The sequence below is a fragment of the Cupressus sempervirens genome, chromosome 9 (assembly GCF_028749045.1).
Source record: "Cupressus sempervirens isolate cs-2001-9-10 chromosome 9, ASM2874904v1, whole genome shotgun sequence".
Taxonomy (NCBI): Eukaryota; Viridiplantae; Streptophyta; class Pinopsida; order Cupressales; family Cupressaceae; genus Cupressus; species Cupressus sempervirens.
The window spans coordinates 802,837,003-803,125,360 of NC_143126.1; the positions used below are offsets into that span (position 1 = coordinate 802,837,003).

The 288,358-nt window shown below is 34.9% G+C and overlaps 2 pseudogenes; both read right to left on the bottom strand.

Annotated features, from left to right (window-relative positions):
* Positions 1-159,944: 159,944 nt before the first annotated feature.
* LOC149541132 (type IV inositol polyphosphate 5-phosphatase 7 pseudogene) lies at positions 159,945-161,330 on the bottom strand (annotated as a pseudogene).
* A 5,693-nt stretch (positions 161,331-167,023) lies between these two features.
* Positions 167,024-168,345, bottom strand: LOC149541133 (type IV inositol polyphosphate 5-phosphatase 7-like; annotated as a pseudogene).
* Between the last annotated feature and the right edge of the window lie 120,013 nt (positions 168,346-288,358).

Genomic DNA, 288,358 nt, shown 5'->3' on the forward strand with positions numbered 1-288,358 from the left:
ACCAATGGATCTCCAAATTCCACTACTACCAAAACCATGAACATGAAATCATAAGAGATTGACCAAGCTAAGAGATGAAAGAAAACTCCTAAAAATTGGCTAAGTCTAAATTTTGAAGCCCTGAAATTTCCTAGAATCTTTACCTTAGTTTGTAGAGGTCTGAAACCCATCTCAAATGGTTCATGACATATATTAAAATATATCTTAAGTATAAGTTGGCAAACTTATACTTAAATGATATATTTTAAATCCCAAAGAACAACAATAGAAGACACAAAACTGGAAAAGAACATAAACAACTTGGATCCAAAATGTGACACCATATGGTTGAAGAACATTGAAGAGGGTATCCCAAACAACTCTCAAAAAGTTTGGATCAACTCAAAATGTGCCCACTGTCGGCCCACATAGGTTTTTGCAAAACCTATGCGATACTTTAATACAACACTAAAAAGTATCACACGCAATTTCTTACAAAGGAGTGTGACATTTTCAGAGTTTGAACGATACTTTTCTCAAAGGCATGTGATACTTTCAGGATATCGTACGACATTTCTCCAAAGGAGGTGCAATACTTTCCAGTATCGCACAACATTTCTCCAAGAGGCATGCGATACTTTTCCAATGTCGCATGACACAGTTTCTATGGGCATGCGATACATTTTATATCGTACCATGTTGATAAAGTGTCACCCAAAGAAACATAAGAACACCTAAAGAGAACACAAAAAGAGAAAAATAGAGTATAAAACCTCCACATCGGGGAGTATCGGATCCACATCTCGAGGCATGAACACTCAAACTATAATTGAATAATTAAAAGACTAAAAGCTGAAATCTAACCATCTATCAAACAATGAAGGGAAAGTACGGAAAGGGGAAAACATCACAAAGGACTAAAAGAAACGTCACAATTAAACTTAATTAACATCACAATGAGCAAAATAACCACTAAGTACCTAGTTCCTCCCAACCATCAATGGCATCATAAGACCATCATGGGCCCTAGCCATCCCCCATACGTAACATCCCAAGACACTGATTAGATCATTGGTGCTATCATGATAGGGACATCACTACTAAACATGCTACAATAAAAGCAAAGGAAATCTAACATGCTAGTAGTAAAGCATAAGATAATCCTATAAGTAGATAACATCACCTACCACATGCTAATCATCATAATAAGGAATACAATAAAAACTGACATCATCTAAACATGATAAACAACATTCCAAGGAAAGCATAAATCACAAGAAAGCATACTTTTTGAACCGAAGTACCAAGTGTCCACATCCATCAATGGTCACACTAGGATACAAGATGGTCTCTGTACACTGGTCCCTAGCAATGGTGAAGGTAGCTATGCCTCCCAACCATGTGGTACCCATAGGTCCACACCCACCATGCTGATGGAGATAATGATCCAACCACAAACACACAAAACAACATCCATGGCTAACACACATGCCAAGCAATATGATGACTGAATCCAAGACATAGACAATGCATAACTATAGGTCCTAGTTAGATATCTCAATGGGCTACTATGTAGGGGCTGACATCATGGAGAGTCACTTGGCATCAACAAGCCCAAGCTCAGATTGTGTGTCCTTGAACTAATATGGGTGCTCACACATTGTGTCCTCAAACTTAATCAGGTGCTCACACATTTCATTATCTTAAGTTTTATTACCACCTAGTATTTCATTTAGTTATCACTTATATAAAGCTTCCTCTGCCAACCCATGATGCCATGATCATCGAGCTGCAAGATAGAAGCCCCCTCCATATGCTACCCTACCCTACCCATGCTCATCCAATGATGAGTGCCCGTAGGCCTGCAAATTCCCATTCCAACCCCAATGATCATAACTTTTGAAAGTACTATGGAAGATTGGGACTAGAAAGTCATCTGACAATGTATGTGCACATACTCATGTGTGGTGCACCACCATCACAAAGATCATAACAAAAGGACTGGAAGAGAACACAAAGCAACAAGTCCCTCAACCAAAAATAGAACCAAGAGGACGAATGCATCATGCATCCCAATGCGATAAAAGATACAAAAGTGGTCTGACTAATATCCAAAGGGATCATCTAGATCCATGAACCACATAGTGCCAAGGAAACTCAAGAAAATAGGGCAGCATGCAAAATGAGGTAAAAATCCCAAATTTTGGAAAAATTCTAAAATTTAAACCCATTTGGCCTTTGGGTTAAAAAACCCTAAAAATCCAAAAATAAATGAGATCAGACACTGTGTGCAAAAATGCCAGCATAATAGCTCAAAATCTCAAACCCCCATCCCAAAAAGAGGGAAAACATTCATACCCGACCAACTGGGCAGAACTAGCAAACAAAAATAGAGGGGAACACTAGTTCTCAACCTCCTAACATATTGCTACAAGAAACGGAAGCAGAAATAGAGAAAAAACATTAAAACGGGAAGGCCCTACCTAATAGCAAAAGGGGCTGAAACTGAAACCCGTAGAATAAAATAAATAATCCATTGAAACTGCTGAAACTAATGGCAAAGAAAGAACTCCTCGAGCTGAGTCCAATGAGACCAACCTCGGAAAGATCCCCCACTCACAGCTCCCACAATGAACAAAAAAATAATCCTTTAGAAGAGGATTTCCAAATTTTCTCTCCAAATACAATTTTCAAAAATGTGAGAAGTGAATAATGAATTCACTTTTCCAATATTTATTCATTTTGAGTGAATAATCGATTATGGAAAAGAGCTAGCTAGAGTAGTTAAACTTTCAATCAACCCAAATGAAAATAAGTTATTATCTATAATGGAAATTTTCCTAAGGCAAAGCTACTAGAAATTAAATTCGAAAAGATTTAAAACCCAAAACCCAAAATCACAGAAAATCACTTAACACTTTCACGACAAATGTGAACTTCTAAATGCATAGACATGCTCATTGGTCTAATCACATAATACAGATGAGTTTGGATTTACTAATCATCGAAACATTTTAATTTAAACAATTAAAATAAGGATACGTCGACCATACAAGGATGACATTGGCAAAATATGAATAGCTAAATCACTAACTCCATAGGCCACTGTTAGGGATATAATTCTTGCACACTAAAAAAAAACATGATCAAGTGCAATTGCATATAATATCATAGCCAAAGCAACATGTATTTGTTGGCATAAAGTTATTTTCCATTAGTGACAACACTTTTCTCATAGTATTAACCGAGTAAAAAAAGAACTTAGTGTTAACCGAGTTCAGTCGGTTAACATAGAACTTAGTATTAACCGAGTTCAGTCGGTTAACTAAGAACTCAGCATTAATTGAGTTCAATCGGTTAATTAAGAACTCAATATTAACCAAGTAAAGATGGATGCAGTGTTAACCGAGTTCGGTTGGTTAACATAGGACTCAGTGTTAACCGAGCTTAGTCGGTAAACAAAGAAGTTTGTTCTACCGAGTTTGTTTTGCTATTTGGCCGACTCAGTTAAATTTTGTCTACTTATTCAGCCGACCATTGCATGTAATTTTAACTTGGATGGTATATATATGTAATGTATTGTATCATTCTAAATGTAATGTGAAGAATGTGTGCGAAAGCATGTAAGCTGAATTTTGAAGGTTTTCAGCAAGGTCAGCATTGGAGCAGAAATGTTTTATCTGTCATATCAAGGACAATCAGAGCATAGCAGATCTTATCAGCAATCAGTTGTATTTAGATACACTGTTTCATTCTAACAGGTGAATCAGTTTTTATAAATCCTTTAACAGGGTAGACTTAACAGTCTTTGTACTAAATCTCCTAACAGAGTGCATACTTATGAAGTATGTTTCAAATCCTTTAACAAGGTGGATATAACAATCCTTTATGCTCCTAACAAGGCAGATCACTAGAAGTGATCATTGTATGCCTTAACCGGCTAACTTCCTACTGCAGTAAAGAAGATTTGTGGGTTTCATCCCCACCCCAGTTTTACTTTCTATTTTGGAAGGTTTCTGGGTCACCAAAATCTCTGTGCTTATGTGTTATGAATGTCTACATACTGCAGATTAGGTGATTAAATATTTTACTGGTTAATATGAATTGATTTAAGATTTTATGTTTACTGATTCACCCCTCCCCTCTCAGTAAACTGTTATATCTTGAATATTTCCAACAATTGGTATCAGAGCTAACTTGGTTCTCAGGACAAAGCTTGATAGCTTGAGCAAAGATCAAAGTCAATGGAGATATTCAGATTGGAGAAAGTTATAGAAAATGAAAAGTTAGATCTTGAAATGGCCATGGTTCAACTTAAAGAAGCAAAGGAACATCCTTCTCAATCCCTAAAAAGAAGAAAGGATCTTGCAAAACAAATGAATGATCATCAGTATGTTGAAGTGAAGATTGAAGACCTGTTACCATCAAGCAATTCAGAAGAAGCTGACCAAGCAATCAAAGAACTTCTAGAAAAGAATGGATCTCTGCAAGAAGAGGTAAGAAAGCTTAAGAGAGAACAAGAAATACAGTCAATCAGGCTATGTGAAGCTTTGGATCAAAGAAACAAAGCGCAAGAAGAACTGGAAGATAGAAGTCATGAAATCCGCAATCAAACTCATCAGTATGAAGATCTCATAGACCAACTCATCAATGCAAATGAAGAAATCAGGATTCTCAGAGCACAAAATGAAAGAATAAGGAATGATTTGAACATTGAAAAGCAAATCAATGAAAGTCTACAGAATGACTTGAGATCAGAAAGACAAATCAATGAAAGCTTGGAAAATGACTTAATCTCTGAAAGGCAAGTCAATGAAAGGATGATGAAATCTCAGGTAGACGTAAATCAATTGAATGAGCAGAATCTTCAAAAACAAACAAGCAAAGCTGGTCTTGGATACAAGGAAGCTGGTGAATCCTCCAAGAAAGGTGAACAAAGGAATAAAAGATCCACTTGTAATCATTGTGGCAAGATAGGTCATACATCAAACAAATGCTGGAGCAATGGGAAAGCAAAATTCAATGGTAAGTGCTTCAACTGCAATCAGCATGGTCACAAGGCAAATGAGTGTAAAGAAAAACCAAAATTTGAAGGCAATTGTTACAAATGAAAAAAGCATGGTCACAAGGCATTCCAGTGCAAATCCAAATCATTCAATCCAGCTGAACAACTTGTCAAAGCCATATTTGGATGGGACTACAACACCTGGTGCAGATGTCACTATTGTGGAGAGTATGGACATACTGGCATGAATTGTGCCAGACATCACCTAAGGAAAAAGGACACAACTGTAAGGTGCTATACATGTACAGAACTCGGTCATATAGCCAAAAATTGCATGAATATCAAAAGAATTGAAGATGAAAAGAAAATCAAAGCAAATAACATTCGAAAGCAAATGAAGCAGCAATGGATTCCAAAATCTACCGAACAAGATAAGTCAGATAGGAGTGTCACTCAAGAGGTGGGTGACTCTACCATTTCCAATTAGTATTCATATAAGAAACATTGGAACTGCATCTTCCAAGATTTATCCTATGCAGCTCCAAAGGAAGAAGATGGATCAAATTAGTATTGTAGATACACTCTGACTCCAGGACGGTTCAATACTTTACCAAGTTTGGTTGGATGTAACAAAGCTTCATTAACTGAGTAGCAGTTACCGAGTTGAGTCGGTAAGAGACTTTGCCAAGTTCAGTCGGTCACAACTAAGTTTCATTGACCATGTTGTGTCAACCGAGCAAGGTCGGTTCGTGACCTAACCGAGTAAGGTCGGTACTTCAATATTTTCTTTCGATCGTCGAGTTGATAATATCTACCGAGCTAGTGGATGACAACCTGTCATTTCTTTTGCCATCGTACCAAAACATTTATGGCAAATTTGTTATCAAAAGGGGCAAAATTTGATCTAAATTTTTACTGTGAACAAAGAGCTAAGGTATTTTTTGCAATTTCAGAGCGAGCTTAAGACATTTCCGAGCGAATTTTTCAAAAGAGCAAAAGAATCAATTCAGAATTTTTCTACACCTACCAAGTAACAATGGCATCTAGAAGTGGAAGCTCTAAGACTAAGAAAGGCTCAGAAATGCTGGTTAGAGCAGAGGAATGGAAGGCGCCAAACTTCAAATTAGCACCAGCTATTGCAGAATCACTGGACCCTAATGGTGCCCAATCTCAAATTCCTTCAAAGGTACTTCTTGTCAATGATATAAGATCTCATTTTAAATGCTCTATTCAAGAACTTGGAAACCTAGAAATTGATAATGCCCTAGGTGAAATGAGCATAGATGGAAACCTAAAACCCGAACATAAGCATCTTGAAACAAAAGGGTTAACCCACATTTCGCACTTGCCAAGGAAATTTCAAGTTAAATGGGTTAGGTATGTACTCAGTCGAGTTCACAATGGCCAATTGTGGTTAGAGCAACCAGTGCTCATCACAAAGAAAATGATCAACAAAATTATTGGACTCCCCATGCTGAGCAAAGCCAAGTCTACCAAAACCCTAGGTTAGGAGGAATTGCAGAAACTGACCCAAGCAGAATGGGATGGTAGGGGACTTAAGCTGAATACTGTAGCTGACGTCGAATTGAGATTTGGCATTCACGTCATTGCTCACAAAATCTATAGTTCAAGCCATCCAAACAGTGTACCTTGTGAAGCTGTGGATCTGGCGTACAAAATAGTGAAGAAGAATTTAGAATTTGATTTATCAGAATTACTTTTATCCCAATTCAATAAGAATATGGAAAGCATTAGAACCTCCAAGAACAATCCCTGCAAATTCGGTTCGCTTTTGATTTGTTTATTCTTCTATATTCAGAAATCTTTTCCATCAAAGGGATCAGTAGTATGGAGAAAAGATATACCAATTCTTTATCAGATAAACGAGTTCATTGCAGAACTAGGTGAAAATTTTGATAGTATTTTGGATAACTATTTTGAAGAATTTAAGGAAAAGATGAATCATAGGTTTCGAATTCCACCCAAACTGGTTGAAGAATACAAGGAAGACATATGCTTCATGGTAGATTGTGACAAGGTATACATTCAGGCAGCCAGGCCTCGAGTAGCATGGGTGAAACCTCTTCCCTATGAGGTAAAAATTGACGAAGCCAAGGATATCATAGAAGCACTGGTGAATGAACCAATAGACCCAAGGCAACCAATTTTTCGAACATATGATCAAGCTAAGGCCAGATTTGAGCTCCAAATTAAAATCCCTCAGGCCATTAGCAAAGGAAAGAGAAGGATAGCCCAACTGAAGACAGAAGTTGGCTCTCTTATGATAACAGAAGGAAAAGGAGAAGACGAAGAAGAAGAAGAGGAAACCGAGTCAGACAAGGAAAAGGAGCCTCAACAAAAGAAAGGCAAGGTGATCATCACCAAACCTAAAAGGCAAGCCTCTACAGTCTTCTCCAGGAGAACAAGACAAGGAAAGAAAGAACCTGTACTTGTTAAGCCTCCACTCACATTTGAGGATAGATTGAAGCAATTAGAAGCAGGTGCTAGCTTCACAAACTTCAAAGCATTGAAGTTTGAAACCAGAACAGAACAAGAAAAGATGCAGATTGAGGAACTGGTACTGAACAAGATGGGTAAATGGAAATACTCACCGGACCAGATAGCCTCCCAGATCTCCAAAGAACTATTGGAGAGGTTGCAAATCAGATGGGAAGCTGCAACCAAGACTGTAAAAGACATCTATGAGCAGACACTGAAGAATCTCCTGCCAAGTTTCACTAATGCTGAAGTGAAAGCATCACTGAAAGATCATGAAGGCAATATGATGATTAGATTCCACACCTGTTTGATACTTGTCAAAGACATTGAGCATGTGGTAAATGATGCAACAAACATGTGGAAAAACATCTATCATCTACACAAATCCAGTGATGATACTGTTGAAATCAAGGACATTGACAACAGTGATGATGATGAAGATGATGATGATATTGAAGATATTCCAGGGGATCTTCATTCAATCATGTTAGAAGTGGAAGAAGAGGTTGAGAAAGAATTAGAGGAAGAAGAAGCTGAAAAAGAAATGGAGGAGAAAGAAGATGAACAAGCAAAGGTGGAAGAAGATCCAGTACAAATTGCAGCTGAAGTCATTGCATCTCTTCCACACTCTCCATCCAAAATAGTTACATCAACTATGGAAATAGCTTCTACTGGTAAGTCCTCTCAGCTCCGTGTACCATCTATGCAAGTGCCAATCACTTCATTAACCGAGCTGCAGCCACCTTCATTAACCGAGTCTCCATCAGTCTCTGCAGTAAGTTCATCATGCACATCAACCTCTACTGCAGAATGTATAATAAGTGTACCTACAGATACTACAATTTTGACTTCTCTTAATCAAATTTTGGCAACTATTAGCTCTTCCACTCCATCTTGTACAGCAACATCAATTTTTGATACCATTTGCACATCTCTTAGTCTTCCTTTACATAGTCCTATTCCAGTCTTATCAGCCAGCCCTGCCTCATCAACTATAGTCTTAGTTCACAAGGGTCAAGATGAAGTCTTTGCTGGAAAAGCAAAAAGATACATGTTTTCTAGCAAGACACTGGATGAGGAAATTGATTTGGATAAGGACATTATCCTTCCTAAAATAGATCTTGATACAACATCAGTTGATGAAATGAGAATGCTCAGTCAGCTATTAGAGCAGAAGGCTAGGCAGAAACAGCTACGGCATGAAAGAGATCTGGAATATAGCATCATTGAGAGTGCTAAAAATATTATAACAGAGGCTATAGGTGTTGAAGTAGATTCTACTCAACACATTTTGATTCAGTTGGAAGAGGCTGTAAACAAATTTAATGAGGATACCTCCAGCCAAGAAAAGTTGATTGAAAAGGCAGAGAAGAAATTTGACAATAAGGTGCTTGAGCACATTGCTCAGCATATTGCATTAAATCAGGTAGAATTGTCTACAATTTTGAATAATTTTGAGAATTCTTTTAATAATGTAACTTCACTTTTTGGAAAACTCTGTGATGTTACTAAGTATACCAAGGATATAAAAGAAAATTTGAATAAAATTGATGAGGATATGAAGGTCAGTGCCCAAGTGCTGCAATCTGACCTCAGTACAAGTTCATCCCATCATCATAAAATAAGATTTTTGTCGGAGAAACAGGCAGAATTGCTATGAGAGGAAGCAAGAATTAGGTCTACTCTCATAGATATCTAGAATATGATTCTTCCTGTCATGACTTCAATGCAAAAGCATATTGCTCATTCCAGAACATTGATTCATGACAACAATTTCTCAGTTGCAGATCATATGATTGAACTTTCTGCAGAAATTCAAATTGCACTCTCCTCCAGCAAAATTTTGCAAGAAAATTGGGATAAGACTTTGGCTCTTATTCTCAAGGTACATTCAGAATTTCTCTCTCATTTTGAAATCTCAGTGTAAATATATGTTATTTGGCATTATTGTCAAAAAGGGGGAGACAGAACTTCAGAACTTCAGAGCTATCCATGCAAAGATATATGTATTGATCTGTAAATACTATGCATATTGTATGGGGGAGACATACATCTAATAAGATCTACAATTTTGGAAACTTTTTGAAATGTATGTCAATTTTTGTACATAAACTTTGATACATAATTGTTTTTGTCACTAATGCCAAAGGGGGAGATTGTTGGCATAAAGTTATTTGCCATTAGTGACAACACTTTTCTCACAGTATTAACCGAGTAAAAAAAGAACTCAGTGTTAACCGAGTTCGATCGGTTAACATAGAACTTAGTATTAACCGAGTTCAGTCGGTTAACTAAGAACTCAGCATTAACCAAGTTCGATCGGTTAATTAAGAACTCAATATTAACCAAGTAAAGACGGATGCAGTGTTAACTGAGTTCGGTTGGTTAACATAGGACTCAGTGTTAACCGAGCTCAGTCGGTAAACAAAGAAGTTTGTTCTACCGAGTTTGTTTTGCTATTTGGCCGACTCAGTTAAATTTTGTCTACTTATTCAGCCGACCATTGCATGTAATTTTAACTTGGATGGTATATATATGTAATGTATTGTATCATTCTAAATGTAATGTGAAGAATGTGTGCGAAAGCATGTAAGCTAAATTTTGAAGGTTTTCAGCAAGGTCAGCATTGGAGCAGAAATGTTTTATCTGTCATATCAAGGACAATCAGAGCATAGCGGATCTTATCAGCAATCAGTTGTATTCAGATCCACTGTTTCATTCTAACAGGTGAATCAGTTTTTATAAATCCTTTAACAGGGTAGACTTAACAGTCTTTGTACTAAATCTCCTAATAGAGTGCATACTTATGAAGTATGTTTCAAATCCTTTAACAAGGTGGATATAACAATCCTTTATGCTCCTAATAGGGCAGATCACCAGAAGTGATCATTGTATGCCTTAACCAGCTAACTTCCTACTGCAGTAAAGAAGATTTGTGGGTTTCATCCCCACCCCAGTTTTACTTTCTATTTTGGAAGGTTTCTGGGTCACCAAAATCTCTGTGCTTATGTGTTATGAATTTCTACATACTACAGATTAGGTGATTAAATATTTTACTGGTTAATATGAATTGATTTAAGATTTTATGTTTACTGATTCACCCCTCCCCTCTCAGTAAACTGTTATATCTTGAATATTTCCAACAGTATTAAAATACCTATTTAATCCATTTATATCACTCACATTCACAAAAAGCATAAAAATACAAGAATGAAGTAAATCACCATAGCATAAAATTCATTTCATGACATAATCAACAAATATGTCCAATAAGCTACATAACCAAATATCATCATAGGTCTATTGTCACCTCAAAATAGCATCAAGATGCAAAATGATAAACTGAACAGCGTAGCAGTAAAGCATCTATGGTACTGAATCAAAGATAACATCTGACCCTCAGGTCAACATAAGGTACAAAATAATAGTATCAAGTATCTCTCGAATCAAAATAGATAAGGTACAGATTGCAAACATGAGAGGCACTTCATCCCACATCTCTAGGATTCTTGCTAGCTGGTCATAAAATGTCAACCAATCAATTTTATCTACTAAGAAAAAAATCATTTGCCTAAGCTTTTCTTCATATTGATTGTTTAACTCAACATGCATCTCCCACAATTTATTCTTTTTATCTTCAAATTCCTCTATGGTCTAGAACTTAGGCCTTTATGGTGTATCCAATAACTCAAAAATTGGGGTGGATTTAAATGGCTCAACTAGGGGGCCAGGATATGCAATTATTGGTCTGTTGGATTCTCCTATTTTCATTTTTCTAAGTTGTTTGTCCATTTGGGATACTTTATTTTCCAATAATTGTATCCTCTTTCCTCTTTCCTCATATGCCTTAAGTATTTCTTCAAACTTGGCATTGAGTTTTAAGAATTTGCTCTTTTCCTACCCAACTACCACACTTCCAAAGTTTAACATTTCTTGAGCCATTTTTATGACCTCTTGAATATCTACTTCATCAGCTCCATATACTGTAAGAGTACCAATATGTTCAGCACTTGAAATTTCTTGCATCCTGGCCTCATTTCCTTTTTTCAATTAATTGTATGACTAGGACTTGATGATCATTACTAAATTTCACCCCTCTATGTGCTTGTAAATTTCTTCTTCAGTTTTATACTGCACATCTTCCTCTTTACTAATTGAGACAAAAATCATAGCATTAGCTATGTCCCATTCAGGAAAAACCAAGACTCTTGACTCTCTAACCAATTGTCTCCCAACCTCTGGTGTTAGCTAGGAAAAGTCCTCCAAAAATTTGGTTTTCACTTATTCCTCAATTTTAGAGTCCAATTTGTTTGGTTGCACTGCCTTTATTGCTTTACATTTCTCCTCAAAATTTCCTATATTTTTCCTCCACAAAAATTGTGCAAAGGCCCTAGATTTAAAAAAAATTTCATCATCTATGAATTTTTTAGAGGCTTGACTAATGATGGGATCTACCTCCTTATCTCCATAATTAGAAATAGTGAGGTCAAAGGATATCATAGGAGGCTCCTTAGGCACTCCTCTTTCTATATAAGTAGTGGCAACAATGATATTTTCCTCCCTTCCCATTTTCCTTGGTTTTTCTCTCAGAGATGATTCATCTTCTATTGTGAGTGGGGTTTGAGATGCTAAATACTCTCCTGCATTAGAAGAAGATCCATGTTCCAATCTCTGTCTCTTGGTGCACTAGTGTTGGGTGGACTCTCTGATCGTAGCCTTTTGTAGTGAGGAATATGCTATATACTTTGAGCCATGATATATCCAACCCTCCTATGTAGTGTATACTAGCCTAGAGTAACCGCCATTCTACTATATATCCTTCTCTCCACCCCTACAAACTTATTAGGATATGCCTTAATTTAGATGTTCTTATTTTTATTAATAGTTTGTAGTATCATAGCAAAGTTATTCATTAGTGCATTCATTCTAGCCCCCCAATACTTCTTATTTGCCAAGGGGTTATAATTGGGCTCAAAAGCATTGATAAATTCTAACATTTTATTGAAAACTATCCACTTTTCTTTCCTAACCTCTTGTTCTTGTAATGAAATAATATTTCTAATAACATCCTCTAGGAAATATACATTTTGTATAATGGCCTTAGCTTTGGTTCTCTCCCTAAGGAGGTCATAAAATCCCTCTAGATCAATATATCTAGCATGGGATTGGGTCATGTGATATCTATCTAAAAAATAAACTCAATTTCCTTCCATCCTTTCTTAACAAAAACAAAGTCATGCACCACAGTAACTACAAGGAAGAATGTATCTTTATTTTTTCCCAACTTATCTCTTTCCTCAATTGTCCCAGTCTACAATAGTATCTCTACAATTCCTATCTTTAGAGGCACATGAAAAGGTAATACATGGGGTTTTCCTAAGAAACCATAAACTATGATTAGAGTGAAAACATTATATGGGATTATGTCCCCCCAATTATGACTAACCAAAAGCTTCTTGGTATGGTCCTTGCATCTGATTAACTCTAAAAGTGGTTGTGGGATCCTTTGACTATCCCCTTTGAAGAGCAACCTGAGCCTTGGAGCAAATTATCTATCAAATTTGACATAGTTGGCATTTGTGACTTTCCAAGTCATGTCTACACTCCATAATTGAACTAGGAGCTTCTTCCCATCTCTTTCCAATTCTAACTTCATTTATTTTAAAAAGAAGGTGACTCCCTTTTAATGACATATATGCATTATTATAGAATACCAACAAAAGGGCCTATTCACTTTACCTTGAGCTATTCCAACTAAACCATTATGAATTTTCTCAAATAAGAAAGTAGAAAAATCAAGAATTGTGCTCATTCCAAATTGTAAAGTCTAAGCTATAATGAAGACTGTGGAGCCTTGAATATATTCTAGGTCATCCATCCAAAATATTTTGTAGACAGTGAAATATAGGGCTTGTGCTCTACGATTAAATCATTTTTTCATTAGAGGTTCTGGGGTACTAGGTGTAACTAGAGGTAATGACTCAATTTTTAAAACATGTTTTTGTAGTGGCCCTACTCTCAAATATACCCTTTGTGCATCGTATCTTGCTTGAAATTTATCCATATCAATTATCTCATGAAAAACATGGTTAGGGTTGAGCTGGAATACCTCTCTAATCAAAGTAGGTGAAACCTAAAAGATATTATCCCTAGCATGGTTCCTCATAGTTCTAGTGATGGGGTCATACTTCTTAGCCATATCAGATAATAGGTCTCTATCAAGAAATACCTTAGGGACAACCAATTTACCAATATCAAAATCCCACACATTACTCAATGGGGTATCCAAATTGCATTCAGAAAACCATTTCTTAAACAATTCTAAACCCCCCATTGAACTTGAGCATCTCTCACCCAATTGGCTCTATTATAGAAATCCTCACCTACAACCAACCTAGAGTTTTTTGGGATAAGTTCTCTCCCTTTTGTAATTTCATTTATAGATAGAAGTAATTGTTCAAGGAAATCATCATGAATAGACCATTTAAGGTTGTCAGTCAAACCAGAGAATTCCTTTCATGGAGGCATTTTTAAAGAATTTCAACTTTGCACAATTATTATTCCTTTGATTTTTTGAGGTCACAAACCACTTACCCACTAATTTTTGCTTCTTTTTATTTATAAATTTCTCTAAAAATAATCGAAATCCTTGTAGAATTTCATGCTCTAGCACTAGAAACCCTTGTTCTTTGAGAAATTTGCAATTATGTGGCTCAGTAACAATGAATCTATAGGTCATAATGTAGTATTTAGATCATATGAAGGAATTTTAAGAAACATTAATGTTCCTAATTGTTAATTTTTTTGTTGCACTTCAAGTTTGAATTTAATCCATCGATCTCACACTGTCAGATAGCTTTACTTGAAAGATAAAATCTTTTTTTAAAGTTCTAAGACCCTTGCCATGTGTCAAGTAGACTCTTCCCCGCTTTTCCTAAAGTTCCTACATCTTCATATTGTGGTGAAGCACTGATTGTCGATCTTACAAAGATTGACGATCATAGAAGATTGAAGTATTTTATAAATAAAAACCCTTGAAAAGGCAGCCCAATTGGCACACTCATCTCTAACCTAGTGAGCATTGATCCATTTGGCTAATTAATTCATTGCATCTCAGTGCCTTTTCTAGCCTAGCATGAGTCAATAGCTCTTCATTACCACAGGTCCCACATTGCCACATGGAAGAATGAAGCTTCCCCATTTTGTGTAAAAACCATGCATCTTTATATTGTGGTGAAGTGCTATTCATTGATCTTACTAAGATTAATGGTGCTATGAAAACATGCCTTTACAATACCTAGTCAGCCATACTAACCAATAGAATGTTCTCCTTTTTGCCAATGTGGTCTAAAAGCTACCATAGTACAAACTTTGCTACTACATTTGAAAGAAGTGGGTCCATGACATTAGCATGTGCCATGCATCCTATTGGTGCTTCCTTGCTTTGTGTAATAGTCAAGCACTTTCTTATAGTAGGTAAGCGCCATCTATTGATCTTACCAAGATCAACAATGGAATAGATTTACATTGTTTAGTGCTGAGTCAATTACTCTAGCTAGTGAATGCATTACACTTGTCACAATAGTATATGATACCTATTAGTAGTAGTAATACTTTTTTGAGACTGCATCACTGATATCATCATGTGCTAGATGTCAACAAAGTGCTTGTCCACTTTATTTAAAAATTGTTCATTTTCATCTTGTGGTAAAGTGCCTTCCATCGATCTCATCGAGATCGATGGTGTAAAAATTGCACTTTTGAGAATTGCATGTAACCTTTCTCCTGATATCATCTTGGACAATTGTTGCCATGGCACTTCCCTACTTTAGTTAATGCCCATGTAACTTTGTTAAGTGGTAAAGCACTAGTTGTTTATCATGGAGAGATCAATGGTGCAAAAAATTTGAAAACAAAAGAACCCACTAAAAAGATCCAATCAATGAGATTGTAGGAAATTGGAATGTGCACTGCTAGATATTGACAACTCTAAAAAGGGTCTGACAAAGTACTCATAAATTTAGACAAACTTCAAATTTTTAGTAGAACCATAAAGATGTATAGTCATCAAGTGCTATGTGGAAAATTGGTACTTCCCTACTTTCTTTAAAAAGAATGCATCTTTATATTATGGTGAAGCACTCACCATTGATCTCATTGAGATTGATAGTTAATCAAAATAAACCATCAGAGTTAGGTTGCTTCATTAAAAGCTTAAGAGATATAACCACAGTTATGGAAAACTTTTTAAAATTGAAAGGTTTAATTCATGGGAAACAATAAAATAATCTTTGTGAAAAAGAAAACTTAGGGTAAACATGTCCCACATAATTTAAATTTGGAAAACATATAAAAACCTTTTAATTTGAAAGCTAGGACATACACCGAGGGTTTAAAAGACTTTTAGGAATTTTTTGAACTAGGGTTCCAATAGAAAACACCAATTTTGGACTATAACCCTAGGGTTTTTTACTATGAAGAACAAAAATCATAAAGGGTGAAAATACTAGGCCAAAAGTGGCTCTATTTGGGGATAATGAATAAGCAAAGATTCATATGAGGGCTCAAAATCCTTGGGAGAAGTAGACCAAAAACTTGACCATCCTTCTAACTTAACAAAACTGAGAGAGATGACACTAGGAAAAGAATATACAGGGACTACATAGAAGACACAAAGGATATACAAATGTACAAAAAACCCTAAAACTACTGTTCATGGAAGAAAACAAGTATTTTAGCAAAAAAACCTCTTCAAGAACTATCCATGAATTGGTAGTTCAAGAATGTTTCCTGATATATCTTTGATAATATAGGAGTCCTGTCCGCATGTATTTTCAATTAAGTAGGGGTCTAACCATATAGGATCAAACTTGCCATGTTTTCCCTTATCCTCAATCTTGGCATTTCACATGAGGACTAAATCTTCAAGTTCAAATTTTTTGCTCACTTTTCTTTTATCATAGAGTGTTTTAACTTGTAGTTGCAACTTTTGACTTCTGGCAAATGCTTCCTTCCTAGTCTCAGTCAATCCTACTAATTCATCCAATCTCTCTTGCATGTCATCAGTGATGTCTTCATCATACATTTGGATGTAATTATATAGTCCCACTAAATTATTCTAAGGTATTCTTTCCTAGATCCCATATAAAATATCAAAGGGTGCTACACCTATAGCCCTTTTCATAGTCACCCTATCATCCCATATTGCTAACTGCAATTTGGAATGCCAAGCTTTCTTGTTATCATCCAATGTTCTTTTTATCACCTTCAACAAGCTCTGATTTGTAGATTTAGCTTGTCCATTTCCTTGGGGATGATAGGGAGAAGATGTTGATCTTATAATCCCATACTTATCACAAAAATTTATAAACTACTCATATCTAAAGCACACTGTGTTATCTATCATAATCCTCTAAGCACAACCATATCTTGAAATGATATTATTGAGAAAAAAGTTTTTAACAACCTTACTAATTGTATTTCTTGTTGGATCTACCTCCACCTACTTTGTGAAGTAATCAATAGAAACCAATATCCATGAGTAACCAGTGGTAGACTTGGGAGAAATCTCACCTATAAAATCCATTCTCCATTGTTGGAATGGTGCTTGAACTTCCACTGGTTTTAATGGAGTGTTACCTAAAAATTTTGTTTTACCTATAAATCTTTGACAGGCATCACACTTTCTTAGCATTATCTAAGCATTTTTGAAGAGGGAAGGCCACTAGAATCCAACTCTCATCACTTTGTGTATAGTGGTCTTGGCCATATAATTCCCTCCACAAACTCCATAATACATTTCACTCAATATTTCTATTGATTTCTCTTTATCAACACATTTTAGTAACACTCCTTCAAAGTTTTGCCACCATAAGCTATTTTGAACAATAATATATCTAATATCTTGTAACTTGGTGCTCCTTTTTCCATTTTCAATCAAATGGGAAGGGGCTTCCATATGTTGTAGATAATGAATTACACTAGTATACCATTCACAATGGTCCATATCACATACACTTGATCTTAAGTCATCTGCAACTATATTGATCTAATTTGTATCTAAGTTGGATTGAGCCATAAGCTTGGCTAGTCCTTGACCTCTTACCAATTTTCTGATCTAAATTTCAATATTAAATTCTTAGATCCTATTAATCCATCTGCATCTCTTACCTAATAAATCTTGCTTGGAAAATATGTACTTGATAGTTGCACTAGGTAAAAATGCAATGACAATGGCACCTACCAAATAACACCTAAAAGCTTTAATAGCTTTCACCAATGCATAGGCTTGCTTCTCATTTATTTCATATTTTAGTTCAGCAAGCTGCAATGATTTGCTAAAGAGTGCAATGGGTTGCTCATATCCTTCCTCATTCTTTTGTAATAAGACTGTAGCTACATTATGAAAAGATGCAAAAGAGAATATGTGCATTGCCTTAGTATAATTTGGGGTTCTGATATGGAGCATCTTTGGAGCTATAAGATCTTGAAAGGCTTATGGAGTTTCACCATCCCAATTAATAGTAGCTCCTTTCTTGAGCATTTTTGAAATAGGTCTACTGATTTTAGCAAAAATTGTAAAAAATCTCCTTAGAAAATTTACTTTCCCAAAGAAGGATTCTATTCCCTTTACATTTTTTGGCTTAGGCATCTTATCAGTGGTTGCCAACCTTTTAGGATCTATCTTCACTCCATCCTTTGATACTATATGTCCCAATAATCTACCTCTTGTCACCCCAAATGTACATTTCTTGGGGTTTAAAGATACTCCATATTCCAAATCTTTGATAAAAATGCTCTCCAAATGTCCACAATGATCACCAACCTTCTTGGAATATATTGTAAGGTCATCTTGGTACCAAAATTGGTAAAAATAAGTAAATTTAGGAAAGTAAGAAGCATTCCTAACATAAGGAAACCTGAGGTTGGTTTACACAAGAATTGTCAAATTGGAAAAATGGGAAAGACTAGCTTTACAAGAAAAAATTATTAGTCTGAAGAAATTCTAGAAATTGTGCATACTGATTTGCATGGACCTATTGGCATTGAAAGTTATACTGGTGAAAAAAATTTCATTTATTTTGTTGATGATTATTCAAGAATGATGACTGTCATGTACCTAAGAGGGAAATTAGAAGCATTTGATAAGCTCAAATGGTATTTGGCCAGAGTAGAAAAGGAAAAAAGTAAAAGGCTGAAATGCTTGAGGTCTGACAGAGGTGGTGAATTCATTTCACATGAGTTCAATAACTTTTGCATTGAAAGGGGAATCAAAAGACAAGTTTCAGCACCTAGAACTCCTGAACAAAATGGAATAGTAGAAAGAAGGAACATATCTATCATGGACTATGCAAGAACCTTAATGATTGATAAAAGAATTGCTATCAAATACTAGAAGGAAGCTATTAGCACTTTAGTTCATACCTCAAACTGAGTATAGCTGAAAAAGGACTCATTCAAGACCTCCTATGAGTTATGGTATGGCTACAAACCCAATGTAAGTTACCTAAAAGTATTTGGAAGCAAATGTTACATTTTGAAAGAATTTAGAAAAGGTAAATTTGATGTAAAAGGTGATGAAGGAATATTTTTGGGATATTCTTGCAAAAGTAAAGCATATAGATGTTTGAATCTATCTACTCACAAAGTCATAGAAAGTGCACATGTGAAAGTTGATGAGTTTGCAGAAAGAAGTGAAGAAGAAACCAAAAGGGAACCTGAAAACTATAGGAGATTTGTTTACACTAAACCTGATACAATGCCAAACATACCTATTAATTAGGAATCTTCAACTCTAGAGTCTTCAGTAACTGAGTCGCAGGAAGTTCAAACTAAGCTAATGCCTACCAAGTTGCAAGAACCCAAGTTTCAAATAGAAGTTACCAAATCAACATCTACCAAGCCTGAGCAACCAAAACTAGAACCAGAAGTTGAGACACAAAAGGATAAAAATGCAAGAGGCAAGGAGCCTATGTTAGCCAAGTATGTCAAGAAGAATCATGCACCAGATCAGATCATTAGAGATAAATCAAAAGGAACAATGACAAGAAACAAGTTGAAAGGCACTTGTTTACTTGCTGATTTTGAACCTAGAAATGTCAAAGATGCATTAGACAATAAAATTTGGATTGAAGCTATGAGTGAAGAGATAGAATAGATAGAGAAAAAAAAAACATCGACTCTTGTATCTAGGCCTAAAGACAAGAATGTGATTGGAAGTAAGTGGTTATTTAGAAACAAGTTGAATGAAGATGGTAAGTTATCAAGGAAGAAAGCTAGACTAGTATGCAAAGGATACCCTCAAGAAGAAGGTGTAGACTATGGTGAGAATTTTTCTCCTGTTGCAAGATTGGAAGGTGTTAGAACCTTACTTGCATATGCTACATACAAAGGATTCAAAGTTTATCAGGTAGATGTCAAGTCATAATTTCTTAATGGCATATTGGATGAAGAGGTTTACATTGAAAAACTTGAAGATTTTGTTGATCTAGACAAGAAGGACATGGTCTGCAAATTGCATAAAGCATTGTATGGTCTGAAACAAGCACCTAGAGCATGGTATAAAAGACTGCATAACTATCTTATTCAGATTGGTTTTCAAAGAACTAATGACAATAGAAATTTGTACATAAAGGAAGGACCAAATAATAAGATTGTTTTGGCAGAAATATTTGTAGATGATGCCTTGTTCATAGGAAATGATGATCTTTGCAAAGAATTTCCAGAAAAAATGAACAAATAATTTGAAATGTCAATGTTTGGAGAAATCAAATTCTTTTTTGGTCTTCAAATTCATTAGAGTAAGAATGGTATCTACATCATTCAATCTAAATACATCAAGGAGATACTAAAAAAGTTTGGTATGGGGGACTGCAAACTAGTTGGAACTCCTATGTGTACTGGATTGAAACTTACCAAAGATGATGAATCAAAGGAAGTGGATCAGACATTGTATAGATCTATGATTGGAAAGTTGTAATATGTAGTGCATACAAGACCATACATTGCCCTTGTAGTAGGAATTGTAGCAAGATTTTTTGCAAAACCAAAAGAAAATCACATGATGGCAATCAAAAGGATCATGAGATATTTGAAAGGAACTAAAGATTATTGATTATGGTATAAAATTGGAGGAAATCTGAATTTAAAAGTGTTCACTGATGTAGATTGGGCAGAAAATGTTGATAAAAGAAAGAGTACAAGTGGAGGAAATTTCTTTCTTGGAAAGAGGTTGGTTTCTTGGACAAGTAAAAAGCAGAATTGTACATCCCAGTCCACAATAGAGGCTGAATATGTTATAGCAGCAGTAAACTGCTCAAACATTGTGTGGTTCAAACAATAATTGGAAGGTATGAAGCAAGAAATCAAAGAACTTGTTGTTATATTTCGTGATAACACAAGTGAAATTAACATATCCAAGAATCTAGTGATGCATTCAAAGACCAAACATATTGCTATAAAGTATCACTTTGTTAGAGAATTGGTCCAAGAAAAGGAAATGAGATTAGAATATGTCCATACAAAGGAACAAATTGCTGACATATTCACAAAGCCTTTACCTAAGGATGCATTCTTGTATCTAAGAGGCAAGTTAGGGGCCATTCCCTTATCTGAATCTCACTAAAATATAGTTTTAGTGATGCATCAACATGAACAGAATTAGAGATCTATTAGTTGATGCAGCAAAGTAATGAAGACATTGCATATGAATCAGTACATTAGGTACAATCCTAATTCATTTGATTTGTGTTGTCTTTGGCATGTTTTGTCAAAGACAGAGAGTATACTATCATATCTTTTTGAAATTTGCAAAAATAATAAGAATTTGTGTAAGAGGGAGAGATTATTATGAAAGAGGGAGATTACTATATTTGAGGAAGAAGGTGAAATATTCTATTAGTAAAGACCTATCTTCAAATTTCATTCTACTATGACATTTGTTTCCATCAATGCAAAAGAGGGAGATTTTTGGATAAAATTGTTCAATTGTGTGTTGTATTTGATGTTACACAAATGTCATACTAGTCATTAGACCGAGTCTACCGAGCTCAGTTGGTCAGCAAGGCAAAAGATAGAGCCTACCAAGCTTAGAAGGTTAGAAAAGAAGGTTTACAGTGTCTACTGAGCATTCTCAAAATATAGCTTGTGCAGATAGTTGTTACCAAGCTTTCAAGGTTAAAGAAAGAAATTCAGTTGTTACCGAGCTCACTCAGTCATCAAAGGGAAATCTAGTAGAAACAGGTCTTTCCAAGCTATCATGGACAACAAAGGAATTTAAAAATGTTGCAATGTTAACCAAGTCAAGATGGTTAACTCAGGAAATTATTTTTGGAAGTAATATTTACCAAGTAGGGTCAGTCAATGAAGAATTTCATTGATTTATGAAATAATGTTTATTTGTTTAAAGTAATATCTGTAGCTGACTAATGTATGGGTTATTGGTAAATTTAACTTATGAATGAGCTGACTTAATAATCTAAATGGTATATATGAGAATTAAAGCTATGAATTCCAAGTGTAAGTGATGGATTTGATGTAATGTGAATGAGAAGGAAGACTAATTATTGTGAAATTGAATTTTGAAGGATGATCAGAGATCATTGAGGAGCAGCAAAGCTATATTTGATCAAGGAGGATCTAATGGTGTAGAATAGAGATTTTTAATCAAAAAATTCAATTGCATCCTATTTAGGTCAATTCATTGTTACTTTCTAATCATTGTAGCAGTGATTTCAAATCTCTTAACAGAGTTAGTTTAACAGCCATTTTGTAAATCCTCTAACGAGGTGACAATTCAATTGAATTGTTCTAAAGACCTCTAGCAATACCACACCTAATAGGGTGATTAAATCCTCTAATAGGGTCACACCTAATAGTGTGTATTGTAACCTTTAATAGGGTTGGCTCCTAACAAGGCTCACTTCAAAAGAGTGAAAATTGGTAGCTAGTTACTTGGTGTTTTTTCTCTTATTGGGTTTCCACATTAAAACTAGTGTCTCTTGTGTTCATTTTAACTTTTGCACGCATATTAATAATTATAAATGCTAGATGATTAGTAACTAGTTAATCTAGCAAGTTATAGCATTCTTACAGTGTTTACTGAGTATAAGTAGTAAATAGGTATTTAAGACATGTAAGGGATCTGTGGATTTTTTTTGTGGTAACTGATTCACCCCCCATCCCCCCCCACCCCCCCCCCCCCCCTTTCAGTTACTCCATCTTTAATTCCAACACTAGCTTGAATGGTAGTGCATTGATAGTACCTATAACATAGACCTCTCTAGCATCCATGCCTCTACATCTACCTTTCTTAGCATCTAACTTTAGACCTAAAGATTCCATAACTTTAAAAGGCATGGTAGTATTTGAAGCTCATGAGTCTATCATGTAGTTTTTTAAGGGATTTGAGATATAATACCACTAGCTTCAATTATTATTGGGGTTTGTTGGATGACATTTTGGTCAGAAATATCACTATTATTTCCTATCCTACCTAACCATGACAAGACCTTACTTTATGCTCATAAATTCAAAAAAAATTAGACAAAGGTACTTTGATAGTAATTTGTGACAACATAGATATCATATCAATAGGCTCAGATACAATGGGCTTCATAAGCATACCTAGGGCGGGGGTCTTTTGAATAATAGGCACTATGATCTATTTAGCTAAATCAAATCCTAAATTCTTTTCTTGCACTATAACTCTAGGGGTATCACTTATTTGAAATTACACTTCTTAGGTTCCTACTTCTTGGCTTTGTTATCTTTGGCCTTTGTTGTCTCTACATGAGCTTTCTAGCTATCATCCTTCATCTTGTGTGTAATATCTTTAATGAATATACTAGAAGGTTTGCCAACATCATTTCCAATTATCCTACTCCTCAAATTATAGTTACTATGCACTTGAGAAATCATTTTTGTAGTAATTTTGTCAATCTCCTCCTTGGAAGGCATTCTAAAGTTTATATTATCAATATTTGAGGATACATTACATACCTTGTCTTTATCATAATTTTCATCTAAGAATACTTGTTGGTGATGTAGTTGGTAATAAATTCTCTAACTGGTGACATTATTCTCATGTTCCTCTTAATCAGAATCTACACAATCATCAAACATGCCTACTATATTATAACTTACATCATCATCACTTTTTTCTTCTTCCTCCACATCATTTTGTGCACTATGATCTGAAGAAAATGACTAAGCAACTACACAATAATATGAAGAATGAGGTGATTGACATATGATCCACCATGGTACATCATCATTCATATTTATAAAGCTTCTTTGCAAAGGGTTTGATGTACCCTTATCTTTTACACCCTAGGTCTAGTTAGGAATTAGTTTACCATCCTTCCATTGAGTGGTATAGGGTTAATTCTAAATTCTTGGTTGTCTATTAAAATTATTATTATTTGTTGAGGTCTTCTTACCAATGTTGGGTTTATGTGAATTGAAAACTGGTGGATTCATCTTCTTTAATAGATCCAACACTTGGCCTATTGTGGGTTCTTCAAGCTTCTTACCTAGAGGAACTTTATCATTTTATTTCTTGGTGTTCTTCAAGTTAGAAAAATTTGGATCATCTCTCCATCCAAGCTTACTAGATGCTTTTATGTTATTTTCAATATTTACTACAATTTTGAAAGCATCTCTTAAAGTTTTGGGCTCTTTATCTCTCAAGTAATATGCCATCTTGCTTCAAAAAGTATTAAAGTATGTTGTAAGGAAAACATCTTCATTCAATTTCATAACTTGAAACAACTTGTACATTCCCTTCTAGAATCTCACATTGAAGTAAAATGTAGATTCATTAGGGTTCTTCTTGATATTATTGAAATCATTCAACATGAAACCAACATTAGTATTATCACCATACAGCTCTTTGAACAATTTATCTATATCACTCAAGGAGCTAATGCAATCATCTGGTAATCTCCCAAACTAATCCCTCACATCTTCTATTAATGAATGCACAAATATTTTCATCACCAAATCTTCATGCTCAACTTCAAAGTCATTCAACATATCTACAAAGATTCTCAAATGTTCCTCACTAGTGACATCATTATTTCTAGCAAACCTAAAAAATTTATCTCTTAGATCAAAAGATATGGGATGAGGGAAACTAGGAATCCCCACAAATGATATTTGTCTAAATTTTTCCATAAATATAGGCTTCTTTTAAAAACCAAAAACATTGGATGTGCTTGCTATATTGGCTAGATTACTATATTTGGATAGTGGGGATCTGAATGCTAGTAGTGGAAGATGACACAGGGGTAGATTGAGACATTTCCTAACTAGATATTATTGGTCCACAAATAGGTATAGGATTTGTTGCTTGAGTAGACAAGTTGGGCCAAGAGGCTAAAGCAGAGTTAGATTTGATGAATTGAATCTTTTTCCTAGTTTCTATTGCTTGAACTTCCTTCTCAAACTTTTCAAGCTCTTTTGCCAAATCCTCTTTATCTTTTCTAGCCTTTTTTAGATAAAGATCCAGTTTAGACATAAGAGGATTTATAGATTTATTGGGTATAGCTTGGGGTTCATTTATTTGAATTCCTATGGCTTTTCCATTTCCTTTGTATGTGGGCTTCATAGTAGGTTCTACTAAGTCTACTTGGGTAGACTTATAACCCTGGACTTGGGAAATGATAGGTTCTTTTCTTTGGCTCATGAGCTTTTCTTCTTCTATAACCTTAGATCTAAAACTATCTATATGTCCAAACACATCAACATGAAGTACTAAGGTCCTTTCTTCTAACTTCTTGTTTTTCTCCTTTAGAGAAGCCATCCTTCTAAGCAAGTTATCTCTTTCAATAATAGCATTCAAAGTGGCTTGTTCTCTCTCCTTCTCTGAATGAATATGTTTGGCCTCCTCTTCTACAACCCATTTCTTCAAGACTTTTGTTTCTAAACATACTTCTTTAGGATTTGTAGAAATCACTTCTAAATCAATAGGATCATCAAGATCCATAAGATTAGGCTTTGTATATGGAACTATTCTAGGATCTTTCATGACATTCCCATATCCTAGCCTGTGGTTCACATCTTATCTATGGAATATATCTCCCACTAAGGAAACATTCTTATCATGATAAACTTGATTTTCCTACAATGGAGTAGTAAATATTCCCCACAAAAGCCTTGTAGTTTTTGACTCAACTTAATGAAGAGGATTCCCTCACTACCACTAGTTGGTATTGAGGGTATACTAATGTATTACCTCTGGGCTTCCAACTGGGATTTGGATCTACTTTCTTTTTGGTTTGATTTTTCCTATTGCCCTAGGGTAGATAAGAAAATAATGGTATATTAGGATTGGCCCTTGTGTAAGCTCTTGTATTTTTCCTTTTATCAACCATCAAGAGGGAATTTCTTTTCAAATATACACTAGCTTCAAAACCTTGATTGAGTCACCACCCTATTCTAGGGAAAAGTATGACAATAAAATAGCTTTTGACTTCAAGGGAAAGACAAGAGAGGTTGTAAAATAATATTGCAACATAGAGGGACCAATCACAGAAAACACATGACTACAATTCTTGTTTGATAGATAAGACACTTCATAAGGGTTGTATATGTCAGTGTAAGTTCATGGTACTTATGGTCTTTTCACTTTTCTTTAAATTCTAAAGGTTTTCCAATAAAGAGCTCCACTATAACCATAAGCAATATTGAAAAATTTGACACGCACGTATTCACCAAGACCAAAGAAATTGTAGTATGTTTTACACACATGTGTTTGCTAAGCAACTCCATAGTAAAGTCACCATTTTGTTGGTGTTTTTCAACTATCAAGTAACAAAATACTCAATACCAAGATAATAAAAGCACAAATAATCTAAGAATCAGCTATCTCCTATAAACAATTAAATGTGTTTCTTATCTGGACCCAACGTCAACAAAATCAAGATAGATTTCCTACTCTTTAGGCTCTACAAAACCAAGGTGGGTATACTTGAGAGATGGAATATTTTTCAATATAATATCACATATATAGTTTGCTCATTCCATGACACTTTACAATAATACACATCCCTCAAAAAGAAGATTTGGCCACAATTCTTCTCAATTTTAAAAATATTTCTATCAATAGTAGCTAACTAAGACTTAGAGATCAAATGCAAACAAGTGCCGACCAACATTGATATCCTTCAGACAGTAGAGTAAGATTGATTTTTAATTTGAGCTTGATGTGTGCCTAGGATTTCTTCATATATAGAATGAATTCAATAGATTAGTGTCTCATCTATTAGGATTTAGAGTCCATTCAATTCCTAGATCTAATTGATTGCATTAAAATCAATATTATCAATAGTTCTTACTAAAAATCGTGCTTATAGATATCCTTCCTATTACCATGTAAACCCTATAAACATCACTGAAGCATTTATTTAATTCATTGATTAACAACAATAGTGAATTGACATATAATTTGATTTAATTGCATTCAATTAGACAAGCTTTGCTTATACAACTTCAAAATAACTAGGTGAAAAAATGGAGACAAGATTCAACAAAAACATTAGTGGGGATAGTCGATCTTTGTATTAATTTCTTTTGAAAATTGTGTGCAATTAACATGAAAGTTAGAATGACTTAAGATGAAAAAAAATATCCTGCAAGACATAATGTATTCTCGAATAATTGCAGAGGAATACATCATAAAGTTCACATCAAGATATTGGACCGAACAAACTTAAAGACAAACTTAATTAAAGCTAAAAGTGATACAACTATTTGGACTCTTTCTCTAGCCTTGGAATCTCACTTATGTATTGTGAGATGCAACAAGCTTCAGGCATAGAGAAATGATAGTTGTCCTTATAGAAAAAGATATTTACACTTCATTGTTGTCACAAAAAGACAAAATTTTGTGTAACAAAAAAGCTTTACATCAAAGTATTCTTTTGTTGGGCCCACTTTCTATTATATTTTCAAAGGTTATGAATTTCATTATTGGCTCATTTGCTATTTTGATTCGTCAAAATATGTAGCTGTCAAATATGCTAATGATGTGTCTGGTTCTAATCTTTGCAAGTTTAACTCAACATGGGGATCTTCATTGGCCTCATCATGAACTACTAAGGTAAAAGCTATTTCCGATTCCTCAACAACCACATCATCTTCTCCTACTACCATCTATTCCAAAGAGAAAATTTATTCTTTTCATTTGTTGAAAATAGTATCATTGGGCCAATCAAAATTTAGGATCTCCCTCTGCTTTTTTATCACAAAATTTCCCCTCTTTTCAATTTCAGCAAAATCATTTCTAATAGCATTGTAGAATAATTGTACTTTGACAAGTTCATCATTGGTCATTGCCCATAGTATATGCCCCTTTTCATTTATAACATTATTCATTTTGTGGCATAGCAATTCATCTAATTCCTTTCCCCATTCATCCTTTCTTTTATTTTGTCAATATTTTTGAGTGCACTAAGAAAAAGATCAAACTTCTCTACTATATACTTGGAAAATAAAATTTTTATCCTCTTTTGAATGGAAACTCTTTTTTCATCAAATTCTTTTAGATTATTTACTATATCAAAAGTTTTTTCTATCTAATCACACGACACTTTGATGAAGGAGATACACATAGAAATGACATCATTATCTCTCTTGTTCTACTTCTGAACAATAGTTTTTAATGTGTCTTAATCTCTTTTTACTTCATCCCACATCTCTAGGATTCTTGCTAGTTGGTCATAAAATACTGGCCAATCAATTTTATCTACTAAGTACAAAATTATTTTCCTGAGCTTTTCTTCATATTGATTTTTTAACTCAATATGCATCTCCCACAATTTATTCTTTTCCTCCTCAAATTCCTCTATGGGGTATTTGATAACTCAACAATGGGGGTGGATTTAAATGACTCAACTACATGGCGAGGATATACAATTCTTGACCTGTTGGATTCTCCCATTTTCCTTTTTCCAAGCTATTTGTCCATTTGGGATACTTGATTTTCCAATAACTGTATCCTCTTTCCTCATACGCCTTAAGTATTTCTTCAAACTTGGCATTGAGTTCTAAGAATTTTCTTTTTTCCTTCCCAGCAACCACACTCCCAAAGTTTAACATTTCTTGAGCCATTTTTGTGACCTCTTGACTATCTACTTCATCAGCTCTGTATATTGTAAGAGTACTCATATGTATAGCACTTGAGATTTCTTGCATCCTAGTCTTGTTTCTTTTTTCAATTGACCATATGACCAAGGCTTGATGATCATTACTAAATTTCACCCCTCTATGTGCTTGTAAAATTTCTTCTTTGGTTTTATGCTGCACATCTTTCTCTTTGCTAATGGAGTTAAAAATCATAGCATTAGCTATGTCCCATTTAGGAAAAACCAAGACTCTTGACTCTCTAACCAACTGTCTCCCGGCCTCAAGTGTTAGCTAGGCAAAGTCCTCCAAAAATTTGGTTTTCACCTGTTCCTCAATTTTAGAGTACAATTTGTTTGGTTGCTTTGCCTTTATTGCTTTACATTTCTCCTCAAAATTGAATATATTTTTCCTCTACTAAAATTGTGCAAAGGCCCTAGATTTAACAAAAATTTCATCATCTATGAATTTTTTAGTGGCTTGAGCAATGTTGGGATCTACCTCCTTACCTTTGTAATCAACAATAGTGAGGTCAAAGGATGGCATAGGAGGCTCCTTAGGCACTTATCTTTCTATATAAGTAGTGGTAACAATGATATCTTCCTCCCCTCCCATTTACCTCAGTTATTCTCTTAGAGATGCTTCTTCATTATTATGAGTGGGGTTTGAGATGGTGAATACTCTCCTACATGAGAAGAAGATCTATGTTCCAATATCTATCTCTTGGGTGTACTGGTGTTAGGTGGACCCTCTGATCTTAGCCTTTTTTAGGGGGGAACATGTTATGTACTTTGAGCCACAATATATCTAGCCCTCCTATGTAGTGCATACTAGCTTGGAGTAACCATCATTCTGCTATTTATCCTTCTCTCCACCTCTGTAGACTTATCATGAAATGCCTTGATTAAGATGTTCTTCTTTTCATTCATAGTTTGTAGTATCACAACAAAGTTATTCATTAGTGCATTCATTCTAGCCCCCCAATACTTCTTATCTTCCAAGGGGTTATAATTGGGTTCAAAAGCATTGATGAATTCCAAAATTGTACTGAAAACTATCCACTTTTCTTGCCTAACCTCTTGTTCTTGTAATATTGAAAAAATATTTCTAATAATAGCCTTCGAGAAATATACATTTTGTATAATGGCCCTAGCTTTGGTTCTCTCCCTAAGGAGGTCATAAAATCCCTCTAGATCAATATATCTAGCATGGGATTGGGTCATGTGATATCTATCCAAAAATAAACTCAGTTTCATCCATCCTTTCTTAACAAAACCAAAGTCATGCACCATAGTAACTACAGGGAAGAATGTGGCTATATTTTTCCCCAACATATCTCTTTCCTCAATTTTCCTAAGCTGAAATAGCAACTTTTCAATTCCTATCTTTAGAGACACATGAAAAGGTAATACATGAGGTTTTCCCAAGAAACCATAAACTCTAATCAGAGTGGAAACATTATATGGGATCATGTCCCCCCAATTATGATTGACCAAAAGCTTCTTTGCATGGTCCTTGGATTTGATTAACTCTAAAAGTTGTTGTAAGCTCCTTGGACTATCCTCTTTCAAGAGCAACCTAAGCCTTGAAGCAAAGTATATGTCAAATCTGACATAGCTGGAATCTATGACTTCCCAAGTAATGTTAGCTCCCCATAATTGAACTAGGAGCTTCTGCCTATCTCTTTCCAATACTAACTTCATTTCTTTTGAAAATAAGGTGACTCCCTTGTAAATACATATGTGCATTAATAGAGAATACCAGAAAAAGGACTTGTTCACTTTACCTTGAGCTATTCCAACTAAACCATTATGAATTTTCCGAGATAGGAAAGTAGAAAAATCAAGAATTGTGCTCATTCCAAATTGCAAAGTCTAAGCTATGATTAGGACCATGGAGCCTTGAATATATTCTTACTCATCCATCCCAAATATTTTGTAGAGAGTGAAATATAGGGCTTGTTCTCTAGGATTAAAGTATTTTTTCATTAGAGGTTCAGGGGTACTAGGTGTAACCAAAGGCAATGACCAAATTTTTACAACATGTTGCTATAGTGACCTTGCTCTCAAATATACCCTTTGTGCATTGTATCTTGCCTAGAATTCATCCATATCAATTTTCTCATGGACAACATGGTTAGGGTTGAGCTCAAACTCCTCTCTAATTATAGAAGGTTAAACCCTAAAGAGATTATCCATAGCATGGTTCTTCACAATTCTAGTGATGGGGTCATAGTTCTTAGCCATATAAGATAATAGGTCACTATCAAAAAATACCTTGGGGATAACCAATTTACCAATATCAAACTCCCAAACATTACTCATTGGGGTATCCAAATTGCATTCAACAAACTATTTCTTAAACAATTCTAAACCCCCCACTAAAACCTTAGCATCTCTCACCCGATTGGCTCTATCATAGAAACCCTCACCTACAACCAACCTAGGGTTTTTTGAAATAAGTTATCTCCCTTTTTTAATTTCATTTAAAGACAAAGCAAATTGTTCAAGGAAATCATCATGAACAAACCATTTAAGGTAGTCAATAAAAAAAAAGAATTCCTTTCATGGAGGCATTTCTAGAGAATTTCAACTTTGCACAATTATAATTCCTTTGATTTTCTGAGGTCACAAACCACTTATCCATTGATTTATGCTTCTTTTTCTTTGTAAATCATTGAAAGCCTTGTACAATTTGATTCCTTAGCTCTGGAAACCCTTGTGCTTTGAGAAATTTGTGATTATGTGGCTCAATAATGGTGAATTTGTAGGTTATACTATAGTATTTAGATCACACAAAGGAATTCTAAGCAACATTAATGTTCCTAACTATTAATTTTCATGTTACACTACATATTTGAATTTAATCAGTTGATCTCATAGTATCAGACAGATTTACTTGAAAATGAAAAGATTTTTTTAATGTTCTAAGATCCTCACCACATCTCAAGTAGGTGCTTCCCCATTTTGCTTAAAGTTCTTGCATCTTCATATTGTGGTAAAGCACTAATCGTCGATCTTACAAAGATTAATGATCACAAAACATTGAAGTATTTTATAAATAAAAACTCTTGAAAAGGTAACCCCACTAGCACACTCATCTCCAACATGGTGATCATTGATCCATTTATATAATTAATTCACTCTATTTCAGTGCCTTTTCTACCCTAGCACAAGTTAGCAACTCTTCATTACCACAAGTCCCACCTTGCCACATGCTGGAATGATGCTTCCCCATTTTGTGTAAAAATCATGCATCTTTATATTGTAGTGAAGTGACAGTTGTTGATCATACTAAGGTCAATGGTGCTATTAAAACATGCCTTTACAATACCTAGTTAGCCAGACTAACCAATAGAATGTTTCCCTTTTTTACCAACGTGGTTTGACAACTACCATAGTACAGACTTTTCTGCTACATTTGAAAGAAGTGGGTCCATGACATCAACATGTGCCATGCATCCTATTGGAAATTCCCAACTTTGTGTAACAATTGAGCACTTTCTTATAGCAAGAAAGTGCCATTCATTGATCTTATCAAGATCAACAATGGAACATATGTACATTATTTAGTGCTGAATCAACTACTCCAGCCAGTGAATGCATTACACTTGTCACAATAGTATTTGACACCTATCAGTAGTAGTGATACTTTTTTGAGACTATGTCATTGATATCATCATGTGCCAAATGTCAAAAAGAAAATTGGACTATTTATTTAAAAATCATTCATTTTCATCTTACAGTAAAGCACCTTCCATTGATCTAATTGAGATCAACTGTGTAAAAATTGCACTTTCAAGAGTTACATGTAACCTTTCTACTACTATCAGTTTGGAAAAGTGTTGTCATGGCACTTCCCCTCTTTATTTAATTCCCATGCAACTTTTCTAAGTGGTAAAGTGCCAACCATTGATCATGGAATGATCAATGGTGCAGAAAATTCAAAAAAAAAAAAACCCACTCAAAAGAGGCAACCAATGAGATTGTAGGAAATTGGAATGTGCACTACGAGGTACTAACAACTCTAAAAAGGGTTTGATGAAGTACTGATAAATTTATATGAACTTGAAATTTTTAGCAGCACCATAAAGACCTATAATTAGCAAGTACTACATGGTAATTTGGTGCTTCCCTACTTTCTTTAGACAACATGCATCTTTATATTGCGATGAAGTGCTCACCATTGATCTCATTGAGATCAACAATTAATCAAAATAAACCATCAGAGTTAGGTTGCTTCATAATAATCTTAAGAGATTTAACCATAGTTATGGAAAGCTTTTTAAAATTAAAAGGTTTAATTCATGGAAAACAATAAAATAATCTTTGTGAAAAGGAAAACATAGGATAAACATACCCTATGTAATTTAAATTTGGAAAACATATAAAAACCTTTTAATTTGAAAGCTAGGGCATATAACAAGGGTTTAAAAGACTTTTAGGAAGTTTTGAACTAGGGTTTCAACAAAAAACACCAATTTTGGACTATAACCCTATTATTTTTCACTATGAAGAACAAAAATCATAAAGGGTGAAAAACCTGGCCAACATGTCCCATGTTGATATGTTGCAAATACGATTCATTTTGTGAATTATCATTTTGAGCATTTGAGAAATATGCATTTTTTTAATAGACCTTTCCTATTAATTAAATAATAAAGATAGATATCCACAAAAAAGGGGCCAAGGGATACAAGATCACCCCTCGAGTTTGTTCAACATGAAGTCAAATAAGACAACTATTCATAAAAATAAAAATAAACATTAACAAAATATATAAAGCCATCAAGCTACAAGAGTAGTGTTAGCCAAGGGAGGATCTTTATCATCAAAACTCCAGATGTTCTTAGGGTTGGTATGTGGCTCAATGGGAGCCCAACCATCAGTAGGGTAAGCAGTAGCATCATAAGGTTATTTTTCTCCCTCTGGTCTATGCAGAGAGATTACTAAGTCTAGCCAAGGGAAAGCCCACTTGGGATCTCTGTGAGCAAAATGATAGCCAACATTAAGGGTAGTAGGGGGAGCCACAGGGGACCAACTAATACCCAACCTCCATGGAGGTGAGGCCAAGTAATGACAAAAACTAAAATTTCCATTGGGAGAACAACAATGAGATTATGATTTGGGAGTATGTGAGAAGCACACAAAACTATTTTGTTCTCTCTAGTGATTGTGAGGAGGAGTGCAATCATTAGATAAGGTATCTGCTAGCACTCAAGAAACTATACAAGGGAAATTTCCCCAATGTGCTAAAAAATCTTGTAGGTGAGAAACCTCCATTGTGATCTTATCTATCTATACTTGAATCTGCATCATGACATTATTACAAATGCATGCTTTAGAGTACATAGCAATATGTATATCAAAAAAGTTGTGAGATAATAAAATGTCATTATGATCCTTCCAAATAGTAAATAAAATTCCTATTCTAAAAGTGTGCCATATCTAGGAGCACTTGAAATGAATCCTGGGTGAATCTCCTAGCACAACCATATGCCATGTAAAAGCCTTTGGTTGGAAAGGCTAAAAAGAATTATGAATCTAGAGCCAATAGTTCTGGGCTCACCTGTAGAACCAAAAAATATGTAGGAAGCTTTTTAGTTGACCACAAAAAGGAAATCTAGGGTTCAAGACTCCCATATATCAGAGTCAAGGACCTAAGGGAAACCCTTGGAAAAGGAGGCACTAGAAAAAGTGAGCTATTTTTTGCTTTGTAATGGTGTTCCAAATTGTGGAAAATCTAAGACTCCAAGTCTTGTGAGGGGATTGAAAATGCCAACATTGATTGAGAGTATCAACCATCGAAAGGTGGGGAACTAGCCACTAATAGCCCAACATAGGTTGTAACTAGTCATAGGAGTGGTAGGATACCACTTCCAATCTTTCCGCCATGACAAAGATGAGTGAATTCCAAGCTTGTGTAATAGATGGGGAGGCACTGAAGAAACTAGAAGATCAACTATCTATGGATCTAGGCAGATAAGATTTAATTGAACTTGTAGGTCCTTCCATGAGTGAAGGTTCATGGTAACCCAAGAAAACAAATCTTTTGGTTTTTTGATTCCCCTTTGAAATAAGTGCAGTGTGCTAGCTCCTTAGACTTTACCCAATAGAACACCTTGAACAACAAACAAGGGAGACCAAAATAAGCTTTGTTGGTTCATAAAGAGCCCATCTCTAAATGCATTTCCAGCCCATCAAAGCCATGGCTTAATGGTTTCCTAAGATTTCCAAATGCTTTTATCAATAAAGGTACCCTAAATCTACATAGGTTTAGTGCTTAAAAGAAGGGTTTGAAAGCCAATCCACTTCCAGATAGGTCAATTAATCAAAAAGCTTGAAGATATGCAATGTTGCAACAAAATTATACATGCCTTCTCACTAATGAGAGCCCAAATGATCCACTTAACATAGAGGTAAATCCCCTATTTGCAAGTGGAAATCAATCCAAGACCACCAGAGTCTTTAGGAAAATAATAGAAGTCCCAAGAAACTCTATGAAAGTCATGTTGCATAGCATCAAAGGCCTAGAGGAAATCTCTTAAGAGATTCTCAAGTTTGAGGTAGGAAGCCTTGGAAGGGACCCAACACAAGGAGTAGTAGACATGCATAGTGGCCAATACTTTGTAACAAATTTGAAACTTTCCTACAAGGGAGAGAGGCTTGGTGATCCAATAGTCTAATTTCTTCTCAATCCATGCTAGGACAACATTCCAAAACTCCACAAGAGAGTCTTGAAAAGAAAATGGAATGCTCAAAAAATTAAAATTTTTGCCATGTTGAACCCATTTCAACCTGTAGCACTTAAACCATTGAGGGTCTAATAAGAAGGATTATCTATAACAAAGGATATCGTACCATTGAATGATAGACCCAGAGGTAAGGCAAAAAGTATCCAAGGATTATAAGGCATTGGAAATATTATTTGCATCCTCCAAAAGGGTGAGAAAGGGGTCATTAGAAAAATGACTATTCACAAGCTACATAGTGGAATCTAGAAGAGCAATGCCACACACCAAGCCCTGAAAGATAGCATTAGCAAGAAGATAGCAAAATCCTTCAGCTGCCAACACATAAAGAGAAGGTTTTAAAGGGAAACCTTGAGAGATAGATTTGTAGAGCCCAAAGGCTTTAGATTTCTAACCATATGTGGTAATACAAGTAGAGGCATCACCAAAGAGTATTTGAACTAATTATAAGAAGACTAGGCTAAACCCTAGTGCTTGAAGCATGGCCAAAATGAAAGGACATTCGATCTGGTCATAAGCTTTGGAAAAATCAATCTTAAGAAATAAGGTCTACTATTTGGATTGTTGAGCCCACTCTATACCTTCCCAAATAGAAATAGTATTGTCCAAAATGTATATGTACTTAATGAAACCAATTTTCTTAGGATGAACAATCTGAGGGAGAAAATGTCAAATTTTAAGGGAGAGAGCCTTGGCAATGATCTTGTAAGAGATATTCATCAAAGTGATAGGCCTCTAATTGTAGATTTCCTCAGGATCACTAGCTTTAGGTATGAATCTGATATTACACTTATTAATAATGTTGCCTAGGGAATTAGAGTTGTAAGATTCTTGATACACTCAATGTAGATCAAGGCCAATATCATCCCGTATGATTTTGTAAAATTCACATGGGAAACCATCACAACTAGGGGATTTATCAGCCACCATGGAGATGACAGCTTCCTTGAGGTCAGGAAGTGTGATCTTTTTCTCACAAAAGGCATATTGCTTAGAAGAAAACCTATTGGGAGGAACAACAAGGTAGTCTTGAAGAGCCTGGTCACATACTATAGAGCATCCTTGAGTAGTGAAGACCTTCTCATAGTGATACACAAAAGCCTGAAGGATGCTAGGTAGGTCAAAAAGCACCTATTGGTCTTCCTTTATGCATTTGATTCTCATTGTAGAATGGTGATCTTACAGGACATTGAAAAATTCTTTGGAAGACTAAATGCCAAACTCTAGCCAATCGATATGGGCTTTGATCTAAGCTCCCATGGAAACATAGTTGTTTGCAACTTGTTTCTAGTGTCAAATATTGGCAAGCTAAACCTAAATATTTTTATTAGATGGATTCATGGAGAGGGCTTCCAAGGCCATACACAAATCTTTAGTAGAGGCTTCATAATATCTTCTATGGTATATGGCCAACCATCTACCATAAATATGAAGAAATATCACAATATGAAGAATGCCATCATTCCACCATTGAATCCACCCACATTAGGTGTGGGGTTGAGGATCAAGATTCCAAACTTGATGAATGTGGGAAATAGTCACTAGATGGGACAAGAAGGAGGCATTAAGATGAAACTAGGTTTTGCAAGAACTAGGCTAAGTAGTGTGTTAGGTGATAGAAAAGAGGATGAGGTAATGATCTGACAAGGTCACATCTAGAAAAGGAGTGACAAGTAAAGTATGCTCATGTGAGAAGGAAAAAAAGGACTAAGCTAAATGTACAACCTTGTGAAGTCTCTTTAATACTCTTTCTAACCCATCTTGAAAGTTGGACCACTAGGTATGCCTAACCCCATAAGACCAATGACAGTTAACATTGGGATCAAACAAGCCTAGCTTATTTCACATGTAAAATTAGGCCTCTCTCTTTCTAGCTACCCATCAAAAAGGAAGGAGCCCTTCCTTATTAGTTTCCATCTCAACCATATTGAAATCCCCACAAAAAATCTAGGTCATAGGTGCCAAGTGATCTGCCAACCAATGCCATAGGTGTGAATGCTCAACAACATCATTGAGGGCATAAATATTAACAATTCCAAAAGAATGATTCTAAAAAGAGAACAAAATCCAAACAATCCTTTGCATGGGGTTAGAGCCATGTGAAATAAAAGAAGAAAGTAAATGAGGAGAGAAAAGAGTAACAATACCACCTCTTCCAGCCTCATCCTAGGAAACAAATAAGGCAATTTCAAGCCAAATAACTTGATTGGAGGAAGTGAGAAGAAACTCAACAACTTTAACTTTAACTTTTTGAAGACAAAGAATGATTCTAAAAAGAGAACAAAATCTAAAAAATCCTTTGCATGGGGTTAGAGCCATGTGAAATAAAAGAAGAAAATAAATGAGTAGAGAAAAGAGTAACAATACCACCTCTTCTAGACTCATGCTAGGAAACAAATAAGGCAATGTCAAGCCAAATAACTCGATAGGAGGAAGTGAGAAGAAACCCAACAACTTTAACTTTTTGAAGACAGAGAACATCAACATGACCAAGCCAATGCCTAGTGTTCTAAACATAATATTTTCTATGAAGGTTTCTTATCCCCTACACATTCCATGAGAGACAATTCATGGTAACCCATCTTGGATTTTGTCCTCATCCCCAAGAGAGAAGAAGTTGTACAAAAATATAGGAGAATCAAATGAAGGGTCTCCAAGAGAGATGAACCTGCATATCTTCTCCCCATTTTCATGAACCTCATCACAACCTTCTAGGCTATTAGAATGATAGAGGGTCTGTGATGAAATCATCGATGCTACTTATGTCACTGGAACTCATAAAGGCCAAAAGTTAGGGGTGTGAATGTCCATTATCCCTTGAACACCAAGGTTTGAAATAGGCAACAATAGAAGAAAGGCAAATGAAGGCTATGATAACACCAAGCTTGAACTGGTTCAACCATTATCTAGGGGAAAAGAGCCTACCTTAGCTACAATAGATCCATTTCCCTTTTTCATAATAGTAGTCCATTCTTCTTTTTTGGTAGCCAAAGCCAATTTGGCTTTGGAGACTGGTGGACAATTGTGCTCTAGCAATTGACAATACCTAATCTTATTGTCCATGGACTAACACAAATATAAAGCATTCAAGAGGTTTAGGTAAAGCACCTTCTAAGAGAAAGTGGTACCACCTATCCATATTTCAAGTGATTCTTTGAGGTCCCTAGAGAGGTCAACCTCAACACATACCCTATGTTGGGGTCGAGCATTGAAAAAATTATTTAGCTCAAGGAAAGAAACCCTTCTAATATTCTATGCAATGGCTTGCAAAAAGGACCAGCACTAGATAGGAAGTCTAGGGAACTCCACTCATATGGGTACCTTAAGCTTGTGGTCATCATAAATAGAAAAATTACGTGACTAGTGAACCGCCTCACAATAGGTGTTCCATAGTCATGCTCTAGGCCTGGCTTAGGAATAATCTATTCAAGCTAAGGACTACTTTTCCCCTACCACGAGGTGCATTTAGATTGTCAACCCAAGGACATATCCTTGAAATGGTCGGCATAGTATGTGCACTAAGTACCTTGATGAGTCATTATGCTTGTGCTACAGGAAAGTAAAAATGCAAAGGAAGGAAACTACACTACTACTGTGGAAAGGAAACTACTGAATCTATGAATGTTGAAAACACAATGACAAGATAACAGAGATTCCATCTTGACTCATCCACTAGACTATTCTTGCAGATGCGGCAGGAACGTTCATGAAGTGTGATGCTACAAGAAGGAATTAACTAGCTACGTCTTACTTAAAATACTACTAATGCTAGTAAAATGAATCTATTCTATCCTAATCTAATCCACCTTCCAAGTGGGCCCCCTTGGTTGGCTTCTCTAATCTACCAACATAGGATCAAAGCTAAAGAGAACTAATTCATTTCATTAATCAGTCATTACATGATTCAAAATTGTAAAACACAACTGCAACAAACTATGAATCAGTGTTCTCTCTTACTCAATAAAACTTATCAAAAACTAAAAACTAAAATATTCACACATAGGAGTCAATCCCAACATATATAGGGAATCTACTCTTTATTACATAACAAAAAAGTAACTATCCTAAGTTAAGTTTGCAGGAGAGAATATAGGAGAACAACTAAAAGTAGAAAGGAAGGATAATAGAATTGAGGAGGGAGCAATGAAGTCTCAGCATTCGCTTGTTACAATGTAAATGCAGAGAAGCTAATAGCTCATAAAAGCTCCTCCTTATTCGTTGCCACGTTTCCTAGAGTGGTTATAACTTCCTTTTCATGGTTGTTCCTTGATGCTCGTTTCTCCTTGAATGCTGTTGGCAACCAACTTCTGGATTCTTCTGCTCATCCTTTAATCCTTATCATCAAGTTAGTTATGATATAAGAAATATTTGCAAATAAAAATCCATCAAACTAAATTCAAGCATAAGAACGTACATTTGGATATTTATATGAAATACTACATATTAGATATAATTTAGGCAAAAGATGACATAGTTTTTCTACCCCATAAATCATCAAAGGTTTATCAAATATAGGCTTATAAGTGTTAAAACAAGGATAAACGGAGTATCACAAAGTATCTTAAACATAACAAAATAAAGGCATTTTTTGGACTCATCATCTGCCCCCTGCTAAACTAATGCTTGTCCTCAAGCATTACACTTCTTTGTCAAAGACTTGAGCTCCCCAACTTCTATCTTTCCCTTTCTACTGCTCTTCTGCACTAATATAGAGCATATTATACAGAAAATTTGGAAGATTCATGGCAATATTGTGCCTTATACAACTAAGCAACTTAAAATAGTGTGCATGTAAGTGAGAAAATCTGCCTTCGCAAGTAAAATACTTGATGACATGTATTGCTAGCTCAGGATATGGAGGCAGCAAAGACAATCTCTTGCACCCCTACTTTGTAACATCCAATGGAGGGTCATGTGGGGTAGTGAACTGGGCCCTTGTTGACCTAGCATCATGCGAGTTCAGATAATGCTCTCCAACAGAAGGTAACCCTGTTACTTCTGCAATTCGTTCTTCTGTTATAATTATTGTCAAACCCCACATAGAAGCTTCACCTTCATCAAATTTCCTGGTGAATTCTACAGCTGCTTCTTCATCATATGCTATTAAATTCAAACAATAACCTAACCACCCGCACGCATTGAATCTTCTTACTGCTTCCACGTCAGAGAGCAACAAAATGTGCTCAACCAGCTCTCTTCTCTATAAACCTCCTCCCATTTCTTGATACTTCTTTTGCTACTCCATTTCTCTCTCCCTTTTGGAATGCAAACTTCAAAACTTTGTGTTATTTCTCAGACGCTTCACCGCTTCTTTTTTGGAACATTAATTGCCATAACCAATTGTTATGTGCCATAATTAAACTTTAGGTAAAAATAAATCATGAATTTGTGTGGGAATCATCTGGAAACATGGTTCAAATGCCAAAAATTTTTAAATAGGTCACATCATGGCTTAGCACGAAAAATTTGGCATGAACAAAGAAAAAAATTCATTTAGAAAGTGAGAGTACAACACTTGACAAGGCATACTTATGGCAAAAAGTTCTCATTAATAAAGAGTAATGCAAAGATTTTAGAAAATCATCATAGTTAATCAGGCATGTCCTTGGATAGTACAACACTCCCCTACCCGCTGCTAATTTTATGACAAGTGTCCTCACTTGTCAGACTAGTATGGGTGAGGGACTGGAATACGCCGTATCTATAGAGACTATGCAGTATTATATATAATTAACAAAATTTGAAAACTTATAAATGAATAATAGTTTGAAAACGTTTATACCTGCCAAGTGGATTATCACATGTGCCAAAAAAAAAGGTGGTGGAAATAATGTAAATGGCAGCATCCATCAGCATGTGCAGATTTGATTGAAAATACAAAAACTTAATTATGTAGAAAGTGAGTGAATGGAAGATTAAGAAATGGAGTGGGGTGGGTGGATGGAAGATTAAGATATGAATGGAAAGAAATATCATGAAAAGAAAATGGACTTTATGCGAACATAAAGTTATTATTATGGACATGCAAATTAGAATTAATGTTGAAGAGGAGCAGGTGGAAGGTTTTCACCTTCTGCTGCAGGAAGAGATACTTGATTTGTTGTTGGATCCGATTGTTCAAACTGTTGCATGAATTTGGCTTTTGTTTGAGGCTATTTTTAAAGTTTAAGTTGATGACCGTTGATCAGCATTTTGAAAGGCACATCATCAATTGTGGTTAGTTGAACTATTCTATTGTCAAAGACATGGATGATTTGATATGGTCCTAACCATCGCATCTGCAGCTTCCCTGGCATATCCTTAAAGCAGGAATCATACAATAATGCCCAATCACCAGCTTTGAACTTTTTGTTGAGGATATGAGAATCATGCCAATGTTTTCTCTATTTTTGCACCAGTTTAGTATGTTCTAAAGTGGTCTTGCACATTTCATCCAAAGAATTAAGATGCAGGAGGCATTCTCTTTGTGCTGCAGGAAGATCAATATCTAAGGTCAAGGCTGTTCTTAAAGTCTTGTGTTCAAATTCAATTGGAAGCATTTCCACTTTCCCATACAAAATCTCAAATGGTGTGAATCTGGTAGTGGTTTTCCAAGTTGTTCTATAAGTCCAAATAGCTTCTTGTAATCGGCTGGTCCAATCCCAATGATGCAAATGGACTATTTTAGTTAGAATATTTTCCAGCTCATGGTTGGTAACTTTTTCTTGTCCATTGGTTTGTGGATGATAAGGATTAGATCTGTGATGCCTAATGTTATACTATTTCATCAATTCTAAAATCAGGTTGGAAGTAAATTGTGTGCCTTGATCAGTAACCAATTCTTTAGGAACTCCATAGCATGTAAAAATCTCTTCATATAGGAATTCGGAAACTTTTTCATCACGAGCATGCTTCATAGCCTTAACCTCAACCCATTTGGTTAGGTAGTTAGTACAAACTAGAATATAAGACTTCCCATTGGATGGAGGATCAATAGGACTGATGAAGTCCATTCCCCATTTGTCAAATGGTGTTAACACCACTTGAGGATTCAGAGGCATTTCATCTATTTTGGTTGGGCGACCCATTCTTTGGCATTGGTCACACTTCCTTGTATAATTGATTGCATCTTTATGAAGGGTAGGCCAATAGTAACCAGTGGCTAAGATTTTGAAAGTTGTTCTTTTGGTTGCAAAATGTCCTCCGTAGGGCTCATTATGACATGCATGCAAAATATCATATGTCTCATCTTCTCTTACACATCTGTGCATACCTTGATCAGGTCCAGTATAGAACAAAAAATTTTCTATCCATGAGAAATGGAAGCTTTTCTATATGAGTAGCTTTCTCTCCTTATAAGAAAAATGCACCGGTGTCTTATTAGCTACAATGTAGTTAGCAATATCTACATACCATGGAACTTTAACAGCAATATGAAACAAATGTTCTTCTGGAAATGCATCATCTACTAGAGTAGTGTCAGTATCATGATGATTGATTCTTGACAAATAATCAGCTATGACATTTGTTTTTCCAAGCTTATCCACTATGGTTATGTCAAATTCTTGTAGCAATAGTAACCATCTTGCTAACCTACCAGTTATAGTAGGTTTGTTCATGAGATATTAGATTGCTACATGATCAGTATGAACATAGATAGGATAACTTATGATGTAATGCCAAAATTTATTTAGAGCATAGATGACTGCTAACAATTCTTTTTCAGCCACTGTGTAATTCAGTTCTGGACCATGAAGACTCTTACTGATATAATAAATGGCATTCTCAAGATTTGAGTGTTTCTATGCTAAAATTGCACCTATGGCATAATCATAAGCATCTATATATATGTGAAAAGGTAGGTTCCAATCAGGGCCTTGTAAAATTGGGGTTGTGGTCAAAAGTTGCTTAAGCTATAGGAAAGCTTTATCACACTCAGGTGTCCAATTGAATTCAGCTTCTTTGGTGAGCAACTTGTACAAGGGACTAGCTATTTTACTGAAGTCTTTTATAAAACGCTTGTAATATCAATCATGTCCCAGAAAAGATCTGATATCTTTTAATTTAGTGGGTATGGGTAATGTTTGAATTACCTTAATTTTAGCTGGGTCTACTTGTATACCTACAACAGATATGAAATGATCGAGTACCACACCCTATTGCATGAGCATGAAACACTTTTCACTATTTAGTGCCAAATTATGTTCTTGACATCTTACCAAAACTTTTTCAAGATTTATCATTGCTTCTTCAAAAATAATTCCAAATGTTGTAAAGTCATCCATATAGATTTTAATATAATCATGTGATATATTAGAAAAAATACTAATTACAGCCCGTTGAAACGTTGCAGGAGTGTTACAAAGACCAAATGGTAAAATAGAGTATGCAAAAGTACCCCATAGACAGGTAAATGTAGTTTTTTCTTGGTCTTCAGGAGCAATACTGATTTGATTATAGCCACCGTATCCATCTAAAAAGGGGAAGTACTTCTTTCCAGCTAGTGTATCCAAAACTTGATCTATGAAGGGTAAAGGAAAATGATCCTTTTTAGTAGCCTTATCCAACTCCCTATAATCTACACAAATTCTCCATTTTCCTCCTTTCTTTGGTACTGTAACCAATGGTGATACCCATTTACTATCAGATATAGGATAGATAAAGCCAACATCAAGTAGTTTCTACAATTCTATTTTGACTATTTCTCTGAGGCTTGGATTTATCCTCCTCTGAGGTTGACGAAGTGGTAGACAACCTTCATTAATGTATATCCTATGGGTACATAGTGTAGGGCTTAATCCTTTCATATCACCATAATCCCAAGAAAAAGTCTTCTCATGCTTTTGAAGCAATTCTTTTAATTGTTCCATCTGTACAGATGTCAATTTGGGGTTAACACGCAGTTTATGGCCTTTACTCAGTTCAACAAGAATAGTCGATTCTACCATAGAAATTTTAGAGATTGGGATTCCTTCTAATTCACAAGGAAGTAGTGAACAAATATTTTTAGGTTCCTTAAGTAAAGTACAACTTGTATCACACTCCTCATATGTACTCAATTCTAATATAGAGCTTTCAGACACATCTTTTCCTACCACACAAGTGTTGGTAAGGATGCTCTGGATTACTGAATCTTCTTCTTGCAACTTTAGAAAAGATTGCCTATGTAACATCATAAGTTGTACTATGGAATTTATCTCTTCTTCCTCATCTCCTAAATCTGGCCAAAAAGATGTACTCAAATCTGGTAATGGTTGTGCAGGCGGATATAGATCGAATTGCTTGGTTGCTTGGCCATTTGATATGGTCATATTCCCTAATTTGCAATTTATGTTTGCATCAGCTATGGCTAACCATGGTCTACCTAGAATGATAGGATAGCCATATAGGTTTATTTTAGGGGACAAAATCATGAAGTCCGCAGGATATTCTGGGGAACCTAAGGTCACAACAATATTTTCTATCATTCCATTAGGAATGATAGTGGAACTATCTGCAAGCTACATAATAGTTGGTGTGGGCCTTAATTCTTCTATTTGTAACTTCTTCATGGTTTCTTTAGTCATCACATTTATAGCAGCTCCCAAATCTATTAAGGCATTTTTAATGAAATTGACCATTTATGCTGACACTTACTACTAGACTCCCTGGGTCAGAATATTTTGGTGAAATCACTCTTCCTAACATGATATCAGCTAAGTGTCCAACAACATGAACTGTGGTAGGATCCTTCTTCTTCCTTCCAGGTTTCTTTAGACAAGCTTCCCTTATAGCTTTTCCATAAGCAGGAATGTCCTTAATAGCTTGAAACAAAGGTATTTGGACATGCATATTCTTCAACTGATTAACAATGTCAAAGGGTTGTTCCTTGCTTTGTTCAGGTTCCTTTTGTATTAGTTGGTCTGGAAAAGGAGGCTCTACTACTGGTTGAACTGGTATTAGTATGGTAACATTAGTTGGGTCAACAGGTTCATTAACCAAAGGTTTTGATGCTGTAGGAGAATCTGATACTTTAGTTATAAGAGGTGACTTTGGTGCTGGTAAGGTCATTCCAGATCTCAAATGTATATCTCCGACATCTAGGGCATAAGCAGGGTACTGTTGGGTATCAACACTATACATGGGTTGCTATGGTTGGCTATTTGGATTTGGCTGAGGCTGTGCAGGTAGCTATGTTTTCTTTTGAGGTCCACTATTTGCAGGTGGTGGCATTAAAGCAGGTTGTTGAGCTAGAGGGGGTAATTGTGGAGCACGAGTATTTTGGTTAGGCCATTGTTGAGATCCCTTCCATTGGTTTGGAGATGGCCAATTCCATTGGTTTAGAGATTGCCAATTCCCTTGGGGTGGTTGCCATTGGTTCTGCTGGTTTTGGGGCCATTGGTTATTCTACTAGTTAGGCCAAGGTTGTTGGAAATTTCGAGACCATTGAGACTGTTGTGGGTTATTTTGCCCAGCATTATTCCAATTGGGTTGGTTTTGTGGAGGACCTTGGGTATTGTGGTTTTGCCATTGATTACCATATGAATTTGAATTTTTCAAGGGGTCTTGAGGCATACTTTGATGTTGAGCCCATGGTCAGCATTGAGCAATAAAGAATACTTTCTCATCATCCCCATCTATCTTTACATATTCATTTGGAAGATGTTGGTTCTCCATGCTTGCAACCAATTTACAGTGCCATTCCTTCTTTTGCTTTCGGCAATGAGGACAATACTCAGCTAGTTGTAACTCAACCTCTGCTTGCTTCTTCTTTGTAGTCATTGTATCCAACTATGTAGCAACATCATTAATGATGTCTTGTTTGAAATCTAACAAAAAATTGGATATTTCAAGTTTTGAAATGCCTTGACTAATTCTTTTTGTAATTATAGAACGGGGTCCTCGACCTTTCTTCATGGTTGACCTTGAGTAGTTCTGACATATCTTTTTGAGGTCATCCCATTGAGCTTGATATACATCTCCACTGGCCATCAGGTCCAATGCTTCCAAACAGTCTTCATTCACTCCTCTTAGAAAGACTAGTTTTTGAGAATCTTCAGACAATGTGTGCTGAGGATTCTTTTGTAGTGTATATAAAAATCAAGAAACATAGTCTTCTAATGTCTCTTCCTCCTTCTATGATATCCTAAAGATATCATCTCCTCTTGTGCCAGATGCTTTGCAATATTCTTTATATTTTTCCAAAAACAAGGCTTGCATTTCATCCCAATTCACAGCTACATTGGATCCTAAGCCCATGAACCATCGTAAAGTTGACTCTTTCAATGTGGCTGGAAATAATTTAAGCTTATGGGAATCAGTGTTGTAGTCAAAACTATGACAAAGGATGTCAAACTCAAACAAGAAGGTATTAGGGTCTTTAGTTGCAAGGCCATAGAACTTCAGAAGAGCAGTGGGAGGTATATTCTTGAGATTGGCATTAGTTATGAGACTTGGAAGTGGAAATGGAAAAGTGGGTTGTGCCATGACTAGTGGGACTGGATTATGAGGTTGTTGTTGAAAAGGAATGTTAGGCACTGGATGATTAACAACTGGTGGGTTTGAGGTAGTGTTATCAAGAAGATTGGTCAATATATAAGTGAAAGGTTGGAGACCAGATATATCTAGGGATTCAGCTCTTGATGATGATACTGTGGGGAAAATAGGACTTGTGTCTTCAAAAGGAAACTCAACTTCTTCTTCAACTTCTTCATTCAAATTAATAGATCCTTGTGGAAGAAATCTTCCATATTCATCTCGTTGTCTTCCTCTTCGATGCATGCAACTAAAATTTTCACACTAGTAAAATGAACTTAATCTAAAAACTATGACTTAAAAATGCTCTTAGCTTGACACCATCCTCGGAAATGGTACCAAAAATGAACCGCCTCACAATAGGTGTTCCATAGTCATGTGCTATGCTTAGCTTAAGAATAATCTATTCAATCTAAGTACTACTTTTCCCCTACCATAAGGTGCATTTAGATTGTCAACCCAAGGACATATACTTGAAATGGTCGACACAGTATGTGCACTAGGTACCTTGATGAGTCATTATGCTTGTGCTACAAGAAAGTAAAAATGCAAAGAAAGGAAACTACACTACTGCTATGAAAAGGAAACTACTGAATCTATGAATGTTGAAAACACAATGACAAGATAACAAAGATTCCATCTTGACTCATCCACTAGACTATTCTCGCAGATGCTGCAGGAACATTCATGAAGTGTGATGCTATAGGAAGGAATTAACTAGCTACATCTTACTTAAAATATTGCTAATGCTAGTAAAATGAATCTATTCTATCCTAATCTAATCCACCTTCCAAGTGGGCCCCCTTGGTTGGCTTCTCTAATCTACCAATGCAGGATAGAAGCTAAAGATAACTAATTCATTTCATTAATCAGTCATTACATGATTCAGAATTGTAAAACACAACTGCAACAAACTGTGAATCAATGTTCTCTCTTACTCGATAAAACTTATCAAAAACCAAAAACTAAAAACTTCACACATAGGAGTCGATCTCGACATATATAGGGAATCTACTCTTTATTACATAACAAAAAAGTAACTATCCTAAGTTAAGTCTGCAGGAGAGAATATAGGAGAACAATTGAAAGTGGAAAGGAAGGATAACAGAATTGAGGAGGGAGCAATGAAGTCTCAGCATTCGCTTGTTACAACATAAATGCAGAGAAGGTAATGGCTCGTAAAAGCTCCTCCTTATTTGCTGCCACATTTCTTGGAGTGGTTATAACTTCCTTTTCGTGGTTGTTCCTTGATGCTTGTTTCTCCTTGAATGCTTTCGGCAACCAACTTCTGGATTCTTCTGCTCATCCTTTAATCCTTATCATCAGGTTAGTTATGATATAATAAATATTTGCAAATAATCATCCATCAAACTAAATTCAATCATAAGAACGCACATTTGAATATTTATATGAAATACTGCATATTAGATATAATTTACGAAAATGATGACATAGTTTTTCTATCCCATAAATCATCAAAGGTTTAGCAAATGTAGGCTTATAAGTGTTAAAAAAAGGATAAATGGAGTATCATAAAGTATCTTAAACATAACAAAATAAAGGCATTTTTTAGACTCATCAACTAGTACTGAAAAATAAGAAGAGAGGACTAGATAGTCTAGGGACCTCGAATAAAAACATGCTCAACTTGGCTAGGAGTGCCAAAATGATTAAGAAAAAAATCCTTTGGTATGGATTTGAATACCTTCAAGTTTGAAACCCTTTGAGGCATCAAGAGCTTGGAAACCCATTCTTGTAACTTTCTTTTAGGAGTGCGACCCACAAAATACCTAATCAAGGTTTGTTGTTCTAGCCAAGTGCATACACTATCAAATTCCTTTGCATTCAAAAAAATATTAGGAGAGGAATTACCTCATGAAACACCTTGAGTACAATCTTTCATAGGTGTTTGTTTAGTGGAGCCATTCTCTCCAATAGCAACAACTCCAATGCCAACATCAACTATTGGGCTAGAGAAGGTCAAGGCCATTATAAACAAAAGAAATTCTCATAGTAAATGTGGTATAATAGGTGAAAGACTAGAAAGGATTAAAAAGTAAGCTGTAAAAACCCTAGTAGAGCACATTTTCTTCAATTCAACAAGTTATCAAAATTTGCATTTTTGCCTAAGTGTCAAGCAAAGTTCAAAAGCCTAGTTTTCCATTGAATATCTTGTACCCGATAAATTTTCATGACCCACTTCTTTGGAAATGCTTAGTATATATATCAAAGAACCTATGTTTAAGATTCATGTCATTTTGATATGTTTTGATAAGGTTTTGAAGACCCTAAAGTTCATTGTTTACTATTGTCATACTGATGCACATTGTTTAGAATTGTAGGAAGCCATGTTTGATAGTAAGTATTTCATATTTATTATCTTTCAAAAATGGACATAGATTTGCATTTTAGCCATAAATGACACTCTTTTTTTTAACATTTGGAGCCATGATGAATCTGTTTGATAAATTTCCTAAGCTGATTTAGTTTGAAAAAACATAAAACTGCCCAATCACCCTTTTTGAGACTTTTTAAGTAACCCTGTTTGACCAATCACTATGTTGAACCAATTGACCCTATTGATAAAAAAATATCATTGTATTCTATGGGTCAAAGAATTGTTACATTCTAGATTTGAATTTGTGATGAATCTATTTGATCAGTTTTCAAATGTGATTCCAAGTATAATTTATTGGTTTTCACTAGTAGCCAAATGTTCAGAGGGATTAGGAGACCTTTTCAGGATGTCATAACCTTGAAACTATTATAAATGTAGCCAAAATAATACACCCCTAGACTATATAGTGAAAATTATCCATGTGTGCCAATCCACAAGTTTTTACTATTCCATTTGCTTGCTTTCTTAAAGCTATTTCATTTGCAAAAAGGCTCTATTTTTGTCAATGTACCCAGTTGTGCAATTTCTAGAAGCCAACTTTTCATGCTTGCCAACTATGCCTTATTATTCATTATAAACCATAAATGCATAATCATACTCTCCATATAAGACCCTATCAATGCCCCAAGTTTTATGTCCATAAATGGTTGTTTGACATATTTTCAAATTCAAAACTAAATGCACTTTATTGTTTCTAACTTGTTTGAATATAGGGTAATTTGGAAGAGGCAACTTTGATGGTTAAGATCTTTTGACCACAATATTTTCATATGATGAGATTTTGTGAACTAAAAGAGTTTGTACTAGAGAACATGATTACAAAGTGTCAAGGCCAAATTAGTTGTTTTTGTTAGTTTTTAAGACCAGTCTGGGGACCTCTTGACACAAAAATGACAGTGTTCAAAAAGGGTGAAAAATGAACTTGAAATATTCAATCAATGACCAAATTTAATTTCAATAAGGCTAGTGCATCAATTTGAATGATCATGAATTTGAGTTTGAAATTTAAAAAATTAGCTAGACCCACTTTGGGGCTTGATTGATTTCATCAAATTGATAAAACATCAGTGGGTATTGAAGATGATCAAGAGACATTATGATGAATTTAATCATTAAAATATTTTAATGTGTGTATTTTAGTCAAGAATTAGATGAGTATGTAAGATTATGCACAGGATGAACAATATATCATGGAGTTAAACATACAAATGAGGTTCAAAGAGTCATACTTGCTAAAGTTGTTATCTAAACTTTTCTCCTTAAAATGATGTGTTATTGACATTTACTAGTGGAGTCAAATTGAAGTTAAGATGCTTCTATCACTGTTCTTTTTCAATCTATTTAGCAAAATAACTTAATCAAAGAACATGGATTGCTTTTATTTTTACACCACCATATATTTCAGCCTGATAAAATTTTATCAAGATATTCATATATAATCTTGGTCAATTGCATTCCATGGTCATAAGTTGATTATTGATTTATAGTTTGAGCTAAATTAGGGAAGATGATATGTGATTCTGGGACTCAAATGGATGTGTTAAATCTACACTCCTCATAGCTCTAGGAATATGAGAGCTTCCCATACTAGAGTATATGGATACATATCATTTGACCAAAGGAATTGAGGCCACTGGTGTGATTTCACTTAAAGCTATAATGAGTTGTCATGAAGAGAGGCTTAAACTTGATAAAGAAGCTAAAGTTTTGGTTTCCCAAAATGATGGACGTGGAGAAACTTTAGATTAAGTTCATGAGCATTTAGAACTCTTAGATGTTGCTACAATAGAAAAGAAAGTTAATGATATGTTATTTGGACAAAGTGTTGGTAAGAAAATTGAAAACACCAAGGACACAACATTTTCTCTATCAAAAGGAGGATGCACAATGATGGAAAGTGTTTCTTAAAACCTTTTCATAAGATATTGTGTTATGAGATTTCATAAGAATGATGAAATCATGATAGGAGGCATTGTGTGTAATGATAATTGATAGTTCATTATTCTCATTTTTGTGTAAGAAAATAAATGGATGAGTTAAACTTTGTTCCACAATGGATGAGTAGCTTGTGTAGATTTTAACATGTAGTTTCCAGAGAAAAATTCGTCAAATCATTGATTGGGGGGTGTCATGTTTTCATGTTGTTTTTGTTTGATTATTTTTGTGAATATAAGTATGATGGAGATGTTGTGAAAGGCTCAACACACATGTAGGTGTTTCAACAAGGCAATAGTTTGTTGATTGATTGGGTGTGTTTATTTCGAATACCATTGTGGTGTTGTTAAATAGAGAAATATAGAATAATTTGAAGAGGAACATAGCTAAAAGGATGAAGATGAAACTATTGCACATCATGGAGCCACTATTAGTGATGTGGAGAGATTGAAGAATGTCCTCTTGAGTGGTTCAAACAAAGATGAAGTCAACTCAAAAGCTCAAACCCCACTTTACTTTGCTTGTGAGGATCCATTGATGTCTAGTGTGTTAGTGAATCTTACAAATCCTACTCACAAAGAGTAGTTGGAGGAATGCATTGAAAACATTAAGGATGATCCATCTTTGAATCCTATAGCGGAGGAGATTGAAAATGGAGGCCACACGTACAAGGAATGATAGCTGAAAATAAGAATGATTACTCCTATGAAATTAGTGCTTAAAGAGGTCAAAGATGAAGGTAATTGAATCTTATTTTTATCTAAGGTTTTGTTAAATTTGTAGAAGGCCTATCTTTATTTTAAAGCTTGAGGCAAAATCAGTGTGCAATTTGGTGGCATGGTTGAAGGTGTGATTATGTGCATTCTTTATGTTATAGTGTGTATAGTTTTACATAACCTTTAAGCCTTGTTATCAATTCCATGTTGTGAGGATTATGGAGACACATTTATTTAAGGTGGACATGTGTAAAGAAGACCAAAACCAAATAGGAATATGCATGCAAAAATTTAACTATTTTATCCCACATTAATCTTATCGAAGACTTTCAAGTTGTTTTTATATATGCACGCTTAACATGTTAATGTCTAAAACTATGCATTTTAAGACAAAGAGACAATAATGCACACAATATGCCTGAGGCCAGGTGGAATTGTTGATGAAGTAAATTTTAAATTCCAACACACATGATGTTAATAGGAGGATGATGAGGATTTCAACCAATGAATAAGGTGGTGCCATATGAAATAGAAATCAAGGTTGCCATAAACATAATCAAGCACATGATCACATGGCCCATGTGTATTTAAAAATAAATAGTCACGATGTTGCACAAATTGTTGAGTGTGACTTTGGAGGATAAATAGGATGGTCAATAGATAGCTTTGTGAGATTGCAAAATAGTTAGAGGGTGACATCATGATAGATTTAAGAAGTTAATATTTCATGGTTGTGAAGTCATGCTAATGATTAATGGTTAAGCATGACTTCTCCACATTTTTTCATTGTGTAATGTTGATGGTTGTAAACTTGTGATAATGTCTTGAGCATGGTATTTCTTCTATTTGAATTGGTCCCATCACTAGAGATGGAAAGTCACATAGTTCTTCCATGTGGCAAGGTGAATCATGGTCAAATAGGATTGTGACACATGGTGCCCACATGGAGACTAACCATGTTTGACCCATGTGTAGTTGGAGGGAGTTTATAAATATTTTAATTTAAGCATGAGCACACATAAGGAGTTTTAAATAAATTTGCAATATATTATAAAGTTGACACTATTTTAGAAAATGAAATATTTTAAACCATGTTCAATCCTAAAGACCTATAACTTTAAATGAGTGCCTTAGGTTCCATTTTGATCCAACTATATTAGTATTATATATCATTAAAAATATCTCAAAGTCTAGTTTCCATTTTTTCCATCAGATCAAGTGTAGGTAGCAATGGGTGAGAGCTATTATCATGTTTGTCCAATGTGCTCCATTTTCAACTATATTTCTTGTTTGATAGTTCAGATTCAATTTTGAGCTAAATGGTGAAGTGGGTCATCTCTAAACTTGGAGAGGGTGTTTTTGTTTTTTTTTTTCATTCTAATAATTTTGGCAAGATTTTTAGCCATATTTTATCAATAGATCTAGTGTTTTACAAAAAGGAGTTCTCATTTTTGCAAGTTTGATTTGCACAATGATGAGATTTGATTCAATTTTCAGTTGTGGAGAGAGGAGAGAGGTTTTACTTCAGCAATGGATGAAGATTCAAGTGGAAAATGTTAGTTTGTGTTGATTGACTAGGGAAGTATAGTACATACTTCATAATTTATCAGCATATTTGGGCCAACATGTTCTAACTAATTTGAACCCTAAATCACAAAAAATACTTATATTTTTTTCATAAGGTGTGATGTGATAATTACTTCTTGTAGAGGTATTGAGTTATAAGGGCTTATATATTGTAATCAAGTTGTAATTACTAGATAATAATAATATTGGACTCGACATTTGGTGGACATAGCCCAAGGATTGGGTGAATCACATTAAATCTTGTTGTCTTGTGTTCTTTTTTGTGTGATTTATTATTTTTTTTATAGTGGTTATATTTGCATGTAATTGTTATTTTTGTCAGTGGTTAATCCCAATAAGTGGTATTAGAGCAAGGTTTTTTTTTAGCTATCCTCTGTAGAAAAGTCTCATGGTTGAGTGGGAGTCTCACAGTTCAGTGGGAGTCTCACAGTTGATTGGAAGCAATGTTAGACGAGGGTAAGCTAAACATTGAGAAGTTTAATGGGTAGAACTTTTAGTTATAGAAAATGCAAATGGAGGACTATCTTTATCAAAAGGATATATGGAAGCCATTAGAAGGAAAAGCCAAGAAATAGGGAACTATGATAGAAGATGACTAGGAGATTTTAGGCAAAAAGGCACTTGGAAGCATTTGATTATGCTAGGCACCATCAGTGACATTTGACATTAGAAAAGAAGAGATGATATAATAGTTGATGTAAACCCTAGAAAGTTGTATGAAAATCCCTCTATTTCAAATAAGGTATTTCCCATGAAGTGTTGATTTAATATGAAGATGAAAAAAGGTGGATCTATTGTAGATCATTTAAATGAGTTTAATATGGTTACTTGTCAATTATCTTCTATCAATGTCACTTTTGATGAGGAAGTTAGGGCTCTCTTGATTTTGTGTTCTTTGCCTAAAAGTTGGAACAGATTGGTAATGGATGTGAGTAATTATGTTTCTAGATATAATACCCTAAAATTTTATGATGTGATTGTTTTTATTTTGAGTGAGAAAACTCATAGGAAAACCTTAGGTGGATCTACATCCGTAAGATCTTTGAATGCACAAAGAAGAGGTAGAATGACTGAGAAGTTGTTGTAACAAAGGTTTACACCCTTGTCCAAAGTTTTTACCTAAGGACAACCTTGTGAAACATGGAAACAACCTCCAAGTTGTGGGACTTGAACTATGAGGTTGAGTTTCTAGAGAATGCCAGCTTCCTTTACTATCAAGGTGCACCTAACTACTCTTGGAGAGGAAAAAGAAGAAGGAATGCATAGAAGCAAATCTACCTATTATAACCCAAGGGGGGTGATGCACATAAAATAGAGTGTTCAAACCAATATCTACCCATACATGAACTATTGAACCATCATGACACCAAAAAATATACACATCTAGACTTGCTTTAATCTAACAATCACATGCAAATCAGAAAACCCAAATGAACGACACAAGAAAAGAGAGGATTCACTTATATACAATTCATAGGCCAAAAGAGATACAATCATGCAAGATTGTAGATATCTACAATACACCAATGAGAGGCAAATATTTCTTTCACTTCACATCAATGGCTGAAGGAGATAAGAATCTCAAACAATTCAAAGGCAAAGGGGATTTACAGTGAAATTGCAGAGCAATATCAAAGAAAACAGAGAAGGGTCGACCAGTGAAGACAAAATCTACAAAAATTGCCTTTATAGCTTAGGCATAACTGAGATGTTCTCTAACTAAAGTTACTCCAAAACCACTACCATTAAGTCTTGATAAAGATCTGAAGAAAATCTAATCTAGGCACAGATTCAGATATAATGAATTCTAATTTTTTGTTGAAATAGGGCCCTGACAAAAATGATGCCATTAACCATTCTAAACAAGTAGATGGATAAACTAGGGTGGTGGAGTGTTCTCCTACTCTTTACTGGGTTCAACATTCATTCAAGAGTAGTTGGAATTAATCATGAGGATCAAATTGTGCAAGAGAACTCAATTTCCTTCATTTCAGGCTCATTAGTCAGCAAAGTCAGCAGGTCAACTGAATCCTACAACCAAAATGGGCCACATGGGCCAATAGTCTCATTTCATTTTTCCACCCTACAAGGCATTCCTGATTTTGACCACCAAACCAACTAATTGTGCCACCTTCCCAACTTAACCATAATGTCACATAACCATCAGTCTTAACTGTTAATGCCTTAGTCAGGCCCATAAGGATATATGTCCTTTAGGTGCTTCCTTGCATCTTCATATTGCGAGAAAATGCTGATCATTGATCTTTGTAAGATCAATGATAATGAAAGATCTTATTATACTGTGCTTGCCCATGCAATTTATGGGCCCACAAACAACTTAGCACAACTTGGCATCCAACTAGCACCACCTTGATGACCCACAAAAGAAACAGGTTCCACAAAGACACACGATAGCAAGGGGCTTGCCCACATTGCTTAAAACTCATGCAATTTCATATTATAGGAAAACGCTAGCCCTTGATCTCATTGCATCGGATGATGTACATAACCCATACCCTTTGAACCTACATGAATATCCTTTGTGATGTCATTAGGACATGTGTCACCAAGGCAATTGCCTACATTGTCAGGAAGTTTGACAAAACACAAAATGTGGGAAAGCACCCGCCAATGAAACTGCTAGCTCACCCAATAACTCTCCCCTCTATTACCCAAAAAAGAAGATGGACCCACCTACCATGTGGCCTTCAGGTGTTTTCCCACATTACTCAAAGGTAGTGCATTTTGAGAATGTGGGAAAGTGCCCACCGTAAATCATGAAAGATCTGACAGTGAGGAAAGTTGCGGGCTAGTGGAAATAAACTTAGGGAATATATGGGATATAATAAGGTTTTTTACTCATTTATTTTTTGTATCTCCATGGCATTAAAATAATATAAAATATGGTTAAAGACCATTGGGTGGGCTCAAGTATTTGAATTCAATTTTTTGGTGAGAGGCAAATATGGTAACATTTCTGGCAACTCAAATGGGATGCAAACCAACTATGCATATGACCAGTGACCTTATGCACCCATTGGACCATAGAGTCATAAAAAAGGTGGATCTTGTGCATTATGAAACCCTAATCCTACCTCTATGGTAATAAAACATTTAAATATCTATCTCTGCTCCTCTGCAACTCAGCAAAACACATGTGCTCGTACACTTCTTGGAAAGCTGAAAACCAACGAGAAGTAAACTAAGCTACCTATGTGCATGAAACTTCAACCCCTATAAAAAAATGGTTTGAGATAGATCCCATTGACTGGGATAGGAAAAATTTCACCACTAGGCTTGCTTAATTGAAAAGCGTTAGCCTACTTGCAACTAACAATCACATAGGGACCACTCCATAGTGCATCAAATTTTGAGTGTCTCCCTAGTTTTTCCCTATCTACATCCCATTTCAAAACCAAATCACTTTCTTTGAAGATTCTGACCCTAGCCTTCTTGTCAATTCTCCCTTTCACCTATTTTTGATGTGTTTCTAGGGTTTGCATGGCCTAACTTCTTTTCTCTTCCAACTCGATCAGCTCTGCCATTCCCACTATCATGGCATCATCTTCAATTAGCTCTAGCAAATGAGCTAGTTCTAGGGATAGGAATTATAATGAAATTGAAAGCCTTGATTCTTTGCCATATACCAACATAAATGGTGAATTTCCTATTGACCTCTTAGGTGTTATTCTGTTAGTCCACAGTGCAATCCTCAACTTTTGATGCCAACACCTCTGGTTATCCTCTATAGTTCTTTTCATAATCCTACTCAGGTTTTTGTTGGATGACTCAAACCAAACCATTGCCTTGAGGATAGTATTTTAAGGATGTTCTCAAGTAGATATTATGGTCAACTACCCATTTACAAATCTAAGCTCCTATAAAAGATTTTGCATTATCTAAAATAATGGTTGAAGGGGCACCAAACTTGGTCACAATTTCGTCAAGGAATTCAAAAACTGAAGATTCTGTGGTGTCCTTCAATTCAACTACCTCTGTCCATCTGGTGAAGTAATCTATAGAAGCTAAAATCTATTTGTGACCATAACTAGAGGAAGGATTGATAGGGCCTATGAAATACAATCCCGATTGAGCAAAAGGCTAGTCTACCTGAATGGGATGAAGAGGAAGAGCTGCAAGCTTTTGCTTACTAGAGAAGAAGGCACATTTTTCACACTTCATCACATACCTATGACAATCATAGAATAGGGATGGCCAATAGTAACCAGCCCTCATGATCTTCATTGCAGTTGTCCTTACTGAGAAGTGACCACCATCAGGGCCATCATGAAGCTCTTTGATCATCCTTCCAGCTTGGTCTATGTCAATGCATCTTAATAGCGCTCCATTAAAATATTTCTTGAAAAGGATACAATCAACTATGACATAAAGAATTGACTGTAATCTATACTGTCTCCTTTTAGTTCTATCTAATCCTTGAGGATATTCATTTCCTAATAAGAAATTCCTCATATCATCCATCCAATTCCTTGGGTCATCGTTACTTGTCTCTTGTTGTTTTGTCAGTATCATAGTGACTTCCTCATCTAATTCCTAATATGATATCATCTATTTACACAACCCCTTCCCTCTTACTAGCTTGGTGATCTGGATGTCAACATCATATTCCATTACTTTAGTAATCCAACCAGCTCTCTTCTTAGTAATATCTTTGCTCAAAAGGAAATCCTTCACACTCACATGGGGTACTAAGAAATGAATTTTATTATGAGATAGGAGGTGTCTAAACTTCTTTAAAGTTTTGATGATTGCAAGGGCTTTCTTCTCTACATAGTTTTATTTGTTTTCATACTATTTAAGCCCCTCACTAAAGAAGGCTATGGGATGCTCTTCATCTTTATCATTTGTTTGAGTCGAGATAATGGAAATGCTTGACTCACCACCTAGGGCATAAAGGATGAAATCCTTTTCAAAATTTGGATTAATGAGAGTAGGGGTTGAGGCTATGGCTACCTAGATCTATTCAAAACTTTCCTTCCATTCTTTGGTCCATGCAAAGACCATACTTTTCTTGAGCATAGTCATAACGGGTTTTATCATGGTAGCAAGATTAGGGATAAATCTTCACACAAAATTTATCCTACCAAGGAAACTTTGCAACCCTTTCTTATGTTTAGGAAGAGAGAGAGCAAGTATTATTTTTTTTTCTTTCTGGATCAATGGTTAAACCATCCTCAAACACAATGTGTCCTAATATTTTTCTTGGATTGGTAGAAAAGACACACTTGCTAGGGTTAAGGGATACCCAAAACTCTCTACACCTTAAGAACACCTATTTTAAATGATCAAAATTATCTTCTACATTCTTTGAATACATTGTGATATCATCAAGGTAAACTAATACAAACTTTTCAATCACTTTTTGAAGGCCATCTCCATTGCCTTTTGAAATGTAGCACCTACATTGGTTAGTCCAAATAACATCTTACAATAAGAATAGGTACCCCATTTGGTAGTAAATGCAGTCTTGTACCTATTAGAATCTTTGACTAGCACTTGATTGTACCCAGAAAATCCATCAAGAAATGAAAACCTCTTTGAACCATTGACCTTGGACAAAATCTGCTCCATGGAAGGGAGAGGATGGTGATCCTTAAGGGAAGCTTGGTTAAGGTCCCCAAAGTCCACACAATCTAATTTCTCCATTCTTCTCTGTAAAAGTGAAAAGGTTTTCTATCCATGATGAGTGCTTGATGGGGAAAATTATATTGGCCTCAATCAATTTGGATAGCTCTTTTCTCATTAAGAGTTGAATTTTGGGGTTCACTGGCCTCTATTTTTGTCTTATTGGTTTGACATTATCAATTAAACCTATGGTATGCTGAAACAACCTTGGGTCAAAACCCTTCAAATAATCATACATGTAGGCAAATACATAATTAAATTCTTGACATAGATGAATAAAAATTTCTTGCTCAATCTCAAAACATACCTTCCCCATGTTTAAGGATTTTCCCTTAGCAACAATAACTGGAGTGCGATCATCTTTTTCAGTAGCTAGGTTCATGACTCTACCTCTTGCTTAGTCATCAAGATTGAAAACACTCTCTAAAGCAATGAGAACCTTAGAAATTTTTTTGGAACTAAGATTAATGATTTGATCACCATATTGATCCTGTAGTCTTGACTAGTTTCTATCTGAAAAATCTACTTCATTCTGCAAGAAGCTTACAATTTGTTCATAAAATTAAACACTTGCCAATGGATGTTGTTGTCAAGGATGGTAGAACTTACTACCATTTTTATTTGTTTCTTCTTCTTCTCCTCAAGATTCCCTGGTACATCATGAGATGCACCTATTGATGCAATTCTATCACCATATCTATTTTCTTTTCTAGGGATGCTTTGAATATTAAATGCATTTAAACCCTCAAGAAAATCCCATACCCTATGTTTATAAGACTTGAGAAAACCATTCTTGGTGATATTCTGATTTCTCAATTGATTAACCACCAACTCACTATCTCCATATACACTTAAGGCTTGAATTCCTCTTTTCTAAGCAAGTAGGAGACCTTGAATCAAGGATTCATACTCAACCACATTATTAGTGCAACTAAACTAGAGTTTAAAGGAGAAGTAGTACCTTACTTGTGCAAGACAAATCAACATCACACCAGCCCCTAATCCATTCTTATTCCTTGATCCATCAAATTACATACTCAATCTCTCACTCACATCTTTTTTAGTCTCCACAAGATTGGGAACTAGAGCATCCTTCTCTAATATACAATATGTACTGAGGCTTGTCTAAAGGGTTTCTGACATAGGATCAAATTGATATGCATTAGCCCATTCATCTAAGAGAAAATTAGGTATCTCTACTAGGGAAGCAGTAGGCTCATTCATTATGTCACTCATCCATTTCTAGGATAGTGCAATTCATGTTGATGAGATTAGGGGTGTAGGGTTCAGTATGATGGAGGGCTAGAGGCTCTACTCTAATTGAGGCTTTGGTACCATATCTTGTTCTAAAATACATATATGACCAATCAAAAGATATGTAACCACCTATTTGGGTAGTGAAGTCTCTTGACAAATAGATGGCAAAATGTGGCTTGACTTTAGAAATGGTTATATCTTGAGTTATAGTACAACTAGGCCATGCATGTAGGGTCATTTCCACATTCCTAAAGATTCCTATAATCTTGAAAATACTACCATCCAACTGTAATACATCTCTAACAATGGGCTCATATTTCATTTCCAAAGCATCAACAACACACCTAGGCATCACTAAACTACTAGCCCCTAAATCAATCATGCAATTGTGGACTAGTTTACCCCCTATAATTAGAGAAACATAAAATGGAGGGGGTTTAACCTTTTTACTTATTTCTACCTCCTTTGATGGTTGTACTAGGCTTGTGGCACTTTCCATGTTGAGTGGCTGACCCTTTGGTTCAATACTTTCTAATTCTTGCTGCAGGAACCTCTTTTGCATGGGTATAGTAGCAACAACATCCCACATGAAAATATTCACATTTTTCTTCTTCATTTTTTCTACCATACTGAATGGTATAGTAGGTACTTTGGTAGAAGCCTTGGGAGCTACATTTGTAGAAGGTTGAGATGCAACAACCTAAGGATCACTTACATCCTTTTTACCATTATTTTGCCTTTGCTATTGAAAGGTATTTGATTGATCATTTATTTATTGTTCATGAGGTATTGCATTTGAAGTTGAGGCATGATTGGGAGGAGGAGGGGTAGCATCTTCAATAGCTCTTCTTTTGCTCCTAGTGTTGTGAGCAATGGAATCCTAGTTTACATTACAATGTTCTTCCACCTGATGATTCATAAAAGAGAAATCATCTTGTCCTTGCATATCTAAGGCATCTTTAAATTGGTCCTCCTTGTATGATTGTCTTGTTGTAGGCTCTTGGATGGTCAATGCCAAATAAGATTCAGCATTCTGACACATGCAACAGGCATAGGAATAGTTATAGGAGGGACAAAAATCCTAATCTTGGGCCATGTTGTTTTGAGAAACTATGGCCCTACTTTGGTTTACATTTGAGGTTGAAGCATGACTATTTTGCCTATTCTAATCAAAAGAATTGTTCCCATGATTATGATTTGGAGGCCTACCACTATTTAGAGTTTGATATTGCAATTGATGAGCCTTACTACCTTGAGCTTTCTATCTCTCTAAAGTCACCACCTTGTTGCTCACTTTCTACATCACAAAGAAGCTATCCTCCAGCTTCTTCTCTTGGCCCTGCAATCTTTTATCTATGTTTAGTATCATAGATTGCATCATCTCCTTGATTTCATCTATTCCATTTGAAGACGTGTAAGCTTGAGGGACTAGGGCATGGGATTGTGATGTGGAAGTTGTGGAAAGAGGAGGCATTTTTGGTTGGTGATTTGGAACATCAGGGAAAAAAGGCATAGGAGGCCTTAGAGCTAGCTTACCTCCTTGTATTAGGATATTTTTTGACTTTATTGCTATATCATAAGCATTAGGCAAGGTATCTCCTCCCATAGTTTGGATCGTAGTGGCAATGTCACTATTAAAGCTCTGAGGTAATGCAAGAAGGCATTACCAAGGGTGGGCTTTACTAAAATAAGTATTCTATCACATTTATTTTGAAATCTATAGTTGAAATTAGTCATACATTCATGGGGAGCTGTTTTTATAGTAGTCAACTATTCTAAAAGTGACAAATGGTCATTTTTTCCTCAAAGTGTTTGCACAGTCCTACTCCTAATCCATCCCAATCTGCTATAGAACCATGAGCCAAACCTCTATACCATTGTACTGCTTTTCCTTTCAAGGATGAGGCTAGAATCCTAACTACAACATCATCTTCTATAATGCCATGGATATTGCAGATATTTGTAACTTCTTGAATGTGTTCTAATGGAGAGATAGAAGTTTTGCCAATAAATTCTAGTATACTTTGTAATGTCCCATTTTTGGGGCATCTTCTGATTTGGCATTTATTTATATCAATTTTATAATATTTCTTCTAATACCCTATTCAACAAGTGATATCTCATATATATCAGTATTTCATAGAGATGTGTCTTTTCATTAATTTAATAAGGTAGTTATATTTTCAATTATATATGATTATATGTTATTATATAATTATTATATATTATATATGAATCACTTTAATTATTTATAATAATATTATTTTAATATAGGCATAATGTCATATACTATAGCAGATAAAATAGTTGATATATATGTATATATTAATTATATATAAAGATAATAATATTCACATATTCATATATATAATTAATATTTATAATTGTATAATATATAACATTTTATATTTGTAACATAGAATAATTATAATTTACTCTATATAAATTATTGATTATTAATATTATACCTTTTATGTATAATTAATTTATATACTGAAATGGGGATATCATAGCCATCCCCTCTTGAATTTGCTTGTCCTCAAGAAAAATCATTCACATACAAGATTTGTCATAGACACAAAACATATTTGCATTCAAAAAGACCAGAAAGATTTATGAATGAAAACATGAAGCATACACAATGTAGAAAAATCATGAAAATATGAAGTAGACATGATGTAGACAGATGAAGACATAAAGCAAACATGATGCAAACACATAAGACACATTATGCATTTCCTTAATTGTGAGCCTGCAACCAAAAAAATCATTAGTACACATTATATATATAAATCAATCTCCTGACAGGGTGTTTATAGTCTTAGTCTATTTATTAACTCATCATTTTCTACATATGAGAGGAGGAACCACAATAGGGTGCCCTATTACCCGACTAGTGGGCCTCACGGTTCTCCCTCATTATCGTTACCTCTCTCCGACCATTATTTCCAAGAAGGTGCCCTTGTATGATGTACCCTGGGATATCCCATCACCGTAGGCCTTACCCAGTACCTGTAGGATTTTTTGGATACCTCGAGTGATGTCACCCAGCCCATTCCACTGTAGGCCTTATCTCAACTTGGAGAATTATGATCTTAAGGTGATTCTATCAACTATTTTCCAATAAGAAGTCTTTTAAAGAAAATCTTTGAAATATCAGATAGTTAATCTTATCATTCAATTATAGGAGGAGAAACCATAAGGGATTCCCTGTTACCCAAATTAGTGGGCCTCACCATTCTCCCTCATTATCATTTCCTCTCTCCAATCATCATTCCCAAGAAGGCACCTTTGTATGATGTACCCTAAGATATCCCATCACCGTAGGCCTTACTCGGTACCTATAGGCTTTATCCAATACCTCGAGTGATGTCACCCAGCCCATTCCACCATAGGCCTTATCTCATCTTGGAATATGATGACCTTAGACAATTTAATCTTATTTAACAACATCTTTGATTATTATCAACTTAAAAATCAATGTTATTTTCTTATTTGGTTAGAATTATTGATAGTAAATATACTATTCAATATTCATCAAAATATCCAAATGTGTCAATAATAAAAAAGATAGTAACAATTATAATTTACCTCATTACATATTCTTTTTTACCTTGTTTTCTTGTGTAGACTTCATCCTTATCAATGCGAAGTGGTCTTCAAGAGACATCAACAATGTATCTCTCTCATTTGTTTTATGTATTCCTATATGGTGATCCATTTTCAAATAGTGAAACAGGCAAAATGATAAAACTGGTGATTCTTTTTTCTTTACATATAAATGTCTGATGAATGTGGTTCAATATGATTGTTTGTAGGTTCTAGCACCTCAAAAAATTGTAGTATCCATTCTTCAACTATCGTTATAATAATAAGTACATGACTTGGTAATATACTCATCTCCACTCGTGCATGCATGTGAGGATAGTATGAACCCTTTTTATTTTGAATTGAAGTCATTTGTATTTGTCATCAATGACCAATGTCATAGTTTTGTTGTCATTGCATTCATATATATAAGAATTGTTTTGAATTCTTCTAGTTATTTTTCCCTTGAGAATTTGTTGACTAAAGGTGTATTTTCATCCATTCTTCATTTCAATCATTTTTTATTCTATGGAAATGAACGATTAATAGCTGAAAAACTCACCCTTGTGTTAGTGAATTCACATCTAATGTTAAAATTTTTCATCATTTTCTTAGATTTTAGCTTCTATTTCTCATTTTGGCTTCTTCTTCCAATAGTATTCTGCCACAACTAAACGAGGTGGTTGATAAGATTTACACCGATGCATATATCAGCACTGTTAGAGCTGACATTGTTACGGTTGTGTTACTAGAATAGACATAGTAATTACCTCCTCCCATCCTCAGAGAGTCAAGCTACTGGGATTTATCAGTGCACATAATTTGGGAGTCCAACTTTTCAATGCTATCATACATATTTGAGACAGACCGAACTCTTTTACTCGATTTGGCTTCACACAATAATTTGGGGGCAGCACTGATGGGCATACAAAAAAAGCTATCCTGGAAATCAACAAAACCTTTACCTACCTCAACATATATGATGCATTATAAAATGCACATTTATGGCTTCACAACTCTTGTTTTCCATTAAATAAAAATACAAAAAAATAGCTGTAGAAACTCAACAATGAGATATTGCGAGGGTATTGTTAGGAAAAAACCATGGACAGAAATAAAAACTACATGCAAATATAACCAATAACAGAAAATAATAGAACACACAAAAATAAACACAAGGCACCAAGATTTAACGTGGTTCACCCAATCCCTGGGCTACGTCCACCAAATAGCAAGTCCGATCTTATTACAATCCAGTGGTTACAACCTGATTACAATCCGTAATCCCTTACAGCTCAATACCGTCACAAGAACTAATTTCGTATCACCACATATAAAAAATACCCAACCCTAAGCCCTTTTTATACAAGTATTAAACCAATTTAGGGTTATAACATGTTGGCCATATGTCGGCCATAATATGTCGGCTACCATGTTGGCTACTTCCAAAAAAAAAAAAAATTCAAGGCGATGCCCTGAACCCCACTATTTATGAAGTATGTACAGTACTTTCCTGATCAGTCACCACAATCTAACAATCTCCCACTTGGGGACTAAGCAAGCTCCACACTAAACAACAATCTCCCACTTGGAGACTGATCTTGTAGCAATACAACTACCGCATGGGGCTCCCACTGGATCAAACCACCCTGGACTCTGCTGTTCTTTTATTCACATTTAGTCTAAAAGACCAACTGAAGCTGAAGAGGAGTTTAGATTCTCCCTTGTTAAAACCTTTGTCAACATATCTGCTGGATTTTCATTGGTATGTATCTTCTCCAGCTTTAACTGTCCATCCTCCAAAACTGACCGAATGAAATGGTACCGCAACTGTATGTGTTTGGTCTTAGAATGCAGAGCTGAATTCTTAGCAAGATGAATGGCACTCTGACTATCTGTGAACAAATAATTATCCTTCTGAGGATGTCCCAATTCTTCCAAGAAGAAATGAAGCCATATCATCTCTTTGGCTGCCTCTGTAGCAGCAACATACTCTGCCTCTGTAGTGGAGAGAGCATTAATTTTTTGTAGTCTAGAAACCCAGCTCACGGCTGCCCCACCAATAGTAAAGACATAACCTGTAGTACTCCGCCTGGTATCAATATCCCCAGCCAAATCTAAGTCAACATAGCCCTGTAAATCAGTAGTAGAGCCCCCAAAGTGTAAACACTTATTGGATGTTCCGCTCAAATATCTGAGAATCCACTTGACAGCATTCCAATGCTCAAAACCTGGATGACTCATATACCTGCTAATGACTCCCACTGCATGTGCAATATCTGGCCTAGTGCATACCATAGCATACATCAAACTTCCTACAGCTGAAGCATAGGGTACCTTGACATCTTATCCTCCTCTTCCTGTGTCTTGGGACACATCTCCTTAGTCAATTTCAAATGACCAGGTAAAGGTGTGCTAACAGCTTTAGCATTCTCCATAGAGAAACGTTGCAGCACCTTCTCAACATAATCAACTTGAGATAGCATCAATGTTCTGTTCTTCCTATCTCTGCAAATCTTCATACCAAGGATTTATTTTGCTGCCCCCAAATCCTTCATAGCAAATGCATGTGCTAATTGGCGTTTCAGCCCCTTAATATGATCCATGTTAGACCCAGCTACAAGCATATCATCAACATATAAACATAAAATAATGTAGCTATCATCATCCAACCTCTTAAAATAAACATAGTAATCTGAATGACACCTACTATATCCATGCTCATGCATAAAACTGTCAAATTTCAGATACCATTGCCAAGGTGCTTGCTTCAAGCCATATAAACTTTTCTTCAATTTGCACACTAAGTTCTCCTTACCTTTGACCTCAAAACCTTGTGGCTGAGCCATATATATTTCTTCATCCAAATCACCATGAAGAAAGGTTGTTTTAACATCCATCTGCTCTAAATGCAAATCTTCAGTAGACACAAGACTTAAAACAGTACGAATAGAAGTCATTTTAACAACAAGAGAAAATATCTCATCAAAATCAATTCTCTTTTTCTGTGCAAATCCTTTTACAACTAACCTAGCCTTAAATCTTTTCTTACCTCCTTCCTCTTCTTTCAACCTATAAACCCATTTATTCTATAAAGCCTTTTTACCTGCAGGCAACTTGCACAAATCCCATGTCTTATTTTTCAGCAAAGAGTCCATTTCATCTTTCATTGCAGACTCCCACTGAATCTTAGTATCCACCTGCACAGCTTCATCATAACTTTTAGGTTCACCAGCATCAGTAAGTAAAATAGAATACAAAGAGGGAGAAAACCTTTGTGGAGGTCTAATTGGCCTTGTTGACCATCTAACATTCACTGGTGTGTGTGGTATTTGTTGTTGCAGTTGTTGCACATCATGAGGAATGGCTGGAACATCAGCTTTTGGAGTATCATCCAGCACTACATAATCATCTTCTTTCTTCTCATGTTGCTGCAACAGATCTTTGTACAATAGTTTTTCATTGAATATGACATCCCGGCTTCTTATAATTTTATGATTTTCAAAATTCCAAAGCCTATAGCCAAATTCATTAATGCCATATCCAACAAAGACACATTTCTTTGATTTAGCTTCTAGCTTGGTTCTATTTTTAGAGTCTATATGAGCAAAAGCTTCACAACCGAAGGTCTTGAGAAAAGAATAACTCACCTTCTTACTAGTCCATGCTTCCTCTGGAATACCATAGCCCAAAGGAGTAGAGGGACCTCTATTAATCAAATATACTACAGTATTGACAGCCTCCGCCCACATGTGTAAGGGAAACCCAACATGCAACCTCATGCTCCTTGCGCGCTCCATTATAGTCCTGTTCATGCGTTCAGCCACTCCATTTTCCTATGGAGTCCTTGGAACAGTTTTTTGTCTACGAATACCATTAGTGGAGAAATAATCTTCAAATTAATGACTGCAATACTCACCACCATTATCAGATCTGAGACATTTTAATTTCTTACCAGTCTCATTTTCGACCAAGCATTTCCATTTCTTAAAAGTTTGAAATACATTAGATTTCTGTCTAAGGAAATAAACCCATACTTTTCTAGTTGTGTCATCAATAAATGTAACATAATAATGAGAGCCACCAAGGGAAGATACCTGAGCCGGTCCCCATACATCTGTATGCACAAGCTCTAATTTTTCCTTTTTGTTTTCCTTCCCTGTCTTTACAAAACTCACTCTCTTTTGTTTTCCATACACACAACTTTCACAGAAATCCATATTCACACATTTTAGACTTGGTAAAGCTTTCCTTGAATGAAGTACTTTCATACCTTTCTCACTCATGTGCCCAAGTCTATTGTGCCACAGCGCTGTATCAAAATCTACAACATATATTTGTTCTCCCTACTCAACTACAGTAATTGTTCCTGAATATTCATTTTTCTCTGAAACAATCAAAGTAGAAGGAACAATATGACCTGTACAAAGATATAAGGTGCCAACTTTCACACCTCTTGCTACTACAAGGGAACCTTTTGAAACCTTCCAATTTTTATCATTAAAAGTAACTACACAACCCTCATCACCGAGTTGCCCTGCTGAAATTAAATTTCTACTTAGTTTTGGAACATGTCTTACCTCATGTAGTAGCCAATGATTCCCATTCTACAACTTAATCTTAATTTTTCCCTTTCCAACAATCTGACAGGGTTCATTATCCCCCAAATAAACAAGCCCAAAATCCCCTTGGACATAATCAATGAAATAACCTCTATGAGGTGTAGCATGAAAAGAAGCACCAGAATCTAAAACCCATGAATCATCAACATTCTCTAAAGATAGAAGCAAAGCATCCTCTTCGGATTTTTTACTTACCACATTTGCCTCTTTGTCTCCATCTGATTTATCTCCTTTATTTTTCTTTCGAGTCCAGCAATCTTTCTTTTTGTGCCCTAGTTTCCCACAGTACCAGCAATCATTTGGTCCTCTCGATTGAGACCTCCTCCCCTTTGACTTTCCTCTTGATTTCCCACGATTTCCAGAGTTACTTCCTCTTTCAGTCGTTCTGCCCCTGCTTTGTGCATTTAAAGCACTTCCTGATGTAGATCCACCTGTGGATTTTCTACAAGTTTCCTCACTTAAAATAACACTGATCACATCATCATATTTTAGGGTACTAGATCCAGGAACAGAATTACTCACCGCCATTACCAAGCCATTCCAGCTTTCAGGCAAAGAACACAAAATCAAGAGAGCCCTAATTTCTTCATCAAAATTGATACCTACAGAAGATAATTGACTAGTAATAGTATTAAACTCATTTAAATGATCTGCAACAGATCCACCTTCTACCATTTTCATATTAAATAAACGCTTCATGAGAAATGCCTTATTTGAAGCGGAGGGCTTTTCATACAATGTCGCTAGGGTTTTCATCAAATCTTCTGTCGTCTTTGCTTTTGTAATATTAAATGCCACCGATGGTGCCAAGCATAACCGAATGCTTCTGAGTGCCTTTCTGTCCAAAAGATCCCATTCAGCCTCTGACATAGTTCCCTGATTCTTGGCTTTTCCTTCCAACGGCTTCCATAAATCCTTCTGATATAAATAGTCTTCCATTTGCATCTTCCATAACTGGAAGTTCTGCCCATTAAACCTGTCAACCCTCAACTTACCCTCATTTGCCATCGCTCCCACTCAACTGTGAGACTCCCACTTAACCGTGAGACTTTCCTACAAAGGATAACTGAAAGACAACCTTGCTCTGATACCACTTGTTAGGAAAAAAACCATGGACAGAAATAAAAACTACATGCAAATATAACCAATAACAAAAAATAATAGAACACACAGAAATAAACACAAGGCACCAAGATTTAACGTGGTTCACCTAATCCCTGGGCTACGTCCACCAAACAACAAGTCCGATCTTATTACAATCCAGTGGTTACAACCTGATTACAATCCGTAATCCCTTACAGCTCAATACCACTGCAAGAACCAATTTCGTATCACCACATATAAAAAATACCCAACCCTAAGCCCTTTTTATACAAGTATTAAACCGCTTTAGGGTTATAACATGTCGGCCATATGTCGGCCATAATATGTCAGCTACCATGTCGGCTACTTCAAAATATATATATATATATATATATATATATATATGCCTTTTTAAATAAATTTTTCCTTGCTCATCGATCCATGTTGGATATTATAGTGATATTGTCCATCGTTATCACTGCATATTCACATGTTTTCTTGTTGCAACGCTAGTATTGAGCATTTGATAATACTCATCATGCCTTTCAATGTAGTATTAACTTAATTTCCTTTGTCTTATCATAACTTAATCTCCTCTAGAAATCTGTTCACCTCTATCCTCAAGTTTATTTGATACTAGCCATATGAGAGATAACAAAATCCTTGATAGTCATGGACAAAATAATTTTTACTGTCTCAATCTTAAGTGACAGGTGGAAAAATAACTAATTTATCCTCAACATCATTTATAAGAAGTAGGGTATTATAATTTTTCATTAGAATTTACATCTCAAACTTCTAGTTATTATTTTTTGATCCATATGGCTAGTTCCTATGTATCATTCAAAGGTGAAAACACCCAATTTTGTACTTCTCTCACGTAGAGCTTAAAAATTGTCCATTTGTTCTGTTCTCTTAACATTCATCATGAACATTAGTTATTTTCCAAATAATTAGCTTTTTCTTCCGAGGATATGTACAATAAAAAATTTCTTCAATGGACCAGGATGAATAATTACTCTTTTGCTCACTGTACAGCAAATTCATCACTGATGGAGATTATTGTTTGTGGAGTTTTCCGATTGGGATCTTTTATTTATTTATTTTAAGAAAATTAAAAATAGTGATATCCATATCTTTATCCTCATTATCTATGTGATGTACAACCTGGCTATTGAGGAGTCTTTGATTTGAAACCTATTATCGATGTAAGCCCTCGACTTTTCTGCTACCAATTCATTGATTAATTTTCTGAATTCACAGTTCAATGTCCTTTATATCTTCTTAATTTACCTTTGAACACATTATGGATGGATTTCTATGTATTAATTTCTTATTTTTGCACAAAATTCATAGGATGGCAAGATCAAATGCTCTGATACCATTTGTAATGTCCTTTTTTTGGGGCATCTTCCGATTTGGCATTTATTTATATCAATTTTATAATATTTCTTCTGATACCCTATTCAACAAGTGATATCTCATATATATTAGTATTTCATAGAGATGTGTCTTTTCATTAATTTAATAAGGTAGCTATATTTTTAATTATATATGATTATATGTTATTACATTAATTATTTATTATTATATATTATATATGAATCACTTTAATTATTTATAATAATATTATTTTAATATAGGCATAGTGTCATATACTATAGCACATAAAATAGTTGATATATATGTATCTATTAATTATATATATAGATAATAATATTTACATATTCATATATATAATTAATATTTATAATTGTATAATATATAACATTTTATATTTGTAACTTAGAATAATTATAATTTATTCTATATAAATTATCGATAATTAATATTATACCTTTTATGTATAATTAATTTATATACTAAAATGGGGATATCACATACTTTTGAGTGCAACTATTGGTATGTCATGTCTTTGGGCCAATAAAAGAGGACTTCTACCATTAAAGGTGGAAAAAGCATGAGCTCTAGGCTACACCATATAGACAAGTTATCTATTGATATATGCTAATGGCAATCTAGGCTGAGATCTAATAGCAAGAGGAGTAGAGATGGATCTTGTAGGTGTATTTGTTACTATTGCACTCCTAATAGGTGATAAAGATACTCTAGTCCTCCTTCTTCTAGGATTTGAAAATGAAAGCTCTTGGTATTGAAATTTAAGTCTAGAAGATCCCCTTGTTTTAGCTTTGGGCATGAATTACTGCAACTTTGGTCTAGAACCAGATGTATTTGAAGCTTAGAGTCACCAAGTACTTGAAGAATGAATTCTTTGAAGGCTTGAACACCAAAGCTAGTACTATCTCCTCGGTATTAATCTTGAAATCTTCCTTTTGACACCAGTAGACTTGAAATTTTCTTAATATAGTCCCACCAGGCATGCCAAAAACTATTGTTATAAAGGTTTCCACCCTTGTCCAAAGTTTTTACCTAAGGACAATCTTATGAAACATCGAAACAACCTCCAAGCTGTGGGACTTGAACTGTGAGGTTGAGTTTCTAGAGAAGGTTGGATTCCTTTACTATTAAGGTGCACTTAACTACTCTTGGAGAGGAAAAGGGAGAAGGAATGCATAGAAGCAAATCTACCTATTCTAACCTAAGGAAGGTGATGCACCAAAAATAGAGTGTTCAAACCAATCTCTGCCCATACATGCACTATTGAACCATCATTACACCAAAAGATATACACATCTAGACTTGCTTTAATCTAACAATCACATGCAGATAAAAAAAACCCAAATGAATGACACAAGGAAAGAGGTGATTCACTTATATACCATTCATAGGCCAAAAGAAATACAGTCATGCAAGATTGCAAATATCTACAATACACCAATGAGAGGAAAATAGTTCTTGCACTTCACATCAATGGCTGAAGGAAATAAAAATGTCATACAATTCAAAGGCAAAGGGGATTTATAGTGAAATTACAAAGCAATATTAGAGAAAATAGAGAAAGTTCAACCATCGAAGACAAAATCTACAAAAATTGCCTTTATAGCTTAGGAATAACTGAGATGTTCTCTAACTAAGGTTAATCCACAATGACTACCATTAAGTCTTGATAAAGATCTAGAGAAAATTTGATCTTGGCACAGATTTAGATACAATGAAATATGATATTTTGTTGAAACAGGGCCCTGACAAAAATGGTGCCATTAACCATTCTAAACAAGTAGATGGATAAACTGGGGTAGCAAAGCATTCTCCTACTATTTACTGCATTTAGCATTCATTCAAGAGTAGTTGGAATTGATCATGAGGATCAAATTGTTGAAGAAAACTCAATTTCCTTCATTTTTGGCTCATCAGTTAGCAAATTCAGCAAGCCAATTGAATCATGCAACCAAAATGGGCCATGTGGGCCAATAGTCTCATTTCATTTTGCCACCCTACAAGGCCTTCCTGAGTTTGACCACCAAACCAACTAACTGCACCACATTTCCAACTTAACCTTGATGTCATATAACCGTCAACCTTAACTATTAATGCATTAGCTAGGCCCATAAGGACACATGTCCTTCAGGTGCTTCCTTGCATTGTTTAATTTCCTCACATCTTCATATTGCGAGAAAGTGTCAATCGTTAATCTCCATAAGATCAACAATCGTGAAAGATCTTATTATACTACACTTGCCCATACAATTTTTGGGCCCACAAACCACTGAGCACAACTTGGCATCCAACTGGCACCACCTTGGCAACCCACACAAGAAATAGGTCCCACAGAGACGTGGCAGCAAGGGGCTTTCTCGCATTGCTTAAAAGTCATGCACTTTCATATTGTGAGCAAGCACCAGCCCTTGATCTCTTTACATTGGATGGTGTACATAACCCATACCCTTTGAACCTACGTGAATATCCTCCATGAAGTTGTTAGAACATGTGTCACCATGGCACTTTCCTGCATTGTTAGGAAGTTTGACAAAACACAGAATGTGGGAAAGCACCCACCAATCAAACAGCTAGCTCACCTGATAACTCTCCCCTCTATGGCCCACAAAAGAAGATGGACCCACTTGCCACATGACCTTTAGGTGCTTGCCTTCATTACTTAAAGGTAGTGCATTTTGAGAATGTAGGATAGCACTCATCGTAGATCACAAAAGATCTGATGGCAAGGAAAGTTTCAGGCTAACTGAAACAAATTTAGGGAATATATGGGATACAATAAGGTTTTTTACTCGTTTATTTTTGTATCTCCATGGCATTAAAATAATATAAAAGATGGTTAAAGAGCATTGGGTGGGCTCAAGTATTTGAATTCAAATTTTTTGGCGGGAGGCAAATATGGTAACAGAGGTAATTCTTGAAATTATGAAAAATCAAGAGGAAATCAAAAGGAAAGAGGTCTCAATCCAGAGGATTGAGAGATTTTTGGTACTATGGGAAGCTAGGGCATAAGAAGAAAGATTGTTGGAATTGAAAGAAAAATGAAGGAGATGAACCAGAAGAGAACAAGGAGGAAAATGTGGTAAATAATAATTATGAAGAGGATGCTTTGCTTACTTCTTTAGAAAGTGTTAATGATTCATGGGTTTTAGATTATGGGGCTTCATTTCATGCTGCACCTTATAGAGGTTATTTTATTGATTACATCCAAGGGGATTTTGGGATTGTTTATTTGGGGGTTGATGAACCCTGTTAGATTGTTGGAAAGGGAAAAGTTAAGATTAAGCTATAGAATCATAATCGTTGACTACTACATGAGGTAAGACATGTTCCAAGGCTAAGTAGATATTTTATTTCAGTAGGGAAACTCGGTGATGAGGGTTGCATAGTTACTTTTAATGATAAAAATTAGAAGGTTTCAAAAGGTTATCTTATAGTAGAAAAAGGTGTGAAAGTAGGAAGTTTATATATTTTTTATAGGTCATATTGTTCCTTCTACTTAAATTGTTTCAAAGAAAAATGAATGTTTGGGGACAGTTGTTGCAGTTGAGTAGGAAGAACAAACAGTTGTCATATATTTTGATATAGCAGTATGGCATGATAGACTTGGGCACATGAGTGAGAAAGGTATGACATTACTTCATCCAAAGAAAGTTTACAAGGTCTCAAATGTGTCAATATGGATTTTAATGAAATTTGTGTTTATGGAAAACAAAAGAGAGTGAGTTTTTTGAAGAGTAGGAATGAAAAGAAAAATAAGAAATTAGAGCTTGTGCATACAAATGTATGGGGACTAGATTAGGTATCTTCCCTTGGTGGATCTCATTATTATGTTAGATTTAGTGATGAAATAACTAAAGAAGTAAGGATTTATTTCCTTAGATAGATATCTAATGTATTTCAAAGTTTTAAGAAATGGAAATGCTTGGTTTTAAATGAGACTGTCTAAGATCTGATAATGGTGGTGAGTATTGCAGCAATAAATTTGAAGATTATTCCTCTACTAATAGTATTCAAAGACAAAAAATAATTCCAAGGACGCCATAGGAAAATGGAGTGATTCAACACATGAATAAGACAATAATAGAGTGTGCAAGGAGTATGAGGTTACATGTTGAGTTGCCCTTAAATATATGGGAGGAGGCTATGAATAATGTTGTATATTTGATTTATAGAGGTCCCTCTACTCCTTTAAGTTGTGGTGTTCAAAAGGAAGCATGGATTGGTAAAAAGGTGAGTTATTCTTTTCACAAACCTTTGGTTGTGAAGCATTTGCACATATTGATTCTAAAAATAGAACCAACCTAGAAGCTAAGTCAAAGAAAATGTATATTTTTTGGATATGCCATTGATGAATTTGGTTATAGGCTTTGGGATTTTTAAAATTATAAATTGTAAGAAGTAGGGATGTCATATTCAATGAGAAAGTGTTACACAAAGATATGTTGTAATAGCATGAGAAGAAAGAAAATGATTATGTAGTGTTGGACAATACTCCAAAAGATGGTGTTCCAACAATTCCTCATGCTCTAGAAAAATTGCAAAAAAAATACCACTCACTCCAATGAATGTTACATGGCCAACATGACTAAGTAGACCTCTAAAAATATTTTCTCCCTCTTTGTACTTTATTTTACTAACTGATGTTGGTGAACCTGAATGTTATGATGAAGCTATGCAGGTGGATACTAAGATTTAGTGGGAGCCTACAATGATAGAAAATGTAGTGCCTCTCATGTTTGTAGTTTGTACCTTGTTTATTTTCATTTGAGAGATACTCGTTACTCATGTTATTTTTACTTTTGAGATAACTTAAGGGTTAGATGTTATATTTTGATTTTAGTATCATAGATGTTAGATTACTATTTTTTCAATTGATCATATTTGCATGATGATCCCATTTTTAGATCACAATATTTTTTATGATGATATCTAGTTATCTAGTATTTGGACATATCTTTGATTATGTTATATGTTGGATTTAATGCTATGGTGATTTACTTCATTCTTGCCTTTTTATGCTTTATGTGAATGTGAGTGATGCAATTGGATTATTTCAATATAATTGAATAAATGGTTAAATTTAGGTTATTTAATGCATTTATTGCTTTGACTATGTTATAATATGCAATCACACTTGATCATGGGTTTTAGTGTGTAGTAATTATATCCTTGGTAGTGGCACATGACATTAGTGATTCAACCATTCATGTTTACCAATGTTTAAATTAAACCTTCTGGTGATTTGATAAATCCAAACTCAATTGGATTATGTGAAGAGACATGTGAACGTGTCTATGCATTTAGAGGTTTGCATTTTCACTCAAATAATTAAGGAATTTCTATGATTTTGAGTTTTTGGGCTTTATTTTAAGTTTTTTAAAATTCTGGCAGCTTTGCCATAGATGAATTCCAATTACTTGGAATAGATTGTTTTCATTTGGGTGGATTTGGGGTTTAACTAGGTTACCTAGTTATTTACCCTAAATATTTATTCACTCAAAAAGTAAATAAGTACCGAAAGAGGAAATTAATTCCTCACTTCTCAATTTTGCAAATTACAAATTTGAGATCTTTTTCCAAAATCCTCTTCTACAGGACTGTATTTTTGTCTTTTGTGAGAGCTATGGGCATGGGATCTTTGTGAGATCGATCTTGTGGGATCCAAATTGGGGAGACATTACTTTTCCATGACTTTCAACAGTTTCTGTGGGACATTTATTTTATTTGGTTGATTCTCATTTTAGCACTTTTGGTTTTTAAGAAGTGCTCTCCCATTTTTTCTATTCTAGTTGTTATTTGTTAGGAGGGTGAGAACTAGTGTCCCCCTCCATTTCTAATTGTTGGTTTTTCCTAGTTGGTCAGGTATGAACGTTTTCCTAGTTTTTAGGATGAGGGTTTGGGGTTTCATAGTGTTATTCTGGTCACTTTTGCATATGGTGTTCAAACCTAAATTTTATTGGATTTTTATGGCTTTTGTGCCCTAAGACCAAATGGGTTTTAATTTTAAAGATATTGAGCTTTGAGGTTTTACCTTGATTTGTGTGTCGCCCAATTTTCTCGAGTTTTCTTGGCACAATGTTGGTCATGGACTTAGATCATCTATAGGATGTCATTCAGACCATTATTGCACTTTTATGTTGCATTGGGATGTGTGCCACATTCATTCTCACAAACTTTGGTTGAGTGATATTTTTCTTGTGTTCTCATCTAGCCCATATGTTATGATCTTCATGATGGTGGTGTGTCACACATGGGCACATGCACATGCATCTATCAGGTGACTTGCAAGGCTTGATCTCCCATGGTATTTATGGGAGTTATGTTCATTCAGGGTTCAGTTTGGAATATGCATGCCTATAGGAACTCATCATTAGATGACCATAGGTAGGGTAGGGCAATACTATGGAGTGGGCTTCTGTCTAATAGCCCAATGATCATTATGCCTAGAGGGTTGGTAGAGGAAGTTTTAATCAAGTGATAACTAAATGAAATATTCGGTGGTAATAAACCTAAGATAATAAATGGACATAATGTGAGAGCCTTTCATTGGGGAGTTGAACCACATGATATCTAGGTTGGGATTCATGATGCAAAGCAACTCTCCATTTAGTGAGTCCCTACATAGTTACCCATTGAGTGGCTAACCAGGACCTAGTACTTGCATTATCTTTTGATCTTGGTTTCAGTCATCTTACTATCTAGCATGAGTGTTAGCCATGGAATTTTTTTTTATGTGTGTTTATGGTTGGATCATTATCTGCTTCAGCATGGTAGGAGTGGACCTATGGGTTTCACATTGTTGGGAGGTGTAGCTACTTATACCATTATTGGGGACCAATGTACAAAGATAGTCTATTGTTCTAGTGTGAATGGTGCTTGATGTTCACTTGGTATTTTGGTTTATCCAAAGTATCTTTCCTTGTGATTTATGCTTTCATTGGAATGCTTGGATATCATGTTTAGATGATGTTAGCTTAGTGATGCATTCCTATATTATGATGCTTAGAATATGTTTAGATGATGTGATTTACATTGTTGGAATATTTTTTTATTTTTTTTTTGTAGCATGATTAGATGTTCTTGTCCTTATGATGTTATTACACTTTAGTAGTGGCACCCTCATAAGACAACTCCAACTATCTAGTCGGTAGTTTGGGATGTTACATACAGGGGATGGCTAGGATCCTCAAGGTTTCAAGATGCTATTATGGCTAGGAGGAACCATGCAAGTGTTTATTTGATTTTGTATATTGCGATGTTGTTTTCAATATGTTTCCTTTACTACTTTGGTTTAGATGGTTAAATGTAGTTCATCTAGTAGTAATTGTATTCAAGTGTCTAAGCCTTGATTTGAGGAAGTAATGTAAAATTCCATTGCACTATCACATAGTCGAGAGACCATGCATCTATTTGGTGGGATAAGGAGAGAGAGAGAAGCTCTATATTGATATAGAGGATCTCACTTGGGAGATTTTTGAGCAGAGGTTCAAGGAGAAACTCCTATATCTATAGTACCATGAAGCCTGTACTAATGAATTTCATGAGCTCAAGTAGAGGAGTATGTCAGTGGATCACTATGAAAAGTAGTTTCTTGGATTGAGGTAGTATTCAAGTTACTATCATGATGAAGTACTCTCACCCAACACTTTCTTAGGGGCCTTAGGGACTCTATCATTGGAGATGTTTGTGTTCACCATCCAAGGATGCTTGCACTTTCCATGGAGAAGGTAAGAATTCTTGAGATCAATGTGGCTAGGGGGTTTAGTGGTAAATCAGGTTATCAGAAGGGCCAAACCCAGTCAACACCCTCTTAGGGTGGATATCATTGTAAGAATCAAAAAGGGTTTTGGTCAAATGGTGGATAGAATTTAGGTGCCCCAAGGAAGAAAGAAGATGACCAAAGTCATGGACAGAAGTCTTAATAGGATTGTCCTCCTCAAAGTAGTCAGCAAAACTCTAGCAAGGGAAGTGCACCATACTCTAGTGCTACTCAAAGTGGTCATGGAACTATTTTTAGCTTTTTAAGAAACTGTTATTCTTTTGGCTAGCCCAGTCATAAAGCATTGGGGTGTACTATTAAGTCTTCTTCAGGACTTGATAAAGGTGTAGTTAGATCAGAGCCTACTGTGGGAGATACAGGTAGAAGTCATCGAGTATTTTTGGTGGTTGATAACCATGAAGCTAAGCATCAAGGTACCATAGTCAAGGCTATAGGTACATTTCATGGTATTTCATCTTTAGTATTATTTGACTCAAGTGCTTCAAATTATTTTATTTCATCATCTCTTCTTCAATGATGTGGGCTAGTAGAAACACGTTATGTCAATAGGTGGCAAATTGAGTTAGCCACATGATCCAAGGTGGTTGTAGACTCCTTGGTTAGTGATTATAGTTTGTATTTGGGTACCTTCACCACTAGAGTGCATCTTTGCATCCTACCACTAGCATCATATGACATTGTGTTGGGCATGGATAGGTTAGCCACCTATAAGGAGAATATAGATTGTTGCCTAAGGGTCCAGAGACCAGTCTAACTTTGGATGATCTCAATTAATCAACTAAAGTAGAGTGTGTGAAAGGGATGTCATAAGTTCATAGTTTCTATCAGTAGTCTTGAGGATGTTGAGAGTCATATGGTGACACTTGATGAGCATGCAAATGTGTTTTCTAATGAGATACAAGTTATGCCACCTCAACATGACATTGATTTTTGGATTGATCTCATATTAGGAGTAGAGCCAATTTTGTGAGATCCTTACTACATGACTACTTAGGAGTTGAGTGAGCTCAAATTTTAGTTGGAGGAATTGTTGGTCAAGGGCCATATTCATCCTACTGTATCCTCATGGGGTGCACTGGTCATCTTTGTGAAGAAGAAAGATAGATCATTGCATTTATACATTGATTGTAGGCATTTGAATAAGGTGATAGTGAAGAACCAATACCCTTTGACAAGGATAGATGACTTGTTTGATTAGATGAAAGGACCATGAGTGTTCTTAAATATTGATCTTAATTCAAGATACCATCAGCTTCATATTCAAGAGGCCAATATTCATCGAACAACTTTTCATACATGATATGGGCATTATGAGTTCATGATTGTACCCTTTGGGTTAACCAATCTACCATCAGTGTTCATGAGTTTGATGAATGGAGTATTTTGTACATGCCTCAATTGGTGTATCATTGTATTCTTGGATGACATATTTATCTATTCAAAGACTATAGAGGAGCATGAGGTCCATTTATGCCAAGTGTTACAATTCTTGTGAGACCATCAATTGTATTGAAACTTGGGTAAATGTGGATTCTTCCAATAAAAAGTGAAGTATTTGGGGCATATCATCACTAGTGATGGTATTGGAGTGGATCTAGAGAAAATTTGAGCTATCATGGATTGGCCAGTACCCACTAATATTTTTGAGGTTTGTAGTTTCATGGGATTAGCAAGTTATTACCATTGTTTCATGAAGGATTTATCAAGTGTAGCTCATCCCATAACTTCTCTTTAGTAGAAAGAGAAGAAGTATGTTTGGTTAGAATAGTGTGAGTCAAAATTCATTACTCTTAAGGAGTTTTTGACTAGTGTACTAGTCCTTGTAGTGCCCAATCCTATAGGTGATTTTGTGGTTTGCACAGATGCTTCTTTGGAAGGTGTGGGTGTGGTGTTGATAGAAAATAGTCAATTGATTGCCTATGAGTCTAGAAAACTCAAGGACCATGAGCTCAACTATGCCACTCATGATTTATAACTTGTGGCCATAGTCCATGCTCTTTTTTTTGGAGGTATTTCCTTTTGGGACACATGTTTGAGTTGCATAGTGATCATAGGAGCTTTGAGTATATCTTTACTCAGCAAAACCTAAATGCATGACAACATTGCTAGATGGAATTCTTGTGTGAATATGAATTTGATGTTCATGATATTAAAGGGAAAGAAAATTTCATTGCGGATTCTTTTAGTAGGAGGCAACTTGAGATATTAGTTTTGTCATTGGGAGTGGATTTCTGAGGCCATATCTTGGAGGCCTTGCCTAGTGACACTTGGTATTAGGAGGTAAGGGTAGAGATTGAGTTTGGGAAGTATTCTTGAAGGGAGGTTTTTAGATTATTTTCTTGAGTTTGATGAATTGTTGCAACACTTGGGGCATATCTATGTGTCAATGTATAGTGATCTTCACACCTTTGTTTTTTTGGAAGCACATCATGTACAATATTCCACACATGTCAATGTCAAGAAGATGCATACCAATCTTAGATAGTTTTACTTTTGGGTAGGGATGAGGCACAGTGTTGCTAATTTTGTTGCTCGATGTCTCAAGTGCTAGAGAGTAAAGGTGGAGCATCAACATCTGGCAATTATTTTGCAACCACATGCCATTCCAAAGTGGAAATGGGATATGATATCTATTGATTTTATAATAGGGTTTCCTTCATCATCAGGGTGACATGATTGTATCATGGTGATAGTGGACAAGTTGTCCAAGGTAGCACATTTTTCACCCATGAGAACATCCTAGAAAACTTCTTTTGTAGAACATGTTTTCTTGGAAGATATTTTTTGTTTGCATGGAAACCCCTCATTAGATTATTTCAGATAGAGATCTAGTGTTTACTTCAGTACTGTGGACATCTCTCTAGCATGCTTTGGGTGCATAGCTCAATTTTAATTTGGCTTATCACCTAGAGACTAATGGTCAGATAGAGAGAGTGAATAAGGTTCTAGAAGACATGCTTCACACGTATGCAATGGACATACAGGTGAAGTGGGAGGATCATTTATACCTTGTTGAGTTTGCTTATAACAATGGGTATCACAATTCTCTTGGTCTATCACTTTTTAAAGCCTTGTAAGGTAGACCGTGTTGTACCACTTTGAGTTGGGATCAATTGGAGGACCAAGTACTTCTAGGTCTAGAGATAATTTAGGATATGGAATAGTAGGTTTTTTTTAATAAAGAGAATTTGGTTATTACTCAAGATAGGAAAAAGAATTATGCAGATGCCCATAGGTTGGATCATCACTTTCCTATTGGTGGCAAGGTGTTTTTGAGAGTGCATCCAAGGAAGAGCCCCATCCATTAGGGGAAAGGCTCTAAGTTAGCACCATGTTTTGTTGGACCATTTGAGATTCTCAAGAGGGTCAATCCTATTTCTTATCTACTAGTGTTGCAACCTATCCTATCACACATCCATGATGTTTTCCATGTTTTTTTTTATGATAGTATATTCCTGATGAGACCCATGTTCTTAATTGGGATGGTTTATAGGTAGAGGATGGTAAAAAAAAATTGGAGCCCATTTGTATCCTTCAACATTGGAGACTAACTTTGAGAGGTTGGGACATAGAGTAGGTAAGTGTCCAATGGGATTTGAGTGATGAGACCTCTATTACTTGGGAGAATGCTATGCAATTGAGATATTTGTACCCCTATCTTTTTGCAAGCTTCTAGGAGTAAGCTTATGCCTAGTGGGGAAGGATGTAGTGCCTCTTGTGTATGTACTATGTACCTTTCTTATTTTGATATGAGAGATACTTGTTACTCATGTTAATTTTATATTTTTAAGATGACCTAAGGGTCAGATGTTATACTTTAATTTTAGTATCATAGATGTTAGATTACTATTTTTTTTAGTTGATCATATTTTCATGATGATGCCATTTTGAGATGACAATATATTTTATGATGATATATTGTTATCTAGTATTTAGTACATATCTCTGATTATGTTATAGTTGGAGTTATGCTTTATGTGAACATGAGTGATGTAAATGGATTAGTTTAGTATAATTGAATAAATGGTTAAATTTAGGTTAGTAATGCATTTATTTCTTCAACTATGTTATTTTATGCAATTACACTTGATCATTCATTTTAGTGTGCAGGAATTATATCCCTAGTAGTGACACATGGGCTTAGTGATTCAGTCATTCATGTTTACTAATATCATCCTTATATGGTCGATGTATCTTATTTAATTGTTTAAATTAAACCTTCCAATCATTTGATAAATCTGGACTCAATTGCATTTTGTGACTAGACTTGTGAATGTGTCTATGCATTTAGAGGTTTGCATTGTCGTGAAAGTTATTAAGGAATGTCTATGATTTTGGGTTTTTAGGCTTTATTTTAAATATTTTTAATTTCTAGCAACTTTTCCATAGATGAATTTTAATTACTTGGACTAGCTTGTTTTCATTTGGGTGGATTTAGGGTTAACCTAGGTTAGCTGGTTATTTACCATAATTGATTATGCACTCAAAAAGTGAATAAGTATCCAAAGAGGAAATTAATTCATCACTCATCACTTTTTCAAATTACAAATTTTAGATCTTTTTCCAATACTCTTCTATGGGATTGTGTTTCTATTTGTTGTGAGAGCTATAGGCATGTGATCTTTGTAGGATCAGTCTGGTTAGATCCAACTTAGGGACACATTGCTTTGCCATGACTTTTGATAGCTTCCATAGGATATTTATTTTATTTGGTTGATTCCCATTATAGCCCTTTTGGCTATCAGGTAGGGCTCTCCCATTTTTTGTGTTTTAGCTCTATTTCTACTTTATGTTTCAGCTTGTTTTTTGGAATGAGGGTTTGGGGTTTCACACTATTATGCTGGTCAATTTTGCATATAGTGTTTGAACTTGAATTTTATTGGATTTTTTTGGCTTTTGTGCCCTAAGACCAAATGGATTTTAATTTTGAATTTTTGGAGTTTTGGATTTTCTACCTCAATTTGTGTGCTGCCCAATTTTCTCAAGGTTTCTTGGGATGATGTTGGTCATGGACTTGGATCATCTGTAGGATGTCATTTAGATCATTGTTGCACTTTTATGTTGCATTGGGATGTGTATCACATCAATCCTCCCAAACTTGTTTTTGGCTGAGTGATATTTTGATTGTGTTCTCATCTAGCCCATGTGTTATGATCTTCATGATGGTGGTGTGCCACACACAAGCATGTGCACATGCATTTGTTGGGTGACTTGCAAGGCACGATCTCATGTGGTGTTTTTGGTAGTTATGTTCATTTGGGGTTAGATTGGGATATGCATGCCTATGGACACTCATCAGTGAATGAGCATGGATAGGGTAGGGTAGCACTATGGAGGGGGATTCTATCTCGCAAACTAGTGATCATTATGCCCGAAGGGTTAGTAGAAGAAGTTTTAATCAAGTGATAATTAAATAAAAAATTAGGTGTAAATAAAACTAAGATAATAAATGGACATAGTGTGAGAGCCTTCCTTTGGGGAGTTGAACCACATGATATCTAGCTTGGGCTTCATGATTCCAAGTGACTCTCCATGCAGTGAGTCCCTACATAGTTACCCACTGAGTGTCTAACCAAGACTTGTAGTACTTGTAATGTCTCATGATCTTGGTTTCAATCATCTCATTATCTGGCACAAGTGTTAGCCATAGACATTTGTTTTATGTTTCTTCGTGGTTGGATCATTAACTCCATCAGCATGATAGGAGTGGACCTATAGGTTTTACATTGTTGGGAGGCATAGCTACCTATACCACTATTGGGTACTAGTGTATAGAGATGGTCTATTCTTCCAATGCAACTGGGGCTTGATGTTCACTTGGTATTTTAGTTTATCCAGAGTATGTTTCCTTGTGATTTATGTTTTCATTGGAATTCTTGGATATAATGTTTAGAAGATGTTAGTTTATTGATGCATTCCTATATTATGATGTTTAGCATATGTTTAGATGATGTTATTTACCTAGTTGGAATATCTACTACTTATATTATTGTAGCATGATAAGATAACCTCGTTCTTATGATGTTATTACACTTTAGTAGTGATGCCCTCATGTGTAGGGATGGCTAGGACCCTCAAGGTTTCATGATGTTAATATGGTTGGGAGGAACCATGGAAGTGTTTATTTGATTTTCTACATTTTGATGTTACTTTTAGTATGTTTCTTTTACTAATTTGGTTTAGATGGTTAGATGCAATTTTGTCTTGTAGCTATTGTATTCGAGTGTCTAAGCCTTGATCCATGGATCATGTACTCCTTGGTGTGGAGTAATTTTTTTCCCTATCTTCTTGTCTTATGTTTACCTTAATTTCTTTTGTGAATCCTTCTTTCACAAGATTGTACTCACTCCTACATGAGATTGTACTCTCTCCTATGTGACATTCTACTCTCTCCTCCATGAGACTTGGTGTTTCCTCATGTAAAAGCATGCATTTCTTTGCATGTTTCCTTGTACTGCCTCATGTGAACTTGAGTACCAATGCAATTTATTTTGGCTACTAGACTAAATTTCCCTCATGCATGAAACTATCTATTAGGATTTTGTCATGTAGAAAATAGGAGGCATCTCTGTTGTTTTTTGGGAAACACATTTAGGTAACTTGAGTAGCCTTTAGGTTTTCTTGTATTTCCAGGCTTCAATAGATCGAAGATTTTTAGGTTTGTTGTCATCCTTGGATTTCATCTTCTATTTGAAAGTGTCAATTTTGTAGTGGTGTTTAGAGATTCATTGGTTGTCAGGATTGTGGTTAAGTCTTCCATTGTGATATTTGTGATCCTAGTATGTTGATTGTCATGTGCATTCATACTTGTAAAAAAAAATATCTTGTCTTGCATTGAATCCTTGTTCCAAGGATCTATGGGTGGGGCATTATAGAAGAAATGGAATTCTTGCTAAAAAATAAGACTTGATATTTATGTAAGTTTCTTGCACATAAAAGATATTTACATAATAAATGGGTTTACAAGTTGAAACAAGAAGATGGAGGTAAGAAAATAGTTAAATCCAGGTTAGTTGTAAAAGGATTTGCCCAAAATATGGGCATTGATTGGATGAAGAGATATATATGGTACAACTACATCAATTTGAGTTCAAAGGTAAGGAGAACTTAGTGTGCAGACTGAATAATAGTTTATATGGCTTGAAGCAAGCACCTCGATAAAGGTATCTAAAATTTGATAATTTTATGTATGAGCATGGTTACACTTGGTGTCATTTAGGTCATTGTGGTTATTTTAAGAGGTTGGATGATGATGGTTGCATTATTTAATGTTTATATGTTGATGATATGCTTGTAGCTAGGTCTAACATGGATCACACTAAGATGTTAAAACAACAATTAGCACATGCATTTGATATGAAGAATTTGGGGGTAGAAAAATAAATTCTTGCCATGAAAATTTTTAGAGATAGGAAGAATAGAAAATTGACATTATCTAATGTTTATTATATTGAGAAGGTGTTGCAGCATTTCTCTATGGAAAATGTTAAAGCTGTCGACACACCTTTACTTGGTCATTTGAAGTTGACTAAGATGTGTCAAAAGACACAAGAAGAGGAGGATAATATTTCCAAGGTACCTTATGCTTTAGTTGTAGTAAGCCTGATGTATGTTATGGTATATATAAGGCTAGATATTGCACATATAGTGGGATCTGTTGGTAGGTATATGATTCATCTAGAGCTTGAGCATTGAAATTCAATTAAATGGATTCTTATATATTTTAGAGGAACATCCAGTAAGTGTTTACATTTTGGGGGCTCTACTACTAATTCATAAGGCTATGTTGACTCAAATTTGATAGAGCATATTAATACCAAGTGAAGTACTACAAGTTATGTATTTACTATTGGTGGGGAAATAGTGAGTTGGGTTTCTTAGTTACAAAAGGTGAATGATTTATCCACTACAAAGGAAGAGTATGTTGCTGCTACATAGGCATCCAAGGAGAGGATATAGTTTCAATTTTTCATGGAAGAATTGGGACACTCATAGAGGGATAATTATTTGTTTATAGATAACTATAATGTGATTCATCTTGCAAAGAATTCTTTGCTGCATTCAAAGACAAAACACATATAGTTGTGGTGCCATTTCATTTGGTCAATTTTGGATGATGGATAGTTAAAGCTGAACAAGATACATATAGATAAAAATCTAGTAGATATGTTTATAAAGGTTGTGACAAGGGATAATTTGAGCTCCTCTTCAGCTTGGGTTGGTCTTCTTGAATGAATAGAAGAGTTCAGGGTGGTTTGATGCAGTGGGAGCCTCATGAAGTAGCAACATTTCTATGAGATTAGTCTCCAAGTGGGAGATTATTGTCAACTGTGGAGTCTAGTCAGTGACCAAGTGGGAGATTGTTAGTTTTTGGTGACTATTGGAAATATGGTTAGTTAGATGTCTTAATGATTTTCATTTATGGAAACATACATTCAACATTTCATTTATGCATTTAGAGCTAGAAAATTGTCTAAGTATTAGGCAATTTATAGTAGTATGTAGTACATATCTTAGGGGAATGGATGATGCATAGAGATATAGCTTATGCACTATTATGGAAAATCTTGTGACATCATCATCATGATATGTACCAGTGCACATGTGTGTACAGATAGTACAACACAAATTATACTAAGAATAACAATGTGGACATTTAATAGTGTAGAACAGAGCATGGAAGTAAACAATGTTGTACAACTTTAGGAATTATTCTGGTTACAAAATAATTACTAAGTGATGTTGGGCCAACTAAGTGGATATTATTCCATAAATTATTTTATATTATGTCTAGTGTGTGAAGACATGAAGGCCGAGAGTGTAGAATTTTATGATTGTGCAAGGTATAAGCAAAGATCTTATCTAGCACATATAATGGGGAAGTTGCATGATTAGATGTAACATGCAAAATATTGTGAGAACTATCTATGATGCTTTTGAGATGTGAAATCTGATGTAAGATTAGGGCAAGCACAAGTTATAGTATCAAAACAAGTATTTTATGTATACCTATCTTGTGAAGGAATTGAATTGTATAATTGCATGTTAGGGAAGTGGGCTCTTCTTGCATACATTACAATTGTTCTACCAACTCCTAACATGGTTGAGGCTTCTAACAAGGACTTGAGTCACTATATTTACTTCATAGAATCCTAACATGATCCTATTGTTTAGTGAATCATCTAGTGGGAATCATCCCCACTAGGGTTTTCCCTAGTTAACAAATAATGGTGTTATGAGTTCTCTATGTGCATGGTTATATTTATTGTTTAACATTGTTGTTTTACTTTAATATGAAAGTTGTAAAGTAATTAACAATATTAAATTGTGGGAAAAAGTTTTTAATATACTGATTCACCCCCCACCCCCTCTCAGTATTATCTATTTCTAACAATTGGTATTAGAGCATAGTTACTTTGAAGAGACTTAATAGCTTAAGTAAGATCCTAACGAATATGGAACTATTGAAGAAGAATATTGAAGAAGCCCTTTAACAGATTGACCTTCTTACTAAAGAGAGAGATAACTTGAAAGATGGATATAGAGATGCAAAAGTTTACATTGGCAAACTGAAAGATGAAATTGGTGATCTTAAATCTTGCAAAGAACCCTTTGCGTAGACCTAAAGAAAGAGAATGAGATCCTAAAACATGAGTTAAAAATTATTGAACTAAAGCCAAGTCTTAAGATTAATGGCAATAAGAGTGAACCTAATCTAAAATATGAGAATGTAGACCTTAGATCCTATTTGATTCAAGAGACATTTGAATTAGATTATATTATGATAGAGCATGCAGAGTTTGAAAAATAAAACATCATTGTGAAAGGAGAGATGACACAAGCAAAACAATAGTTAGAGAAACTTTATGGTCCATGTCACAATATGTGTATCACACTCATGCTCTAGGCCATGCTTAGTAATAATATATTCAAACTAAGGACTATTTCTCCCACTATGAGGTGCATTTAATATTGTCAACCTAGTGACATATACTTGAAATGTTTGGCATAGTATGTGCACTAGGTCTCTTAATGAGTCACTAAGCTTATGCTACAGGAAAGTAAAATGCAAGAAAAAGGACTTACACTATTTTTGTAGGAAACTAACACACTTAATTCTATGAATACTTGAAATACAATGAAAGGCTAACAAATATTTCAACTTGGTTCATCCACCATAATTATTCTCACATATGTTGCAGGAACATTCATGAAGTGTGATGCTATAGGAAGGAACTTACAACTTCTATTTACAATACTAAGAATGCTTGGAAATAAATCTATTCTATCATAATCTAATCCACCTTCCAAGTGGGACCTTTTGATTGGTTTCACTAAACTACTAACACAAGATAGAAGCCAAAAACTATTTCATTATATTTCAGAAATTCGTTACATAACACAGAACTGTAAAACCACAAATGTAAAAGTTAACAGTCTATTCTCATAAACTCTTTCTTCTAACTAGCTAAACTAGCATACTTGGGTCGATTCCTATATATATGAGATCAACACTTATTCCATAACAGAAAAGTAAATATCCTAGCTTTAAATCCACAGGAGAGAAAGAAGGAAAATAACAACTCAAGGTGGGAAGAAGAAATAACAGCTTAAGGTGGGAATAATAAAGTCTAAACATCCACTCACCATGGAGTAAATGTGAAGAAGGAAATAAGTCTTCATAGCTCCTCCTTACTTGCTACTGTGTCTTTTGGAACCATTACAAATTTCCTCTACTATGGTTGCTCCTTAGCATTCTCTTCTCCTTTAATGCTATTGGCACTCAACTTTTGAATTCTTCCAATCATCTTTCAGTCTTCATTAATAGGTTAGTTACAATACAAAGACATTTTTGCAAATAAACATTTATCAAAATTAAATTCAAATATAAGAACATACATTTTGATAACTATATGATATACTACATAATATATATAATACTAGCAAAAGATGGCATAGTTTCTACCCATAGGTTTATCATAGGTTTGGTAAACATAGATCCACAAATGTTTTAACAAAGATAAAACAAAGTATCAATAAAATGTTTAAAAACTATTATGAAATAAAGACAATATTTGGCCTCATCATCTGCCCCCTGCTAAACTAATGCTTGTCCTCAAGCATTGCACTTCCTTGTTAATGACCTAAACTCTCCAATCTCAGTCCTTTCTTTCCTGCTGCTCTTGAAAGTGTAGTAAAATCCTCTATTTCTCTCCTATACTTCCCTTCTGTGATCTTCCTACAACTTGGCGAGTCTATCAACATTAATGTTATATAAGGGCCATAGGAGCATTGGAGACTGCATGGTTAGGGCACACCATAATTATGGTTTGGCCTACTTCCCTAACTCTAAATATTTTGGAACCCTATGAAGTGTTGCCTCCAAGTTGATGGGACTATGTGGTTCTAACTTTTTAAGAGATTCAAGAAATCTAGCCCATCTACTCCTAGCACTAGTCATTGCTCTCTAGAAAGAAAAGTAGGGAAAATTTTCATAATCAACATAAACCTTAGCTCTGGTAGCAAAGATCATATCCCTTAATTTTGGATTCTTCTTTCCATAAGTTAATATGAACCAATCCGTGAGAACATCATCTAACTTGCTACTCTCTTCTCTTAAAGGCAAGGGTTCTAACCTCTCTTCATCCCTATAATTATTCAACTACCTCTCATAGTTTTCTTCATTGGACATATAAGACATGAGGGCTCCTAGATGTATATCCCTTATGTAGAGCAAGGGATTCCATTGAGTCTCTGAAGGGATAACAAAATTATCAACATATAATTCATAAAGTAAATTCTACTACCAGGGTGGCAGAGTTTGATATAGTCCATAAAATTATTGTACTAATTTTAACTCTACATTAATATTCTTAAGATTTAACATTAATTGAAACAAAAGAAATTTTTCTTTCAAATAGAGAGCATAAACTCTTGGTGGTGGTCTAGAAGAAAAGGCCTGATCAGCTAACTTGAGGGCATGATCCATTCATTTCTTTTGGCTTGCTAATTGCTCCTTTAAATATGTGATTTATTCACCTTGAGATGCCATGATTTTATTCATCTTTTTCTTCTCTTCTTTCCACAAGGCCTTGACAAATAGATGTTGTCCATACAACTAAAAAAGGAGTTTTTGTAGTGTGATAGAACTGTTGTCTTCTTCATGATTTATTTTCCTCTTTCTCTGCTCCTTCCATAAATGTTCTACAAAGCCAATAATCCATGTTGATTTATGGGGAACTAGGGCAGTGTTTGGATCAACATATTTAGGAACTATTTTATACCTATATCTTGAAGTACCTAGTTGGTCTACTAGGGTATCATCTAGATTTTCTTTGATTTTATCCCTACATTCCTCAATAGGATTTTTGGGAATGCTTGTAATCTCAAGATGGGGAGAAGAGTGATCAAAGACAATTTGCACAAGGGATTCCTTAGTAGATTTTTTCGACAAAGTAGAATCCTTAGAAACTTTCCCTCTCATCCTAGGGCTTCTACTTATAGGGGTTTCTTCTTACATCACAACCTTGTCCCTACTTTTCCCTTTAGGTGTCTCTACTACAGGAGTAGTTGCTATAGGAATTTTCTTTGTTCTCTTTTGTCTCATAATTGTAGGGTTTGGCTCTTCCTTTTCCTGAACAAAGATTTCTTCTTGTAGTTTTTATTTCCTCTTGTCTTTGTTAGAAGTAGGTTACAGGGTCTCTTGCATAGGTGAAGGCACGGTCTCTTGAACAAGAATAGTTTCTTACACATTTCCTTGGGTATTTTTGGCTTCAGCCTCTTGGGTATTTTGTTCAATAGGCTCATTGGTGGGGATATTTTCCTCACTAGGCTGTCCACTAGGGACAACTTGGGGTTGAAAATTTTTGGCTTGTAAAAATTCGTCCCATGTCATGGGGGACACATCCCTAAGTGACCTCTCTATTAGTAACTTGATTAAGGCATGATGAGTAATGAAATTATCTTTTCCTTTCTGAGTTTCTTTAGCAATAATATAGAGCATATTATAAAAGAAATTTGAAATGTTTATTGCAAAATTATGACTTACACAACTAAGTAATTTGAAATGATGTGCATGCAAGTATGAGAATCTTCCTTCGCATGTAAAATACTTGATAATATACATGGCTAATTCATTTTATGGTAGCGGTAGTGACATTCTCTTGCAACCTTACTTTGTAATGTCCATTTGAGGATCAGGCAATATAGTAAATTGAGCTCTTGCTAACCTGGCATCACATGATCACTGTTAAACACCAAATAGAAGCTTCACCCTCATCAAATGTCCTTGTGAATCCTATAGTTGCCTCTTCATCATATGAAATCAAACTAAAGAAATAACCTAGCCATCTACATGCATTAAACCTTCTTACAACTTCTACATCTGAGAGCTACACAATATGTTCCACTAGTTCTCTCCTCTACAACTATCCACCCATTTTCTTAACACTTTCTCTGCTTGTTGTATTTTCCCCCTTTTGACTTCAAGTTGCTTCATTGTTTTATAGACTCAACCCACATTTCTTTGTTTTAATAGGAAATTAATGCCATAACAAATTGTTATGCACAATAATATGGCTTTTAATGAAGGTAAATCATGAATATGTGTGAGAATCATCCAAAAATGGGGTATAGATCACATAAAATTTAAACACAAGTCACACCATAGCTTGAAACATAAAATTATTCAAAAAATAAGGGGTAGAACACCTCACTTGTGTACTTATGGTAATTAAATTTCATTAATGAAGGAAATATGAAGATTTGGAAAAATCTTTACAAATAAATAGAAATGCCATTGGATATTAGTGACCTTCCCTACCCCCTGCTAAATATGGACAAGTGTACACACTTGTCAAATCTAGTACAGGTAAGGGAATAGCATAATGTCACCATCATATAAATTATGTAGTATTAAATATAATTAATGAAATCTATGGACTATAAGTGAATAATAATTTGAAAATGTTATACTTGTCAATCTAATTATTGCATGTACCAATAAAAAGGTGGCAAAAGTGATATTGGCATCGACAACATATGTTACCCTCTCATAGGATTTATTGAAAACATGAGGAATTGATGACATGGAAAGTGGGTTGATGGAAGATAAAGAAATGAGATGAGGTGGATGGGTGGAAGGTAAAGAGATGAGATGGAAGGAGAAAGTGAATGAAAAAGTGAACATAAAGTCTTTATTATGAGCATGCACAAAGAAACTAATGTTGAAGAGCAACAGTTGAAAGGTTGACACCTTTAGCTATAGGAAGAGTTACTTGATGTATATTTGAATCTGCCTACTGAAACTACTTCAGGAAGTCTTCTTTTGTTTGGGGAAATTTATATAATTTGAGTATGTGACCATTGCCTAATAATTTGAAATGTACTATATCAATGGTAGTTAGTTGAATAACTCCATTTTCAAAGACATGACTAATGTTATATGGTCCCAGCCATCTTGTTTGAAGCTTTCCTAGCATATCTTTAAATCTGGAATCATATAGTAGTGCCCAATCACCAACTTGAAATTGTTTACTGATAATATGAGAGTCATGCCATTATTTCCTTTGTTTCTATATTATTTCAATGCATTCCAAAGTAGCTTTGCACATTTCATCCAGAGAATTGAGATGTAGAAGATGTGCTCTTTGTGCTATAGGAAGTTCAATATCCAATGCCAATGCTATCCTTAGAGTTTTATGTTCAAATTCAATTGGAAGCATTGCTACTTTTCCATACAAGAGCTCAAATGGTGTAAATCCTATAGTAGTCTTCCAGGTTGTTCTGTAAGCCCAAAAAGCTTCTTGTAATCTACTAGTCCATTCCCTATGATGTAGATGAATTATTTTTGTTCGGATGTTCTCCAATTCACAGTTTGTGACCTCTGCTTGTCCATTAGCTTGAGGGTGATAAGGACTATACTTTTTATGCTTGATGCTATATTGTTTCATCAACTCTGAGATTAGATTAGAGATAAATTTCTAACCTTGGTCAATGACTAGCTCTTTTAGTACACCATAGCGAGTAAAAATTTCTTCATACAAAAATTTAACAACTTTTTCATCACGAGCATGCTTCATGGCCTTGACTTCAACCCATTTTGTCAAGTAATTAGTGCACACAAGAATATAGGATTTCCCATTAGATGGAGGATCAATTGGACCAATGAAGTCCATGCCCCATTTGTCAAATGGAGTTAATGCCATATGAGGATTAAGAGGCATTTCATCTGTTCTTGTTGGTTGGCCCATCCTTTGACACTTGTCACACTTCCTTATATAGTTGGCTACATTTTTGTGAAGTGTAGGCCAATAATAACTAGTTGTCAAAATTCTCAAGGCTGTTCTTTTTGCTACAAAGTGTCCTCTACATGGTTCATTATGACATGCATGTCGAATATCATATGTCTCATCTTCTCTCACACATCTTCTCATAACTTGATCAGGTCCAATGTAGAACATGAGATTATCTATCTAGGAGAAATAGAAACTTTTCTCTACAAGTAGCTTCTTTTTCTTGTAAGAAAAATGTCCTAGTATTTTATTGCCTACAATGTAGTTAGCAATATTTACATACCATGGAGTTTGAACAATAATATGAAATAAATGCTCATCCAAAAATGCATCACCTACGAAAGTAGTGTCAGTATCATCATGATGGATTCTTGATAAATAATCAGCTACAACATTGGCTTTTCTAGGCTTATCAACAAAAGTTATATCAAATTCTTGCAACAATAGTAACCATCTTGCTAATCTGCTAGTTATAGCAAGTTTATTCATGAGATATTTAATTGTTGCATGAGCAGTATGAAAAATATGGAATAGCTTGTTATGTAATACAAAAATTTGTTTAGGTCATAAAATACTACTAGAAATTCTTTTTCTATCATTGTGTAGTTTAATTTTGGTCCATAAAGGCTCTTGCTAATATAATAGATTGCATTTTCAAGATTTTGGGATTGCTATGCTAGGATTATTGTATATAATTATTCAATTGTGTGTTGTCTTTGATGTTACACAAATGTCATATCAGTTATCAAATAGTGTCTACTGAGCTCTATTGGTCAGCAAGGCAAAAAATAGAGTCTACCAAGCTCAGATGGTTAGCAAAGAAGGTTTACAATGTCTACCAAGCATTCTCAGGCTTTACCTTGTGCAAATAGTTATTACTAAGCTTTCAAGGTTAAGTAAGGAAATTCAATTATTTCTGAACTTACTAAGTCATCAAAGGGAACTATGGCAGAGACAGTTCTTACCGAGCTCTCATGGACAATGAAGGAAATTTAGTTCTTATTGAGTTTACTCGGCAGCTAAAGGATTTTGCAAATTTTGCAGTGTTAACCGAGTTGAGATGGTTAACTCTAGAAATTTCTAACCAAGTTGAAATAAAGTTTATTTGCCTAATGTAATATTTATAGTTGACTGATGTATGTTTTATTGGTAAATGTAACTTGTGAATGAGCCAACTTGATAATCTGAATGGTATATATAAGAGGTCAAATTGTGAATTCTAAGTGTGTGATGGATTTGATGTGATATGAATGTGAAGGAGGATTGATTATTGTGTGAATGAATTTTGAAGGATGATTAGAGATCATTGAGGAGCAGCAAAGCTATATTTGATCAAGGAGGATCTAATGGTGCAGAATAGAGATGTGTAATCAAAAAAATTAGTTGCATCATATTCATGTGAATTCATTGTTACTTTCTAACCATTGTAGTAGTGATTTCAAAATCTCTTAATAGAGTTGGTTTAACAACCCTTTTGTAAATCCTCTAACAAGGTGACAGTTCAATTGAATTGTTCTAAAGACCTCTATCAAGGCCACTCTTAACGGGGTGATTAAATCCTCTAATAGGGTCACACCTAATAGTGTGTATTGTAACCTTTAACAAGGTTGGCTCCAAATAGGGCTCACTTCAGAAGAGTGAAAATTGGTAGCTAGTTACTTGGTAGTTTTTTCCATATTGGATTTCCATGTTAAATTTGGTGTCTATTGTGTTCATGTTATTTACTTTTGCATGCATGATAATAATTATGAATGCTTAAAGATCACTAATAACAATTTAATCCACCAATTTACAACATTTTGTGAAGTGTTTACCGAGTATCAATAGTAGCTAGTTATCTAAGACATTTAAGGGATCAGGATTTTTTTTTTGTGGTGACTGATTCACCCCCCCCCCCCCTTAGTTACTTCATCTATAATTCAAAAAATTGGTATAAGAGCTTTTGGTGCTTACAGAAAAAGATTTCAAGGATCTAAGCTAAAGATCAGGATGTCTTACAAGAGAGAAATTCCAAGACATAACAGGGACAACTTCTCAGCATGGCAGGGATTGATGAGACTTCATCTGGCTTCTATTGGTGATTTAGGGTTGAAGTACCTTGATGAAAAATATGTAGAACCTGTTGGTACATTATCTGTCAATGATGTTGCTAAAAAGAAGACTCTCAATAACATGATGATAGATATTGCATCTACCCTAAATAATGAATAATTTGATGACATCAAGGATTGAAAAACTATCTTTGAAATGTAGAAAAAACTAAAAGAGATCTATGGAGGTGATGATAATGTAAGAAGAGCCAAAGCTGAAAGTTTGACAGGATGAAAACATAGAAAAATATGTTGAAAGAGTTAAAGAAAGTGTTAGTAAAATCAAAGCATTTGGAGGAGATATCAAGGAGGAAATAGTTATAAGCAAAGTTCTCAGAGACTACTTCCCATTTATGCAATCAGATTTTTTGTAATTCAAGAAAGAAGATGTGACACAAATCATAAGATAAATTTAGAGGCCATAGTTGGAAGATTGACTGCATTCAAGCTGGACAACTATGATAATTATGTTCTAGCTACCAAGAACATTGAATTTGCATTTGAAGCCAAGCTTTTACCCAAGGAGAAAGGAGAGAAGATAAAATTTCCTCAGTCAGATAGTGATGAAGAATTAGAATAGAGTTCAGACAGTGATCTTGAGGTGGTTGAAGCTCTGCTAGAAAAGAAATATTTAAGAGGCAAAGGGAAATACAAAGGTAAGGTTCCTCTAATCTATTTTTCTTGTGAAGAAATTGGACATATTGCTGCTAGGTGCCCAAATAAGTAGAACACAGATGAGAAGAAAGGTCACAAGTGCAATGGCAAGAAAGACTTCAAATCATTCAAGGATAAAGGTAAGAAAATATGTTTTATGGCTAAAGATTCTAATGATTCTGATGATGATGAAGAAGAAGAAATTTCTTACATTACTATAAAGGACACATCTGATAATTATGAGGAAATGGCACTCATTTCTCATGTGAGCAAAAATGATACATGAATTATAGATAGTGGTTGTTCTCATCACATGACTAGTGATAAAACTAAGTTTGAACATTTTGAAGACTATGATGGTGGCAATGCGAGGTTTGGTAATAATGAACTTTGTTGCATAAAAGGAAAAGAAAGAATCTCTCTAACCAAAGAACTTGTATGTGATCATGCATATTGGGTAGAAGGACTAAAAAATAATCTTTTGAGTGTGGCACAACTACTCAATAATGGATTCAAAGTGGAATTCATGCATAGAAAAGCAAGACTACTAGATGGCAAAGGAAAGCTAATAAGATCAAACACTCAAATAAAAAGTAACTTGTTTTATTTTGAACTTGGTGAATGTTCATGTTTTATTTTTCAAGTTGAAGAAAGTTGGTTATGGCATAAGAGGTTGTGTCATGTGAATTTTGATAACTTGGTAAAGATAAGTAAATTCAAGAAAGTAAGAGGCATTCCTAACATAAAGAAACCTAAGGTTGGTCTATGAAAGAATTGTCAAATTGGCAAGATGGCAAAGACTAGCTTTAAAAGCAAGAACTATCAATCTGAAGGAATTTTAGAAATTGTGCATACTGATTTGTGTGGATCTATTGGCATTGAAAGTTATACTGGTGAAAAGTTCTTCATTCTTTTTGTTGATAATTACTCAAGAATGATGACTATCATGTACCTAAGAGAGAAATCAAAAGTATTTGAGAAGTTCAAATGGTATTTGGCCAGAGTAGAAAAGGAAATAGGAAAAAGACTAAAATGTTTGAGGTCAAACAAAGGTGGTGAATTCATTTCACATGAGTTCAATAACTTTTGCAATTAAAGGGGAATCAAAAGATAGGTTTCAGCACTTGGAACTCCTAAACAAAATAAGCTAAAAGAAGGAATAGATCTATCATGGACTGTGCAAGAATTTTAATGATTGAAAAGAGCATTGCTATCAAATACTAGAAGGAAGCTATTAATACTAGAAGGAAGCTATTAGCATTGCAATTCATACCTTGAACCGAGTATAGCTAAAGAAGGTGTCATTCAAAACCCCTTATGAGTTATGGTATGGCTACAAACCCAATATAAGTTACCTAAAAGAATTTGGAAGAAAATGTTACATTTTGAAAGAATCTAAAAAAGGTAAATTTGATGTGAAGGGTGATGAAGGAATATTTTTGGGATATTCTTGCAAAAGTAAAGCATATAGATGTTTGAATTTGTCTACTCACCAAGTCATAGAAAGTGCACATGTAAAAGTTGATGAGTTCGCAAAAAGAATTGAAGAAAAAAGAAAAAGGGAACTAGAAGACTACAAGAGATTTGTTTTCACTGAACCTAATACAGTGCCAGGTACACCTATCAATCAGAAATCTTCTACTCCAAAGTCTTCTATAATCAAGTTGTAGGAAGTTAAACCGAGTCAATACCTATCGAGTTGCAATAACCCAAGTTACAAATAGAAGCTACCAAATCAATAGCTATTGAGCCCAAGCAACTAGAACCAGAAGTTGAAACACATAAGGATAACAATGCAAGTCATTCAAAAGGAAAGAAGCTTATGCTAGCCAAGTATGTCAGGAAGCATCATGCACCAAATTAGATTATTGGAGATAAATCTGAAGGAACAATGACAAGAAGTAAGTTGAAAGGCACTTGTTTACTTGCTGATTTTAAACCTAGAAATTTCAAAGATGCATTAGAAAATGAAAGTTGGATTGAAGCTATGAATGAAGAGATAGAATAGATAGATAAAAACAAAACATGGACTCTTGTACCTAGGCCTAAAGACAAAAATGTGATTGGAACTAAGTGGGTATTTAGAAACAAGTTAAATAAAGATGATAAGGTGTCAAGGAACAAAGCTAGAATGGTATGCAAAGGATACTCTTAGGAAGAAGGTGTAGATTATGGAGAAACTTTTGCTCTTGTTTTAAGATTGGAAGGTGTTAGAACCTTACTTGCATATGATGCATACAAAGGATTCAAAGTTTATCAGATGGATGTCAAGTCAGCATTTCTTAATGGTATATTAGATGAAAAGGTTTACATTAAATAGCTTGAAGGTTTTGTTGATCCAAATAAGAAGGACATGGTTTGCAAATTACATAAAGCATTGTATGGTCTGAAACAAGCCCATAGAGCATGGTATGAAAGACTACATAACTCTCTTATTCAGATTGGTTTTCAAAGAACTAATGATAATAGTAGCTTGTACATAAAGGAAGGACCAAATAATAAGATTATTTTGGCAGAAATATATTTAGATGATACTTTGTTTATAGGAACTGATGATCTTTGAAAAAAAAATTCAAAACAAATGAAAAAGGAATTTGAAATGTCAATGTTTGGTGTGATCAAATTTTTTGTTGGTCTTCAAATTCATTAGAGTAAGAATGGCATCTACATCACTCAATCTAAATATATCAAGGAGATACTAAAAATTTTCTGTATGGAAGACTGCAAACCAGTTGGGACTCCTATGTGCACTAGATTGAAACTTACCAAGGATGATGAGTCAAAGGAAGTGAATCACACATTGTATAGATCTATGATTGGAAAGTTGCAGTATGTAGTGCACACAAGACCAGACATTGCCCTTGTAGTAGGAATTGTAGCAAGATTCTTAGCAAAACCAAAAGAAAATCACATGATGGAAATCAAAAGGATCATGAGATATTTGAAAGGAACTAAAAATTATGGATTATTGTATAAACTGGGAGGAAATCTAGATTTAAAAGTGTTCATTGATGTAGATTGGGCAACGAATGTTGATGAAAGAAAGAGTACAAGCGGAGGAGCTTTCTTTCTTGGAAAGAGGTTGGTTTCTTGGACAAGTAAAAAGAAGAATTGTACATCCCAATCCACAATAGAGGTTGAATATGTTGTAGCAGTAGTAAACTATTCAAACATTGTTTGGTTTAAATAGTTATTAGAAGGTATGAAGAAAGAAATCAAAGAACCTATTGTTATGTTTTGTGACAATACAAGTGAAATTAACATATCCAAGAATCCAGTGATTCATTAAAAAAGAAAGCATGTTTCTATAAAAAATCACTTTGTCAAAGAATTGGTGCAGGATAAGGAGATCAGACTAGAATATGTCCATACAGAACAAATTGCTGACATATTCACAAAGCCTTTACCTAAGGATGTATTCTTGTATCTAATAGATAAGTTAGGGGTCATTCTCCTATCTGAAGCTCACTAAAATATAGTTTTAGTGATGCATCAACAAGAACAAAATTGAAGATCTATTAGTTGATGCAGCAAAGTACTGAAGACATTGCATATGAATCAGTACTTAAGGTACAGTCAAATTGTTAGGAACCTGTGTGTTCCTTCTGTTTATTTTGTTAGAGTAGAGTTGTTGGACGCATATGCTTTGTAAGTCGTCCTGTGAGTTTATTTTATTATCCCACATGCATAGGTAGTATTACTTTTCTAGATCGTACCTAGTATATAAGAATAGGTTGAGGCCCTTGATGGGCACGGACGAATTTATTGTATTGAGCTTGCTCAAAGGAGGTTACCCCCTCGAAGTGGCCTGCGATCAGTAGATTTATTCTGAGTTCTGCTATCACTTTGTATTCTGTTATTTCGAGCATTCTCACGATATTGCTATAAGGAGGTTCTTCTCATCTGGTATCAGAGCACTCTCTTGGGCTCGCTGGGTGGAAATTACATCAAATTTTTTTTCTGTCGTGGCCTTCAGGTTCCTCTCACTTCTAATATCTCTTGTCCACATTACTCTTGGGATGGTGCTTCTCTTCGATACAAGGGTCGGCTAGTGCTTCCTCAGAACCCAGCTCTACATCAGGCTATTTTTTATGAACTCCATGCTTCTCCTTCAGCAGGGCACTCAGGCTTCCTCAAAACTTATGAGCGAGCACGGAGAAACTTCTTTTGGAAAGGAATGAAACAGACGATTCAACAGATGGTGGCTGAATGTGATACTTGCCAACGCCACAAGGGTGAAACGACCCTCCTTCCTGGCTTGCTCGAACCATTGCCCATCCCTACACGGATTTGGACTGATATTTCTATGGATTTCATTGAAGGGCTTCCTAAATCCGGTGGCAAGACAGTGATCTTGGTTGTGGTTGATCGTCTCTCGAAATATAGTCATTTTTGTGCCCTCAGCCACCCCTATACTGCCTCCTCTGTTGCACAAATCTTCATGGACCAGATATTTCGTCTTCATGGACTCCCTTCTTCCATTGTCTCTGATCGTGATGCAACTTTTACCAGTCATTTTTGGACTGAACTGTTTCAAAAAACTGGCACCAAACTGAAGATGAGTTCGGGCTATCACCCACAAACTGATGGTCAAACGGAAATTGTCAATAAATGCTTGGAAACTTATCTTCGTTGCTTCACTTCCGAACAGCAACATCAGTGGGCCAAGTGGCTCCCTTTAGCTGAATGGTGGTACAATACCTCTTACCACACTGCCTCTAAAATGACTCCATATGAAGCAGTCTATGGTCAGGCACCTCCAGTGCTCCTTCCCTACACTCCCAACAGCTCACCAGTACAGGCAGTTGACATAGTTCTCCGCAGCAGGGATCAGATTCTTCGTACCTTACAGGATAATCTTCACATGGCCCGTAATCGGATGAAACAACAAGCAGATCAACACCGTTCTGAGCGCTCATTTCAAGTTGGGGATATGGTTTTTCTTCGTCTACAGCCATACAAACAATCCTCCCTAAAGCTGAAAGGGCGTCATAAGTTGGCCCCAAAATTTTATGGGCCTTATCAGGTTCTGCAGAAGATTGGTTCAGTTGCTTATAAACTGGAACTTCCTCCTTCTTCTCGCATTCATCCAGTCTTTCATGTTTCTTGTCTAAAGAAAGTTCTGGGTACCACTGTCAGAGCACAAACTACTCTCCCTGAAATGGATACGGAAGGATCCATTATCCTGGAGCCGGTGGCAATCATTGACCAGCGCACTCGCCAGCTTCGCTCTCGCTCCATCTCTGAGGTCTTGATTCAGTGGCATGGCATGCAACCAGAGGATGCTACCTGGGAACCCCTTCTTCAGATTCAACAACAATTTCCACACCTTAAGCTTTGAGGACAAAGCTTTTTTCTAAGGGAGAGGGGATGTTAGGAACCTGTGTGTTCCTTCTGTTTATTTTGTTAGAGTAGAGTTGTTGGACGCATATGCTTTGTAAGTCGTCCCGTGAGTTTATTTTATTATCCCACATGCATAGGTAGTATTACTTTTCTAGATCGTACCTAGTATATAAGAATAGGTTGAGGCCCTTGATGGGCACGGACGAATTTATTGTATTGAGCTTGCTCAAAGGAGGTTACCCCCTCGAAGTGGCCTGCGATCAGTAGATTTATTCTGAGTTCTGCTATCACTTTGTATTCTGTTATTTCGAGCATTCTCACGATATTGCTATAAGGAGGTTCTTCTCACAAATTCATTTTGAAGTTGTGTTGTCTTTGGTATGTGTTGTCAAAGAGGAAGAGTTTATTGTCATATCCTTCTAAAATTTGCAAGAAAAAGAGAGTTTATGGAAGAGGGAGAGATTACTATGAAAGAGGAGGATTACTATAATGAAATATAAGAAGCATTCTATCAGAAAAGACTAGTTCTCAAATTTTATTTTTCTATGACATGTTGTGTTGCCATCAATGCCAAAGAGGGAGATTGTTGGATACAATTGTTTAATTGAGTGTTGTCTTTGATGTTACACAAATGTCATATTAGTTATCATATAGTGTCTACTAAGCTCTATGGTCAGCAAGGCAAAAGATAGAGTCTACCAAGCTTAGAAGGTTAGCAAAGAAGGATTGTAGTGTCTACGAAGCATTCTCTAGCTTTACCTTGTGTAGAAAGTTGTTACTAAGCTTTTAAGGTTAAGCAAGGAAATTTAGTTGTTATCGAGCTTACTTAGTCATCAAAGGGAAATATGGCAAAGATATTTCTTACCAAGCTCTCATGGATAGCGAAGAAAATTTAGTTCTTACCAAGTTCACTTAGTAGCCAAAGGATTTTGTAGATTTTGTAGTGTTAACCGAGTTGAGATGGTTAACTCAGGAAATTGTTTCCTGGAAGCAGTGCTTACCGAGCAAGGTCGGCCAATGAAGGATTTTATTGTTTTGTGAAATAAAGTTTATTTGTTTAATGTAATATTTGTAGCTGATTGATGTATGGTTTATTAGTAAATATAACTTGTGAATGAGCCAACTTGATAATATGAATGGTATATATAAGAGGTCAAGTTGCAAATTCTAAGTTTGTGATGGATTTGATGTGATATGAATGTGAAGGAGGACTGATTATTGTGTGAATGAATTTTGAAGGATGATCAGAGATCATTGAGGAGTAGCAAAGCTATATTTGATCAAGGAGGATCTAATGGTGCATAATAGAGATCTATAATCAAAAAATTCAGTTGCATCATATTTAGGTGAATTCATTGTTACTTTCTAACCATTATAGCAATGATTTCAAAATCTCTTAACAAAGTTGGTTTAACAGTTATTTTGTAAATCCTCTAACTAGGTGATAGTTTAGTTGAATTGTTCTAAAGACTTCTATCAAGGCCACTCTTAATAGGGTCACACCTAACAGTGTGTATTGTAACCTATAATAGGGTTGGATCCTAATAGGGCTCACTTGAGAAGAGTGAAAATTGGTAGCTAGTTTCTTGGTGGTTTTTTCCATATTAGGTTTTCATGTTAAATTTGGTGTCTCTTGTGTTCATGTTATTTAATTTTTCATGCATGCTAATAATTATGAATTCTTAAAGATTAGTAATAAGTTAATCTACTAAGTTACAACATTTTGTGAAGTGTTTACCAAGTATTAGCACTAGCTAGTTATCTAAGACATCTAAGGGATCATAATTTTTTTTGTGGTAACTGATTCACCCCACCCCCCTTTGTTACTTCATCTATAATTCCAAAAAGCACTACACCTATGGCATAATTAGAGGCATCTGTATATATGTGAGAAGGAAAATTCCAATCAGGGTCTTGTAAAACTGGGGTTGTAGTCAGAAGTTGCTTAAGATGCAGGAAGGCTTCATCACATTTGAATATCCAACTAAATTTAGCTTCTTTTGTGAGTAACTTATACAAGGAACTAGCTATTTTTTTGAAATATTTTATGAAATGTTTGTAATATCTAGCATGGCCTAGAAAATATCTTACATCTTTTGACTTTGTAGGTATGGGTAATGTTTGAATTACCTCTATCTTAGCTAGATACACTTGTATTCCTATAGCTGATATGAAATGACCAAGTACCATGCCTTCTAGCATGAGCATGAAACACTTTTCACTATTAAGTGTCAAATTATGTTCTTGACACCTTACGAAAACCTTTTCAAGATTCACCATTTCTTCCTCAAAAGTGACTCCAAACGTTGTGAAGTCATCCATGTAAAATTTCCATACAATCATGTGATATATCAGCAAAGATGCTAATAACTACTAATTGGAATGTTGCAAGAGCATTACATAGACCAAATGGTAAAATAGAGTATGCAAAAGTACCCCATGGACATGTAAATGTGGTTTTTTCTTCATCTTCAGGAGCAATGGTGATTTGGTTATAACCACTATACCCATCTAGAAAAGAGAAATACTTCTTTCCAGCTAGAGTGTCCAGAACTTGGTCTATGAATGGTAAAGAAAAGTGATCATTTTTGGTGGCCTTGTTTAATTCTCTATAATCTACACAAATTCTCCATTTTCCTCCTTTTTTAGGTACTATGACCAAGGATGAAACCCATCTACAATCAAATATAGGATAAACAAAACCAACATCAAGCAATTTTTGCAATTTAATTTTAATTATTTCTCTAAGTCTTGGATTTATCCTTCTCTAGGGTTGATGGAGTGGTAGGAAACCTTCATTGATATATATCCTATGGGTGCACATTGTAGGACTTAACCCTTTCATATCACTATAGTCCCATGCAAAGGCCTTTTCATGCCTTTGAAGCAATTCTTTTAATAGTTCTATCTGTGTGGGTGTTAATTTGGGATTAACATGGAGATTATGACCTTTAGCTAGTTCAACAATAGTGGTGGACTCTATCATAGTAGCTTCAAAGATTGGACTTGCATCTAATTCACATGATAAGAGTGGATAAAGAATTTAAAGTTCTTTGAGCAAAGTACAATTCTTATCGCATTCTTCATATGTGATTAATTCCAACACAAAACTTTCAAATACATCTTTTTCTACCACACAACTATTAGTGCAGATACTTTGAAGTACTAAATCTTCCTCTTGCAGTTTTAGAAAAGACTATCTATGTAACATCATGAGCTATACTATAGATTTTAACTCTTCTTCTTCATCCCCTAAATCTAGCCAAATAGATGTGCTCAAATCTTGCAATGGTTGGGCTAGAAGATATAGATCAAATTATTTTGTTTCTTGGCAATTTAATATGGTCATATTCCCTGATCTGTAACTTATATTTACATCATCTATGGCTAACCATGGTCAACTTGGGATGATAGGGTAACCATATAGATTAACTTTGGGGGATAAAATCATGAAGCCTACAGGGTATTCTAGAGAATCTATGGTTACAACTATGTTTTCTATTATCCCATCAGGGGTGACAGTAGAACTATCTGAAAGTTGTAGAATTGTTGGTGTAGCCCTTAGTCCTTCTATTTTCAACTTCTACATAGTATCCTTGGTCATGAAATGCATAACAGCTCCAAGATCTATTAAAGTATTTTTAACAAACTGACCATTTATACTAACATTCACTACTAGACTTCTTCGATCAAAATATTTTGGTGTGATCAATTTCCCTAACATGATGTCAGCTAATTTTCCCACAACATGGACTATGGTGGGGTCCTTTTTCTTCCTTCTAGGCTTCTTCAAGTAGGATTTTTAAATAGCTTTTCCATAAACTAGAACATCCTTAATGGCTTGAAATAGGGTTATTTGGACATGTATGTTTTTCAGTTGATCAACAATATTAAAAGGTAGTTCCTCTATTTGTTCAGGTTTCTTTTGTATCAACTTTTCTAGGAAAGGAGGTTCCACTATTGGTTGAGCTTTGGTTGACATAGTAACATTGGTTGAGTCAACTATTTCAACAACTAAGGGTTTTGATGCTACAAGAGGGTCTGGTATTTCAGTTATAAGAGGTAGTTTAACCACTAGTAAAGTCGTACCAGATCTCAAATGTATATCTGCAACACCCAAAGCATAAGCAACATACTATTGAGCATCAGCACTATACATAGGCTATTGTGGCTATTGGTTATTTGTGTTTGGCTAAGTTTGTGCAAGTAACTATGTCTACTTTTGAGGTACATGATTTGTAGGTGGTAGCATTAGAGTAGGTTGTTGAACTGGAGTTGGTAATTGTGGAGTAGCAGTATTTTGGTTAGGCCATTGTTGAAATCCCCACCATTGGTTTCTAAACTGCCAATTCCCTTGGGGTGGTTGCCATTGGTTTTGCTAGTATTTCCAATAGTTTAGTTGGTTCTTCCATTGGTTACTCTATTGGTTAGGCTAGGGTGGTTGGGAATTCTAAGGCCATTCAGATTGTTGTGGGTTGTTTTTCCTAGCATTGTTCAAATTAGGTTGATTTTGTGGAGGACCTTGGGGATTATGGTTTTTCCATTGATTAACATATGAATTTGAATTTTGCAAAGGTTCCTAAGGCATAACTTAACATTGGGCCCATGGTCAATATTGAGCAACAAAGAATAGTTGCTCATCATCTCCATCTATCTTGATGTACTTAGTTGGAAGATGCTAGTTCTCCATACTTGCAACTAGTTTACCTTGGCAATCCTTCTTTTGCTTTTGACAATAAGGACAATATTCAACTAGTTATAGCTTAGCTTCTACATACTTCTTCTTTACAGTTATTGTGTCAAGATGTGTAGCAACATTGTTGATGATGTCTTGTTTGAAATTTGACAATAAGTTAGTATCTCAAGCTTTGAAATGCCTTGACTGATTCCTTTAGTGACTATGGAATAAGGTCCTCAGCCTTTCTTCATGGTTGACCTTGAATAGTTCTAACAGATCTTCTTGAGGTCTTCCCAGAAAGCTTGATATACATCACCACTAGCCATCATATCTAATGCTTCTAGATAGTCATCATTTACACCTCTTAGAAAGACTAGCTTTTGTGAATCCTCAGACAACATGTGTTGAGGGTTCTTCTTTAGTGTATATAGAAAATGTGAAACATAGTCTTCCAATTTTTCTTCCTTCTTTTGGGATATCATAAAGGCATCATCTCCTCTTGAACCAGATACTTTGCAATACTCTTTATACTTGTCCAAAAATAGAGTTTTCATTTCATCCCAACTTCTTGCTACATTGGCTCCTAAGCCCATGAACCATCATAGAGCTAATTCTTTCAATGTTGTTGGAATCAATTTAAGCTTATGGGCATTAGTGTTGTAGTCAAAACTACAAAAAAGTATATCAAACTCAAATAAGAAAGTATCAGGGTCTTTGGTTGTAAGGCCATAGAACTTTGGAAGGGCAACTACAAGCATATTCTTGAGATTATTAGTATTTACAAGGCTTGGGAGAGGAAATGGAAAAGTAGGGTGTGCCATGACTAGAGGTATTAGATCATGAGGTTGCTATTGAAAAGGGACACTGGGTATAGGATGATTAACAACTGGTGGATTTAGAGTAGTGTTATCAATAAAAATGGCCAAAACTTTAGTAAAAGGTTGAAGACCACTTGTATCTATTGGTTCAGCTCTTGATGATGATGCCATGGGAAAAATAGGGCTTGTGTCTTCAAAAGGTAACTCAACTTCTTCTTCTTCATTTTCTCCATTCAAACTAACAGACTCCTAAGGAAGAAATCTACCATATTCATCTCGTTGTCTTCCTCTTCGATGCATGCAATTAAACTTTTCACACTAGTGAAAGAAACTTCAAACTAGAGATTTCTAAAAAAAAATTATCTAAGAATATGACTCAAAAAATGTTCCTAGCTTGACACCATCCCTGACAATAGCACCAAAAATGGTCTGCCTCACAATAGGTGTATCATAGTCATGCTCTAGGCCATGCTTAGTAATAATATATTCAAACTAAGGATTATTTTTCCCACTATAAAGTGCATTTAATCTTGTCAACCTAGGGACATATACTTGAAATGGTTGGCACAGTATGTGCACTAGGTTTCTTAATGAGTCACTAAGCTTATGTTGTAGGAAAGTAAAATGCAAGAAAAAGGACTTACACTATTGTTGTAGGAAACTAGCACACTTAATTCTATGAATATTGGAAATACAATAAAAGGCTAACAAATATTCCAACTTGGCTCATCCACCATAACTATTCTCACATATGTTGCGGGAACATTCACGAAGTGTGATGCTATAGGAAGGAACTTACAACTTCTACTTACACTACTAAGAATGCTTGAAAATAAATTTGTTCTATCCTAATATAATCCACCTTCTAAGTGGGCCCCCTTGGTTGGCTTCATTAAACTACTAACACAAGATAGAAGCCAAAAACTATTTCATTATATTTCAGAAATTCATTACATAACACAGAATTGTAAAAACAAAACTATAAAAGTTAACAGTCTGTTCTCATAAACTCTTTCTTCTAACTAGCTAAACTAATACACTTGGGTTGATTCCTATATATAGGAGATCAACACTTACTCCATAACAAAAAAGTAAATATCCTAGCTTTAAATTTGTAGGAGAGAAAGAAGGAAAATAAAAAATCAAGGTAGGAAGAAGAAATAATGGCTTAAGGTAAGGATAATAAAGTTTGAAAATCTACTTGCCATGGATTAAATGCAGAGAAGGCAATAAGTCTTCATAGCTCCTCCTTACTCACTGTCATGTCTTCTGGAACCATTACAACTTTCCTCCACCATGGCTTCTCCTTAGCATTCTCTTCTCCTTGAATGTTGTTGGCAATCAACTTTTGAATTCTTCCAACCATCATTTAGTCTTCATTAATAGGTTAGTTACAATATAGAGACATGTTCTCAAATAAACATTTATCAAATTAAATTCAAATATAAGAACACACATTTTGATAACTATATGAAATACTTCATAATATATAGAATACTACCAAAAGATGGCATAGTTTCTACCCATAGATTTATCATAGTTTAAGTACACATAGGTTAATGAATGTTTTGACAAAGATAAAATAGAGTATCAACAAAGTGTTTAAAAACTCTTATGAAATAAAGGTAATATTTGGCCTCATCACTTTACACAAGTTCTGATAAAATTGATGAATAGATATTTCATCAAAGACCTTCTTATGACAAGATGAGCCTTGGATATCTTCTTGGAGAGAAGTCACCAAAGAAATATTAAATTAGGATAGAACTAGATTCTATAATAAAAATTCCTAAAGACTAGTTCAAATGGTTTGATGAAGTTGAGAGAATTAAATTGATAGAGAAATTTGATGAACCTAGAACAACGGAGCAAGTTGAAGAACATAAGAAAGATGATTTATCTAAAGAGGTAAGACATGAATTTAGAAGGAGATGCTACATATGTAATGAAGTTGGAAATATGAAGAAATGTTGCATAGGTAATGGAAGATGTAGATCTCAGTGTAGATCTAATGATGGAGAGAAATCTAATGGTGAGAAAAAGTAGTTTGTTTGTTACAATTGTAACAATCCTAGAAACATTACAAGAAATTGTAGAGCACCTAAAAATTAGAATGGAAAAAATCAAAGGAGAAATGAACCTATATGTTAGATGCAATAACTTTGGACACACAACAAGATTATGTAGAATGAATAGAGGAAACTTTAATAGGAAGCCTAATCACAGAAGGGGTTCAAAAACAAGAATGGTAAAAGGAATGAAAATAGAAGTAACAATAGTAAAAAAGAAGCAATCAAAGAACATATTGAGGAATTGAAAGAAGAATTTGTGGAGGCTTGTAATCCAAAAATTTCACATACAGTATTGGAAGAGAAATTCTTTGATGCACGTGATGGATAATTGAAGTTAGAGATTGTTTGTGGCTCAACCTATTTGAATTAAGCTATTGTAGAAGTAGTAGAGAATCAGTGGTCAGAACTAATGTTAAAGAGTGAATTAGAGATTGTGTAGTTAATAGAAGGTAGAAGACATAGAGAGAAAGCCATGGTTCAGTGTGCAAGTCTTGATGTGATCGGAGTAAGAAAGAATTGTAAGAACAAGGTCACTAGTAGACAAAGATGATATTCTGATTTTGTGGTAGATACACATTTAATGCATAGTGCAACTTGAAATGACTTAAGGATCATGAAAAAGATTTTATGTACCATTTCTTCATGTGAAATGTCTTGAGAAAATTGAAGACCAACTTGATAGCAATTGAAGTGCATAGTAAAGTCTGTGATGTCAAAAGTTGTAGAAGCCCTAAAATCATGAATTTGAGGTATTTTACAAAGTATTGAATCTAGTTTATTGCATTATTTATAGTTATTGAGCAATGAATAGTTAAAGAGTGCATGTTGCTAGTGATAGACCAAGGTATGAGTTCAAGAAACACCCATTTGTTTCTTTATTAGATGATCCTCTAGGCATAGTTTTTCAAGTTTTGAAAAATGTGTTACATGTAGAAGATATAAGGAGTTATATACACTACAAAATTAAGTGCATGGGAGATGAGGAGATTCACAAAGATTTAGGAAAGATGTAAAATAATGAATTATCCCTGAAGTTTGAGTATGCGTACATTGAAGATTTGAATTTGGTGAAGTATATGTTCTACACAGAATTCAATAATCATGAGTGGACCTAAATCATTTTGATCAGAATATGTGGTGATATGTTTTAGTTGAGTGATCCATAGATTTTCATTGGCAATGACTGAATTCACAAGGTCACAAGATTAAGCTATGAGAGTTGTAATCCTATCAATGAAATAAATGTCAAGAAAATTGTGGAGACAAACTTGAAAATGAAGTTTGACATAAGGAATATGAAGGTTGATCCTATTTAGGATAAAGGAGTTAAAATATTGACTAAGATCTTAAGGTACAAGTTGAGCCATGGATAAAGAGTTAACTTTGTACCAACTAGATTTCTTCATGCAACATATGTGATGGTTGTTGAAAGGAGGAAAGTGACTTTGTGCAACATTATCAAATTGCAACTATTGGATAATATTGCAAAGATAAAGAAAACAAGGAGCACGGTATTTGGATTTGAGTCCCTATTAACTCATTTGTTATTTTGTGTTACAAAGAAGTTTCTTGGAGTAATTAACTGGGATAGCGGCAAGTGCACAATGAAGATGATAACTCAATGCTATAGATCCAAACCTAAGAATGTCAATGACGTTGATATTGATAGAATGATGCAAAAATTTTAGTCTAAGATGAAACTGAGGTATAAGATACCTCCCTCTATGGTGGAAAAATATAAGGATAATTTATGCTTCATGGTGGAGATTGATAATATCTGCATGGAAGCAATGATACATGGAGTAAAGTTCATTGAGCCTATGAGATATGAGATGAGTGCTGAATTGATAGAAGGATATGTGTAGATTATACTTGAATCTAAGTAGGACATAAAATGTCATAGATGGGGAACATATGATCAAACGTTAAGGATAGAAGAATCAAAGCTCCATAGCAAAGAGAGAGAAAATAAAGTAGAAAAAGAGATAGATTTCATCCTCAAGGAATTTGGCATGTCAATATAGGAATTCAATGAGCTAAAGGAAATTGTGCTGGAAATGAAGGGTAGTGGATAGTTTGAATTGTTAGCAGCAACATCTATTGTAGTGGCATGACCCTCAGAAGAAGTAACGATGGCATAGCCATGTGTACAAGCTCCCATTACACTGTATGCAGTAGTTATAAAAATGCAACCCATTAGAGCTAGCTATGAACAATCAAGGATTCAACCAGAGGTGGAAACACCTTCTAGACAAAGTAATTTAGGAAGATTGTTAAAGGTTAAATAAGTACATGCATAGAAAAGAGTCAAACATACCACTAACAAACCAAGAAAGAGAAGAAAAACCATGCAAGTGGGTAGTTTTGAAAGCTCAGAAGATGATACTAAAGATAGACCTGTTGGACAAGATGCGTAGGAAGCTAAGATAACTACGGGCAAGAAGGCATGAAAACCAAAGGTAGAGAATCTAAACATGAAGATCATAAATGATGAGAATTTTGTATAGTTAAATAAATTTTATAACATGTATAGCAGTATGAATAGAGGCAATTAGAGAATTCCATAATAAGAAACATGATTTTGAGGAATAAGAGATTTGATAGTATTTAGAATAAAATTCATGAAGACCTATACAATAGGTTGATTAATAGGAAGAGAAGAATAGTAGAAGAAGATCTGGACATGAAGATCACATCCATAAACAAGTTATGTGATGTTGGATCAAAAGAAGAATCTAACAAAATTTTGAAGAGTATTGAACCCTTGCTAAAGAACAAAAGAAGAAAAATTCTTCTAATGGGAGTTAGTTATGAAGAGGTTAGGCAAGAAATAGAAGAGGCAATAGTAAAGTACATGTCCTTAGTGCCTAATAAGAGTACGCAAGCTAAAGATGATAGCCTAGTGTACGTAGAAGTCCATACACCTTCCAAGGAAGAGGAAGAAGTAGAGGGAAAACAACAAGCTCTATCACCACCTCATATTGTTATGGGTATTGAATCCATGTAAGTGGATAGTATGCACATAGCTATCGAAACTAAGGAGAATCCATTTGTTGGGTATGGAGCAAACATTATTGGCAATATCAACAATATCACTGATTATTCTAGTATTGATGATGAGGAAGAAGAGAAAAAGAAGAAGGAAGAACAAGAAAAGAGGGAAAAGGAAGCAAGAGAAAAGAAAAGAAGAAGAGAGAGCAAGAGGTAAACAAGAGAAAAGAAGAAGAGGAAAAGAGGAAGAAAGCAAATGAAGTAAGGAAGAAGAAAGAAGAAGATGCAAAAAAAGAGGATGAAAAGAAGAAGAGAGCAAAAGAATAGAAGATAAAGACTACTGTACTGATGGAGACACAACCCAAGAACAGAATGGACACAATAGGAAAGGGAAAGCTTTATTAACTATGAGAATATGCTAATACACTCAGTGCAGAGAGAATAGACTCCCAAAACATGCCCTATGGGCTCACAATAGTATAAATCTGGAGATAATTTCTTCTTCTAGTACCTTCTCTTAAGCTCTACTCTGAACTGCCATTTACAATGCCATAAATGTTCTTAAATAGACCCCAAACAGTTAAGGATTAGGAATACATTCTAGAAAGTTCTAGTTGGCATCCACCACCAAAATAAAAGGCTCTAGAAGTCACTTTAGAAGTCGATGCATAATTAGAACAATCCAAAAATGGTAACCAAACTTTCGAGAAGCATAACTTTTGAACTGGAGTCTCTAATTGATGAATTGTTTACATTTATGGAAAGCTCTTAAAGTTCTCTATAGCCTTATGGACCAAATTTTCTCATCCCCCATTTTTAGGCCTGTACAAAGTCATTTAGTGCCTCAAACCTAACTTTGAAGCATTCTTAGGAGGTCTCCAAAAACTGAAAAACTGTGATAACTTTCAAACCGTGCAGCCTTTTGACCTGATTCTTTTTTTGAAATGTTTTAAATTACAATTTTAATCATCCCTCCAATTTACACCTTCTAAATTGCCATAATTATGGCTCAATTACATAGTCCTATTTTTCTAGCATTTACATGTATCCCAAGGTGCTTAAAAACTCTAACCCAAAACGCTAATAGTGAAATTGTGGGAACCTTTATTTGACCCAAATGGGTATCCAAAAATGAAAACACATGAAACAGAAACTATGTCTAGTTATATTTTTTGGGTGACATAGGGTTTCCCTTATACCTTTGGATGCTCCTGCATCAGACACCAAGGGTAGATTGAAAAATGACCCTATCACTTTATGGATGGTAGAGAAAATCCCAAATGGGAAACCTCAGCTTTTGATATCCAAGTTGAGTCCTCTATTGGCCATCCTTTCCACTTAACCAAGTACTCTTCATACTTCCTATTTTTGGTACTCCTGCCCACACGACTATCGAGAATCTCTTCTATCTCCTCCTTCTTAGAAGTAGGAATTGGACATGGCTCGAGCATCAACCCCTCATCTCCACCATCATCATGATATTCTGTTAAGTCTGCAATGTTGAAGATAGGAGAAATGTAAATTCCATCTAGTAACTCCACCTCATATGCATTTCCTGAGTCATGTTTCTTTAGAAGGGCCAAATTTATTCATCTTTAGCTTGTTGTAAGTACCTATTGGAAATCTTTCCTTTCTTAAGTGTACCATGACTAGATCCCCTACTTGGAACTCCTTATGTCTTCTCCTTTGATCAACCCTAGCTTTATATTGTTGATTCATCTTGATAATGTGTGCCTAGACCTCCTCATGTAGGTTCTTGATATGTTCAACAAATTCTTCTACTTTAGCACTTATCCTCTCCCACCACTCTATTTTCCTCAATTCTAGTGCAGTCCTTGGGCTACTTCCATATACAATTTGGAATGGTGATCTACCAGTACTCCTATTTATAGAGTTATTGTAAGCAAATTCTACTTGTGATAGAATCAAATCCCATCCCTTGGGCTTATCCCCAACTAAACATCTAAGCAAATCGCCTTGACTTCTGTTTACAACTTTTGTCTGGCGGTTAGTCTGCGGGTGATGTGTGGAACTAAATTTCAAGTCCATTCTCAACTTCTTCCATAATGTTCTCTAGAAATTCCCCACAAATTTAGTATCTCTGTCAGAAACTATACTCCTTGGGAGACCATGTAGTCTCACCACCTCTTTGAAAAATAAGTTTGCAATATGGATGGCATCATGAGTTTTGTGGCATGGAATGAAATGTGCCATTTTGGAGAACCTATCAACCACCACAAATACTCAGTCATTACCCCTTTGTGTCCTTGGAAATCCAAGAACAAAATCCATACTTATGTCCTCCCATGGCTTTGATGGAATAGGCAATGGCTGATATAGTCTAGTATTGTGACTAAATCCCTTGGCCACTTGACAAACCTGACAACTCTATACAAACTTCTTCACATCCTATAAAATTTGATGCTGAAAATAATGTTCCCTAAGAATGGCAATGTCCTTATCTTGACCAAAATGTCTTGCCATCCCTCCACTGTGTTTCTCCTTAATCAGATTTTCACTCATGTAACTCCTTGGAATGCACAATTGACTGCCCTTGAACAACATACCATCCTGAATCAAATAGTCTAGCCAATTGGTTCTGTCTACAACAACATGTTCTTTACAAGCTTTCCATGCTTCAGCAAAATTAGGATCCTTAAAGTATAAATTCTTGAGTTCATCAAACCCAACTACTTCAACTTGCATTACTGTAAGCAACAACTACCTCCTACTCAATGCATCTACAACCCTATTAGACTTTCCACTTCTATGCTTCAAAACAATGGTATAGCTCTACAAGAATTCTACCCACTTCATATGCCTCTGGTTGAATTTACCTTGGCTATTTAGGTACTGTAATGCCTGGTGATTAGTATATAAAACAAATTCTTTTGGAAATAAATAATGCATCCATTTCTTTAGGGCTTGAACTATTGCATATAACTCTTGATCATAAACAGAATACTTCTTCTTCGCATCATTCAATTTTTCACTAAAATATGCAATAGGCTTACCTTCTTGTCTCAATACAACCCCAATAACATTTCCACTAGCATCACAATCCACTTGGAAAACCTTACTAAAATTAGGAAGTACCAACATAGGTTGTTTTGTCACCTTCTTCATCAGCAATTCAAAACTTCTCATAGTTGTTGTAGTCCATCTGAACTCTTTTCTATCACCTCTTATTGTGTCAATCAAGGGTGCACATATGCCACCAAAATTCTTAATGAACTTCCTATAAAAACTAACCAGACCATGAAATGATCTTACCTCAATAGTAGACCTTGAAGTAGGCCATTCCAAGATGGCTTTTACCTTCTCTAGATCCATTTTGAGACCTTCAGGTAATACAACAAACCCCAAGTAGACTAACTCCATTTTAGCAAAGCTACACTTCTTCAGATTAATTAATAGTTTCTCTTCCCTCAATCTTTCAAGGACACTATGAATATGCAATAAATTTTCTTCCAAAGTCTTACTAAAAATTAAAATATTATCCAAATAGACAATAACAAATTTTCTCAAGAACTTCTTAAGTACCTCATTCATAAGCTGCATGAAGGTGCTTGGGGCATTTATCAATCCAAAGGGCATGACTAGCCACTCATAAAGACCATCCTTGGTTTTGAAGGAAGTTTTCCACTCATCTCCTTCTTGTATCCATATCTGGTGATAGCCACTCTCAAGATCTATCTTTGTAAAGTACTAAGCTCCACTCAAGCAGTCCATAAGATCATCCATTCTTGGCAAAGGAAACTGATATTTGATGGTTATCCTATTTAGAGCTCAAGAGTCTGTACACATTCTCCACTCTCCATCCTTCTTTGATGTGAGTACTATAGGTACTACACATGGACTTAGGCTCTCTTGAATCAAACCCTTCCTCAATAGCTCCTGAACCTGTCTGTTTATCTCCTTAGTTTCAATAGGAGTCATCCTATGAGCAGCCTTGTGTGGCAAACTAGCTCCAGGGATTAAATCTATCTAATGACTGATTTTCCTTACTAGTGGCAATCCTTCTGGAACATTATCAGAGATGATATCTCCAAACTCACTTAACAAATTTGAAACTTCAAGTGGTATTTCACTACTACCTTCCTTATCTTTTCTAGGAATCAAAGCATAACACATATGCTGATGTTTCATGCCATCCAAAAACTTTCTTCCATCACCAAGACAGATCCTAGCACTATTGCATACCTTTTATCCTTCCTTTGTCATGGGCTTTAGTTTGTGGTGAACTCCATCCTTTTTTAGAGAGTATGTGTTTGCATGACCATCATGTACTGCATGCCTATCAAACTACCACAGTCTTCCCAATAATAGATGGCAGACATCCATTGGAATAATATCATAGAGAACTTCATCATGGTAACTCCCAATTTTGAACTTCACTAAACATTGTTCACTTATCAGGACCTTATGACCATCCTTCACCCAAGTGATCCGATAGGACTGGGGGTGCTTCTCACTCTTGAGCTTTAACTTAGAAACCATCTCCTCTAACACTAAGTTTTCAGTGCTACCACCATCAATGATCACATCACAACATTTATCCTCACACTTGCACCTGGTATGAAATAGACTCCTCCTTTGTCCTGGTTCAATCTCACCACTTAGTAGGACCCTTTCATTTACTAAAGTCCCTCCTCTTTTTGCATCCTCTAAATGTGATGACTGTGCATCCTCATCCACATGAGCAATCCTAGCTTGGCCCTCAACTCTCCTATCTATCCTTCCTTGTCATTGAGGGCATTCAAAGGCACGATGACCTTTTTCACTACAATGGAAATAGGTACCATGGAAACCTCCTATTTTTGAGCCTTGTCCATGTCCTCTACCTTTTCCTCTTTGATATCCAAAGTTTTGATCATGAAAGCGGTTGAAATCCTCATTCCTCTAGTTCCTACTAGTACCCAAATATTCATTTTTCTTTTGGGTCTCATTTCAGCCTCTAGATGACCTACCACTACCCCTACCTCCTTGACCATGCCCTCTTTTTCTCCCTTCAAACCTTTTATTTAGCTTCTCTTCAACTTGCAGGGCAAACTGGTATGGCTCTTCAACACTGGTCATTCTTACTAGACTTAATTCCTCCTAGATGCTAGGTCGCAACCCACTGATATAATGAGCAACCTTCTTGTTATTTTCTTTTGCATGACCTACTATTATTAGAAGTTGGTAAAACTCCTTCATATATTCTTGGACTAATTTTCTTGCTTGCTTTAACCCATGCATCTTCTTAAACAAATCAAGCTCATAGTCAATAGGAATGAACTGCTTCTTTAGTTTTTTCACCATGCGATCCCACCTTGTGATCTTCTCCTTTCCTCTTGTATTTTTTTACAATTGAATCTCTTGCCACCAAATTTTTACATGGCCTTTCAGTTTGGCCTTTGCAAACTTAGCCCTATCTGGATCCCTGATATCCTTATACTCAAAGTACTCCTCCAGTTCATTGATCCAATCAATCAACTCATCTAGTTTCAAATTTCCTAAAAATACACCCACATAAATTGTAGGTCTTTTTTAAAACTTAGTAATGGCCCTAAAAAGCTTCTCTTCTACCTAATTTAGAACTTCCCCTTCTGATCCAATTTCTTCTTCCTCATTTTCATCCTCACTTTCGTCGCCTGTGGAAACCTTTGTTCCTCTACGGAGCTCCTTCTGCAATGCTTGAACCTGCCTTTGGAGGGCCCTAACCTCCTTAGGATTAATAGATTTGACCCTTCCACCATGCTCTCTTCATGGAGGCATCTTCTTAACTCAAACCCACAACCACACAATCCTGGTGCAAACTGCCTTACAGTCAGCGCTCTGTCTACACACTTAGGAAAACCTGCTCTGATACCACTTGATGGAGACACAACCCAAGAACAAAATGGACACAATAGGAAAGGGAAAGCTTTGTTAACTATGAAAATATGCTAATACACTCAGTGCAGAGAGAATAGACTCCTAAAACATTCCCTATGGGCTTACAATAGTATAAATCTGGAGATAATTTCTTCTTCTAGTACCTTCTCTCAAACTCCACTCTGAACTGCCATTTACAATGCCAGAAATGTTCTTAAATAGACCCCAAAGGGTTAAGAATTAGGAATATATTCTAGAAAGGGCTATTTGGCATCCACCACCAAAATGGAAGGCTCCAAAAGTCACTTTAGAAGTTAGTGCAAAATTAGAAGAATCTAGAAATGATAGCCAAACTTTTGGGAGGCATAACTTTTGAACTGTAGCTCCGATTGACAAACTATTTACATTTCTTAAAATCTCTTAGAGGTCTCTATAGCCCTATGGACCAGCTTCACTTGTCCCCCATTTTTTAGGCTTGTACAAGGTCATTTAGTGCCTCAAACCTAACTTTGAAGCATTCATAGAAGGTCTCCAAAAATTGAAAAACTATGATAACTTTCAAACCGTGCAACCTTTTAACCTGATTCTTTTTCTAGAATGTTCTAAATTATAATTTTAATCATCCCTCTGATTTACACCTTCTAAATCACCATAATTATGGCTCAATTACATAGTCCTATTTTTTTGGCATTTACATGTATCCCAAGGTGCTTTAAAATTCTAACCCAAAACACTAATAGTGGAACTGTGGCAACCTTTATTTGACCCAAATGGGTATCCAGAAACAAAAACACATGAAACAAAAACTATGTCTAGGTATATTTTTTTTGGGTGACACGTGATTGCTCTTATACCTTTGGATGCTCCTGCATCATGTACTCTTAGTAATGCTAGTAGCTAGAACATCTACATCAACATCTATTCCATCTGATGATGAAGATTAGAAAGAATTAATAAAAACCTTAAGAAATTTATTCGAGAAGAATAAAACTATTAAAGTCTTTGGAGACGACTCTTATTAAAGTCTTGGAGCACATGTAGAAGATAGTTTCTACAACTATAGAAAATCTAGACTTTCAGGCTAAGGAAAAAAAAGTTGGTGAAGACCTTTTATATGGAATTCACAACTTTGATTGAAGTAGTAGCAATGCAAGCACAAAAAAATCATGAAGCAACCCTATTTATCTCAGTGTGCACCAATGTGCACAATGATTTGAAGGCACTTATTGGAAATATCAAGGAATTGAGAAAATATAGTGTTGGAGGTAAGAAGTTGTATGGATAGTGTGCAATCTCTTAAACTTACCTATCATATTTTGATGCAAAGATCAAAGCCATATGAGTGAGCTTCAGAAACTCACTACAAGATTGCAACAACTTGAGATCAGAATTGAAGATTTTGAGAATGGCATTGAGAAGATCCATAATGTTTCTAGAAGAATTGAATTTTACAAGGTGAAGGTAATAAGAATATTCTCTATTCTCAGAGAATATTTGGCACCAAAAGTTATAATTTTGCAGAGGCAATTGGAGGAATGTCTTTCAACAAAGAATTTCTATGACAAATTTTCCTATATTGACCACAATCGAAGTAGCACCTTATGCACTTTTCTCACTCATTAGTATATAAGATACAATCAAAGATAATTGGAAGAAATAATTTGATACACTGAAGATTGATTTTACAGATTACATATCCATAGTGACGAGCCAATCATCAGCAGGCAACAAGTTTTTGTGATACAATTTTGGCACCTTTGACATTGATGTCAAAGGGGGAGTATTATGCAAAGGAAAATTTGTATAGATGTAAATGTATATGTAAGGGGGAGCTTATGAATGTATCAATGTAAAGGAGTGATAAGGAATGTAATGATCCATCAAAACATGAATACAATTATTATGTTTTGATGGCAACTTTTGTGTAGTTACTTTTATTTTATTTTGTTATGTATGACATCATTTTGGGACTTAGCCATTTTTTCCAAAAGTTTCCACCAATGCCAAATGGGGAGATTTTTGGCAATATGGTCAGTTATATTTCTTGATGATTATCATTTATGGTAACATACATTTAGCATTTCATTTATGCATTTAGATAGAAAATTATCAAAGTATTAGATAGTTTGTAGCAGTACAGAGTATAGATCTTAAGAGTACAAATGATGCATAGAGAGTTAGCTTATGCATAGTTGAGGAAAGGCTTGTGACATCATCATTATGATGTGTACCAATGTGCATGTGTATACAAAAAGTATGGTGCAAGTTATGATAAGATTAACATTGTGATCATTTAACAGTACATAACAGAGCATGGCAGTAAACATAGTTGTGCGACTTTAGGAATTATTTTGGTTAAAAAATAATTACTAAGTTATGTTGAGCTGACTATGTGGATATTATTCCATAAGTTATTTTATATTATGTCAAGTGTGTGAAGACATGAAGGCCGAGAGTGTAGAATTTTATGATTGTGCAAGGTATAAGTGGAAATCAATATGAAAGAGTTGACATCTCTAATTGAAATAATTAAATAATTTATTGAAGAATAAATTGATTATCTCAATTATCTATAATAAATTATTCATTAAATTATTGGTTTGAGTAATCAATAATTAATAATAAAATAAAGATTAAATATATTATCCCTAATCATATCTCCTAGATGCCTATACTTACGCATGTGGCATCAATGACATGTCATTAGGAAAAGACACAACCAATTGGATGTATGGGATTTAAATATCACACAACAAATAGAGTAATAAAGACATGGAACATAGGGAATTATGAAGAGGACATTGTGATAAAATTGCCATGTGGATGCACAACTAGGAAAAAGAGGATGGATCAGACAAGATGGAAGGTGGACACATCATAAAGTAAAAGGAAGGAATATGAAGGACACCTTTAACACAGTGACATGGGAAGGTGATGGGAGACCCCTCCAACATGGCCAATCATGGCAAGAGTTTGCAATAGTGGAAAAATTTCAAATCTGGGAACCATAGGGTACAAATTGTTTATGAAGTAGCAATATTATGTTTTAATGGTGAAATATAGCATTAAAATGTATTATAAAGGCATTTCCCTTGTATTAGGAAAGAGATCTCCATGAGGAGACAATAATGCATTAAAATAGGAAATATGGTTTTGTAACCATAACTATGTAACCGATTGCAACTCTTTAATAGAGAGCAAGTATAAGGAAAGAGGGGGATAGGGGAGAAAAGAGAGAGTTAGAGTTTTGAGATTCTTGAAGGGAAAAATATCTCAAGGGCTCTCTGGTAGCAGCCAGAGAGCCAAGCGTTGTAAAAGCCTGGTTAAGCATTAATGAATAGTTTTTTTTGTGTGCAGTTTTTTTTTGTTCCTATCGTTTTGTTCTTCTCTTTATGCATTCGATTTTGCTTTAGATCTCTATTGAATGAGCATGGAAAAGAGTGATCATTGTTTATTGGCAAAGAATATTGGTTTCAAAACTGTTATTGGAACCATGAACCAGCTTGGAAAAGTTGAGGAAAGCTGAGCATGAGCGACATCAACACGTTAATTGGAGAAACATTTTGTTACAAAAATTTGGGTCTTCTTGCGAGGGTCATCTCTCACAAACCCACCGTTGGATTTCTCTCCATTTTTGATATGTTTGAAAGAACCTAATTGCGCAGCTTCTCACTGGAGCAATTTGGCAGATGTTATGTCTATAAAAATTTATTAAGGTCTGTTTATGAGTCTATGAAGAGAGGCAGCTTAAGTGTAGAAAGGTGGCAGCATTATTATTAAGGTGGTAAACAATATAGATTCAAATGCTATGATAATTAGAGTTTTATTTCTATAAGAATAAGCATAATGGAGCTAAGGTGATTAGTATGGTATTATCATAGCCCAATAATGTCCATCGTTAGGCTGATAGTGAGTATGACAACCCAAGAAACCTGAGAGCAATGCCAATTAGATTGAAGATTCAGTTATGAAAATGATTTATGTCTGAAGATTGAAGCACCGAACAGACATTTAGTTGGTCTTTTCATTGAACATGGGGTGGAAGCATTTTTTTGTTACATCAGAAGGATTGCATCACAATCATTGTAGCATATGTACATTGCAAATACAAATTTATATTGTAAGAATGATGTGGAGAAGTAGTCTTCATACACCACAAATAGGACAAGCAATTAGAAAGGTCAATGACCTACATATAACATAGTGTTAATTAATTCAAAACCCATCACATCACAAGCCCCGTCACATAGAGGTAAAAATGTATTAATCCAAGGTTAGTGTAAATGTAGGAATGTCTAGATTATAGGAAGAAGTTTATTATATTCATTATAAAGGAATAGTATTTTTTCTTTTAATTTTATATGTTTTAATAATTCAATATAAAAGTCATAGAATTATGACTAGGATTTACAATAGAGGTGAATAGAAATAACAATAAATGTAAATCATTTTAAATGTAGGAAGAGTATTGATTTACATTAAACATTTAAAATAAATCTATTGAAGAGATATGTAGTATATTGTTAAGATAATCTCATAGGTCTTTAAAGGATGATCGCTAACTAACTGAGGATCATTCTAAGGAACACAAAGGGTCTTCACAGAGGATTATGAAGCTTGACTTGAAAGGTAATTTTAGGAAAGAAGACCAAATAATCTAAGGTCATTCCTCATGAACATAGAAGATCCTCCCAAAGGGTTAGGAAGCCAGATTAAGGGATCCTCAAAGATGTGTAGAAATATTGGAATCCCTAGAAATGAAATTAATAGTCTATATTTCTCATAATTTCTATAGGTAAATTTTTCATAAGAAGTGGGGACATTACAATAGTGCAAAATAGAGCATGGTAGTAACTAGAGTTGTGCAAATTTAGAAGTTAGTTTGGTTACAAAATAATTACTAAGTTATGTTGAGTTGACTATGTGGATATTATTCCATAAGTTATTTTATATTATGTCAAGTGTGTGAAGACATGAAGGCCAACAGTGTAGAGTTTTATGATTGTGCAAGGTATAAGTAAATATCTTATCTTGTGTAGATAATGGGGAAGTTGTGTGATTAGATGTGACATGAAAATTATTGTGAGAACTATTTATGAGCCTTATGTAATTTAAATCTGATGTAAGATCAGGGCAAGTGCAAGTTACAGTAGAAAAACAAGTATCATATGTATACCTATCTAATGAAGGAAATAAATTGTATAATTGCATGTTAGGTTATTGGGATCTTCTTGCATATATTGTAATTCTTTTACCAACTCCTAATAGGGTTGTAGCAAATCCTAATTGGGTTGAGGCTTCTAACAAGGCCTAGTCCTCTGACAAGGATTCAAGACACTATATGTACTTCATAGACTCCTAACAAGGTCAATATCCTCAACATGATCCTCAATGAGGTTTTCCCTTGGCTAGAGTTTCCCTTGTTAATAAATAATGGTGTTATGAGTTCTCTATGTGCATTGTTATATTTATTGTTTAGCATTGTCAGTTACTTTCATATCCAAGTTGTAAAGTAATTAACAATATTCAGTTGTTGGCAAAAGTTTGTAATATACCAATTCACGCCCCCCCCCCCCCCCCTTAGTATTATCTATTTCTAATAGTGACTAATTAGGGAAGTACATGTTTTAACTAATTTTAACCCTAAAGTGACAAAAATACTTATATAAAATGGCTTAGGGTAAGGGATTTTTTCATAAGGTGTGATGTGATAATTGCTTCTTGTGGTGATATTGAGCTATAAGGGATTATAGATTATAATAAAGTTGTAATCACTAGATAGTAATAATATTGGATTCATTGTTTGGTAGATGTAGCCTAGGGTTTGGGTGAACCACGTTAAATCTTGGTATCTTGTGTTATTTTCTATGTGATTTATTATATTGTGATATTGATTATATTTGCATGTAATTGTTCGTTCTCTCCATGGTTAATCCTAATAGACAAGTGGGAGCTATTGATCATATCTAGTACTTTCATTCTTCTATATCTTCTCTTTCTCTTTCTTTGTACATGGTTGGTTCAAAGTTAATGGGCAAGTTTTCCTAGTTGGAAGTTCTTTGTTTGGTCTATTGTATTTTGAGTTGTATTTTCTTGTATGATAGAAGATAATATGAGTTTTCTTGATTAATATGTTCAATTTTAGATTTCTCCATTATAAGATTTTATCAAGTTTCAGATGAATAAATCAATGGTTTTTTTATTTGGTATCTTTTTGTGAGATACATGTTTTCATTTTTGTGCTTTAATTCAAAGAATCAATTAAAATTCTTAATGGAGGACATGGATTGATCGGGATCTTATAGGGATTCTAATAAGAAGGCTAAATTATGGATAATGGTAAAGAATGTTGTAAGAAAACATATCTTAGATCTGATTGTTATCTCAAGTTTTGTTGTGTTAATTTTTCTCTTCATTATTCATTTACCCAAAAAGGATAAGGCACTAATGACTACTACATGATCCTACATTTTCTTGTTGTTTAATGCATGGGTTATGTTGAATTCAAATTATAATCAAAATCATTTTCCCTTTTATGTTGTAGAGATGAAAGGTTAAACCTCACTTAGCTTGTGGATTTCATAGGCTATGTAACTTGCTACTGCATACATCTATCAATACATAAGTACAGAAGAATTAGGGAGTTCGTCTACTTTATCTAGATTCATATCTATATTTTTCACTGGTCATATAAATGAATCTTAGGTCTACCCACCTAGGTTTTGTAGAGCCTAAAGTGTAGAAGGAGTATAGCCTTATAGTTGGTCCAGGTTCTATTCAAATTGCATCCATCGTAGGAATTAGCTACCCTTAGATGCATTTTTTTAGCTTCCTAGTAGTTAAAATCACTATTAAATCAAGAGCCAACACTAAGTAGTAGTGGCTATCAAGCAAGTCTACAATTTCCAAGTACTCCAATACATGTTGATTCATCCATAAGACATTTCATGTTGAGCATATAGATGTCAAGTTGCATAGTATAAGTCAAGAAAGTGAATATCGAGTGTTAGCATGCAGAAGGGTTGTGACTAAGCATTAGAAGATTCAAATGTCAAGTAAACCAATTTTGACATAATTGTTTATAATGGCACAAACACTAAGATAAACCATTTTTTTATGATTTTATGATGTATCTTTTTCTGAAAGAATCCATTACAAAGATGATCACAAGTTCTACTATGGATCATTAATCCCTATGCAAGGTGATTATCCAATCAAAAAAATTGAAGGACCAAGTGAAAAAAGAGAGAGACCTAGATCATTGATTATCATCTAGAAAATTCTACAAATGGTTATAACAAGAGGAAGAAAACCCTATTTTTGTATGAGTGTAAGAGAGGTTGCAAGTTTGATTGCTAGAGGAAAAGTATGAAGGGAAACTAGACATAGCGATCAAGTATAACAGTGAAGGGAAGAATATAGATTAGAGGTTAGATCAAATGCTATAAATAGGAGATCCATTATCATCATTTGAAGTGCACACCTAAGGATTAGGTACTGACAATATAGCAAGTGTTTTAGGGTAAATCTCTTGATAGAGTAGTCCTAACAAACCTTTGTAAATCAATAAATAGGGTGCTTACTTTGTTGTAATTTTTAAATCCTTTAATCAAGGTAGATTGTATAAGTCTTGTAAGTTCTTAATAGTGTAGATCCCTCACAAGTTAGATCATTAAAAGTGATCAAATTATAGTGCTAACAAGAAAATTTTATTGTTGCAGTAGTGAATATTTGTGGGTACCATCCCCACCCTAGTTTTACCTTCACCTTGGAGGGTTCCTAGGTAACCATAATATTTTTGTCATGTTTTAATCATTTTCTTACATGTTTTAGGGATATGATTAGTTGTTAGATCTATTACATCATTGCAATAAATGTTTATGTGATCGATGATATTGTTGAGATAAGGATTAGAGCTAAAGTTATCAAATTGAATATTTTTTTGAAAGGGTAAATGTTTATAGATCCTAATTCACACCCCCCTCTTAATATCTTACTTTCCCATTGGACTTCCAACAGCCCTTTCCCAATTAAATCTAGCAATTATAATTAAATTGGAATTCAACTAAGGATAATTACTCAGTAAATAAAATAAATTAAACCTATTAAAGGAAATCCCTCAAAAGTATTAAATAAATATTTTTAATTAATATTTTCTATGACAATTGTAAAACCCTAAATGCACAGACACACTCATGGGTCTAATCATGTAATGCGTTATGAATTTGGATTTACCAATTATCAGAGGCTTAATAATAATAAATATAAAGATATGTCTTCTATACAGAGATGACATAATCTCAACATGGAAGGCCAAATCACTAACTCCATGTGTCACTATCAAGGATATAAGTCTTGTACAATAAACAAACAACATCAAGTGTAGATGCATCATATATAATAGCATAAGAAACATGTATACATAATCATGCAATAAAGTATCTAATAAGTTCCATTTAAATAATCAATTTACACCATTGCACAATAATCCATGAATCCAGTATGGAAAACTCAATTCCAATTATCTTAAGAATTTAATAATAATAAATAATAATTGAATACTCAACAACATATAAGGCATAGTATACCTAATAAACCTCAAGTACAAAATGTACTAAATAACATCATAAGGGAGCATCATATAGTTATGGTCAAAATATCATAAGTCAACATGGTCAAACATAAGAGTCAAAACTATTGTAGGAACAAAATTAGATGTACCATACTAAGTGACACACAAAACAACCAATATTCCCATTTGATTTTTGTGAGTCATCCTAATGGATACAATATTGATGATCTTTCTTTGTGAGTGATTATGATTGGGACCATGAGTAGTCTACAACCTTAAGGTGGTTAGATTTATGGTATTATATTAGTTGGATTGATTATTCTTATGGCTGATTTATGATGTTATGATGTGTTAAATAGTTTCATTGAGGTTTGTGCCAATGGTTACCAAGATTGATGGGGTATCATGATGGTGTTTTATGATTACCCTGAGATGTCTGTAGAGATTGCACAATGTATTATTATTCTGCTACACTTGACTAGGTTCATGTAGCAGTGATTAGTCATATATATGACTGTGTTCACTTATGTGTTTTAAGTGTCTTTTTATGTTGTTTAAGAATTGTTATTAATTAGATAATTAAATACATAAATAATTAGAAATGAATTTTCCATGTTGTATTTATTAGTTATGTGCTATAGATATTTACCTTGTTCATTGTAGTAATTTATACAAAATGAGATATTTAAATGGTTATTTAAATAAAATTAATTAAACACTTTAATTACATGATTTCACATTATTGTCACTTTGGCTATTATTATTGTGTATCTACATTTGATTGTGTTCATTTATTGTCCAAGACTTATATCCCTAGTAGTGGCACATGGAGTTAGTATTTGACCTTTCATGTTAAAATAAAATCATCCTTGTATTGGCAATATATCTTTATTTTTATTTTAATCCTCTAGTAATTGATAAATCCAAATTCATAAGACATTATATGATTAGTCCCATGAGTGTGTCTGTGCATTTAGGATTCCGTAATGGCCACATAAAATATTAAATTAAATGATGTTTCCATAGTTGGATTCCAATTCAATTGGAATCACCTGATTTTATTTGGGTTAAGGGAACCAATCAGATTATTTAATTGAAATGATATTATTAATATGTCACTTTCCAAAAGTGCATATATTGGCTAAAAGTGAGTTTATTCTCAATTCTCACTTGGTTATTTTAGGATTTTGGAGAAAATTCATCCAAACCCTCTTGTGAGAAATCAATGTTTTGCTTGTTGTGGGAGATTGGTTCAACAAATCGTTGCAAGGTTAGTCTCATTAGATTCATATCAGGATTTCTCAACTATAGTGATGGTTTCATCTAATTTAGCATCCCCATTATTTTATGGTGGTATTTCTCATTTTCCCTCTTGGTTGCAAGGTAGGCCTTTCTGGTTTTAATGGTTTTACTCTATTTTAGCTTTTGTTTCATGTTGCTAAATGTGAAGAAGTGTAGAATTAGAGTTGCCTCCATTTTTATGCATTCATATCACCTAGTTGGATGGGGATGACCATTTCTATTTCATAGGAAATTAGAAATACAAGTTTAGGCATTGTTATGCTATTAGATTTCTTTTAAGTGTCTAGGGCCATGATTTTATTTGAAAAGTGTGATGTTGGGTAGATTTTATTAGTGGGTTTTTGACTTTGTTGAATTCCAAGATGTTTCAGTTTTGGGTGTTTTGGCATTGTCTCATTTTGCATGTCATTAAAATTTTTGCCCATTTCTTTGTTTGGCTTATTTATAGATTTGATCTGGTAGCCCTTGCCTTAATTATTAGGATCATTGAATCATAATGGTTATAGGAAATTCCAAATTATTTTATTTCTTGATCTAAATTCATGTTTCCATATTGGATTTTGTGGACTTGTGTCCTTGGCCAAATTTTTTAGATTGGGAATCTATGCCCATTTGGTGAATTTTATTAGACCCTCCTTCTTGTGACCATATTCTTGTGAGGTTTTAGTTTTATTATTATTTGAGAACTTTGAGTTTTCAACTTTTATTCTTGCCTTGTTTTGTGTGCCACACATTTTTTGTTGTGATTTTGGCATTATTTCCTTAGAAGATGAAAATGGATTATATTCTACATTTTCTTTCAAGTTATGTCTCCCCTTCATGGACATTGGGATTCATGTAGAATCTATACTCCTAGATTTGGGCCAGTTGAGTGAGTTCATGATGCTTGGTGATTTATTGTTCATTGGGATTCATGAAGAATTCATACTCCTAGATATAGATTGCTTTAGTGGTCCTATTATACTTGATATTTTGATTATTTCTCATCTGGCCATTGTTTTTTATGATCATGGTGTAGTTAGTGTGCCCACATACAATTACATGCTTATGCATTTGTTAGGTTCTTGCAAGGCCCAAAATCCTAGTTGATATCAATAGAGTTATGTTCATTAAGGTTAGGTTGGGAAACTACATTGCCTACAGGAACTCATTATTTGATGAGTATTGGTATGTAGGGTAGACCTATGGAGCGGATTCTCTCATTACCCCAGTTGCATTCTGACAAGGTAGTCTAAAGAAGTTTTCTAAAAAAGTGATAACTAAATAAATTAATGGGTAATAAAACTAAGATAATTAAAATGTGACTACATGGTAGTTGATCTAAGGGTATGGGCCTAGCAATATATCTGAGGGAAGGTGTCCATTTGGCTAGTTTTCGGACAATGTTTATCTTTGGCTCTATGATGCCAAGTAATCTACTCTCCACAAAAGTCCCTACATAGTAGACCCATAGAGTGTCTAACCAAGACCTATTGTATTGCATTGTCTCATGATCTTGGTTTTAGTCTTCTATATTGTTTGGTGTGAGTGTTAGCCATGAATAATTTTATTGTGTGATTGTGGTCAGATCATTATCTCCATCATCATGACAGGAGTGGGCCTATGGGTTCCATGTGGTTGGGAGGCATAGCTACCTATATCACTATTGGGGACCAATGTATAAAGATGGTCTATTTATAGTTCGAGGTTGATGCTAGGTATTCACTTGGTACTTAGGAGTATATGGAGTATGTTACCTTGTGATTTATGTTTTACTTTAGATGCATTTGATATCATTTTTAGATGATGATTAGTATGTTACATTATGCATTCCTTTATCATGGTTTTCTATCATATTGCTAGATGATTTTTCTTACCATTTCCTTGGATTAGTGATGTTATTCATTGATTAGCATGTTGGATATACTTGTTCATATGATGTGAATTCATAATTATTGGTATGAATGATCTCATAACACAATTCCAACTATCATTTTGTCAATTTGAGATTCATGCTTAGGGGATGGCTAGGGCCTTGAAGGTCTCATAATGCCATTATGGTTGGGAGGAAATGAGCATGATCATTTTAGTTTGGTGCTTCATTTCTTGTGCTTTCCTTCTTGTGATATTTGATTCATGCTCATGTATGTTCATTGTGATGTTTCTTTCTGCATGATTACATTAGATATTATGGATTAGATGTTAGAGATATTAGACCTCCTTTATTTTTTTGAGTGTTCATGCCTTAACTAAAGTGGTTATGGTACTCCCCAGTGTAGAGGTTGTAACTCTATCTTCCTTCTAGAATTGTCATTGGACTTTTTCCTTGTAAACCTAGCTAATATTGGTACAACATTGGGTGATACTAGAAAAGTATCACATAGCTATAGGTAAAAATTTTGTGTGATACTAAAAGGTATCACACAACTGTAGGAGAAATATCATGTGATACTAGAAAGTATCACATGACAATAGCAAGTTCTATTGTACAATACTAGTAAATAATCACATGGTAATAGTAAATTATATCGTGCGATACTAGAAAGTATTGCATGGTAGTAGTAAGAAGTATTGTGTGAAACTAGAAAAGTGTCACCTGGTAGTAGTGAAAAATATTGTATGATACTAAAAAATTATTGCATAGGTTCTATGAGAAAAAATACTCACACAAACAACAAGCATTTTTGGATGTGTCAGATGAGTTTTGAAGGGTTTTTTGGTTACCCTTTTGGGTTGCACCCCTTCCTAGGTCTTGATAGTTTAGTGATTAAATATTTCTCATTGGTTAACTTTATTAGCTCATTATTAATGTGTTGGTAAGTAGTGGTGTTTGAATATCATTGGTTGATTGGACAGTTTTCTTGAGTCTTCCATTGTGATCTTACTAATAAGTTTCATGTTGATGTTGCATGTATCCATGCTTAATACCTTTTAAAAAATATGTATTGGATTTTCTTTGTCATTGTTCTAAGTATCTCTAGGAAGGTCATTACATATGGTAGTAGAGCGCATGTCCAAACATTGGGGTCTCTACATATATGTTTTTGATATGGTTGAAGATGTGATTATGTGAGTCTGAATTCCTCTTTAAGAGATCATGAGTTTTTTTGCTTAGGTATCTACTTGGGATAGACTTGCTTGTCTAGTAGATGGAAATAGAATAGTGTGAGGAGAACAAAGTGAGTCTTCCTAGATATGCAGATGGAATCAATGTACCTTAGCATGGTTTGTTGTTTATGTGACTCTATTGGATGGAACAACTTATTGGTGTCCATGTGTTGTCTTTGAGTGCCTATTTTGTTTTTCCTTGTGGAGTAAGGTGTATTTTTTCATTGTATTCTCCTATCATAAGTAAATAAATTAATCTTATTTGTGATTCTTTGTTGTGTTAATATAGTAATGAAATTCTTCCTTTCATTGAGAAATGAGTGTATTTTGTGAATCATTGCAAACAAGTAGGTGTTACATAAAATCCTTTGGGTTAATGACTTATGTTACCAATTGATGCAAGAGCATCTTGGGTTTGCTTGATGATGAATTTGGAGTTCATGGGAGGGGGCTTAGTAGTTGCTTTGGAGGGTACTTGGATTGGTAATTGGTCAAAGAAGGACTAGTGCTCGACATGCTCTAGGAGCTCGGCATGGTCTATGGAGCTTGACATGGTCTTGGAGCTTGGCATTGATCTGATGAATGAATCTAGACTAATTATAGCATCGAATGTTTAAATAAAATCAAATTAATGGAAGTCTTAACACATTTATACATATATGAAATTAGGCATTAAAACTTAAAAAACTTAAGGTGAGAATCAGAACATAAGAGAGGAGAGAAAAAGTGCAAACAAGTTTGATTTCGAAGTTCGCCACAAATGTGACTATGTCTCCGGGTCGGCTCCAATAGAGTACGATTGATCCGATTAATATCCAAAAATCAATTACAAATTATGCACCAAGACCATTTCATCTAGCACTTCGACAGCATAATAGTTCTTTGAAGTACGAAAATGGCTCCAAAAAATCTCAAAGAAAAATCTCCCTATTCCTTTGAAAAACTTCACCAAAAACCCACTTAGAAATTCCTATATTTTTTTCCTTCCCTGAAAGGGTCCCAAAACCCTCTTTTTATACAAAATATTAGCCTATAATAGGCTAAAATAAACTAATGTAAATATAGGGTCATTAATAAATTGTTTTTTTATAAATACCCCCTTAGCCATTTACAAGATTCGGCTATAACAAATTGGGGTTTAAAAATGGGAACTAACCATAACAAATTACCTAGTTTCTAAAGAGGGCAATTTTGAGGATAAAGTTGAAATATCATATCTCGCATCTCCATCTTTAGCTGCAACAATAGAAAAACAGCAAGCTCTATTTTTGGTTGGCCACCGGCCGGGGTTCCAAACCCGTTGGCGGCTTCCTTTATGTGGAGTTGCGACAATATTAAACTTAAATAGAATTTTGTGCAGAGTTATTCTAAAAGCTAGTTGTGGTGCAATGGCTATCACCTTTGTTTTGGGAGTCAAAGGTCACGGGTTCAACCCTCATTAGAACCACCTTTTTAAATTGCTTTTCCTTTTTTTTATTTTTTTTGGTCTTTAAACTGCCCCATGATGTCATGATGATGTCATCAAGATTCAAATGACACTTTTACCTCCAAAATTCAAACTGCCATAACTTTCACATATGAAGTCCATTTTTGGTGAAACCAACGCCATTTGGAAGCTCTTCATAGGATCTTTGATTTGAAATCCATTATTGACTACTTTTGAGATGGTCTGATTTCACCTCTTATCTAGCTCTCTAGTCTATTTGTTGACTAGAACTTTGACCAAGCATAACTTGCACGAACAGACTCCTTTTTGCTCCATTCAAGTTGCGTTGGGATCAGGATGTCGAGATCTTTCTAATGGTACAAACATCTGGAGATTTGAGGAAACTTCAATTTTCACTAAAAAATCCATCGAATCAAGCCTCCCCACTGAAGACCTTTTGGACCTCCAAAAGGGACATTTACTTTGACATAAAGTGACTTGGCCTCCCCACTTGTCTTGTATCATCTATACATCTGAATACCTGTCTCACAAGCACAATGAAGACTTCAAAAACATTTTTGATCATAAACATTATTCTATCACTTCCATAAGCATCTACATCAGTTGTCATAGCCACTAACCAACAAGCATTGGCTAGTATCAAGTTGAACAATAGTACAAAAATGAAAGAGAATAAATCAACAACATATTGATCCTTCATAACAGGAACATTTTTACCCAAGGAACCATCAGTTCTTTCAATCATCATTCCCTCATGTTTTACTACAAGTGCATCCTGCAACATCTGACCCTGGTTAGCTACTCCAAGTTCAAGTGTAGAACCACCTGTACTAACAGACATAAGAGTTAACTCTTTACTTGCATTAATTACCCTCTTTAACTACCCTGTGTTTGCAAAAGAATGATCAATCTTAATCTTGTGAGAATGTACAATATACTGAGTGTCATCTTTAAACAAGTGATAATGATTCGTTTCCTTGTAGAAAATTGCTTTTCGGTCATAAAGATAAGGGTTACCAAGCACTATCCCATAGATATCTAGTGGAACAACATCAAACTATACTTCATCCAGAAACTTACTAGTGATTGTAAATCTTAAGGTGCATTATCTTGTTACTTGCAACTTATCATTTTCACAAATCTAGCCTAGTGGATAAGGTTTCTTATGTAATGTAGTTTTCAATCCCAAGTTTCTTATAGTATTTTCAGAAATCAAGTTCACTTGAGAACCACTATCTATGAGTGCATCAATTTTGGTGTTCTTAGCAACAACCCTTAAATGAAACAACTCATTCCTTTTCTTATCTTGAGGGAAATCATTAATTGTAGATGAAGAAGCACAACTATGAATAGGAACACCAGAGATAGGAGCTTTACCTTTTACACCCATAGTTGTTATCTTAGTCTCATCATCTGAATCTAAACCAAGATCCATAACAACATTTGTGGCTTTCTCCTTACCTTTTTGTTTTTGATTCTATCTTTGAGCCCACTTAGGCTTCAATTTAGGAAGCAACTTCCAACAATGTTCTTCATCATGACCCTTCCTGTCACAATGAGTGCAAGAAAGTTTCTCATCCTTCTTAACTGTAGCTACCTTCTTTGCTTTCTCTGTCTCTACATTCTTAGAAGATTTCTTTACACCATTATCAAACTTATCAATAAAAGATCCTTTACCCCTTGACTCTAAGTGCGTAGCTTGAACTGACACTTCATCCAAATTACAAGGGTTTAATACCAAAATAGAATGCCTAAGGTAGGAATGAAGACCTCCTATGTACTTCAACAAAGTATCCTGGGTGTACAAAGGAACATTCAAAGCAATAGCCCTTTTCCTAAATTCATGGGTTTACTCTTGGACAGCTTGACCTTTCCCTTGCCTAAACATTTGCCAGTCCATCAATAACTGTTGCATATGTCCTAGGGGATAAAACTGCTTCTTAAGAGCATTAACAATCTCTACCCAAGTTAAACTGACTCTACCATGTTATGAAACTTCTGCCTTAGTCTTACTCTCCCACCAGGTTAAAGTTGTACCTCCTAACCGAAGAGTAGCTAATTGAATCCTATCCACATCATCTAATAGGTTCTAGACTCTACAGTACACTTCCACTTGTTGAATCCAATCATCCAATTTTTCAGCATTAAGTTCACCACAATACTTAGGCAAGTCAAATTTTACATCCAGTTTGATCTTAGGCTTATACCCACTCTTGAAAGGATTAGAAGAAGTAGAATGAGGAGAAGATGGAGAAGAAGGAGAAGAGGGAGGAGAAGAAGAAGATGGTGGATCTGGTTTCTTGTCACCATCTCCATGATGTTTCTCTTTCTTGTCTTCACGTTCTTTCTACTCTTGTCTCTCCTAAAAAAGAATGTCTACCTTAGCCTTCATCTCGAGGAATGCTCTTTGAAATTCCTACTCATCGATCTCATCAATAACCTACATTCTAGAAATAGACATCCTCAAAAATATTCTTCGCTTCCCGATCTCAAGATTAAATTCTTCAAGCTTGCCTTCACCCTTCTAAATCCTAAATCTTGTTAGCATTCAGAAAAAAACAACTATAATAATAGTCAACCTAGCTCTGATACCACTTGATCTGATGAATGGATCTAGACTAATTGTAGCATCGAATGTTTAAATAAAATCAAATTAATGGAATTCTTAACACATTTATACATATATGAAATTAGGCATTAAAACTTAAAAAACTTAAGGTGAGAATAAAAACATAAGAGAGGAGAGAAAAAGTGCAAACAAGTTTGATTTCAGAGTTTGCCACAAATGTGACTACGTCTCTAGGTCGGCTCCAATAGAGTACCATCGATCCGATTAATCTCCAAAAATCAATTACAAATTATGCACCAAGACCATTTCATCTAGCACTTCTATAGCATAACAGTTCTTCGAAGTACGAAAATGGCTCCAGAAAATCTAAAAGAAAAATCTCCCTATTCCTTTGAAAAACTTCACCAAAAACCCGCTCAGAAATTCCTATATTTTTTTCCTCCCCTGAAAGGGTCCCAAAACCCTCTTTTTATACAAAATATTAGCCTATAATAGGCTAAAATAAACTAATGTAGATATAGGGTCATTAATAAATTGTTTTTTTTAAAATACCCCCTTAGCCGTTTACAAGATTTGGCTATAAAAAATTGGGGTTTAAAAATGGGAACTACCCATAACAAATTACCTAGTTTCTAAAGAGGGCAGTTTTAAGGATAAAGTTGAAATATCATATCTTGTGTCTCCATCTTTAGCCGCAACAATAGAAGAATGGCAAGCTCTATTTTTGGTTGGCCGTCGGCCGGGGTTCCAAACCCGCTGGCGACCTCCTTTATGTGGAGCTGCAACAATATTAAACTTAAATAGAATTTTGTGCTAGTTTTGGTGCAATGGCCATCACCTTGGTTTTGGGAGTCAAAGGTCATAGGTTCAACCCTCATTAGAACCACCTTTTTAAATTGCTTTTCCTTTTTTTTATTTTTTATTTTGGTCTTTAAACTGTCCCATGACATCATGATGATGTCATCAAGATTCAAATGACACTTTTACCTCCAAAATTCAAATTGCCATAACTTTCACATATGAAGTCCATTTTCGATGAAATCAATGCCATTGGGAAGCTCTTGACAGGATCTTTGATTTGAAATCCATTATTGACCACTTTTGATATGGTTTGATTTCACCTCTTATCTAGCCCTCTAGTCTATTTGTTGACAAAAACTTTGACCAAGCATAACTTGCATGAACAGACTCCTTTTCACTCTGTTCAAGTTGCGTTGGGATTAGGATGTCGAGATCTTTCTAATGGTACAAACATTTAGAGATTTGAAGACACTTCAATTTTCACTAAAAATATCCATCGGATCAGGCATGGTCTAGGAGCTTGAGATGGCCTAGCATCTTGGCAAGGTCTTGGAGCTCGAAATGGTATTTTGTGTTTGGCATGTATTGGAACTTAGAAATGTTTGTGGGAACTTGGTGATGCTTGGGATATTGTTGTCACTCAGTAGCCTATTAGTTTCGACTGGAGTTCTTGGTGCATTTAATACATGTAGTATGTGATTTTGGCATCGATCGATCTAGGAGTTTGTATGGACCTATGTGTGGTCTTGGTTATGTCTCCTATGTGCATTTAATATTGGTTGTAAAATTGGGGGTTGTCCTAAGTATTTTTGTGTGGTTATTTTGTGTTAACTTTGGGTTAACATGAGGGTTAACATTTTTGTATTTAATGTTTGGTGTGAGTTGACTTGTGGCTTAAATATGCATTTAATGCAAGGGGTTTATTTAATTTGTAATTTCTAGGCTACTCATGGCTTAGTTGGGTATAAATAGGGAGTCTTGTGGAGTCTTTTAGGTATTCATTCATGGAGTGATTCATTCATTTGGAGGAGTGAGTTTGGAGAGTAGCTGAAGGGTGAGTTTTCCAAGTCTGTGGATAGAGCACCCAATGTGAGGCAATTTAGAGTAGGATTGTGGTCGAGTTGCAAGTTTGGAGAAGAGATAGTGGCTATGGTTTAGAAATAAGGAGGTTTCTTGGTGGCTTGTGAGTACAAGTTGAGATCTTAGAGGTTTCCATCCAATTGTTGTTGCGTTATAGATACTGACTAGCTAGGGTTTGGATTGGATCTTGAGGGATCTTGTAGAACTGTTATTGTGATTGTTGTTGTATTTAGTCATAGCCTAGAAGGCCTTATAGCTAGGCATATTCCATGTAAATAGTTATTTTATAAATAAAGAGTTGTGATTTGGTATTAGATCTTGCATTGTTGTTATCTTGTGTTGTGTTTCCACTATGTGGTTATTGCTAGGGGCTAGGACATCTCCTTTGGGGATTCTCCTACATTGCACTGCATCACCAATTCACTTTCTTCTTAAGCTTATGGAAATTTTAGTAAAATTTTTGTATATCTAAATTTTTCATTGCATGGGAAATAATTAAGGAAATTATCATAGTATGCATATGCATGAGGGTATAAATAGTATATTTCTTGATGTGTGTGAGTGTGTTCTCTAGCATTGCTAGTATGATGTATTCCTTAGCATTGTGTAGTGATTCATCCCTCTTGTGTGACTATTCTCATTCATCACATGTAATGAGATTTGATTTATGCCTTATTTTATTTGGCTAGAGGCACTTTCCTCATGGTGTTGGGCTAGCATTGGTTTTTGACATTTTCCTTTCTTGGAGTAGTCATCAAATTTCTCTATCATTCTCTTTGTGTCTATTATCACACTTGACTTATTGTTGAAATGAGCTCTTTGGTGATTTACTATTGTATTTGATAATTCTCCTATTTGGGATTTTTTATTTTGTTTCACGATGACTATTCTACATGTTTTCCATCGTTGGCTAGTCTTGTGTTGTGACTCTATCATGTTCATCTTTAACCTCTGGTAGTATGTACAATAGATAATATCATAGATAACATACTAGTGTATTTGTGGATAGATGAATTTTTTTAATATAATTTAATGGTTTAAATTATGATTAAATGTAATGTTATTCTTGAAATTAATTTGAAAAGATATGTACTTATTTTATGGTAAGTGACTCTTGAACCCTTGCTTTGAAAACCCTTTAGTTTCATTATGCACTAATTCTTGTCTTATAGTTAGCTAATTAAATTATGAAAGAGATGTAATTATGGTTTCAATGTGTGAATTACTTTTCATTTCATGTCTTATGTTGATTTTGGCATGTCTTCTCTTTGGTTGTTTTGGACATTCTATCTTTAGTGGTTACTAAAACTCTTAGGTTTTAGGACTCTCTTAACTCCATCATGTTGTAGGCCTTGTTGAGATATTTCTGACACATTTGGAATGGAGTCAATCAAAGTCTATATGTGAAAGTTATCACCTCTAGAGGGAAATAAATTTGTGTACTTCTTTAGATTCATCCTCTATTAGTAGGTATATTCTCTTGTTCTTGCCTCTCTAGAGTGATTAGGTTGGAATGGTTATGCTATTAGTGATCAATTAGTTTTGAAGGATTTTTGACACATTTGGAACTTGGAGGGAAGGAAATTTTTGTGCTTCTTTTCAATCATCCTCTATTAGTGGGTGTATTCCCTTGTTCTTGCTTCTCTGGAGTTAGTAGGTTGGCATGGTTATGGCACTAGTGCTTAATTAGTGTTGGATGATTATTTTGATAATTGGAGGAGTTGTGAGTTTCTCCAATGCATCTTGGACTAATTTAGTGTAGAGATTTAGAGAGACTCCCTCAAAGTCCTAATATTCTATAATTTATACCTCCTGAATCTTATATCTCCAAGAGGATTGTCTTAGTCAAGTTGCTCATTTATAGTTGACTTGAAGCTAGAGATTGAGTTTAATGATAGGTTGGGTGCAACATTCCTAGCATGTGGCTAGAGAGACATGGTATCATTGGACACATATTACCATCTTATGAGTTGGTATGAAGTTATTACATGATTTTTTCCACTAATGAATTCTTATGACCTTGTCAAAAGGTGATTCATTATCTGGTAGTGAACTATCATCCTTTGTGTTCAGAGGGTGGCTTTACATGGATTCAAGGATGTTCATATGGCACACGATAATGTTCTTGGAATCTTGCGATGGTTACTGCCCATGATTCCAGCTCTTGTTGGTAGTGTATAATGTTTTGACCTCATTATGTGGTCACTTGATAGGTGCATATTTTAGTTGGGAACCTATTGATGAGGTAGAGTAGATTTTTTCTTACCTTGTAGTTTTGACTTTATGTCTAGATGACTTTTCCTAGCACATAGGAAGTTCCTTGTTGAAGGACCATGTGTCAGCATGTCACTTGTTCTCTAGTGGTTAACCTATTTGAGGGTTGATGAGAAGGTTTGTGAATGTTGGAATAATTTGGATTTGACTTGTGGAAAATTCAATGAGTTATTCCTATTGTTTGGTTTGGATTTTGCACTTGGTATGTTTAGTCTCTATTCTTGGATTATAGGCTTCCAAGAGTAAGCCTAGTCTTTGGGGAGCATGATGTAGTTCCTCTCCCCTTTGACTTATATCAGTCATCATAATGGATGCAACCTTGATGATCTTGTTTTGTGAGTGATTATGATTGTGATGCAGGAGCATCTTGGGTGTAAGAGAAATATTGTATCACCCAAAAAAAATTTCATTTCAATCATTTCTATTTTAATAAGGAGTAGTAGATAGGGTGATTACTATTTATGGAAACTTGCTATTTTTAGTAGGTTTGTCATACAAGCTCAAAATGTTCTCATTTTCTACATGAAGGTTCATTTTAGAGTTGTAAGCCTACCGTAAAAATCTCATTGCTGCAGCTTAAGTATCAGACAAGTTATTGTGGATTTTTGGTGGAAACTATAATCACATAAAAATGGTCATCTAGACTATTAGCTCCCTTCTCAACATTTTGGCTAATTTAATTAATCATTTAGCTAGACCAAAATTGCTATTAATCAATTAATTTGATTATAACCTATAGTTTGACTATGCTATCCTAAGTTCATTATTTGATTAACAGAACATGCTCCCTTTTAATTAAATAAAAGATCCCATTCTTCTAACCCACTTAAAGTGCACACATAAAGTTATTTTTCTATTTTGTAATTAAAAGAAAAGGCTTGTGAGACTTTTGTCTTATATGACAAGTTAACTCATTTTCTATTGGCTGACTTGTGTGTGCACATAGATCCCTCCCATTTTTGAATTCAACCATTGATCATCCATCATCTCAATCTTGATCTGTACCATCTATACAACTTTAAAAGGAAGAGAGCTTTCCCCCTCAAAGGATCCCACACTCTTGAGTATTGTTATGCTACAGGATTCCCATTTGAATTCTTGAGAGATTTTGTGGAGAATATCATTTTCTTGTCTACATTCCTTGCATCCTTAGCATTGTGTTACATGGCATCCTAGTTTAGTTTGCATATAGAGTAGTTCTTTTCACAAGTATCTTAGATCACATAGTCTAATTAGCATGGATGTAATACTTTCATTTGTTTAGCTTAGTTGCATTATGCATCTCATTTTAGCATAGTTGCATTCTTACATTGAATGCATCAAGAGTTCTTTGACACTAGGATTCTTGCTCTTGCTCAAAGAATCTCCCATTTCATGGTTTACTAGCAAGGGCTACATTCCTAAGGCTCAACTGAGAGCTACTTTATGATCAATTGTATGCTTTTGCACTCCATGACTAGGGAGCCCTAAGGTAGAATTCAAGCTTTCTAATCTATGGAAAACTTTAGATAGAAGGGTTTAGGGAAGTCCACTCTTTTTAGTGTACATTTTTGGTGCCCACCATGGGGTAGAATAGTGGGTTATGTTCTCAGTTTTGCTATTTATGTCACTATTTTCATTACTATCCCACATTTTTTTATTTTCTAATAGTCATAGTTCTAGGTGACATTTTTCAGTTCCATACGATAGTTCACATTACTATTGTGCGATACTTTTTTGGAAATAGTGTATTATGGCCATACTAAATTCTATCGCCTCTGTATACAAATTTCTATCATCTAGCTAAAGGAAATATATCACATAGAGAAGTTCTATCACATGGTTATACTAAGAAGTGTCATACGATAGTCTTCTAGCAAAAACCATCACCTAATAGAGATTACTTGTTGTTTGAGGTGTTTTGGTCAGTTTTTAATTGTTACTGGTTGGTTGCTATTTTTTACAGGTCTTTAAACTATTTTACAAAGGTCCATTTACAAGTTTCCCTTTGTTTTTAGAGCTAACCCATGGTGCTAACAATTGTGGATGTAGGTTATCATTTTGAAAAAAATTGAAACATTTCTTAAAAGAATGCATGTCAAAGCTCTAAATACAAAAGGGTTACTAACAGTTGTTTGTAGGGCTGCTCAATGCATAAAATCTAGAAAATTTCTTGTTTTTTTATTTCATGTGCAACATCTACTAGTTGTTTATTTTTTGTAGGCATGTTAAACTTGTAATCAAGATTCCTTGGTGATAGGAGAGTATCCTCTTCACTCTTGTGATAAATTAGAAATCTTGACCCACCTTTGGATTTCAAAAGAAAGTTGATAATTCAATCTTCTTGGCATGTTTGCAGGAAGCAACTAAGGTAGGAGAGTATGCTCTTCACCCTTGAGCTGAATTAGAAATCTTGACCCTTGAGAGTGGATCCATTTTGTGGTAGTTAATATCCCTTAGAGGGCCAACTCTTGGATAATTTGAGAGGAATGATCCAAGTGGGGGCAAGAAAATTACCCAACTCTTCCAACCCACTATAAACTCAAGGCTATCAAGGACACAAAACCTTGGTAGATGTAGTATTTCTCTTTTCTTAGTGTGATCGCTTATGAGATTTTGAGCATAAGGAGATCACTAGGAAAGAACGCTTAAGGTGCTCTTGTAATCATGATTTCTATTACCCACCACAAGGTGGGGTGTCCCTTATTTGGGTACAAGAGGAACACTATGAATGGAAGCCCTGTCTAGACACCCTAGGTTAGTATCCACCCTATTTTTCTGCTCAACTTCTTGGTGCAAGGATTGATCCTAGTAGACTACCCAGATCACCCTAATATTTAGAGTCGCCATATATGTTCCCTTGGTTGTGCTTATGGCACTTCTATGACAAAGCCAATATCTCTTATGGGTAACAACTTGGTTTGAGGCAAAGGAGCATCAAGCATGGGACAAGTTGTTGAGTAATGAACCATGACCTTAAGGTAGATTGCTTGGTTACTATTTTTGAATGTGTTGACCAATGTTAACATTCTTGCACATCACACAATCATGGTAATATTAGTAGAAAGGTTGTTATGAGCTTGCACAATGTTTTATCCAGCAATACTCCTATAATATTCAACATCTTGTAATAGTGCTAGACTTATGCAACATTAAAAAAAAACTAGGAGAACCTTTTGCAGCATTGCTTCAATGATGAAGGTCATTAAACTCTCAATATCCCTAGCAAGTTCCTAAGGCTGAAAAATTTGATATTTTTGTCAATACACTCATACTAGAATTATACTTTGATCTAAGGAAATAGCTATTCACATCTTTCAATGCCATGGTTGAGGATATGTATTGTATTGAAGATGTTGCTATCAAAAAAGGTGATATTGTCATAAACAAAGACAAGAACAACAATAAAAATGATAAAGACAAAGGTAAACCTTGGAATAGAAACTAGTATGTTGTCAACGATGGATTAGTGGACACTCCTAAGACCAAGGAACCTATGTTTAATCTTTCCAATGCCATCTATGCCACAAAGAAACAAGAAAATGCAAAACCAGAAACACTTGACAAAAGTTCTAAGTTTACCAAGAAATGGCATGTTTACACACCAATGGTTAAGCCTTATGAAATGGTATTAAAGACCCTAATTGTAAACAACTTGATTGCTTTGCCAGATGATTCCAAACCCTATGATCCACCTATTAAACCCCCATGGTGGAGAGATGATCATATCTGCAGTTATCATTGAAGCAAGAGTCACAACACTGGAAACTATTTTAAGATCAAAGATGTAATTCAAGATCTTATTGAGGAAGGGAAAGTTGTCACAGATGGTCTTGCTAAAAATACTGATCACAAAGCTTTTAAGCAACCCCTAAAAAAATATGAGAAGGGTGAAACCTCTAAAGCTACTAAAAAGAATCATGATGTCAAGATCAACTATGCTTATGCTAACATAGACAATGTTATAGGCATGCTTGAGCCCATTGAGTATTTATGCATGGAAAGTTATAATAATGACAACCAATGTAGATGAATGATGTAAAGTTGTCTTAATAACACATGATATTCCTCAATACCATAATGACTCTAGACCTAAGGTGGTGCTCTGGGTGACCAATTCTTTTTCATCACAAAGTAAACCACTTAATGTTGTTACTAGGGGGCAATCTAAGGTTGTCCTAAAAGTTGCCCAAGATTCCAAGAATGCTTCATCTTCTAAACAACCAACAACTTCTAGGATATCTAACTATGACCTTGTCAGTCAGTTACAACATACCCTAACTCAAATTTCCATTTTTGAGTTGTCAGAGTTATCTCCTTTTCACAAGGATATCCTTGAAAAAGCTTTATGCTCTGCCAATGTTCCCACATATATTGATGCAAAATAGTTCCAAGCTATGTTGAATCATATCTCTTCACCTCATTACCTCACCTTTTTTGAAGAAGATGACCTAGCTTCTAGTCATTCCCATACGTACTCATGTTCATTGAGTCTTGATAAACAATGGTGCAAGGTTAAAAATTATTTCCTTTAATGTCATCCAATAGTTGGGCATGTCAGAATTTTCTATTGATCCTAGGTATAAGATTACCATAAAAGCTTATGATGAGGTTGAAAGACCTTCCAAGGGTCTAATTGGGCTACCAATTTGAGTTGGCCTAGTGGAAAATGATGTTTTCCAAGTCCTAGTTATACCCCTTGCATATAATTTATTGTTGGGATGACCATGGGTTCATGACATGCAAGTGGTGCCTTCTACGTACCATCAGTGCATCAAGTTTCATTTTAATGGTACTAAATTAATAATCCCTAGTGACAACTCAATGGCCATCAACACATTGTCTAATATTGAGACACTAATTCCACACAATCACTCTTCTCATGAGCCAACACCATCTCTTATAGAGTGTGAATAGAAAATGAAAATGATGAATTTTAGTATGGGTGAATACACTTTAGACTAAATTGCTACTCTACCTATTTCCCCTCGATCTTTTGGGAAGCTATCTACCAAAAAGAAACCTTATGCATCTACCATGACTCTTTTTGGCACTTTTGTCCAGTTCTTAGTTCCCTTAGAAGCAGAAAAAGGAGAACAGCCTATTAAAAACTAGATATATAGGGGAGAGGAAGATGAAGAAGATATTACAGTTACTACTCCCATTTCTCCCAAACAATATGGAAAAGTATATAATATCCTTGTAAACATGGGCTATAAAGGTCATGGGTCTTTAACTGGTAACAAAAAAGCTCTGGATGAACCTTTAAGTCATACTAAAGGTTGTGATGCTTGAGACACTGCTAGCTTAGGATTTGGGCTAGAGGATAATATGCTAGCATCTACTCAAAATGTGCCCATATCTAGTGAATTAGAGGACAATGATTCTCCCTATTTTTTTGCCACTTCACAAGATGAAGAATTTATACCTATAATCTCTCTTCTTTGGGGAGAAGAAACATTCACTGCCGATAACAATGATGAGGCTTCCACCTCTAGATAGCTAGAACAGGATGAATTTGGCCCTGAAGATTTAAATAGAGGATGGATTAGACAAAATATTTCCTATCTAATTGCTAGAGATTAGGGTACAAACTCTCAAGAGTATGAATGGGAAAGTTTATCAGATGCCTCTTATGAACTCAAGGTTGATGTTATTCACACTTATGCAATTCAATTGAATGTGGTAGATGAGTCTAGTGTAAGGTCCAATGAGTCTGGCTTGCAAAATGCTTTAGTGGGTCACACTAGTCCCTCTAGGACTATTCCTGATCTAGATACCTTTGCAACATTCACTATGGGCTCAACTTTGCATGTCACCAGAGGTGACTCTTTTTGCATAAATAACCTTGAAGCTTCTACCTCCCTCTCATTGATTCACCCTGATCTCATAGATTGGTCTATTCAACATTAGACACCAACAATACAGTCTTTCTAAAATGACTATGATATTGCATGTTACCTAAATGCCATTAAACCCATCACTTCTTCCACTAGTGAACTCAAGATTCACATGACTAAATTAGATATCAAGTACCTTAGTCATAAAATCAAAAGAAAAAACAAATGATCAAATGGTGAAAACTACATGTATACACTAAAAATTGTCCTAAATGACTATATTAATTTAATTAGTACTAGTCACATTCCTCTACTTATTTAATTAAATTATTTTAATTAAATAAGTTCATTTTTGCCTAAATACTTCTAGCTCTAATGTGTTAATTTAATTAACACATGATTCTCCACATATTCTTTTTTTAAAATAAATTTTATTTATTTAAAATCCTCCATATTCCCATTAATTCTTCTAGACCTTGATTAAATTAAATTTTATTTAATTTAATCTTTATTCAAACCCCTTCGAAGTATGTGCATTCATATGGGTCCATATATCTTTTATGCACATGTTGTCTACACCATAGGAATCTTCTACACACATGCCATCTCATCAGTTTTATCTATCTATCTAGAATGTGAGATAAGGTTCTTAGTTGTCAATTCTTATCCTTATCTCCTGTTCTTAGTTGTCAATCCTTATCCTTATCTCTTAGTGGTTTCTAAGCACATTCTAGATGCTTCCTCCATCCACTTTAAATAGACATCTTGTCTCAAGAATTTGACACGATGAGATACACACACACGAGAAGAATGGCCTGATACTGGCTAGGATAGGAGTCATTTGAAGTCCATCATTGCATCATCATTCTGTCATTTTGATTTCTCACATCATCTAGTCTAAGTACATTTTCCATTTGCATTCATACATCCAAGAGATTCATCCATTATTGTGTTCCTAAGAGCATACCAAACATTTTTTTTCCATTGTTATGTTCATAGTTTGAGGCTTGCATAATTTTGGTTACAATTTTATGCAATACATTTTGGCACGCCCGGTGGGACCCAATTCGCGGGTTCAAATTTGTTCAAGCTGAGGTTGAAGGCTCGCGGTTGGAGAATAACTTGCGTAAGGAGCATCAAATCAAGCCATGAGGTTCATCACCATCTTTGGAGCGCATGAGGTGACTACCCTATATTTTGTTCTTCTTGTTGAAAAAAAAAATGTATAGGGGCTTGGGGTAGGTTTTCTTAAATTTGCTTTATGCTATTTAGGTTATTATTAAAAATAAATAAATAAATAAGATAGGGAGTTATTTTCATTCTTGCATATGGGGAGGGGAGACAACAATTAAAAAAATAAAATAAAAAATTAGGAGGGATTTTGTTTATTAAAAATATAAATTTAAAAAAAAAAAAATTCAAAAAAATATATATATACAAAATTATTATTATTTTTTTAGGACAGAACCGCCGACGGCGGTGGCTCCCTCTCTTCTTCAGCCCAAGCCACCTCCGCTGGCGGCTCCTCCTATTTCTGGTGCCGCCACCACTGCTCCAGCCCGAGCCGCCTCCACCGGCAGCTCCCCTTACTTCCGCCGCCGCCGCTCCGGTGGCCCCCTTCCTTCCGTCGACACCGCCGCCAACAGCTTCTTCTTTTTTTCCCGCCGCTGCCTTCGTCAGTGCCTCCACCCGTGTTCTATGCTTCCGCTCGTGGCTTCACCTCCGTGCCCCCGCCTATTTCCTTTGCCCACAACCGTTCCTTTTCTTCCGTGGCATTGTTCTCCTCGCCGCCTGCGAAACCACCTCGGTGCCGCTCTCTCGAGTTCCTCCACCAATGCTGATAAATCCCCTGCATCAGCCCCTAACGCTTCCTCCTCCTCGGCCTCTGCTCCTACAACAACTTCATCCCTTTCTTGATCCCCACAACAACTGCCAAATTCATCAATATCCGATCGCTCCTCTTCTACAGACTGATCAAAATCTTGATGGGCATCTTGCCATTCATCATTTTGGGGGGTTCTGAATTCATTTGCTAGCATTTCCTGGAAGTGGAGGGCCAATACAAACTCAGAGTCCATTGGGTCCCAAAAGGAGGACGAAGAAAAGGCCGAGGATGCGGCCAAAGCTTCATTGATCTGCTCTTTAAATGAATAGTCTTCGTCATAATTCTCCATCTCCATTTTGTATTTTCTGTTCATCCTTCCTCCTTAAGAGATCAAAGATTCCAATGCCTCCTAATATATCTAAAAAAAATAAAAAAAATTTAAAAAAATTTAAAAGTTTTTTTTTAAAAATTAAAAAAAAAAAAAAGTTTTTGCTTTTTATTTCCTGCAAATAGGTCTTTTAATTAGAATCAAATTTATTTTTTGTGCATAAAAGCATTTAAATTTTTTATTTTAGCCAAAATATTCAAAAAACTAAAAAAATTTTGCTTTTCGTATGCCTGATTTTTGTAAAATTGAACGAACATTGTACATTTTAATCACGTGTGTCTCCAATTAGATTAGAAAACTTAAAATTTCTTTGGTAATGAATGTGTGTCTTTTAAACCCCAGGTCCACTTACGTATTCTCTCCCCTCGCGCCTTTGGGTGACCTTGGGTGCACAAGAAATAAGTGGACTTGTTTTTATTTTTCTAGGAGGCCTGCTTGGGGATTTCATTACCCCTTGGGACGACCTCAACTCCAGTGTTCTGGCGGAGTATAAAAATTGGGAGGTGAATCGAAAGACACCTCTCTTGGAAGTGTAAATATTGTCATTCTTGGCTAAGCCCCAAAGAACTTTATACCTTTGGGAAGTGAAGGAGGAGATTGGGTTACTATCTCCCCCCGGCTGTGTGGCAGTATTTCCTTTCATCTATAGATTTGGGCCTCACGTACCTTGCGTATATCGAGGACGCCCCCTAGTTGAGCCTTGTACAGCCTAGTTCAACCTTATAGGATTGTTGGTGTGTTTTGCGTGTTTGAAGCACATTTGCATTGTACATATTTTATTGTTTGCTTTTGCATCTTAAACCTAAAAATCCAAAAAAATCAAAAAAAAAAAAATTCAAAAACACAAAAAACGTCTTCTTAATCATCATTCAAAATCATTTCACGTCACATATTTTTGCCATCTAAGACATTGTTCCCTCTTACATTTCTTGGTCATTCAATCATGTTCCTAATCTTCATCCTAGTCATGATTCATTATTATTCATACTCAATTGCCCCAGTCAAGCTCATCATGCATTCTTAATTCGATTCTTCAAATCAGCATTCTTCTAATCTAATCCCTTGTCCAATTCAGTCATCCAAGTCAAACTCAATCGTTCAAAAACTTCATTCATGTCTTCTTCTATTTCAATTTGACATCACATATTCTACTCCGGACATAGGAGCATTGTCTTATCATTGGACTTTCATTCAAATCAAACATTCACTTTGTTTACTCTATCATAGGGTTCTTATCAAATCAAATTGAACCCTCATCCAATCCAAATCCAAACCAAATCAATATCAAATCAATTCAAATTCAATCAAATCGAATCATATCAAGTGCAATCAATTTCAAATCAAATCAAATCAAAAGTCCAATCAGCACAAGGCTCCTAATTCCAAGTTCATATTCCCTCTTCAAATCTTTTCATCACTTTTCATTTTGCATCCATGGATTCCCATTCGCTTCTTTCAATAATTGACAATATTGCACGACAACATGGTCTCGTACTTTCTTCATATCAAATTCCTTTTCAACACTTCAATTCTAATCTATCTTATGTTCACCATTCTCCTACCTTTGACAATGGAAACCCATCTCCTTATCCTTCATCTGTAGATAATTCCATCCATAGCCAATATAATTCCTCCATCATAAATGACCTTGCCATAGAAATTGAGGAACTAAAGAACACACTCTTGAACAAACTAAGTCCGCAGGAAAAGGTCATTTTCTTCGCTATGTGTCCTTCATTTTCGAGCTCTCATATCCCTTCATACAATTCCATTCATGGCCCACACAATGCCTCAGATGTAAAAACCCTTACCAAGAAAATGGAGGAAATAAAGAATTGTCTCTCATATCTCAAAGGCATTAGTTCTCATGTCCCATCCAATCCTAATCCTCCATGTAATCCCCTTTACTATGAACCTAATCCAAATCCTTTATCCATAATTCCACTTGCACAAAATCCTAATCCTCCAGCTACATCATCCCATAATCCTCCAACAAAATTATCTCCTAAGCCTACAACAATGTCATCTCCACCTCATTAGGGGTATATCACATCACTTTTGGCTAGATTGAAAATTCAGCATAATGTGAGCCAATCACCCAAAGCCACACCTCCAGTTTCGTCTCAAGACCTTCCTTCAAAGCATGATGCTTCTCCTCTAGATTTGAGCACTTCTCCATCCCATCATTCCACTATCCCTCAACATTCATCCATCCCTCCTAGTCCATCCTCTGATTCCCCTCCTAATCAAGATCAGGACATTACACCTACCACGCACATTACTGATTCCATTACATCTTCAGCATTAGCATCCATAGATATTCCCCTTCATGAAAAAGTTTCTTCCACTCCATTCACTAATAATCCTCCATGTCAAGATCAAATTTCCTCCACGCCCACATATGATGATCCACTAACCATGTTATATGATCTTCTTTCACCACATGATTCCATTCCTTCCACGTCCTCATATGATTCTAGTCCATTTCATGATCCACTCCTTGAGCTATATGATATTCTTTCATGTCAAGATCAAAGTACTCCATCTCATGAACCTATTCCATCTCACAATCCACTCGTTTCACTCAATGATCTTCTTCCAAGTCAAGATCCATGCACCCCTTCATCCAAATTTCATGATCCTTCTCCATCTCGTGATCCTATTATTCCTCATGATTCCCCTCATAATCTTACTCCTTCACATGATCCTATTATGCCTATCCAATCTCCTCATGAGCCCCATACACCTAGACTCGCATCTTGTGTTGAGAATACTAAGTATCCCTTAAAAGAATAATTCCTCAAGATGTTGGTACACCTTCCAATTTTGCCAATTCCAAAACTCTTCCTTCCATACCTAAAACTTCTCCTCCTTCATCTTCCAAGTCCATTTTAGGTTCTTATAGTCCATCCATTCTAGGTTCTTATAGTCCGTCCATTCTAGGTCCTTATATTCCATCATCAAATTCTTCTTCCCTTCCTTCCATATTAGGTCCTTATATACGTCCTTCCACCTTATCCACATTTTCCAATTTATCCCCTCATAGTCCTAGTAAAGATCAACAAAGGTGCACATCCTTGAATTCCTTCCAATGTTCACCTTCCATAAAATCTCCATCTTATTTACCTTCATACACCCATACCATGGAAAATGGAAGTAAATTGGATGCTAAAGAAAAAGAAAACAAATTAAAAAATCCACAAAAGCGTAAGGATCAACATGTCCCATCTAAGCGACATGTACAAGAGAAGAAAAATCAGATCCAAAATGCAATCAAAAAGCCACAAACGCTAAAAATCAAAAGTGCAAAAGTTATGTGGATACCAAAGTTACTTAATGTAGCAATGAATTTCAAAGAAATATTCCAAATGACATCCCATTCTACTAATCCAAAAGCCTCCTTCCTTCATAAATTCTCCCAACTTCCATTTTCCAAATCCATTTTGGGTCCTTATACACCCAAATCCACCATCCCAACTCTATCATCTCCTTCATCCATTTTGGGTCCCTATATCCCAAAATTCCAACTTTCTCCTACACATCCTTCACAATTTACTCCTTTCCACCACCCTTCAAGGTGTGAGCCAATGAAGATATTTCCACTTCCTTCACAAGCCTTCCAACCTAGTATCCATCAACCATGTTTTCCTCCTACTTACTCAACTCCTTTAATCCAAACTTTTTCATAGGTCATTGTCTTCTATTCCCCAATTCACTTTAGCATTCTTTTCCTTACCCTATCAACATCTATGAGAAAATACCAATAATTCCTTGAAAATAAATAATAAAATATAATAAACAAATATCAAGGGATACATCCATATACCTAGATGCTTGAGTCCTCCCTTCATTTTCTTATTATGTATCCATTGTCTTCCACTTTCACTTACCTATCCATTAACTTCCCTTTTTTTCCACTTGCACTTTACACTAGGGGCAAGTTCCAATCCATATTGTTCTTCCTTACCTATCTTCCATATTCAATCTATCGTCCATTGTCATTCCCATCTTTGATCTTGACTTACACTTTCCATTTTCTCTTGCGCTTCATCCATAGTCCTTGTCACGTTCATGTTCATTTTTTCCATCCATATGCATACATATTCCCATCCTCTTTTCATGTTCATTCATATCTTTTCCATCCATAATCCTATGCATGTCTACCCTTCTTCCATATACCCTTGATCTTGGTTATCCCTTTCATTTCATCCATTTCTTATCACGCATTTCCTTCATATCCTTCATATCATTATCCCTTTTCCATTCATATCCTTCATATAATTATCCCTCTTCCATATCCTTCGTATTATTATCCCTTTTTCATGCCTTCCTTCATTCCACTTTCATACCCATGCTCATAATCAATACTAGAGGCACCACAACAAAAATGCTCATACATGCTTAAGAAGAGCGCATCCCTTTTCTTCCTCCATATGTGATCCTTCCCCACCATTATTTCCTTCTATTTTTATATCCTCGGAATGGGGCATTGTTGGTCACTCCTTTGAAATATGGTTCTTGGTTCCCCATTATCTGACACTACATCCTTTGGTCATTCATATTATTCCTCCATTCATATATCTACCCAACCTTCCTATTCATTTGCAAATACCGTGGCTCTCCCTTGTCATTGGTCTCAATCCATTCTATTCATTTCTATCCATTCTATTCATTCATTCATATCCAATTCAATTCAAGTCTCCCAATCTATTCAATCAATTCAATTTCATCATATTCTCTTCTTCCAATCACTTCATTCACATCATTTCCATAATCAATTGCTTCATTCTATTTGCATATACCTTGATCAAATTTCTAGTCTTCCATTCAACACATTTTCCTCTAACAGAATATATTTATTATTTTCATTCCTTCCATTCCATTTCAATTCATTATCTTATCTTATCCATATTCTCACCACACTGAGCTTCCATCCAACCTCATCCAATAGTGATTGCAAACTAGCTTACACAAATTCACATTTAGACTCAATGATTTGAGAACATCATTCCTTTTACTATCATTGCCAGCAACCCATCACAAATATCTCATTTCAATTCAATCAATCAATCAGTTTTTGCCTTACAGGATGAATCCTTCCTACACAGGCTTAACAAAATTAACAATTTTATCAGGTTCATGGCAAGCATGGTGAATTGAATGATTACTTAGTCATAATGTCTTTTTGTTAATTTTATCTTTGTGAGTCAGTGATAGCCTTCACCAGTGTGCCTTGATCTTCCATATCCTGGTATCATTTGAACGGCTTATCCTGATTACACATGTTATTTTGCAATATGATCTATTTTCATGATTATTTAGCACATCTATGTAAGTTTCAAGTTATGTTAATGCATTTCTCATTGGGGGCAACGGGTTAGCACACTTTCCACCAAGCTCCTTAAAAAGACTTTGGGTGTGCCCAGACCTCTCCAATGCGTATATGTCATTTGTTCCCTCATGACTCTGAAACCTGCATCCATTGTGTTAAGAGTCTAATACACGCAAAGGAATCTTGTCATCTATGCTTCTATAGCATTTGGTGAATAAATCCTCTTGCAATATTAAAATACGGTTTGCTCTCCATATGAACACAATTGAATCTCTTGCATTCATGTAGTTAAGTTGCATTTAGATTATCATTTTCCATCATCCTTCTCCTTTGTCATTGTCATCATATTTTCATCCTATTTTTCTTTTTTCCTTCCCTTCTTTCCGTTCCAAGACCTTTTCACGAAAATTGCCCAAATTTGTATTTCTTGCGCAATTTCCGTGAGGGGGCATCCTCAATTCTCCTTCCTTCTCTGGGGCAACTTGTATGTTCTTTGATATGATGCCATGCCGACATCACATCAAAGAGGGGCAAAATGTATACACTAAAAATTGTCCTAAATGACTATATTAATCTAATTAGTACTAGTCACATTCCTCTACTTATTTAATTAAATTATTTTAATTAAATAAGTTCATTTTTGCCTAAGTATTTAAATTTAATTTAAATACTTCTAGCTCTAATGTGTTAATTTAATTAACACATGATTCTCCACATATTCTTTTTTTAAAATAAATTTTATTTATTTAAAATCCTCCATATTCCCATTAATTCTTCTAGACCTTGATTAAATTAAATTTTAATCTTTATTGAAACCCCCTCGAAGTATGTGCATTCATATGGGTCCATATATCTTTTAAGCACATGTTGTCTACACCATAGGAATCTTCTACACACATGCCATCTCATCAATTTTATCTATCTATCTAGAATGTGAGATAAGGTGCTTAGTTGTCAATTCTTATCCTTATCTCCTGTGCTTAGTTGTCAATCCTTATCCTTATCTCTTAGTGGTTTCTAAGCACATTCTAGATGCTTCCTCCATCCACTTTAAATAGACATCTTGTCTCAAGCATTTGACATGATGAGATACACACACACGAGAAGAATGGCCTGATACTGGCTGGGATAGGAGTCATTCAAAGTCCATCATTGCATCATCGTTCTGTCATTTTTATTTCTCACATCATCTAGTCTAAGTAAATTTTCCATTTGCATTCATACATCCAAGAGATTCATCCATTATTGTGTTCCTAAGAGCATACCGAACATTTTTTTTCCATTGTTATGTTCATAGTTTGAGGCTTGCATAATTTTGGTTACAATTTTATGGAATACACTACATTGTGGCAATATCTAAACCTAAAAATAGTAAAAATAAAGATGTATCTAATGGTGAAAACCTCTTTGAGGCACCTGTGGATGAGATACTTGGTAGTCTACCAAGCTATTTTCAAGATATATCATCAATTCTCATTGAGCCTACATAGCCAATCAACTTGGAGAGAGAGGAATCTGCTAAAATTATTCATGTAGCTCAATCATTAGGAATTTCCTAAAATTATTCATCTAGCTCAATCATTATCAACTAAAGAAAAGGAGCAATTTGACCAATTTTTTCAAGATAAAAAGATCAATTTTACATGGGCATACTTGGAAATGCCTAGGCTTGACATAGATCTTATCATACATCATTTGTCTATTTTTCTCAATATCAAGCCTGTTAGAAAAAAATTAAGGAAGATGCATCCACATGTAGCCTTGTTGGTGAAAGCAGAGTTGGAAAAGCTTTTGAGTGCAAATTTTATTAGAGCAATTGACTATGTGGAATGGATCTCCAACATTGTACCTATATCCAAACATGATAAAACCATCCAAGTTTGTATTGATTTCAGAGATCTTAACAAAGCATGCCCCAAGGATGATTTCTCACTACTAAACATTGATATGATAGTAGACATGACTACAGGGTATGAAATATACTCCCTTATGGATGGGTTTTTTGGGTATAATCAAATTAAGATAGCTCCTAATGATCAAGAGAAGAAAACCTTCACATATGCATGGGGTACTTTCTATTGGATTGTCATGCATTTTCGGCTCAAGAATGCCAATGCTACCAACCAAAGAGAAATGACCACCATATTCCATGATATGGTGCATAAAAATATGGAAGACTATGTTGATGACACATTGGCAAAATCTAGAACAAGAGATACAACCTTCAAGACCTTAGTTTGATATTGGACCATATGGAACAATTCCAGCTTAGGCTAAATCCAAAAAAGTATGCCTTTGGTGTCATTTTATGAAAACTAATATGCTACACTATCTTAGCAAAAGGTATTGAGGTTGATCCTAAAAAGGTGCAAGCTATTATGGATATACCTCCTCCAAAAAAATTAGTCAACTTACAAGTCTACAAGGACATCTACAATCCATAAGATGGTTTATTTCTCAATTGGCTAATAAAGCTCAACCTTTCAACAAGAATTTGCACAAAGGTTCTACTCATATCTATAATGACAAGTGTTAAGAAAGTCTAGATCAAATCAAAGGGTACTTTTCAAAACCTCCAATTTTAATGTCACCTATTCCAAGAAAACCTTTGATCTTGTATATCTTAGCTATAGCTTCTTCTCTAGGAGCATTATTAGTCCAAAGTGATGAGGCTGGTAAAGAACGATCTATATATTACATTAGTCAAACTTTAGTTTCTTATGAGATGAATTATACCAGTATTGAGAAGGCTTGTCTTGTAGTGATCTTTGCTTCTCGAAAGCTTCAACATTACATGTTAGCACATACAGTCCACCTAGTTGCTAAAATTGATCCTTTGAAATATTTGTTGAGCAAAGCTGCACTTATTGGTCATCTAGCTAAATGGATGATGATTCTTTTAGAATTTGACATTCAGTATGTCAAATGTAAAGCCATCAAAGGACAAGCTATAACTGATCGAATAGCTAATTTTCCTCTAGTAGATACAACACCCATACAAGATAAATTTTTAGATGCCTCAATTATGTACATCACTAAGAGAACTTGGAAAATTTTCTTTGATGGTTCTCACACAAAAAATGGAGCTAGAGCAAGTATATTATTTGGTTCCCCTCATGTGTATACAATTCCCAAATCTTACAAACTCTTGTTCCCTTATACAAACAACATGGTTGAATATGAAGCTTTAACAAATGGGATCAAGATGGCTCTTGAATGGAGAATAACTAAATTTCATATCTACAAAGATTCCCAACTTGTTATTAACTAAGTAAATAATGACTATTAAATGAAAGATCACAAGTTGATACCCTACAAAAAGTTGATAGATGCTCTATGGAACTACTTCACTTTTGTGAAATTTTAGCAAATTCCTAGAGTAGAAAATAAAGTTGTTGATGCTATGGCCACTCTAGCATCTATTCTCCAACTACAAGAACATAAATCTTGATTTGAGTTTCTGGTGGAAGAGCTGCATCATCTTGCCTATGATTCCTCTAATAACCAAGCGATCTACACTATTGTAGGTCATGATTCCTCCCACTATTCCTCCAGCTTCTCTTACCTACATGATCAAATTGTTCCTAAGAACCTCACATGCAACCAAAAATGCCAATTTCTTTGTAATGCCTCACATTACATTTTGGTCTCTGGTGACTTGTATAGAAAGGGTCTAGATAGAACATTGGTTAGGTGTTTAGAGCTAGAAGAGTCTAAAAAGGCACTTGCTAAAGTCCATGATAGAATTTGTGGAACACATTCTAATGGCCTTGCACTTTCTTAGAAGCTACTTAGAGCAGGTTATTATTGGCCAACTATGTAAGCTGATGTTGTTTGTTATGCCAAGTCTTGTCAAAAATGTAACTCCATCGTAAATTAATTCATGCTCCTAGATGCGAGTTGATTCCTTCTATTACATATTGGCCTTTTCAACAATGGGTCTTTGGCTTGGTTGGCAAAATCCATCCAAGTTCATCTAGTGGCCACAAGTTCATCATTACAACAACTGAGTATTTCACTAAATGGATTGAAGTTGTGCCATTATCTATTGCTACAGGCAAATATGTTGCCTTATACTAAATTACATCATTTTTTGATATGGTATTCCTTCCTGTATTGTCATTTATAATGGAGGACAATTCAAAAATAAGGACCTAAGACAACTATGTAAGAATTTTTAGATCAAACAACACTAGTATTATATTTATTACCCTCAAGGTAATGGTCAAGTAGAGGTCTTCAACAAAACATTGTTGAAAATCTTACATCACATAGTGCATAAGTCTGGGAGAGATTGGCACTTATAGATAAATCTAGCAATTTGGGCCTACAAAACTACCATTTGTACTCCTACAAGGGCCACACCCTTTTCTTTAGTCTATGGTTTTGAGGCCATTCTCCCTTTAGAAGTAGAGATCACCTCCTTTTCATCTCTTTACATGGGTTGATAACTAATGAAGAACATAGAGCTATGAAAATACAGGAATTAGAGACCCTTGATGAGCATTGTAAGGTAGCTTTTGATCACATGAGGGCTTATCAAAAGCCATGTCTACTTAGTATAAAAAAAAGGTTCATCCACATGAGTTTCAAGTTGGTGACCTCGTGCTTAGAGAAAATCCAAAAAATCAATAGCATAGAGAGCAGAAAGGAAAGTTTGAACCCAATTGGTTAGGCTTATACATTATCACAATAGCATTTGGGATAGGTGCTTATCAACTATCTACCCTGAAGGTGAAGAACTTGCAGAGCCTATTAATGTCCTACACTTAAAAAAGTTTTATGCTTAAAGCCTTACTACTTAGCTATCTTGTACATATTTATGATTCTAAAAAAATCCTAAAAATTAGAAAATGTCCTAAAAAATGATCATCTTAGTGAAAACCTAGCAATAGGTGTTTGATGTATCACCAAAAAATATTTTTAAAAATCAAAAATAAAAATAAAATTGAAAAAAGTCCTGACAAAAAAGAAATCTGCCAAGTGGTGAAAACTTGGAAATAGCCGCTACTTGAGACCCTTGCACCTATGTCTATCAGGCTCAATCACTCATTTCACTACATGCTTCCTAGCTTGGGATTGTTTCTTGTCCTTGTCTCGAGGGCACAACTGCTTAGCCTATTGATAATTCCTTGTGCATTAGTATTTTTTTGGAAACTCATAAAATAGTGTTTCTCAACACTACCCCCTTTGACATCAAGTGTTTCTTAACACTTTCTAGATAGTTTACCTATGGTCTCTGATGTTGTGATATTTCTCACTATCAAAGTCAAGTCCTAAAGAAATGGCCAAATAACTTACACACACACACACACACACTCAAACACTTCAATGATTGAGCTATGCTAATCTTTATTTATTTTGTGTGCTATCTATGATGATTTCTTTGCTATATGTTCCCTCCCTAATAGACTCTCAAGGATGTCATTGACTAGAAGACTGGGGGCATGGGGTATGTTTTCTTAATTTCTACTTGTGGGTATACTTTATTTGTCTATAGTGTTTTAAGCATTTCATGCTTGAAACTTGTTGGTAAAAAGATTTTTCCTCTTTAATTAAATTCTCAAATGCCCAAACTTGAAAGAAGAATCAGATACTAATAGTTGGATAATCTATCTTTAGGTTGATAGATTTCCTCTGAATTGAAAGGTACAACTCCCTTATCAAATGATATTCAATGCATTTATTTGTTCCTAAACTAATTGGGTACATCTTAACCTGAGAATAGAAGAGGAAAACCAAGCCAGCCCTAGATAGAACTAACTCAGGAAAATTTTAGCTACTAAACCTAGCTAATACCAAGAACCCACAATTCTTATGACTCCTCAACATTGGTAATGCAATGATGTTATTAATTATGTAGATGTAATGACATGAAATGAAAATGGAGATTAACATATTAATCCAAACAACAAGAAGAAATGATAGTGCTCTGATCTATCACCCATTCACCATTTAGTTGAGAATGTAAGAAAGTGCTCAAGACTGATTATAACAATACTTCAATTGAAAGTAATTAGAAAAAGCAATGCTTAAATACTTTGGTTCATAAAAAAACCTTTCTTATCTTAAACACAACAAACATAATACTTGGATAACATTTTCTCACAATCTCTACCAAATCTGTTACAAAAATTCATCATTAATCTCTAGTGCACAACCAAAATACCAAAATTAAAATGTCTTCCTCCCTCTACTCCAGCTATCCTACCTTTCTTTGAAAAGAAGAAGAACCCCATCCATCCAAAAAACTTTTCTATAAATAAGCCCCTTCACAAAAACTTTTCCTCTCCCATAGTGTCCTTTTGGTTTCATTACCGAATCTTAGGAATGTGATTGGTTCCTTTTCTCTCTCTTTTTGACATTTGGTTTCCCCATATTTTCACCTCCTAAGACTTTATTAAAGGGGAAAAATATGTCTCGACCCTATGTACTCACTGAACTCCTTTATCTCTTCTTTAATCCATGATTGTTCAAATTTCATACTCCACAGTGCTTTTGGATAGAATCTGTATCATAGTAGAAGTTAAATTAAAATGCAGATGTCTTTTGGCCAAAGATATCTTCATTTCTTCATCAAATGAGCCCTCTCCTTCAGTGTATCCCACATATCCTGGGGGAAAACCAATTAGCTTGGAAACAGTGAAGCACAACATTGTATCTAACTTTCTTTACAAAATTTACATCCCACATTCTCTGTATGAAGTGAACATTATTAAAACCAAATAGAACTATTTGCTTCCTTTCCATTAAAAATCACTTGAATATGATATATCAAAGACTTGGAAACTTAATGAAAACTATTAATTTGAGTCAAAAGATTTTCTACTTGGATTCTTGTTCTTGTGCTCATCAAAGCTTGTTTTAATTTGCTTCTATTGAGTGTTTCCACCTTTGCCATAAAAATTGAATAAATAGGTTGATGATCAGAGAGCTTTGATTCCTCTTAAACATAAGATAATTGATTTATTCCTTTACCATACCATAGCACATAATCACACCAAGTTGGTGTATGTCTCCTTGATTTTGATTTATAATTATCTCCTAAGTAATCGTTCAAGTTTTTGCAATACTTATCAATTGGGGGAAAACATATTTTCCCTTCATTCCAACCTATGAATATATGCCTTGCTTTCTTCTCACTTTAAAGATGTTCTTTCTCCAATAGAGACTCCCAATCACTTATTTCCAGTAGTCTTTGAGTTTTGACATAGCAAAGTGACAGGCGATAATTTAAATTCCCAAGCCAAATAACTCGATCATGCTCCAAAATGTTTTCATGTGATTTTTTTAGCAAAGATTCACCAGCTTGTGGAAATTATATCTTCTTTATGATCTCTATGACATCCAAATTCCTCCTCATCTCATCATCTCTCTTTTATCCTAATGTTAAATAAGTATAGATAAAGCAAAAGCTTGTGTGACGATATAACATGCCAATGGAAATATAACCCTTTGGGTTTCTAGTTAGAAATCACAGATCTTGTTTCCAAGGTAGCCCATTAGCCCATGAACAACACAAGATACTTTTAAATATTTGACATCCTATCTTGGATGACTTCTCACACACACACATAAGAATATGCTAACCATTTGCTTGCTATTTGCCAAACAATAATTTGGCTGAGTTGAACTCAATCTATAACTCATTTTTTGCATTGATTTGATAAAAGGCTACAAGACATTGGAAAATGAAAAAAACTGTAGGGTGAATTTAATTCACTCTAACCACTTTCATCTTCTGATGAAATTGATCTAGAAGAATTACTTGAATCTACTTAGTAAATTAGTCTTCCCAATGAGAGATGTTCCACTAGAGTGATCTTTCACTTCAATTTTTAATGGTGAACTTTTGCCTCACCAATCCTTTTGGAAGGTAAGTTTGAGGATTCAGAGGACTTTTCTATAAAGTATGTAGTTGAGAACCTTCCAAATTAGAATCAATATCGTTAATAACTTCTAATGCTTCTCTAGTTGAATCATGCCAACTAGACAATGATGGAATATGGCAATGATTTCTGTTGTTGTCAAGTGTTTGGTGAACAAGGTAGAACCATTTCTCTACAAGGCTATTGTCCTCTACACCTAGAACATTCCCTACATTTAAAGGCACAACTTCTTGAAACCCAATAACATATATATCTATGGGAGGTGATGCATGTAATCAATCATCCATGCAGGCTGCTAAATACCATGTATATGGATTCTATGAATCCCAAACTATCCCTTATAATGATTCACAACCACTAGGACACTACCATTAACATTTTCTTTGGGCTGTGGTAACTACATGTTTTCCAAGGAGGTTGTATTTATATGTCATCATCTTCTATGCCAAAAATATATATATATATATTTAAACTAGAATCTCCATACCAAGATCTCCATAAGAAACCATGAAAGCATCTAACTCCTTCAAAACTCATCAAAATTGACTACACCTTCTTGATTCTTGACCTTCAACATTAGCATGATATTCTTTGCATGATTAATAAAATATAGATACACAAACTTTTTCAACTCCAAATTCTCTATTTGCATGTGGTTTGCAACATTAGTAAATAATGATGAAACATCTTCACCAATAGTCATGGAAGCTATAACTTTCTTCACTGCATCTAAAATGAAGCCATTGGCAGAGTTTTGACTATATCCTTCTCTTTGGCATAAAATTAGGAAATAGCTTCTCCTCAATGAAAATTGAACATGGGAGGGAATTTCTACCAAAGTGAACTCTTTATGTTCGGGTCATCCCAATTTACATGATGTATTATATGTGTGCTTCAACATACCTACGATTCACTTGATGACTGCCCTATAGTGGAAAATTCATTTTTAGCCTCTCCCATGGTGGAAAATTGGAGATGAATTGCGACATCAGATTTTTTGCCTTGCCATTTTGTTAAAGATTTCGATGTACTCAATAATGCTACAAAAGTCAAGGAAATTTGGCTATCTATTAAGTTTTTCTTTCAATGTGGCCACTACAAATTTCCATTGTCTAGCCTGCATATTGAAAATATTCTTAGATCCTAATGCACTACTACCATAAGCCATGTTCTAAGAAATTAGAAGCTCTATTCTTTGGGTCTGTGACGCCAAATTTTGAGATAACTCCTGGTTTGAATCTTTTAGCTTTGTGACTTCTAATGATTCAGTTCTTAGATCCAATGCAAAAGATTATTTTTCCACTGAATGTTATGTCATCGAGTTTTTATACAAAAGACATTTGGGGTCTATGGAGAAGTCTGACTTTAATATTCTGATTTATTTTTCACTTTCCAACTGTACATCATGATCAACATACATGCTTGGTGAGTAACAACATAGGCTACCATATAAATTTGAGTCTTACTATTAATTTTTTCATTAAGGTTATAAACTCAAATTTATTCATTTGAATTAAAAAATAGAGCATGTAAAATTGGGATATGAACCCAGATTTGCACTTGTGATATTGCACTCTAGAACTTTGAATCTGAGACCTGAAATTGATGATCTCATTATCTAAATTGATAACATGTCTTCATGAAATTGGACTTGGAGGTTGGTCTTTGAAACTGTAAGTCAGAATTTGATTCTGAACCAAGTGCCATGATATCTAAATATTCTTTAGCTTTGGATATTTGAGCTTGACTTTCTGAACTTTGAGGATCAAAGTTTAGGCTTTAGTACATTCTTTTCATCCTATCTTCTCATAGACCAAATCCCACACATCATAATCAGCAAGAGAAGCCAACAAGAGACTTACTTGATAGGGTTGATTTGGAAGTTCAAAAATGGTGTACTAAAAGTGCACCTACAACTAGCTTTGAATGGGGATTATGTGCTGCAAAGTACATAAATAATTCATAATCTTAGGTTTCACTGAACAGGCCTTATCCATTGGGCTATAGAGTCAAACCAAGAAGAGGGTAAAAATAGAGTAGCTTGCCAGGAGGAAAATGGGAGCAAGGAAAAATGAACCTACCAAAATAGGAAGACAACAACTACAAAAGTAGGGGAAGACTAAACTACACCAAGCAAGAAAGGCTACACTAAGCACACCCAAAATTGGAAAGCAAAACCTAACTACTACAAGTAAGGAGACCTCATCTATAGAATAGAGAGAAAGGAAGGAATCATACATGACCATTTACTAGAATAGAGAAATATAATCCTTTCTTAAACAAAGGAAGATGCTTCACTAGTTTGAAATAACACTGATAACCTTTGACAACACCTTCATTGTTGAAAATAAGTCCAAAAGCAATTTGTAATATAGTAACCCACAATACCTTTCTGAATAACCATGTTTCATTATAAATCTTTGGTTCTTCTATACTTTTTTGCACACCACCTTTCATATGTTCAACCATCTTTTATGAAGGAGAAAAGTGTTCACCAAATTTTGAATGTATTACTAGAACATAAGTACATCTATTTATATCAACCATATCATCCTTAGTAGAGATATCAACAACTAAACTAGGATTAAGAATATTGGAGCATTTAATAAAATTTGGAAATGAAATAGCATCATACTAGTCATAGGTATTCTCTTGAGCAACTTTAGGTTCTAAAGAAAAATTGAAACAATGTGATTCTTCATGATATATAGGTTCCATTTGAATTGAAACATCTTCCTCATTTGTCGCAATTGTCAATCCTGCAAGATATTCATTTGAATTTAAAATTTCAATACCTGGATTAATTGTGGAAGAAGATTCCCATGCAAGCATCATGGTTTAATCAAAATCAATTTTGAAACAAGAAGAACCATGATCAAGCTCTTTATCTTCTTCATGATGCTGCAATACTTCATTAACATCTGAAAACTTTTCCTCACAATTTATTGCTAAAATCATTTCTTTAATAGCATTCTCAAGTTCAGCAGGATGATCATCAAAACATATTGCAGCCTTTTCATGTGTATCCATATGATTAGGAAAACCCAATATTGCATTATCTTGGAAAAAGAGTGGTTCTTGCATTGGATCCCTGTCAGCTATAATGGATGATGAGTCAACCTTACCATGTTCTTCAATAACACCAAACATTCCACCTTTTGATGGCACAATGATTTAGGGACAATTTTTTGGAGAACAACTATTCAAAGCATGATCCCCATTTATTTCTCCTAATCTTCAACTATTATCTTCAGAATAGGAGGAAAACATGGATAGGTCCTCTCTTTCAACCCTTCTTACCATCTCTTCAACCATATTTTCAGATTTGGCAAAACATGATCTCACTTTCTCTTCAATACAAAATTCATCAAAAGAATTAATAATTGCATTTTCTTCAAGATAAGTAGATTCTAACATAGAATCATTACCAACCTTTGTAAATTGAAAATAAGTTTTGCAAAAATCTTCAATGAAGTTAAACTTTCTATGTTCTAGAGGTGCATTAACCATCAGATAATTTTCAAAAGAAACTCCATGGGAAATTTTATCTTTATTCTCTTCAAATCTAAAACTTTTTAAATTAGGTATAAACAAAGGCATGGAAAAAAATTCTTTGTCTATTTTTCTTACCAATTCTTTATCACTATGAAGGATGTCTTCGTTCACTAAAAGTTGTGCTTCCAGAAACCAAGGCATCTCTTGCTCTCCAAAAATTGAACCATTAGTTGATATGGGCTCTTCATTTACTAGTTTTTCATCAGACACATGGGCTGAATAGTATATCTATTTTCTTCTTTGATCTTGAACATCAAAGTACCTCTAATGTACACACTTTAACAACCAAGCAGATTGATAATCTTTAGAGGAGTCTAATCCTTTTTTCTTCAGCTTTAGCTATACTTTTTTAAAATTCAATCCAAAGGAAATGTAAATTGAAATCACTTTCAGCATCTATCTCTTTGAATGTGGGTTTCCTTCAAGTTTTCTTTCTTGATTGAGCTTCTTGTCTGCTCAAGATTGAAAAATTGTAAGAGATGTGATCTTGTGGGATTTCTGAAACTTCATCATCATCCACCTTTAGTTCCTTACTTGGCTACAATGTCCTTTCTTTATAATGTTGTAACAATTTTTTCTTCACTTCCACCTCTTTCAATAGGTGATATCTTGGACAGATACTTTTCCATAATAGAATAGTTGCATGATCTTTATTAACACTCAGGTTCAGCTTTACTCCATGACTGATGCTTTTGCTCCAAGTTTCAAACAAATCATGCAACACAGGGTTAGTAGTGTGATGGATTTCTATAAGGGAAGGGTCTAGTCTCCTTCCTTTCATCATTTTAATAGGCATAGTCCTTTTTTAATCAACAAAGTTGCCAATCTCTGCAAGTTAGAGATAATAAAATTTAAAATGTAAAAACTAAACTTCTAAACCAAAGTTATGAGAACTAGAATGGAGTCGCCAATCTCTACATAGTAGAGATATCCATAACCACTGAGGAAGAAAACATCAACACCAATTTTCTCCACTTTTTTCCTTGGTAGAAACTTCCAGTCATCAACTTTGAAATAATTATTTCTTCAACTGATTGAGACTATAGCACTAGAAGCCTAATCCCTGTGGAAAGCACCTTATCTCCACAAGATCAATTATAAAAAGGGAAAACCAAAAAAATGTAACTTTGAAAGTTCTCCCTAGTAGAGTCACCAAAATCTATTGGTAAACAGATTTGTCCTTTTTAATTCAATTCTCAAATGCCCAAACTTGAAAGAACAATCAGATACCAATATTTGGATAATCTATCTTCAGGTTGATAGATTTCCTCTAAATTGAAAGGTACATCTCCCTTATCAAGTGATATTCAATGAATTTATTTGTTCCTAAACTAATTGGGTATGTTCTTAACCCAAGAACGGAAGAGGAAAACCAAGCCAGCCCTAGATAGAACTAACTCAGGAAAATTTTAGCTCCTAAACCTAGCCAATATCAAGAACTTGCAATTCTTATGACTCCTTGACATTGGTAATGCAATGATGTTGTTGATTATGTAGATGCAATGACATGAAATGAAAATGGAGATTAAGTTATTAATCCCTACAATAGGAACAAATGATAGTGCTTTGATCTATCACCCATTCACCATTTAGTTGAGAATGTAAGAAAGTGCCCAAGACTGGTTATAACAATACTCTAATTAAAAGTAATAAAAAAAAGTGACGTTTAAATACTTTGGTTCATAACAAAACCTTTCTTATCTTAAACACAACAAACATAATACTTAGATAACTTTTTCTCACAATATCTACCAAACCTGTTACAAAAATTCATCATTAATCTTCAATGCATAATCAAAATACAAAAATTAAAATGTCTTCCTCCCTCTACTCCAGCTATCCTACCTTCTGTCAAAAAGAAGAAGAACCCCTTCTATCCTAAAAACTTTTCTATAAATAAGCCCCCTTCATAAAAAAATTTCCTCTCCCATAGTCTCCTTTTGGTTTCATTACCAAATCTTGGGAATGTGATTGGTTCCTTTTCTCTCTCTCTTTGACATTTGGTTTCCCCATATTTTCACTTCCTAAGACTTTATTAAAGAGGAAAAATATGTCTCAACCCTATGTACTCACTTAACTCCTTTATCTCTTCTTTAATCCATGATTGTTCAAACTTCATCCTCCATAGTGCTTTTGGATAGAATCTCTGTCACAACAAAAGTTAAATTAAAATGTAGATGTCTTTTGGCCAAAAATATCTTCATTTCTTCATCAAATGAACTCTCTCCTTCAGTGTATCCCACATATCCTGGGGGTGAACCAATTAGCTTGGAAATAGTGAAGCACAACATTTTATCTAACTTTCTTTACAAAATTTACATCCCACATTCTTTATATGAAGTGAACATTATTAAAACCAAATAGAACTATCTACTTCCTTTCCATTAAAAATCACTTGCATGAAATATATCAAAGACTTGAAAACTTAATGACAATTGTTAGTTCGAATCAAAAGTTTTTCCACTTGGATTCTTGTTCTTGTGCTCATCAAAGCTTGTTTCAATTTTCTTATGTTGAGTGTTTCCACCTCTGCCATAAAAATTGAATAAATAGGTCAATGATCAAAGAAATTTGATTCCTCTAAAAAATAAGATAACTAATTTATGCCTTTATCATTCCATAGTACATAACCACACCAAGTTGGTGTGTGTCTCTTTGATTTTGATTTATAATTATCTCCTGGGTAATGGTTTGAGATTCTACAATGCTTATCAGTTGGGGGAAAATATATTTTCCCTTCATTCTAACCTATGAATATACGCCTTTCTTTCTTATCACTGTAAAGTTGTCCTTTTTCCAATAGAGACTCCCAATCACTTATTTCTAGTAGTCTTTGAGTTTTAGCATAGCAAAGTGAAAGGCAATAATTTAAATTCCCAAGACAAATAGCTTGATCATGCTCCAAAATGTTTTCATGTGATTTCTTTAGCAAAGATTCATCAGCTTGTGGAAATTATATCTTCTTTATGATCTCTATGACATTGAAATTACTCCTCATCTCATCATCTCTCTTCTATCCTAATGTCAAATAACTATACATAAAGAAGAATCTTGTGTGATGATATAACATGCCAATGGAAATAGAACCCTTTGGGTTTCTGGTTGGAAATCACAGATCTTGTTTCCAAGGTAGCCCATTAGCCCATGACCAACATACATAAGAATATGCTAACCATTTTCTTGCTAGCTGCCAAACAATAATTTAGCTGAGTTGAACTCAATCTATAACTCATTTTACCTGAATTGCATCGATTTGATAGAAGGCTACAAGACATTGGAAAATGAAAAACACTATAGGGTGAATCTAATTCACTCTAACCACTTTCATTTTTAATGAATTGATCTAGAAGAATTACTTGATTCTGCTTAGTCAATTAGTCTTCCAAATGAGACATGTTCCATTAGAGTGATCTTTCACTTCAATTTTTAATGGTGAACTTTTGGCTCACCAATCCTTTTGGAAGGTAATTTTGAGGCTTTAGAGGAGTTTTCTATAAATTATGTAGTTTAGAACCTTCCAAATTAGAATAAATATTGTTAACAACTTATGATGCTTCTCTAGTTGAATCATGCCAACTAGACGGTGATGGACTATGGCAGTGATTTTTATTGTTGTCAAGTGTTTGGTGAACAAGGGAGAGCCATTTCTCTACATCTAGAACATTCCCTACATTTAAAGGCACAACTTCTTGAAAACCCAAGATCATATATATCTATGGGAGGTGATGCATGTAACCAGTCATCCATGTGGGCTACTAAATACCATGTATATGGATTCTATGAATCCCAAACTACCCCTTATAATGATTCGCAACCACTAGGAAGATACACTACCATTAAAATTTTATTTGGGCCATGGTAGCTACATGTTTTACAAGGAGGTTGTATTTATAGATCATCATCTTTTGTGCCAAAAATATATATATATTTTTAATTGGGATCTCCATACCAAGATCTCCATGGGAAACCACATGAAATCATTTAACTCCTTCAAAATCTCATCAAAATTGACTACACCTTCCTCATTCTCGACCTTCAACATTAGCATGATATTCTTTGCATGATTAATAAGATATAGATACATGAACTTTTTCAACTCCAAATTCTCTATTTGCATGCGGTTTGCAACATCAATAAATAATGATGAAACATCTTCACCAATAGTCATGGTAGCTATAACTTTCTTCACTACATCTAAAATGAAGTCATTGGTGGAGTTTTACCTATATCCTTCTCTTTGGCAGAAAATTAGGAAGTAGCTTCTCCTCAGTGGAAAAATAAACATGGGAGGGCATTTTTCACCAAAGTGAACTCTTCATGTTTGGGTCATCCCAATTTACATGATGTATTATATGTGTGCTTCAACATACCTACGATGCACTTGATGACTGCCCTATAGTGGAAAATTCATTTTTAGCCTCTCCCATGGTGGAAAATTGGAGATGGACTGCGACATTAGATTTTTTGCCTCCCCAATTTGTTAAAGATGTCAATGCACTCAATGATGCTACAAAATTCAAGGAAAGTTGACTATCTATTAATTTTTTCTTTCAATGTGGCCACTGCAAATTTCCATTGTCTGGCCTACATATTGACAATATTCTTAGATCCCAATGCACTACTACCATGAGCCATGTTCTAAGAAATTAGAAGCTCTATTCTCTAGGCCTGTGACTCCAACTTCTAAGATAACTCCTGGTTTGAAGCTTTTAGCTTTGTGACTTTTGATAATTCAATTCTTAGAGCCAATGTAAAAGAGTATTTTTCCACTGAATGTTATGTCATTGGGTTTCTATACACAAGACACTTGGGTTCTATGTAGAAGTCTAACTTTAACATTTTGATTTATTTTTCACTTTCCAACTATACATCATGATCACCATACATGATTGGTTAGTTCCAACATAGGCTACCATATACATTTGAGTCTTACTATTAATTTTTTCATTAAGGTTATAGACTCAAATTGATTCCTTTGAATTAAAAAATAGAGCATGTAAACTTGGGACATGAACCCAAATTTGCACTTGTGATATTGCACTCTAGAACTATGAATCTGAGAACTAAAATTGATGATCTCATTATCTAAATTGACAACACATGTTCATGAAGTTGGACTTGGAGGTTGGTTTTTGAAACTATAAGTCAGAATTTGATTCTGAACTAAGTGCCATGATATCTAAATATTCTTTAGCTTTGGATATTTGAACTTTATTTGTTGAACATTGAGGATCAAAGTTCAGGCTTTAGTACATTCTATGCATCCTATCTTCTCACAAACCAAATCTCACACATCATAATCAGCAAGCGAAGCCAATAAGAGACTTCCTTAACAGGGTTGATTTGGAAGTTCAAAAATGGTGTACTAAAAGTGGACCTACAACACTGTGACTTATAAACCTATCATCCTTGACTATTTTTTCACAAGACTACACTCAGGGGTTATCCTGTTGCTTATGCCTTGATGCAAGTGTAATCTTGCTATACTAAACTTAGGGAATCTGATTGCATAGTCATCTTGACTTCTATGTCTTTGATGCTTAGTTTAGATTTCCACATACCTATCTAATATTGATCATATTCATATCCTCATAGTTATACTAGTGATGGTTGTATGATCTCATGGTGTCCTTAATAAGCACTCAATGATGAGATAAGAGTCTAAATGTTATGTGTCCCTTTCTGGTAAACCACTTTGCATACTAGCTTGTATGTTAGGTTCATTTTTCTAGTTGAGTCTTGCATTCTTGCATGTGGGAAGTGTAATACCCAAAAATTGGCTCATTGGCATGATATCAATTCTAGTCTATTTTGATCATTGCTAAAGTCCTATTTCATTAGACACATTCTTGATCTAACTCGCTACTTGACTTAATTGTCAGATGCAGAAGACCCTAATCTATAATCATCATATTTCTTACTTAATTCCTATAGTATGTACTCATATTAGTCACATTAAACCTACTTGATTTAATTATAATTTAATTTAAAGTATTTATACTTTATAGAATTAAATTATCTCCTAAGGCTAATGTACTATGGGATTAAATTTATTTTATTTAATAAATATGCCTATCTTGATTAATTAAATGTAATTATTTAATTAAATGGGAAAGGTATTTCTAATTAATTAAAAAAAATTATTTAATTAAATGGAAGGCTATTCTTTAATTAATTAAACAAAATTATTTAATTAAATAGGAGTAATTCCTAATTAATTAAATATAGTTATTTAATTAAATAAGAAAGTGTCTCTAATTAATTAAATAAAATTATTTAATTAAATAGAAAATATATTTATGAGAGCATATCTCATTTTATTAAATTAAATATTTCTCCAAAATCTTTCTTCAGTTCAAAAAGGGAAATTCCCAGTTCATTGTTGATCAAAAAGGAATTAAATCAGTTAACTCCTTATTCTACTCAAAAGGAATTAGTTAACTCCCTCTAATTTGGGAATCTTCCTTTATGATTGAACTTCATCTTCAATCCTGACCCTCGATCGAAATCAATCTCAACCATCAGAGGTTTTCAGGAAAATCTAAATAAGAGACCCTCCTCTCTTCATTTCAAGGAGAGGTTGAAGAGAATTTGCATTGAATTGCTGTCAAATTGCATTCTCATTTAATCTCATCGAATTCTCATATAGATTTTCATTGTTAGCTTAATTGTCATATAGATTTAATATGCATATTCATCTAGCATAATCTCTTTTACATGTTTCTAGATTAAAATGCATTTCTTCTTCTAGATTAAATTGCACAATCATATAGATTATTTGCATCTCATTCTCAAATCCTTCGTTCGTAGAGGGTCTGGTTGCTTAAACACCTCATATCTAAGGATATCTGATAAGCAAATCCCTCTAGATAGAAGGCAATAGGTCACCTTGCAGGTTGATTCTCAGATGAACAATCCAATGTTCATTTCGGGATGAATCTGCAAACAATGACCATGTTGAAGTGTGGGTGTGAAGCCTGAGGCCACAATTCATGCATACATTTCTGGCGCCCACCGTGGGACTTGAACCAAGTTTCTAGCTCCATCTTCTTTTCTTACATTTTATCTTCAGTCTATTTTTCTGACCTTTTTTTTTGCAGCAACTTAATGGTTCTAATCAAGTGTTTTTTTAGGTTCTTATTTTAGCTTTTAAGGCTAACCCTTGTGCAGACTAAGTTGCAGGCAAAAAAATCTTGGGGTTCTTGAAAGATTTGATCATATCCTTAAAAAAATTCATTATTTCAATCTAAAATTTTTATTCCATATTTGGCATTCAATCCTCAATTCACAGTTAAAATTTTGGATTTATTTGATAAAAAATGAATTTTTAGTAATTTTTTAAATGTATTTTCGTGAAAAAATTATTTCGTAACCGAAATCATTGAATTTTAATTTGAAAATTATATTACAGATTTGGGAAGATTTCAGTAGATCATAGTAGAAATTTTGGGTTTTTTTGAGCAAAAACTGATTTTTTATCATTTTTTTAAATGTATTTTCATAAAAAAAATTAATTCTTGACATAAATCAAAGAATTTCAATCCGAAAATTTTATTGAATGTTTGGGAGGCTTTTTTTAGACTACATTAAAAATTTCAGATTTTTTGGCTCATAATTATATTTTTAATAAATTTTTTATGTGTTTTCATAAAAAAAATTATTAACTCATGATGCAAATCTTGGAATTTTAATCAATAATTTTTATTGCAGGTTTTTGGAAAATAGAAAGGAAGAAAGAAAGAAAGGCCATCCAAATATGACAAAAGAAAGCGAAAAAAAAAAAAAAAAAATCCATCTCGCTTTTGCTAGCTTCAAAAACAGCACAAGAATTGTTAAAAATCAGGTAAAATCTACTAAGCGTGTTGCGAGGATCACCAGGTAACCTTCCTCAGCTGATAACACTTCATTTGGATCTAAAACAAACATCTCTCATGTCAAGCTTGTGTGTGTTTCCTTCCATGTTTCCATTTTACAACACATGCATAATTTGATACTAGGGTGTGATCTCCGTTAGTATTCATTTAGCAAGCTTAGGTACTAGTGATAGATTTAGATAGCTATTTTGGGTTATTAGACTCACTAAATCCGTCAGCCACTCGTTTCACCCTGCGGTTGCAAGATCAACACCACATTAAAGGGGAGGGGTCTATAGGAAAGAAGTGTTAAATGCTCCACAAGGCAACCCTTTTGTGCTTTCTAGAACTCACTAGTTTCTGAGTTGTGGACTTGTTTTGCCTTGTGTGAGGGGTTAAATGTTCGACATCTTTGGACTCACCTCACATTAGTCAAAGTGTTAAGTGTACCACCTTGTGCTCTTTGACTACTTTTGGATAGATTTGCTTTCAGGAATTAACATCTATACACACATAGTAATTAGGCCCCATGAACACTATTCGTGGATCTTGAGGGAGTGGGTTCCTAGGGAAACTCCTCTCTACAATGGATTCCTTGTAGGTGGGGAGGATACTTTGAGCATCTCATAGATAAATGAGTCTTCAACTTTTTGATTGAGGCATCCTTTCCCCAGAGAGGTTGATAGATCACTGGAAGTTGACATCATAGATCTTTAAGAGATAATCTTATTTTAGCATGTCAGATTAATCTTCTTGCTTTGATTGGGTTGAAAGTGTAAAGGTGTCAAAACCTTGGATCTGGAAGCTAAGTCCCCTTGTGGTACACTATTGTGAGTCAGTCACCTTTAGAGAGGGTTAATTGTAGTAGACAATCCCTCTACAGGGCAAACTGCGTGGATGGAACCTCAAGCGATAATAGCCATTTTTGACGTGGTCATGACAAACACTATATAAATGTCCTTGTGGAAGAAATCTCCATGGATGTGGTTCATTGTGGGTTATCAGATCTCCCCAGTAGCTCTTGAAGATTAAGTTATTAGATTGTGTTGAAACCTCAGTGCGCCGAGATTGGAGGTCACCCCAGTGAGTCATAAAAGTTATAGAGTCAAAACATTACTAAAAACCTTAGAGAAGCCAAACTTTTCACTTTGTAGGAATGTGTGCAATGATTGCAAAACTCTTTGAAAACATACACAAATAGCTCTCCTAGGGATTAGCACAAACTAAGTCACTTGATTGTTCATGCGCAAGGTTGCTTTTGCCCTTGCTCATTGTTTTCAGATGTGCTTGAAATCACCTTCTTGCTATTCTACGTGCCTATTTATCTGCCTAGTTACTGAAACGATCAAAATTTGTCAAAACATTTTGCCTATTAAACTAAAACTATCAAAACAATTCAACTTTTCATTACAGTTGCACAACGATTAACTTTAGGAACTTGCTATTCTATTTTCTCACCAAATCTGAGATCCTGTCTCACATGACCATTGTAGATTCTTGTGCAAAACTCTGCTAAAACACTGCCAAAAACTTGTTAAAATTGGTCATTTCCTAAACTTCTTCGCATGGCCTATAAAGGTTTTTCACATGAAATCTTGTGTCAGCATTACCAATTTGGGTCTGTTTTAGCTATCTACGGCCTACATGTTGTCTTTTTCTACATCCTTTTATCACTCTTTATCTGCAAATAGTCCTAAAATAGTGACACTTCGCTTAGTTGAAGACTTGTGTCTTGTACTTTGATTGGTCTCGTCTCTTAAGTTACCTTTTGTCTTTGTTTCTTAATGCTTGTTACACTTTGTGTCGCATTGGTCATAATCTCTAGCTGTTCTAGCCTTTAAATTAGACCATTTGTGCCTTAGTGTACAACATTCTTGCTATTATCTTGTCCTTTTTGAGACTCAGTCTTAGTATAGTCCTTGTCCAGGTTCTAGCTTCTTGTCCTTGTCTATGACTATCGCAACCAAAAGCGGCAACATATTTTTTCCTCTTAGACTTAGATGTGTTCATGCTAGGGGTCATAATCACAACAGAGGTTGCTTACCTTTCATTACACAATCGGTATCTAGTTTGGCTAGTGAGGCATCTTCACGATCCCCCTCACCTGCCAGGACTTAGCAAACTTTTTCCATAAACCTGCAACAAGTTAGAAATCCTTTGTACCAAGAGGATACTGAGATAGGAAGAGGTCCTGCATTAGCAAACATGATGTCTAATCTTTTTTTTAGAGGACCTTTTGAAACACAACACACTGAAACTGAACATGTTCCTATAATGACTAATCGTGAACCTGAACATAGTAGTCATAGTCGACATCAAGAACCACCTAGGAATAACAAAGAGAAAGAGAAAGACTATGACACTGACGAGGAATAGGAAGAGGTGGAAATACTCCCTGAACACATAGAAAAATGTTGAAGAGACAAAAACTTCCAAAAGGTCATGGGAATCCTACTCAACAAAGAGAAAGAAAAGTACTTTCTCAAACTTGCCCAAGAGGAAGCAAAGTTACCTTCTCATTTCAATGTGGAAACCATTATCATGCCTGAAGAAGAAATTGAGACTTCTAAACTCCAAAAACAACTGAAAATTATGCAAGACCAATTGGCTCAGATGATGCATGAGAAAGAGAAACCCACAAAGACATACACATTGGATGCTCTTTGTCCATTTCCATTTGACAAAAGTATAAACATGCCACCTTTCCCACGAGGCATAGAGCTAACCAAATATGACACGTACTTTGGTACTACTGATCCCAAAGATCACTTGCGGGAATTTTGTGCTTTTTCTATGGAGTTTATACATGATCAAACCTACCTCATGTGTTTATTCCCTAGAAGCCTAGGTGGTTAGGCTTTGAAGTGGTTCTCACATTTACCTCCTAGTATCAAGACGTTTGACAAAATTACCAATCTCTTTGTTCAACAATATTCTCATAACATTCAACATCCTGTCAATATTCGAGATCTATGCAACCTTAAACAAAAATTTGGTGAGATTTTTCTCACATTCCTCCGATGGTGGAGACAACTATACGCTAAGTTTTCTCTCAAAATCCTAGAAATGGAGAAGCTTGACATTTTCACTGATAACCTCCTACCTAATTTTGCATACAGAGTCCAACTTCAAGGTCCACATACCTTTGAAGACATGATTACACAAGCTATCTGAATTGAAGAATTTATGGTCAAGAAAGGTGAACTCAATCTTCAGAGAGACATAAAACAAGGTTCCACTTCCAACAGGGATAAAACCAAACATGTCAACAGGAACCGAGAAATTGTACATGATGGAGTTGTTGACAATGTCACACCCAAACCTACTAAAGCTGCATTTAATCTCACAGATGGCCTCAAAGTGGCCAAAAATGCTAAGAAACCTCCTCTTGACAATAAGACAACTAGGAACAAATTGAGAAACTCATGGGCAATTTTTCCCTAAGTGAGAATACACACCTTTGGGAGAACCCTTGGATGTGGTTTACAAAACATTGCTACAACACAAGCTTATTTCACCAATGGATAACCCTTGTCCCTATGATCCACAACCACATCCACCATGGTGGAATGAAACCTCATTCTGTGAGTATCACCAAAACAAGGGACACAAAACTAGCAACTGTATGAACTTGTGCCATAAAGTCCAAGACATGATTGATGCTAGTGATCTTGTGGTAGTGGACATAACAAAAACTCAGATCACAAGGCATTCAAAGAACCTTTCCCAGCTTATGAAAAAGGAGAGACTTTGAAACCACAACCCTACAATAAGGTCAACTATATATATTCCAATGATGACAATGTCATTCATATGGTTGAACCTATGGATTCTGAATATTGCAACGTTATTACCATTAAGGGAAAGCAAGATAACAACAAACCCAAGACACCATTTGTCTTGAGGGGCCCTACTTCCAATGCAATGGATAATGTGCCTTTGCAACACTTTGCTAATGCTATCACTTGTTCTTGCACCAAGTTGGTGCTCAAAGGCCCTATGCCTCCTACTTCAAATCTTGAACAACACAAAGACAAAGCCCTTGCTAGTCCATTCGGTAAAGGTGCAAAACCCACAACGAACTCAACAACAACCAATTATAGTGTTCTCGATCAATTGAAATGAACTAATGCTCAGATTTCTATCTTTGAGCTACTTAAAATCTTGCCTGCACACAGGAAGATTCTGGATAAAGCCCTCACTGAGGAAAATGTTCCTCAAGATCTTGATCTTGTGTGATTTCAATCCATGGCAGCTCACCTGACCTTGCCATAACTTATGACCTTCTTCGAAGAGGATGATAACTCACTGAATCACCCACATAATCAACCTCTACACATCAAGGTTATAATCCATCAGACACGTGTTCATCGGGTACTCATTGACAACGGCACTGGCCTAAATATTGTCTCTATTGCTCTTCTTAGAAAATTGAATTATTCTAAGGGCTCTATTGATCCACAATGAAAGATCACTATCAAAGTGTATGACGTAGTGGAAAGAAAGGCCTTATGGTTTTACCCATCCATGTCGATCCTTTAGAGAGGGATGTCACCTGTCAAGTGGTTGACATTCCCTTCGCTTACAATATTTTGTTAGGATGGTTGTGGATACATGAGATGTGTGTTGTGCCATCCACATACCATCAATGCATCAAATTCCCATTTTGTGGCTCTGAAGTTACTATTCCTGCCACTACTAGCTACACCTGCAATATGCTTAAAGTTGCTAAAACTTTTGTCCCTGCTAATCGTGAGTCCACTGATTATCATGATAATAAGCTAAAAAAAATTGAGCAATCATTCAAACTCAAAGAAACTCGCATGGAAGAGTATCACATTGAACTAGTGTTGTCATTGACATCTCTCCCAGAGTCTCCTTGACATTATGGGAGACCCTTAGAGGCAAATAAGTCATTCATGCTGACACCTCAGACTAAGTATAATGACACTTTTGTCAAGGCTATAGTTCCCTTAGAAGATGAAAGTGAAAACAAAGCCATTGTTGCATGGCTTTACAAAGAAGAAGCTCCAATGGACCTAACAAAACAAGCTTGAGAAATTACTCCTAAGAAATATGGGCCTAGCCTTAGGCTTATGAAGCATTTTGGTTAGAAGGGAATTGGCCCTATTAGGTGCAATAACAATGGCCTAATTGATCCTATCAAAGCAACAACTCGAAGCAATAGTGACACAACTGGCCTAGGGTTTAAGAAGGTCCCTTTCCATTTGGGATCTAATAAATTCATTCCCAAACCTGACAGTTCATTTGAAAATGAGTCACAAGTTGAGTCAGATACTGAAGAGGAAGAATCTGATGATGAGGATTCCTATCCTAATCTTATCCCTTATTATCTCACTAAATTCTTTGCTGAGCCAAATGACTTTATACCATGTGTTAGCACTGTGGATAATACTAGTGATTCTTCTAAGGACAATACTGAGCAACTCAAATATCATTCAGAAAAAGGAGAATCCAATCAGTCATGCCATGTTGAGTATTTGTGTAAGAACATAGAGGATGAAGGCACGTATGTCCCTATCACTGTTGGGGAGTTCTATAATCTCTCACCATGTAGCATTGATTCTCATGAATATGAATTTGACTCTCTTTTAGAAGCTACTACTAATAAAGACATTGATCAAATGCATTTCTATGAAAACCAAATCAAGGTGGGTGAAACGTCTAGGGTTAGGTCACAGGGGTCTAATCCAACTAGTGTCCTAGAGTCATCACTTACTTATGTTCGTATTCTGAGGCGTTTGAACACACTTGTGGATGAATTCGTTGTAGGTCTCAAATTTCTGGTCCATGCACTTAATGACTATACTATGAATGCAATTGAACCAGCCACTACTCTCTCACTCACACATCTCAAGCTTATAGACTGGGACCCTAATGCATCTAACAAAGTCCCCATGTTCCAAAATGACTATGTTCTCACTTATTACCTAAATGCTATCAAACCTATAAAATCTTCCACCAATGAGCAGAGCATCAACATGACAAAGGATGACATCAAATATCTCATTCATACAATTAAAAAGAAAAAATACAAGAGGTGTGATGGTGAAAACCACATTGTGGCGGTGTTAGATCCAAAAAAAGTAAAAAAAAAAAGATGTATCCAAGGGTGAAAACCTCTCTGAGGTGCCCATGGATAAGATATTTTATGTCCTTCCTAGTCATTTTTAGGAGAGATCATCAGTGTTAATAGAGCCGATGCAACCAATTAACCTGGACATAGAAGAACATCCTCATATGATACAGCTGGCATAGTCACTGTCACCTGAAGAGAAGGAACAATTCATTGCCTTTTTGAAGGAAAAGAAAATAAATTTTGCCTAAACATACTCTGACATGCTAGGATTAGATCTTGAACTTATCATGCATCATTTTTCCATAGCACCAGGCATCAAAATAGTTAAACAAAAGATTTGAAAAATGCACCCTCACGTTGCATTGCTCATCAAAGCAGAATTGGAGAAACTCCTAAAGGCTAGTTTCATCCATGCAATTGATTATGTTGAATGGATATCCAATATTGTTCCAGTTTCCAAGTATGATAAATCTATCAGGGTTTGTACAGACTTCTATGATCTTAACTTTGCATGTCCTAAAGATGACTTTCTGCTCCCTAATATTGATATAACATGGACATGATGGGTGGTTATGAGATGTACTCACTTATGGATGATTTTTTTGGATACAATTAGATAAAAATTTCACCAAAATATTAGGATAAAATAGATTTCACATGTGCATGGGGAACCTTTTGTTGGAATGTGATGCCATTTGGTTTAAAGAATGCTAGTGCTACATATCAGCGGGTTGTTACTACAATTTTCCATGACATGATGCATAAAACCATGGAGGACTATGTTGATGCTACCTTGGTCAAAAGTGCTAAATGCAATACTCATCTACAAGATTTGGGACCCATCCTAGATCATATGGAAAAATTCAATCTTTGGCTCAATCCTAAGAAATGCGCATTTGGTGTCACATCAGGAAAGTTGCTCGGATACATTGTTTCTACAAAAGGAATTGAAGTAGATCCGAAGAAAGTAAATGAAATAATGGACATGCCACCACCTTAGAACATCATTCAAATGAGAGGACTACAGGGAAGGCTCCAATCTATTCATAGGTTTATTTCACAATTGGTGGATAGATCACAACCCTTCACAAAGACCTTACATAAGGGTGTGAAATTCAATTGGAGCCAGAATTGTGAGAAAAGCTTAACATAGATCAAAAAATATCTTGTCAATCCTCCAATTCTTATGCCTCCTATTCATGGGAAGCCTTTTCTTTTATACATTTCAGCCACTGAAACATCTTTGGGAATCCTGTTGGCTCAGGAAGATAAAGACAACAAAGAAAGAGCTATTTACTACTTGAGCTGAACACTAATTTCTTATGAGAAGAACTATAGCATTATCGAGAAAGCTTGCTTGGCAGTTGTCTTTGCTTCCTAGAAGTTGAGACACTACATGCTTGCCCACACTACATAGCTTGTGGCTAAAATAGATCCACTAAAGTACTTGCTCAGTAAGGTAGATCTAATAGGAAGATTGGCTAAATGGATCATGATACTCAATGAGTTTAACATCTAATATGTTGAACTCAAGGCTATAAAGGGATAGGCAATTGCAGACCAACTGGCCGAGGCACCCATACAGAGACTTCTACCAATGAACATTGATTTCCTAGAGTCAATTCTAATACTCACACACCATACATGGGTTATGTTCTTCGATGGGTCCTTCACACAACAGGGATCAGATGTTGGATTACTCTTTATTACACCATAGAGATACTCATTGCCCAAAGCGTACAAGATTCTATTTCCTTGTACAAATAACATTGCTAAATATGAGGCTTTGATCAATGGCATGAAAATTGCAGCTAAATGGAGAGTGGATCACTTAGACATTTTTGGTGACTCTCAGCTTGTTATCAACCAAGTAAATGATTTGTATCAACCAAAGGATGAGAAACTAATTCCTTACAAACACATGGTTGATGACTTGAAGAAGTATTTTTCACACATCACCTTCCAGCAAGTTCCACAAGCAGATAATAAAGTAGCTGATGCCATGGCCACTCTGGCCTCCCTGCTACAAATGCCAGAAAATGATCTCCGACATGAGTTCTTGGTGGAAGCATTACACTACCCAGCCTATGACACCCCTGATTCAAGGATGATCTATTCTATTATAGGACAAGAATCATCTCGCTACCATCACATCTATTCCTACCTTCGTAATCAAACTATTTTGAAAGGTCTCTGAATGAGAAACGTTACTTAATCTATAATGCTTCACATTATGTCATTATTGCTGATGATCTATATAGGAGAGGTCTCAACAAAACACTCCTTAGGTTTTTAGAACTCGACGAGTCCAAATGCACACTAATTGACATTCACGAAGGCATTTGCAGATCTCATTCCAATGGCCTGACACTAGCTTGCAAACTCCTTCGTGCTAGTTACTACTAGCCTAAAATGGAGTAAGAAGTTATTAAGTATGCTAGGTCCTACAAGCAGTGTCAGCTATATGAGAATCTCATTCATGCTCCAGCCAGAGAGTTGATTCCCTCTACTACAACATGGCCATTTCAAAAATGGGCCTTCAACTTGGTGGGGCAGATTCACCCAACCTCTTCTAATGGACATAAGTTCATCATCATAGCTACAAATTATTTTATGAAATGGGTAGAGGCAGTACCTCTCACAGTTGCTGATGGAAAAATTGTAGCACTTTTCATCACAAACTACATCATCTACAGATATGGTGTACCATCCTCAATCATTACTGACAATGGAGGACAATTCAAGAATAAAGACCTCAAGGAATTATGCAAGAAATTCAAGATCACACAACATTGGTCTTCCATTTATTACCCCTAGGGTAATGGCCAAGTTAAGGCATCCAATAAGGCGATCTTCAAAAATCTTCATTGCAGAGTTAGCAAATCAAGGAGAGACTGGCATCTCCAGATCAATCCAGCTCTGTGGGCATATAGGACAAGTATCAAAACTCCAACAAGCATGACTCCCTTTGCGTTGGTGTATGGGGCAGATGTTGTGCTTCCAATAGAGGTTGAGATTCCTACCTTGAGAATCTCTATTAAAGGCCTTATTACTGATGATTACTATAGGATAGCTTAGCTTCAAGAGCTTGTATTACTGGATGAACGATGACAAGTGGCATGTGATCATCTACGAGCATATCAACAAAGAATGGCATGAAGCTACAATCGAAGGGTCGGGCCACGTGACTTCTAGCTGGGTGACCTCATCCTAAGAAAGAACCTTAAGAATCAACAACAATGAGTGAAAAAGGGAAAGCTTGAACCAAACTGGCTAGGTCCTTACATCATTACTGCAGTATATGGATCTGGCGCCTATCAACTTTCCACAATCGAAGGAGAAGTGCTTAAAGAGCCTGTCAACACTCTCCATCTAAAGTGGTTTTACAATTGATTTAATCTTAGCAAGCTCTCTGTACATATCTATATGTCCTAAAAAAATTGTTACCCTAGTGAAAACATAGCAATAGGCACCTTCATAACACCAAAAAAAGTGAAAAATCTCAAAAATTCAAAAAAAAATAAAAAATACAAAAATACAAAAAAATTGAAAAAACAGAAAAGTGCCATTGGTGAAAACCTAGAAATAGGCATCATGGTAGCAAAAAAGGAAGATCCTACCAAGAAGGTGAAAACCTAGTAAACAAGCCCCTCTTTCTCCTAATGCCCCTTCTTGCAGCGCATCTTCTAGCTATTTTGTACAGTCACTTTCATGCTTTCACTTTCCTACTTTTACTACTTTCTGCTCATGTATCCATAGATTGAGTCTTCTCACAGCTTGGGGGAATTCCCCCTTAGTGTCACTCTTTTAGAGATTCTCCTCATAGAATCTCCTTCGTTATAATCACCAGTGGTCCTCACTGCATTTTCCTAGTATCGCTAGTGTCACTCTTTTCAAGATTCTCCTCATAGAATCTCTTTCATGACAGTCACCATCTATTCTATCTATGTTTGCCTACTGTCGCTAGTGTCACTCTTTTCAAGATTCTCCTCATAGAATCTCTTTCGCAATAGTCACCAGCTATTCTATCTACATCTGCCTACTATCGCTAGTGTCACTCTCTTCAAGATTCTCCTCATAGAATCTCCTTCGCAAAAGTCACCAGTGGTTCTCATGGCATTTGCCTACTATCACTAGTGTCACTCTCTTCAAGATTCTCCTCATAGAATCTCTTTCACAATAGTCACCAGTTGTTTTAATTGTGTCTATCTACTATTGCTAAGGTCATGTCTCCAGATTCCTTTATGGAAGATCTCTCTTGTATCAATCACCAGTCATCTTGGTTGTGTTTGTCTACTATCGCTCAGTACTTCTTAGGTTCTTCATCGTGAAGATTCCTCTTTGAGCTCAATCACTATTCGTCCTGACTGTGTCTACCTACTTTTTTCACCTTACTGAAGAGATTTCTTTCAAACATGTTCTAGACACTAATACTTGACATCAACCCAAAAAATAAACTCAAAAATGATATACTTTTTTGGATATGCTGAGATTTTTCTTTGTTTTCTTTATTTTTTCTTTATCATATCTCCTCAAGCAACTCGATGATGTCATCTTCAACTAGAGAAGCAATGACTGGGGGCATGATCTTTTCTTTGCTTTCTATTTGCAGTTTAGTTCCAATTAGTTGACATATTCTTATAAGAGGGGTGTCCACTATAAGAGCCTCCATCTTGTATTGGATGGCCGTGTGTACCTTGACTCCTTTTATATGAATACATCAATAATGTTGTTTCTTCTCCTTGTTTGTTGGAGTGAAATCTTCATGCTATAGTAAATATTGATATTCATCCTGCTAAGTGAATGTATAGGTCACTGCGAGTATATCTAGCACACTTTTGTCTTAGGTTACGAATGCAAGGGTTGTTATGGATAGAATAAATAATGAATACTTAGCATAAGAGGGATCTCTCGTGTGTCTGGCATGATTACATGCAAGAAACATTTAGGTAATCCTAGCATTTATGCTCTGATGCTTATGTTAACTTGCTACATTAAAAGGGACAAATGTTCTGGTCATTCTGGCTTCTTGTGCCTCAAATTCTTACATTTAATCTCGACAAATTAATAACGTATGTTATATTCATATTTCTAGGATTGTAATGTTAGTGGGAATTGTATGGCTTTCAAGCTCTGTTCTATATCTGATGATGATAAATATTAAGTCTTGGTAACCAGACCTCGGGTTACATTTAGTATAGTCTTGCATTACATACTTCACTTGCATATGCAAATGATTCAATTGCAAAACTACTTCCATCCTTCATGATGAGGAATTGTTGGCTTCTTCAAAGTATCATGTTTCTTCATGATGGCACAAATAATCGATTAATCACCCTCTTGGCTAATTTGATTGCTCTAAATCCATTTTTGGGATCAAATTCAACATCTGACACACCTAAGTGCTTCAAAAATGCATTTTAAAATTTTGGGGACCAACACAATCGAATGCTTGTGCAGTTCGCATTTTTTTGATACTTTGGGATTCCTGAAATCCTTTCCACTCAATTCAATTCACTTGATTTCAAAATTTTCTTCTGATCATTCTAATCTCATCGTTATTCTCCTAAACCTTAGCTTTCTTTAGCATCTCATTATCTATTGCTTTACATCATATTTCTAGTGTGTCATCTTTCAATTTTTCTCCTAAGGGGGTAGGATGATTGCAAATGATTCAATTGCAAAATTGCTTCCATCCTTCATGATGAGGAATTGTTGGCTTCTTCAAAGTATCATCTTTCTTCATGATGGCACAAATGATCGATTAATCACCCTCTTGGCTAATTTGACTACTCTGAATCTATTTTTGAGATAGAATTCATCATCTAACACACCTAAGTGCTTCAAAAATACATTTTAAAATTTTGGGGACCAACGCGATTGAACACTTGTGCAGACCGCATTGAAATCCTTTCCACTCAATTCAATTCACTTGATTTCAAAATTCTCTTTTGATCATTTTGATCTCATCATTATTCTGCTAAATCTTAGCTTTCTTCAGCATCTCATTATCTATTGCTTTACATCATATTTCTGGTGTGTCATCTTTCGATTTCGCTCCCAAGGGGGCAGGATGATTACATCATTGAACTAAATTTCAACTCATTTTGAGTCTCATTGCTTGGGGCATCTTGTTCCCATTTTATGTCCTTCTCACTTGGGGTATCTCATTACTTGGGGCATCTTGTCCCCCTCTTTCTAGCATCCTTGTCATCTACTTCATCTTTTGATCATTTGATCACATCTTATAACATTTCTGATTTGAGTCTAATGGATAGGTATTGGGATAGTTTAAACCTCGACTCCTAAGGATCAAGCCTCATTCTGGGGATGATTTTGTGACTCATAATTAGATCTTATCAACTTAGGTATCTAGGTGTTCTACTTGGATCCCTTAGGATTAAGCTTCGTGCTGGAGATAATCCTTAAAAGCTTGTTTCAACTTAGGTATCTAGGTGTTCTATTTGGATCCCTTAGGATTAAGCTTCATACTGGAGATAATCCTTAAAAGCTTATCTATTTCAATTTAGGTATCTAGGTGTTCTATCTGGATCCCTTAGGATTAAGCTTCATGCTGGAGATAATCCTTAAAAGCTTGTTTCAATTTAGGTATCTAGGTGTTCTATCTAGATCCCTTAGGATTAAGCTTGGTGCTGGAGATAATCCTTAAAAGCTTGTTTCAACTTAGGTATCTAGGTGTTATACCTGGATTCCTTAGGATTAATCTTTGTGCTGGAGATGATCCTTAAAAGCTTATTTGTTTCAATTAGGTATTTGAGTGTTCAACTTAGATTCCTTAGGATTAAGCTTCGTGCTGGAGATAATCCTTAAAAGCTCATCAATTGGTCTCCATAGAATCAATTTTGGAACCAATCTCATTTTTTGATCTACGCATCATACTTTCTGATTTTCTTTGAATTGAACGTGTTGCTTGCACATTCATTCAAAAAGGGGCAAAATGTAATACCCCAAAATTGGCTCATTGTCATGATACCAATTCTAGTCTATTTTGATCATTGCTAAAGTCCTATTTCATTAGACACATTCTTGATCTAACTCACTACTTGACTTAATTGTCAGATGCAAAAGACCCTAATCTGCATTCATCATATTTCTTATTTAATTCCTATAGTATGTACTCATATTAGTCACATTAAACCTACTTGATTTAATTATAATTTAATTTAAAGTATTTATACTTTATTAAACTAAATTATCTCCTAAGGCTAATGTACTATGGGATTAAATTTATTTAATTTAATAAATATGCCTATCTTGATTAATTAAATGTAATTATTTAATTAAATGGAAGGCTATTCTTTAATTAATTAAACAAAGTTATTTAATTAAATAGGAGTAATTCCTAATTAATTTAATATAGTTATTTAATTAAATAAGAAAGTGTCTCTAATTAATTAAATGAATTTATTTAATTAAATAGAAAATATATTTATGAGAGCATATCTCATTTTATTAAATTAAGTATCTCTTCAAAATCCTTCTTCAGTTCAAAAAGGGAAATTCCCAGTTCACTATTTATCAAAAAAGAATTAAATCAGTTAACTCCTTATTCTACTCAAAAGAAATCAATTAACTCCCTCTAATTTGGGAATCTTCCTTTATGACTAAACTTCATCTTCAATCCTGACCGTTGATTGAAATCAATCTCAACCATCGGAGGTTTTCAGGAAAATCTATATAAGAGACCCTCCTCTCTTCATTTCAAGGAGAGGTTGAAGAGAATTTGCATCTAATTGCTGTCAAATTGCATTCTCATTTAATCTCATTAAATTCTCATATAGATTTTCATTGTTAGTTTAATTCTCATATAGATTTAATATGCATATTCATCTAGCATAATCTCTTTTACATGTTTCTAGATTAAAATGCATTTCTTATTCTAGATTAAATTGCACAATCATATAGATTATTTGCATCTCATTCTCAAATCCTTCATTCATAGAGGGGCCGGTTGCTTAAACACCTCATATCTGAGGATATCTAATAAGAAAATCCCTCTAGATAGAAGGCAATAGATCACCTTGCAGGCTGATTCTCAGATGAACAATCCAATGTTCATTCTAGGATGAATCCACAAACAATGACCGTGTTGAAGTGTGTGTGAAGCCTGAGGCCACAATTCATGCATACAAGAAGAACTCTCTCTTTATCCTTTTTGTGAACATATCAACTAATTTCTTTCATGTCCTTCTTTGTTTTATTTATCATGTCTTTCACCTTCTTGATCTTTCATTTCATATATATCTTGCTATCCTGTCATCACAAGGGGTTAATTTAAACATCACATTCAATCTATCCAAGTGTCACATATTTTTAGAAACATAAAGTCTATATCATACACATGAGAGCTAAAAACATCATACATAAGAGAGATACATGAGCAAGAAATAAAAATTTAAACATCACATGAAAACTAAAGTGCTAAAACATCCATTTGAGACAAGTACACAAGAATGCTAATTGAAATTAGTATCTCATATATATATATATATATATATATATATATATATATATATCTCAGTTTATCACATTACATATACAAAAATGAAATCCAAAATCTAGATATCTATCTCAAAAATACATGATGTACAATACAAATATCAAAAATATTGGTATCAGCCTATGACTAACTCACACCCTTTGCAGCAGGGGGAGGTGGTGGACCCAGTGGTGGAATCTATCTCATATCTGGTGGTTGTACTACACCCTTTGATCTACCTACCTACTTTGAGTAATTAGGAAATCCCTACCCTGGTGGCACTACACCCCTATAGGCAGCATAATAGTATGTGGCATAAGCACCATGATGAGCTCCCTCTCACCTCATAGCATCTCACTCCCTGAAGAGCTCATCTCCTTGTGCCTACTCATCGATGAGCTACTAATCTTGCACCACAATTGTCACTTGAGCTACCTATAGCTCCACCTCTAAAGTATGGATCCATGAATCCTGATCATCACATCCTCTGGCTAACTACTCTAGCTCTGCCTTGGCTATCCATGATGGCTATTGCCTTAATGGCAACTCCTCCTACTCCTCATCCTCTATCTCCCTCATGGCCTATGCCCACGTCCTCCTCCTCCCTAATTGGTATCCCTCTCCAACCTCCATTTGTCTCACACCCCCATCTCCACCTCTACCTCCACCTCCACCACCTCTGTGTTCCCCTCCTATGGGTAGCACATCAAGATCTATAAATCATGGGAATGGGTGCCTCTATATCTCATATAGGTATGCAAGATCTACCCCTACATATGCCACATCTAGGAGATAATCCTAGGGATTCGACACTAGAACTACTGTATCCTGTACTACCATCTGATAATCCAACATCAGCAACCATCCTCATCCCTCATTTGAATGCATCTAAGAATTGGTGGTAGTCTCCACTGATATCACTTATCACTCTACAAACTACTGCCATACTTGGCTGATCACAAATCGCTCCACTACATCTACCATCCTCCCCACCAGTGGCCTGCTATATCTCATATAGTCCAACTCCCATGCAAAAAACCATCTATGACACTCTTAGTAAGGCTACCATGTGAACATTTTCAACTCATCAAAGATATGCCAATAATAGGTCATATCCCCACTATGTGTCTATGGGATAAATCCTCTATAACCAAAAATGTATGGCTAACCTTGCTCTCATGGTTGGACCTGTGGCCAAAACACAACAATGTGCTCCCAAGCCCAGATCTGTGCCACCACTGCATTGCATGCCCATGGGTGGCCCTTGTGGTAAACTATCTCATGTAGCTCATGGTACATCTCTACCAATATCACAAACCCCCATGCCATCCTACATGGTCGTGCAATTAGATCAAATACCAATTGACCCTATCCTAGTGGGAAGCCCTTTTGGCCCCTATCTATCACTAAAACCCAAGCTACCAATGAACATAGTAAGCTAGGAAGAGGGAAATCTTCTCCATACTCAACAATCAATCGCTCCAAACCTAGATGATGATACTGTTGCATCATAGCTCACCAGTCTATTGGGGACTGATCGTAGTACACCTATGACAAATTCAAGGTAACATTAGTATCCCTTGCATTAATATTTGCAAAACATGACAAGAATAATTAATCAAACAACTTACCAGCACTCAAAGAATGTGATACACACCCTCCAATATAATCATGGCCTCTCTAGTCAGTAGATGAAAGGTGTTATGCTCATTGTGCCACTGCTCAACCAGCGTAGTCAACAATCCATGGTTTTCCCATAAATGAGACATCTATATACCCATCACAAACCCATAATAGATACAACTGCATGCTCATCATCACTTAGATACTGTACAACATGCAACCCTACAACTTTGGGGCCTCTGATCAGTAATGCTAGAAATACCTCATGTTAACACACAACATGTACACATTAGTAGTGCATTGTAAACGTGATCATAATGAAAAAAATTCACAAAAACATGCTAAAAATTAACTGTGTGATACTTTTTCATACTATAGGTGACACAATATGCTGGAAAGTTATTGTGCGATACATTTTCTAAAGACATGTGACACAATTTTTTCGTGTGAAATTTTGCACTAGTATCACATGATAATCTATGAAAATCCCTACAAACGTGTGAAAAATACCAAAAAGAGCTCAAACAAATTACAAAAAGTGGTCACTTACTGGCACCCCATATTGCTCTGGTCAGTTGTGCAATCGACTATGCTCAAAATGTTCTTAGTGAAGAAAAATGTTCACCAGAACCATGGTAGCTTCTCAACCACTCACAAGCTCTCAATAAATCACAAAAGACAAAATGAATTTGAAAATGACACTTGGGCCCCATTAATAGCTCTTGACCTCATTTTGATCTAATTTTCAAACCCCTCAAAATTGCATGAAAATTGTACCCCTAGCTAATTTTGATGTCCTAGATCCATTTTTAGGATTAAAATTGAAATTTGAGTTCATCTTGATGGTCAAAATTGCATTTTAAAGTTTTATATTGTTCTAAATAGCTAGCTAACCTTCTGAGGTCTAATCTCTGAATCATTATTGGGGCATCTTCATTTCTTCATGTCTTCACCATTTCTATAGTTCATATCTCCTTCTATTCACCTTTTCATGCTTAAAATCACTTTTCTACTTTATTTGACCTAATTTTTATACTTTATTATTCGTGGTCAACTCTAATCAAACTAGGGCATTCTATCAGTTTTTTATAGTCACTCTTTCATTCTAATCATTCATCTATCATCTTGAAAATTGCTATATCTCAATTTATTCATATCTAGCTTGTTTCTACATTCCCCTTACCTCATTTCAATTTCAATCCCGAGGGGACACAAATACTCTATCATCGCTTGCTATAGCTGTCTATTTCTTAGGAGCATATGATTGATCTTTTCACTTGCTCTTGATCTATCTACCTTTCTAGGTGTTAGTATCTTTCTTGGATTTTGACATCATCTTTCTTTTCCTAGTGTTCAATACTATCACTATTAGGCTATACATTTAGGATTTTCTATCTCCTTCTACATTTGGTTCTTCATAATCAAATATCTATCACTATTGCTGCCTACTTGGCTTCTATTTTCTTTGACATAATGTGTTCCTACATCGATCACACATTAGTCAAAGTGGGGCAAATGTAATCACCTAAAAATGGTCATCTAGACTATTAGCCCTCTTCTCAACATTTTGTCTAATTTAATTAATCATTTACCTAGACCAAAATTGCTAATAATCAATTAATTTGATTATAACCTATAGTTTGACTATGCTATCCTAAGTTCATTATTGATTTAAAGAACATGTCCCACTTTAATTAAATAAAAGACCCCATTCTTCTCACCCACTTAAAGTGCACACATAAAGTTTTTTTTTTATTTTATAATTAAAAGAAAAGGCTTGTGAGACTTTTATCTTATATGACAAGTCAACTCATTTTCTATTGGATAACTTGTGTATGCACAAGGATCCCTCACATTTTTTAATTCAACCATTGATTATTCACCATCTCAACTTTGATCTCTACCATCTATATGCCTTTAAAAGGAAGAGAGCTTTCCCCCTCAAAGGATCCCACACTCTTAAGTATTGTTATGTTGTAGGATTTCCATTTGAATGCTTGAGAGCTTTGTGGAGAGTATCATTTTCTTGTCTACATTCCTTGCATCCATAGCATTATGTTACATGGCATCCTAGTTTAGTTTAGATATAGTGTAGTTCTTTTTGCAAATAAATTAGATCACATAGTCTAATTAGCATGGATGTAATACTTGCATTCGTTTAGCTTAGTTGCATTGTGCATCTCATTTTAGCATAGTTGCATTCTTGCATTGCATGCATGAACAGTTCTTTGACACTAGAATTCTTGCTCTTACTCAAAGAATCTCCCATTTTATTATTTACTAGCATGGGTTGCATTCCTAAGGCTCAGTTGAGAGCCACTTTATGCTCATTTGTATGCTTTTGTACTCAATGACTAGGGAGCCCTAAGCTGGCATCCAAGCTTTCCAATCTATGGAAAACCTTGGATAGAAGGGTTTAGGGAAGTGCACTCTTTTTAGTGTATAGAAACATTTGTTGAGAAATCTTCAAGCTCACCATTAGAGTCCTTAGAGTGGCTGAATGAGGTCTTAATAATTGATGAAATGACACTTGCACAATTCTAAGCCTATAGATCAAGAGCTAACATTTCTAAAAAGTGCTTATAATAGCCAATCAGAGCAATGGTTCGAGAGTTATGGCCTTTTGAAGTTGGGATACCAAAATTTCTAAAATAATTTTTCAAAAATGTATTTATTTGAATCTATATGTATTTCTAGGGTCTATTGGCCCTAGGCATTAAATTTGAGCATCTAGAACCTTCCCAAGTGGCATAAAATTGTCTATTTAAGAAAGGCTCAAACATTGTTTAGAAAAACTCAGGGTGATAGTTTGCAGCTTGTCTTGCAGATTATTGTAATGAAGGCACCCATGTGAGTTAGCATATTGTACTTATAAATTTTGTGATTCTACATTAGCAACACAAATAAGAAGTCCATATTTTGTTCTCGCATTTTTTGTTGTTTCTTGGTTTTTGTTATGTGTTTATGGTATTAAGGGGAGCATCCTTCATCAAGTGGTATTAGAGTCAAGTTCTTGAGTGTGTGGCCTAATTTTCAACTGTGAGTCAGTTTGTGCTAGGACTGTGGTTTGGGCTGAGCCTCTAGATAGATCACTAATTGTGAGGTAGTTTGTACTAGGGTTTTGTTACCTATTTTTGCACCCCCACCAAAATTTGAATTCAAATATTTGAGCCTATCCAACGGTCATCATCCATATTTAAGTATTATTCAAATGGCATGGAAATATCAAAAAATAAAAAGATTAAAACCTTAGGGTATTTCCTTATTTCCTATTTTGTTTCTGCTAGCTTGCAACTTTCCTTGCCATTGGATCTTGTTACGATCTATGGATGTTTCCATCTCACTATGAAAAGTTGCAAGGTTGTTTGCCATAGCGAGATAGCAACCATTGGAGAATTATTTCCCAGTACTAAAAAATGAAGTCTGGCACTAACTTTGATAAGTACCTGGAAGTTGCTATGTCGCTATCAAAAAATTTGTGTTCTTGTCATTAGCAACATAGCACCTTGATGGAAAGTAATCTTGTGGCAACCTTTTAGATAATGCAAATAAAAAGACATGACAACATCCTACTTAGCATTTGTAGGCCAGAAGTTGATGACCCACCAAAGCTCGCTATGTCACTATCGAGAAGTTTATAATTTTTGCAGATAGCGAGACAGTGACATGCCTAAAAATGAAAAACATGGCAGGGTCAAAAATATGATATCATTAATGTGTGCCAACATGTTGAGCCAGCTCAGTGATAGCAGTACCTAGACCCATGCCCCTCTCATAAAATACATGAAGATTTTGACCATTGAATCAAGCTAGAATTAACGGTCATCACTATCTCGCTATGGTGAGTTGCATGAGGGTTATGAATAGCGACACAGTGATGAGGAAGCCACCATATTTCCCTTCAGTAATGCATCAAATGTCTTCCACACGATCAATGTAGAATTGATAGTCCTTGTTATCTTGCTATGGAAAATTGCAAGTTGTTTAGTCATAGTGATATAGCAAGTATGGGACCCACCACTTCTTCAGGGTACCTTGTGCAGTTTCTCCACCCTTGATTTGGTCTCAGATCAATGGTCGTCACTAACTTGCTATGGAAAAGTGCTCACTGTTTATGTATAGCAAGATAGCAATTCAGTGACACATGTCCTTGCAGGCTCGAGGAGATAATACTATAGTTGGCATTAACAGTTAGAGACAAGTAGTTATGAGACCATGGCAGTTAGGATGTGGTCAAACTTAGGAAGACCTTGTGAGGTGGTGAAAAGGATGCAAGGCTATTGGCCCACATGGCCCATTTGGGTTGTAAGATTCAGTTAACCTATTGATTTTGATGATTCATGAGCCAGAAACAAAGGAAAATCAATTTTTCCCATGAGATCTGATCCCTATAATCAATGCCAACCACTCTTGGATGAATGTTGAACTTAGTGAATGAAGGAGAACACTCCACCACCTCAGCTCATCCATCTTTTTGGTCAAGATGGTTTAATGGCATCATTCTATTAGGGCCCTATTTCAACAAAAGATCAAATTTTTTCTAGGTCTTTATCAAGACTTAATGGCAGTGGTTGTAAAGTAAATCCAGTTAGAAAATATCTCAGTTATGCTTGAGCTATAAAGGCATTTTTTGTAGATTTTCTTTTAGTAGAGTCTTCTTTGACTTCTTTGATATTGCTCTACAACTTCATGTGTATATTCCCTTTGCCTTTGAACTATATGACATTTTGCCCTATCTCTTTCAACCATTGATGTAAAGTGCAAGAACTATTTTCCTCTGATTGGTGTATTGTAGAGATCTGCAATTTTGCATGAATGCATCTCTTTTGGCCTATGAATGATATATAAGTTAATCTTGTCTTTCCTTGTGTTATTCATTTGGTTTTTCTGATCTACATGTGATCATTGTTAGATTAAAGCAAGTCTGGATGTGTATATCTCTTGGTGTCATGATGGTTCAATAGTGCATGTATGGGCAGAGATTGGTTTGAACACTCTATTTTGGTGCATCATGGTAGATTTTGTTTCATGCATTCCTTCTCCCTTTTCCTCTCCAAGAGTAGTTAGGTGCACCTTGATAGTAAAGGAAGCCAACCTTCTCTAGAGACTCAACCTCACAGTTCAAGTCCCATAGCTTGAAGGTTGTTTCCATGTTTCACAAGGTTTTCCTTAGGTAAAAACTTTGGACAAGGGTAAAAACCTTTGTGACAATAGTTTTTGGCATGCTAGGTGGGACAAAATTCAAAAAAATTCAAGTCTACTAGGGTCCAAATGAAGTTTTCAAGATTAATACCAAGGAGATAGTATTGGCTTCGATGTTCAAGCCTTCAAGAGGCTCATTCTTCAAGTACTTGGTGACTTTGAGCTTCAAATACATCTGATTCCAGACCAAAGTTGTAGTAATTCATGCCCAAAGCTGAAACAAGGGCATCTTCTAGAGGTAAATTTTAGTACCAAGAGCTTTCATTTTCAAATCCTAGAAGAAGGAAGACTAGAGTATCTTTATCACTAGTTAGGAGTGCAATAGAAAAAAATACGCCTACAAGATCCATCTCTACTCCTCTTGCTGTTAGATCTCATCCTAGATTTCCATTAGCACATATCAATAGATCACTTGTCTATATGGCACAACCTAGAGCCCATAATTTTTCCACCTTTAATGGTGGGAGTCCTCTTTTATTGGCCCAAAGACATGACATACCAATAGTTGCACTCAAAAGTGTACCAGAGTTTAATGGTGAAACTTCTATCAATCCATCATAACACATTCAAGAGGTTGTAAATGTTTGTAATATCCATGGTATTATAGAGGATGATGTTGCAGTTAGGCTTCTAGCCTAATCCTTGAAAGGAAAAGTACTACAATGGTATAGAGGTTTGGCTCATGGTTCTATAACAAATTGGGATGGATTAGGAGAAGGACTATATAAACACTTTGAGGGAAAAAGTGACCATTTTTCACTTTTAGAATAGTTGACTACTATAAAAAGAGCCCCCCATGAATGTATGATTGATTTCAACTATAGATTTCAAAAGACATGGGATAGAATACCTACTTAAGTAAAGCCTACCCCTGGTAATGCCTTCTTGCATTACCTCAGAGCTTTTAATAGCAACATTGCCACTACAATTAAACCTATGGGAGGAGATACCTTACCTAATGCTTATGACATAGCAATAAAGTCAAAAAACATCCTAATACAAGGGGGTACGCTAGCTCCAAGGCCTCCTATGCCCTTCTTCCCTAATGTTCCAAATCACCAACCAACAATGGCTCCTCTTCCACATAACTTCCACATCACAATCCCTTGCTCTAGTCTCTCAAGCTTCTACATCTTCAAATGGAATAGATGAATTCAAGGAGATGATGCAATCTATGATGTTGAATGTGGGGAACATAGATAAAATATTGTAGGGCCAAGAGAAGAAGCTGGAGGATAGCTTCTCTATGATGTAGAAAGTGAGCAACAAGGTGGTGACTTTAGAGAGATAGCAAGCTCAAGGTGGTAAGGCTCACCAATTTCAACATCAAACTTTGAATAGTGGTAGGCCTCCAAATCATAATTATGGGAACAATTCTTTTGATTAGAATAGGTGGAATAGCCATGCTTCAACCTCAAATGTAAACCAAAGCAGGGCCATAGTTCCTCAAAACAATATGGCCCAAGATCATGATTTTTTTCCCTTCTATAAGTACTCCTATGCCTGTTACATGTGTCAAAAGGTTGAATCTTATTTGGCCTTGACCATCCAAGAGCCTACAATAGGACAATCATACAAGAAGGACAAATTTAAAGATGCCTTGTATATGCAAGGACAGGGTGTTTGCACCTTTATGAATCATTAGGTGGAAGAGCATTGTAATATAAACTAGGATTCCATTGCTCACAACACTAGGAGCAAAAGAAGAGCTATTGAAGATGCTACCCCTCCTCCTCCCAATCAATCCTCAACTTCAAATGCAATACCTCATAAACAACTAGTAAATGATCAATCAAATAACCTTCAGTAGCAAAGGTGAAATAATGATAGAAAAGATGTAAGTGATCCTCAGGTTGTTCCATCTCAACCTCCTACAAATGCAGCTCCCAAGGCTTCTACTAAAGTACCTACTATGCCATTTAGTGTGGTAGAACAAATGAAGAAGACAAATGTGAATATTTCCATGTTTGATGCTGTTGCTACTATACCCATGCAAAAGAGGTTACTACAACAAGAATTGGAAAGCATTGAACCAAAGGATCAACCACTCAACATGGAAAGTGCCACAAGCCTAGTACAACCATCAAGGGATGAAGAAACAAGTAAAAAGATTAGAACCCCTTCATTTTATGTTTCTCTAATTATAGGGGATAAACTAGTCCACAATTGCATGATTGATTCAAGGGCTAGTAGTTCAGTGATGGCTAGGTGTGTTGTCGATGCCTTAGAAATGAAATATGAGCCCATTGTTAGGGATGTATTATAGTTGTATGGTAGTACTATAAAGACTATAGGGATCCTTAGGAATGTGGAAATGGCCCTACATGCATACCCTAGTTTTACTGTAACTCAAGATATATCTGTTGCTGAAGTCAAGCCACATTTTGCCATATGTCTGTCAAGAGACTTCACAGCCCAAACAGGTGGTTACATATCTTCTGATTGGTCATATATGTCTTTTAGAACAAGATATGGGGCCAAAGCTTCAATTAGATCAAAGCCTCTAGCCCTCCATCATACTAAACCCTACACCCTTAATCTCATCAACATGAACTACACTATCCTTGAAATGGATGAGAATGACATAATGAATGAGCCTACAATTTCCCTAGCAAAGATACAAAATGACAAACATGGCAGGGTCAAATAGATGATTTCATTAATGTGTGCCAACATGTTAAGCTAGCTCAATGATAGCAATACTTGGACCCATGCTCCTTCCATAAAATACATGAAGATTCTCACTGTCAGATCAAGATAGAATCAATAGCTGTTGCTATCTTGCTATGGTGAGTTGCACGAGGGTCACAAATAGTGACATAGTGACTAGGGACTCACCATATTTCCCTTTAGTAATGCATCGAATGTCTTCCACACAATCAATGTAGAATCAATAGTCCTTGCTATCTCACTATGGAAAGTTACAAGTTGTTTAGTCATAGCGACATAGTGAGTATGGGATCCACCACTTCTTCAGGGTAATGACAAACATGGCAGGGTCAAATAGATGATTTCATTAATGTGTGCCAACATGTTAAGCTAGCTCAATGATAGCAATACTTGGACCCATGCCCCTTCCATAAAATACATGAAGATTCTCACTGTCAGATCAAGATAGAATCAATAGCTGTTGCTATCTTGCTATGGTGAGTTGCACGAGGGTCACAAATAGTGACATAGTGACTAGGGACTCACCATATTTCCCTTTAGTAATGCATCGAATGTCTTCCACACAATCAATGTAGAATCAATAGTCCTTGCTATCTCACTATGGAAAGTTACAAGTTGTTTAGTCATAGCGACATAGTGAGTATGGGATCCACCACTTCTTCAGGGTACCTTGTGTAGTTTCTCCACCCTTGATTTGGTCTCAGATCGATGGCTATCACTAACTTGCTATGGAAAGGTTCTTACTATTTATGTATAACAAGATAGTGATTCAATGACATGTGTCCTTGTAGGCACGAGGAGATAATACTACAATTGGCATTAACAGTTAGAGACTGGAAGTTATGAGACCATCACGGTTAGGGTTCTAAGGAGGTGGCACGATTAGTCAATTAGATGTGGTCAAACTTAGGAAGACCTTGTGAGGTGGTGAAAAGGATGAAAGGCTACTGGCCCACATTGCCCATTTTGGTTGTAAGACTCAGTTGACCTACTAATTTGCTGATTCATGAGCCAAAAATGAAGGAAAATCAATTTTTCCTGTACGATCTGATCCCTGTAATCAATGCCAACCACTCTTGGATGAATGCTAAACTCAGTGAATGAAGGGGAAGACTCCACCACCTTATTTCATCCATATTTTTGGTTAGGATGGTTTAATGGCTCCATTCTATCAGGGCCTTGTTTCAAAAAAAGATTAGATTTTCTCCAGGTCTTTATCAAGACTAAATGTCAGTGGTTGTGGAGTAAATCCAATTAGAAAATATCTCAATTATGCATAAGCTATAAAGGCAATTTTTGTAGATTTTGTTCTAGTCGACTCTTCTCTGACTTCTCTGATATTGCTATGCAATTTCATGTGTAAATTCTCTTTGCCTCTGAATTGTATGAAATTCTACCCTATCTCCTTCAACCATTGATGTAAAGTACAAGAAAGATTTGCCTCTCATTGGTGTATTGTAGAGATCTAAAATCTTGCATGACTGTATCTCTTTTGGCCTATGAATGATATATAAGTGAATCTTATCTTTCCTTGTGTCATTCATTAGGGTTTGCTGATCTACATGTGATCATTGTTAGAGTAAAGCAAGTCTGGATTTGTATATCTCTTGGTGTCATGATGGTTCAATAGTGCATGTATAGGTAGAGATTGGGTTGAACACTCTATTTTGGTGCATCACCCCCTTAGGTTAGAGTAGGTAGATTTTCTTTCATGCATTCCTTCTCCCTTTTCCTCTCCAAGAGTAGTTAGGTGCACCTTGATAGTAAAGGAAATTGGCCTTCTCTAGAGACTCAACCTCATAGTTCAAGTCCCATAGCTTAGAGGTTGTTTCCATGCTTGATAAGGTTTTCCTTAGCTAAAAACTTTGGACAAGGGTGTAAACCTTTCTGACAACAGGTTTTAGTAGAAGTGCAAAAAATGCCTCCATGAAGAGAGCATGGAGGAAGAGCTATAGGTGTTACACCTAAGGGTTTCTAAGCTCTCTAAAGACAAATGCAAGCATTGGAAGAATAAATGCATAAATGAATAAATATTTTCATAAGAAATGAAAGTGAGGATAAGGATGAAGTAGTAGAAAATGTCGAAGCAGAGGCAATTCTAAACCTAGTGGAAGAGAGGCTTTTTAGGGACATCTCCACGGTTGGAAAAAGACCTAATTTTGAGGTTCCCACATTTTCAAGAAATATTAACCCAAAGGAGCTGATCAATTGGACCAATGAACTAGAGGAGTACTCTAAGTATGAAGATATTGAGGATCCAAATAGAATCAAGTTTGTAAAGGCAAAATTGAAGGGACATGGAAAGATCTAGTGGCAGGAGGTTTAGTTGGAGCAAAATAGAAAGGGAAAGGACAAAATCAACATATGGAATTAGATGATAGCTAAACTAGAGTGACAATTATTTCTATTGGCTTATGAGCTTGATCTATTGAAGAAGTTGCAAGGGATGAAGCAAGTGGGAAAATATGTTCAAGAGTATACTGAAGAGTTCTATTGAGTTCTCATTAGAACTGGCCATACAGAAGCTAATAAGAAGAAAGTGGCCCATTATCTTAATGGGTTAAGGCCCAATATTTAGGACAAGTTGAATCTAGTTCAAATGAACAATATTTAAGAGACATACTAGTTTTCCCTAAGAGTTGAAGAAAAACTAAGGAAAAAGATTGACAATAAGAATAGTGGAAGAGGTTGCTATGGAATATTTGGCAAACAATCTTATGAAGGTTGTAATGATAATTAGAAGAACAAGGATAAAGATGGAAGAACAATAGAGATCAAAGAGGAAGAGGTAGAGGACAAGGATCTAGAAGAGGAGGCTTATGTGGGAAATGTTTTCACTATGGAGAAGAAGGGAATAGAGCATTAAAATGTACCCAGTTCCAAGAAAGGAGAGGTTGAAGTGAAAAAGGCTAAGCCAGAGTTACACATGTTGATGAAGATGTTAGATCCTCACATTCTAAAGATATTGAAAGAGGAGAAGTCCTAGTTTATAGAAGAGTCCTTTTGAGTGGTGTGAATGAACCTAATCAAAGAAGGAGTTTTTTTTGCACAAGTTGCAGATGTGAAGATAAGTGTTGTGATGTGATCTTTGATGGTGGAAGTACTAAAAATCTAGTGTCAAAAATGATAGTCTCAAAGTTGAAGCTAAAGATATAGAAACACCTACATCCATACTATATTACTTAGGTGTTAGATGACCATAAGGTCATGGTCAATGAGCAGTGTTTAGTGAAGTTCAAGATTGGAAGCTACTAGGATGAGGTACTATGTGATATCATACCTATGGAAATATGTCATATGTTGTTAGGTAGACCATGGCAATTTCATAAACATTTAGTACATGATGGACGAGAAAATTCCTACACTTTGACCAAGAATGGAGTGAAACATAAGTTAAATTTGTTAAAGGAGAAAGAAGAAAAGGTATGTAGTACTGCCAGAATATGTTTTATTGATGGAAAAGAGTTTCTCAAAGGTATGAAGCATGAGCATATGTGTTTTTCTATAATTCCAAAAGATAGTAAAGATGAAGTAAAGGAGGTACCTATAGAAGTTGCAAATATGTTGGGAGAGTTTTTTAGTATCGTATTAGATAATGTACCTAATGGATTTCCCCCAATGACAAAGATCAATCACCATATGGACTTGATTCCACAAGCCAATTTACCAAACAAGGCAATGCATAGAATGACACAAACAAAAAGTGAAGAGTTGAACAAGCAAGTCCATGAGTTGTTGCAGAAGAGGTTGATTCGAGAGAGTCTAAGTCCATGTGTTGTACCAGTAGTATTAGCACCAAAGAAGAATGGAGAATGGAGGATGTGCAAAGATTCTCATGCTATCAACAAGATCACTGTCAAGTAAAAATTTCCATTGCCAAGGATGGATGATATTATGGACTGTTGGAGTGGAGTTGAGTATTTCACAAGGATAGATCTAAAGAGTGGGTACCATCAGATTCATATCAAAGAAGGTGATGAGTGGAAGACTAGTTTTAAGACCAAAGAAGGACTATACAAGTGGTTAGTCATGCCTTTTGGGCTAACCAATGCTCTGAGCACTTTCATGAGGCTCATGAATGAGGTATTGAAGGAATTTCTAGGTAAGTTTATCATTGTTTACCTAGATGATATTTTGATCTTTAGTAAGAGATTGGAGGAGCATTTGATTCATATTCACAAGGTGTTTGATACGTTGAGGAAAGAAATGTTGTTGATAAACTTGAAGAAGTGCAATTTTGTAAAGGAGTTGGTGTACCTTGGATTTGTAGTTTCAGAAAAAGGTCTAAAAATGGACTCAGAGAAAGTGAAGGCTATCCTTGAATCGCCTACTCTAAGGAGTGTGACAAAGGTAAGATATTTTCATTGACTGGCTAGTTTTTACAAGAAGTTCATAAGAGGTTTTAGTAGTATTTGTGGACCCTTGACTGAAACAATGAGAGATGATAGGAAATAATTTAAGTGGACTATAGGAGTAGATAAGAGTTTTAATCTATTGAAACAAAAAGTTACTAAGCAACCCATTTTAGCATTTCCTAATTTTAACAAGGTGTTTCAAGTAGACTGTGATGCTAGTGGTACTACAATAGGAGTTGTTATGAGACAATAAGGTAGACCTATTACTTATTTTAGTGAAAAGTCAAATGATGCAAAAAGATATTTTTTTTTTATGATCATGAATTTTATGCTATAATTCAAACATTGAAGAAGTGGACACACTTTCTTCTTCCTAAGGAGTTTGCTTTGTATACTGGTCATCAAGCTTTGCAATAGTTGAATAGTCAAGGAAAATTGAACCAAAGGCATTTGAAATGGGTTGAGTTTTTGCAGAGTTGTACATTTATTTTAAAACATAGGAGTGAGAAGTCTAATAAAGTCATATATGCTCTTAGTAGAAGACAACTTTTGCTAACAAAGATGCAGATAGAGGTGTTTTGGTTCAAAGAACTTAGTACTTTGTATCCAAATGATCCTAATTTTGGTGAAGCATGGAAGGCTTGTACAAAACATGTCATACTTGATAGGACAAAGTGGTTGGATTTTATGATCTAGGATAGTATGTTGTTCAAATGAAACCAATTATGCATTCCAAGAAGTTCAAAGAGAGAGAATCTCATCAAGGAGAAGCATAGTAGAGGACTGACTAGAAATTTTGGTAGAGATAAGACCATTTCTTTGGTTGCTAAGAATTATTATTGGCCATAGTTGTAGCAAGATGTGAAGAAGTTTTTACAAACTTGTAGAGTATGGTGAAAGGAGTGAAGCAGAATACAAGGTTGTATCAGCCATTACCTATAACAAAGAAGTTGTGGGAGGATGTCAGCATGGATTTTGTTCTTAGATTACTAAGGAAACAGTGTGGGCATGATTCTATTTTTGTGGTGGTTGACAGGTTTTCAAAGATGACACATTTTTTTCCTTGCAAGAAGAATAGTGATGTTGTTCATGTGGCAGAGTTTTTTTCAAAGAAGTGGTGAGACTAGATGGTCTTCCAAAGAGTATAGTTTCAGATTGAGATACCAAATTTTTTGGGTATTTATGGCATACATTTTGGAAGAAGTTGAAGATAGATTTAAAGTTTAGTTCATCACATCATCCACATAATAATTGACAGACAAAAGTTGTGAATCACAGTTTGGAAAACTTGTCGAGATGTCTAGTTGGAGAGAAGACCAAAGGATGGGATATGATTTTACCACAAGTGAAATTTTATATAATATTTCTATCAAAAGGAGTAATGGTAAATCACCATTCTAGATTATATATGGGAGTAGTCCCAAAAATGCTTTTGAATTGAGACAATTGGATAAAGGAGATATAAGTAGTACTGAGGTAGAAGATTTTGTTGAACATTTGAAGAAAATCCATAAGGAAATGAGGAAGCACATCATAAAGATCAATACATAGTATAAGGCTAAGGTAGATGTGAAAAGGAGGTATAAGGAATTTCAAATTGGAGATGAAGTCACAGTTCATTTGAGAAAGGAGCATTTTCCAATAGGTACATATAATAAAGTGAACGTAAAGAAGTTTGGACCGTGCAAGATAATGAAAAAGCATGATTTTGGAAATGTTTATGAAGTGGAGTTGCCTGTTGAATTGACTATTTCACTTGTTTTTAATATTTTAGATTTGATAAAGTATTATGAAGGAGGTGATGGAGAAGAAGTTGTAGAAGCATAGTGGAGTATTCCAGTAGCTAGTCCAGCTACAAAGGAGATTGAGGAGATACTAGACAGTCGTGTTGGAAAAAGTACCAGGAACAAAAATTATGAGGAATATCTAGTCAAATGGGAAGGGAGGCCAGTAGAGAATTCATCATGGATTGAAAAGGAGGAGGTTAACTATCTTAGTTTTCCTCTGACCACCTCAAACATAATAGAGTTACTTCTCAAATTACCCTGGGTGTCTAATGCAGGAGCATCTTGGGTGCAAAAGAAATCTTGCATCACCTAAAAATATATTCATTTTAGTCTTTTCTATTTTAATAAGGACTAGTAGACATGGTGGTTACTATTTATGGGAACTTGTTATTTTTAGTAAGTTTGTCATACAAGCTCAAAATGTTCTCATTTTCTACATGAAGGTTCATTTTAGAGTTGTAAGCCTAGTATAAAAATCTCATTGCTCCATAGTTAGTATTAGAGAAGTTCTTGCAATTTTTAGTGGAAAATTTTGCAAAAAAATCTTCAGGTTCACCATTAGAGGCCTTAGAGTGCTCGGATGAGGTTCTAAAACTTGACGGAAGGTGCTTTCGTAGTTCTAAGCCTATAGATTAGGAGTTGGCATTTCCAAAAGGTGGTTATAATAGCCAATTGAAACAACAGTTCAAGAGTTGTGACCATCCGAAGTTGGGCTAACAAAATTTCTAAATTAATTTGTCAAAGAGTATTTAGCTAACTCTATATGTAGTGTTAGGCTCTATCAGCCCTAGCTATTAAGTTTGAGCATCTAGAACCATCCCGAGTGGCATAAACTTTCCTATTTAAGAAAACCCTTAACATTGTCTAAGATAGCTCTAGGTGATAGTTTGCAGCTTGTCTTGTAGATTACTGTAATGGAGGCACCCATGCAGGTTAGCATATTGTACTTGTGAATTTTGTAATTACACATTTGTGGCACAAATAAGAAGTGCATATTTTTTTCTCACATTTTTTGTTGTTTCTTAGTTTTTGTTATGTGTTTATGGTATTAAGGGGAGCACCCTTCATCAAATTGAGACCCTGAGTGCTCTACACCCTTAAAGTGATTAGATTTATGTTATTGTATCAGCTAGATTGATTATTCTTATGGCTGATTTATGAGATTATTATGTGTTAGATAGTTTCAGATGAGATTTGTTCTAGTGGTTACCAGGATTGATGTGGTATCATCATGTTGTTCTATGTTTATCCTAAGATGTGTGCAGAGATTGCACTATGTATTATTATCATACTACACTTGACTAGGTTTCTATAGCAGTGGTTAGCCATGTATTTGATCATGTTCACCTATGTATTTTAAGTGTCTTTTTATACTGTTTAACAACTGTTACTAATTTGATTATTAAATTTTTAAATAATTAGAATGAATTGTCCATGTTGGATTCATTGGTTATGTGCTATGGATATTTACCTTGTTCATTTTAGTAATTTATGCAAAATGGGCTATTTAAATGACTATTTAAATAAAATTAACTAGATGCTTTAATTATGTGATTTTGCATAACTGTCTCTTTGACTATTATTATTGTGCATCTACACTTGATTGTGTCTGTTTATTATGCAAGACTTATATCCTTAGTAGTGGCACATGGAGTTAGTGACTAGACCTTTCATGTTGAGCCAATATCGTCCATATATGGGAGATGTATCTTTATTGTTGTTTTAATCCTCTAGTAATTGGTAAATCCAAATTCATAATGCATTATGTGATTAAACTCATGAGCATGTCTATGCATTTAGGATTTTGCAATGGTTGCAAAAAAGGTTAAATTAAATGATGTTTAATGGGTTGTAGGGTTTAATTATTTGATTTAATCTTTCTTTTATTGTTGGCTAATTTGTCGTAGTTGGATTCCAATTCAATTGGAATCACCTAATTTAATTTGGGTTAAGAAAGATAATTAGATTATTTAATTGAAATAATCTAATTAATATGTCATTTTATAAAAGTGCATATATTGGCTAAAAGTGAGTTTATTCTCACTTCTCACTTGGTTATTTGAGGATTTTGGATAAAAATCCTCTAAACCCTCTTGTAAGAAATTAGTGTTTTTCTTGTTCTAGGAGTTTGGCTCAGTGGATCATTGTGAGGTTAGTCTTGTTGGATTCATATCAAGATTGCTTTGCAATGTCAATGGTTTCATCTAATTTGGCATCCCCATTATTTTACAGTAGTATTTCTCATTTTTCCCTCTTGGTTGCAAGGTAGGGCTTTTTGGTTTTAATGGTTTTACTCTATTCCATCTTCTATTTCATATTGTTAAATATGAAGGAGTGCAAAACTAATATTCCCCTACATTTTTATGCATTCATATCACCTAGTTGGATGAGGGTGAGCATTTCTATTTCATAGGAAATTAGAAATGCAATTTTAGGAATTGTTATGTTGTTGGATTTTCATGAAGTGTTTGGGGCCATGATTTTATTTAAAAAGTGTGATGTTGAGTAGATTTGATTAGTGGGTTTTCAATTCTATCAAATTCTAAGATGTTTCAGTTTGGGTGTTTTGGCATTGTCTTGTTTTGCATGTCATATGGGTTTTTGACATTTTCTTTATTTGGCTTATTTAGAGATTTGATCTTGTATCCCTTTTCTTAATGATTAGGATCATGGAATTGGAATGGTTATAGGATATTCCAAAGTATTTTATTTCCTGATCTAAACTCATGTTTTCATGGTGGATTTTGTGGACTTGTGTCCTTTGCCATATTTTCTAGATTGGGAATATGTGGCTATGTGGTGAATTTAATTAGACCCTTGTTCTTGTGACCCTATTCTTGAATTGAGGTTTTAGTTTCATTGTTATCTGAGAACTTTGAGTTTTGGGCTTTTATTCTTGCCTCATTTTGTATGCTACCCATATTTTATTGGGATTTTAGCATTGTCTCCTTGGAACATGGAAATGGATTGTATTCAATCTTTCCTTGCATATTATGATTACCCTTCATGGACATTGATATTTGTGTAGAATCTATACTCTTTGATTTAGGCTAGTTGAGTGAGTTCATGATGCTTGGTGATTTATTGTTCATTGGGATTCATGGAGAATCCATACTCCCAGATGTAGATTGGTTGAGTTATCTTGTTATACTTGGTATTTTAATTCTTTCTCATGTATCCCTTGTTATTTATGATCATCATGTAGTTGGTGTGCCCATACACAAGCACGTGCGCATGCATTTGTCAGGTTCTTGCAAGGCTCAAACTCTTAGTTGATATCGGTAGAGTTATGCTCATTGGGGTTGGATTGGTAAATTACATTTCCTATGAGCACTCACCATGTGATGAGTATAGTTATGTAGGGTAGACCTATGGAGGGGCTTCTCTCGTTACCCTAGTTGCATTCTGACAAGGTAGTGTGAAGAAGTTTTCTAAAAAAGTGGTAGCTAAATAAATTAATGGGTAATAAAACTATGATAATTAAAATGTGAGTACCTGGAAATTGATCTGAGGGTGTGAGCCTGATAGTATATTTGAGGGTAGGTGTTTGTACAGTTACATTCCAATTAAATAGTGTGATGGCCTCCTGAGGGAGAGTTTCTGCATGATGTTTAGCTTAGGCTCCATGATGCCAATTGATCTACTCTCCACCAAAGTCCCTACATAGTGTTGGTGTTTTATTTTGATGTTACCAGTACTAAAACTACTAGGCGACAAAAGGCTTAGTACCTAGATATCAGTACATACACAACCTAAAGAATAGCCAATTCTCATTATCACTTGCATATGCAAAGTATTAGGACCCAACTTCAATAAAACCTTAGACGGTTTTCTACTCTTTTGGCTCTGTAAAACCAGGGCGGGTGCACCCGGGGATGGTTCAAAGATGGAATAATTGTATGAGAATTATTCTTAGTTTCATTTTGATTCTCATCTCTAAATCCTTAAACATATAGGTAAAAACTAGATAAACACATCCCTTGAACAGATATGGCCAAGAAATCTTCTATAGCTCTGCAGATGTTTCCAACAACAATGGCTAAATGAAGCTAAAACAATCTAGGCAGGGAAGTGCTGGCCAACTTTGAAAATCTTACAGGAAAGATAAATGAAAATTGATTTTATGATGTATTTTAAAAAAGCTAGTTATAATATACTTCTCTTTTGGATGAAATACTCTTGATCAGTGCCTAATCCATTGGGAATTCAGAGTCAAGTAAATTCTTAGATCTAATTTGTTGCCTTGCAACGAATTTTCATCAGCAATTCTTACCAGAATTTATCATTCAAAAATCCTTATTAACACCCAAGCAACCTCATCACATTCATCAAAGCCTTTACTTAATCCATTGAATTAACAGCAATAACAAATGGATGTACAGTCTTACTAAATTGCAATCAATTGCATAAGCTTTTACTCACACAACATCAAGGTAGCTCAGTATTAAAAAGGAGACAAAATTCAGAGAAGAACAGATATGGGGATAGTTCATAACTTGTATTCATTTCCTTTGAAAATGATATATCCTTTACAAAAGACCCAGAAAAACTTTCAGAGAAGAAGCATAGTTCTTTTTACATTCATCCATATCTCAGAAATTTTGACAGAAAAAGCATACTATAAATTTCTTTCCAAAAATGTTTGGACCAAAAAAGAAGTAAGCACAACACTTAGTGAAAACCAAATTCGGACCCATCTTTAGCCTTGGGATCTCACTTAAATAATGTGAGATGCAACAAGCTTCAGGCTATAGTAGGTGACAGGTGTCCTTCTTTTGAAAAACAAAAAACAAGAATAACAGAAAGGTTGATTACAACAGCACTTCTTGGCGGGTCCCTTTCTGTTATGCTTCTTGGTTGTTATGATCTATTCTCGCAATCATTCCTCATCTTTGGAGTACATATCCATAAGGTCTGCAAGTGATGTATCATCTTCTGTTACATGCAAAATCACTTTAACCTGGGGATTTTCTATGTCATCATTGCTGACTACAAGAGTAACTATTACTCTTACATTTTCCTCGTCATCTTCTCCTGACATCTGTTCACTAAACTGATCTTTCCATCTGTTGAAAGTATCATCATCTGGCCAATCAAAACTTAGGGTTTCTCTTTGTATCTTTATTAAAGAATTGGCATTTTCTTCTAATTCATCGAATTCTTTTCTTATATCAACATAATACAATTGTATCTTTACCAGCTCTTCATTTGTCTTTGCCCAAAACCAACAGCCAGTCTCACTGATGATGTTTGTTATTCTGTTATCAAATAATTCATCCATTTCCTTTTTCCATTTGTCCTTTTCCTTTACTATATCAACAGTTTCTAAGGCACAAGGAAATAGGGTGAATTTTTTAGCAAGATATCTTGAAAAACAAAGTGTCAATTTCCTCTGTAAAGAATCTCTTTTATTTTCAAAATTATCTAATTGATTTAATAAATCAAAAATTCTTTCAACCTGATGATAAGGCATTTGAACTGCAGAGATACAAACAATTGTAACATCATTATTCCTCTGTCTCCACTTCTGTGCAAGAGAGTCTAGTCCATTCTTTCCTTTATTTAACTCATCTATGAGGGTTACAATCCTGGTCAGCTGGTCATAAAAATCTGACCATTGTATTTTATCCCTCAAGTATGTCACACCCTGCTTCCATTTCTCTTCCTGCTGATTTCTAAATTCTATCTGCCACTCATGTAATTTAGTTTTTTCTGCTTCAAACTCCTCTGCAGTATAGAATTGGGGTCTTTCAGGGGTGTCAGGTATCTCAATAATAGGGGTTAATCCCATAGATGACTGTGGGGGATATGCAATTCTCAATGTACTGGATTCTCCCACTTTTCTCTTTCCAAGTACCTTTTCCAGTTGAGATATCCTATTTTCTAACTCAATTATCCTCTTCACCTCTTGATTATAGGCTTCCACCACTACTTCATATTTATTATGCATATCCATCATTTCCCTCTCTTCTCTTTCCGCAGTAGCCAGGGCAAATTTAGAATAATCCACATTCATGTGGGCTGCCTGTACATTTGAAGTGTCAGCAACTCTTCTTACAATGATACTCCCTGTCAATCCTGAGTCATCAGGCTGTGATGAAGTAACTCTGGATCCTCTTCTCAGGGACCACATAACAAGGGCAGCTTGATCATTGCTGAATGCTGTACCCAAGAATTCCTCTTTATTCGGATCCTGGAGTCCTAAATTATTTGAAACAGAATTAAAAACTAATGCGTCAGCAATGTCCCAATTGGGCAATAATAAAACATTAGCATTTTTTACCATCTGTCTTCCCTCATCAGGGGTTATATTTTGGAACTCTTGAACCATTTGTTCCTTTATTAGATTTTGAATGGAGGTCTCATCCATTTCTGGATGTTCTGCTCTCATATTATTGCACCTTTGCTCAAAAATGTGCATGTTTACTCTCCACGTAAACTGATGGAAAGCCCTAGATCTTACAAAATTGTTATCAGACAAAAAATGCTGACTGGCTTGTTCCAAAATAGGGTCCAATTCCCTTCCTCTGAAATCTGTTGTAGTTAATTCAAAACTTGGTATAGGGGTTTCCTGAGGGTTCCCTTCATCAATCTCTGCTTGTGTAACAAAAATTTCTCCTTGTGACCCCATTTGTTCAAATTGCTCATTGGTGAGTTGTTCTTCCTCAACTCTTATTGGGGTTTGAGAAGGTGAGCCACTTTCATCAGGGGATTCTTCCTCCCTTATTATTCTTCTTCTTTTGGGGGAAGGTTCAGGGGGTCTTTCTTCTAGGACAGTGCTGGAAGATCCAACAATCTATTTTTCTTTATGCACAATGGGCATCTGCTGTCGGACAATAGTATATCCTGTTTTCTTCTGTACCACCAGTGGACCTATTCCAATGTTGGGAGTGAAACCCAATTTTCTCATAATTTCTCTGGCTTTATCTGGAAAAGAATTAATAAAATGCTGTTTCTTCTCATTCATTACCTCCATTATCTCAGAGAAATTACTCATAAGCTTATGTACTTTATCTGCATTGTTTGCAGCATTACTAAGAGGACTGAAATTTTTATCAAAACAATTAATGAATTCCAAAACTTTTGAATAGACTCTCCATTTTTCTTTCTTTATTTCTTGCTCATGGAGAGAATATTCATTTCTTATTACATCTTCTGGAAAATAGAATTCATGCTGAACTGGACGCAGCTTGATTCTCAATCTAAGGGCAGAGTTAAAGAAACCTTCTGTATCACAAAAATGAGAGTGAGACACTGCCATTTTGTATTGATCCAAAAATTTATGGAGAAAGGCCCACCCTTCTTTAGTTATCACAAATTGGTGGGCTATAGTACAAGTAGGAAAAATTGATCCTGTCCCCCTTTTGTGCAAAAAGGCCTCCTCCACTCCTCCCAACTGCCACAAAAGTTCAGCTATCCCTACCTTCAAGGGTACCTAATAGGGTAACACATGGGGTGTTCCTTTGAAACCATAGACCCTGATGACCGTTGAGACTGAATATGGGATAATATCTCCCCAATTATGTGAAACTTTTAGATTGTGGGTTTTGTCCATAGGCCTGATAAGGTGCATTAATGCCTTAGAGATTCTGGGATTGTCACTCAATAAGAGGCACCTTAGTTTGGAGGCAAAGTGCCTATCAAATCTAACGAAGCTAGCATTTTCTACTTCCCAGGTCATGTTTGCACTCCATAATTGGACTGGTAGTGCTTCCCCTTCTTGTTCTCTATTTAAAACCATTTCTTTACCAAAATAAGTGGCCCCTTTAAAAAGAAACATATGCATCAGTAAGGAATACTGACCCCAAACCTTTTCCACCTTGCCCTGTGCAATCCCCACCAATCCATGATGGATCTCATTTGCCAAGTAAGATGCAAAATCAAAAATTATTTCCACACCAAAAGAAGAGATTTGGGTGATCATATACATGAAGCTCACCGGAATAAAGTCTTCTTCGCCCTCTCCGAAGACTCTGCACAGGGTCCTATATATCTCGACTGCCCTGGCATTAAAACATGATTTCTTGAAGGGCTCTTTAGAAGATGATGTTATGGTTGGGAGGCCTCCAATTCGGCCTATGTGGGCTTTCAGTGCACCCTGTCTAACTACATCCCTCTTGGATATATATTCTTTTTCTAAATCTATCAGATTAATGGGCACATGATACATGGTGAGGGGTCCCAGACTGAATACCTTCCTAATCTCCTCGGGACTGATGGTAACTAAAGCCTCACCATCTATTCTCCTCACTACCTTAGTGGCTTGGTCATAGTTTTTTGCTATGGCTTCAAGCAGGTCAAAATCCATAAACACGCTGGGAACAACAAGCTTCCCAAGATCAAAATTCCAAATGTTGGCATGAGGGGCATATAACTTTCTCTCTGCAAACCATTTCTTGAATAAACTCAAACCAATTTGAGCAGTTTGAGCATCCCGAACCCAATTACCCTTATCATACAATCCATCAGCTACCCTAAGCCGAGGATTGAGTGAGGTTAACCTCTTAACTTGCACCATTTCTACAGTGGACTCAGGAAGTAACTCAAGCAAATCATCATGCACATTTCTATCCAGGTAGTTTACTGCTCCTGTAAATCCCTTCTTAGGAGGCATCTTGGGCTATCCTCTTTAAAACTTAAAAGCTCACAAAGATGATGGCAGTTTTACTTACTTGAATTCTGTCTCAATTCTCCTTTGTATTCCTACAAAATTTCAGCGAACAGATAACTTGACAATTTCTTATCAACCTTGGCACGCTTTTCTTTCAGTAATAGCTTCTACACAAGAATGGCTTCAAATCTTTTCTCGCATGAAATGAAACTGATGCAATCTCTCTATATTATACTCTGTTTTTTCTCACGGACGAAGCTTTCTTGTCTAATTAATACAGAGAGTGGCACTACATTTTTTATTTAAAACTGCGCTGTTGATCTTCAAAGATCCTACGATCATGCGGTACAAAGAGAACAACTAGGAGTTATACTTGCCATGTCAGTTATATTACCCAATGAGAGCTTGCCACATACATAATTCTTTCTTTTGATGGTGCTTACCTTTAAACCCACTGACAATGGAGAACACGTGTCAGCATGTCGCTACTTCATTATGCATAAAGAACTAGCACCTTGCCATGATGAGGCGGCGACAACCGTTGATCGGACCAAGAAATGATCGAACGATACGCTACAGGACTTCTTAAGAAAGAAGGCGGTGGGCCCATCTCGCTATGTCACTATAATTATCTTCCTTGCAACTCTTCATAATGAGATAGCAAGCTCCGTTGATTCACTTCAAGCTGACATTCCAGATTTCTTGTACATTTAGTCAGGTAGGCATTAATGAGAATCGGATCTCTGCATAGCTAGCACATGTCAAATTTTATCAGTTACCTGTCATTACACGTCATCATAGATCTTGCCGATCTTTTACCATTTTACGGGGCCTCGCTAACTCGCTAACGGTGAAGCACCTCAATTTTCCGATAGCGAGGTAGCGAGCTTCGGCACTTTAAAGGATTCTGTGCCGGAAAAAGCAAGGGGGTACTCGGTAATTACTTCTGTTAATTAAAACTTATTCTGACAACAGTATTTATGACAGGTCATGCCACCTAGTGTAATTATGACACAAGCAAGATGCAATGTCATCATTTTCAGATTTTCACGTGGCCTCGCTACTTCGCTAACGGTGAAGTGCCTGAATTTTCCGATAGCGAGGTGGCGGAACTTCCGAAAAAATCAACATTCCGGCTCTGATGTCAAATATTCTAGTGGGTCCTTTTCCCCCTTTTTATGGCAAATTGCTAAGTGTACCTACACAATAAAGCAATTAAATAGCAAATCTCCGATCGCCGCACGTTCACTTCATGGTCCCACCGCTTAAAAACTCGACACTCGCTATCTCGCTATACTTAATGATCATGCAACTTTCAATAGCGAGATAACGCCAGCGGTAGATCTAATCAAATCTGACGGTTAGGACAAACAGTAAGAAAGGTAACCTGGGAGAAAGGAAAAGGAATACGGAAGCATATTCGCTTCTTTTGAATTTTGAAAATTTTCGCGCCCGACCATTTATAAATAGGGATGAATGTAAGGCTTACATGGCGAATATTTCTTATAGATGGTTTATCCAAAACCTTATACTTCACTTAGACATAGAACATCTAAATTTTCTATGGTTTAACTGAAAATTTTTTACTGCAGAAAAAGTCAGACCAACACATAGTAGACCCATAGAGTGTCTAACCAAGACCTATTGTATCACATTGTCTCATGATCTTGGTTTCAGTCCTCTATACTATTTGGTGTGAATGTTAGCCATAGATGATTGTATTGTGTGATTTTGTTTAGAACATTGTCTCCATAAACATAGTGGGAGTGGGCCTATAGGTTCAATGTGGGTGGGAGGGATAGCTACCTATACCACTATTGGGGACTATTGTACAGAGATAGTTTATTTCTAGTTTGAGGTTGATGTTGCATATTCATTTGGTATTTCAATATATCTTTTGTATGTTTCCTTTTGATTTATGTTTTACTTTGATGCATTTGATATCATGTTTAGATGATGATTAGTATGTTACTTTATGCATTCTTTTATCATGGTGTTGTATCATATTGCTAGATGATGTTTCTTACCACTATCTTGGATTAGTGATGTTATTGATAGATTAGCATGTTGGATATACTTGTTCTTATGATGTGATTTGATGGTGATTGGCAAGAATGAACTCATGACAAAACTCCAACTATCTTGTTGGTAATTTGAGATTCATGCTTGAGGGATGGCTAGGGCCTTTAAGGTCTAATGATGTCATTAATATTGGAAGGAAATGAACATAGTTGTTTTAGTTTGGTGCTTCATTTCTTGTGCTTTCCTTCTTGTGATATTTGATTTATGCTCATGTATGTTCATTGTGATGTTTCTTTCCACATGATTACATTAGATGCTATGGATTAGATGTTGTAGATTAGATGTTAGAGATACTTGACCTCCTTTATGTTTGCAAGTGTTCATGCCTTAACTAAAGTGGTTTCGATACTCACCGATGTGGAGATTCTAACTCTATCTTCCTTCTAGAATTATCATTGGGATTCTTCCTTGTAAATATGGGTGAAATTGGTTCAGCATTGGGAAATACTAGAAAAATATTGCATGGCTATAGGGATAAATATCATGTGATACTGGAAAGTATCGCATGCTAGTAGCAAGTTCTATTGTATGATACTGGTAAAGTATTGCGCAGTAATAGTAAAGTATATCATGTGGTACTAGAAAGTGTCACATGGTAGTAGTAAGAAGTATCGTATGATATTAGAAAAAGTATCACCTAGTAGTAGTGAATAGTATCATAAGATACTGGAAAAGTATCGCATCAATTTTGTGAGAAAAACTAATCAGGTAAACAACAAGCATTTTCAAATGTAGTGGATAAGTTTCGAAGGGTTTTTGAATATCCTATTGGGTTGCAACCCTTCCTAGGTCTTGAAAGCTAGGTGATTAAGTGTTTCTCACTTTTTAACTTTCTTAGTTGGTTATTGATGTATTGGTAAGTAGTGGTATTTGGAGATCATTGGTTGATTGGATTGTTTGGTTTAGTCTTCCGCTATGATCTTTGTGATTAGTTGCATGTTGATGTTGAAAGTATGCATTCTTAATACCTTTAAAAAAATTTATTGGCTTTTCTATGTCCTTTTTCAAAGGATCTCTAAGTGGGAAATTAAATTTCATGCCTAATTGGCTAGGTATGTAGTGTATCTCTAATGAGTAGGAACATACCATGTCCCTACTAACTAGGTCCTAAAATCTTCAGGATTTCCTCAAACTCCTAAAATTGGTCTTGGTCTTCAAAAATCAAGTTCAATTTTTTAGAATTTTTTTTTTTAGTGTAGAAAACATATTCCAAGTGATTAGAGGAAAGAAAGGGAGCACTTGAGTTGCACCATAAAATAGGAATATCAAGGAAGATCTATTAGGTCTTGCTTTAATTCTATGTAGGAGAAATAAAAGGAGATGATAAAAAAGGGGAGAAATACAAATAGCTAATGGAATCACATGAAGTGGGTATTAAATCATCATGGAACATCTTGAGGATATCCATGGCTTATAGGAAAGAAATTCCAAAGCTTGATGGTGAGAAGTATGATAGTTGGAAGATAGGATGTGAGCACACTTGATCTGCATGAGAATTAATGACTGGTTGATTACAAAGATAGAGGTAGAAGTCAAGAAAGAGAGAAATTTTTCTTGATGTATAGATGAAGAAAAGAATATTTTCTAGTGTAGCATGATTCTAAGGGAAGTAGTGATTAGTGCACTTTTAGGGGTTGGATTCATTGAGATAAAAGTTCTTGATATTGCATTTGATATTTTGATTAGGTTAGAAAGATTATATGAAGGTGATGAACATATAAATAAAGTGATGTTGTAAAACTTGGTATCAAAGTTAGATAATGCTAGAATAAAAGAATATGAAACTATCAGAACATATGTGCAAATAATTACTGAGATTACTAGAGGTATAAAACTCTCTAGAGGAACTATATGTGAAGACGAAATCTTTTCAAATATTCTGAGATCCTTGACTCCCATTTATGACAATAAGGTAAATTTTGTTGAAGCATTTATTCCTCTTATGAGATATTTTAATAGAGAAATGTTGATTGGAAAATTAAAAGCTTTTGAAATTTATAGACTAAAACATGTTTTGCCTAGAGTTGAGACTAGTTTTAGAGATAGTACATACAAGGATAAGAGAGTAATAATAAATAGTGAAAAATATTAAGATTATGCAAGTGATTGGGATGATATTTAGGAATAAGAGAAGAAGATTGATGGACTTCTATCATTGATTTATAAAAGGTAAATTTAAGGTAAGCATATTTGAATAACCAGAGCTCATTTAGTTCATTAGCATTACAAGTAGATTGGTCACTTTTCTTATAAATGTCCTAAAAAGGACCTAAAGAGAAATGTAGATGTTAAAAATAAAATATTCCTAGAGATGTATGTATATTCATGATGAAAATGAAGTTAAAGAGACTAATTTTATAGATAGATGTGATATAGATAAAATTAGAATATTTATTTTAAGAGAATCATGTTATAGAATAAAAAAACTTATTTCACATGTACAAAATAAGAATCAAATTGGATTATAGATAGTAGAATCTCACATCATATGACAAGTGACAAAAATTGTTTTTTTGAGTTTAGAAGCTATAAGGGAGGTGTACTCAAAGTTGGTAACAATGCACCTTGTCTTATTAGAGAAAAGGTTTATTAATCTTGATGATAAAACAAACATTAATGATGTATACTTTGTTGATGGTTTGAAAAATTACTTGTTGAGTGTTGGAAAACTTGTTCGTAAGGGCTATCATCTATAATTCATTGATAAGAAATGATGAATATGTATGAAATATGAAATTATCTACATAGAGAGATGTGCCCAAAAAAATGGTTTACAAATTTTTTTAAAATCAAATTTGGTGAAAAAAACAAGGAATATTTTGAAAACTTTGCAAATAAATTTATTTCTCATCTCAAGAATGACAATATGATCAAGATGCATATGACATGATCAAATTTATTGGGGAAAAGATCAAGAATGAGATAAATTTCTAATGAAGATAAGGACAATTCAAAAACCCTAATTAGGTTTCTCAAGTGAAGGTAAGAAGGGTTTAAAGGAGATCAACCAACATGAAAGAAACTATTATAAGAGTTAAGATTTTGAGAGTGAATTTAATGTAGAATAAAATTATGATTACTAATCTCATTATAAAGATCTTATAGAAGGATTGAAGAAGAAGAGAAAAAGCTTAAAGGATCTAAATAACGTTAGGAGAAAGAACTCATAGATCATTCTTATCTTGTTTGATTATGTAATAGTATCAAGAAGTATTTGTGAAATCCCTTAACTAGGTGGTTCTTAATAGATCAAAGTATTTAACATGACTAATTATAAATCCCTTAGTAGGGTGACCACTTTATAAGTGGGACATAATCTCTTAATAGAGTAGTCTCTAATAGGACTATTTGATACAAATAACAATGTATTAGTCACTCCTAATAAGGTTGGTCACTTGAAAGGGGGGGAAATTATACCTCTTAACCAAGAAAACCTTTTTACTATAGTAAAGAGTTGTGGGTGTCATTTTGACTGAATTTTTCCCTCTAACCAAGAGTTTTTGTGAGACCAAAAGTTAGAGATTTATGTGTGGATGCATGATTTTATTATGGTTAGTTTTGTTGTAAATATGAATAGGAAAGTAAGCTCTGAGAGGGGGGTGAATCAATTCTTAAAACTTTTACCATAAAAACATTTCACCATTGTCCATCTCATAAATTAAGATGTAAACCAAAATATGTAACATGAATCACATCCATAACATAATGTACATAAACACATAACACAAAAGATTTTGGTTACTCAAAAACCCTCCAAGGAGAAGGTAAAATTGAGGTGGGGATCACACCCATAAATCTATTGGAAGGTTTAGAATAACATGAGGGGAGGGGCATGAATCAGTTATTTAAGATCCAAATGTACAAATAAAACTTTTTAGTACTTCAACTTATAGTTATACATGCATTGATCATTCAATATCTTAAACTTTTGCATATTGTTGTCCTAGGTCAAAATAACTTTTCATAAATGTAAACATGAAATGCCACAAAATCAATCACACATTTTGACACAAGGATTTTATGTGGAAACCCAATTTGGGAAAAACCAACAATAACATGCTACCAATTATCACTCTTCTGAAGTGAGCCCTCTGAGGAGCCAACATTGTTAAAGGTTACATTGCACACTATTAAATGTGTCCTTGATTAAATGATTTCAATCACCATATTAGGAGTGGGCCTTGTTAGGGGAATTTAGAAAATTCCATTAGAATGTCACCTTGTTAAAGGATTTACTTATAACTATTAGGTCAACCTTAGTCCAAAGGATTTATCCAGACTGATACAGTTGTTAGAAAGTAATAGCAAGACTTGATCTAATAATAAAACACCTCACTTGCATATTACAGATCTCACATTCAATCTTTCATTCTACATAGCATTCATCCTCTCTGTCTCTAATAGCTTCTTCACCCTTCAAGCCTTCATCTCCTTAAGCCTTCTTTCTTAGTATGCCAACTAGAGACTCTTTCATTCAACCACCATATAAACCAACACCCTAGACTTCTTGTCTATCTCTAGTTCTCACTCTTAACTTTATTGCTTCTATCCCATTATCTATTTATATAGAGAATTTTGATTTTTTTTCACTTAACCACAATCATCCATTTTAGGTTTAGTTCAAATTCATTGAATCTACCCATATTTTCATTTTGTTCCTTCTGGAAACTTCCTATACAGTCCTCTTTGAATTCATCTCAATGTTGGAAATGATTGAAAAGATCATGAATGAAGAATAATGAAACTAGTAAAGAATGTTTTCAATCATTGTTTTATCATTGATGTCAAACTTGCTACTTGCAGGAATGACAATTTCTTAAGTGATCCAAATACTATCAATTGGTTGATTGACAAGGAGGAGGCAATCAATAAGATGTAACTAGAGCACCTAGAGAAAGGTTGAAGTTATGATGTTGTAATGAAGTATAAGGATCATCTAAGCCATTGATGAAATAAGTGTTTTGGTGACATACTCTAAGAGGATGGACACACTAAGACACATCAAAGATGTAAGGTTTAACTAAGTCATTTGTAAAGCCTAACGAAGTTCATTTGAGAGAGTTGAGCAAGCTAGTTAGAGTTGAGAAAATTCTTAGTTGAAGTCGAGAAAGTTCAACTTGAATGTGTGCAAAGAAATCCTTTAGGTGCCAAGTAACACAGTAATTATTTAGGTACTGAGTAATTGTTCAAGTGTTGAGTAACTTAGGAAAAGACTTCACGTATTGAGCATCAGAAAAAGGTAATGGATGCTATGCAAATTTCTTCAGGTGCTGAGCATCAGTAAACCAATGATGCTGAGTTGCTGCATTATTTGTTAAGTCAAAAGATTCTCCAGATCAATAATGATAAGTTTGTTACATTGAATTTTGTGAATTAGTTGGATGATAAGGATGATGAGTAGATGTCACAAAATTTTATGTAAACCATGCAAACCAATTCAAGGTGAATGTTGATGGATTTATCATGAAGTTTTTGGAAGAAACAATTTGGAGGGAAAATAATATTATTTTCTCAAGATTAAATCAAATTGTTGAGTAGGAAGATTTGAGAGGGAAATGAAGAACATAACTTCTTTATAAGGATTTATAGGTCAGAGATTAAACATGTGTGTGAGAGGGAGTTGGTCATAAGAGTGGTCGTGTGAACAAGCTAAGAGAAGGCTAGTGTGAAGTGTCAAGAAGAGGACATAGTGAAGAGTAAGCACAAAGCATCGAGACTCTGAGTTGATCAAGTAACCATAGAGTGCATTGGCATAACGAGTGGAAGAACTCAAGGAGATAGATCTTGAAGGGTGAACAAGATGTTAGCACTGCAAGGGAGAAAAGCCGAGCAAAGAAAAGAACTGAAGAGTGATATGCAATCTATAAGGTTAAATTTGCAATCTTTATCAGGTTAAAACTTTTCTAATACTCTCTTCCCATTGTATTAGACATTGAAATCCTACATTGCTAGGTTAGCTTAACAGCTAGGTGGATAAGCCTCAAGAAAAAGATAGAAGATCCCCAGGAGAAGGATAAAAGATCCTCATGAGAAGGATAAGAGATCCTTAGGAGAAGGATAGGAGATCCTTAGAGAGGGATAAAATATTCTTTTGAGAAGGTGACTGTAAATCCCATGGACTTGGGTGAGCCTAATAACTCTATCTAAATCCCTTAATAGGGTGGCATTCTAAGTTGAATGTTCTTAAGTCCTCTAATAGGGCACACTCCTAGTTGGGTGTAGAAATCCTTTAATAGGGTAGGCCTTTAACAGGGAAAGCCATTAGAAGTGGTTGAAATCAATTGCACAGTTATTTTTTGGGTGTCATCCCCACCCCAGTTTTACCTTCTTATTCCTAGAGGATTTCTGGGTCACCAAAATCATTTGTGTTATGGTGTGATGCATGTTTACTTTTCATGATTGTTTAATGTTTAATTGCATGCATGATAAGAAAGTAAAAAGGATAGTACTTCTGATTCACTCTCATTTTATTAGAAAATTTGGAGTGGACATTATTGGACCTTGAATAACTGATTCACCCCCCTCTTAGTTATTCTTAAGAATTCTAACAATTGGTATCAGAGCACACTGCTGATTTGTTTCAAGGTACTAGTAGTAGGAAGATCAAGATATCCAAGAGAGAAGTTCCCAAGCTAAACAAGGACAACTTTGTTGCATGGAAAAGTCTGATGAAGTTGCACCTTGGATCAATAGGTGACTATGCACAGACCTCAATCACATTTGATCATGTAGACCCTGTAGGACCCCTCATTGCAGATGACATGAGCAAGAAGAAGGAATACAATCAAGTGATGTTAGATATTGCTTCAGTACTAAGCTATGTCGAGTGTGATGAAATCAAAGAATGTGGTACTGCACATTAGATGTGGGAAACATTATCAAGAATCTATGGAGGAGATGATAATGTCAAGAGAGCCAAAAGAGAGAGCCTAAGAGGAAAGTTTGATGACATGAAAATGGAAGAAGGAGATAATGCTGCTCAATATGGTGCAAGGATGAAAGAACTGGTAAGTTCCATAAGAAGCCTACGAGGATAGTTATCAGAAGAAATAGTATGTAGAAAATACTTGAGAACTTTGCTTCCTATCTATGCTATAAGAGTATCAGCTATCCAAGAGCTAAGATGTGTACCAAGCAACACATTATCATTTGAAGGAATAATTGGAAGACTCACTACCTTTGGGCTATCCAACTTTGACAACTACAAGCTAAAAAACTTTGAATATGTATTCAAAGCCAAGATGACAATAAAAGACAATGAGGAGGTGCAAACAAAGAAAAAGAGTGGAAAAGGAAAGTATGTGTCTAGTGACCAGCAACACTAATGAAGATGATGTAGACCAATTAGAGACATTACTAGCGAGAATATTTCATAGAGGAAGAGGAAAATTCAAAGGTAAGCTGCCAATCATTTGTTTCAATTGTAATTAAGTTGGTCACATTGTAGCCAGATGCACACAAGAGAAAAATTACAAGGATGGAGGCAACTTCAAGAACAAGAAAGAGGACAACAAGGACTACAGAGGTAAAGGAAAAAGATGCTACATTTTTGAAGAAGACTCTAATGAGAATGATGATGAAGTAGTCTATGTGGCTATGAAAGATGAATCAGATGAAGGTGAAGCAACTGCCCTGGTAACTTGCATGAATAAGAATAACAAATGGATCATAGATAGCGGATTCTCTCATCACATGATTGGAGATAAAAGTAAGTTCATTTCCTTTACTCAATAAGAAGGAAATAGTGTTAGATTTGGTAACAATGCACCATGTCAGATCAAAGGGAAAGGTAGTGTCAAGCTTACTAAAAAGATATCATGTGATAATGCATACTATGTTGAAGGCCTGAATTATAACTTGTTAAGTATCTCATAGTTAGGCAATGTAGGATGTAAGCTTGAATTTGAAAATAGAGTTGCCAATATTTATGATTCTCAAGGAAGTCTAATAGGAAGAGGTGACCAGACTAGGAGTAATTTTTTCTAGCTAGACATGGAAGATGTTGCTTGTCTCATTGTTCAAACTAATGATGTATGGTTATGGCGCAAGAGGCTATGTCATGTAAATTTTGACAACTTGATAAGCATCAGCAAAATGAAGAAAATTAGAGGTCTACCAAAGTTGAAGAAGCCTAATAACACCATGTGCAAACAATGCCAACTAGGGAAGATGACCAAGTCAACTTTCAAAAGCAAGGCCTATACTTCTAATGAAGTATTAGAGCTAGTTGATATTGACTTTTTTGGTCCTATTGAATTGTAAAGCTACAAAGGTGATAGATACATAATGCTATTTGTAGATGACTATTCAAGGATGATGATAGTCATGTTCCTAAAACAAAAATCAGATGTGTTCCAAATGTTCAAATGGTACTTGGCGAAAGTTGAGAAAGAGACTGGGAAGAGCCTAAAATGTCTTAGATCTGATAGAGGAGGTGAATTCACATCAAGAGAATTCGAAGAATTCTGTAATGAAAGAGGAATCAAAAGGAAGACATCAGCACCTAGGACTCCACCATTATTTTCTCAATCAGACTTGGTAGACACACTTCTTTACTTATCATTCTTCTAGTATATTCTAAAGTATACTTTCATTATAGCCTTAAGTAGATAGACAATACACTATATCATCAATGTCTTGTTTGGTCTTAGTGCTTCTTTTATACACCATATAACTCAACCTCTCTCTAGGTTCTCTTGTTATCCTTTCTTTTCAAATCCTCTTCATCAATCAATCAAATTATAGAATTTAGACCAAAGTAAGAAATTATCTCACCAACAAGTAGCAAGTTTGACATCAGTAACAAAATAATAATTTTTCCATGATAGGTTTATTGAATCTTCTTCATTTCAATAATCTCCCTCTTTGGCATTGATGGAAAACCAATACCAACAACAATACCAAAAGGAAACTTAATACCTTTTATTGAAATCTCTCCCTCTATCAATATGTGTGTCTTCCTTTATATATTCAGATCTCTTCCTTAGATTTCTCCCTCATATGATCTTTTATCTCTTTGACAATCTTTCTCCTTCCTTGTTTGATCTCACTAATATCTCCCTCAATATATTCTTCTAATACAACTCTTTGTACATTCTCCCTCTTTGAAAAAAATACCAAAGACTTTTTATCTATACATGTAGATATAATCAATTTAGGCTCTCCTTTGTCACCTTGCATGTGACTATAAATCTTATTTTTTTGAGCTCCTTTACTTTAGACAAGTCTTAAAGTAAGATACACTACATCAAGTTGTAAAATATGTCATTCTACTCAATTGATGCAGGGAACTACTCTTATTTCTTAAGTATCTTTGCAGAGGGGTATCACCCCTAGTTTAACTCTAAGATATTCATGTGCATCCTTAGGTAAAGCCTTTGTGAATATATCAGCTATTTGTTCTTTTGTATTCACATATTCCACTCTCACTTCTTTGTCTTGAACTAACTCTCTCAAGTAATGATACTTGATTGCAATGTGTTTTGTCTTTTTATGCATCACAAGGTTCTTAGATATGTTTATAGAACTTGTATTGTCATAATAAATGACCATAGGTTTAGTGATTTCTTCCTTCATTCCTTTGAGTAATTATTTAATCCATATCACATTTGTGCATTTTACTATAGAAGCCACATGTTCATCTTCAGTAGTAGATTGTGGAATACATATTTGTTTCTTGCTAGTCCAAGTAACCAATAGTTTTCCTAAGAAAAATGCTCCACCACTTGTACTTTTATTTTCATCAATGTTTCTAGCCAATCAGCATATGTATAGGCTTTCAATTTGAACTTGTCATTTTTTGTGTAGTATAGACCATATTCTTTTGTTCCTTTCAAGTATCTCACAATCTTTTTAACAACCATTAAATTATTCTCCTTAGAATTTCTAGAATACCTTGCAACAATCCCAATAGCTAGTGCAATGTTAGGGCTTCTATGAACTACATATTTCAATTTTCCAATCATAGACTTATACAACATTTGATTTACTTTAGAAGAATCATCAGTTTTGGATAGTTTGTGTCCTATCACCATGGGAGTTCTAATTGGTCTTGAATCTTCCATACAAAAGTTTTCAATATTTCCTTCACATACTTGGACTAAATGATATAAATACCATGTTTCATTTGATATACTTGTAATCCAACAAAGAACTTTATTTCTCCAAACATAGACATCTCAAACTCTTTAATAATTTTATTTTTAAATGTCTTACAAAATGAATTTTTTCCTCCAAATATGATATCATCAACAAATATTTCAGCTACTAAGATTCCTTTACCTCCTTCTATCTTCAAGTACAAATTTTTGTTATCATTAGTCTTCTCAAAAAAAATCTTCACAAGATGGTTGTGTAGTATTTCATGCCATGCTCTAGGAGCTTGTTTCAAACTATATAAAGCTTTGTATAGTCTACATACCATGTTCTTATTGTTTAGATCAACAAATCCTTTAGGTTTTTCAATGTAAACCTATTCTTCTAGCATACCATTCAGAAATGCTAACTTAACATCCATTTGATAAACTTTAAAACCTTTGTAAGTAGAGTAAGCAAGCAGGGTTCTTACTCCTTCCAATCTTGCAACTAGGGAAAATGTCTCTCCATAGTAAATTACATCTTCTTGTGCATATCCTTTATAGACTAACCTTTGCTTTTTCCTTGTAAATTCACCATTCTCATCCAACTTTTTTCTCTACACCCACTTGGTTCCAATAAAATTCTTGTTCTTTGGTCTAGGTACTAGTGTCCATGTTTTCTTCTTCTTAATCTAATCAAATTCTTCTTTCATGGCTTGATTCTAGCCTTTATTTTATAATGCATCCTTCACTAACTTAGGCTCATGTGTTCTTAAGAAACATGTGTCATTTCTCAACCTATTCCTTGGCATTGGTCTTTCTTCTTTATCTCCAATAATTTTTTCAGTAGGATGATGTCTTCTAACATACTTTGACAACCTTGGCTCTATTCTCCTTTCTACAATGGGTCTTTCATGAAGTTCAATTTCAAATTCACTATGCACTTTTGTATCATGTAACTTGACATTCCTTTCATGTAAATTGATCTCAGTATTAGAATGTACCTCAACTTTTGATTGTAACTTAGCTCCTGAATGCAACTCGGCTCTTGAATGTGACTCAACATCCATTTTATGTGACTCAAGAGTCATTGATTCTTGTTGATTAGCAACTTGGCTTATAGAATAATTAACATTATCATACATTTCTTCATAGTAGTACATAAATATTATGTAATTTTTAGGATCCTTATTTAGTTAATCTTCATGCACTTTTATAAATTTGTCAAACTTTACATTTGCACTTTCTACAACTTTGTTAGTGTTAGTATTTAAACACTTATAAGCTTTACTTCTTGTGGAATAACCTAAGAATATAACTTCTTCAATTTTTGCATCAAGTTTACCATTTCTATTGTCCTTAAGAATGTAACAATTGCTTCCAGATACATTAAAATATTTGACATTGGGTGAGTATCCATACAATAATTCAAAAGGTGTGGAATTTGTACCTTTCTTGATTTGTTCTTAGTTCAAGGTATAGAAAATTGTATTAACAAATTCTCTCTAGTATTTCAAAGCAAAATTCTTCTCCATCATTGATGAGACTCGTGAGACTCTTACCGAATTCAGTAGAGTCCACATCACTCATATTTTTTGGGAAACTAACCCGATTGCTGACAGGTTTGCTTATATAGGGGTTGGTGCAAACCAAATTATGACATGGCATCCTGAAAATATTTTTTCGATGGATGTCAAAAGCATGATCAAACTAGACAAGATCCAAGGAAGTATGAAGAAGATCAATGTGCAATTATGAGTATGAATGGATCAAGGGGAAAGGGTACTTAACAAAAAGGTAGCATTTGAAATTGTAATTGCTGTAATTTATTACAGACTTTTTGACACACTTTCTGGGTCTTTTTTTGCATTTGCAATAGGAGCAATAGAATGGTTATTTCTTTCTATATTCTACTCAACCAAAGAGGTTCCTATTAGTCATAGTGTGAGGTGCATATGAGAATTGAGGGTGTGTAGAGTGTAGATATGGTAGGTGAAAGATGCAAAAAGGAGCCAGTTGGTGAAATGGAGAAATTGAGGAGTGGGGAAGAAGTTTGGGAGCAGCTGGATTAGGGCAAGATTACCAGATACATTGTAAAATTGCATGGTTTTGATTATGGGGTGACCAATAGTATGGTTGGTTCATGGAAGGATGACAGAGTTAAGGTGAACAAGGTTTCTTTCATGATCACTGAGGAGGTGATATCGACCATTTCTGAAATCCTAATTGAGGGTTTTAATATTTTTAGGGACAAGAAGCTCTTGGCTAACACTGTGTGGAATATTGTGAAGGATACGAAGGAACTAAAAGCCCTGAAGAAGATTGACATGTACTATGTTGCTGATACCATGAAGAAACTATGGAGGTATGTTCTAAGAGTTGTAATCGAGTACATTACTTTGGACCCTAGGTTTGATTGGGCTCGTACCCACCACTTTGTTCTTTTGAATCATTTTCGGCACAGCTGCAAAATTTCTTTTTCCTTTTTACTTGTTAACTTCCATAAGAAAGGTGGTGGTTAGCTTCAAAAAGAAGTCCACTGATAAACCCGCTCTACATGAGGGGCTCTTACTACTCATTCATGAGCACTTTAAGGCTCAGACTATAAGAAATGCCCCCCCTTAGACTGAGAATGTGACCTCTAGAAGCTCCAAATTCTCTTCAAACTCGGATGATATTCAGAGCTTTAGCTCTGAGGATGGCAAGATTTCTTCTGCTGATAAAAGTGTCACCCTTCAGGTCAAGAATTCACCTTCTTCCATTACCCCAAGTAGGAAAAGCCCTAGGGCTCATGGGAAAAACCAACCTGTGAAGGATGTGAAGGTTAAAAATGATGATGAGGAGGATGTGGAGACAAAAGAGGAGGAAAAGGAGATGCAAGAGGAAAATAAGGAAGATTGAGGAGGGAAGAAACACAAGAGGGAGGGTTTGGAGGATGAGAGATTGCGGCAAGAATGGGATATGTCTTCACTACCTCTTTCTCCTATCCATACTAAAGCTCAACCTGAGGAGCAAAAATTGGATTTTGAGACTGAGGGTGAGGAGGTGCAAGTTAAAGATGGGAGGAAATCTTGGAAAAACTTTAATGTTAGGACCTCAAAAATGGGCATTTTTAGAGAGGCCATGAACTCGTAGGTCCTTGTGGAAAACCAAGAAGATGAGCAACTTGAAGAACTTATAAACCTGATGATTGTGGCTATTTTGGATAATGCAAGGGAATCTAGGATGAACCTCTTGAACAATGCCCACAACAGTATGATTGATAGCTTCAGATCAATCAAGTGGCTTTTCCATGAGCTGGAGGAGATCAAAGAGCAAGTGGGTCATATGGAGGATAACAAGAATGGAGTGGATTCTAATAATAGACATGACAATGGTGAGAGGCTTAGCCTAGTGGAGAGAAGGATTTAAAACCTCAAAATCTACAATCATAATCTCTTGAACCAGATGATTTTGCTGCTAAGCTCCATTAACAAAAACATTTTTTTTTAACTATCTAGATCAAAGATAGAGTTATGAAGGAAGAAGAGGAAGGAAAGGACAGGGAAAAATCTAGACTGGAGGTTGACACTACAAAGGACGACACCAAAAATGGTCAGGACCAAGAGGATCAAAGGGCACACTAGCAAGAGGCTAAGGAGAACTAGATGGCCTATGCGGTTGCTCAGTCCACGCGAGACCTAGAGAGAAAGAATGAGGACTAATCCACTACCTGTTCTTTTGTCTTAATCTATTTTTTGGCTTTTTTTCAAGGCTTTTTCCTTTGTCATTTCTAAGTAGTTTCTATTCCTAGTCTTTTCTATGATCTTTTTTTTTAGGCTAGGCCTCGGGCTTATTATCAGCCTTTGAACTTGAACTCTTTTGGCTGGGCTTTTCATGCTTATTATCAGCCTTATTATTGTTTTAACTCTTAGGTTTCAATGTCCCTATAAAACTTGTTTATCTAATAAAAAACATTCTTCTCCATCATTAGTGTTCTGGTAAAAATTCATTATAGATCTATTACTCTTTTCAACTATCCCATTTTGTGGAGGGGTCCTAGGTGCAAAAGTTCTTTTTAAATTCCTTTTTCATTACAAAAATTTTCAAACTCATTTGATGTAAACTCTCCACCTCTGTCAAATCTTAGAGATTTCAAGATTTTACTAGTTTCCTTTTCAACTCTTGCTATATACCATTTAAACATTTGAAAAGCATTATATTTTTCTCTTAAAAACATAACTGTCATCATTCTAGACTAATCATCAACAAATAGGATAATGTAGTTGTCACCTTTTTATCTTGGCACATCAATTGGTCTACATTAATTAGTATAAACTAATTATAAAATTTCTTTTGAAGTATGAGTCTTACTTCTAAAACTAGACTTTTTCATCTTGCCTAACTGACATTGTTTTCAAACCACATTATCAGGTTTCTTTAGTTTTTGAAAACCTCTAACTCTTTTCATCTTACTGATACTGACCAAATTGTCAAAATTTACATGACATAGCCTTTTGTTCCATAGCCACACATCATCAAATTGTACAACAAGACAATTAACATCATTCATGTCAAGATAAAATAGATTACCTCTAGTTTGATCTTCACTTCCAATTATTTTTCCATCAGTGTCATAGATCTTGGCCTTCCTATTATCAAATTCAACTTTGTAGCCTAAACTATTAAATTGTGACACACTCAACAAATTATAGTTAAGTCCTTCCACATAGTAAGCATTGTCACACATGATTTTTTCTATCAATCTTATTAATCATTTTCCTTTTATCAAATAAGGTGCATATTTACCAAATCTAACACTATTTCCATTTTAATACTCAAGGGTAATGAACTTACTTTTTTCTTTAGTCATGTGATGTGAACATCCACTGTCAATGATCCATCTTTCACTTTTGTTCACATAAGATATCAATGCAATTGCTTCATCTTCATTAGAATCATCTTTCATATGAACATAGATAACTTCATCATCATGATCATCATATTCATCATTGAATTCTTCTTCACAAATATAACAAGCCTTTCTTACTATCATCTTTTCTACCTATGTATTTGTCTTCATTCTTATTGTTTGACTTTTTAGGACATCTTGCTGCACTATGACCAACCTCATTAAAATTGAAACATATGATGGGTAACTTACCTTTGTAATTTCATTTGCCTTTGTGAAATTTCCTTATAGCTAGCAGTGCTTCCAGTTCTTCTAGCTCTTCATCATCTATGTTACTATCACTAGTAGCATGTTTGGCCTATTTATTTTTCTTATCTTTTGGCTCTTTTAGTGTTAGCTTATCTTCGAAAGTAGATTCAACATTCTCAGATTTAAGATTATCAAAATTTGAAAGTTCAAAAGTAGCAAGTCTTCCAACTAGTCCATCAAGGGTCATATTACTACTGAAAGTTGATGCAGGAGCATCCAGAGGTATAAGGGCAATCCTGTGTCACCCAAAAAAATGTACTTAGACTTAGTTTTTGTTTTATGTCTTTACATTTTTGGATACCCATTTGGCTCAAATAAAGGTTCCAACTCTCATAGTTCAACTATCAGTGCATTTGAAAATCCCGAAAAAATAGGAGCATGCAATTTGACCATCATTTTGGTGACCTAGAAGGTACGACTTGGCCAGATGAATGTAATTGAGATTTAGAGCATTCCAGAAAAAGAATCAGGTCAAAAGGCCCCACGGTTTGAAAGTTATTGCAGTTTTTTGGGTTTTGGAGACCTCCTAAGAATGCTTCAAAGTCATATTTTGGGGCATTAAATGACCTCGAAAAGGGTCAAAAAATGGGGGATGAGCGAATCTTGTCCATTGGGCTATAGAGCGCTTCGAGAGCTTTCCGAAAATGTAAACGGTTCGTCAATCGGAGCTACGGTTCAAAAGTTATGCCTCCCGGAAGTTCGGCTATCGTTTCTGGATTCTTCTAGATTTGCACCGACTTCTAACGTGGCTTCTGGAACCTTCTATTTTGTTGGTGGATGCCTACTAGCACTTTCTAGAATGTACTCCTAGTCCTTAACCCTTCAGGGTCTATTTAAGGAGATTTTTGACATTGTAAAAGGCAGTTCGGATTGGAGCTTGAGAGGAGGTGCTAAAAGGAGAAATATTCTCCAGATTTATGCTATTGTAAGCCCGTAGGGCATGTTTTGAGTTTATTTTCTCTGCACTATTTTTACCAGCTTATTTTCTCAGTTAATATAATTCCCCCTTTCTATTGTGTCTATTCTAGTTGTTGGGTTGTGGCCCCTCATCAAGTGTTATCAGAGCAGGTTTTCCTGAGTGTGCAGATAGAGCGCTGACTGTGAGGCAGTTTGCACCAGGACTGTGTGGTTGTGGGTTTGAGCTAGAAGATGCCTCCATGAAGAGAGCATGACGGAAGGGCCAGAGCTATTGATCTTGAGGAGGTTAGAGCCCTCTAGAGATAGGTACAAGCATTGCAAGAGGAGCTTTGTAGAGGAGCAAATATTGCCGCAGATGACAATAGTGAGGATGACAATGAAGAGGAAGTAATGGAAGTTGACGGGGAAGTTCTGAATCATATAGAGGAAAGGCTTTTTAGGGCCATTACTAGGTTTGGGAAAAGACCTACAATTGAAGTGGGTATATTTTCAGGAAATTTGAAACCAGATGAGTTGATCGACTGGATCAATGAACTAGATGAATACTTTGAGTATGAGGATATAAGGGACCCAGATAGGGTTAAGTTTGCAAAGGCCATGCCAAAATCTAGTGGTAAGAGGTTCAACTGGAAAGACTTAGAAGAGGAAAGGAGAAGATCACAAGATGGGATCGCATGGTGGACAAATTGAAGAAGCAGTTCATTCCTGTAGACTACGAGCTTGATCTGTTTAAGAAGATGCATGGGTTAAAGCAAGCAGGAAGATCAGTCCAAGAATATACAGAGGAGTTTTACCGACTCCTGATTATAGCGGGGCATGCAAAAGAAAATAAGGAGAAGGTTGCTCGTTATATCAGTGGGTTACGACCTAGCATCCAGGAGGAATTAAGTCTGGTAAGAATGACCAGCGTTGAAGAAGCATACCAGTTTGCCCTACGAGTTGAAGAGAAGCTGAGTAAAAGGTTTGAGGGAAGACAAAGAGGGCACAGTCAAGGAGGAAGGGGAAGTGGTAGATCAACTGGAGGCCGCAATGAAACTCAAAAGAAAAATGAAGATGAGGGTACTAGCAGGAACCAGAGGAATGAGGGTTTCAACCGCTCCCGTGATCAAGATTTTGGAAATCAAAGAGGAAGAGGTAGAGGACGTGGACAAGGAAGAGGAGGCTTCCGTGGTACCTATTTCCATTGCAATGAAGAAGGTCATCGTGCCTTTGAATGCCCTCAAAGACAAGGAAGGATAGATAGGAGAGCTGAGGGCCAAGCTAGGGTTGCTCATGTGGATGAGGATGCACAATCATCACATTCAGAGGATGCAGAAAGAGGAGAGACCTTGGTAAATGAAAGAGTCCTACTAAGTGGTGAAAATGAACTAGGACAACGGAGGAGTTTGTTCCGTACCAGATGCAAGTGTGAGGATAAATGTTGTGATGTGATCATTGATGGTGGTAGCACTGATAACTTGGTATCCGAAGAGATGGTCTCTAAGCTAAAGCTCAAGAGGGAGAAACATCCCCAGCCCTATCGGATTTCTTGGGTAAAAGATGATCATAAGGTCCTGGTAAGTGAACAATGTTTAGTAAAATTCAAAATTGGGAGTTACCATGATGAAGTTCTCTGTGATGTTATTTCGATGGATGTTTGCCATCTATTGTTGGGTAGACCATGGCAGTTTGATAGACATGCAATACATGATGGGAATGCAAACACATACTCTCTGACAAAGGATGGAGTTCACCAAAAATTGAAGCCCATGAATAAGGAAGGTGAAAAGGTATGTAGCAGTGCTAGGATTTGTCTTGTTGATGGAAGGAAGTTTTTAGATGGTATGAAACATCAGCGTATGTGCTATGCTTTAATTCCTAGGAAAGATAAAGAAGGTAGTAGTGAAATACCATTTGAAGTTTCAGATTTACTAGGGGAATTTGGAGATATTATCTCTGATAACGTTCCAGATGGATTGCCACCAGTAAGGAAAATTAGTCATCAGATAGATCTGATTCCAGGAGCTAGTTTTCCTAACAAGGCTGCTCACAGGATGACTCCTACTGAAACAGATGAGCTAAATAGACAAGTTCAGGAGCTGTTGAGGAAGGGCTTGATTCAAGAGAGCCTGAGTCCATGTGCAGTACCTGCAGTACTCACACCAAAAAAGGATGGAGAGTGGAGGATGTGTTAAGGTTCCTGAGCTATAAATAGGATAACCATCAAGTACCAATTTTCGTTGCCAAGGATGGATGATCTTATGGACTGCTTGAGTGGAGCTGAGTACTTCACAAAGATAGATCTGAAGAGTGGCTATCATCAGATACGGATTCGAGAAGGAGATGAGTGGAAAACAGCCTTCAAGACCAAGGAGGGTCTTTATGAGTGGTTAGTCATGCCCTTTGGATTGATGAACGCCCCAAGCACCTTCATGCAGCTCATGAATGAGGTACTTAAGAAGTTATTGGGAAAATTTGTTATTGTCTATTTGGATGATATTTTAATTTTCAGCAAGACTTTGGAAGAACATTTACTGCATATTCGTAGTGTCCTTGAAAGGCTAAGGGAAGAGAAACTGTTAATTAATCTAAAGAAGTGTGTCTTTTTAAAAAGGGAGTTAGTCTATTTGGGATTTGTTATATCACCTGAAGGTCTCAAAATGGATCCAGAGAAGGTAAAAGCCATCTTGGAATGGCCTACTCCAAGGTTTGCTACTGAGGTAAGATCATTTCATGGTCTGGTTAGTTTTTACAGGAAGTTTATTAAGAATTTCAGTGGCATATGTGCACCTCTAACTGATACAATAAGAGGGGATAGAAAAGAGTTCAAATGGACTGCAGTAGCTGCGAGAAGTTTTGAATTTCTGAAGAAGAAGGTGACTGAACAGCCTGTGTTGGCACTTCCAGATTTCAGAAAAGTATTCCAGGTGGATTGTGATGCTAGTGGTAGCGCTATTGGGGCTGTATTAAGCCAAGAAGGTAAGCCTATTGCATATTTTAGTGAAAAATTGAATGATGCAAAGAAGAAGTATTCTGTTTATGATCAAGAGTTCTATGCGATAGTTCAGGCCTTAAAGAAATGGAGGCATTATTTATTGCCAAAGGAATTTGTTTTGTATACTGATCATCAGGCATTACAGTACCTAAATTTCCAAGGTAAATTGAATCAGAGGCATGTGAAGTGGGTAGAATTCTTGCAGAGTTATACATTTGTGTTGAAGCATAGAAGTGGAAAATCTAACAGGGTTGCAGATGCATAAATTAGGAGACAGTTGTTGCTTACAACAATGCAGGTTGAAGTAGTTGGGTTTGATGAACTCAAGAATTTGTACCCCGAGGATCCTGATTTTGCTGAAGCATGGAAAGCTTGTAAAGAACCTATTGCTGTAGATAGAACCAAGTGGTTAGACTATTTGATTCAGGATGGCATGTTGTTCAAAGGTAGTCAATTGTGCATCCAAGGAGTTCCATGAGGGAAAATCTGATTAAGGAGAAACATAGTGGAGGGATGGTAGGACATTTTGGTCGGGATAAGACCATTGCCATTCTTAGAGAACATTATTTTTGGCCTCAAATTACACAGGATGTGAAGAAGTTTGTACAGAGTTGCTAGGTTTGTCAAGTTGCCAAGGGGTTTAGTCAAAATACTGGCCTATATCAGCCATTTCCTGTTCCATCAAGGCCATGGGAGGACATAAGTATGGATTTTGTTCTTGGATTGCCAAGGACACAAAGGGGTAATGACTCAGTATTCGTGGTGGTTGATAGGTTCTCCAAAATGGCACATTTCATTCCATGCCACAAAACTCATGATGCTGTCCATATTGCAGACTTATTTTTCAAAGAGGTGGTAAGACTACATGGTCTTCCAAGGAGTATAGTTTCTGATCGAGATACTAAATTTGTGGGGTACTTCTGGAGGACATTGTGGAAGAAGTTGAGAACAGACTTGAAATTCAGTTCCACGCATCACCCACAGACTGATGGCCAAACAGAAGTGGTAAATAGAAGTCTGGGCAATTTGCTGAGATGTTTAGTTGGAGATAAGCCCAAGGGATGGGATTTGATTCTACCACAGGCAGAGTTTGCTTATAATAACTCTGTAAATAGGAGTACTGGAAAATCACCATTTCAAATTGTATATGGAAATAGCCCAAGGACTGCACCAGAATTGAGGAAGATAGAACAAGGGGAGAGAACAAGTGCTGAAGCTGAAGAATTTGCTAAACACATCAAGCGTCTACATGAGGAGGTTCAAGCACACATTATCAAGATGAATCAAGAGTATAAAGCTAGGGCTGATGCAAGGAGAAGACATAAGGAATTCCAAGTAGGGGATCTAGTCATGGTGCACTTACGAAAAGAAAGATTTCCAGTTGGTACTTACAACAAGCTGAAAATGAAGAAATTTGGCCCCTGCAAAGTTTTGAAGAAACATAACTCAGGAAATGCATATGAGGTGGAGCTTCCAGATGGTATTCACATTTCTCCCATATTCAACATTGCAGATTTAACAGAGTATCATGATGATGGTGCAGATGAGGAGCTGGTTTTAGAGCCATGTCCAATTCCTACTTCTAAGAAGGAGGAGATAGAAGACATTCTAGATCAACGTGTGGGTAGGAGTACCAAAAACAGGCAGTATGAAGAGTATTTGGTCAAATGGAAAGGACGACCGATCGAAGACTCAACTTGGATTTCAGTAGCTAAGGTTTCCCATTTGGGATTTCCTCTACCATCCATAAAGTGACAGGGTCACTTTTCAATCTACCCTGGGTGTCTGATGCAGGAGCATCCAGAGGTATAAGGGCAATCCTGTGTCACCCAAAAAAATGTACTTAGACTTAGTTTTTGTTTTATGTCTTTACATTTTTGGATACCCATTTGGCTCAAATAAAGGTTCCAACTCTCATAGTTCAACTATCAGTGCATTTGAAAATCCCAAAAAAATAGGAGCATGCAATTTGACCATCATTTTGGTGACCTAGAAGGTGTGACTTGGCCAGATGAATGTAATTGAGATTTAGAGCATTCCAGAAAAAGAATCAGGTCAAAAGGCTCCACGGTTTGAAAGTTATTGCAGTTTTTTGGGTTTTGGAGACCTCCTAAGAATGCTTCAAAGTCAGATTTTGGGGCATTAAATGACCTCAAAAAGGGTCAAAAATGGGGGATGAGCGAAGCTTTTCCATAGGGCTATAGAGCGCTTTGAGAGCTTTCCGAAAATGTAAACGGTTCGTCAATCGGAGCTACGGTTCAAAAGTTATGCCTCCCGGAAGTTCAGCTACCGTTTTTGGATTCTTCTAGATTTGCACCGACTTCTAACGCGGCTTCTGGAACCTTCTATTTTGTCGGTGGATGCCTACTAGCACTTTCTAGAATGTACTCCTAGTCCTTAACCCTCCGGGGTCTATTTAAGGAAATTTTTGGCATTGTAAAAGGCAGTTCAGATTGGAGCTTGAGAGGAGGTGCTAAAAGGAGAAATATTCTCCAGATTTATGCTATTGTAAGCCCGCAGGGCATGTTTTGAGTTTATTTTCTTTGTACTTTTTGTACCAGCTTATTTTCTCAGTTAATATAATTCCCCCTTTCTATTGTGTCTATTCTGGTTGTTGGGTTGTGGCCCCCATCAAAAGTACACCTCAGTTCTTGTATAGTAGAGACTCTAATAGTATAGATAGGCAATAGGGTTCTCAATACTTTTTTTATCATAGTTTATCTATCCATCAGATCCTCTAATTGTATTAACAACATTTTTAATTGTTTTACAATACTGGACTATAGTCTCACCTTCTTGCATTCTCATTTCAACAAATTTTCCTCTAAAACTTTCAGCTTTGGCTCTCAACACATTCTTGTCTCCTCCATAGATCTTATGTGGGGAACCCCACACCTTCTTAGTAGAATCAAAATCTTTGATGTCATAAAACTCTAAATAGCTTAGGGAAGATGCAATCTCCAATATCACATGATTGTGTTCCTTCTTCTATTTCAATTGTTCAGTAGTTGGGGTTCCAGTTGGATCAACATGTTGAGTGATGATAGTTGACTGTTCATAATCTCCAAGTCCTACTAGATGTAGCTTCATTAAAGTTTTTCATGTAGTAAATTTTTCCTTATTTGACTCAGGAACCTCATTTATTTACATCTTAATCTTTAGCTTTAAGTACCTTCCAACTTTTTCTTCACAAGCACTTTGTGCTCTAATACCAATTATTGGAATATTTAGAATAATTGAGAGGGAGGGTGAATAAATTATCCAAGGTTGAAATGTACAAATAAAACTTTTTAGTACTTCAACTTATACTCATTCATGCATTTTTCAGTCAATATCTTAAAGTTTTGCATATTGTTGTCCTAGGTCAAAATAACTTTGCAGAAATGTAAACATGAAATACCACAAAATCAATCACACATTTTGACACAAGGATTTTACATGGAAACCCAATCTAGGAAAAACCACCAGTAACATGTTACCAATTTTCACTCTTCTGAAGTGAGCCATGTGAGGAGCCAACCTTGTTAAAGGTTGCAATACACGCTATTAAATGTGATCTTAATTAAAGGATTTCAATCACCCTATTAGGAGTGAGCCTTGTAGATGAGTTTATAAAATTCCATTATAATTTCACCCTATTAAAGGATTTACTTATGAATTTTATATCAACCTTAGTCCAAAGGATTTATCTAGACTGATACAGTTGTTAGAAAGTAACAACATGACTTGATCTGATAATAAAATAACTTGCAAATTACAGATCTCACATTTAGTCCTCTATTCTTCTTGGCATTCATCCTCTTCATCTTTAATAGATTGTTCACCCTTCAAGCCTTCATCTCCTTAAGCCTTTTTTCTTAGTATGCCAACTACAAACTCTTTCATTTAGCCACCATATGAAGCAATACCCTAGACTTCTTGTTGATATCTAGTTTGCCCTCTTAACCTTATTTCTTCTAGCATGTTATCTCTTTATATATACAATTTAGATCTTTTTTTTCTTAACCACAATCATCAATTTTAGGTTTAGGTCAGATTCATTAAATCTACACATCTTTCCATTTTATTCATCCTAGAAACTTCTTGTACAATCCTCTTTGAGTTCATCTCTAAACCAAATCTTCACTACTGTAGTAATGTAGTATGGCCAATTATGGCTACAAAGTCTTGATCATAAACTATGATCTACCCTATGAGAGGTCTACCATATTAAAGGCTTATAAAGACTGTTAGTTCTCACCTTGGCTAAAGGATTTAAACTCACAATTAAGTAAGCACTTTGTTAGGAGATTTACAAAAGTTTGTTAGGACTACTATGTTAAGAGATTTTCCATGTATTACCTATCAAAATGATTCAATATCCAATCCTTTGGTTAGCACCCTTCTACTACATGTTAGATCTCCTCTATATAGTTTGTATCTTGATCCTTCTAATGTATCTTCTCAAACCTTTCACTACTTGTCTTCACAACCAATTTTGTTCTCATAAACTAGTTCTGCAATGCATAACCTTTACTTAATCATCTTCTCCATGCCTTCTTTTGTAGAAGATAGTCCTCTTTGTATCTATATCATTATTGTACTCCCCCTTAGGATTTTCCTCTTTAAGTAGAAATCATGGAGACAATCTTAGGTAATCATCAATGGCTCTAGTTGATTGCTATTGTTGCTTAATGCTTCCTTTTTTTTGATTGGTTGCATGGGTCACATAGGGATGTGTAACATGACTTGATTGTTATCTCCTAATATTAAAATTTCAAGATCAGTTCAGCCAAAAATGGTTTACAAAAAATTGTGTGTCATTACAAACTTCTATGTCATTGACTAGTTACTCAACATCAATAGGCTTCTGATGCTCAGCCTCAACTGTGTTCTTATGTTGATTTCTCAACTCCTAAATCACTCAACACACACTTTCTTCTTGGCATTAACTATTTTCTTAGCACCTAAGTGACTCAGAACTAACTATCATATCACTCAACATGTATTTTCTAGACACTTATGCTCAGCATGCTTGTATCACTTAGCTCACACTAATCACTCAACGTACTCTGATCACTCAACATGTACTATGCACTTGGCCTAAGTACTTTCTTAGTCATAGTGATGACAAACCAACTATACTAAATAATGACTAAGCATTTTGTCACTACTTTTTCAAAACCATAAAGAGATTAACAATCTCCCCCTTTGACATGAGTGGCAAAAACACTTTTTCATGGCATATATAATTTTACTTTATGCATAAGTCAAACAATGTATAATTTCTACTTGATCTCTATATAAAATCTCAAAACCTCAAAATTTGCAAAAATGATGTCATATCTTGTTATGTTACTCCTCATGAATAAATACTTCATTCTAGTTTTGTAACTCCCTTTAAGTAGATATCTTCCTTGAAAAATTCTCAAAATTTATAAAATCTTCAAAATCCCCCTTTTTTGACATTTATGTCACTAATGGTTGTACACTTAAAGTATATTTCCAAAAATGGCTTGTGTACTTGCATTATGATTCCCAATCTAGAATCCCAATTGTCTCTGGCTGCATCTAAAGATTAAATATGAATTTCTAAATTTGGTGTCATGTCAACTAGACCTTCTTATGTAGAAAGATGGGAATCTTTCTTCATCAATGTCTCTGCAAAGGCTAGTTCTTTTTGCAACACTTTCATGTGTGGGGTCAACATGGATTGGATGTTAACCAAAGTTAGTCTTATATTTGCATCTTGTTCTTGCAACTTAGCAAGCCTACTCTATGTCAGCAATAATCTAAAAGTGTAATTGAGTGGTGCTAGGAGATGTCTTCAATGAAGATCCAGTAGATGTCAGATCTCCTTGCAACCTATCAATTGTTTGTTGAGTTTCTTGAGTAAAGAAATCAACATTGCTTAATTTTCTATATAGAGAGTAAATGTTATCCAAAACTTTCTTCACATTGTCCATCTTAGTTGATATATCAACCTATCTTAGCTCAATAACATTGGATATCTTATCTATAACCTTAGTGTGAAATTTCTTCTCAAACCATTCCAATAACTTTGCATTGGTCTTGATATCCTCATCTTTTATCATATCAACTATATGTACAATTTGTTCTATGATAGGATTATTGGACAATGAATCTGAAATATCAAAAGCGTCAATAAGAATGTCTTTGATCTCATGCAAAACCTATTTTTGCTTGTTCTCTCTCTTGAGCTTATCTTGCCTTGATTTTCTTTGTAAGACCTCCTGGAGTATCTCCATTTCTTCTAGTGTGATTTTTGTGGGATTAAGCTATGGTAGAACAATCACTTCATCCAAACTAACATCCTCTAGTGATTTAGTCTTAGCACTCTTTGTTGGGCTAGTAATCAGCACTGATATTTGCAATGGTGTGGCTTGAGTACTTGGTATCTAAAGATTTTTGCTACTGAGAGGTGATGTAGTCACTGATAAGGTAACTAGTGTATGTATTTCTACTTACTTCTTTGTCTTGGTAGTAATATTATCCTCTTATGCTTGCTCATCCTCCTTATTATCTTCAATATGTTTTGGTGAGGTGGGTATAGGACTAGCTTCCTTACCCTTATTATCTTCACTTCCTTCCTTATCAATAATCACAATTACTAGTAGACCCAAGCTTTTCAGATTAGGTAGTGAGATAGCTAGTGTATCTACCTCTTTCTCTTCCAATTCAATGAAAAATGTAGGAATTGAAGATGGTACATTAGTAAGCTCATATTTCTTCTCCAAAACCTTATTCTATGATTGATCATGTGATTCTTTCTCCTTTGCTTTTGCAACAAGTAGGAACACAATATATGTATCTTGTTGTTGTTTCTCTATGGATGCAATCTCACCCTTTCAAGATTCATCAATCCTAACTAATAAAGGGATTGTGCATGGAATAGTTATATTGATGGATTCTTGTTGTAATTTCTTAATGTCATCATCACTAAGTGGATTGACATTCTGTGTTTTATTGTCAGGGATGTCTTCAATAGTTACAGAGTCTTGTTGACTCTCTCTCTCTGTTCCCATGGAAGAATAGTGTCTCACACATTAACATCTATGTTATCTTGTGTGTCATCCCTTGTTGTGTCTTCCTTCTCTTCTATTATATTTTCCTTCTCTCCCATTGTCCTTACTTTCTATTCCATTGTCTTTGTGTTCAACCCATAGATTGATTTCCAAAGTAATGTACTTTGGATTACCACCTCTTCAACGTGTTTCCTCAAAATATGAAACACTCTATATTTAGGAGTAAATTTCCCTTTGTAATTCTCTACATCCTTTTTAATCATCTACTTATCCAAAGTAGACATAACTTAAGCTAAAGTATCCTCTCTAATCTATATTTTAGTTTGCATGTTGTATTTCCATTTTTGCTCAATCCTCTCATATAAAATTTTAGGTATAGAGTTAGCAATCTCTAAAGGAGTAGTCTTAAAATTGGACATTGTATCATAAATAGCTTCTTCAATGTCATTATTTTCTCCTTCATCTAACTTATCAAAATTAATGTGGAAATTCAGATAAATTGACATTATTCTTCTCATTCTCACTTAGATTATCTATATCAGATGAAGGATTGTGGCTTACCACTTTGAATTGACCTATGTCATCTGATTCTATCCTCTCTTCATCTTATTCATCATCAGTTTTATACTATCTCCTTGGTTTCTTTGTGAGATGGTTTGGATATGCAGTATCATTCTTTCTTTTCCCTTTAGTTGATTGTGCTTCTTTTTATTTTGTAGTGGTAGCCCTTATGCTTGACCTTGTCAAAGGTGCAACTAGCTTCTATTATTTCTTCTTTATTGTCTTCTTAGCCTTTTGAACTTTCTTCTTCTATGTTTTCCTCTTCTTTCTAGTTTCCTTAGGCTCTTCCTCAACTTCCTCTTCATCATCCAAACCTTTATCCTTATCTAGCCCTTGTGTCAATTGTAGAGGGCCTTGACCTTCTTCTTCTTCTTCATCATCATCATCATCACCAAATTGTTCCTTGAATTTATTCATCAATTTGTTCTTCTTTCTATCAATAGTTATAGTTTGCAAGTTTATTTTGATTCTTGCCTTAGCCTCTTCATAATATTTAAATGCCTTAGAATTCTTGTCAATATCCTCTACCAATAGTGTAGTGATGGTTGCAAATGCTTTAGCAAAATTCACCTCATAAGATAAATGTTTTAGCCACCTGACCCTTTGAATAACTACTTGAAAATATGTATAGTTGGCACCTACTAGAAAAAAAAACATCATTATAATGTTGCTCCACTAGAGATATAGGTATCCTTGATTTATTGCTTCATGGAATTCTTAAAATATTTGAAGTATTTAGTCATTACTGAATCAAAATTCTCTCCTAATTGATCAATGAAATCTCATATTTATTGTGTAACTAATTGACTAGTCTTCCATACTACTTTTCCAAATGTAAGAAATGTATTTTGTACATAGAAAAATATGCAAACAACAAGTGAATCAAAATTACATGAAGAATTCTTTGCTTTCCTGATAGCTTCAAGGTTTTCTAATAATTGTTGAAGCTATAGCTCAGCTAGGTCATAGCTATGATCTCTCTTGATAATTTTCAAACCTATGTCAACATAAATCCATGGCACACTATTGAGTCAGCTATACAAGTGGAATCTATGTGCAATCACTCGTAATGAAAATGCAATAATAGGGTCTGTGATTGTATCAATTTACATTCCCCTCTTGTTCTATACTGCTCCTATAGATTTCCCAATCACTTCCTTTGCATCACTCCTCATAGTCTTGTGTCTATCTTAGGTAGGATACCATGTTATCCTATGAATGATTCACTTAGTAATCTTGATAGGACCATCCTCCAACTATAGTTGGTTGCAATGAATTTGGCTCAAAAAAAATTTTAATCCATTCTATTTTGAATACCTGGGGAAAATATAGGGCATAGGTTAACCCTTTACATTCTATGATTTTGTTTTCTTCCTTTAGTATTTCATTCTCACACACAATTTGATATTTCTTTCTAATCTCTAGGTCTCTAACCTATCCTACTTTACACATATAGCAAAACTTCACATCATGTATCATTAAAGCTTTTGATGGGATCATTGATAAAGCTCCAAATGGATCTCCCTTTTCACTAAAGTATCTTCTCCATGCCTTCTTTTGTACAAAATACTCCTCTTCATATCTCTATCATCATTTTACTCCCCCTTAGGGTTTTCCTCTTTAAATAGGCATCATGGAGATGATCTTAGGTATAATCAATGGATTTGGTTGATTGCTATTGTATCTTAATGCGTCCATTTTTTTAATTGGCTACATGGATCACATAGGGATGTATGACATGACTTGATACTTATCTCTTGATATCAAAAATTCAATATTATGTCAGCAAAAAATGGTTTAGATAAAAGTTTGTGCCATTACAAACTTCTATGTTATTGACTGGTTACTTGACATCAATAGGCTTCTAATGACCAACTTCAATTGTTCTCTTATGTTGTTTTCTTGGCTCTTGAATCACTTGGCACAGACTATCTATTCCACATTAACTATTTTATCAGCACTTGAGTGACTTGGCAAAAACTATCATGCCACTTAGAATGTATTGTCTACACACTTATGCTTTGTATGCTCCAATCACTCAACTCACACTGATCACTCGATTTTCTCCAATTAGTCAACATGCACTATGCACTCAACCTAAGTAGTGGCTCGATTGCAATGATGGCCATCCAACTATGCTAGATAATGATTATGTAATTTTTTATTACTTTGTCAAAACCATAATGAGATTAATAATTGTTTTACTATTTTACATATCAAAAAATCGGTATACATGTTTACATTACAATAGTAAATAAATATATGTTAATAGTTAATGGATATCAGACCTAAATTTTGGTTAAAATTTCGATTAGGTGAACTAGTTATAAGTATTAATTCATAGGAAATTTTTAAAATAGTAAAAAGAGTTTCACTTTTTTTCCAAAAAGTGGTACTCAAATTCTTGCACCTACCCATGGTTTGTTATATATGTCACAAGTTTGGACATCTTGCACATAATTGCAAATATTGATATCCCAACAATGAAGACAAGAGAGTAAAAATAGTGATAAATCATGAACAAGTAAAAAATAATATGAAGAAATTTTGGCTGAAGAAAGAGGAAAGGAATACATCAGTAGGTAATCCTCCATCCTCTAGTTTAGGGGATTCTCCATCTAGCTAAGCAAGTTTTGCATAGGGAATCAAAAGTGAATTTTTCATATCTACCAATCCCCTATATAAATGACATGTAGAATTTATCAATATTATTAGTTTCATTGATGATAATAATTGTATTTTTCATGGAGTTGAATGAATCAATTTTTTGATGCTTGAATATTTGAATTTTTGCACATATTGGTTTATTCATACAACTATCAATATAAAGTGTGAAATCGGTAAAGAGTTTTTCTTTTCAGTATGAAATAAGTTATCAATAAAAGATTCATACCAATAAAGAGCATTTAATGTTCTATAAAACTATCCATTGGAATTCTTTTTGTAAAATAAACATTTGATTAACATATTCATTGTTACCTTACACTTTCAAAGATTGTTTGTCTAAGATAAATCTAAGAGAACTTTTCTATCTATTGTGCAAATTTTTGAGATGAAAAGAATTTGTGAGTTATCTAATTGAGCACATTATAAACCTTATTTAATTGGTATTTGAGTTGAGCAATGAACTTTTGTAAAAAACTTAAAATTTGAGGAAAGAAGACTTGTGGAATCGTAATGGAAACCAAGATTGATACACATATCCTAGTTGAGATCATAGAGGAACTTGAACCTAAGTAAAAGATTTTTCCATTCAAGGAAGCTAAAATTGTAAAAGGAGTCATATCATCTATTCCTCCATGAATAATGTTAGTTGAGATTATAAGGGCATTCATCTACTACAAATTGACTGAGTTAGGTGATGTAGACATCAAGGACTTGTATGGGAAGTTGTGTAAAGATGGAGAATTAAAAGATGATTTGAAGCACTTGGAAACCAAGGGTTAAAATTTTCTCATTTTTCTTCCCAAATTATTCAATGAGGACTAGATTTGATACATTTTTAATTCACTATAACAATCAATTTATCTAGATAGAAGGATAAAAATCTATTAAAATCACAAAGGAGTTAATACACATGGTCACTAGACTATCAACATATAGTGAAGAGTGCACCTTGAGACTTGTCTCATGGGAATAAGTTGAAGAATTGACCAAATCTAGATAGGATAATCAAGACATGACCATCAATGACATCACAAACTAAGTTGTGAGATTTGGAGCAATGATTATTGGTTATAAATTTTATCAATCTAGTGAGGTGTACAATGTTCCAGGAGGTGCAATTCATGCATCCTACAAGATTGCAAAATTGGGAAAGAGGTATAATTTGGGAAAAATGACAAGATCAAAACTTATGATGAATATAGGGTGAGATTTTCTTGAAAAGAAGAGGAGATGAAGTATGAATCTATGCTGGTATTCTTATTTTTCTATGTAATAAAATTTCTTTCCTAGAAAAGGACAAGTAGTATGGAATGTTGATAGACCTTTCCTAAATCAGATAAATGAGTATTTTGAAAATAGAGAAACAAGACCATGCATTCAACACCATAATATGGGGCTACTTCAAATAATTTTAATTTATAATGTAAAATTGGGTATAGGATTCCCCCATCTATTATTGAGAAGTAAAAGGATACTATTTGTCTTAGTTGAGACTAGTACTTGCAAGATACAAGCAACATAACCTAGGACCTCATGGGATCCATCAATGGGATGTAAGGAAGGAGAGAGTGTAATAATTATGAATGCAAATTACCAATTATTCCTACCTAAGGATAAGGATGCAAAAAGGTTTCGGGCATTTTAGGAATCCTCCAAGAGGATCAATTTAGAAACTAAGAAACCTAAGATAGAGAAAAGAGCAAGGAGAATAGTGACAAAACTCGAAGAAAAATATGGAACTGGTGAAGCAAGTGGCTCTAATACTAAATAAATACCTATGGAAATTCTTGCAATACCTACAAAGAATAGAAGAATAGTGAAAAGAAAACGAAAATGAATACATTAGCTACTATAAGTGAACAAACAAAAAGTGAGGAAAATGTTGAAAGTGAGAAAACAAAAGAAGAACCATGTATTGTAGAAACTACAACTGAGGTAACTCAACCACAAACACCTAGACCAAAAAAAAATGAAACTATAAATCCCCAACAACCAAGAACATTTCATAAGAGGAGAACTAGGAGCCAAACCAAGGCTTCACCTAATAGTAAAAGAATAAGAAACTTGAAGTTGATGGTGAAGAAAGGATTGATTCAAAGAAAGAAGTTATTAATTTGGGTAAGAAGTATGGACATAAAACATTTAAACTACCCACGATAGTCTTGGAAATTGCAAAAGGCATAAGAGAATGAGGTTTTATAGGAAACATCAATAGTACTAAGTTTTCTAAACTATCTAATAATGATAAGAAATTTATTGAAGATCTAATGGCATCAAGAGACACCCTGGTGACATTTAAAACAAGATTCCTAAAAAATTGCATGATGCATTGAAAGTGAGATGTGAATCTACTTATCAACATAAGGAGAAATTTAAGATGAAGACTTTGAAAGAAGTAATGCCATCAATGTCTATGAATTATGTTGGGGTTTCTATGGATGAGCATAGAAGTAAATTCATATGCAAAGCATGTCTATTGTGCTACTTAAAGACCTTAAAGCCAAAGTAAAAGAGGAAATGATTAAAATATGGAAAATACTTTTTAATTTTGACCAATCCAAGCCATATGACGAAGTTGGACCATCAAATATTGATAAAGCATTTACCATTAATGAATTGGTTAGAGATGCAAGTAGACATAACACTAGAGATGAAGTTGATCTCACCATGGATATTGAAATTGAGGAAGTTATTAAAAAAATCCCAAAACCTATGCAAAATTCATAGGTATTGAGGATGAACCATTGCAAGAACCCATAAATGTAAATCATGTGGAATAGAAAATTGTCAAATTTGACACTAAAGTTAACAAGGATAATGGAGAGTAAAAATATACATAGGAGGAATAGGTTGAAGAAGATAACATATTTATATTGAGAAGGGGGGTTGACTTAGTATAATATTAACTTTTACCAATTTAAACATGTTATCCAAACAATTAATTTCAAATGTTGAAATGAACAATTATGCATATGAACACAATGACACAAGATTCATGTGGAAACCCAATGTGGGAGAAAACTATGCCAAAATAATTGCTTTTATATAAACTTGAACTTTTACAATGTTTTGTAGGCTCCAACCTACTAGAGGCTCCAACCCCTTTGTTTATGAGCACTGACTTGCTAGAATCTCCAGCTCTTACTCTTTGCACACTTTGACCTACTAGAAGCACCAACTCCCCATTTACAAGGATAATGGAGAGGAAAAGTATACATAGGAGGAATAGGTTGAAGAAGATAACATAATTATATTGAGAAGAGGGGTTGAATTAGTATAATATTAACTTTTACCAATTTAAACATGTTATCCAAATAATTAACTTCAAATGTTGAAATGCACAATTATGCATATGAACACAATGACACAAGATTTATGCGGAAACCCAATGCAGGAGAAAACTATGCCAAAATAATTTATTTTATATAAACTTGAACTTTTACAATGTTTTGTAGGCTCCAACCTACTAGAGGCTCCAACCCCTTTGTTTATGAGCACCGACTCACTAGAATCTCCAACTCCTACACTTTGCAATTCAAGGTAAACTTTAAGAAAGCCACCTCCAAAAAAAGATATAAAATATTGGCGAATCTTTCATTATTTTGAAAAAAAAAAAATTTCTATTGGTGAATCTCTCAATTTTTTATTCTAAATATGATTAATATTGGCGATTATTTTTGAATCATAATTTTTTTTGTATAAAATATTGACGAATCTCAATAATAATAAGTTCATTAATCACTATGGAATATTACAAATCAAAATTGAATTTTTTTTACCTCATGGAATATTACGAGAATCATTACATATACTTTAAATTAATAGTGAAAAATAAATATTGGTGATATATCCCTAAAGTAACTAATAATTATGATAATTATTGGTCAGTTCAATTTAATTTCTCCAATAATATATTATGTTTAGGTAACTCAAATCTATTCATGTAACGAATATTGTGGCAAATATTTGAGTTTAAATTTTTTAATAAAATAAATTATTGAGCGATTTTAAATATTCTAGAACTTAATTTTATAAAAATATGGTGATATAGGTTGTATCAAATCTTAAATTATTAGCCAATTTACTAGCCAAAAAATTCTAAAATTAGCCAAATTATGAATATTAGCTACTAAATTATACCCTACTTTGCATGCTCTGACCTACTAGAAGCACCAACTCCCCATTTACTCATATTTGATAATATTATTCCTTATATTTTCTTATATAAAGAAGCAATGTTCTCTATTATTATTTTGACATACTTTATATATATATATGTGTGTGTGTGTGTGTGTGTGTGTGTGTGTGTGTGTGTGTGTGTGTGTGTGTGTGTGTATCTATATATATGTATATATGTATATATATACATATATACATATATATACATACATACATATATATATTATATTTTTCTTTTACTCCCACTCATATATGCTGATATATATATTTCTTTATTATGCCACACATATTTCTTCTCTTTCAATCTCTTCTTATGCTTTTCTTTTCTTCATTAACTTTTTTATATATACATACATATAGATACACATATATATACATATATACACACATATATATACATATATATACACATATATGCATATATGCATATACATACATACATACATACATACATACATATATACATATGTGTGTGTGTGTATTTTTTTCTTTGGGTTACTCTACTTTCCTTCTTAATTTTTACTTGTTGACTTGCACATTCATCTACTACACACTCTACTCACTTATTTCTAATTCCTCTTTCTATCTATGCCCTATTTAAAGTGAGTAGACATGTCTCTTTTAAAAAAAGATGTTTCTCCTAATAATTTACTTATTTAACAACCTCTAATCACACCTTCAAAAACTTCTTAAGACAATCTTCACTTTAATTGCATCACTTCAATAATCTCACATCTTTAAAATAGAACCCATTCATGAATAATGTAGTTAATAATTTTGACATTACCATTTGCTTGCAATATTCTTTGACCTCATTTTTTATGCAGGAGCATCCAATGGTGTAAGGGCAATCCTGTACCACCCAAAAATATGCTTAGTGTTAGTTTTTATTTAAATTGTTTTCATTTCTAGATACCCATTTGGGTCAAATAAAGATTCCAACTCTCATAATTCCATGATTGGTATTCTGGGTTAGAGTTTTTGAGCACCTTGGGATACATGCCAATGTAGAAAATATGTTAATTTTATAATTGATCCATAATTATAATGAGTCAGAGTGTGTGAGTTGGAGGGATGATTATAATTGTAATTTAAAGCATTCTAGAAAAAGAATTATGTTAAAAGACATTATGGTTTGAAAGTTATTATAGTTTTAAGTTTCCTAAAGACCTCCTAAGAGAACTTCAAAGTCAGATTTGAGGCCTCGTACATGCCAAAAATGGAGGATGAGAAAAGCCGATCCATATGGCTATAGAGCACTTGGAGATCTTTCTATAAATGTAAATGGTTCATCAATCAGATTCCCAAATCAAGAGTTATGTGTCCTGAAAGTTGGACTACCATTTCTAGATTCTTTTAATTCTACACCAACTTCTGATGTGTTTTCTAGAACCTTTTGTTTTGGTAGTGGATTCCAAATGGAATATTCTAAAATATATTCCTAATCCTAAACCTAATTTGGTATAGTTAAGGATAATTCTGGCATTGTAAAGGCAATTTTTGGTGGAGTTTGCGAGAAGGTACTATGAGAAGGGTTTTCTTTGGAATTTGATAACATGGTAAGCCCATAAGGCATGTTGTGGAGTCTACTTTTTTTGTACTAAATGTAATAGCATATCATTTTTAATAATAATATTCCTCTTTTTCTATTGTGTTCATTTTGTCTTGGGTTGTGTCCCCATCAAGTGGTATCAGAGCTGGTTTTTCAGAGTGTATAGACAGAGCGTCGACTATGAGGCAGTTTGCACTAGGACTATGTGATTGTGGGTTTTGATACAAGAATATGCCTCCATGAAGGGAGTAAGGTGGAAGGGCTGGATTTTTTACTCTTGAGGTTAGAGCCCTCTAGAGACAAGTCCAAGCATTACAAGAGGAGATCTGTAGAGGGATGAATGTTGTCATAGGTGATGAAAGTGAGGAAGAAAATGAAGAAGGAAATATTAGGTAGGAAGAGGAAGGGGATGGAGAATTCTTAAACTAGGTAGAGGAGAATCTTTTTAGGGCTATTACCAAGCTTGGAAAAAGACCTAAAATTGACATTGACATGTTTTTGGGAAATCTAAACCTAGATGAGTTGATCAACTAGATCAATGAGTTGGAGGAATATTTTGAGTATGAGAATATTGGCGACCTTGATTGGGTTATGTTTATGAAGGCCAAAATGAAAGGCCATACCAAAATTTGGTGGCAAGAGATTCATTTGGAAGGAAATAGAAGAGGGAAGGAGAAAATCACAAGATGGGATCACATGGTGGACAAACTAAAGAAGAAATTCATTCTTGTTGATTATGAGCTTGATTTGTTCAAGAAGATGCAAGGGTTAAAGAAAGTAGGAAAATTTGTCTAGGAATACACAAAGGAGTTTTACCAAGTCCTTATTAGGGTAGGGCATGTAGAAATAAACAAGGAGAAGGTTTTCCATTACCTTAGTCAGTTAAGACCTAACATTTAGGAGGAGTTAAGTCTGGTTAGAATAACTAGCATTGAAGAGGCATACCAATTCTCCTTGTGAGTTGAGGAGAAACTAAAAAAAAAAATTGATGGAAGGCAAAGAGGGTGTAGTCAAGGAGGAAGGGGTGGTGGTAGGTCATTTGGAGGCTGAAATGAGAACCATAAGAAAAATGAAGATGTGGGTACTAGCCAAAATTAGAGGAATGAGGGTTTCAAGTGCTCCTATGATTAAAACTTTGGAGATCAAAGAGGAAGAGGTAGAGGATGTGGACAAGGTCCAAGAAGAGGAGGCTTCCATGGTACCTATTTTCATTGCAATGAAGAAGGTGATTGTGCCTTCAAATTCCCCCAATGCCAAGGAAGAATAGAGAGGAGACCTGATGGTCAAGCAATGGTTGCTCATGTGAATGATGATGCATAGTCATCAAATTTAGGGGATGCAGAAAGAGGAGAGGTTCTAGTTAATGAAAGGGTCTTACTGAGTGGTGCGACTAAACTTGGACAAAGGAGGAGTTTGTTTCATACTAAGTGCAAGTTCAAGGATAAATGTTGTGATGTGATTATTGATGGTGGGAGTACTGACAACTTGATATCAAAGGAGATGGTCTCAAAGCTAAAGCTCAAGAGGGAGAAACACCCCCAACCCTATCAAATTTCTTGGGTGCAACATGATCATAAGGTCCTGATTAGTGAGCAATGTTTGGTAAAGTTCAAGATTGGGAGTTACCATGATGAGGCTCTTTGTTACATTGCTCCAATGGATGTCTGTCATTTATTATTGGGAAGGCCATGGCAGTTTGATAGGCATGCTACACATGATGGTTATGCAAATACATACTCTTTGAAAAAGGATAGAGTTTGCCACAAATTGAAGCCCTTGATAAAGGAGGGTGAAAAGGTATGAAACAATGCTAGGGTATGTCTTGTTGATGGAAAAAAAATTTGGATGGCATGAAACATCAACATATGTTTATGTTTTAATTCCTAGGAAAGATAAGGAAGGTAGTAGTGAAATTCCACTTAATTTTTAGGTCTACTAAGTGAGTATGGAGATGTCATCTTTGATAATGTTCCAAAAGGGTTGTTGCTAGTAAGGAAAATCAGTCATCAAACAGATTTAGTCCCTAGAGCTAGTTTTCCTAACAAGGTTGCTCATAGGATGACTCCTAATGAGATTGAGGAGTTAAACAAACAAGTTCAGGAGTTGTTGAGGAAAGGTTTGATTTGAGAGAGCCTAAGTTCATGTGTAGTACTTGTAATGTTGGCACCAAAAAAAGATGGAGAGTGGAGAATGTGTATAGACTCTCGAGATATAAATAGAATAATCATCAAGTACCAATTTCCTCTACCAAGAATGGATGATCTTATGGACTGCTTGAGTGGAGCACAGTACTTCACCAAGATATATCTCAAGAGTGGTTATCATAGATATAGATATGAGAGGGAGATGAGTGGAAGACTACATTCAAGACCAAGGAGGGTCTATATGAGTGGTTAGTCATGCCCTTTGGGATGATCAATGTGCCAAGCACCTTCATGCAGCCTATGAATGAGTACTAAAGAAATTTTTGGGAAAAATTGTTATTTTCTATCTGGATGAAATTTTGATTTTCAGTAAGTATTTGGATTAACATTTATTGCACATTCGTAGTGTCCTTGAAAGGTTGATAGAAGAGAAATTGTTGGTTAATTTGAAGAAGTGTAGTTTTGTCAAAAAGGAGTTAGTCTATTTGGGGTTTTTTGTATCAGCTAAGGGTCTCAAAATGGACCCAAAGAAGGTGAAGGTCATCTTGAAATGGCCTACTCTAGGGTCTACCACTGAGGTTAGATCATTCCATGGTCTAGCTAGTTTTTATAGGAAATTCATTAGGAATGTTAGTAGTATATGTGCACCCCTAACTAAAACAATGAGGGGAGATGGAAAAGAGTTCAAGCGCACTATAGGAGCTGCCAAGAATTTTGAATTGCTAAAGAAGAAGGTGATAGAGAAACCTATGTTGGCACTTCCTAATTTCAACAAGGTGTTCTTGGTGGATTGTGATGCTAGTGGTAATGCTATTGGGGCTATGTTGAGCCATGAAGGTAAGCCTATTGCCTATTTTAATGAAAAATTGAATGATGCAAAGAAGAAATATTCAGTTTATGATTAGGAGTTCTATGCAATAATTCAAGCCTTAAAGAAATGGAGGCATTATTTTTTGCCAAAAGAATTTTTTTTGTATATTGATCACCAGGCATTATAGTACCTAAATAGCTAAGGTAAATTGAATTAGAGACATTTTAAATAGGTAGAGTTCATGCAAAGCTATACATTTGTATTGAAACATAGAAGTAGAAGGTCTAATAGGGAGTAGATGCATTAAGTAGGAGATAATTGCTATTGATAGTAATGCAGGTTGAATTGGTTGGGTTTGATGAACTCAAGAATCTATACCCTGAGGATCCTAACTTTGGAAAGGCTTGGAAGGCTTGTAAGGAACCTGTTGCTCTAAACAAGACCAAGTGGCTATATTACATGATTTAGATGGTATGTTGTTCATGGGAAGCCAATTGTGTATTCCAAGGAGTTCCATGAGGGACAACTTGATCAAGGAGAAGCATAGTGGAGGGATGGTAGGATACTTTGGTTGAGATAAGACCATTGCTATTATTACAGAACATTATTTTTGGCCTCAATTGTCATAGGATGTGAAGAATTTTGTTTAGAGTTGTCAAGTATGTCAAATAGCCAAAGGATTTAGTCAAAATACTGGACTCTATCAGCCATTTCCTATTCCATCGAAGCCTTGGGAGGAGATAAGTATGTATTTTCTTCTTGAATTGCAAAGACACAAAGGGTTAATGACTTAGTATTTGTGGTAGTTGATAGGTTCTCCAATACTTAGTATTTCATTCTATGCCACAAGACTCATGATGCAGTGCATATTATAGATTTGTTTTTTAGAGAGGTGGTGAGGCTACATGGTCTTCCAAAAAGTATTATTTCTAAGAGAGAAACTAAATTTGTTGAGTATTTTTGGAGGACATTGTGGAAGAAGTTGAAGATAGAATTGAATTTTAGTTCTATACATCATCTATAGACTAATGGACAAATAGAAGTAGTGAATAGAAGTCTAGGCAATTTGCTAAGGTGTTTAGTAGGAGATAGACCCAAGGGATGGGATTTGATTCTACCACAAAAAGAATTTTCTTACAATAATTTTGTAAATAGGAGTACTGGTAGAACACCATTCCAAATTGTGTATGGGAGTAGTCCAAGAATTGTACCAAAGTTGAGGAAGATGGAGGTGCGAGCACATATTACCAAGATGAACCTATAGTTTAAGGCTAGGGCAGATCAAAAGAGGAGACAAAAGGAGTTCCAGGTTGGAGATCAAGTTATGGTGTATTTGAGGAAGGAGAAATTTCTAGTGGGTACCTACAACAAGCTGAAGATGAAGAAATTTGGCCACTACAAAATTTTGAAGAAATGCGATTCAGGGAATGCATATGAGGTGGACTTGCAAGATGGGACTCACATTTCTCCTATTTTCAATATTGTAGACATAAAAAAAAATCATGATGATGGTGCAAATGAGGATTTGATGTTGGAGCCATGTCCTATTCTTACTTCTGCGAAGGAAGATATTGAAGACATTCTAGATAGTCATGTGGGCCAGAGTACCAAAAACAACTAGTATGAAGAATACTTGGTAAAGTGGAAAGGATGACCAATAGAAGAATCAACTTGGATATCCACTATAGAGGTTTCCCATTTGGGTTTTCCTCTACTAGCTATAAAGTGACAAGGTCACTTCAATTTACCCTAGGTGTCTAATGCAAGAGCATCCAGTGGTGTAAGGGCAATCTTGTATCACCCAAAAATATGCTTAGTGTTAGCTTTTGTTTAATGTGTTTTCATTTATGGATACCCATTTGGGTCAAATAAAGATTCCAACTCTCATAGTTCCATTATTGGTTTTCTAGGTTAGAGTTTTTGAGCACCTTGGGATATGTGCCAATGTAGAAAATAGGTTAATTTTGTAATTGATCCATAATTATAATGAGTTAGAGGGTGTAAGCTAGAGGGATGATTATAATTGTAATTTAAATCACTCTAGAAAAAGAATTAGGTCAAAAGGCTTTACTATTTGAAAGTTATTATAGTTTTAAGTTGCATAGAGAACTCCTAAGAGCACTTCAAAGTCAGATTTGAGGCACTAAATGGCCTTGTACAGGCCCAAAAATGGGGGACAAGAAAATCTATCCATAGGGATGTAGAGTGCTTGGAAAGCTTTCTGGAAGTGTAAATGGTTCATCAATCAAAATCTTGGATCAAAAGTTATGCCTCCCGAAAGTTGGACTACCATTTCTAGATTCTTCTAATTCTACACCAACTTCTGACATGTTTTCTAGAACCTTCTATTTTGGTGGTGGATTCCAAATGGCATATTCTAAAATGTATTCCTAACTCTGAACCTAATTTGGTTTACTTAAGGACATTTCTAGCATTGTAAAGGCATTTTTTGGTGGAGTTTGGGAGAATGTACTGTAAGAAGGGTTTTCTCAAGAATTTGATAACATGGCAAGCCCATAGGACATGTTGTGGAGTCTATTTTTTTTGTACTGAATGTAATAGAATATCATTTCTAATAATAATATTCTCCTTTTCCTATTGCATTCATTTTTTCTTGGGTTGTGTCCCCATCAATTTTATTGCTTTAATGAAATAGCTTCAATGTATTATATGCAAGGGTTCGTTTGGTAGTGGGAATATGAGTGGAATAGGCATATGTAAATTCTTAAAATTTTGAATTCTCTATTTGGGTGCACCAAATCAAAATTGGGAATAGGAATATAATTGGAACACGTATTCCTATTCTAATTTTATTTATTTTAGAAAACATAATTTTTTGGGTCCATGAATTCCCCATCAAATTCTAGCTGAACCAAATAGAAAATAGGAATATGAATCCCTATTTTCTATTCTAGAATAACAATTCTTACTCCCATATTTCTATTCTTGTAGCCAAACAAGCCCCAAGAGAATTATTGATGTTATCCCCATTTTAATTTGGTAGCAGGATGAGTGGAATAAACATATCTATATTCTTAAAATTTTGAATTCTCCATTTGGGTGCACCAAATTGGAATTGTGAATAAGAATACCTATTCCAATTTTGGCCCAAAAATGAGCATTTTCAATTCCACCTAAATCGGTGAAATTGGAATATGTATTTCTATTCCTATTTTATTTATTTTAGAAAACATAAAATATTGGGTCCATGAATTCCCCATCAAATTCTAACTAAACCAAACAAGAATAGGAATATGTATTCTTATTTTGTATTCTATAATAACAATTCTAGAATACATATTCCTATTCCCATATTCTTATTTTCCTAGCCAAAAAAACCCTAATCATCTTCCTTATTCATCCTTTGATTGCAAACATGTGTATTACTATGACTCTCACTATAGCATGTTTTAATTCTTTTTAATCATACTTTTTAAAACTCAACACTCCTCTGTAGTTGTATACAAAGAGCTTCTGCTACATGTCAATGTGTATTGAGAAAAATTCCTCATCACTCTGTGAATATGGAATCCTCTTCATAATGTCATCATCCTATGTGTTTGACATGTTTATGATATTTTTTTAGCATTGCATATCATTTCATTAATGGTCTCTTTTTGACCAACATTTATATCTTTCATATTTCATGGTCTTTTTCATACATGGTGTTAATTTAAGAGATAAACTAAGAATACATAAAATAAAGACAAGAGATAGGATATATCATGGTTCACCACAATTGTGGCTACATTCACACTGAAAGCAGAGCAAATATATTATTCAGTCATTGCAGCTTACATACACAGGGCTTTGCCCGTGTATTTATATATTAGTCTTCAAGAGAATATGAAGAGATAAATAAAAAGAATGTGAAATGAATAGACATGATAGTTGGACTTCACATCTAACAATCTCCCACTTGAAGTTCAACTCATGCTACAACCTCATATCTGAATATCCTCCCACTTAAACACTGCTTTCCCTTACCAAATCCCATGGTAAGAAATTTCCAAAAGATAATCTTTGCAGCCAGAATAACAACCATAGCTAATTGCTAATCACATCCAACTAGCCAAAAAACATTAGTAGATTTATAACCACATAACCAACCCATACAATAACTCATCAAATATACCAACTTCCAACAAAACACACCAAAAAGTCATTGATGTGCAAAAAACTAGAAGACCGCTATAAGGAAACTTAAATTGCATGAGCAATGTTAACTATAAGTTGATTCAATCTACCAATCATCACATAGAAGGCATGACATTAACTTGAGATGATCTATGAACCACAACCAACCTGGTGCAAAAATGACATCTTCCATGTCCTCATGAAAAGACCACATATTGTTGTTAAAAAGCAATGAAGTACAACAACAATAGATGACCTCAAAAAACTCTTGGAAGGAACACTAATGAAAATCATAACTCATCGTTCTACCAACACCATAAGGTGCCCAGTCGTGTCAAGTATGATCTCCTTTACCTCCCCATATGAGTGCATTTAAAACACCCAAACACAATGAATGAAAGCTCCTATAAACAAGAAGATCAAACTGCAAACATTCCAAAATTAGGAATAATATCGACCATCTCTTAAATACATAAAGAGATAAATATTTTGAATAGACCAAGTGTGGGGAGTGAGAATGCTCCTCTAGGATACACCAAGTCTTAATGACTCTTCTCCAAGAACAATCTCCTCTAGGTCTATAATGAACTTGCATCCATCCACAGGTGTAGGCTCCTTGGACTTCATGTTGAAACCTCCAAAGAGAAATGGTCTCAACAAATGTTCTCTAAACCAAGAGAATTGTAGCCTCACCCAAGTCTCTTATTTTTCAAGAACACCTCCATGAGAAATCTACCAAAGTACTTGATACCAAGAGCGCTAACCAAGATCAATTATCAAAACAGCCACTGCATGTTTGCATAACCTAGAAAAATCTTATACGATTGGGAATTAGGAAAATTAGAAGTATGAATAAAGCTCTCTTGGCTAAACAAGGATGGAGAACTTATCATGATAACAAGGAATGGAGTACCATTTGGAAACATAAGTACATTTTCAATGTTAATTCTCTAGCTAATTTCTTCTCCTCTCCTGATGTTATTCATCCTTCTATCGTTTGGGGAGTTGTTCAAGGGACAAAGAAGACTCTTGTAAAAGGGTGCTCCTGGAAAATTGGAAATGGGCACAAGGTGAGATTTTGGGAAGATGTTTGGTTAAAGGATCATCCTCTAATTGAAGATTTTCAGGATAAGGCTCAGGTTGATATATGCAAACAGAGATATGGCATTTTAGTTTCTCACTATTGGCAGAACAATTCCTGGGTGAATTTGTCCAATATTGATCAAGGTTTCAATAACATTCAACTATCTCTAAATGTTGTCTCTCTTTATCTATCTCTTGAAGATAAGATAATATGGAATGCTGATCCAAGTGGCCTATTTAAAGTTTCAACTATCTTTGCTTCTAGGGAAAAGGGAAATCATCCTTTGTCATCTTATGCTTGGATTAAGGGTCTCATACCCAAAATTAATATCTTCTATTGGTTAATGCTTCAAAATAAAATTCTAACATTAGACAATCTGCAAAAAAGAGGAATTAATGTGTTCAATAGATGTTCTTTATGTAAAAATGGTTTTGAAGATAGAGATCATTTTTTATGAACTGTGCTTATTCTCTACAAGTATGGGCTAAGATTCTTAACTACTATAGCTTGACCTGGGTTCACCAAAACAATGTTGAACTCTCTTTTCAAAGTTGGAATTGTCCTTCAAAGGACCCTAATGTTCAATTTCTCTGGAAATTAACTCTTCATCATCTCTAGTGGGGCATTTGGAAAGAGAGAAATAATAGAATATTCAAAAATAAAGAATTACCAAGATGGGTGCTTGGATAGAATATCATTAAAGCCTTCAAGGAGAATTTTATTTCTCAGAGGAAAACTGGTCCAACATTTCAATTTGATACTCCTTTGTGATCTGAAGATCCTAATTTGAAAACTGATAATCCAAGACTGACCATAAGATGGAATACTCCTCCCAATGGTTGGATTAAAGGGAACTTTGATGGAGCCGCTAAGGGCAATGCGAGAAGAACAAGATGTGAAGGTGTTTTGAGAGATCATGTGGGAAATGTAATAGATGCGATCATAGTACCTATAAGTCACTCTAATAGTCATATTGCTAAAGCTACTGCTGCCCTATACATTAAAAAGATTGTAGTTGATCTGGGATACCCTAATCTATGGTTGGAAGGCGACTCTTTGAATATTGTTAACATTTTGAATAACAAAAATTTAGTTTCATGGATGATAGAAGCAATGGTCATGGAGATCAAATCCCTAATACATAAATTTGAAAAAGATGTCATTTCCCATACTTATTGTGAGGCCAATGGGGCTACTAACTGAATAGCCAATCATGCAGTATAGTCAAGATATAAGATGAAGTGGCTTGATGAGTCAAACAAGCATGTTGATCTAAAAGCTATCATTAATTATGATGCCATTCACTCCAAAGTGGGAAAGATCTGCCCAAATTAGAAATTTAATGATTTTATGGAGTGACCTTATGGCTATCAGGTCACCTTCCCCAAGGAAGTACACTCGTATGAATGTAATGTGGCCTTTGCATGTATCATTAAATAAGCGAGCTCATTTTCAAGTGACAAAAATCTGGTTTTATTTTAACTTGGCTCTCTATGTTTGTTTGTTTCTAGTTCTTGGCTCTATCTATTTTCTAAATATGGGGGGCAAACCACAGAAGCAAGAACTTAAAAAGTGTGATGAATAGAAGGCTCAGAAGGAAGTTTGGAACATCTTATAGAAAGGGAAGGTGATTAGTTACCTAGAGAGACTGCATGGTTTTAAACCCCATATCACAACTACCTTTTTTAATAACTGGTCCCCTGATAGGGTCCTTCTTCATGGAGTCACTGTGAATTTAATGGAGGAATTTATTGCTGAGATCATGATGCTCCCCACCGATGGCATTAAGTTCACCAAACAGACTAGTATCTCCAATGCTACCTACAAAAATTTTTTGAAGTCATATGATGAGGAGAAACAACTGGAAAAGAATGGAGATTTCTTTGATGTGGAGCAAATAAAAGAAATTTGGCGGGATGTGCTATGCTGTATTCATGAGCATTTCATCCTCAATGCTAGAAATAAAAGGGTTCATAAATTTTATTTTGTTTTTCTCAATCATTTTAGGCATAAGGATAGACTTTCTTTCCCTTTCTATCTATGGTTTTCTTTGCTTCAAAGTTTGCATGCTCATAGGAAGAAGGAGTCTCATCCTATTTTGCATGAAGGTCTAATTCTTCTCATAGAGGGTTATTATAAAAATAAATCTATATCCTCTACCCCTTCTAAAAAACATAATCGTTTTGAAAAACATAAGGGTTCTCACTCAAAAAACATTAAGAAGGAGAGTAGTGTAAAAGGAAAAGAAAAGAACCCCAAATGAAAACCCTCTAATACTCAAAAACAAGTTGTGGAAGAGGTGTCTAAGTCTGAGAATATTATTAGCTCAGAGAATGATATCTGTGAGGAAGAGGATGGTATGAATGTTGGGGATTTTAGCTCAAATTTGGAAGGATATCTAGAGACCACAAGAAAAATGGAGAAAGGGAATGAGATAGACATAAGTGAAGGAAATTCATAACAAATCAACCCTAAGAAGGAGGACATTCAGACTATTTCTGGTGGAGAGGTTAAAGACAAAGATATTCTTATTGTGAATCCTATTGAGGTGAGAGAGGAGGATCAAATGGTTAATCATACCTTACCTACTATAGAGACTGGACGTCATGACAAGGAGGACCTTGTTCAAAATGAGATTCCTCTTGAGAATAGGGAGGAGGAACAGAGGGATAGGGAGGAACATGTAGATATGGTTGGCTCCCCTCCTCATGAGTTTGTAAATGATATCACTAATTCTCCACAGAGGGAAACCAAGCTCTCCTTCTTGCATTTTTCCAAGCTCAAAGCTGACTCCATTCTCCATGTTGATTCTTGGATTTATAATGAATTGATTGGGCTGAAGAAGAAAGTGGAAACTCTGCAACACATCTAGGATACTGAGCATGCCAAAATCAGCCAGTTGGAAGAGAAAATGTGAGATATTCCTAATAAACTCAAAAACTATGAGCAAAATCTTAGAATGCTTATCAAGTAAAGTGGAACAAGGATGGAATAGGTCACATCTAGTATTTTTGGTACTACTGCAAGCCTTGTCAAAAGAGTCAATGAAGAAATTATATCTCCCAAGGGTCAAAGCAAAAGAATAAGGCAGAGCTCGAGGAAGAAAGGCCTAAACGATGCTGCTACTTCAGCCACTGATTCCATCTAGGATACTGTTGTGATTGGTAAAGAGGCTATCAAGATGATTATAGAGCTGCAATAGTTGCCTTGGGTTTTTGTTCTTTGGTTTTGTCCTGTTCTAGTCCTATTTTCTAGATGTGGTACTTGGTACTGGTTTTTGGTCCTGTTAACTAGTTTTTGGTCTAAACTATTTCAGTGGTTCCAGGTCCCTATAAAACCTGAGTTCTCTTTTATTGGACTATGTTAGTGGTTTTAGGTCCCTGTAAAACCTAATTTTGTTGTTGGTTTCAAGACTTCTTTCCTGGTGATTTTATTGCTATATCTTTTCTCTTGTTGTTAAAGGGTTTTGGGGTCCCTTCAAAACCTACTTTTACCGTCATCTAAAACCTGGGAAAATCTTATAACAACTTGATATCCACAAATTTGAACCTTGTTCTCTAAAGAGCATAACCTGCCATGAGAAACTATATCATGTGAACACTCTAATCTAGAATCAAGAGCTCACCATGACATAATAACATACATCTCCAATTATATGGAGGAAACCATCTAATGATAGAAAAAATCCTTGCTAAAACTCCCACTATACTATGATAGTGAATTTTCCATGCTATCAAAAAAAAAAAAAAAAAGATACCAAATATCACACTGAAGCTATAATTTCTCCATAATTTGGAGAGATATAACCAAACCAGCATCTTCCAAAATAAAACATTGACAAGCTCCTCCTCTTCAAATAATTTCTTCCTCTGTGGTATATCTACATACAACCCCCTCTTTGTAACCCCATATTTCTTCATTATTTTCAGCATCCTCCCTCAACCAATGGCACATGTCATCCACCTTTGTGCTCTGTCTTTCCTCTTACTCTTTTCATATTATGGTGGGCATACAATATCTTTTTAATGACTGCAAACAAATAATTCTTCTTACATAGGAAGAGGAACTCCAAGATTGATAGTGTATACAAATATTGATTTATTCTTTTTGAAGTCTACTGGTAATATTATTAATCCACAAAGTAAAATCAAATTGTAAATTAAACTATATTGATCATTCTTTGTCCATTGTACACAACTAACACCTTTGCCTCATTAACCTTGTGCCTTATTTCTTCCTGCTCCATCTCCATTGGTGCTTTAACTTATTCTCAATCATAAGGAAAAATAGAAAGCCATCACACTTGTGGTGAAGGGCCTTATGAGTTCCTTTATTTAAGTTTTTTTTGCCACGAATATCATGTTGTGACTATCACAAAACAAATTATATTCACTTTGATGAACTTTCAAGTCACCAAGAAACCACTGAAGCCAAAACATTTCCCTTACATCTTCAGAAAGAGATAATTATTTAGCCTCATCTAAAGAAAGAACAATGAAATGTTGCAACCGTGAAGCCCAACTGATCACAACTCTAGCAAACATGAAGGTATAACTAGTGGTAGACCTTCATTTATCCAAGTCTCCAACAATATCAAAATTAGTGTAACCTTGCAACTAAACCTTATTTCCTCCAAAACATAAGGCATAATCTTAAGTGCCTTTTAGATACCCTAGTATCCATTTGATGGCTTCCTACTAAGCTTTTTCAAGATTTCTCATGAACCCACTCACAACTCCCACCACATGAGCAATGTCAGGGCATGTAGAAACCATGACATACTTAATGCTACCAACTACTAATTTGTAAGGAATTTTCTCCATGAATTCCTTTTCTTCTCGCTTTTCGGGCACAATTCAAAACTTAATCAGAAATGACCAGCAAGAGGAATAGGAACTACTTTTGCATCAGCAATGCCAAATCTCTCAACAAATTTTTTAATGTATAATTTTTTAGACAAAGTGATTTCCCTCTTTTTTCTATCTCTTGTGATCATCATGCAAAGAATCTTTTTCGCTGCCCCTAAGTATTTCATTTCAAATTTGCTTGCCAATTTCTCCTTCAATTCATTAAGTATTCTTTTATTTGTGTCAGCTACTAACATGTCATCAACATAAAGAAGAAGAATGAAAAAATCACCACTAGGATTTAAAGGATTTAAAAGTGAATGGAATAAAAAAAGACATAAAAAAAATAGATAATATACTCAACACCAAATTTATCCTGGTTCACCACAATAGTGGCTACGTCTAGACTACAAAGTATTAGATTAATGTATAAAAGTTATTTTCAAATGAGAATGAGCAAAAAATATATAGGTTCCAATATTTTTACATAATGAAGAGTCTTTGAAAATGAGAGTCACAATTGGAGGGAAGAAATATTATGTTTGTTGGCCTTCACTTCTCAACAAAATAGGCATTGATCCTTTCTATTATTCTTTATGTTCTATTTATTGCTCTTTAAATCTGAAACTTGTTAACACATCATAGCTTTAGCTTCTAGTATTTTTATACCTTTGACATTGATGATGTTAACACTGGTAGTTTTGTACATGCCCATGAATTCTTTGACATCAATAGAAATATTTCCATTAGAAGAACCAAATGTACAACCTATGGAACTATGTAAACCTCAATCATAAAAATTTGAACAAATCAATTAAGTCATTGATAAACAAGTATAAGGAATATTTTTGTAGCCCAAGGACATTGATCAGGAGGATTAGAATACTTGATCAAAAGCTAAAAAAGTTGAAGGAACATATGTGCATCCTAAGGACTCTAATCAATAAGATCTTTGACATCAATGACAATACTTCGATCAATCTCCCCCTTTTTCATTGATGGAAATACTTTGTCATTTCTTTTGGCTCTCCTCATTTTTTTATCTCCCCCTTTGACATCAATGAAAAAGGGATAATCATCAACATCTTATTTTCCAAATGGTCATGTGAATATATAGCTCCCCCTTTGATGGTTTTCTAGTACTCCCCCTAAGAAGAGACCCTACATGCTCAACATTGTCATTACTATGTCTGCTTCTTTGAAGTTTCTTCTTTCAAATTTTGACATCAATGCAATTGTCTTTCCATCTTCTAAAATAATCTTCAAAACATCAACTTATCTTCAACCATATCACTGTTTCCTCCAAGGGTCTAATTAATACTCTCATATTTATCCCCCCCTAAATTCATGCATCTCTTCTCAAACTAGGAGGTGTTTGGATTAAAAGTTGCACTTGCAATGTTTTCTTCTTCTTCTTTAGTTATCTTCTTTCTCCGAACATTTTAAAGTTCTCCTATCATTATTGTTTTCCCTCAAAGTCCATAAAGATTCATTCTCCTTTCTATCTACTTTCTTTATCCATACAAAGATTTGGTCAACTGTTCATCATGATTTCTCCTTCTTCGTGCTTGAACACTTTTATTTTTTGTTCTACACTTTCTTTCTCTATGGTCAAAATAATTGAACGAGTAACAACATTCGTAGAATTTATGTCACATAATAGATGTATTCTCTTTTATAAGAGGAAAAATATTTTTTATTTTTTCCTTATCCTTTTTAAGTTCATCTCCTTTGGATTTCATGGATGAATCTTCTATAAAAAAAAACCTTCTTTCATGATGCCTTTGAATCTATGATCTTGTTTGCTATCTTCTCCATCATATCCTACTCCCATATTTCTTTTGGATTGTCTTTGACTATCAATTATATCTGTCAAAATTTTAGAGCTCTTTTCAAATTTAAGATTGGCATTCAATTTGATGGTGATTTTCTCTAAATCATTTTTCAACATGGTGGCTTCCTCCTCTAATTTGGCATAGTCTTCTTCTTTAGCATTTAACTTTCTCATAATTTCATTCTTAACTCGTTTGGCTTCTTCTAATTATTCTTTCAAATTATGGATTGCCTCGTTTGATTCTATTTGGGATCCATACAATTCTTGGATTTTTTTTGTTTTGCAATCCTCTTCTTAAGCTTTCCATTTTTCTTGTAAGCATAGCCAAGTTCTTCCATGAAATCAACTTCTTCTTCCCCAATTGTAGTTATCTTCTTCATCTTCTATAATGTAGTGGATCCTTCTTTGAGCTTTCCATCATCCAAAACTTCATTTGTATTTGATTTCTTATCTTCTTCTATGATATCTTTTTTATCATTCATGATGTCATCTTTATTTTCCACATCATCATTTTCTATTTCCATATGTATCCTAAATTCCACTCATCACATACAATTGCCTCAATACTATTACAAGTATCTAATTCTATAATATCAATACAATCAATACTGCATATAGATTCGGCCCTTTTTTCAAAGATTTCATTATCAACCACTTCATCTCTATTAATTGGGGCCTTGTTATTAACACTCTTCTTTGAACTTCTTTTTCTCTTATTTCCTTTCCATTTTCCCATGTGTTCTCAATAGATCTACCTCCAAGATGTTAGGCTTTATAGAAGGAACCCACTCTGATACCAATTGAAGAGCACATGATTATACTTGTGGCGAGGGGTGGGGTTTGTGAATTTCTATAATAATAACTTTTTCCAATATTAAAACATTTATCCAAACAATTAACTTAAAATGTTATAATGAATATTTATGGATATGAACACAATGAAATAAGATTTATGTGGAAATCCAATGCAAGAGAGAACTATGGAAAAATAATTTCTTTTTATATAAACTTGATCTTTTACAATATTTGGTAGGCTCCAACCCCTTTGTTTATGACATTGGTTCACTCGAAGCTCTAACTCCCGCACTTTGTAGGCTCTAAACTACTGGAAGCACCAACTCCCCACTATTGTCTTTGTGACCACCAGCCCACTACACAAACTTCTTTTCCACCTTGACATTTTTTCTTACCCAACTAACGATTGTTATTTTTATTCTAGAATTTAGCTTTAATCTAATATTTATATCTACTTCAAATCTTTACTTATATCTAATAACACTCTTCCTTATAATTTCTTCTATAAAGAAGAAATGTTCTCTTTTATTATTCTAGCATACTTATATAAATCTCATCTTAATATATTTTATACATTTTACACTTTTCCTCTACTATCTACTCATATATTCTAATATATATGTTTCTTTATTATGCCACACTTCTTTCTGCTCTTTCAATCTCTTCATATTTACATTGTCCTCTATGTTTGAAATGTTTATGATATGTTTTTAGCATTGCAAATAATTTCATTATTGGTCTCTTTCTTATCTGCATAGCTCCTTTGACTTGGAACATACTTGCTTGATTATAAATTTTTAAAACTTATTCTAACCACTGAGTGATATTAAACAATATTAGTCTTTTGAATAAACCTAGCATTATCATGTTTTTGACTAAGAATCCACACTTACTAGTTATTTACCACCTTTATAATGTTCTTCCAAAAAATTATGTATACATCTACACTTATATTCTTTGGTCTTGTAGTATTCAAAGTGCTTTTTTTTGCCATGTTAAACACTAACGCTATGATTTCTACCATAGACCAACGTTTACATATTTCCTATTTCATGGTATTTATCTTAGGTAGCTCATATTGTCAATGCATTAGTATTCATATCACAATAATATTGGTTGTTAGTGAACATTTTTTCCCTTTTAACTAATATGCATTCTTTATATTCTAAAAGAAAGAAAAAACCTACTCTATAACAAATGATTTTTCCATTTTTAAGTCTCTGTGTTTAATGACATAGCTTCCTCCAAGATAAATTCAACAATAATTTCCTTTATTTAAACAAATTAGAATGAAATCTGTTCTTTTAACCTAAAAGAACTAAAGGTATTCAAAATATTTTTCCATAAACATGTAAAAGAATGGCTGATAGGTAAATGATCCAAAAATAAGCCTTAAGACTTATAAAATGAAAGAGAGTCATACAAAATGATCAATTCCACTGAACATAATTGATCCAATTGTCATTCACAAAAATAATAGACAATCAATCACCACAATCAAGATTGCATTCCTTATTAAATGAATCTAGATTACTTAAAATCATAAGATTTCAAGTCAGAGACAACATCATGGGAAGAACCAACAAATTCATCATTATTTTCTATTAATTCATTTGAAAGTAGCACCATCAAAATATTTCATTCAACCAAGTCTTATATCTAATTTCTACCAAAAATATCTAGAGTATTGACCCTTGCATTATCAAATAAAAATTTATTTATAGCTATGCAAGTCCTTTGAAAGTAGTTTTAAAACTAATTCCATAAGGAGAGATTAAGAAAATGTCTTTAACTTAAAGCCTAACATGACTAACCAAAAATAAGCACAATTATTGGCCAATGCCCCTAATTTCAATCTAACTGCCAAGTACATTGACCAGGGTAGTTTGTTGTTCATGATCTATAGGATAATTTCCACTTGCTTCTGTGTTGCATAAAAATGTAACCAAGGAATAAACATCAAGAAACTAATGTACATTCCTACATTATCATGAAAAACCTCAAAATATGAAAGAAGACATGTAAATGAACAACATGAAACAAAAAAAAGTATAAACTGTCAAAATACCACTATGCAAACCTCATGAAACCATCAAGTGTAGATGATTTCCTTGCTCATGGGATGTGGTTGCTCACTATTCCTGTATCATAACATTGAGGTAGATAGTAGATTATGAAAATGAGGAGAGGGCTCTCCTTTTATAGGAAAATGGATGGCTAAGATTGAATGCAAGATGGAAGGCTAGGATCTCTCAGGATCAATGAGGTGTCAATGAGGTGGAGGACAAGTAGACTCCACATGGATTAGAGTTTTGACCATTCAAAGAGGGAAATATGCTCATACATGTGTGAGCAACCTCTGATGGTGACATGATCAATGAGCTTCTCACACATGTGTGAGACAACTTGATTCTCATGCAAGAGGACAAGTGTGCAAGAGGTGTGAGAAGGCATGGCTTCTCACACATGTGTGAGACATCTTGACTCTCATGCAAGAGGACAAGTGTGCAAGAGGCATGCAAGACATGAGGGATAAGGGAAGTGTGAACATCTCTCACACATGTGTGAGAACACACTTAGGATCAAGAGGTGATTAGCTAGGATTATTAGGAAAATAAAGCATGATTAAGGAAGTGGGTAGGTTTAGCAAGATGGGTTAGGTAGGCTAGTGAGGTTAGGTGAGGGTTAAAAGTAGGAACCATGTGCTCAAATAGGATTAAAAGTAATATTTAATTCCTAGTGAGATTAGGCAAGGAATTAATTAAGTAAATGACATACTTAATTAAAGTGAAAGGGATTAGATGCAAGTGGGAATAGGTTAGGATTTAAATAAACCATAGTTTATTTAAATCAAGTTAAGGCAAGTATAATTAAATAAATGCAAATTTATTTAATTAAACATAGGGTAATTAAATAGATAATAAATATCTATTTAATTGACTAGGAAATGAGTTTTGGACAAATTTTGATGTCTACAGCTTCTTTTCATTCCTTGTAGGTGACTTCAAACTCAATGATTTTATTTTACTGTGGGATTCCCCATTTTTCTTTTCTTAATTGCCAAATAGGAATCACTTTGTGATTATGCTACTTGTCTTGAACCATCAGGTGATCTTCACAGATGATAATTGTAGAATTTTCCCAAGTTGTGATAATAAAATTTGCAACAAAGACCTCTTTGGTTTATTTCATGGCCCTTATTTTATCTTGACAGGAAACATGTATATCCTTCAAATACTTATTTGGTTGATCCTTATTCCCCATGATTTCCACATCAATGAATTTTATGTTATGTTCTAGAATCTACTTTAGACATTCCAATTCTTTAACCAATTCTGAGCACTCATCTAAGCACTGTTCAACCACCATATTTCTCCATTCTAGATTAGTCCTAGATACATATAGGAAATCAACATCTAAGCTAGAGCTTGATCTCTCTACTAGGAAATTTTTTGTTCCATACTCTTAGACTTCATTCATATGGATGATCACTTAGTCCCAATTTTCTTTCTCTATTTCCCAAGCATTTAGATTTGATTCTAGATCTACCATCATCTAATCGACTTTCATCCTTATCTCGATAAGTCAAGAAATGTAATTGACTTCACAAGAGATGACTGATTCAATTCACTCTTCAAATTCATAGAAACTAATCTATCCCCCTTCACTTGGTAGATAAATTATTTATTTGCATGAAAAGTCACATAAATCATAGAAATGGCATGGGGTTGAGCTTCAACTTTAGTGTTCTACAAAGTATGGATTTATTCTTCCAACAAATGGATAAATTTATTTACTTCATTCTTGTACTTCCAATATTTCCAAATTTGATTAGTGACTCTTGCATGACCAAGATCAAGGCTTTTCATGTCAGCATCCCTGGAGGCCAACCCAAGAACTATCTTCTCCATTGTATAATCTTGACATGTAATATCATCCAAATTCTTATCCACAAATGGTTACAAATGCTAGCTACCAAATCTCTTTCTTTCTAATCTACCTCCAATAAGGTCTCTATTTTGGGCTTTTTTCTTTTCAAGGTTTTACCTAGGCACTTTCCAACTATGTCCGCCACTGAGACATTCACTAGAATTATGCTTCTTTTCTTACTCATAGACAGATCAAACCAATTTGGTGTAGAAGAGCCACTCTTTGGTGGAGGAGTTTGAAGAATAGGGGAAGTCCCAAAATCCAGTGCATTCAAGGCATTTTCTTCATCCACTACTTGTTGGTTGTTTTGATCCATGATTCCAATTGAGTATTCTCCAGCTAATTCAACCATGACTTCAATTTCAATTGGTTCTACAATGGGATTTTCCACATTGACTTGTTGAGCTCTTTTCTTCTTAGTATAGGAACAAGTACACCTACCAAAAGTTTAAGGTTGAACTGAACTCTAAACAATAATTTTAATTTTAGTTTTAGGTTCAAGGCACCTATATAGGAAAATGTGACAATTTTATCAATACAATGAATAGACAACTCTGATCTAGAACTTGTAGAACCCTTATGAAGTTGCAACTCAATATGTCTCAACTTGGACCTCATTTTCTCTACTAGCTAGTTCTTAGTTCTCTCAATGAAAAGGATAGTTCTAGCTTGAATATCATCCTCCTCAAGTAAATTCTAGTCTATTTTAGGTAGGGGGAAAGCTTTGACTTGAGCTACATAAAAGGGATCAACTATTTCTTCACTCTCATCTTCTTCTACCTTCTTAACATCCATCTATATCTTAAATTCTTTAATTTTCTTCAAGGTGAATTAGGACCACCATCTTTGCCTTATGTCATAGTCTTCTTTGCAATCTACTCATAAATCTTCTATCTGAGGAATCTGGGTAAAAGATAGGCACAATTCAAATTGACATTGTGTGAAGTCTTTACTATCAAACCTTGATCGTGAAAAATATAATTCAAAGTGAAAATAGTCTTTGATTCAATTTCAAGACCAAAATAATCTTGAATTCTTTTGCAATGATAATTTCCAAGCTCAAGAGGGAAGATAAAACCTGAACCTTTTCTAGCTTTACAATTTTTATCCACTTCAGCTACCTACCTACAAACATCAATCAAAACATAGTAGTCTAAGTAGTATCTAGGTAACTTTAGAGGTTTACTTTCATACTTTCCTAGTCTTGTGTACATGAATTTGGGAAATAGGATTAAGAAGCTACCATATATAGTGACGAATTGAGCTACTTCTTCAGTCAATCTCCTATGTTGTCTACCTTGGAGCTCAAAAATCAACCTGGGAAGAAAAGTATCATGTACCCTTTTGAAATCCTTGGGATTCTTTTCTTTCTATAGAAATGAGAAAATAATCATAGATAGGCATGTCACTACCCAATCTAGGTGAGGGAAACCTTCCCATTTGTGACAACATGCTAGAATATAAAATAGATAAGAAGCCATATAAAAACCAAAAAGGATGGATGCTTGCAAAAGCTCTTCATGCATTTGGTCTACTATAATTTCAGCTTAGTATATATAATTTCCTTCACTTAGAATGGTCTAAACAAATAAATAAATTCAATTTTCCTAGAAAAAGGAATTCTTACTCCCTTTGACTCTATTCAAAAGAGTGATTATGTCTTTAATATATTAAATAATATGTTCTCATGTTAGGGGGTAGGGAATACGAGAACCTCCTTTCTTAGGGTTGAGCAACCAATTCTTAGCTATGGCATTATTAAATTGGTTAGTATTAGTGACAAGCTAGGAGTCAGATAGATTGATGGTCCAAGATTCATATTATTCATGCATATGGATTCTCAAGGCACCCATTACTAAAACTTTGTTGACGTACACCAACACCTCTTCTATGTGTGTTCTAATACACCTTTAGGTAGCATCATATTTGTCTCTACATTCCAAAATTGGCTCTAGGAAATAAACCACTTCTCAAGGCACCCATTACTAAAACTTTGTTGACATTCACCAACACTTCTCCTGAGTGTGTTCTAATGCACCTTTGTTTAGCATCATACTTGTCTCTACATTCCAAAACTAGCTCTAGGAAACAAATTGCTTCTAGAAAACCCCCATCTTGCAACAACCCACTCTTAGCTACCTTTTATGTAATATATCCTAATTTAGGTCTTGAAGACCTTGTCATCAATTTTGATATCTTCATTAGCAAGAAAGGTATCTCCTAGTTTTGGTAAGAAATTGGTTAGGGTAGTGGTTGTCTTTTCTTTGGGTAACTTAGGGTGAGAAGCAACCATGGTAGAAGTAAGATTACAATTTTAACCGCAAGGAAAAGATAAAATGAAAATGATTAGTAGAGCTATCTTTTCTTTTAAACAAAATTAATAGTTGCTAATGAGGAAAAGGAATGCAACTCACCAAGAGGGAGATGCGAAAAATCTCTTGATGAAAGGGACTATGTTACAGGCTACTTGCATCTTCAGGAAAATCAGAATGCTTGCCTCATATGGTGATGGAAAAATGAATAAGAAAGGAAAATTTTAATAGTTTAAACAAGAAAGCACATCATGGATGAATGCAAAAAAGTAGTGATTTGATAGGGCTTTTTAATCATTAATGAGCATTTTGTTGGAAACTTGCAACAAAGAATATAATCGTTTCCACATAACCCATAAAAGATTTGAAAATAAATATGCAATTGAAATCCACATGCAAGAGAATAGACAACATACTCACAAAATTGTGACACAAGATATGCCCTAGGAAACCCTCATTGAGGGAAAAAAAAAACCTAGCCTCCAAAAGCATCCATCATGTATTATTCAAAGAAAAACACCATTGCAATACAACCATAGAAGCCTTCAAAGCCATAGTCAAAATTGAACAAACTATGTGAACAAACATGAATCCACACATCCCATGCCATGCTTCCAACCTTCACAAATGCTCCCTTTTGTAACCTATCAAACCTTATCATGGTTGACTCTTATTTTTTACCCTTTTTTTTTCTTCTCTCTCACACAAATAACTACCTTTATGGCTATTTATATAGTAGAAAGTCCCACAAAACCACCAAGTGGTATTACATAAACCATGTGATGAAACCATGTGCTAAAACCATGTGCTACCTAACCCATTAAACCCACATTTAATAATGGAATTTTAATTCTTTTTACCAATATTAAATAATAGCATGAAATGTTAGCACAATGTTACAATACAACTCATCAAATCTATCCCTTGGAATCTTTTGATGTTGCATGTCCATCTAGGTGCAACATTACATAATAAAATAAAATAATACAATATAATAGTATTATGCAATGTATGCAACACCCATTATCTCAACAATCTCCCACTTGTTTTATACATTACATAGGGTCAATTTGTAGACACATAAATGAACAAGGGAACAATCCATCCTAGCACATCCACCATCATGGATCAAAGTACACCAAATCCTCCATCCTGGTACCTACAAAAAAATCAAAGTATCCAATATCTTAAACATGAATGATCTCACCTCCTATTTTACCACTACCATCAAACATACATAAAAGCCATCCAACGAGGAAGTCACTGAACCTATCACATTAGAAGATCATAAAATCATGTACAAACTGAAATACCAAGCATAAAAAACCTAATCCAAAGGTAATTGCATGTATCTATAGTTGTCAAAATATCCATAGCTAAAATAGAACCCATAAGAAGTGCCAAACCCATCCAACTATCTATATCTCCGAAGGTATACCAAGTAAATCTCACATCATCAACATATCCAATCTATAACCTATAATCACAAACCTCAAGAGCAATACCTACCACATATATACCAAGAAGCTCCCACTACAAAAGATAATGTCAAATCTATAACCAATCCACTCATAACATCTCAAAGAAGTGAATCTATGTATTATCAAGGACATCCACAATACATAAATTGATATCTTTCAAGAACAACTCTCATAAAAAGACTCCAATAGTCTCTCAAGTTCTCCACAACCAACAAAAGAAAGAGATAAAGTAACAACCATGTCATCTCTTACATGACATACATGAGCACAAACTAGTAATCACAATTTATAATCAATCTCAAATCCAATGTAAGTGAAACCAAACATCCAAGAAGATAACCAAGACTAGAGAGAAACCATGGAAATCATACCATGTATCATGTCCTTCTACACACACCTCTAGATGTAAACTATGCAAGTATGATCTCCTCCATAAAACCCCAAAAAGAAGCCTCAAAGACACCCAAATGATATCATATAGCTACTCATGGATGTAAGCCTCTCACAAGGAGATCAAACTCATAAACCATTCCTAATCCAAGAAAAATTCCCAATATAAAATTATTGGTGTAAATAAGTATTTATTATTTACACTTACTTAAGTTTACTTAGGTTAATGCATATTTTTATTTATTAGCCACCTAGGAGTATGTGTACTCTTGTGGGTTGTCATGTAGACAACACAAGAGTCTGCACCTATTTTATACACATGGTGTCTACAACACAGGAGTTAGCACACTAATTAAGCACATGGTATCTACAAACTTCTCATTCTTATCCACTCATTTAGAATGTTGGATAAGGTGTGTGTTTAGTTGTTAATGCTTATCTTATCTCTTGGTTGTTTCTAGAGACATTCTAGGTGCTTCCTAAGAGGCCTTTATATAAAAGAAATCCTAATGTGTTTTTTAATCACATCACATACTGAATAGAGCAATGTATTAGGACATACTCTAATTAATTGATCATATCCATTTTTGGTCTATAGTTGTGCTTGTGTTTGAGTTCTTAGTTCCTAGGTGAATTTTTCCCTTAGAAATTTTTTTACATGATATTAGAGCTATACCAAATTCTTATATGGTATTAGAGCTCTTGGAGACTTTCTCATCACATAGTCATTTGAGACCATTGTTGCTTCAGCACCTCAGCCTGAATTCAAAGTACTATAGAAATTGGGAGTGTCTAGAGCCAAAGCAAACCTTGCCATTGCATCTGAAATGTTGATTCAATGAAAATTAGCTATAAAGTTGCCTACCCTAGGCCAAAGTTAATTGTGAGGCAATTTTTTTGCAAATTGGCACTCAAAGGACCAATTTTTAGCATTGGTATGATCATTTTAGATCTATACATTTAATTTTCATATCTACATTTTTTTTCATCTGCATTATTTTCTGGAAATGTTTTGGCCATAGGACCATAGGAGAGATTTTTTGCAAGTGAAGATTAAAGCTTGTTGGTGCAAATTAGATATTTGCATCACATTTAGAAGGTCCAAAAATCCCTAGATCAGATTTTGTTTCATTCAAATTGGACATTTGAGGCAAAATCTAGAGCCATTTGTTTTTTGGAGGCACGACAGTGATTCAGAAAAATAACAGTAGCAGTGATTTTCATATAGTGATATCTCCCTCATATGAAATCCTTTTTTAGAGCAATTTTTTTATTTTGGGGTAGAATTTCATGATCTACACATTGGTGCAAGTGGTTTGAGATCTCTATTTTTAAATATTTTTTCAAGTCACAAATCCTAATTTCTGTCACTTAAAATGCTTAATATAGGCTCATCTGGACTCCAAATCAAGTTCTATTTTTTTTTGAAAGTGCATATTTATTTTTCTACTTTCTAGATCTCTAATCATATTATAAGTTTTGTGGATAGAAATACTACTTTTAGAAATAGGCCATAAATTGGCTAGTGGCTACCAAGTGCCTAAATCATATGTTAGGGGGGGTTCTTTGATTCTTTGGGGGTTAATTGATCGATCTCATGGAGTCTTGTCAGATTTTTTAGTCTAAAATTAGACCATAGTTGACAAAAAGGAAATATCACAAATGGAGTACTTTAATAGTTTATCGTCTAAGAGAACATCAAGAATTGCTTCCTTATCTCTATACATTGCCACCACATTTTAATTGGACATATGTTGTAAACCTTCATCACTTTCTGTCTAAAAGTATGAGTAAGGAATCTTTTGCTCCTCTTAGATTGGCACATTTTCCTTATGATATTTGGTTGTCTATTTGGGAAGCATATGGAGATCCTTCTGATCCACCATCTCCAAAGGACATTCTACATCCAGTCACTCTAGCTATGGTTTCTTCAACTCCAGATGAGATCACACCTCTAACTCCTGTTGCTCCTACTAATCCTATTCCAGCCATAGATACTTCAAATTTAGTGCAGCAAGACCAATTATGTCTTCCTACATTACCTTCATGTGAAGACTTCCTTCTTGCCCTTGTAGGCCTATTCATGGAGTCTCACATTGAAGATGTGGGAGACATTCTTGATGACATTCATCTTCTTTTTGAGGAAAATTCTATTGCCACAGTGATAGATTCATGTACTCCAGCATTGTAGGGTACACATGGTCTTCCAAATGATGACTTTTTGCTAGACATTTCAGCTCTATTCTTGGAGTCACACACAGTAGATATGGAAGACTTCTTTGATGATCTCTCACTTCTCTTTGCTAAGGATGACCCTTCTCCAATTATTGTCCATTCTCTACATGATCTTACTTTATAGGCTGATATAATTGTGGATACTTATGTATAGCATCTACAGGAGGTCTCTCTCACATTTGAGAAGACAGTTGATTTCCTAAAGTAGGTTCTACTTCACTCCTTATTCAATTTGCATTTCTCTTCAATAGTTTTGGAGGAAGCCATCATCAGTATTGACACAGAGACTTTTGGACAAGTTTCAATGACACCAATCATCATAGAGATTCCTTCTCCATACAGGGGACACATCTCTCGAATACCCTTGCCATTATTTCTTCCAAAGGGGAAGAACATCATTCAAAGGTCATGGATCAGCTTCTACATTGGACTACCTCATCTCCTTCTTCTCCTTTTTGGGGGGGACTTTTTCCTCTTAGGGGGTTTTGTCCTTCCCCATTTTTCTCTTGTATATATTGGATGTATGTCATAATGTGGGGTCTTGATTACTCCATCCATCCGTGCATCCCCTTTCATCTCTCTTTTTGGGGGAGGCTTTTTCCTATGAGGTTTTCCCTCTTTCTCCACTTTATGAGAGATTTGCATATCATTATGTACATGGGTAACTCAAATGGCCTAGTAGTCAAGACCCATCATGCACTTCATCCTAGTTTTTGTAAGCTTAAAGGCATTCCCCTAAGTTGCACTTAAGGGGGGGTGTTGGTGTAAATAAGTATTTACTATTTACACTTACTTAAGTTTACTTAGGTTAATGCATATTTTTATTTATTATCCACCTAGGAGTATGCGTACTTTTGTGGGTTGTCATGTTGACAACACAAGAATCTGCACCTCTTTTATGCACATGGTGTCTACAACACAAGATTTAGCACACTAATTAAGCACATGGTGTCTATAACCTTTTGATTCTTATCCACTCATCTAGAATGTTGGATAAGGTTTGTGCTTAGTTGTCAATGCTTATTTTATTTCCTTGTTATTTCTAGAGACATTCTAGGTGCTTCCTGAGAGGCCTTTATATACAGGCACTCCAAGTGTGTTTTTATATCACATCATATCTCAAATAGAGCAATGTGTTAGGACATACTCTGATTAATTGATCATATCCATATTTGGTCTATAGTTGTGCTTGTGTTTGTATTCTTAGTTCCTGGGTGAATTTTTCCCTTATGCAAATTCTTACATGGTAACAAAGCTATACCAAATTCTTAAAAAAACCATCTCGCAAACTCAACCAACATAATAACATATGCAAATGGAGATAATCAATTCTAAACCATCTCTCAAATGAACCCTCTAGAACTAACTCATGTACCATAGCTCAAGATCCATATCCATGAAAGACAAACATAAATATAATGCACCTAAGAGAAACAATGGGCTATACCTCTCAAGTAGCATAACCACTAAGTATACCAAGAGTGGAGAATTAGAATGCTTATCAAGATATCCAAGTCTACAACCAAGACTCATCTGAAAACAATCTCCTCTCAAGTCCATATTAGGTGACTACCCCTCATACTTCTTGCTAATGCCATCAACTATCCCAACAAACATGTCTCTAATCCAAGAGAAATCAGCATCGCCACCATCTATAAGTATCTGTGAGCACCTATAACCAATCAATCCATGCCAACTCCAAATGAAACATAGCAATATCATGAAGTATCCAACTTATGATCAATGTACTCAATACTAAAAAACTAAACCAAGATCATTGTTAAAGTTCCAACCATGGCCTCAAGAACATAAGCATGACAACATAATCTAAACCATCTAAACCAAAGAGATAACATGATCCATATGAACATACTATAACATGTCACAACTCTAAACATGTATCAAGAGTATACCATGACATAATAATGAAACCATCCTCACACCAAAGATAACATATCAAATGAAAGCATAAACCACACCTTTATTAAGAACCGTGTGAGTCCTCAAGATGCAACCATCTCCACACACCATGAAGAAAACCATCTCCCTGTACTATGAAGAACATCTCCACACACCATGAAGATAACAAGGAACCCCATGAGTCTTCAAGATCTAACCATCTTCATACACCATGAAGATAACCAAGTGCACCATGCAAATGTCAAAGATGCTTTGTAGCAATAAGATCTAAGACAAACCTCCAACATCTACAAACACTCAATAAATATATCAATTCCAACAACTCCCACTCAATTTTGGTACCAAGTCACCTATGGTATCATAAAATCCATCTCCTACATGAAGATCCTCTAGGTCTACACTCACACAACTAAAGTGTCAATACGAAATGAAACTAAGATCTTCAAACTGAGATACAAAACTAACCAGGAACTAATCCTACACATTTGCCCCATCACTACCACAAGCTCCCACTAAACTATGTATCAAAGTTATCCATGACATCATGATGAAAAAAAACCATGAGAATCAACCAAGACATCAAACTATCAAAGAACTCAAAGTTCACATTACGGGCTCCTAAAAATAAACCAAATAACAATGATCCTCAACCAAGAAGATATACCACCATTACCAAATCAAGGATGTACCTATATATCCAATTATGTCATGCCAAAATCCATGGCACCATAATCACATCCATGAACTGAGCATCTAACTCTCAATGTTTCCAACTTATTAGCATAAAATAGTTAACCACAATCCTCCACCATGATTGTACCTAGTAAAACATCTCATCTCTTCTACATGAAGAAAAATCACCAAATCATGTGACTTAGGGCATAGACAACCCAAATCTAAGCCACTAATCTAAATATGCATCAATAATAAAAGATCAATGGGAAAATACAACCCATGTCCAAGCCATAAATGCAACTTGTAAGTATAGACCACTTACAACACTGCACAACTTGTAGATCCAACAAGTTATCATACATATCCAAACCAAACACTAATAACCATGCCATCATGAGACCAATCTGAAATATGAAATGAGTATACAATGACATCAAATCCAAATCTCCAAACATACAATGTCATAAACTCACAATGTTACCATAGTCAATATATACCATAAACTATTCAGATCAATATATCACCAAATAAATCATGCCAAACTTGCACCAAATCTAAACCAATATGTAGAGCTCTCCAAGAGCTTTTTGTTGACTACTTGAAGTCCAAAATCCAACTCTCTATGCCCAAGTTATCCCCTAATTTGTATTCAAAATAAATAACATCTAACTTTTAGATTCTTAAAACCTGAAAAAGTATCAAAATCACAAACCCAAACCTACACTAAGTTGTAGCACTCTGAATTAGCTTTCTAACACCTATAAGAAGTTTGAAATTTGATATACCAAGAGAAAGTTATGGTTTTTTTACTAAGACAATCTTTTTACCATTTTTGCTGCAATTTTTTTTTTCTTTTGTTATAAAAATTCTGATAGGATTAAATTTGATGGCCATCACAAGCTGAAGCTAAAAAACTTTTAATTTCCTCTAACATAGCCAAACTAGTGCATATTATATATAAAAATTTATGGAAACATCAACCCAGATCCAATGGAAAGGTCTATTTTTACCTAGGAGGTCATTTCTACAAGCTCCTCATAAAACCTCATTTAAATGAAATATCTGAAAAACTCTTTTGTCCAACAATTTCACATGCTCAAAATCTACAAACATCCCATCATAACAACAAACCCAAAACCTTTAAATCTATAATAAATAATTCATATATCTTGCCCTTTCTTTTATCCTCCCATGCATTCCCATGGATTCAATCTAGGGTTACAATAATAAAATCATAGCTTTGATAATAGTTGTTGGAAACTTGCAACAAAGAATATAACCATTTTTGCATAACCCATAAAAGATCTGAAAATAAATATGCAATTGAAATCTACATGCAAGAGAATACACAACATACCCAAAAAATTGTGACATGAGATATACCCTAGGAAACCCTCATTGAGGAAAAAACTTAGCCTCCAAAAGCATCCATCACCATGGATTCTGCAACAAAAAAGACCATTGCAATACAACCATAGAATCCTTAAAAGCCATAGCCACAATTGAGAAATCTATGTGAACAAGAATGAATCCACACATCCCGTGCCATGCTTCCAACCTTCACAAATGCTCCCTTGGCTAACCTGTCAAGCCTTGTCCCGCCTGACTCTTATCTTTTGCCCTTTTTATTTCTTCTCTCTCACACCAACAACTACCCTTGTGGCTTCTTATATAGTAGCAAGTCCCAGAAAACCACCAAGTGGTATTGCATAAACCATTTGCTAAAACCATGTACCACCTAACCCATTGACCCCATATTTAATATTAAAATTTTAATTATTTTTCCTAATATTAAATAATTGCATGAAATATTATCATAATGTTACAATACAACTCATCAAATCTATCCTTTGGGAATCTTTACATGTTGCACATCCATCTAGGTGTAGCATTACATAATAAAATAAAACAATACAATATAACAATATTATGCAATGAATGCAACACGCATTATCTCAACATATTTCATAACTTTCCATGTACCAAATCACTTCACCACCTTTCGCACTAATTAGCCATAAAGGCATGTCTTTTCTACTTTTTTAGAAAGTATTTGATCATCTTTGTATTGCTACTTGTCATTATTCACATGCCTTTTAGACCAATGAATTTTGAACTCTTGAACCATGGGGAAAAGGTTCAAGGTTCAAGTTTGACATTTGTAGGATATAGGGATTCAATACTCATAAATTAACTCATCATGATAGAAATAGATTAGCAATGAAGAACTTTGAACTTGAATCATTGTTAGTTCAAAGTTCAACTTCAAGGGGAGAACCAAAATCTAACTAATGTCATAGGTCTTGTTGAGACTTGGACAAGCACATGTGTCATACTAATGAACTTTGAACTTTGAACCAATTGGTTCAAGAGTTCAAATTTGTGGAAAAAGGCAATGCAAGGTAGATGTGACCAAGGTGTTCCAATAAGGCCAAGAAAACTTGAACCTTTGAAATTTGAACCTTGAACCAATAGGTTTAAAGTTCAAGTTTGAAGTTTTGACCAAAGAGGGAGCTAGTAACAAAAGATAAAATACAAGTATAAAATATTTTAAGGCTAAAAAGATGGTAACACTGGTATTATATATATATATATCACCATTTCTTATTGAATTTGACTATCATTGTCATTTCATCTTATTTTTTTACCAATCATTACACTTTATTACATAAGATTGACTCAAGACAACTTACAAATTACATTTTTGGGTGGGTACACTTCTGGAGAGCATATCTAGTAGATCGTTGACCCAATGGGCTACTCTAACCCCATTTCAAAATCCTTGGCTAGTGATCTACAACAACCAATCTCAAAATTGCCCTTTTTTAGGTTTCACCTTGCTTCAAATCCATTTAGACCATCACCACTAGACCTAGAGTTTGATATCCAAAATTCATACCAAAAATCTACAATAATTGCACAAATACATAACATATAACAATAAAACTCATCCAATGGGTTCATATGTCAAAGATGAACCTCTATATATGAGATTAGAAAAATATGAGCACATAATACCAACGTACTAAAATCATAAATCTCCCTCAAATAGAAATTCTATACAGGAATAACCCTTATTGAAAACGCAAAAATTGGAAAATTAGAAATAGAAATATTTTTGGGTGATGCAAGATTGCCCTTACACCAAGGATGCTCTTGCATCAGACACCTGGTGTAATTTGAGAAGTGACCTTGTTACATCTCAAGTAGTCAGAGGAAAACCAAGACTATCAAAATCCTCCCATACTAGCCATGATGAATCATCCATTGGCCTCCTTTTCTATTTGTCCAAATACTCCTCATCTATTATGTTCCTTGTGCTTCTTCCGACATGAATATCCTATTTCTCCTCAATCTCCTATGTAGCTGACATGGAAGTCAAAATACTCCACAAAGATTCTACAACTTCATCCTCATCACCTTCCTCATAATATTATATCAAATCTGAAATCTTAAACACTAGCAAAATATTTAGTTCAATAGGAAACTCTACTTTATAGACATTTCTAGAATCATGCCTTTTCACTATCTTTTATGATCCAAACTTCTTCATTTTCATCTTATTTTATGTACCCAATAGAAATATCTCTTTTTCACAAATGAACTATAACTTCATCACCAATTAGTAATTTTGTATAGCTCCTTTTCACATCAGCCTTAGCCTTATAGTGTATATTCATCTTTGTAATGTGTTTCCTCACCTCCTCATGGATGCTCTTCAAATGTTTAGCAAAATCATCTACTTCAACACTACTTATTTCTCCTTTAACCAAGTTCCTTAATTGAGAAGCATTTTAGGGACTACTTCTATATACAATCTGGAATAGTGATTTACTAGTACTCCTATTGAAAAAAATATTGTATGAAAATTATGCCTATGGTAAAATCAAATCCCAACCTTTTGGATTATCTCCAACCAAACATCTCAGCAAATTCTCCGAACTCTTATTCACAACTTGTGTTTGTCCATTAGTCTATAGATGATGAGATGAATTGAACTTCAAATCTATCTTCAATTTCTTCCATAATGTACACCAGAAATACCCAATGAACTTGGTATCTCAATAAAAAACAATACTCTTTGGTAGATCGTGTAATCTCACCACTTCACTGAAAAACATCACTAGTCTTCTTGTATGGAATGAAATGTGTCATTTTAAAAAAAATTGTCAACCACCAAAAGGATGGAATGATTCCCTCATTGTTTCCTTCATAAACCAAGAAAGAAATATATGTTGATATCTTCCCATGGTTTCTCAAGTACTGGTAATGGCTGATATAACCCTATATTTTACTTCACTCCTTTCGTCCGCTAACATACTTTGCAACACTACACAAACTTCTTTAGATCTTGTTGCAATTGTGGTAAATAGTAATTCTTAGCAACCAAAGTAGTGGTCTTATCTAAAAGTGTCTAGCTAATCCTCCACTATGCTTCTCCTTGATGAAATTCTCTCTCATGGAACTTTTGGGAATGCACAGTTGACGTCCCTTGAACATCATAACATCTTGGATTATGAAATCCAACCACTTCTTCCTATCAAGTATGTTAGATTTTGTACAAGATTTTTAAGCCCCACCAAAATTATGATCCTCCATATACAAATTCTTCACTTCTTTGAACCCAACCACCTCAATCTTCTTTTTTTTCAACAAAACTTGTCTTCTACTAAGAAAATTTGCAACTCTATTAGACTTCCCACTCTTTTATTTTAAACCAAATGTATAACTCTAAAAAACTCAACCCATATCAAATGCATTTGATTCAATTTTCCTTGACTATTCAAATATTTCAAAGCTTGATGATTAGTATACAAAATAAACTCCTTAGGAAGAAGATAGTGTCTCCACTTCTTCAATGCCTAAACTATAGCATAAAACTTCTAATCATGAATAGAATACTTTCTTTTGGCATAATTCAATTTCTCATTGGAATAAGAAACAAGTCCACCTTCTTGGTTCAAAAAAGCTCTTGTTGCAATACCACTAGCATCACAATCTACTTAAAATGAAATTTGGAAGTGCTAAAACAAGATGTTATATAACTTTTTGTTTCAACAAAATAAAACTCTTATTTGATCCTATAGTCTACTTAAATTATTTTCTATCTCCTCTCATTTTTTTATAATTTTACCTAGTTAAAGGATTTACACAGATTGTTAAGTCTTTCAAATGACTATTAGGTCAACCTCTATTAAAGGATTTCAATACAAACTATTTACAATGACTAGGAAAAAAAAGGTAGGATTTGATCTGTATGATTACAACTCACTTTGCAAGTTCAGATTTTTGTTTGGTTCATGTGTTGACTTACTGATAAACCTTCCATTGTCATCTCTGATCTTGTTTCACTTGGAAACCCTTCAAGAAATCAACCTTCTCTTCTGATCAACACTTAAGCCTTATTCTCAAATTCACTTATCAACATTAGCATCATCTATGCAAGCTATCTCCTTTAGCTTCACATTCACTCACACATTCATGCATCTTTTGCATATACTTCCACCTATACTCATCATTTTTTAAGGCTTTGTACCTCTTTAAATATGTAATTCTTACTTTAATTTTTTCCACAATCACCATAGATCTTGGGGTATATGATCAAGTACAACATGATTCAATGTATCTGTCCATCTTCTTGATCTTCCTCTAAAAAATTCTCAAAAATCTATCTATTAGGTCTTTACCTAATTCTTTCCTTCAATTTAATGATCCAACTCTTCAATCTTATATTCAACATAGTTTACATCTCCCAAGAAATCAACTGAGTTCATTGGAAATCATAATTTTCTCAAATTCATTATCAATAATGTTACTTGACAATCTCTAAATTCTCACACTCAGTCATCATTGAATTACTTGATTGTTGTAAATCTTTAGGTTCGGCATCAACAATCTTACTCGGTTGATACCAACACTTGGTCAACACTAGATTTACTTGGCAATACTTGTGGCTTGGCTAGCACTAGCATCACTCAACATTCCTTAGCCTTTTACTCTATTGCTCAACTCAACTTAACTTTCTTGACATAAACAATCACTTTTTTTTATCAAAGTCTATCTAATCAAATGTCCATTTTAGCCTCCTTTTCATAATTCAACCTTTCTTCTAGGTGCTATTGTTATGAGAAATTTCTCAAATTCTCTTCATCAATAAAATAGATATGACATTTAAATTAAGTAGAAATATGTCTTATCATTAGATTGACATCAATGACAAAAAAATGATTGTTCCAATTGTAAGTTTCAACCAATGTCCCTCTTTGTCATTGATGAAAACATCTCTACATATTAATATTTCTAATATCTCAATGTATCAAATCTCTCTCACTTGGTTACCATTCATTCTGATTCACTTTGCTGATTTTCTCCCTTTGAAACAATAGATCTCCTTTTTTGACTTTGTATATCTTCCTCTTTTTGTTATGTCTCCCTCTTTGGTGTATCTCCCTCTTTGTATATTACTTCTTCTATATATTCTCCCTCTTTGACAACAATTCCAAAGACACTTAGCTTTCATAGCTTCAATCTCTTCACACATCTGAGTTATATAGATTTTACATGTCTGGCTGATTTAGATCATCTATCTATGATTGACTATCATGTTGTAATTAATTATCTACCTTAGGAATTTCCAAAAGTAGAAATATATTGCATCAATGCATAAGATATTTTTATTAGCACATTTTATGCAATGCACCTTGTCCCCTTAAGTAGCTTTGGTTAGGGGAATCACCCCTAGTTTACCTCTATTGTATTTATAAGCATCTTTAGGTAACATCTTTGTGAATATGTCAGCAATATATTCCTTGGTTTTTAGATATTCTATCTTCAATTCCTTATCCTAAACTAGTTCCCTCAAGTAGTGATACTTGATAGGAATGTGCTTTGTCTTAGTGTGCATCACTGGATTCTTGGAAATGTTGATAGCACTTGTGTTATCACAATAGATAACTACTAGATCTATAATTTCTTCTTGCACACCTTTCAATAATTGCATTCTCCACATAATGTTTGAACAATTCACTGTAGCTACCACATACTCAACTTCAACTATTGATTTGGAAATATAATTTTTCTTCTTGCTTGTCCATGACACCAATCTCTTTCCTATAAATAATGCACCTCCACTTGTTCTTTTCATATCATCAATATTTCCTACCCAATCTGAGTTAGTAAACACCTTCAATTCAAATATATCGCCTTTTGTAATACAATCCATAGTCTTCTATACCTTTCAGATATCTCATTATCCTTTTTATAGCCATCATGTGATTTCTTTAGGATTTTCTAAAAAACTAGCAACTATCTCAATTGTTAAAGCAATATCTAGTCTGTTGTGATATAAAGTCTAGTTCACATTAGTAGAATCATCATTCTTAGATAACTACGTCCTGTAGACATAGGTTTACTCACTAGCCTTGATTCTTCCATACCAAAAGTCTTTAGTATCTCCTTGATGTATTTGGATTGAGTAATAAAAATACCAAAATTTATTTGACATACTTTTTGTCCAATAAAGAATTTGATTTCACCAAACATAGACATTTCAAATTCCTTCTTCATTTCATGAGAAAATTATTTGCATAATGCTTGTCTTCCTCCAAATATAAAATCCTCAACACATATTTTAGATAACAATACTTCATTTTTCTTACCATTCTTCAAATATAGATTATTGTTATCATTTTTCCTTTCAAAACCAATCTTTACCAAATAGTTATGTAATCTTTTATACTATGATCTAGGGCTTGTTTCAGTCTATAATGGGCTTTGTTCAATTTACATACCATGTTCTTCTTGGCTAGATCTACAAATCCTTTAGGTTGTTCAATGTATACTTCTTCCTCTAGTATACCATTTAAAAATGTAGATTTGACATCCATCTGATTCACGTTGAAGTTCTTGTAGGATGAATAGGCAAACAGGGTTCTGACTCTTTCAAGTCTTGCTATAGGAGAAAAAGTTTCTCCATAATCAACTCCTTCTTCTTGGTCATAACCTTTGCATACTATTCTTGCCTTATTTCTTGTTACCTCTCCATTTTTATCGAGTTTGTTCCTAAAACCCCACTTTGTCCCAATGACATTTTTGTGTATAGGTCTTGGCACTAAAGTCTAACTATTATTTTTCTCAATTTGGTCAATTTCCTCATTCATTTCCTGAATCCAATTTTCATTGTCTAAAGCATCTTCCATTATTTTGGGCTCAAATTCACAAAGCAAGCATGTATCACCTTTGAGTTTTTTTCTTTTCATAACACTTGATTTAGCATCACTAATGATTTTTTCAGGTTTGTGATGTCTTCTCACATATTTTGCTAGCATGGGTAGTTTTTTTCTTTTTTCTTCTATATGTTCACACTAAAAAATAATCTTAGGCTCATTTGTTGTTCCTTATTCAAGTTCTAGTCTAGCTTTCATAGGCTTGAAAATTTCTATTTGACGGTCAACATTGTCTATCTATGACTCATCATCTTCAGTCTATAGCTCGGCACCCACTCTCTGATGCTCAACAATTTGTATTCACACGTAATCATTTCCTATCTACTAAGAGACTATAACTTGATTATCTTGTTCATTAGGAGGTATTTGAGCATCATCATCTACAAAGATGATTGTATTGTAGTCTTCAACTACTTCATTACATGCAGTGTCACTTCTTTCTATAAACTTATCAATTTTTACATTTGCACTTTCCACAATTTTGTTAGTGTTAGTGTTCAAACACTTGTAAGCTTTACTCTTAGTGGAATATCCTAGGAATATACCTTCTTCACTCTTTGCATCAAGTTTTACATCCCTATTATCTTTTATTATATAGCATCTGCTTCCAAAGATTTTGAAATATTCCACATTAGGAGCATATCCATACCATAGTTCAAAAGGTGTAGCAATTGAACCTTTCATGACATGTACTCTATTCAGGGTATAGACAATAGTACTAACAACTTCTCTCCAATATTTCTTTGATAGACTCTTATCCATTATTAATGTTCTTGCAATGTATTGAACTCATTTGAAATGAATTTTCCACCTCTGTCAAATCTCAAGCACTTTAGACTCTTCCATGTTTCTTTTTTAACTATGGCTAAATACCACTTGGATAACTGAAAAATCATCAGATTTATCTTTAAGAAACATCACATTCATAATTCTAGAGTATTCATCAACAAATAAAATGAAATACTTATCTCCATAATAACTTTGAACATCAATGGGTCCACATAGGTCAGTATGAACCAATTCCCAAATATCATTACAAGTGTATATTTTTCTCTTATAATTAGACTTGGTCATTTTCCCCAATTGACATTGTTTACACATAGCATTGTTAGGCTTTTTTAGTTTAGGAATTCCTCTTACTTTCTTTATATTAATGATATCCACCAAATTTTCAAAGTTTTCATGACATATCCTCTTGTGCCATAATCAAATATTCTTTGACCTTATTTTATTGTTTTAATGAAATAGCTTCAATGTATTATATGAAGGAGAATTTTTGATGGTATCTTCATTTTAAAGCACTCTTTCATGCCATAACTCTAATCATATTCCTTATTCATCCTTTGAATACAAGCATGTATGCTACTATGACTATCACTATAGCATATCTCAGTTAATTTTAATCATACATTTGAAAACCTAACACTCCTCTATAGTTGTATACAAAGAGCTTCTGCCACATTTCATCATGTGTTGAGAAAACTTCATCATCACTCTATGAATATGCCATTCTCTTCATATTTTCATTGTCCTCTGTGTTTGATGTGCTTATGATATGTTTTTAGCATTGCAAATCATTTCATTATTCACTAGTAAATTTGGACTCAATTTTTGATGAATTTTGGTCAAAATTTTGACCAAGCAGTTCATGGTAATTTTTCTCATCAAAATTTTGACCAACCTATGTGTTGGTTGAAATTTCAACCAATACATTTGTTTAAAAAAATTAATTTTTGCTAGCTCTTATTTGTCATTGTTGGTCAAAATTTCCACCAATGTTTGGTCAAAAAAATTTAGAATTGGTGGAAATTCTGACCAATTCTTGGTAGAAAACTCTCAAGAATTGGTTGAAATTTCCATCAATGTTTGGTCAAAAAAAAATTATAATTGGTCGAAATTTGACCAATTCTTGGTAGAAAACTATCAAGAATTGGTCAAATTTTCCACCAATGTTTGGTCAAAATTTTTTTATGTTGTATCAAGAAATTTTTTCTTATCCAATCCATTTAATTTGCAACCTTTTAAACCTCTACAAAGATAAAGTTGGAGTGGGAAAAAAATTCTGCTCAAAGGTGTCCTTTGATTGTAAAGTGTCCATTCCATTATCTATTCAACAAACAAGACATATCTAGTTGAATAGATAATGGAATAGATACTTTACAATCAAAGGACACCTTTGAGAAGAAAAAATCTCCTGCTTCAACTTTATCTTTATAGAGATTTAAAAGGTTGCAAATAAAATGGCTTGGATAAGAAACAATTGCTTGATACAACATGGAACAAATGGGCATTTATGCATAGGGCACCATCAATTATGTGAGTGATGCAAATGCAACCAAATTAATTCAAGGGCTAGCTTGCTATAGTAAGATATGAAAACTTATAAGAGAACAAGTTCAAAATACCCTCACTACAATTCAAGGACCCGTAACCACACATACATGCAAAAAGTTTGTGCTAAATGGGCATGGAACCCATGAATAGACCTTGAATTTGAATCCAAACATCACCTATCAATAGGCCCAAATGAAATAGAACTTACCTAAACAATAATCATGCTTTACCAACAAAAATAAATTGAAAAAAGAAAAACTAAAAACTGAACAATTCTCAAATCAAAATAACTAATAACCTATCTTCTATGAGATTTATGCAATGGATAGAATGGACTGCTCTTGCAAGAGAAAACTAGATTCAAATCAATAGAATGTTGAAGGGGAGTTTTACTAGCTATATACAAAAGTGTTTGTCACCCTACAAGTCAAAAAGTAGACTAGTATGTGTTAAAGGCATTTTTATAATGACAAGAGATAACACTCCAATGAGATGCACATTCAAATTGCTCTTGGCACTATTAGACAACCCATATATGCAACAAGGTTAACCTGCATGAACATGGGTGCTTGTGAATAAGACTCAAGTTTAAATAATAAAAATATGAGTCAGTCTTATGTGGCTTGGCTCACATGGCATATAAGTCAACTTAATAGAAAAAACCAAGGTTT